Raw genomic sequence first — 288,358 nt, forward strand, 5'->3', positions numbered from 1 at the left:
ACCTTCACATAACATCATTATAAAATTCGCAATCCTAATGACACGTCTATAATCATCACATCTCTCTATCCACGTAAATACTTTCAAAGATCCTACCGTAACTAACACCTTATTACATCGCACAACTCGTCATGCACAGCGAATTCACAATACTAAAGAACAATCTATTCAGGCAATTACGTAAATTTACTAAATACGTTGCCGCATTAACACCATATCACCACAATAGTATCACACTTCTATTATCAGAACACTGTATTTCCACACAAGCACATAACATTTTGAAGACCACAGAATCGCACATCGCAAAATACCGAGCTCCTCCGAGGTATTCTGAGCTACAAGTTAAATTAGCGTTCAATACCATAACACCATTACGGTACCAATAACATCCATGTCGAAAAATCATTCCGTAAAACCTTGCTAGCAAACATAAAAGAAATCTTACACAACCATCGCATATTATCACAACGTAGTCTGGCTCACCGCACTAGACGTAACGATCATAAGTATTACAACGCAATGTCCAACAAATAACGGTCGCTTTCAAGTTAAATTTGTTCATGTCAAATCGACATTAAAATGAATACTACTCTACATCTACAATAAGCAATTACGTGGCGGAATATATATAAGATATTCAAGTACTCATCCTGGGTTGTTGCTCCACGACGGTGTCACCTTCCGAGTTCAGCTCTCACTCACTAACATTATCAAGTATTGTCCATCACATTTCTGATCAGATCCTTTGAGGTCCCTCTATTTTAGTTGTTCATGTTGATACGTGCACTCATTTCATCTGAATAATTAATTGCTGACGGTTCCATATTACCTGAAACTCAGAGATATCAATTAGAACAAGGTTATACACCTTAATACAATTTTTACAGTTCAAATGATACACTTGCCTTTTTCATTCAATAACAAGATATCTTGTTTTACAATATTATATGTTTATGATATGCCAATATCTCTCTAATATTTCCTTTCAATACAATCTTTTCCCTATGAATTCTTGCTTCCGATCTTTCTGAGATGCAGATTGAGAATGTCAACTTCTTCAGAGACAAAACAGTTTCTACCACACCATAATAATTGCAGACGGTTTGCTTTTCAGAATTCTTCTCAGCTTCTAGCTCCCATATGTTCTTGACAATTAGAAACATTTGACTCATAATGCAAGACGATCTCGTACAAATCATCTGTACTGGCAAAGGAACTTATTTAATAATTGCCGCCTCGTATTTAGGTTAGTAATCGACAGTTTCTTTTCTTCATCTCGATCGTCGGATCGTGCGAGACTAGATGTACAAGGTATGGCCCTCTCATATGAATTTATTGTTTACATATTTCATGGCCCTCAGTAGCATTCTGTCATAGATATTCTACCGTTCATGCATTTCGGAAACTTTACTTGAAGAATACGTATTATTCATATAATTCTGCCCTATGTTTCACGATGTTTAACTGTCTCAACATTTCCGAGATACCACGGGGTTTAGAGCGTGTTATCAATCCGCTGATATCTTCAATTCAGCAACGCCGTTCACGTAATTAGACAAATCAACTCCCCTCTAATTCATCTGGAAGTGTGATAACCGGCCATAAGATTTCATTGACATTATTTCTCGACATAAACTTCCAATGTGTTCACCAAACTCATCCTGACATACATTGGAAGGTTATATTCCTCCTCTACTCAAGAAATGAAATTTCGTATGAAAGGAGAAATTTCATGTTTATGCCAGATCTAATCATAATTCTCTTCTTCAATGAAATCTTCTTTTATCAAGTCTGAAATGAACGAAAATAACTCTGGTCTTGAGATACTGTTATACCATATCCTGCCTTCCAATCTTGTTTGGACTTCATCATTCGTCGTCTGATCCGTCGGTCAGCGAATAAACATCCCAAGCACCTCCGTTTCTTTCGTCTTCCACGATGATATTAACTTCCTCCTCTTCAACGATCGGGAAACTGTATTGCTTAAGACTTGAAGCATTGAAAATAGCAATGTTGTTGGACTCCAAACTCTGTATTTTATATGCATTATTGCCCAACGCTTCAATAACCTTGAACGGCCCGATGTACAAATGTGCAAACTTGGAATAGAATTTTTCCGTGGGACAAGATATGGCTGGTTTTCTTACAAGAACATAGGTTCCAACCTCCAAAGGTTCTCGAAATTTCTTATGCCTTAACTTCTTGAGACGTTTTTGGGCCTGCCTTTTCATACACGCCTGAGCTTGCTTTATGTTCTCTTCGATGCTAGGACTTTCTTCGACTGGTCTAGCAATGATCTCGTTCCAGGGACGTCTTGGTTGCTCGTTCATGTGAAGAATGCTTGGAATATTGCCGATAGACTCGTGCCATGTAAAATTTATACAATCGGCTATTGTCGGTAAACATGAAGTCCATGTCCAATGACGTTCATGGCAGAAAATCCTACAATACTTCGCAATTTCTTTCATGACCCTTTCAGCTGCATTGGATTCAGGGTGCCTTATGGAACTAAACCGGTGTTGAATGTTCATTTTTCTTAAAGCTTCCGCAAATTCGTTTGACGTAAACTGTGTTCCATGGTCCGTTATTATGCATTTTGGTTTACCCATCTTTGGTATCGTTACTCTTTCTAAACTTCTAATTATGGACTTAGAGTTGGCCTTCCTAATGGGCTGAAGTGATACAAATTTTGACATCACGTCAAGGACTACCAAGACAAAACGGTTTCCACGTTTACCTACGGGTAAACTCCCATACAGGTCCATGGCATATACTTCCCTAGGTCGGTCTGGTATTACAGCTATCGGTGGTTGATACAACAATACGGAGTTGTATTTCACCCTCTGGCATATATCACAGGTTTTTACTATTCTACCTATGGTTCTCCGGAACCCAGTCCATGTGAAAGTCTCTCCTATTGTAGCCGCTAATTTATCTAGACCACCATGACCAATGGATGTACCATATGAGTTTACATCTTAATTTGCGTGGCACCACCACTCTTAATTTCTTCCGATCTTTGTCTATGTATTTATACAAGATGTTATTCGTCAGCACATAATCATTTATTTGATCTTCGGGTCCATCATTAGCTGACCTTCTTAGACAATATTCAATAATCTCTTTCAGAGATGAATCCTCAAGTTGCAACTCCGGCAATCGTTTTAGGCTTTCCAAACATTCTTCATCCTCATGAGTTATTTCGATCACATTGACCTCCAGAGGCTTCGAAAGTTGCTGTCGCCAGTACGATGTCATCAACATAAATGGTTATAAATTCTTTTACTTCCGGTTTCAAGTTCCTGTCTAAAGCTCGTACGAGCGCAGCCGCAGAATTAGAAATGCCGAATGGGAGTCTTTCAAAGATATACGTTTGATTATCAAACATGAAACCAGTAAATAGCTTGGATTTACTCTCCAAGACTATGTGGAAGTATGAGGAAGTCAAATCTAATATCGTGAAAAATCTCTTGTTCCGAAATCCTCTTATTATCTCCTTTATTACTGGGGCTTTATCATACTCAGGAATTAATTTGGAGTTGGCCTGTCTCGCATCAATGCACACGCGAATCGATCCATTGCTTTTTCTTACCACTACCAGAGGGCTAACGAATGGTGTATGTGCTTTAGATATTATACCATTATCAATCATTTCTTGTATTACCTTCCTAGCCTCGGGCATGAATTTATCTGGTATAGTGTATGGTTTAATCTTAAACAGCCTCCAATCTTTTACTAATAACTTGTACTCAAAGTTCTTTATTGCTCCAGGCTGGCTTTTAAAAGCATTGTTATACCTTTTCAGCAGATTCTCAATTATCCCTTGCTGTTCAGGATTTCCTCCTATTCCACTGTCGATTGTCTGTCCACACACAGCATCTTCTGTGTCGTATCTTTCCATTATCTTCTCGGCAACATGTGCAGCTTCATTTATTGAAATGTTCATGGTTTTCTGTAGCTCACTCGTTTCCTTGTTTTCTATTCTAGCTGTAATGTCTTGTCCTCTTTCACCGTCACATCTGATCCTTATTTCTTCTTTCATTAAATCAATTATTATGTTGTTTTCCCTGATAAAGTCGGATCCAATAATTAAGTTATATTGGATTTTATCCATGACTACAAATGGATGTTCCATTAAATTTCCTCCGATCTCTATTGGCAAATAAGTTTGAATCTTGCATTTCGTAACCTTGTCTGGGATTATGCCCTTGATTTTCATGTTGGCAATCGGAACTACAGGCAAGTGTGCTTTGTTTTGTAACTCTGAGAATAGTAGTTTGGAGATGATACTTATACTCGCTCCAGTATCCAATAATGACAATACTCGAATACCCAATATTGTGACGTAAATAACGGGTAGTCCTCTCTTTAACTTCGTTCCTTCTGGTTGACCGTCTTCGTGCAGCAATTCCTCGCGTTCAAATTCCCTCGATTCGATTCCTGCTATGACCCATTCGTGTTGCCTATAATTTGGATTTAACTTACTAATTCTATCATTTACTACTGATTCCAAAACGAAGTTTTTTTTTTCACCCCGTCATTGCCTTGATTATTCTTGTCAAATGGTGTGGCTGCGGGATTTAACGTTTTATCAGCGCTTTCTTTTCTTTGTTCTTGCTGATACAACAGACTAGTCGCGCCCACGCAATCAGCGTTCATATCTTGATTCAATATCGCTCGTTCCCATTGTTTGCATTCCTGCTGCTTTCTTAATTCGCCAAGGTACCTTTCTCTTTCCTTGTTTATCTCCTCGTCCTGTCGAATATCTGATTGTCTTGAATCTTCTCGATACCTATTTCTGCGGTACGGCCATTTATCTCTGTTCCGACTCCACCTTGTATTTCTGTAATACCTAGGATATCTCCGCTCTTCGTTTCGAAACGGTGTCCACTTCTGGCGCGTCTTGTCACTCTTCTCATCCCTATGTTCCACTCTTCTGTAGCCTTCATTCGTCCTAGGTCTATCTCCTTGACCGTGACTGTTGTACCCCTGGTTTCTTTCTACACCTTCATCTCCTGCTGGTGTTACAACATTTACCGTCGGATCGACGTGCCTTACTATGCGGCTATTAGTATGTGTTGTCGTGCTGTCAATTTGCCGAAGTATCGACTCCGCTTGCACGGCTGATTGAATGTTTGCCGCCGTCAATAATCTCTGTATATCTGCAGGGAACTGTTTGATTATTGCTCGTACCATTTCTGTTTCTGTAGGTGGAGAATCAAGCTCCTTCAGTCGATGAAATTGCATCGTGAAGTATTCGGCAAACCTACTCGGTCCTGTTAAAGAATATTTCTTCGAGTATAGATCGAGTCTGATTCCTTGCTGAACGTCGATCCCCCAGAATTTGTCCAAGAAAGCTTGTTTAAAGCCTGCATAATCTTCAAAAACGTAGCGGAAAGCCTTAAACCAAATGAGTGGTGCACCCTCTAGGTGTTTCTCCACTGTCTTTAACTGACGCTCTGTAGATACCTTTGCTTCCCTAAAATATTCCTCTATCTCTCTTAGGAAACCACGAGGAGTCATACTGGATCCTATATTTCCGTTAAATTTCTTAGGCCTATCTTCATAAGTGCGTATAATGTTAACAATCTGGGTTCCACTTCCTGTATGAACTGTCCCGTTGTCATTAATATCAACGCAAAGCTGTGGTATCTCAAATTGACTGTTTACTTCAGTCTTCCTTCCATCCTCAATTATCGTCTGTCGGTCGTTCAACGATGATACCAAATTCCTATTTGTTTCGTTTTCAATCCTCAGGTTCTGTACGTCCTTTTGAATAGCATTTAAATCGTCTTTTAATCCTTTTATTTGCTGATTCATCAAAGCTTTATTCTCTTCAGATTCTTCCGTTATCAAATTGAATCTGTCATTGATCTGTTCTCTTGCTTGGGTTATCTCTTTCCGTATATTTTCATTGGTGATGTTGACTTCATCCGTTACCTTCTTGAGTTTTCCATCCCAATTATTATCAGACTCTTTTATCATCTCCTGCATCACATCTACTTCTTCTTTGAGCTCTTTAAGGTCATGGTCGACTTGAACTCGCAACTCTTGGATGTTCGACTTAAAATCATCCTTCAATTCTTCGAATTTTTCTTGAAAATTCCTCTTATTCTCATTCATCGCCGCATTCACTTCTCCTTTTAAATTTAATACTTCTCCTTGTACCTCAGCGACTTTCGATCCTAATGATACAATCTCTTCTTGCATCACCTTCATGTTTTCTTGCACCATATCGGTGATTCTGTCAAAAGTTCCTTGCATTTTCTCCCGTGATTCGTGGATTTCTGCTCTAGTAGTATTCTGTGATTCCTGGATTTTCCTCTCGGTATTTTCTTGTGCCTCCTGAATCTTTTTCTCAGTATTCTCTTGCGACTCACGTACTTCCTGAATCCTTTTCTCAGTACTTTCTTGTGATTCTCGTACCTCTTGAATCCTTTTCTCAGTACTTTCCTGTGATTCTCGTACCTCTTGAATTCTCTTTTCTGTACTCTCTTGCGATTCCTGCATTTTATTCATTTTTCCAGCGAGCTCCTCCAATAACAGCTTTACTTGTGCAAGAGACGCCATCGTAATTTCCTATATCGTTCCTTATTAAGAATATATCACTTTCAATCTCTCTCTACAGTCCTTATCTAGTGTTTCCACAACACCTATACCTGTCTAGCACCTCACGAATTAGATTCAATAAATGAACGTATGGGTCTCTCCGGATCTGACCCGAAATATGACGGACATCCAACAATAAGTGACACGGAACAACCTATCGCTCTATCAAAGTTAAATGACTCATTACCCCGATTAACAAGAGCTGAAACTCTACGGAATATCCTTCCATAATGTCATAAAATAAAACTAAGTAAAATCGTAGTACTGATTAACGGCCAAATCCTTCCAATATTACTCATAAAATACACGGTTAAATAAATATTTCAAACATCCTTCACCAACAACGTTGTAAATTCAATGTTCTCTGATTACCAATGTCATTTCGAGTTTTCCTTTCTTAATGAAATAATCTCTACTCTGTTCTCTTCATCACGAATTCCACTGATAAGCATTAAACGATGATGTATACAGCTCAAGTCCACTGCCAAGCGATAAGTAATTCGACTCTAGTCGTTCGGTAATAAAATAATTCAACTCTGGCCCCACAGTTGGGTGTCAAGTAATATTAAATAACCTATATGAGCCCTGACAGCAATCCCTGTGACCATTTTGTAAATCTTATTTCTGTATCTCAGTGTTGGGTTAGGCCGCGGCGAAGCAATGCAGTCGGAGATCCATGAAGGCTCCACTCAAGGGACGTGCAAGTCCGACGAGTTGGGTCACAGGTTTATTCAGTGGACTGTTATCATCGTGGTTTTTTTAACGTAGAATGTAATCATCATTTTCTGCCTAAATTACGTGAATATTCCGCAATAGAGTATTAAGAGATCGAGAATATTGGCATATTCGTTAAAATACATTGACCATCATTTAATCTTATCTTAAATTAGATAACTAACCTAGTGTTCCTACGCTACTTTAAATGAGAACTCCGTAAAATGTTTTATTTATGGAAGGATTTTCCGTTTAATGACTTTAAAAATAACTTCAGAAGTATCAATTACATTAAGAGCAAATTAATGGCAACAGAAACGGATATAGGAAGGAAAATATTATGTTAAATTGAAAATAAACTCCTAACTTCAAGCTCTTGTTACAAATAAGTTATAACATCGTCAATCGAAAAACAAAAAGAGACAAAGTGTCCCTCTGCTGAAGGCTTACAGTGAAGGATCAGTTATCAACCTTGCATTTTTCTAAAATAAATCACTGGGAATTATAGAATCATCCACTTCAGAATGCTATTTACTACCCAAATATCTCATAATATTCCGTCATTTCTCTTTTAAAAATCACCGCATTATATGTCGGTCTCTGTCTATCTAGCAACTTGAAAAATACCGTTATTCTAACTTCATAAAATCACTATAAATGCAATAGAAATGTTTGAAAAACACAGGAATCGTAACATAATATGACATCCATCAAAATCATACATTTAAAAGACAGACTCGATCTTCTCGTACATTCATCGGTGACTGCACCTAGATAAAAGACATCAAGAGACATTGCAACGTCTACAACAACCTTGTCTAACTACGTTGATTCTGCGCCTCCGGATACCACCGCGACGTTTGAGCTGGAATACTACATTAGCACTAGGCGTCAACTCAAATGATCTACAAAATCCAACTAGCAAAGAAATGATTTACTTACCATAGAAGATCATATTTCCTTTACGACATGACCTCAATATCTTTACGTTTCCGATTATCTTGCGAAGAACCTAAACATCCCTTTAATATCGTGCGCTCTGGTCAATCTTGTATTTAAATAGGATAAATGTGACGACCAACTACTAGTGTTCGTGAGTGCAACATCCTATGACATTATTCTAAAATACGGCCTCGTACCTAAATAAATTATTCATCACGACAACATCAAAATTCACGCATGACCAACATAATTCCTACCGTCAATACCATCATCAGGACCTTCACATAACATCATTATAAAATTCGCAATCCTAATGACACGTCTATAATCATCACATCTCTCTATCCACGTAAATACTTTCAAAGATCCTACCGTAACTAACACCTTATTACATCGCACAACTCGTCATGCACAGCGAATTCACAATACTAAAGAACAATCTATTCAGGCAATTACGTAAATTTACTAAATACGTTGCCGCATTAACACCATATCACCACAATAGTATCACACTTCTATTATCAGAACACTGTATTTCCACACAAGCACATAACATTTTGAAGACCACAGAATCGCACATCGCAAAATACCGAGCTCCTCCGAGGTATTCTGAGCTACAAGTTAAATTAGCGTTCAATACCATAACACCATTACGGTACCAATAACATCCATGTCGAAAAATCATTCCGTAAAACCTTGCTAGCAAACATAAAAGAAATCTTACACAACCATCGCATATTATCACAACGTAGTCTGGCTCACCGCACTAGACGTAACGATCATAAGTATTACAACGCAATGTCCAACAAATAACGGTCGCTTTCAAGTTAAATTTGTTCATGTCAAATCGACATTAAAATGAATACTACTCTACATCTACAATAAGCAATTACGTGGCGGAATATATATAAGATATTCAAGTACTCATCCTGGGTTGTTGCTCCACGACGGTGTCACCTTCCGAGTTCAGCTCTCACTCACTAACATTATCAAGTATTGTCCATCACATTTCTGATCAGATCCTTTGAGGTCCCTCTATTTTAGTTGTTCATGTTGATACGTGCACTCATTTCATCTGAATAATTAATTGCTGACGGTTCCATATTACCTGAAACTCAGAGATATCAATTAGAACAAGGTTATACACCTTAATACAATTTTTACAGTTCAAATGATACACTTGCCTTTTTCATTCAATAACAAGATATCTTGTTTTACAATATTATATGTTTATGATATGCCAATATCTCTCTAATATTTCCTTTCAATACAATCTTTTCCCTATGAATTCTTGCTTCCGATCTTTCTGAGATGCAGATTGAGAATGTCAACTTCTTCAGAGACAAAACAGTTTCTACCACACCATAATAATTGCAGACGGTTTGCTTTTCAGAATTCTTCTCAGCTTCTAGCTCCCATATGTTCTTGACAATTAGAAACATTTGACTCATAATGCAAGACGATCTCGTACAAATCATCTGTACTGGCAAAGGAACTTATTTAATAATTGCCGCCTCGTATTTAGGTTAGTAATCGACAGTTTCTTTTCTTCATCTCGATCGTCGGATCGTGCGAGACTAGATGTACAAGGTATGGCCCTCTCATATGAATTTATTGTTTACATATTTCATGGCCCTCAGTAGCATTCTGTCATAGATATTCTACCGTTCATGCATTTCGGAAACTTTACTTGAAGAATACGTATTATTCATATAATTCTGCCCTATGTTTCACGATGTTTAACTGTCTCAACATTTCCGAGATACCACGGGGTTTAGAGCTTGTTATCAATCCGCTGATATCTTCAATTCAGCAACGCCGTTCACGTAATTAGACAAATCAACTCCCCTCTAATTCATCTGGAAGTGTGATAACCGGCCATAAGATTTCATTGACATTATTTCTCGACATAAACTTCCAATGTGTTCACCAAACTCATCCTGACATACATTGGAAGGTTATAATATAATCATTGAGTAATGAAACAAAATGTTTGTGTTACCTGAATTGCAGCCGCATCATAATCAGGTCCGATATCTAGATATCCGTTTTCACTTATATCACAGTTATCTGTAAAATTATCTTTGTTGATATGTTTTTTACTCACTAAAAATTTCCATACCCCTGCTCAACAATTTTGTGTAATTTCTTATGCCATTATTCAGCTCAGTCTCAATATCCGCAGTATTCAATCCCGTCATGTTTACGAACTAAACAGCTGACCAGCACTCGCGGTTCAAGTCCGTTGCCTAGACAACTTCAAGACAAATTCTCAGTCTTCTTTTATTACCTAAGCCTTGTATATTGTACTGCATGTTCATCAAAGCCTAATAAACAATTCACTACCAAAAATACAAAACTATTGCATAGATTGCACACGTATGCAGATAATGCAGCTGGGTGTTTTCGGGCAATATGGACCGTAAGGCAAAGTGAACAGTCGGGTGCTTTCGGGCGGGAAGGGGTTGATTAGTTCCAGGCTGGTTTTAATTTATCTGTCTTCTTTAAGTGAGATTTTCTCTTTTATGATTTTTTCAGTTGTTAGCTTAAATTGTAAATTGGCACATCATAATTTACTATTGGTATAATGGGACATGAGTTTTTGTGTATTTTGGGGATGGCTCTTACTGTGGGGAGTTGAGGATTTTTTGATAGTGAGGCTTTCCTTTTCTTGTTCTGTGAGAATAAAGTCTGTTTGCTGGATAGCTTGGTTTTTTTTGTTTTGAAATATATTTGTAGGGTCACATTGTAGTTCTTGAATTCCGTTGTTGTTGATGACAGTTATTGTTTTTTTCTATATACCCAAGAATAGAACATACCAAGAAGTGTCAAGAGTATAGATCTTGAATAGCAGTGCACTCCCATCTCTGATATGTTCAGACACCGTTCTCTTCTGTAGTGTCTATAATTTAGAACTCAACCAGCAAACATTTATTCAGAGAACAGTGTGCATAAGCAGCAGAATTTCACCTTTAAGCAACTCCTGGACAATATCACATCTATAAATTAGCAGTTCACAGTGTTGGGAGTATATGTTTGCTGCCGAGTCACAATTATTCATTGAATATCCCTCTTCCAACTCTCAAGGTTTTCAAACACTCTGAGGTGCAAGAATGATGTGCAGGAATTCACTTTTATGCCAGTATAACTACAGACGTGTGCTGGGATATTCAGCTTCATCAAATACCTCTAGAATGGACCCAAATTACACTCCCCAACATGAAAGTAGAATGTTATCACATCACCATGTAAGCTATCAGATGAAGAGAGACTGAACTGTAAGCCACACATTCAGAAGATTACAATGGACTGTGTTTACAGTACCAACAGACAGAGCAAGGAAAGATGATGACAATAAGTCGCTTCTTCTCCAAAATTATTTCACAGCTTCTCCGCCAAGGCAGAGTTTTACTATGAGATCACCCAACATTAGTAACATTGTAAAGAAGTTTAAATGATGAAAATCTTATCTGGAATTTCTTTTGGTGGAAAAATATGTTCACTATGAGATTCAAAGTCCTACTGGCCATAACCGAATTAAATCCAGCACCCACAATTGTCCTTCAGTTCAGCAGCTACTAGCACTAAAATTGGATAATGTATGATAGGAGATGATGTCAATCCCACAACGATACTATTATCACACCATGGAGAATAAAAACATAACCATACAACCTACAGAAATCCATTTCAATAAACGCCAGAGGTAATCAATAAACAATAAACAGTCATTTGATGGGTACTTAGCTCATGAATTGTCCTGATGCCTCGATCTTGAAACGCTGCCTGTCACAACTTCATTGGTAGCTGGACCTAACCAAGGTTCCTTCACTATCAAGTCCACAACTTTAATTCAGCTTTTTGCCACTATCAAACATAGCATGCACTGCCATCTCCCTAGTAAATGCTAGAGGCCAATTGTCCACTTGGCGACCATAATCTGGGGGCATGTGCCACCAGAACCCCTTTCCTTGCCCCATGAACAAAGTTTCTGTCACTAGTTGGACCTATAGATGTATATAAATACTGTTGTTTGTACTTCCTAAGAGTTGGCTGCCTTGCGTAGCACATTATCACATACTCCCAGACAAAGAAACAAAAGAGAGACATACTTTTCCTAGATGCCCATGTAGCAAATGGCGACTGCTGGGGTTAATATTGGGGAGCACATAGTAAATTATGCCCCTGCCAAACTTATTCAGCTACTAAGGGTTAAATTCTGACCTCTATAAAGTTATTTGCCATGAGACTCACAAGTGATGCATTTGTTGTTCTTTCAAGCCAGGCTGGTTCCTCTTTGCTTTTTACTTGCAGGTCCATTTCACACTGCAACTGAAGTAGTTAGAAGGTACTGGGGTTCTTGATTACTTCCAATGATTTTACACTAAAACATAGGCCAGAGAAATATATTACCTTATTGCTGTCATTGCTACTTAGGTTATCTGTCAACAGACTAAGCATTATGCTTGAAATTTTACATGCCGTCAATATTATGAACATACCAAAAAGACTCAAAATTTTACATTAATATTGTGATCATACCTATTGGACCTCAAGTTTTCTATGACTGATACTATGCAGAAGAATCTCTATAACAACACTGATAACCATAACAAGAATTCTACATATGATATCCTAAACGGAAACTTCTCAAAATTTCGAACCCTACTACCATATGTCGCAGCCTACAGTGTAAAGAACAACTCAACATTCACAGCGTCACTATTAAATTGCAAACATAGGTAAATAACACAGCAAAACAATAATTAAAATTATGCACTACATGTTGTAATTTCTTCCTGAAACTAATATCCGCGATTCTTTACCTGCGTAGCCCTTCAGAAATATTCTTCACTCCAAAAAATTTTGATAGGTAAGGTAAGTTACGTTATATTGCTACAACACACGAGGAACAGCTTTGCTGGCACTTGTGACACAAAGGCCAGGAGTTTTCAAAAAGAATGCCAGTTATATGCGTATACAGTTTTAATGCTTAAGTAGAAATAAAATTTAAGAAAATTAAAAATATTAAATGTTAAAAATATGTAGAATGCTGAAACTGAGAAAGATTAGTATTAACTTCTTACTGTTCCCAATTGAGATGTATAATTTTCGCAAAAGTAAATTATAGAACTTGAACCTTACCGACAATAGAGATTGTGGACACAGTGTAAATGATAGAAATCACAATTTCTCAATGAAGAAAATCTGTAGCACAATAAATTAACGGAATAGGCTGTACAAATGGCTAATACGCGTCTTATGTAACACATACCTCACACCTAGAGACAAAACCTGATATTTTAATTCAGTGTAAACACTTAAAACAAACACTTAAAGAACGGATTTGATTTGTATCAGTCAGTAGAACGGGCTGAATTTAGGAAAGGATGAATTACCAGTGACAACTCCAGAGTACACGACACTTCTTGAAAACAGCACTGGGTGCAATGTCCCGTTATATTTCTAACTATCAACTATCAATACAATCCTGTTCTAGTGGGCTTTACACGTGGTCAAAGAGAATGAGTAAGAGATGTTTCTCAACGTTATTTTTCACTTCTGTACGCAACGGCTGCGCAAAGATCGCCAGGAATTGCACACCAGCGCCTCTAGTGTAAACAGGGCTGAACTAAAATTACCGGACGGGTGATTTAAATCGTTTAGCGCGTGGAGGGTCCCCAGGTTCTCGTCCCCCCTCCACTCTTAAATATTATATTAAATATATTTTTTCTTTTTTATTTCTCTTATATTTTTCTTTCATTTCATTTTCTTTCTTTCCTTTTTTCTGTTACCTTTTTCTGAAATACTGCATTCTGAACAATACACCTGGAGGTTGGCCTGTGCTTTATTATTATTATTAATGATTTTTTTGCTGGAGAAAAGAAGCTTACCACTTGTGCTGCTTATTATAATTATTTCAATTATGGAGCTAAATTTTATTTTTACTAATTCACAAAGCCTTCAAGGATCGGAGTGACTGGCCTTGCCTGTGCTGCTTTTGTTTGTTTCTGCTGAGGAAAAAGGAAGCTCACTCACACAGGGAGTAAGGAAGTGACCTGAAGGTGAGTGGGATTGGCAATACTTATCTCAGATTAAGACCTATGACAGAAATAGACACTAACATCCCCTCGTACATCAGTCCTCTTTAACACTACTTAAGCCAACTGTAACAGTCAATAGTATCAAGATATGCCACTTATGCAGGAAATAAAATATAAATACTTTGTAAGAAAGAAAACCATGCACAGGAACCAAAATGGTGAAAGGAAACTCATATGCTAAGGAGGGAGCTTGTAGGATTCAAAGGTAAATTGAAATGAAACATGATCTTTTGATTTATGGAGCTATATTCTACCTACTATCCACAGTGTTACAGCTATAAAATTGTGTAGAAATTTGAACAAAAGTTTTAGTGATCATAGTATATCATAATCTCATGACATTATTTTCAGCAGTGTTAATCATCAATTAATATTCATCAGCCAGAAAACTATTCAATAGAACACAAATACAAGATCATTCATTTATGAAAGAAAGACTGGAACTGACAAGGTACAACATAATACTTTTCTCTCTTATTGCAGTTTAAGGTTGCACTGACATTGCAAAAGTTTTCAGCAACACCATTAGTATTTTCCCAAGGAACTTACTATATGATACATCTTTCAGTCTGTCAAAAGAGGCACCTAGGGCCACACACTGAAAAATATTGAGATTTGTACTTCTTTTGCATCTACTAGAGGACGGCAAATCTCTGGCAGAGTGGTGTTTGAAGAAACCAAGACATGATAGCACATACTCTGTTCCTACATACTGCACCAAAACACAACATATCATTCAATCAGTCATCTGCATTTAGATGATAAACAATGTCAAGCAACAAAATTGTATGCATCCCTTGTATTCATTAACCTACACTATTTACAATAAAAAATGTTCTATTTTATGTGACAGTAGGATATATCAAAATTTTTCTTCTACATGGAAAAGGATGGAATCATGAATATATTTGAGGTTTAAAAGACAAGAGAGAGCTTACAGATTCTGTGATTGCTCCCTCTTACAACATGCAGGAGGTACAAATAATGCTTCCTTTCAGTCCATCCGCAGGAGAGGATTTCTTATAAATTTAGAGAAATATGTAGCGTCAGGACCTAGATACAATAATATGGCAGCTGATCCAGCACAAAACATTCCCATGCCAAGTCACAACATAGCTCCACCTATTAAGAGCTATGTCCGAGGAATTGCTTGCTAATTTAGTACAGTATTATGAACAATATGCTGCTACTTCCACAACATTATGGTGTGCAAGGGACTTTGCTGTGACCTAGACGAAATGCCAGTTGAAGACAGTGGAAACTCACTTCAGACAGTGCCATTTGTACCTACTGTATATCGAAGGCAGAAATCTATGTTGGTGGTTGCAGAGTAGGCTGATCTGTTGTCTGACAGCATGCACTCCAACCGGCCAACCAAGCAGAGGAGGGGTGGCTATGGTTCCACCGTGTTTCTACACCTCTGCATTTCGGACACAGAAACGGGCTGTTCCCTTACCACTCGCTGTCCTGAGAATGATTTTTCCTTTCGCCTGCAGTAAGGCGATTGATGGGACAGTTCCTAGTATATGTCATGGCCACCAAACATCTTGCCCTCACCACCAATCTCCTTGCTTAAGATGATGATGCTTGTTGATTAAAAGGGCCTAAAATCTAGTTCATTGTTTTAAGAGAAAGTACAACTAGGTAACCATCCCCTATATATATTAGTAATCGGAGAGAAGAAATGGAAGGGGGCTGACACTAGGGAAAATGATGGTATCAGCTAAGGAGGACCAGGGCCCTGGAGGGAAAATAAGACTCCCTAGGCCTCCATACATAATACAATCGGGGGCAGAAAAGAACAGGTCGTGATCGAGGTAGATCAGATAGGATAGATGAAAGTGGAGAGCCTGGCACAAGTAAGGGGAAATAGTGCCAAAATTCAATTAAGGGCTCCGTGGTCGCCTACCCAAGCTCCCAAGTGCAGAGCCCACATGGGACCCCTTTTAGTCGTCTCTTTCAGCAGGCAGAGGATGCTTTGGCTGTTATTCTACTGGCCCTACCCACAGTGGGACAACTATGATATGGCTAGTTGCTTTACGTTGCACCGACACAGATAGGTCTAATGGCGATGATGGGACAGGAAAGGCCTAGAAATGGGAAGGAAGCAGCCCCAGCATTTGCCTGCTGTGAAAATGGGAAACCACAGAAAACCATTTTCAGGGCTGCCGATAGTGGGGTTCGAACCTACTATCTCCCGAATACTGGATACTGGCCGCACTTATGTTTCAAATTATCCGAAATTCATTTGCCTTGGTGTGGTATGTTTTCATGTTCTCGCCTCAGGAGATTAGTAAAACAAGAACAGTAAGGATGCTTACCTCAAATATCTTGTACTTTTCCTTCAAACACGCAAACGAAGATAACAGATAAATGCATACAAATCAAAGTAAAGCAAAATGTCACCAACGTCAAAAAATTGGTCGTCCCACGTGGTCCAAGTTGTCAAACTCAAATCGACCAATAGCAATCGGGAGATGTTTCCACCAATAGGAGCTGCCGTATTGGTCACGTGGGCTTAGGGTGAGTGACGTGATGTACAAAAGCGCCCACGCGGGTGGAGGGCAAAAGTATTCAGTCTGAGCCGGGCCCACGGAAGTGTAGGACGTATGCCGCTGTCAAACCCTTGCACGCGGTAGTGGTGGGGGTAAGGTTCGGCAGTTCGGTTCACTGCCGTCTCAATCCTACATATATAGATTGAGACGGCGGTGGTTCAGTTATTGATGTTGGGGAGGAAGGGGCGTTAGCGTTGAAGGAGGGATTGGATATGGGTGACGTATAGTAGCCATTACTGAATTAAAACAGCTCATTTGCGAGCTTTAATCTGAAAATGGAACAACCCGACAACATTATACAGATCATTTTGCAGTTGCTCACAATCTTGAAACTTATTTATTACTCTGTACAGAATAACATCATCTGCGAAAAGCCTTATCTCTGATTCCACTTCTTTACACATATCATTGATATATATAAGAAAACATAAAGGTCCAATAACACTGCCTTGAGGAATTCTCCTCTTAATTTTTACAGGGCAGGATAAAGCTTCACCTACTCTAATTCTCTGAGTTCTATTTTCTAAAAACAGAGCCACCCATTCAGACACTCTTTTATCTAGTCCAATTGCACTCATTTTTGCCAGTAGTGTCCAATGATCTACCCTATCAAATGCCTTAGACAGGTCAGTCGCGATACAGACCAATTGACCTTCTGAATCCAGGATATCTGTTATATCTTCCGGAATCCTACAAGTTGTGCTTCAGTGGAATAAACTTTGCAACAGTATGGCTTCTCTTCTGTTTGTGTCCGCATATGAACAGTTAGATCAGACTGCCTTTCTTTGTGAATGATTTGCCACAGACACAGCAACTATTTGGCTTCTCACCTGTATGGGTCCGAATATGATCAGTCAGACTGCCTTTCCTTGTGAATGATTTGCCACAGACATTGCATTTGTAAGGTTTCTCGCCTGTATGGGTCCGCATATGTTCGGTTAGTTTGCCTCTCCTTATGACTCGCCCGTATGTCTCCGCCTATGTTCGGTAAGTTTGCCTCTCTTTATGAATGATTTGCCTCAGACATTGCAGCTGTATGGATTCATGCCTGTATGGGTCCGCATATGACCGGTTTGAATGCCTTTCTGTATGAATGATTTGCCAGATATTGCACCTGCATGACATCTCGCATGTATGGGTCCGCATATGATCGGTCAGACTGCCTTTCCTTGAGAATGATTTGCCACAGATATTGCAGTTCTAAGGCTTCTTGCCTGTATGGCTCCGCATATGACCGCTTAGAAAGCCTTTCCTTGTGAATGATTTCCCACAGACATTGCAGCTGTAAGACTCCTCGCCTGTTTGGGTCGGTATATGTTCGGTTAGTTTACCTCTCTTTATCAATGATTTGCCAAAGACATTGCAATTGAATGGCTTCTCGCCTGTATTGGACCACAAATGAACGGTCAGATTGACTTTCTTTGCGAATGATTTGTCACAGACATTGCACCTGTATTGCTTCTCGCCGGTATGTGTCCGCATATGTTCGGTTAGTTTTCCTCTCTTTATGAATGATTTACCACAGACATTGCAGGCTTCTCGCCTGTATGGGTCAACATATGTTCGGTTAGTTTATCTCTCTGTATGATTGATTTGCCACAGACACTACAGCTGTAAGGCTTCTCGCCTGTATGGGACCGCATATGACGGGTTAGAATGCCTTTCTTAATGAATGATTTGCTACAGACATTGCAGCTGTAAGGCTTCTCTCCTGTATGGGTCCGCATATGTTCGGTTAGTTTACATCTCTGTGTGAATGATTTGCCACAGACATTGCAGATGTAAGGCTTCTCCCCTGTATGGGTCGGCATATGTTCGGTTAGTTTAACTCTCTGAATGAATGATTTACCACAGACATTGCAGCTGTATGGCTTCGCCCCTGTATGGGCCCGCATATGAACGGTTAGATTTGCTTTCTGTATGAATGATTTGCCACACACATTGCAGCTGAATGGCTTCTCGCCTGTATGGGTCAGCATATGATCGGTCAGACTACCTTTCCTTGTGAATGATTTGCCACAAACATTGCAGCTGTATGGGCTCTCGCCTGTATGGGTTCGCGTATGTTCGGTTAGCCTACTTCTCTTTATGAATGATTTGCCACAGACATTGCACCTGTATGGCTTCTCGCCTGTATGGGTCTGGATATGAACGGTCAGACTGCCTTTGCTTGTGAATGATTTGCACTTGAGGGTTCGATTTTCCTTGTGTCTCTTCACATGTCGCAATAGGTCCAACTTCCTAGCCAGGACTTCACTGCACACAGTACACCTAAAACTAGATGATCCGCCGTCCGGAGGTTGATGATCTCTATAGCTCACCTCGGGTCTCGATCTACAGTGACAAATTAAAACCATGTGACCAATAGTTCAACAGCCAAATCCACTACAACTCTCACACAGGGGATTTTCTACTGGGCATTCCAATCACTGATATCCAGTGCAGAGAGCTCGTTACTCATAAACATTACATTCTTGATAGTAAACATCATCTGAGGTTAAATTTCAAAAGCTTTCACTTGTTACGAGAATATGTTGCGTCTTTTCTTAATCACGATATCACGAGCAAGAAACTTGTCACGGTTTAGAAATGTACGAGTTAATTTTGAAGAAAGCATGAGAAGTGGTCCAGCCTAAAAGGGTACATACTCGTACTAGCTCTTTAATCCAGCACATTTAATTCTATCGAAATCCGTAGTCTGTTCTCCTACCTAAAGAACGGCATATGCTTTGGAGTTTTGATCTTGTTGAAGCACTCTGCGCTTTGTCGCAGGGAAGTAATAATTTTTGTAAAGGACCTTGTTCTTGAGGTTGTTTGAGAAAATGTCTGTGTTGTAGATATGAATAAAGTTGAGAACGTTTGTCGACATTCAGCAAGATCTGTTGAAACATGGCTAATCTTTTATGAATGTTATTTTGTCACACAAATATACATATTGTATTTGTGCATTGTTATCATATCACTATACCATTTTATTATGTCACTGTGTCGCTTTTCCGAAAAATGTATCTTTGATGTGCAATCAAACATAGCCAACCTATATATAGGACGGTAGGTTTATACAAGGACGTTCATACTTACTACCATGTACTACATCAGTCTACGTCTTAATTCCTGTATTTAACACGGAAGCCACTAATCCTGATGAAATCCTGGAAAAGCTGAAATATAACAAGTATACGACGGCTCTCTCGCTAGCATTGATACTGTCTTTTCTCCTCAAGACACTGCTGTTAAAGACATTATGAAGGCAACACAGAATATGGCATTGGTGGTAGCGTTTTATTACAATGTTCTAATATTCTGATTTTGAAACCTAACGCAACCTATCATCCCCTTGATTATTCTTACACGTATTACTTTAACAATACGGATAGAAGGAGCATGAAATTCAAGGCTTGAGCCAAAATTCGAGATGACAAGACGTTGAATTGCACCGTAGTGGATATTGCTGCTATGCAAAAGAAGGAATATTATTCTATTTATTTCAAAAGATCACGGGCAACGTGATTATTTTTAGTGGATTCATAACATAGTTGGATAGCATCCAATTCTGAGCCTGTCTCCCCACCACAGAGTAGTTCTACATATTCTACGGAAGAAGGGCGGGAAATGCAAATTTCTTGGTTAAAGGTGAGATCCGCTTACAACTGCCACATGGGAAAATCGATCACGCAGGCTAAAATATATCGTAACATGAACTGGTACTTTCCAATTCATGCTGTATGAACTGAATTCACATGGCCCAGTCGAATGCATGACTGGCTCACAAGCAAAGTAATGGGAGGCTCGACCATGCATTGTTACTGCACTCTTTGGAGAAAATAAGCGGACAAATGAAAGGGGTACATTGATTCCAGATATGACAGACTAAACCTCTTGATCATCAAACAAGATATTGATGTTGACACCACTAGACAACAGGAGGCAGAAAATACGACACTGGATAGTATGTCATGCGTTCTGTGGCATATCACACCAAGCAAAGGTGCAAAAGCCTGTAACCCTTCTTCTTTACGCGAATACGTGATTCCTGTGACAAGTAATTTATCAGGTTCACAATTAGTTTTCAGTAAAATAATGTTTCATTTTGCATTGATAAATATTCTACACGAACCAGCTATATTGCTGTAACACGTGGCGCTTCCCAGGTGACGGATAAGGGTTCCCCGCTGGCCTGCTGATGAACATGAGCAAAATATAAAAGCTCTCGCATACCAAACAAGTACAAAGTCTTTAATGGCAACTTTGGCGGAGATAGAGACGTTCACTAGGGACCAGATGGCGGAAGAGGTACACTAAATTTCTGGAAGATAATGCAGAAAAGAGGGTAGCGTTTCTTCTCTAGAGGAGTGGCTGCAAAAGGCATCTGTTGTCTCCATGTCCGCAGCTGCGTTACTACCTTCCGTCATGAGCCCTTAAATGCTTCAAGACAAGCCGGTCGTAAAATAATACCGTTACATCATTACAGAAATATGTCTCATGGTATCGGAGCCAAGGTTAGTGCAGCCCCTGGAAGGGACGCGCATTGCCAGTGCCCAGTAAGCATGAAACGTATGCTAGGGTTACCGTCGCACGGGCTGTGACGGCTAACCATGCTAGTACCCCCATTTTGTATCCCATCATTGAATTATGCCTGGGTGAAGCAGCGAATAAGCCACTGCGCTTGAGAGAAGGCTTGTAGGCATCTGAGAGGTGCGGATAATAAGATGGAATAGAGAAAAGTCATGTGAAAAGAGGTGTGGTTACTAACTGGTGTACAACAGAAACCGAAGAACAGCTCATGGTGTTGATATTGTCATATCAGCTAAATTTGACCGTTCAGTCTCCGAGGTGCAAAAGTTTGACAATCGCTTGATGTAACTCGTCCGCATTGGGGAGAGAAGGAAATTCCAATTTTTCAGCGCAACGCTCCACAAACTGACGTGCGCAGGAAAACCAAAGATGCGTTCTGGGCACTGCCTGACAAGAAGACCGCTGCCGCTGATCTGAATGGACGTGTCGGACCGAGTAAAGAAGAACAAACAGTCCATGGCGTTCATGGACATGGAGAAAAGAACGACGATGAACAACAAATTCGCGATTATGCAGAAACTGATCATCGCAAACACACGGTTCAAAAAGAGTGATATTCATCTACTCTGTACTACAGTGGCTCCCATCCAATTCGCATTCACTACATCCTTGTGAGGGGGTGAAATCTCGAAGATGTTCTAGAGATAACAGTTGCCCCTTATTAAATCCTTGCGATGCAACAACGACCAGTCATCTAAGCTGTGGATAAAGTCACCAAGAGCCCAATACTTCACAGGAAATACACAAATTGGGATCAAATGGTTGCCCCTGAAGAAGGAGACTAACGTCGTTGCAAAAGTTACAGAGTCATAAATCACCATAGTTGAAGTGAGCCGGACTAAACTGAAAGACGCCTTTCGCTCTATTCCTGGAACAATTAAGTCAGGGCGACGACAACGAAGGATTAAACATGACATATGGCCAAGGAATGAAGATGTTAAATATGCAGTACGGTTGAAGAAGCAGCTGTACCACGAGTTTCTTGCTCGTTGGAATGCCTACAAGGCAGCCACTCGTAAAATGAAGGAGGTATTTGCCGCAACAAAATCAAACCGGTAGGCAGGTCTATATGTGAAACATGAGATGCGCGAATTCGAGCGGAATTTTTAACGGCTAGTCAATCGAGCCATCGCAAAACGTCAGAAGTCCAACGTTTTTACGGCATCAATGAGGAAACAGACGATTTGCTACTGGACAGGCGGGAAGCGCGAGTACACTGGTGAAACTATTTTGACAACTTCTCAATCATGGAATTTCCGTATCTACCAATCCTAATCACCTCCTCTGTTGAAGGTCCAACGTAGGAAAATGACGTCACTAAAGTCCAGACTATGCTGAAGGAAATGAAACCAGGGGATGCCATCTGTCCCGATTATCTTCCAGCAGAGTTTTGTTTCTCTCAATGGGGGGATGCAGCAGTGTGGCTAAAGCAAGCTTTTCAACCATATCATCAAAGAAGGTCAAAAACAAACAGACTAGCGACGGAGTATCAATTCAGAAATAAGGGAAGCCCTGGCGATTTTTCTAATCACGGCCCGAACATACTTCCGAGCCTCGCAATGAGAGACTTAGAACAAATCTTCGACAAAAGGATTAGCGACTTAGACAAACATACAACAAGCCAAGCTGGCTTTGTGTAAAATTGTGGCGCAATAAGAGAAACCCATGCTGCCGGACTGTTACTTGAGAAACACTGTGAAAAGAATAAGAGGCTTCATCACAAATTTCTGGACCCTTAGAAGCCCTTACATCGGGTACTTCATGACCTAATCAGTCAGCCCTACAAGTACATGGCATTCGAGAGCACCTTGCTGAGAGGGTATAATTGCTCTACAAAGAACAAATGAGTTGTGTTCAAGCTGCCGCAGGAGCGTCTGATGACTTCCGCATAACTGCAGGAGTCCATCAAGGCCCCGGCTTATCACCACTGCAGCTCATTCTTGTGATGGACATAATTACCACAAACCTGCGCAATCCAATACCATGGACACTTCTCTAAGCAAATGATATCATTTGGCTGAAGAGAATAAGCTAGACCTGCAGCATCAAACAGAAGACCGGAACAATCGACTAGCGCAATAAGCCCCGCGCCTCAGCAAGAAAAAGACAGAATACATTGCATTACATCGTCGAGAAGTTGGAACCATGCATGTTGACGTTGAAGATATAGCACGAGCAGAGGTATTTAAGTATATTGGCTCCACAATCTATGATTATGGCCGACTTACTGATGAAGTCAACTTAAGGATATACAAGGCCTGACTGAAGTGGAGAATGACAACAGGCGCCCTTCCGAACTTTGGACGAAGGGTCATCTCTAAACTATGTTCTACCGAACTGATATCTGTCCTATCGATATCCATCCTGTCGTTTTCTACGGCAACGAATACTGCCCAGCTCTAGAGGTAGAACGCCAACTAAGCATCATGGATACGAAGTTGCTTAGGTGGAAGGCTGGCATAATTAGACTAGATCACATTTCAAATGATGTTATTAGAAAACGTTCTGGCATTGCACCGATCCAGAAGAAAATTGGGGAGAGGCGTGTGCACTGGTTTGGGCATGTGTTGCGTGTAGAGGACGATACATTGGGAAACTCAGACTATTACACAGAAAGTCGATGAAATGCAATGGATATTTTACACATCCTAACATTCAAATTAGTTTATTGTATGTTCAAATTTTCTTCCCTAATGCCTATGTCCAATATATATAAAAACGTATTTTCACAAAATAGTGTTTGAATGGCTAAACGCTTCTGGATTTAGTGTTTATGTGACTCCTATAAACGCATTATAAAGAAAAATATATAATTCAACAAAATAAAAATTTCAGGATTAGCTGTATTAATTAGGAGTGACAGTTCATATTTCCGGTGAAATTCTATGAGTACCACCAAGAGGAGAGTCCCTCAGTTCATTCTAGCATGAATGGAATTTTGCAATTCATATTTCTGCACAACTCCATCATAGATAGCAGACGATCAGAATAATCAATTTGTTATTTTCACCCCAATTAAGTCTATAAATATGAAGACCCTGGAGGAGTGGCACAAAGTGGTCAGCTCAGGGCCATGTGACACTCAACGCCCTAAGCCTGGAAGGAAGCCACATAACTAAGTGGTTAGTTCAGGACCATGTGTCTCTACACAAACGGAAGTAAGCCTCATCACTATTTAGCTCAGGGCGATGTGTCTCTCCACAAATGGAAGGTAATCTCAACACCAATTGGTAACCTCAGAAATACGTATATTTCCACAAGTCAGCAATTAGGAAATTTTATGAATCTTAAAATCTTTTCTTATGTAATTCAATACCCAACTGGCATGGCAAATAGTTTAGACATTTTAAAGGAAGTCATTTAAGTTGCAGCATGATATTTGTAGACTGCTGAAATGAGAGTGAGGAAACAATAGCGCCTGAGGTGAGATATAAAACTAAAACAAAGTGGGAAGTAGCAGATAAGATCCGGCCGACTGAATCCTTCAGAAGCATCTAAAATCTATGATGTAAAATGGACTAAATACGTAAACAATGGACTGTCCTCTGACATATATGCCAAGAAAAAAGAAGACACATAAAATGCATGTCGCTTTGCTGGTCTCTGCACAAAATATGTTTAGAAAGTAGAAAGCTAATTTAGACTCCATCAAAAATTGAAATATGATTTTGTGTGTGAAAAGGATTTATAAGCAACATTTTTACTGGTGGTCATAATACAAGATTGTTCTCTAACGTAGCCTACTGTGTCCCGTTACACATGAATGACAAAGAAACAGAGAGTGTGCGCTGGTACTTGGTAGTTCTGAGGACCAACATGAATATTTCTTGCCACTAGTTGTGAAAGTACAGTAGGAACAAGTCAGTGCATCACATAAGAGCCGAGAAGACTATAACCACTCACAAAATCAAATAAACCATTCAGAATTCATAGTTTCCATCACAAATCTGGTTTGAAGTCAAACCTTAGGCTATGACTAGCCATCGCATGACCTCCTGATACAAGGGCTTGGTTAAGAGCACCAATCCGAGACTATACAATCATTTCCCACGGATTATCAAAGATCACTTCACACAGTAACCAACAAAGGTGCGACAGCAAAAAATTAATTAGCAATGTCACAACTATAGTTCAAAAACACTACTGTTAAAAGTTTTAAAACAGGACATACACTTGTGGTACTTTGTAAGGTCAGTGACAATAATTACAATTTTGAAAGAATATTATATCACAACGTTATTTACCTATTATTATTATTATTATTATTAGCATAGGGCAACAACTTAGATACATATATACTAATATATATAGTATTTACAAATATACACAGACAAGAAACATGTTTTATAACAGAATCTCCAGTTGAGTGATCGACTGTAGAGCTTCCTCTGTTGGTTCCAAAAAGTCACTCTGGCTACCTGTGTAGGAACGTCGTGTACATTCACTTACAATATGGGGATCATCTACCGAGATGCACCAAAGTCGCACTCTGGTGATGAGATATATTTCCACTTATAAAGGGCATCCCTGCGTCGTCCATGATTTGTTCTCACCCAATTCAGCGGTCCAAATCTTACGCGGGAGGTGACGTTCACCAGAAAAGATGTTGTGTAAGGAACTGTCTGTGGCAACTTTCCAGCGACTTCTCCATTCTTCTAAAGGGTGAAATTTCCATCAGTCAATGCGACAGCATCATGCAAAGTTGGATGTGGTGACTCCAACCTCGTTACCTTGAGAACAGGAATATCATCCAAAACAGGCAGTTGAGGGTTCATTTCTAATTTCATGAACTCTGGGATGGGAGCATTTTATCTTTTTAAAACAGGTGGCATTATACCTGACAGAATTGGGAGCCAATAAAGGGATGTGGACTGGATAGTACCAGATATTAACCACAAGCTAACATTCAGTTGAGTATCAATTAGTCTTGTATATGGGCTATCCAGCCAAACTGGTGCACAGTACTCACCACACGAGAATACCAGTCCCAAAGCAGATCATAAAGTCTTTGCTGATGGACCCCAACTTGAGCCATACAATTTCTGAAGGATAATATTACGTGTTTTGAGCATTTTTGACAGATTCATAAGATGTTGTTTGTAAGATAGTGTGCGATCAAGTGTAATCCACAAATATTTGGGATAGCTGCTATGCCGAAGTTCTTGGTGACAAAAACGTATGTGAAGTTTAATGCCAGCTTGGCGATTATTCAGGTGAAAACATGACACTTCTGTTTTATTAGAGTTAGGACACAGTTGCCATTTCTTGAAGTACGTTTCAAGTGAAATCAGGTCTCTTTGTAGCACTTCTTCTGTCACACTAAGGTATCGATTTTGAGTGGCTAGTGTTATGATATCAGCATAACAAAATGTTTGCGATGATCATTCTGGGAGATCGGAGATATAAAAATTGAACAGTAGTGGCAACAGTACCGATCCTTGAGGTAAACCATTTTTGAGCTTCCTTTCTCTACTCATACTATTTCCCATACACACTCGAAATTTTCTGTCATTGAACATATTGCTTATAACCTGCACGATGGTCCTACGGGGTGCAATTCAGAGAAGCTTGTAAATTAATCCTTCCCTCCAGACTGCGTCAAATGCTGCTGTAAGATCAATGAATACAGCTGAGGTCTTGAGTTGTTTCTGGAAACCTGCTTCCATGTGGAATGTCAGTGAAAGCACTTGATCACAGCAGCTGCGATTTGGCCTGAATCCAGCTTGATCAACTGTAATATGCTGAAAAATAGTTGCGCTGATTCTGTTGTGGAATAGCCTCTCAAAAAGAAGGGCAACTGGTCTATAATTGCTTGGGTCATTGGCAGGCTTACCTGGTTTCAAGATGGAAATCACTTTCGTTCGTTTGAATTCTGCTGGGAGTTGTCTGTTCTGTAGAAGGTCGGTAAAAAACCTTAACAGCCAACTTCTTGCATTCTTCCCTAAATGAATGCGAAATTCTGGATGAATGTCATCAAAATTGGAGCTGCACTTGGTTTAACGTCTTTGAGAGCAGCATTGATGTCTTGCACCGTAAGCGGTTGTGAATACCTTGATGTGCGTGGTGTTCTTGATTCCAGAGTTTGGAGCTGGCGCCGTATGTATTTGGTATGTCTCTTACCTGATGGAGTTTGGGAAGTTGTGACGATGTGAGATGCTACTTCATCCGGAGTAACTCCAGGCTGTTGCTTCACCAAAGGTGTCCTTCCTCCAAGTTTTCTGCGGTGCCCCCAAGATCTTCTACTGGAATGAGTTAGGTGGATATTCTCCAGTGTCTCAATCCACCGTTCTCTCCGGGTAGTATCCATGCTGGAAAGAAGTTCATCAGCTATGTCTTCATCACCAGTATGCAGATATTCGTTATAGAGTGCATCAGTCTCTACATTCCAACCAGGGATGTATTCTTTTCTATGGCATACTCTTCTTAGCCGCCATCATAACTGCATCTACGAAACGCTTGTAATTGTGCTTGGGAGCAATCCACCGAACACATTTATCCAGTTCAGTGGTGAATGTTAACCAATTTGCATTTCTGAAGTTCCTCCGAGCATGTGGTATTGACCGTACAACAGGAATTTTGATGCCAATGTCCACTACAATGGGGCCATGTTGACTGTGGGGAAAATGCCTTAACACTTTACGACTGGTATGTAAGGGATGTCCTGCATCATTGCAGCTAACAAATCACAAGTCAGGATTGAAATCCCTATTTCATGCAGCTGACTGGAAAGTACCAAGATCTTTTGGGTCAAAAATCAGATGGAGATTGTTCATTTCTGTCTATTCTACGAGTTTCTTTACACATTCATTGTCATTCGAGTACTTCCATAGTTCGTGATGGCTGTTGAAGTCGCCTATATAAACTGCAGGGTGTTGAGCAGTCGAGAGTACGGTACCTGACCACTGTGCATTTGGGGGTTTATAAATGTTAAAAATAGTAACATGTGCCACACGCAATGGATGTCTTCGTCTTCGTTTTGAAAGAGCAGTGAGGCACCTTGGATATTATTACGAACATAAGTAGCTATACCATGTGCACTGTGATATGTTGCACCAAGAGCCGTGTAACCACTAATGCGGCCCCTTTTCCGAAACTCTTCTTCATTGGCTGTATGGATTTCCTGTATAGCCAAAAAATCTATCTTATTATCCAGGATAACTTTGGATAGGTAGTCACATTTTGCTCTGCTGATGCTTTCTACATTAAGCACGAAAACATGGATGAAAGGTCCGATGTTTCTTGTCTGGTAGCTCTGAGAAGAGCCATTTCCATTAAATACTTCTGCCATTGCTGGAGGATCTTTAAAAAGATAGGTCCAGCAGCCACAGTTATTGCTTTCTTAGCACCACCCGGGGGTCACGTGTAGGGCACTTTGAGGGTAAACCTACAGATGTGAAGCAATAATGTACCGCCTATTTATCTACTTTTATGAGATAATAAATTCACTTACTTGAAGAATTCTGAATTTTTTTAGGCAACCTGCACAAATTTAAAACTCCACTTTACCTTTCCATTTTATTAGTTAATACTAATTGTGTAAGTATGTTTGCAATCAACACACTAGAAGCACCTGATTGAAAATGAACACTAAAATTAATCAGAAAGTGTGACCACAACACTGGAATGAACATAAATTCAATAGCACAATTTTTTTACGCTTACAACAATGCACAAGTTTTATTTGAAAACTATGATACCGAAGATGTAGCATAACTGACCTCAAAGTTTCATTTCTACAACACATTATCTGCTTTGGCGTCCACAAATGGAGGAATCTGACTTAACACACAAGAGAACAGAAATGTTCAGAAAAATGGAATCTAACCAAATAATTTCAAAATCACATTCCTTGAGTCATCACATTATTGAACTCAGCCATCATTATATTGATTAATGAAACTGATTGTGTTAGTTTTAAATATTTATTGTTTACAATGAACATAAAACTTAACAATTTCGAATTTGTAGATTTAATTTTTAATCTACAAATATCGCTTTTTCTGTGTGTCACTGTTGGCATGAACGTATAAAAATATTACTCAGAATATCTGGAAGCAATGGCTTCAGATAGCATTTCAGATGATACGAATGTGATGAACAAATGATGCAGAGAAAGTGAAAGAAAGAACACTTTTTCATGGTTGCTTAAAGGTATTGTAAACAAATACACTTCAAAAATATCTAGCTTTACCAGAGATTCTTTTTGTAGATATATAAAGAATAAAACTATGAGTACATGATGGAACATTAAAAATGATCTTAAAGTTCCTGAATATTTTAGATAAATTTAAACAATAGAATCTTCACATAATAGTGTTTAAATGTAACCTTGTAGAGACAGGATTGAACTGATGAAAATGGCCACTTTTGGAGATAAACCAACCACTACTGAACACAACTGTGAATAGGTACAACATATTCCATAATGTATAGGACTTGTAGTATACGTACTTTGTTTCTTCTTTGATGTATGGCAACAGCTGATCATCAGTTTGTTCCTCTATGAATATTTCCTCCTTAGTATCTTCGGAAGGCTGTCAGTAAGAAATAAGAAAAGTAGAAGAAAGAAGTAAGGAAATAAAAATATATAGGCCTAAAAAAGAAACAGATGAGAAAATAAATATCATAGTGGCACAAGAAGACTATAATTAATTTATCTCCCATTTAAAAAATATATAATGGAAAGGAACAATCAAATGAAAATCCCATTAAATGCAAGAGAGGTGTCTATCTTGGTGGCAAATGGTACACAAAAACACATTATCATCAAGCACTAAATTTTAAAACAATAGAGAAGAAGACAATTTCCTAAAAACAGTATTATACAATTTTTGCTATTTTTTTTCTATTAAGCACACAGCTCATCCTTAATAAATGTAAAGAATTTACAAACTCTTACTCATAATATTATCTGTTTTACAAACATAATCAACACACATACCACTTGTGCAACTACTTCAAATAATACTGTACAAATTCTATTAGGTTAAAATTTACATTCTATTTATTTATTTTATTTTTTACCCTTTTTGGAACCTAACTTGCACAATGACCTGCTGTGTTTTTTAACCTGAGTCCCTTTTGCCACTGCTTTTCAAACAATTGATGAGATATAAGAACATGAAAAGGAACACACTGTTGGACAGCAGTAGACACAGTAGCATAGAAAGGGGGCAACATTGCAAATTTGTAAATTTAAAATCAGCTACATATTTGTGAATATTCAGCAGAGCATATGTACACATACGTGTATGGGAACATGTACAATTTTAGGAAAATAAATAATAGTAAGCAGTATCTCCAAATCATTGCCCAATACCATTCCTTGCTTCTGTTTCTCTTTCTGTTGATCCCTAATTCCACAATGACTAGCCATTTTCTTCATCCTCTTATATTCATATTCCCCTGTTCCCAACTTCCTACATATGACTTGACTTGTCACCTCTTTGTTCATTTCCATGTTCCTATATACTTTCTTTCCAAAAACACTTCACTGTAATATCAAATAATCCCACAGTACTCCCACTACTTTACCAACAAGTGGACAATACTTATATCATAAGCATAGGAATATCCATCATCCCCCTCTGTACATCACATTAAGACCAAAAGCATAAATCAGTTAATGTCCCAATCAATGAATGAATCAATCAATGAATCAATCAAACCACAGCAATTAGGGCTGTTGGTTGTTTAAATAGAAAAAAGATTGTGGAAATATATGAAACATATTATTTCAATCACTAAATCATCTTCCTATAAGTGAACATTTGCCAAAATTTGTCCCCTTGAATTCAAACTTATCTTCATGTTGCGACCTTTCCTAGACTTAAAGAACATGATTTAAATGTATTCATCAACTAATGTCATTCCAAGCCATCTCTCCAATGACATCTCAGAATATACTGCTTAATCAAAAACTTGTCTCCTTTCTCCAAGTCTCCCCAGCTGAAATTTTGCAACATCTCTGTAACAGAACTCTTTTGTTAGAAATCACCCGCAAGAAATGGAGCTATTTCTGTGGATCATTTCCTGTTCTCTACTCAAGTAATACTGGTGATGGTCTCACACTCTCATTGTGGCTTTGCTGGAGATTTATATGCCCTCTCCTTTACAACCCCTAAAAAACCTCATAATCATATTAAGAGATCTGTAAAATTTATTATCAATATGTTTAAATGATTACCATAATGAAGCTATATCCTTATTATGAATAGCTAGGTACTTACAGAGATCCCCATGAAGAAATTTCACCCATCATACAATAATAAAACCGGAGAGGACTCTTTCTATTTGTGAAACAAAGAAACTGACTTTTCACCATGTTTACAAGTACAGCATTGCCCGATGTCCATCTTACAATATTGTCAAGGTCGTCTTCAGTTACTCATAATCCTGAAACTTATTTATTACAAAGAGCCTCATCACTTATTTCAGTTCATTATTCATATTGTTTATATATATCAGAGAATAAAGATCTCATAATACTACCCTGTGAGACCCAATCCCATAATTGTTACAGGATCAAATAAAGCTACACCTACTCTTATGCTCTGAGTTCTATTTTGTAGAAATACACCAGACGTGGCCAAATTTTAATGGTAAAAGGTATATTTCTACCTTTATATAAACTAACGACCTTTATAGCCTAATCCTTGAACTTGTTTGGAGGCAAAGTTTCCACTTGGGATATCCTGGTCCACACTATTGTATTTTTTCATACAGTGGCTACAGTGAGAACCACAATGTAATTTCATTATTCACATGGTTTTGTGTCATTTTTGTTAGTGAGCATGTTCTGTTGTTTATCTTTATTATCTACATATTGTTGCTGTTTGGAAATAAATAATGTGACCTATTGTTAAGACTGTGCATTCTGTAAATTACATGTATTATTGATACTATTCAGGAGTTCAGTTGTATTTCTTAAGAGTGGTTCTAGAGAACTGTCAAATTTTGAGGTTATGGGAAGACGAAGAGACCTTTCGCCAAGAAAGGCACTGTCAGAGAGCTACTTCTTGAGAAACGTCATTCACAACAAGAAATAGATTCTAGATTGCAAATACCACAGCAATCTGCAAGTAGAATTTTAAAATGTGAAGATAACGGGAAGACAAAATATGGTGATGATGATGATGATGATTGTTGTTTTAACGGGCCTAACAATGAAGGTCATCGGCCCAAGACAAAATGTCAACAACGTGTTGGAAACTGTGGGCAAAAGAAGAAACCAACCCCAAGGAGGAAGCAAAACTGATTAATTTGTCAGTAAACAACCACAAGTTTACTAGTTTGGATTTACATGAGAAATTAAAAGAGTATGGGTCATTTGCCAGGACTCTGAGGCGAGAGCTGTTTAATGCTGGAATGAAAGCAAGATGACCTCAAGGCAAAGCGAAGTTTACTCCTGCTATGGCTGCAAAGAGTTTCCAGTGTGCCAAGAATCTCCAGAATTGGTCATCTGATGAATGGAAACAGGCAAGTCCATGACAATTACTGTAATTCCTAAATTATCATTCATTATTCCATTATAACCCAATCTAAGTGATGTAACCGTACAGCACACTAAATGTATGAAATTCTTCTTTTAAACCTTACAGCTTATTGCATTTAATGCTAGGCTTATTTGTTTTATTTATTTCAAGTTTGCTTTAGTGACGAATTGGTATTTCCTGTCGAAGAAGAGACAAGTCAATATGTCAGAAGATAAGGAGAAGCATTCCATCCAGATTGAGTGAGGCAACCAACTTCAGTGATGGTCTGGAGTGTGTTTTCTTGGTATGGCCATGGACGATTATATATTGTAGAAGGAACTATCAGACGTGAACAGTATAGTATTGAGAACCCGTTTGGTAGCTCAGGTGCAAGAGTAGTTTGGCCAAAGTGAATTTATTTTTATGCAAGATGGGCCTCGTTGCCACAATGCCTAGAAACAGTCCAGACATGAACCCCATAGAATATCCTTAGCCGATAGCAAAGAAAAGTCCAAAGAAAAATAACGACAAAAATAGGCTTGATTAAGAAGCTCGGTCAGATGTGGTGTCATGATGATTTAAAGAGCCAGTGTAAAATACTGTTTGAGGGTATGCCCAGTCTAATCAAGTCACTCATGAAAACTAAGGGGGTGCATACCAAGTACTAATGTCATGAACTGAAAAATTGGTAACATCTCATGTGTTCAATTCTCAAATTTTTAATGTTTAATAATTTGGCCATATTTTTATAGTCACCAATTTAGCCATTGTTTTATCTATCCCAAACGCACTAATTTTTTGTCAGTAGTTTCCCGAGATCTACCCTAAGAAAATCCTTAGATATGTCAATCGTGATACATTTGACTTCCTGAATCTATTATATCTGCTATATCCTGCTGGAATCCACAAGATGAGCTTCAGTGGAATAATATTTCCTAAACCTGAACTACCTTCTATAGAGCCAGTTCGTAATTTCTTAAATGTGTATAAGATAATCAGAAAGAATGCATTCCAAGAGCTTTCATGCAACACAAGTCAAGACGACTATTGTGTAATTACTAGCTTTAAGTTTAGCACATTTCCTCTATACACAGAGTGCTACTACACTAAGTATTCATTCATCTGGTATAGCTGTTTCATACATACTCTAATCAATATCTCAAAGAACTGACTTTCGTATATGCCCAGAAATTTTACCCATCTCAGCAGCATTTCTAGTTTAAAATTTTTGTATATTACCTTCAATGTTCCTTATAGTGGATATTGTAAAGTAATTTCAAAGGATTAGGTGAAATTGTCAACTGCGTCAGGTACTGTCAGGTACTACATAAGGACATGATCATACCATTGGTGACATATCCTATGCATCACGAGTGACGGCTGCGATGCCCATTGACTAATGAAGTATACACATTCCCATGTTGTGTAATTGCTACTTCATACCTTTCTTAATCTGTCAACATTCAACACCGTACACAGCAACAAGCCGTAGTAACACGGCTGAAAGTAATTCCAGTATCAAGGAAGACAATGTACACTGCCGGCTGGTGCTCTCAGTGCTTTTCAATTAGCATTCTGGCAGTGAAAATTGCATGAGTTGTTCCAACACCCTTAATGAAGATGCATTGGATAGCAATAATGCCGCCGATTTCACCCAGTCAATAATGAAGGCTACTCTAAAAGATCTTCTCATGTACAATTGGGTGCAATTTGGATGGTAATTTGCACATTCTGCTGAATCGTCATTTTGCTCAAAAATAGGCACAAGGATGTTTACAGTCCAATGACTGAGAACAGAGCCAGAGTCAACTCTGGCACTGAATAAGCTTGTCAGCCAGTTCTTTAAACTGCCTCATCTTCCAGAAGTTTGCTGGATGGTCATCCGGTCCTGGCGCTTTTTGGTCCTTCATACTCCTAATGGCACCCTACACTTCCTTTGATGTGATGCATAAGATGGGACTCACCATCAGGAATAGGGTGATGTGGTAATTCAATGCAGGAAATATCTACAAATGTTGTTGCCAATGATTGAGGATTTATTGTTTGTCCTCTAATCAATGGTCATCTTTGTCTCTAATGCAGACAGTGTGCTCAATACTTGTGTCAATTTTCGTCAGATGGAAAACAGTTCTCTTCTTCTTCCGTTGAGCTCTGTGGTGTATAGAGTTTATCAGGACTACACCGACAAAAATTCAAGGATGCTCTCCGTATTATGTTAAGAATAATGGTTCAATCAGACTGGCGGGAAAAATTATATTTTTTCAGAAAATGAGGTTAAATTGTTACTTCCTGGTGCGCGATTGAAATTGAAGAGCTGCTGCCGCCTTTCAGGGAAGACAGGGTTAGGGAGGTGTTGTGGAGTGTATGAGCAGACAGAGATAATGCTTCATCATACAACTTCGAAAGGATTATCTCTAAACAGGCAATATCCACAGTCCATTTATCTAATAGCTGTAACTGCACACACAGATAAAGAACACACTGTATTTAAGACACAGATGTTAGTCAAGGAAAGCATCAGATTGTTTCTCCTCTCGTCTGTTTGTCGCAGTAATATTCTATATTAATTAACATGCTCGAAGATTGTGTATTCCTTCCCTCATAATATTGTAAACTCAATGAAATACTGAATGAAGGAATCAAAACGCCGAGTGATTTGATTACAGTGTACGTTCAATAAGGCCCCCTCCTACTTTGGTGTATACTTCACTATGGCATAGTAGTGAGTGACTTTAGACTATGTCCAGGATGTGTAGTGTGTGGCGAACGGTTTGGAAAGCGGCCTGTATTCTTGTTACAAGATGTCTTCTCTTTCTATAGGGTTCAGATAGTAGTCAATTCGTGTAGAACAAACTGTACAGTGCCTACCGGAGTGTGGAAGCAACTATGCGAAAAGAACGAGAAACTTGTGCATTCGCATCGAGAATTACCTATTTCTCCAAATTTCACTTCCCCTGCCTTCTCTTTTCTGACGCACAGCAGCTGACTCTCTGACATAGCAAATAGAGCAAGTTCATCAATCTAAACTGCATGACCGGAAGTAACAAGGTCACTTTAATTTCCTCACAAGGAAACATTTCCCCGAGAATCTGACTGCACCATCATTCTCAACATTCCACGAAGAGCATCCCTGATTTCTCTGTCAGTATAGTTCTGATACACCTTGTACACAGGTCATTACAGTGAGTGCGTCTCGATTCAGCGACAGATTTCTTAGCCACAGGTTCCTCAAAGACAATTCTTTCCCTGTGTGCTGGAGTCTTTTGTGAAAGCCAATTTATATACAGTATGCCTTCGTCTTATCCTACAACTCTTCATGGACTGCAATCATCCATAGGAACGTTAGATATTCAATACAATAGGAACTAGGTTATATCGTACCCAAGTTTACTGTGACGGTTGCAGTGAAAGATCTGTAGAATGTGTCTACATGTTGTCAAATGCATTAAGATCAACAAGAGGAAAATTTATGTTATTGCTAGGGTCTCCTTCTAGTCTTTAAGCTTCCACCACTTGATATTCTCGGGGGCATAGAGGTCCTTAAATCCACTATGCCTACCTTATGCAGAGGTGGGATACAGTCAGATGATATGACATTCACATCCTTTCTTCGTCGTAGATCACGGTGCTGAACAACGATCAGGTCAATTTGCTTGCTGCAGTCACCCCACAAGAGAAACCTCAAATATGAGTTCCATCATCATATCAGATAACAAAGGTATTACCAACATGGCAGCTATAAAAATTCTTAGTGACCATGATGCGCATTAAGGTCATCACAGAGAAGTGGAAACTCATCTTCAGGATACGCTGCAACATGACCTCGTAGTTCCTGCCAATGCTCTTCCTTATCCAGGTCATCACAGCCAGATTGTGACATAGAAAACACGACTTTGAGAGGATGCACTGTCGAGTGTAATTTACATAAGGCTGTCGGAATAGCGCTGAACCTCAGCAACTCAATCTTGCACGCTTGCGCACACAATGAAATCAACACCATTCCTGCTGGATGTAACCTACCAGATAAGTTCACAGACATCTTTGATGTCATGAGATTTCTGGCCTTTCCAAAGCGAGCAACTTAAAATCTAATTACATAGCTACACTTCAATTCTAAACCGGACTTACATTATCCAAATTGCAACAGGTTAACAGGAACAATAGAATGAAAAGATTAAGTAATAATAAAGCAAGAATGATATTTACTAATAAAATAACTATTCTACAATAATTCTAAGCCACATTTAGATGTATCCTAACTACAATAGTTTAACTGAAGCAACAAATATTCCTAAAGTATGAATCTATGGAACTTATGAGAATGTAAATATTCATTGACTATGTACATAAAATTTAGTTTCCTTGATTTATCAAAGAGACAAAAAGGCGAAAAGTTTGAATGTAATTATCAGTCAAAGAACAGTGGCCAGATATAATCATAAATTTAAGCCTTATTAATGAAAGTTAATTGAACATAACCTACGGCATATTGTTTATTTGATGGTTTCTACCATTTCTCTTTCAAACCGACACAGATAGGTCATATGGCGATGATGAGCTAAAAATGGCTAGGAATGAGAAGGAAGCAATTGTGGCCTTAATTAAGGTACACTCGCACCATTTGTTTGCTGTGAAAATGTGAAACATGCACTTCCGAGCTGTCGACAGTGGGTTCAAGCCCAGCATCTTATAAATGCAGGCCTAGAGCTACATGGCCAGTTATTCAGTACAACAAGGAAGCAATTGCTTGAATTCCTTCTCTTCCAATAATTATTGTGAAAGTATGTTAATATGTAATTTCAAACAATACGTCAAAAAGTAAGTTTTTATTTCAGAAATTCAGCATTTACAGTTCCCCAGATTTACATGCACATTTGTACATAAGTTTTCATATACATGTCCAAAATTTTATGATACATGGGGTTACTTTGGAAAAGTAAAGAGTAAAGTAGAATCCCAAAATTCGATGCAGAGCATGCTTTCTTCCCTTTGAAGTCAAGATGGGCTGCCTACGTATGCTCTTCGGATCTAGGTGGCCCTTACTTCTTCGCAGCTTCTCTGTATGCCCTTCACCAAGAATCCCTTTAAGAGACATATCAAGCTTATCGGCATTGTAATTACGATAGACAATGCTTCCAAATTTATGCTTATATTCTTGCAACACATTCCGAAGTAACCCCACGAAAGAACCTTACACAGAAGAACAGCCAATGACATGATTCTTGAGGTGATCAAGCTAATGCAAGTTGAACCTAACAGCACTTCAGTTAGAGTAAAACAATTCACTTCAACTAACATTTCTTGACAATGTGAACATTTGGGAGCACACAATACAACTAGCAAAGTCTCTCACTGAGGGACAAAGAAAAAGAGACAACAATCAAGAAAAAGGTTTATCACAATAGTTCTATGAACTTCTGACAGTCCTACATCAACACAGATCTATCCATATTAAGAAACAAAGTACACATTTATGTGAAGATAAACCGACGTCCAGAATTATCGCATGGAATATTTGGAAGAGAAGTGTACGAAGATACTAGTAAATTGCAGGGTATATGCTCAAAACGGGAATCATGGATCAAAGGTATTTGGGCATAGAGAAATACTCACGGGTCAATTTATCTCCAAAAGTGAGGAGACAGGGTTGGATCAAACACATTTCAATGACACATGGGTGAAATATCAATTAAGAAATAGTAAATGTAATGATTATCATTATTTTACTGTAAAACCAATTATAGTATTAACATTAACAGCTAAAAGATAGCTGGGCATCTCAGAGAAGTTAACTGTTAACAATGTAGAATGACAATGCATAAGCACTGTACAAGTCTATAGATAGTTTCACCTTAAAGTTCTCACAACACTTTATACTGAAAATGCAGTTTTCACACCACACACAGGATTTCTACAAACCAATTTTACTAATTCAACAAAGCATCAATATATCAAAATAATACACTTTTAAGACTTCTGTATAATTTATACAGCAGTATATACTGTGGAAAGAAATCTTTCATCTACAACACACTGTACCCGAAAATGGCATAATTGGAGTTCAAACTGAGACTGCCGCAAAAGCTTAATTTAATTCGGTCAGTGGGTCATTTATAACAGCTCTGGTGAAGGCCAGGATCTGATTACCTTGGAGAAATTCGCCTTTAAGCTCATAGCTGCATGGTTGAGTGGCGACCCATCCCTACTTTCTTATTGGTCAGGAGGTTAGCATGCGACAGATGTGAACAGTTAAAATTTTCAAGGCTAACACCACCCGGCAAGTTTTCAGAATTCTTCACAAGACCAGTTTTGAACCATGATACTTTAAGATTACGTGAAGAAAAGTATGATTGGTTTCCAACTAATCACACCTTCTAGACAGAGGGCTGATAAAGGCAGTATGTAATCCACGCTCAACTTACTCAGATTTTGCTCTACTGCTTTCATACTGCTCTACTTTAGAGCACAACTTCACTTCGCTTTCCCACTACAATTCTACAAGATATTCTATGCCAAACGCCGTTTATTAGCCGTGATATCTTACAAAGGGAACACATTATTTCGTCTTCTGCACGACATAACCACTACAATATTAATTCCAGAACACGTGTGGTGTGCAAATCATCTGAATCCACAAGTTACTTGTCGACTGACATTTAAACAGGCATCGTTGGAACACATATTAATGTGCCATTTTAGTTTCAGTATGTGTCAGTATGTGTGTATGTGTTTGAATGTATGTGTGATGAAGCCTACTGTTACAAGAAGCCTGCAAGACAAGGAACAAGGGGAATCATCATGCTGCTTGTAAGAGGAATCTCTACTTTGATCATGGTGCACCTTGCAAAGGATATTCCCTCCAGAATGTGCCACTAAAAGGGGAGATACCACCACACCCTAAAGGGTGCCAAAGGGACCAATCGTGAGACGTTGCAGCCAGGACTTAATCAACTTCCATCATAAAAGGTTGAGAACCTTTTTCAAATATCAATTTCCTTTTCAGAAGGACTTCATTCTTGAAATAACATTTTCTATTATTTTGTGTTGTTACAGATTCTTATCACTTCTCATCTACTTATTGGTGTTGGTGAACTTTGTGAATGATTGAAATACACTCATGTCCATAAAATCCAGAGCACCTTGAAAGACTAGGAATAGGAAGTTCATATTCACAGGATATGTGCATTATGTTCTGAAGAAAGAATTAGCATTTGAAACATGTCGATCCTCAGGTTCAAGGTCCAATATCAATATCCCTGCGCACAACCACGGACTAGTAAATTGTGCTTGCGGCTCTCGTTGTCGCTATAAACCAAAGGTAATGGATCAGTGTGACTTGAGCAGAGGTGCATGATGCCTCGCAGACGTATGCAAGAAAAGTACTGTCAAATTAGTCACTTTGAATGAAGGCAAATTATGGGCATGGGAGAACGTGATACATCTATCTGGGAAATTGCAGCTCGTGTGTGAAGACGTGTGTCAGCAGTGCAGCGGATGTGTACAGAACATTCATAGAAGGTCGTAGATAACTACGAGGTGGGTCCGTTCACACCAACCAGACCAATCCCGAGAAGATCGACACCTCGTCCGGATGGCATTGCAGCACAGATTGGCATCCTCCTCGGCTATGGTGCAACAGTGGTACAGTGTAACACATCGTACACTATCAGGAGTGAAAATCCGTCCCTGTTGATTACGATCTGGGTTACCGACGCGTAATCCAGTTCTCCACCTACCTTTGAATAATGTGAATAAACATGCTAGACTGTAATGATGTATGGAACGACGTCACTGGGAACAGGAATGGCAGCAGACAGTTTTTTCGGATGAATCCAGGTTCTGTTCGTTTATAAATGATGGCTGCATTCTCGTTCACCGCAGACAGGGGGGAAGCATCACACTGACTGCATTCACACAAGACATACAGAGCCAACTCAAGGCTTTATGGTGTGGGGTGCTGTAGGGTACAAACATGAATCACAGCTGGTGCATGTCCAGGTCTCTGTTAAAAGTTTGACCTACGTTTGACCTGCGACCCGTAGCCATACCCTTTCTGCACGACACCCCAGATGGCATACTTCAACATGACAATGCGCGACCACATGTTGTTGCACGAACACGTGCCTTCTTGTTGTCACAGGATGTCAGGCTGTTGCCCTAGCCCACCTGATCATCGGACTTGTCGCTAATCGAAAATGTGTGGGATATGGTGAAAGGGCGGGTGCGGCGCTGCCAACCACCAAAGATGAACTGTGGGACCAGGTGATGCCTATACCCCCAGGATGCCATTTGCGCCTTGTACGCGTTGATGCCCTCACACGTGGAACAAGTTATCAGTGCCCCTCGAGGACAAAGTGCCTACTAAGCAACAGGGCACATGCCATACCTGGGTGACTGAAATGCTAATCATTTCTGCAGAAAATACTAATGAACAAGTCATGTGAATATGAATTTCCTATCTCTAGTCTTTAAAGGTGTTCTGTTTTATGAACATGAGTGCACTTCTATCAGTTGAAATGTGTTGATAATGTAAGTCTTCAATTATTTGAATGCCACTAACAGTGTAGTGCACTAACAATCAAGTGTTAAAAATTACAGACCAATTTGTTTAACTTAGAACCTAAAAGACTAACTGGGATGGATACAATGCATTCCTTTGTGAATTTTTTATATAATGACACCTCATCTTGCATCATTTCATCAATGAAGTATCAACTGTCACCCAAATGTTATTCATGTACATTAGGAACTAAACTTATGATATAAAAGTAAGTTATGTTAAAAGTAATGAACGTGGATTTAATGACCGAGTGTTAATAATAGGCTTTAATGCCACAGGATGCTCTATTTAAGAAGGCAGATAGTGCTCAATGGAAATAGTCTAGCCTTGTTAAGTGATAGAATGGGATGATAGCTCATATTTATGAACACTGAGGAAGTAGCAATGAATATTGCATTATGGAGAGTATATTACTGAGCACATGAGGCGACCAGCTTAATTTAAGGTAATAATCACCCTCATGTTTAAATTTGTTCCCACATGCCGCTGTCTAATATATGGTCACTTAATGACATGTTGCCAGTGCCAATAGATCCCGAATATATTAGAGATCTATGGAAGAAGGCTAAGAGTAACTTTAAAGCTTCCAATGAAAAAGTCAGAGAGGAATATGATCGTGGACAGAGGCCTACCAATTTAAAAGTTGGAGAACAGGTTATGGTAAAAAAATTGTACTTGTGGCAAGCTTGCTCCCAGACTTCGTGGGCCATGTATTGTTTTGGATTTCTTAACCCGCTGTCACCTTATTGGTCAGCAACCCAGCCAATGAGAGGATATTTAGGGTTCACCTTTCTCAGGTGAAACCAGTAAAAAATTCCTTATTTTAGTACATAGGCCACTAAATCTTGGCAGAAAGCAAAGGTTATATTCCTTACAGTAATGATCTTAAATCATAAAATTAATTAGGTAACTTATTTTGAAATATGGAGGCCTTCTGCCCCGATCGTAAGAAATTCATATCATGTATTGTAATTAGATTTATACAACCTTCCCCTCCAATAAGCGTTTCTGTTTGTCCATGGCCTAGTGGCCATAACCTAGCCCCAGTCTCCAAACCCCGGTAAACAGACACACACTCATCCGCTACGCCGCCCGCCTCATAAAAACCTGCAAAATAATAAAGACCCTCATCTCCAACAAACAATCTCTGTCATCGAACAAAGTACTGCTTCAGTGCCCTCTAAGCCAATGGCAGCCATGTTGCAACATCTGGCAAGCGAGGCCGGTGTAGGGTAAGGGACCACTCCACTCTGGTCCAGTCTCCTTCTGAACAGCACGCCGAAGCTCCATCCTTTCCGGCAAGGACTGAGGTGCGATAACTCAACAACCTACCCATCTTAGAGCAGCATTACTATATCTTGTCTGTGGTGGGCACCACCACGGCTAACCCTCTCAAGGTAGTGGGAGAGGCATGTCTGAGGGTACATGGGAGATCCCGGGGGACACCACCCGGGTATAGGCAGTGTCAGTCACTATTGCCATCAAACTTGAACTAGGCATCACGGACTTTGAAAACTTCAGGAAGACTTCAAGACTCGTTTTCAAATATTTTTTCTAAACTGAACATTCAGCAAGAAGTTTTCCATCCGTGAAATTCCAACATAATTTTTCTTTGCAAATTTCTGCAGTGTCACCCAGGGAAAGACTACTGGGGGAGGGCGTCTGTACCGGCAGGTACACCTCAACCCTATGCATTTAAATGAAGTGCCTTGAAGAACGCTATCTACCACATAAAAATTGAAACAACTAGTGCAGGAAGTTGGCATGATGGTCAACAGATGTTACTACTAAAGTGTTAGAGTAATGTGTTATTTTTAGATTTCCTAAACTGACAGGATTCCACTTGGTTTTTTTTTGTATCACAGTTGGCAAAAGCTATTTCAAGAAGTTTGGACTTCTCCCCATAGATGTCTCTATTAAAAAACTGATGTTATGAACTCTGGTGTAAAGGGGAACAACAAGAAATTTAAAGAAATGTTGTGTTTATAGGTTTTCTGAACTGAACGGATCTCCTTTGTTTTTGATACTTCCAGGTTTTCAACACTTCTTACTCATCCCGCCAGCTTTGGACTCTGGCCAATAAAAATGTTGTGTATTTATTTTTCTACCAATCATAGGCTTCTTTTAACTTTTCGATTGTCCAATAAAATTGAGGGGGTGTGTCTGGTCTTAGCCCAGAGTCATCTCGAACCTTCCTCTCGGGAATAAAAGCTGACGCTTTTTGGAGTCAACTTGTCTTACTGATCGTCATGCTGTTGAGTGTGTGTGCTAAAAGAGGGGAAGGGGGTTCCATCCATTGGCAGGCAGAACATCAGATAAGGTAACGGCCACCAATTTTCTATCTCAGTAGTTATCTCCGCAAGCTGACTCGAGGGGAAGGTTCCAATCTTTAACTATGTATCAGTCCATTTCCTAAAATGTAAACTTCTCTTTCTTCCCATGTAAAAGTTCAAGTAAATCAAGTGTACTTAACTGAAATTTGGGAATAGAGAGTGTGATACCCTCTCGAGTTCCCTATCAACTTGTTTTGAGGTGACTATGTTTTTGTAACCATATTCTATCTGTAGCCTTGTAACTTAAATGTCCTCCATCTAGTCACCTCAGTAGTGTGGGACAAGCCTCTGCATCGTCGGGCCACTAGCCCAAGTAGGGTTTTAATCTTTGATTTCAGGGAGCGCATGTTTCTGCCTCCATAATTTTGATTTTTGGGCCAGTAATTGAAAATATTATTTTTCACAAAGGCCCGACAGAAAGGGTACTCGATACCCCTGTGTAAACTTAAAAATCAATTGATAAGGTCTTGTTAAATGTAGGTTGTGCCTAGATAGGCAATGGTTTGCTGAAGTCCAATAATACTAGAATTGTCCGTTTTTGCTCATCAATAGCCTGTCTTATATCGTCAGTCACGCTTAGTAAGGTAGTACACATACTATGATTTCGTCGAAAACCTGACTGGTGTGGGTCTAGTATGTCGTGGTCATTGAGATAGTTCACAATTTGATTATACACAATGTGTTTGAGTCCCCTGGCTATTATAGACAGTATATTAATAGGTTTGTAGTCACTGTTTAGTCTAGAATATTTTGTTTTTGGGAAGGGCTGTACCAGGGCCATTTTCCAGACATTTGGAAATACAATGTTTTGAAAGGAGAGTTGTATATGAATGTCAATACTGGAATAATAGCATCGATAATTTTCTTTAGCTTTATAATGTATATATTTTCCACCCCTATGGATTTGGATTTAATTCGCACGATAGCCGCTTTCACTTGCCTACGGGTGGCGTGTTGTAAATTGCCCGCAAAATATTTTCTTTTGCTTCTTCGTTTAATTGAACATGAGATACGAAGCGATTATTCAATTCATCAAGAGAAATCTCCAAATCGTCTACCTTGTCCAGTTTATTTAGTCCAAATTTTTGGATTGACTTCCATAAGGTAATGGGTCTTATGTCAGGTTTTATAAGGTCATGGGCATACCGTAGTCGAGCGTTTCTTACTGTCAGAGTCATTTTATTATGTATTCGTTTGCAATAGATAAAGTTTTCCTCTGTCGGGTAAAGTTTGTATTTCCTATGAGCTGCATCCTGCTTAGCCATCATTGCTCTAATATCATCATTTAGCTACGGGGAGAGTCTTCTACAGATGCGTGATGTTCGCAGAGGGTCGTGTTTGTCAAAAAATTGTAGTATCATGTTATTGAAAGTGGTGACCATGTCGCCAATGATGGTTTCATGAGTTGACTTCTGCCACGGGATCGAAAATGGGTCTTCCAATAATTTTTCATTGTCAATACGGCTATAGTCTCTGAAAGTTACGTACTTAGGTTTATGTATGGGACATTGCAGTGCATAACACATAAAGATAATGTCATGGGCTGACAGTCCAGGAGGAGATGTCTGGCCGTAATGTAATACTCTGTCAGGGTTGTTCGTTACTATTAGGTCCAGTAGTGTGTGTGAAGTTTTAGTGTGGTGAGTGGGAGAAAGCGGGAGGATCCATCAGTTATTCCAACACAGAAAGGAGCCACACTCATACACGTCTCAAGTGTTCTAAGTTGAATGCAGATACCTCAGAACAATTCATGTGAGATACACAAAAGGTGCCTGTAGCCCCAACATACCAATTCCATAAAACTAGCATAGACTATTCTGGCCCAATTCTAATAAAACATCGTGTGAAATCGAACAAGACCAGAATGCCTAGCTACCAAGACTGTCTACATAGACATGATACCTGATCTCACCACAACATTTCTCTAAGCACTTTATCGACTTATTTCTCATAGAGGTCAACCCCTGAACATTTACAGCAATAACTGCACAAACTTCTTCAGAGCAGCTACAAAAATCAAGGCCTTATGGCAAAACAACCCCCAGAAAACCAACTTTTCATACAACTGCAGGCATGGGAATGACGTGACATTTCATCCCTTCTACAGCACCACACTTTGGTGGAATCTGGGAAGCAGCTATCAAGAGTCTGATATAATACCTCAGATGAGTGACGGATTCTTATCGCTTCACCAACAAAGAATGAACCATTCTTACAACACATCAACCTCTCACGAAAGCTAAATGATAACCCTTTTGACACTTCTTAAGTAACTACATCCCATTTCCTTATAGGAGAGCCTATTACTACACACTCTGATTATGATTATACTTCCTCTCTCATTACAACCTTGTCCACAAGGCTATATTTTCAGTAGCTAACCCAGAACTCGTGGAAGAGGTGGTGACACGAATATCTCAATAAATGGGCAATGAAATACCCCATAGCAACATAGTCATACTGAAAGAAGATGGCATGTATACTATGAAGTGGACGATGACAGTGATCAAATACGTATCCTGGTAATGACAAATTCATTCATGTAACGAATGTTTAGGTAACAGTGAACTTACCAGACCTATTCACAAACACTATCCCTTACGAAGTATGGAAGAGAAAGGCAAGATAACTCTTGAATGGCTTATTTCTTCCATTGCATGTATAAGTACTATTATATGTCACAATGGACAAGTAACACCACAAACCATATTAGGAAGTATAAGAATATTTTTTACTTGCCACGAGACGGCTACAATGTGTGTTGTATATAAGCGAATGCTCACAGTAAACAAGCATATTACCTGCAACTTGCATCACAAATTACTGTATTATCTAGAAATCAATAAGTAATATAATCAATAAGATAACAAAGGTGAATCATTTGGAAACAATTAATAAAATATCCTGTAACAGTAACAAGAAGACAAATGTAATAGCTACTTTGTGTTCGAAACTATTTACAAATTCAAAAGTAAAAGTAGGAATGATACCAGCTCCCAAGTGATATAAAGTACACGTCTTTGGAATAATCCTAACAGCTGCACAATTCAAAATGCAAAATTGTGGAACAACTTGAAGGAAAAGTAAAAATTAGGTAAGTCAACAGTCAACCTCATAATAAAATATAGTTTCTGTAGGACTATCAATCATGTACACTGAAATGAAGGATCAAACCCTGGTATCTGTTGAGCAATTTTCTAACCATTTCCATTACCTGACGATGGATTATGAAATTATGTACAGTACCTCTAGAGAGTTTTCCTGCGATGACCCTGGCTCCGTTAACTCTAATTTAACTTCTTCTTTCACAGCTATCACTTCTGATACATGTTCAAAATTTTCCTGTGGAAAATAAGATATATTAGGTATGCTCATAACACACATCTACAAATACAGTCACAAACAAATGAGCACGTTAATTTATTCATTTCTAGTATTACAGTTACTTTCAGAATTTCACTAATGTTTAAGGAAGATTTCTACCAGTAGAGGATTGTTATAACCAAAGGCTGTACTGAGAATGGTGTTACTATTCTTGCTCAATCCTTATGTCAGAGAAAGAATGAGACTGAGAACAAAACACTAAATGCGAAACATTTTCTAGCCATATCAGAAGATATACTGCCAGGGATGGAATTGGGGCCATCTCACACAGAATTTGGAAGGAAGCAGCCATAGGCATGAGCACTAAATTGTATGAACTGTTTTCATATGTACAATCATATCAATCAAATCTTAAAAGATGTTCGAACCAATTAGAAGTGTTACAACTGTTTAAAATAATTATTTTGTTCTCAGCATAGAGTTTGTTTACAGACAGATTAAAATAACTTAAAATAATGGAATCAAATTCTCTACTCTGGTTTTGCTCAGATCACAGGGGCTACATAAAGCATTAAGACAGTTCTGTTTCAAACAGCATATTTCAATGCTTCCAAGTGTAAAATAAAAAACACAAACATGAAAGAAGCAGGCTTATCACAGTCATATAGCAGCAAAAGATGTGATGTAGCCCAAAGTCAAAGCAGCTAGCAATGAAATATTTTACTGCTGCAAGCATGTTATGTAGCGTTCTGTGAAGAACTGTGGGGATGAGGACACTGTCAGTGGAGAGTCAGCAGTGTTGGAGTATACATCTGCAGTTTCAGAAGATCTTTTAAGATTTATTACGATACATTTAAATTTCCTACTTGGATTCATAAAACATTGTCAGCACTAAAAGAGGGGGGGGACTGTGATCAAAAGCTTATGTTCTTATATAAGTTAACTTACTAATAAAAGTAAATTAAAGTAAGAAGTTATAGAATATACCAACTTAAACCATTCAATACAGAACAGTAGCTGAACTACGAAATGGATGAAAAGGATGCACAAAAAGGACAGAGAAAATTATGACAAAGAGGAAAGAAAAAAAACTATTTAATGTGCCCTAAGTCCTAAAGGTGTCAGAGCCCACTAAGAAGAGGCATATTAAAGAATTTATTCTCAGTAATCATGCATTCTAGCGCCCTTGGACATGGTTCTCTATATAACATACAATCTGACCTGCATTTGAGGAATAAAATGAGCTTATCACTATTCTGTCTTTCTAAATGAATTCAATCTGAGCAAAATACTTATTTTGAGAAAACATAATTTCAGTTTTGGAGCTATTTTATCCCTTGTATGCCATAGGCAAATCTGCTCTCTCCTTAACACACATATCTTTTAGCACATTGTGGATGTGAGGGAAACAGAATAATCACACTTGTGTTGACATTTTGTTTAGAAGACTGGTGTATCCAGTCTAAAAAACACTAACAAAAGATTTGTGATTTAACTTCTTCTCTACTAATTATGGTAGGAGTAACAATATTTAACATGTGGTGCTAATGGTGGTGCAGTAGTGTTGGAGGATATTAGTTTTTAAAAAATACAATGGGCCAACAGTCCTCTATTATAATCAGAGGGGAAACTAGAAGAGGTGCAACCCCTAAACGAAAGTCATTTTGATACTGAAAATAAAAATCCTACCACAAGCGTAAGTTCCTAAGAGTTGGCAGCTTCGTGTAGCGCTTTGTGGTGTATTCCCAGACAAAGAAACAAAACAGATTTGCACTACGCATAGATGATCATTCAGCAATTGGTGACTCCTAGTGTTAATACTGAGGAAGCACACAGAAAATTATGCCCCTGCCAAACTTATTCAGCTATTAAGGGTTAATTTCTGAGCTGTATGAAGTTATCTGGAATGAGATTTACAAGTGATGCGGTCGTTGTTCCTTCAAGCCAGGCTGCTTCCTCTTTGATCTTTACTTCCAGGTCCATTTCAAACTGCAACTGAGTAGTTAGAAGTTACTGGGATCATTGATTTCTTCCAATGACCTTACACTGAAACATAACCCAGAAAAATATATTACCTTATTGATGTCATTGCTACTTATGTTGTTTGTCAACAGACTAAGCAACAATCTTGTAATTTTACATGACACCTCAAGTTTTCTATGACTGATACTTTGATCAAAGCTAAGGATTTCCAGTTTTATGACTTCTAAAACAGTGATCACTTCCGTAGTAAATATAAGTTAACATGTGTGTCAATATCAACATCATAGTCAAAGGACTCCTAGTTTTACATTACACCTTATATCTTATTAATAGCTACATAACATACAGTTTTATATGGAACTGAAACCGCAACAAGATGACCTTTCCTGTTAAAAATTCAACGTACATCGCTTGTGATTGAAATGCACAAAACTTCTTGAAAATTCAGTGACAATGCCATCTGCATATCACTCTGATCACCTGGGTCCATATCTTGGATTCTTTCTACCATTTTTATACTTTACAATTAGCTTCAAAGCTAACTGAACAAGTTCACAGTTCATTGAGATTTTCTCTATCAAATTTTTCCTACCCAGGATCAAATACTCACAAACCATTCTCCTCTCATCAAGCTGATTCACTATCTCTTCATTTGAGACACATTCTATCAATCCTGATCTTCAGGGACTTCTGATAACACAGCCTTTAAAAAGCTTCAACTCTGTTTTTCTCGGCACCAGTTTTTGTCTATGATTCACTTCCACACAGTGTCTTACTCCATACTCAGTGTAAACATAATTTTTAAAATTTTCAATCTGTTGAACGTAAAGAATATGATGGAGAACAGATAGGAATTTAGGCTGGATTCAGTGATGATATTTATTGATATTGAGAAGGCATATGTTCGTGTTCCATGGTAAGTGGTCTCGGATGCATTGATAAAGAAGAAGGCAGGGAAAGGTGAAGAACCAATTAAAAAAGCCATGAACGAAAAGTGAGTAAGTAGTATGAATACTACGATAGAACTAACAAAATGGTTCAGAGTAGAAGCAGGACTTCAAAGAGGATGTGTTTCATCTCCTCCAATCTTCATTACAGTCATATACAAAAGTATACAACAAGAAATGGGAACCAAGGAGGCAAAGGCCTTACTCTTTGCAGATGACACAGTAATGTGTGGAGAAGACGAAACGGAAGCACAAGAACAGGATACTGTATGGAATCAGGAGATAGAGAAATATGGAATGAAAATAAGTGTGGAAAAGTGTTGATAGTAGTGGTGACGAGGGGTAATACAAAAGGAAGTGGGAATATTGAAGTAAATGGAAGACCATTAGAAGTTGTGGAAAGCTTCAAGTATTTGGAGAGAATAATTGCAGAAGTTGGGAAAATAAATTAAGAACTTGGAAAGAGAATTGAACAAGCCAATGAGTTATACTAATGTGCGAGATGTAAAGTCGGTAAATGGGACATCCCAATGGAATGCTAGGAAATTTTGCAACCAATATACTACACACCAATTTTGACATATGCATCAGGCACATCGACAACAACAAGAAAACATGATGAAAGCAGAATGCAAGAGGCCAAGAAAAAAATTTCTTACAAAAAAAATTAATAGGGAGGGCATGAAGGGATCAAGTATGAAACATTGACATCAGGGAGATAATTGGATTCCCCACACTGAAAGGCTAGATAGAGACCTGTAAGCTGAAGTGGTATGGACACATGATGAGAATGGAAGAGAATAGAGTTCCAAAGTAAGTATTTACAGTGAAAATCATAGGAGAAAGACACTGGGGATTGCCCAGAAAGGGGTGAATGGATACAGTAAAGAGAGTACAGAGAAGGGTGGAGTAAAAGTAGAAAAAAATATTTGAGGACGGAAGGGTGGAGAGAGAAAAACTGAAGAGGTTTTTGATTCACATTTCAATGGAAATGGAAATGGAAAATGAAGAAAATTATGTTGAAATGAATACAAAAATTTATACAATACTGCTATCAGCTCATTTCATCGAACAATGCCACCGACCTTTACTTAAGTATCATTTCTTTATTTTTCTGTGCATGTCATGTCTAATGTCACAACTGAGTGGTATTTACCAGATTGCCCCTTGTAGGGAGTTCCATGTCAAACTATTGATTTAAATGTTAAGCAGTTTTTATTGTTTTGCAGGTGGTACAAATATTGTCTATTTTGAATACCTCGAGTAGTGCCTCAGAGAATTCATTTCACCCAATAACAGTGTTCGTAAGCTACTTTGTGATATTTTACTGTAAATGTAAACATAGTGCACTAACAATTAATATTACAATTTCTCGTACAGGTAATACAAGCTTCGTTCCTGTGGCTAATTGTGTCGATTCTTATACATTGCCAGGGAACAGATTTCTATGTAAACACATATCTACTCAGGAAACTATGCTCAATTGTATTTTGTATATTTCACTGTAGGAACAATACTGTGTGCCATGTTTAATTGTTCTGGCCATCACAGTTTATTCTATTAATATGTTATTGGTTTTACTTTCAAGCATACACCTTTTAGAGTTACCACAGCCAAAATTTATTCCTGAAGATTGTTTTTCCAAATCTGCTAGCAGTTTAATGGTGCCTACTCCAAGGGAAAGGAATAAGGTTAGGTACACAGCAGCACTAATTAAGGTTAATAAATGATAAAATGGGGAAACCACGGAAATGTTTTTCAGGGCTGCAGATCCTAGGATTCGACCCCATACAAACTCACTGCCACTCACTCTTGAAAATCTTTTACACACCAATAAATCAGAGAGACAGCCTACTGTTACCTAAATCATCAAAAATAAATACCAGAATTAGCTGCTGTGGGGCATTGATGTGATACAGAAGAATCTCCATAACAACACTGACAGAAAAAGATACAGATATCCTAAATGGAAACCTCTCAAGAATTTGATCCCTAGTACCATATGTTGCATCATACAGTGTAAAGAACAACACAACATTCACAGCGTCACTATAAAATTGCACACAGAGGTAAATAATACAGCAAAACAATAACTAAAATTACACACTACATGTTGCAATCTCTTTCTGAAACTACCATCCGCATTTCTTCATCTGCGTTGCTCTTCAGAAAAAAATCCTCATTCCACTAAAGTTAGATATACGATATATTGGTTCTACATACAACTTGCAGGCACTTGCATCGCAAAGGCTGGGAGATTTCTAAAAAGCAAGCTAGTTATATGAGTATTTATTTTTAATGCTTAATTAAAAAGAAAATTTAAGATAATTAATAACATTAAATATTAAAAATATGTAAAATGCTGAATCTGGGAAATATTAGTATTACCAACTTCTAATATTCTCGGTTGAGATCTATACATTTAGCAAAAGTAAATTATTGAACTTGAACATTACCGACAATATGTTAGAGGTTGTGGACGCATTGTAAAAAGATCACAATTCCACAATGAAGGAAATCCGTAAGACCGTAACTGATTAACGGAATAAGCTGTGGAATTGGCCATTACGTGCCTTATATAACAACATATCAGCTACTTCGACACAAAACCGGACATTTGAATGTTGTTTAATCACTTAAAATTACCTCTCGAAGAACAAATTTGATTTGTAACAGTCAGTAGAATTTAGGAAAGGCTGTATTACTATAGTATGCGCACATTTTAGTTATAGATTTTTGTACTCGTTGGAGGAGTAAAAAGGGAGCACTGTCGGTTTCAGTAATACTGCCAACGGAATGGAAATTAAATCTGAATTGAATCGATAATATGATCGATTGATATGAATTTTCTAAACTGTTATTATCTTAAGCAAACTACTGTGTCCACACACAATATATAATACTATATAACATTTTCCGATGCGAAACGTGTTCTTAGCATGAATTCTATAGTTTGGCTTTGCTGTGTAAACAACAACAGTGCGATTACTTAAAGTGTACGCCAGGTGTCGCACAGCGATGATAAGCGATTCTTAGTTTGTGTTTCAAAGGTTGCCAATACGAATCTCGAAGATAACCGAAGTCGACCGATTCAGCACTAGGGTGTAAAGTGCGCAGATAGTAGTGACAACTACCAAAACCTACTATACTGAGAGTCAACTCAAGACCTTAGAGGTCCCTTTAATGTTAGTCAGACTTCTGGTCGGTGAAAAGGCTTCTGCAGCGCCAAATAGTTCCCTAGATTTGTTACTTGTTCCTGAAGTCAGGAGCTTTCTTCAGTATGGTTAGATATTCTGGTGAACTGACTTGATGAATTAAAATTTTGCCCTGTATAAATATGGAGAATATATCACATGTTGTATGTTATTCGGGTTCGTTATCAATTGTTATATTTCATACGTAGATGGCTATGAATAGTTATTGTTCTTAGTGGTGTATGTAGCAAAATAATAATTATTTAATATGATATTGATATCTTATTGCACTGTGTACTTAGTAACTTTGTTCGATTTCATTCCACTGCTGATAAGTTCGCATAATATGTGTGACGTTGAAGATGGATCCAAGAAAACTGTTCGCAATACTGGCTGCAACAGCGTGTTCACTGTTCAGTATTCATAATGGCTGCCAGCTGTGAGCAAGGCGTGTGTGATGCTGCGCTTGAGTCCCCTGTGAAATACTTTAAAGCTAACAAAAGTGGAGAAAAATAAAGTAGAAAATCTAAACCAAATTGTTTTAAACGTTTACAGTAGCCTACGAGATTAGGATCCACTGTGGACTGTGGAAGACGTGAAAAAGACCGCGCAGCTGATCGGCGATTTTTTTTGTACAGTGTTTACGTCGCTCGCTTGGAATTTAAACTCCACGGAAAATCCAAGTCTCCAGCGAAAGATCGATGTGTCAGCTCAGCACTCGCCGTAAATAAAACAGGAAGGGCCTTAACACGGTATGGGAATAGGATCCTTGGCGAATTCGATGATGATGATAATAATAATAATAATAATAATAATAATAATAATAATAATAATAATAATAATAATAATAATAATAGACTACTAATAATAATAATAATAATAAAAAAAATGTGTACTTTATATTCGTAACCACCCTTTACCTGCAGAAATGTTGTCATGCGAGGAACATGAGTTCGTTTTTACCTTCTGAATGACGAGACTACAATATTTAGAACATTCCTGGAAGCATTGTATTTTGCAATCCCACTAACGGGTGGGTTTTTCAGTTTTTTTAACTGTGAGAAATTGACACTGACAGTCGTTGCACGAGAGCGGAATCGTATACTTATATTGTAAGTCCCAATGTGCCTCACACAAATTGCATTATGAAATAAAAATAAACCTTGCTTCTCTTGCCTCGGTATTCGTCAGTAATCTGTAGATTTTACATGGTCAATAAAGGAATAAATAGGTATGGGACGTAATCAAAGGACAGCTATGTGAAAGGAAGTGATTTCGTTTGATGCTTCACTATTTCAGAATGAAGTACTGCACTTGTCAGATGGACGCACGGCGTTATTGATAACCTGGCTGTGGCGGAGATGGAGAACGGGACGACCCGGAAGGGGGAACAGGGGACGTGCTCACATGCGGAAGGATACTTTTCCTAAGCTCTTGACTTGAATTTCAGCATAGAAACTAGAAGGCCTGGACAGAGAGCCAATTTCTTGCATTAAAAGCGGGGTAATAGTTTTTCTCTTTCCCACCGCTAGGTTCGCGTTTATGTTCTGTTGTTGACGCGAATTCTATGATTACGTATGTTACTGCAACATGTTTTATGAGAAGAAATAACATATTAAACTTCGTTTTATAAAGGCCTTATCTAACATGAAATATGAAGAGTTTTGTACTTTTTAATTTATTTGGTCTCACGATTTGCAATATATGGATAGTAGTATAATACAGGGATTCTGCGGCCACCGCCACCTCCGGCTCTCGGGAGAGGCCTCCACCTCCCGCGGGAAATTTGAATTTTGGCGGGAGATTTGAATTTGTAAACAAAGCCACGTGCTTTTTGACAGCTGTCATCAACAACAACGCAACGCTAACCTCACTGCTGCCATCTTGACGGGCCTAAACCTCAGTAGTGCCAACTTAACCTAACTAGCATGAGGTAAACAAAGCCACGTGTTTTTTGACAGCCACGTGCTTTTTGACAGCTGTCATCGACAACAACGCATCGCTAACCTCAGTACTGCCATCTTGACGGGCCTAAACCTTAATAGTACCAACTTAACCTAACTAGCATGAGGTAAACAAAGCCACGTGTTTTTTGACAGCCACGTGCTTTTTGACAGATTTGTAAACAAAGCCACGTGCTTTTTGACAGACAACAACGCATCGCTAACCTCAGTACTACCATCTTGACGGAAGTAAACCTTAGTGGTACCAACTTAACCTCACTAGCGCGAGGTAAACAAAGCCACGTGCTTTTTGACAGCTGTCATCCGCCATCTTTAAACCACAAAGCACTGTGCTGCCCTCTATATCGCAGTAGCTGCAAAATTCGTCACCTGTCATCGACAGTGCTGCCATCTTGACGGGTCTAAACCTTAGTGCTACCAACTTAACCTAACTAGCGCGAGGTAAACAAAGCCACGTGCAGCTGTCATCCGCCATCTTTGAGCACAGTGCTGCCCTCTTTAGCTACTTACCTCTGAAATGTGGTGGCGGATAATTTGAAAAATGCTTTTTTGACAGCAGCCATATTGCATCGCAAACCTCAGTGCTGCCCTCTTTAGCTAGATACCTGTGGTAGCAGACAATTCCACGTGACAGCAGCCATCTTTAATCAAGAGAGCACCGTGCTGCCCTCTATGTGGTGACGGCAAATTCCACGTGCTCTTGTTTGGAAACAAACCCACGTGCTTTTTTTTGACAGCTACCATCCACCATCTTTAATCAACAGAGCACAGTGCTGTACTCTTTAGCTAGATACCTTTGAAATGTGGTGGCGGCAATTTGAAAAATTCTATGTGCTCTTGTTGGGAAACAAAGCCGCGTGCTTTTTTTTTGACAGCTGTCATCCGCCATCTTTAATCAATAGAGCACTGTGCTGCGGGCAATTTCGTTAGCTGTCATCCGCCATCTTTAATCTAGAGAGAACAGTGCTGCACTCTATGTGGTGGCGGTAAATTCTATGTGCTTTACAAACCTATGTGCTTTTCTGACAGCTGTCATCCGCCATCTTTAATCCAGAGAGAACAGTGCTGCCCTCTATATAGTGACGGCAAATTCCACGTGGAAACAAAGCCATGTGCAGCTGTCATCCGCCATCTTTAATCACCGTGCTGCCCGGTGGCGGCAAATTGAAAAATTCCACGTGCTCTTATTTGGAAACAAAGCCATGTGCTTTTTTGACAGCTGTCATCCGCCATCTTTAATCCAGAGAGAACAGTGCTGCCCTCTATGTGGTGGCGGCAAATTCTACGTGCTCTTGTTTGAAAACATACTCACGTGCTTTTTTGACAGCTGTCATCTGCCATCTTTGAGAACAGTGCTGCCCTCTATGTGGTGGCGGCAAATTCCACGTGCTCTTGTTTGAAAACATACTCACGTGCTTTTTTGACAGCTGTCATCTGCCATCTTTGAGAACAGTGCTGCCCTCTATGTGGTGGCGGCAAATTGAAAAATTCCACGTAGAAACATACTCATGTGCTTTTTTGACAGCTGTCATCCACCATCTTTAATCACCGTGCTGCCCGGTGACGGCAAATTCCACATAGAAACAAAGCCATGTGCAGCTGTCATCCGCCATCTTTAATCACCGTGCTGCCCGGTGACGGCAAATTCCACGTGGAAACAAAGCCATGTGCTTTTTTGACAGCTGTCATCCGCCATCTTTAATCACCGTGCTACACTCTATGTGGTGGCGACAAATTCTAAATGCTTTACAAACCCATGTGCTTTTCTGACAGAGCTGTCATCCACCATCTTTAATCACCGTGCTGCCCCGGTGACGGCAAATTCCACGTGCTCTTGTTTGGAAACAAAGCTTTTAATCCAGAGAGAACAGTGCTGCCCCGGTGGTGGTAAATTCTACGTGCTCTTGTTAGTTCGTGATTTAAAATCTAAGCTAGCTGTAAATCCCCGATTCTCGACAGATTCTTAATCCGAGTTGTCAGGAAGGGCAACCAAGAGCTTAGATACTACTAGTTTTGCATCAGGGAGGACGACTAGTCTTAAAACAAATTCTTGCGATTTAAAATCTTAGTCAGGAAGGGCATCCGGCCGTAAAACAATAGTTCGTGATTTAAAATCTAAGAAGTGCATCTAGCTGTAAATCCCCGATTCCCCGTGTTAGACGTTGTAAAACAGATTCTTAATCCGAGTTGTCAGGAAGGGCAACCGGTCGTAAAACTATGAGGTTAGATACTGCTAGTTTTGCATCAGGAAGGACAACTCAACACATTCATGTGATTTAAACACATTTTTATTCCAAAGAGAATCGAACCCGAGACTACCGGGTGAGAGGCATGCATACTGTAGGCTATAGATTTGTTCTACAGTCCTCGAAGTATCGGCACAGTCATTCTGAGCGAGTTGTGTGGAATGCATGTGTTAGCTGAAATTGTACACGTATCTTCCGGCTCGACCTTGAGCGAGGACACTGATAAGCGGCTTGTAACTCGCGAACGTCTTCTTAGCTGAGTCCCATGTAAGCTCTTAAAACACAGTACCAATTAAGGTTGTAAAATATTCTGAAATAGCCCTCCTCTGTAGTGCAGTAGTTAGCTGCTACCCTCGGAGGTCCGAGTTCGATTCCCGGCTCTGCCACGGAATGTGTAGCATTTAGCCTATGTAAGTTCCTAACGTAAAATATCATGATTGTACGGAGAGGTTAAAACACACACAGTGCCTACTCCTATCGAAAGAACCAGCACGGTACCGGCATGTAGGCTTCTCCTGGTGAAGGAGCCTGTACATAGTTTAACGCCTCCTATCAACAGCCCTTACTTAATGCTGGCTTTTTTTTCGCACACCCCGCCTCACACCATAGTTTTATACGACCGGCTGCCCTTCCTGACTAGGATTTTAAATCGCAGTATACGCGATAAATTTGTTGTAGCGGGTTTTATAACTAGATATCCCGGTACCGACACATAGCCTACTCCCGACTAGAAGAAGCCTGCACAAGGCTTATTGCCTCCATCCGACAAATGAATCACCGTCAAGTCATGTACTCAAAAAATCATTTTCGAAGGAGTCTGCACAAGGTTTAACGTCCCCATCAACAGCCCTTACTTATTGCTAGCTTTTACACACACACACCGCCTCACACCATAGTTTTATACGACCGGCTGCCCTTCCTGGCTAGGATTTTAAATCGCAGTATACGTGATAAATTTGTTGTAGCGGGTTTTATAACTAGATATCCCGGTACCGACACATAGCCTACTCCCGACTAGAAGAAGCCTGCACAAGGCTTATTGCCTCCATCCGACAAATGAATCACTGTCAAGTCTTGTACTCAAAAAATCATTTTCGAAGGAGTCTGCACAAGGTTTAACGTCCCCATCAACAGCCCTTACTTATTGCTAGCTTTTTTGCACACCCCGCCTCACACCATAGTTTTATACGACCGGCTGCCCTTCCTGACTAGGATTTTAAATCGCAGTATACGCGATAAATTTGTTGTAGCGGGTTTTATAACTAGATATCCCGGTACCGACACATAGCCTACTCCTGACTAGAAGAAGCCTGCACAAGGCTTATTGCCTCCATCCGACAAATGAATCACCGTCAAGTCATGTACTCAAAAAATCATTTTCGAAGGAGTCTGCACAAGGTTTAACGTCCCCATCAACAGCCCTTACTTATTGCTAGCTTTTACACACACCCCGCCTCACACCATAGTTTTATACGACCGGTTGCCCTTCCTGACTAGGATTTTAAATCGCAGTATACGCGATAAATTTGTTGTAGCGGGTTTTATAACTAGATATCCCGGTACCGACACATAGCCTACTCCTGACTAGAAGAAGCCTGCACAAGGCTTATTGCCTCCATCCGACAAATGAATCACCGTCAAGTCATGTACTCAAAAAATCATTTTCGAAGGAGTCTGCACAAGGTTTAACGCCCCCATCAACAGCCCTTACTTATTGCTAGCTTTTACACACACCCCGCCTCACACCATAGTTTTATACGACCGGCTGCCCTTCCTGACTAGGATTTTAAATCGATATCCCGACATAGCCTACTCCTACCGAAGAAGGCAGCTTAACGCCTCCATCCAACAAATGAATCACACTAAAACACTCTTCAATCATTCTCGCTACTTCGGAAGATAGCGGGTTCGAACTGGAAGCCGTAAATGTTAGGCGAGGGACCTGTGCGATCGTCATAACATGATCTAGCTAGATACCCTTCCCGACGGTATAAGTTGCCAGGATTTGAATCGCGTACCCTGACTAGAAGAAGCCTGCACATAGCTTAACGCCTCCATCCGACGAATGAATCACCCTCAAACACTCTTCAATCATTCTCGCTACTTCGGGGATAGCGGGTTCGAACTAGAAGCCGTAAATGCTAGGCGAGGGGGGGGGGCCTGCGCGATCGTCATTACATGATCTAGCTTTAGCTCAATACCTACAGGTAAGGAATACCGCGTATGTACCCTCGAGAAGTCGAGGATCGCGTGCTAACTTTCCAAGGCTCGAACTCTTAAATTCTGACACCTCGGCATCAACAGGAGGTTTGAATACGTCAGCCTGCAGGTGGGAGCTCTTGTTTGCATTCGTTCCGACTGTACCGCAGTTGTCAGCTCAGCGATTATCATATCCGCTTGGTAACAAGCAGCGAAGTGCTCACAGTTCTCTGTATGCGTTTATTACGTACACACGCATCTCCCGTCTGCAGTGAATATTATTCTTCAGCTTAAGGTAAGGTAGAACTGTTAATTACCTTTTTTTTATTTGCAAAGCAACTTCTACGCTAGACATCTACATTCATATATGTTCTTTTCTTTTTAGTTACCGTTCGAAAGTACGCAATTTTATTCATCCGAGTAACAGTCTGCAGCACGTGCATTTTTTTTTTAAAGGTATGTTTTCGAACTTTGAGTTGTAAAGATAATTAGGTTAGATGATGCACCCTACACTACATTCATATATGTTTCTTCTTTTTTAGGTACGACCAGAATATTATCATTCGAGTTTCAGGCTTGAACGCACGCATTTTATACATCCGAGTAACAGTTTGCAGCGCGAAGATTTTAAGGTATGTCTGACCTCTATTCGTTGAAACTTGGTTTCTTCTAAAACATCGTAACTTTAGTCTATTGATAAATAGTTGTTCTCTTTAATCCTCACGCTATAGACGTGGTATAATTTCAAACACGTACACATAGCTATGTCTGCCCTCAACTGGCTGAAAATTGGTTTCTTCCGAACATCGTAACTTTAAGCTAATCATAAATAGTTGTTCTCTTTAATCTACATACTATAGACGTAGTGCGTACATAGCTATGTCTGCCCTCAACTGACTGAAAATTCGTTTCTTCTAAAACATCATAACTTTAAGCTAATCATAAATAGTTGTTCTCTTTAATCTACATACTATAGACGTAGTATAATTTCAAACACGCACACATAGCTATGTCTGCCCTCAACAGGTTGAAAGTTGGTTTCTTCCGAACATCGTAACTTTAAGCTAATCATAAATAGTTGTTCTCTTTAATCAACATACTATAGACGTGGTATGATTTCAAACACGTACACATAGCTATGTCTGCCCTCAACTGACTGAAACTTGGTTTCTACCGTAACTTTAAGCTATTGACAAATAGTTGTTCTCTTTAATCTACATACTATAGACGTAGTGCGTACATAGCTATGTCTATCCTCAACAGGCTGAAACTTGGTTTCTTCTAAAACATCGTAACTTTAAGCAATTGATAAATAGTTGTTCTCTTTAATCCTCACGCTATAGACGTGGTATAATTTCAAACATGCACACATAGCTATATCTACCCTCAACGGGCCGAAAATTGGTCTCTTCTAAAACATCGTAACTTTGAGCTATTGATAAATAGTTGCTCTCTTAATCTACATACTATAGACGTGGTATAATTTCAAACACGCACACATAGCTATGTCCGTCCTCAACAGGCTTAAACTTGGTTTCTTCCGAACATCGTAACTTTAGTCTATTGATAAATAGTTGTTCTCTTTAATCTACATACTATAGACGTAGTATAATTTCAAACACGCACACATAGCTATGTCTGCCCTCAACAGGTTGAAAGTTGGTTTCTTCTGAACATCGTAACTTTAAGCTAATCATAAATAGTTGTTCTCTTTAATCAACATACTATAGACGTGGTATAATTTCAAACACGTACACATAGCTATGTCCGTCCTCAACAGGCTTAAACTTGGTTTCTTCCGTAACTTTAGTCTATTGATAAATAGTTGTTCTCTTTAATCTACATACCATAGACGTAGTATAATTTCAAACACGCACACGTAGCTATGTCTGTCCTCAACAGGTTGAAACTTGGTTTCTTCCGAACATCGTAACTTTAGTCGTTCTCTTCAATCCTCATGCTATAGGCCTAACTCACAGCCATGTCCAACCTCTATAGGTTGAACATCGCAACTTTAGGCTAATCTCTATTGGTTGTTCTCTTTTCAGAACTTGTTGCATACGCTGTTCACCTAAACACTTTATTCGAAGAAAGAGAAGACACTATGTTCCCATGCGAGCTGTGTAAGGCAATGTTCACAAGACGTGACAGCCTTGCACGCCATGTAAAAACAAAACATCATCAGCTATCTGCTTGCGACTATAACCCTACTATGTTCCCCTGCGAACAGTGTAAGGCAACGTTCGCAAGACAGGATAACCTCGCACGTCATATAAAAGCAAAACACCCTAGCATAACATCTGCTTTATGTGATGTTTGCGGGCTGTACTTCGCTAATGTAGAGCAATACCAGGCTCACTTAGCAGAGGTACATCAAATATCTACTTGCCCTCAGGTAGTAGTAGGGAAAAAGCGTGCAGCTACTGATGTAGCTGTAGAAAGTACTAGTAGTAAAAAACCTAGGAAAAATGAACTTCAAACTATTCACTGCGAGCACTGTAACACTGATGTACCATCTTCGCATTTTCAGGGACACTTACGGAGTAATGCGCATAAAAATAATGCGTGTAGAAGTGGTAGTAACGCAAACATCGAGGAAATTAATACAGCATTTAAAAGTAGGATTGCTAGTTACCGAATTCGCACCAGTCAAAAGTTTCAGAGCACTTCAAACTTTTTAAATTGCGTTCAACCGGATGTACAACAGCTTCTTGCTAAATCTTTGTCCAATCATAGTTTATTTAAAGTTAATTTTGAACTTTTCGCCTTATACATTAAAAGCACGGATGAATCCGAAATAACGGACATTAAATCATTTAATACGAAGAATTTTGTCATAAGTGAGTCGACTAATTTTGGTGATGTACTTAGGGATGTCTCTAACATTATTTCAACTAAGAGCGAGGGATTTCAGGAATAGGAATCAGGGTGGGCTTTAGTTGAGATAATGTATCTAGAAGTTAACATCAATAAGTACAATCCCATGCGAGGTTCATCGTACATCGAGCTGCCGACATGGATTCAACAAAGAAAAGCTGTTGTAAACATCCAAAACAATGACGAAGCATGTTTCGCATGGGCGGTGATGTCGGCTTTAAATCCTGCGAAATCAGACGTAGCTAAGAGAACATCATCCTATCTACACTATTCAACGCAGCTAAATTTCGATAGTATAGAATTTCCCGTACAGTTAAAGGATATTAAGCGCTTTGAGGAACTAAATAACATTAGTATCAATGTGTATGGTGTAGAGAAAAAGTCCGTAGTAGGTCCTCTGTATTATACATGTCATAAGAAGAGTACTCACGTTAATTTACTCTATATTGAAAACAGTGAGAATAGCCACTTTTGCTGGATTAAAAATCTGAGTAGACTTGTTGGCAGTCAGTTATCCAAAGAAAGGTGTAAAAAGTGGCTATGTGATGGATGCTTGCAGTATTTCAGAAATGAAGATCAGTTAACGAAGCATTCCAAGAATGACTGCAATCATGTACGTACAGAGATACCTACTACAGGCAATAATGTTTTAAAATTTACAAATTTTCACAAGCAGATGTGGGTACCGTTCGTGATTTATGCAGACTTTGAAGCCATCCTCACGCCATGCAACACATGCTCACCTAATCCTGACAACTCTTTCACTAATACTACGCACATGCATGTCCCGTATAGCTTCGCGTATTACATCAAGTGTAGTTACGATAGTACGCTTAACAAGTTAGAGCTGTATCGAGGACATGATGCTGCTAAAGTATTTTTAGAAAGACTTGAAAGTGATGCAGTTCGTCTCGGTCGTATTCTGAATAGTAATATTCCTATGAAGCCACTCACCGAAATTCAGTTAAATGATCATGAACGTGCTACAAAGTGTAGCATTTGTGATGGGGAATTTTCCGAAAATGACCCTAAAGTTTTTGATCATGATCATTTAACTGGTTTCTACAGATGTGCCGCTCATTATAGCTGTAATCTTAAGTATAGAGTTCCTAAATTTATCCCTGTAATTTTTCATAACTTATCTGGTTACGACTCTCATTTCATCATTTCACAATTTGGAGCTTCGGATGAAAAAGTAGATATAATCCCTCAGAATAAAGAGCGGTACATTGCGTTTGCAAAGTCTGTAAAAGTAGATGCTGAGCATTCTATAAAACTGAGATTCCTTGACTCGTTTCGCTTTATGGCGAGTAGCCTCGATAAACTTTCTAGTCATTTACAGCCTGAACAATTTACGGAAATTCGACGCGTTTTCCCTGAAGAAGCGCAGTTTAATTTACTTCGGCGTAAGGGTGTTTTTTGTTACGAATATCTCGACTGCTTAGACCGCCTCGAAGAACGTGCCTTACCATCGAAACAATCCTTTTACAGCTCGCTGAATTCAGCAGATATTAGTGATGATGACTATTTACATGCACAACATATCTGGGAGCAGTTCCACATTCAAACGCTGGGTGAATACTCCGATTTATATTTAAAGACAGATGTACTTTTGTTAGCTGATGTTTTTGAAAATTTTCGCTGTGTTTGCATGAACACCTACAGCCTTGACCCATGTCAGTATTTTACTGCACCTGGGTTAAGTTGGGACGCGATGTTGAAACACACGCGTGTGAATTTGGAGCTGCTAACCGATATCGATATGGTGCACTTTATAAAAGCATCCATTCGAGGCGGTCTGAGTCAGTGCAGCGGCCGGTATTCGAGGGCTAATAATAAGTACATGCCGAGTTTCGATTCCAGTCAGGAATCTCGGTATATCGTTTACCTCGATGCTAATAATCAGTATGGGTGGGCGATGAGTCAGCATCTACCGGTGAGTGGTTTCCGCTGGCTGACGCAGTGCGAAATTGATGCTTTACAGCTACACGTCCTAGGTGATGAAGCTGATAAAGGTTATTTCCTCGAAGTTGACTTACAGTATCCTAAAGAGTTACACACTTCTCATAATGACCTACCGTTCTGCCCTGAAAATATGAAGTCCCCGTACATTGCATCAACGACGAAAATGCTCATTGCTAATTTATGCGATAAATCTAAGCATATCATTCATTACCGAAATTTAAAACAGTGTTTGCAGCATGGTTTGAAGTTATCCAAAATTCATCGCGTACTAGAATTTAATCAGTCACCGTGGCTAAAGCCATATATCGATCTGAACAATAATTTAAGAACGAATGCGGTTAACGAGTTTGAAAAAGATTTCTACAAGCTCATGAATAATAGTGTGTTTGGTAAGACTATGGAGAATGTTGACAAACGCGTTGATGTAAAATTGATTACAAACTGGGATAATATTAAGAAAAGGTATTGTGCTAACTATTTAATAAGTAAACCAAATTTCCACAGCTGCACCATCATACACGAGAATTTAGTTATTATACAGATGAATCGTGTCAAGGTTAAGTATAACAAACCTACCTACGTCGGCTTCACAGTACTTGAATTGGCTAAAACACTCATGTATGAATTCCATTACGATTATATGATGAAGAAGTACGCGCATAATGCGCAATTGCTCTATACAGATACCGATTCGTTTATTTATCAAATCAAAACTGATGACTATTACAATGATATAAAGCCTGACTTGGGTAGGTTTGATACGAGTAACTATCCTGCAGATAATCAATATCATCTACCGCTAGTGAACAAAAAGGTTCTAGGTAAAATGAAAGATGAATGTGCTGGGAATATTATCGATTCATTTGTAGGTACTAAATCCAAGTCATATTGCATAAAACTCTTAAATGAATTACAAATAAAGAGATTGAAGGGGGTTAAAAAGAATGTCGTTCAGAATCAGCTAAGTTTTGAAAACTATAACAATTGCATTAAAAGTAATCCACCTGTTTTGCATAAGCAAATGTCTGTCATTAGAAGCAAGAAGCACCAGTTGTACACTCATGTAATTAGTAAGGTAGCCCTTAATAGCGATGATTGTAAACGGTTTGTCATTCCAAATTCTACCAACACGCTAGCCTGGGGGCATAGTAGTATTGATAAGTACTACTTTACATAAACATTATGCTAGAGGTGTGTGTACTTACGTTACGCTGTCTTACATCACAATTCGGGAGAGGAACGCTGATACGGCAAGTCTAAACTTGTACATTCAAGAATTGCATCGAGAAGTACGCTAGGGTGAAATGATTCGAGATAAAACTTGTACATACAAGATGTAAATAAATAATGTAGAATTGGCATATTCTTTTATTTTAGGTTAGGTATCACCTTCCTCCCGCTCCTTATTTGCAGGATAGAGTTTTTGTTTATTACTCATAGAAGAAAGAAGGTGATGAGCAGTTTCGTGAGTATAGTTCGGTAAGTATCTCGAGAGCAGAATTTTTTTTTTGTCAAAAAAGCACATAGCTTTGTAAAGCACGTAGAATTTGCCACCACCGGGGCAGCACGGTGATTAAAGATGGTGGATGACAGCTCTGTCAGAAAAGCACATGGGTTTGTAAAGCATTTAGAATTTGTCGCCACCACATAGAGTGTAGCACGGTGATTAAAGATGGCGGATGACAGCTGTCAAAAAAGCACATGGCTTTGTTTCCACGTGGAATTTGCCGTCACCGGGCAGCACGGTGATTAAAGATGGCGGATGACAGCTGCACATGGCTTTGTTTCTACGTGGAATTTGCCGTCACCGGGCAGCACGGTGATTAAAGATGGTGGATGACAGCTGTCAAAAAAGCACATGAGTATGTTTTCAAACAAGAGCACGTGGAATTTTTCAATTTGCCGCCACCACATAGAGGGCAGCACTGTTCTCAAAGATGGCGGATGACAGCTGTCAAAAAAGCACGTGAGTATGTTTTCAAACAAGAGCACGTGGAATTTTTCAATTTGCCGCCACCACATAGAGGGCAGCACTGTTCTCTCTGGATTAAAGATGGCGGATGACAGCTGTCAAAAAAGCACGTGAGTATGTTTTCAAACAAGAGCACGTGGAATTTGCCGCCACCACATAGAGGGCAGCACTGTTCTCTCTGGATTAAAGATGGCGGATGACAGCTAACGAAATTGCCCGCAGCACAGTGCTCTATTGATTAAAGATGGCGGATGACAGCTGTCAAAAAAAAAGCACGCGGCTTTGTTTCCCAACAAGAGCACATAGAATTTTTCAAATTGCCGCCACCACATTTCAAAGGTATCTAGCTAAAGAGTACAGCACTGTGCTCTGTTGATTAAAGATGGTGGATGGTAGCTGTCAAAAAAAGCACGTGGGTTTGTTTCCAAACAAGAGCACGTGGAATTTGCCGTCACCACATAGAGGGCAGCACGGTGCTCTCTTGATTAAAGATGGCTGCTGTCACGTGGAATTGTCTGCTACCACAGGTATCTAGCTAAAGAGGGCAGCACTGAGGTTTGCGATGCAATATGGCTGCTGTCAAAAAAGCATTTTTCAAATTATCCGCCACCACATTTCAAAGGTAAGTAGCTAAAGAGGGCAGCACTGTGCTCAAAGATGGCGGATGACAGCTGCACGTGGCTTTGTTTACCTCGCGCTAGTTAGGTTAAGTTGGTAGCACTAAGGTTTAGACCCGTCAAGATGGCAGCACTGTCGATGACAGGTGACGAATTTTGCAGCTACTGCGATATAGAGGGCAGCACAGTGCTCAAAGATGGCGGATGACAGCTGTCAAAACAGCACGTGGCTGTCAAAAAGCACGTGGCTTTGTTTACCTCGCGCTAGTGAGGTTAAGTTGGTACCACTAAGGTTTAGGTCCGTCAAGATGGTAGTACTGAGGTTAGCGATGCGTTGTTGTCTGTCAAAAAGCACGTGGCTTTGTTTACAAATCTGTCAAAAAGCACGTGGCTGTCAAAAAACACGTGGCTTTGTTTACCTCATGCTAGTTAGGTTAAGTTGGCACTACTGAGGTTTAGGCCCGTCAAGATGGCAGTACTGAGGTAAGCGATGCGTTGTTGTCGATGACAGCTGTCAAAAAGCACGTGGCTGTCAAAAAACACGTGGCTTTGTTTACCTCATGCTAGTTAGGTTAAGTTGGCACTACTGAGGTTTAGGCCCGTCAAGATGGCAGCAGTGAGGTTAGCGTTGCGTTGTTGTTGATGACAGCTGTCAAAAAGCACGTGGCTTTGTTTACAAATTCAAATCTCCCGCCAAAATTCAAATTTCCCGCGGGAGGTGGAGGCCTCTCCCGAGAGCCGGAGGTGGCGGTGGCCGCAGAATCCCTGTATTATACTACTATGGATGGTTGTTGAGATGCACTTAACATTTGTTTAGTTATGTGCTTTCAAATTACCGTCAAGGTGGTGGTGGTGGTTATCGTTTTAAGAGGAAGTACAACTAGGCAACCATCCTCTATATAACACTAATCAGAGAGAGAAACTGATGAGTGAATATCGATACTTCAATGTTTTCAGACCAAGTGGACTGTGTTTTAACACGTTCCCTGCGGCAGTGAATTTCGATGACTTAATGTTACGTCGTATCGGCCCACCGGTGACCCGATGCTGCCTTTAGTTATTATCGGTTCGGGTCACAGGTGACCTGACGAATTTGACTTGGTTTACTCCCTAGTATGAAATCCTAAACAATGCAAGTGCACTTTCTGCCGAACACACACCCGCACTCAGCACACATTCACTCATACACACACTCACTCTGCTACCGTAGACACGCACACGCACATACGCACACACATACATACGCACACACGCACGCATACACACACCAACAGGTCCGTGAATACTTACCAACTTACCTCATGAGACGAGGCCGTGGACGGGCTGGAACAGACTAAAACAGTCTGGAGCTGGACTCGAACCAAATTAAACTAAAGGGAGGAACGGGAGACGATAAGAACCCAGAACCCTTCCCGATAAATGAAAGAACGGGGTGAAAATACATGGGGGTTTATTAATGAAAATAAAGCGAAAGAGATCCAACAAACAAAAATAATAAAATCAAGCTTGAAATATTACTCACGGAGATATGCGCAGAAACTTATCGTATAGGTTATTCATCCAATCATATCAAGAGGCAGATTGAAAACATATCAAACATGGCCACACAAGCTTCTTTCAATCACAAACTTGTAACATACGATTTACTTCCTCCACATAAATTCATACACGCGACGTATGACACATTCGTCCTCGCAATGAATTAATATCAGTGGACATACACCGGAAGAACTTACACCCACATCAAATAAAAACATACACGTTACATCTCACACATCTCCAAGTATATGGACCAGCATCCCAGAGAAGAGATCCATCACGCAACAATCCCCCGTTTGAAAAGCACAGCATCCCAGAAAGAAAAAAAATAAAGAATAAATATGGCTGCCATAGTTACGAGGCGAGTAAACAATGCTAACAATGAAAGAAGACTCATTCAGATGAAAGCAACAAACATAAATATATAATTAGGCCAGCAAATAGCCCGAGGAATGAAAATAAGAAAATGTAAATAATACTTTAAAAAAAATAACACTGTAAGAAAAGGAGAATGCTGTTAATCAGGCAGGCATACAGCACAACCACACGTACACACACACCATAGAGACCCAAAAGAAATGTATACGGGTAGAATAATCAGTTTTTGTCCAGACACATAACGAACACAGAGAGGTCCGCATAGCAAGACAAGTGCTTTCATGGACTCATGAGCTCAATACAAGACGCGTAAAATAACAAAGGATTTGCCGCAAGAAGGCAAGGCGTATCCCCACATAATTCACAGTAGCTTCATCGTAACCATCACGCTTGCAACGTATTCATATCGCCTCACCACGGACGAACATGAATACCAGTCATAGCGTCAAACACAACGTCACGCATCAAGAGCTCGGCCATGAGAGAATCGACGAATAAAAATAAATGGCAATAGGTCTCGAACTTCAGACCACATACACGCCAAACAAACACACCACTGACTAAAACCATCCTCCATCCTTACGGGTTTAAGTCACACAAAAAACAGAACACACAAGATCAGAGAAAACTAGCAATAAGACAAAATGCAGCATTAACGGTTAAATGTACATAACTAATACGCCCACGCAACCATAGCAAGCCAAAAAAAAAGGGTTACCTTAATAGTCGGGCGTTGCTCAGAGCATTAGGTAGTCACAAAATAGCGACAGAGATAAAGAGTCGGGCATTCAAGTATGTAAATATACTGCAGGAAATGTAAACGGCACAGGTCAAAGATCTCGTATCTCAAAAAGTACATTGTTGTCTCGACCGCCATGTCGGCAACAACCGTCCTGCGAACTAGTTTCAAAGAAGGCGGACACAAGACTGACTAAGAGGGCACTTCGGCTGATGGCCGGAAGCGCACTCTGCCAAGGAGAAAACGAGTCATACGTCACGTCCAGGGAATAAATCGACCGAAAGTTCGATAGCGGTCAAAGAATGTATTACATACAGAGAAGTGCGCCACCAAGGGAAACTTGGTGCGGCACATCTTCCCCACACCCCCTCAAAAATGAGTCCTTACTTGGTGATCAGGCAAGAAGGGCTCATTTTACCACGGACAAAACTTAACACTAAGTGTGTACACACTCTACAACTAAGCGTATCAATTTAACAATAACTTCAGGCATTAAAAATGGACAACAGAATATGAAAACATTTATACACACGTCATAATTACACCTTATTTTGAAGATATACAGTATAATAAGCGTCCTTTCGTTATCAAACACAGATTCATTAAGAACTAAACAGGCATCAGTGTCCTTTCACCGAGCGGTAATTGACTCCAAGGAGAGTTATGGCAAGTCAGGCAAACATATGTATCTGTCAATTAATAATCCAGTGAATTAAACAAGTTCAGACCACAGTACTTCAACACACTCCGACCTCTTCTCAGTCACTGAGGGTGGGTTTCGATGGAATTTGGTCGAGCTATCAATACGTTTCTTTTCCTTACGATACAAGTGTTTCTCACAGGGCAATCATTACCTGAAACACAAAACAATATAAGCATACGTGCTTGCAACAAGTCAAAGTTAACTCCATATTATCAAGTCCAATACATCTTAAGGGTGTTAAATAAATCAATGCTACGAACTTCTGGAGTAATACTTTTTTAACATGGAAACGTGCGCCTTTGATTGCACACGGCCGGAGAGATCCTCCACTTTTACCGTAACAGGTCCCAGAAACTCAGTGATCCTTCTGGGCTCAGACCACTTTCGACACAGCCTTTTACTAATGTGATCCATGGTAGAACTGACAGGGAACCTCTTTACCAGGACCAGATCTCCGACGCGGAAAGGCACAGGCATTCTTCCCTTGTTATACCTCTGGGCCACCCTGTCTCTGGCTTTAATCAGTTGCTCGGAGGCTATCTTCCATTTCTCCAGGACATCCAGACGTCGGGAGGGTTCGGAGAGATACTCCACATTCCATTTCAAAGAGAGTGGATCGTTGGGGACCCTGCCCAAAAATAATTCGGCAGGAGTGAACCGGCTGGACTCGTGCATGGCAGTGTTGAAACCTAGGCTGAAAAAAGAGAGATAGCAATCCCAAAGGGATTGGGTGTTATAATGGAAGGCAGACAAACAGATTTTTAGATTTCGATGAAATCTTTCAACAAGGTTCGGTTGAGGGTGATGAGGGCTTAGACGGATATGTTTTATACCCCAGGAGAAGCATAAATTACGGAACTTAGCGCCGGTAAAGATCGAAGAATTGTCAGAGACAAGCGTCCTAGGTGGACCAAAAACTCCGAAGATGTGTTTAGTTAACAAATTCACCGTGACGTTAGAATTAATTTTACGAACTGGGAACAGCCAAATGAATTTAGAAAAACCGTCGATAACAGATAAGATACCCACGTTGCCAGATTGAGATCGAGTTAGGGGTCCAAAGAAATCAATGAATAGTTTCTCACCAGGAGAATTGGCAACGTCGGCGGAATGAAAACCGATCTGAGTATTCTGAGCAGGCTTACATTTTTGGCAAACATCACAGGTTTTGACATACTCGAAGACTTCCTTTTTAAGTTCGGCCAGTAATAATTCCGGGAAATTTTATGAAAGGTTTTTAACTGACCGAGATGGGCGCCTAAATGAGAATCGTGATAATAATTTGAGATCATGGGTCTCAGATTTTGGGGGACGAAAATTTTAGAAGTACGGTTGTGAAGACTTTTGTAACACAAAAGGCCCCTTTTTATTTCAAAGGATTCCCAACCTTGTTCCTTCTTCGAAAGTCTATCGGCTAGACGGATACATTCATCGTCTTTCTTCTGGAATTCAGACAATTCGGTAAAACTAAAGGGGTAGTTTCGAAGGATGCAGACAGGAAGATGATTATCGGGGCTGCACCCGATCTCGTAATCAGTTGTCTCGCCACCTTCAAACATGCGCGACAAACAATCGGCAACAATATTATCTTTACCTCTTACATGAACAACAGTGAAATTATAAGACGACAGTCGGAGAATCCAACGAGCAGTCCTCCCTAACCTTTTGACATTGGCAGCCATCCAAGATAGTGCTTGGTTATCAGTATGAATCCAGAAATGTCGGTGTTCGAGGTACGAGTGAAATTTCTCGACACCAAGGACAACAGCCAGACATTCTTTTTCGTACGTGGAGTACCTGGTTTCAGAGTCGAGCAATTTCTTACTGAAATAAGCAATGGGGGCAAGATGATCGTTCTCCAGTCTTTGGTTCAATACAGCAGAGAAAGCAATATCACTAGCGTCACACTGAAGGACAAATTCCCCGTTAAAGTCAGGGTTGTGCAATACGGGAGCTTGACAGAGGGCATCTTTAAGTTGGCAAAAAGCTTGCTCTTGATCATCGCTCCAGAAGAAACGAACATTTTTCTTTTTCAACGTGTTCAGGGGCGCTGAGATTTCAGAAATGTTGGGGATGAATCTAGAATAAAATCCAATCATGCCAAGAAATCTACGGACAGCTCGTAGGTTCTTTGGTCTGGGAAAATCACGAATGCATTTCACTCTCTCAGGATTAACAGATATGCCGGAGCCGGAAACGATATGTCCTAAAAACTTTATCCTTCTAGAACACAAAGATGCCTTCTCAGGATTGACAGTGAACCCGTGCCTCTTCAACCTAGTGAAAAATTCGCGAAGATGAGCGACATGTTCCTCGAATGCGTCAGAAAAGATCACGACGTCGTCTAAATACGAGAATAAACAAGAGAACTTTAAATCACCGAAGACGGAGTCAAGAATGCGACTCAGCGCTTGGCCGCCTACTGAAATACCCATGGGAACTTTATTAAATTGATATAAGCCAAAGGGGGTGGCAAAAGCCGTAAATTCTCGGCAACTAGGGTCGAGAGGAATCTGGAAATAGGCAGAATTGAAGTCTAAAACAGAGTAGAACTGGGCCTTCCCGAAGGATTGCAGGGCAGATTCGATGGTTGGGAGAGGGAAACTGTCGAATATAACATTGCGATTCAAAGATCGATAGTCAATCACAAGACGAGGTTGGCCATCCTTTTTGGGAATCAGAAAGGCGGGGCTACTAAAAGAAGACTTTGATGGGCTAATAACGCCTTTCTCCAGCAGTTCATTGATACACTTTCTCATAGCGGCGAGCTTGGGAGGGGAGCAACTGAAAGGTGGGTGTCTGACGGGAGTACGATCTTTCAGTTCGATGCAGTACGAAAATTCTTTGGCACACCCTAATTTGGCAGTAAGTACCTCAGGGAAATCTTTTAGAAGATCATTGAGCACGGAGACTTGGTCATTGGAAAGATCAGATGGATCGATAAGGGGAACGCCGTTCGATACAAGGCATAACGGATTATTACCAGAAGGAACCTCGAAATGAAAGTTTTCATTGGATCGAAAGCGAAAGGCAAATGAACAGCTGATAAAATTGATAGATAACCCGGTGGCTAACATGAAATCAGATCCAAGGATGAGGGGAACAGTCAAATCTGGAACAACGTTAAAATTCCAGTCCCAGGAAAAATTGTGAATTTTGAAATGGATACGAACACGTCCGGTGGGACACATACGATGGCCATTGGCAGACACGTAAGTTGCGGAGCAATCACTATCTCGAAGATGTTTCAAAGCCATGCCTTCTACCACAGACTGATTTATGAAAGAACTCGAGGATCCGGTATCCAAAAGGGCATATAACGAGCGCGAGCCGGAAATAATTTTGGCCCAAGGAGACGCAAAGGGAAGACCACAAACTTTGCGATTAGAAGAGGTTTGGGGCACCAACGACGGGCCTACTCGTGGGTGCGGGATCAGTTTCCCTGGTTTCCATTGCATCGAGGACAGATATCACGAAACACGCCAACTAAGCCACACTGACAGCATTTTACTGGGGGCTTCGAGTTACACTGCATGAAGACGTGTCCATCTTTTCCACAATTCCAGCATTTAATGGACCTAGACGTCCTCCTACGGGGTACGTTTTGACTTTGAAGACTGCCTGCCATCTTATTTAAAGAGTGAGGAGGTTTTGACCGATAATCAGAACGATCAGTGCATGACGCAGAAGAGAGCGGTCGGGCAAAGGAGACCGATTTATACACAGAGCGACAGGCGGTATCAGGGAAAGAACAGGTATCGGGCGGAGGAGGGGGTTGATATAAGTGATTAAGTTGAAGAGTGGACTCGTATTCGCGCCCTAGATTAATTATATCATCCACACAATTTACCTCAGATCTCTTTATGAAGAGTTTATAGTTAGGAGCCAAATTACGGTAAAATGTATCAAATATTTCAGTCTCATGAATGTCAACATCAAGACGGTTAAACAAGGTAAGGATACCAGTCGCATATTCATCAATAGGTTCGTTAGGACCTTGGGTTCTCCGTAGGATCTCTTGTTTAAGAACAAAATTCATGACTGATAGACCAAATCTAATTTTAAGTTCCTTCGAGAAATCGGACCAACATTTGACTTTAAATTTATTTAATCGGAACCATTTACTTGCACGCCCCTCTAACATACCGGGGATGACAGGGACAAATAGGTCTAGGGACATAGAAGCACACGCAGCGACGTCTTCGACTCTCTCTAAGAATTCGATCACGGAGAAACCTTTTTCTTCGCCGGAAAATTTCAAATTCCATTTTCGAATAACATCAAACGCAGGATTAAATTGAGATGGCCCACTCGCAATAGGCTGAGGAATGCGATTTACAGTATGAACATCCATGCTAGAGATAAATTCATCAGGGCAATTGTTTACAGCAATACCCGCATTGTTGTGATCAGAGTTTGAATGAATGGAATTACCTTCCATAGACGTGCCTGAATTATTTTGCATATCAACACTGGGGAGATTTTCACACGCATTGTCTTGTATGTTCTCCATTGTTTACAGATAAGATAAATAATGCAAGAGCAACAGTCAGCAATGACAAAATCACAACCAAAGTTATACACAAGATTTAACGAAAGTATGCTGTGAAATAGCATCAATTTATACATATATTATTCATGGCACAGTATAAACACAAAAAGGAGGACTTAATTTTAAAAGAATCCAGCTCTGCTCCACCGAGAATCAGCCCCTCGGTGAAACTTTCCAGCCACGAACCACGCTCTGCATAGCATCTGCCGAACACACACACTCGCACACACACACATACACACACTCACTCTGCTACCGTAGACACGCACACGCACATACGCACACACATACATACGCACACACGCACGCATACACACACCAACAGGTCCGTGAATACTTACCAACTTACCTCATGAGACGAGGCCGTGGACGGGCTGGAACAGACTAAAACAGTCTGGAGCTGGACTCGAACCAAATTAAACTAAAGGGAGGAGCGGGAGACGGAAAGAACCCAGAACCCTTCCCGATAAATGAAAGAACGGGGTCGAAATACATGGGGGTTTATTAATGAAAAATAAAGCGAAAGAGATCAAACAAAAAAAATAATAAAATCAAGCTTGAAATATTACTCACGGGGATATGCGTAGAAACTTATCGTATAGGTTATTCATCCAATCATATCAAGAGGCAGATTGAAAACATATCAAACATGGCCACACAAGCTTCTTTCAATCACAAACTTGTAACATACGATTTACTTCCTCCACATAATTTCATACACGCGACGTATGACACATTCGTCCTCGCAATGAATTAATATCAGTGGACATACATCGGAAGAACTTACACGCACATCAAATAAAAACATACACGTTACATCTCATACATCTCCAAGTATATGGACCAGCATCCCAGAGAAGAGATCCATCACGCAACAATCCCCCATTTGAAAAGCACAGCATTCCAGCAAGGAAGAAAAATCAAACAATAAACATGGCTGCCATAGTTACGAGGCGAGTAAACAATGCTAACAATGAAAGAAGACTCATTCAAATGAAAACAACAAACGTAAATATATAATTAGGCCAGCAAATAGCCTGAGGAATGAAAATAAGAAAATGTAAATAATACTTAAAAAAATAACACTGTAAGAAGAGGAGAATGCTGTTAATCAGGCAAGCATACAGCACAACCACACGTACACACTCACCATAGAGACCCAAAAGAAATGTATACGGATAGAATAATCAGTTTTGTCCAGACACATAACGAACACAGAGAGGTCCGCATAGCAAGACAAGTGCTTTCATGGACTCATGAGCTCAATACAAGACGCGTAAAATAACAAAGGATTGCCGCATCAAGGGAAAGGCATATCCCCACATAATTCACAGTAGCATCATCGTAACCATCACGCTTGCAACGTATTCATATCGCCTCACCACGGACGAACATGAATACCAGTCATAGCGTCAAACACAACGTCACGCATCAAGAGCTCGGCCATGAGAAAAATCGACGAATAAAGATAAATGGCAATAGGTCTCGAACTTCAGACCACATACACGCCAAACAAACACACCACTGACTAAAACCATCCTCCATCCTTACGGGTTTAAGTCACACAAAAAACAGAACACACAAGATCAGAGAAAACTAACAATAAGACAAAATGCAGCATTAACGGTTAAATGTACATAACTATTGTACCAGGAAGGCCTAGGACCTGGTCCATATTAATTGAAAGAAATGTTATTTCCAGCATTAAAGATCCGACCGACGTACGAACATCCATGTAAAGAATGTTCCAGTATGTGCCAGACCCTACGAGTGCGCTAGGCGGAGTCAAGTGACGTCACCTGTCGCTCGAAGCTCACCTCCCCTAGAGACATTTCTCGAAAGAATTTTTCTTTTACCAGCTTTTTAACGCCTTAACCAATTTCAACGGGACAAACGCTGAAATATAGCGGGCATCATAAAAGTTAATCCCTGTAAATTTCAAATTAATTCATCAAACGGTTGTTGAGTTATAATAATTTAAAGTCTCAACGCAATTACGTAATCCTGGTCACATGACCGAGAGAGCTGCCACCCCTACCTGCGCTGGTATCTATATATGTCAAGGCCAAACTGCCAGCAAACGAGTACAGTACAGTACAGTACAGTACAGTATGAGGACAAGCAGTCAGCTGTGTGAGTGAGAGCGAAGAGACCGGCTCGCATACAGTATGTTCGCGCAGTCACGGTAGAAGTACTTTCCGTCGTATTCCCGGAACGCGAAATTTTATCGCCGACAGAATTATTAAAGAACGTCGCACTGCAGTTAATACATCGCGTCGCGATTACAATATAATCCTAAAGACATTTAAGAAAGTAACACGAGTGAACTTATTAAAGTACAAATATTAACTATTTAATGTCATTACGTGTGGACTTAGGTAACTTCAAATAACATTGAACTTCTACAGAACCTAACATTTAGAATCACCAGGACTCATTTCTTCTCGAGTATCGAACTATATTTTTTATTCACGCTACATCAATATAAGGCTCACAGTAGTAATTTGAGTGAAAAAGTAAGAACTTTTCTGAGTTAATATAACATTATTATAACAGGATTAGCAGAAAATAATCCCTAGTAATTTAATGACTGTATTCAAAGACTGTGCTTATCGACTTGCTGTTTTTCAAGTGTGAACTATGTGTTTATGAACGTTTCAATAACGACTGTAAATAATATTTCGTACAGGAAAGACTGTGATTCTTCATACGCCATAAATAGTATTCAACAGTGTCAGTGAAAATTACTCGCACTAAGTGAATTTTCGTGTGCGAAAATCACCCGAACAAGCTACAATTCTACCGGATCCCGTTCCAGCCATCATCACCTCATCGGGAACGTCAACATCGCCGATCCTGATTCTACATGGAACATTCCAGAGGTCCATCCTTCGACATTTTGTAGCAACAGTTCTTGTCATAAGTGAGTAACAAACTGACTAAACTTTTTCATTTATTTTGGACAGTGAAAACTTCAGTGTCGCGTGTGAACAATTCGCATAATTTCTCAGAAGTGAACATTTTAATTTCAATTTCATTTCTCATAGAAAGACTGTAGGTTTTTCAAGTGTGAAGGTTGACGAACTGAGAACTGAAAACTTTTAGTAATTTCTCATATCCATTCACAATTATAAAAGTGTGCTTAGGTTTAAAAAGACTTTAGGTGGAAATTCTCACGTATGAAAGACTTTGAAACCAATGATATTTATGCCATTTTTTTCAAGAAGATTATTTTCAACATTTAATTTCAATATAAAATTTGAGTCAACAGTCATACCGCAGGGTGAAAATTTAATAAATTGTTTTAGAAAAAATTATTTACCATCTATTATTCGCTCTGCGAGACTATCCTTCTCTGTATCGGCTCCAAAACCAAGTTCCACTCCCTGAGGTCCTACTCATGCCCTTTGCCCACAACTTTTCCTGGTACAGAGAGGATAGTATAATAATAGATGGCGACCCAACTTCAAGGGCACGATTTTGGAGCCGTACTATAATAATAGATGACGTCGCAACTTCAAAGACTCGATTTTTAAGCCGTGCTATAATAATAAATGATGCACTTGTAATAATCGTCACATTCAGGGTTCGATTCAAGTCATTATATTTCGAGCACAGGATTCGACTGCAAAGAACTTGTTGTATTTGACTTATTCGAATATTCCGGAAACATGGATAACTTACTTGCAGCAATCGAAGCTCTCAGGCTTAGCATTAACGATCAGAATGCTAAGATTGATAGGTCTAATAACCAGATAGCACAAATACAGGCGCAAATGGTAGAGTCTAATAACCAATTGCAGACTCAAATAATCGAGTCTAATTCCCAATTACAGGCTCAACTCCAACAACAAATGCAGGCACAAAATACTCAACTACAGGCACAGAATACTCAACTACAGGCGCAGTTAACTGAGTCAAATAGTAAGGTTGAAGACTTAACTTCCAAAATTGACAGGACCTTGGACACTAAGTTTGCTGAAGCGGATAAGGTCATTAACAAAAGACTCACTGAATCTAGTGCCCTTATCGAGCAACGATTCCGTGAAGCTGGAACTCGCCTCGAAAAGAAACTTACTGATTCTAGTGCACAGGTCGAAGCCACATTAAAAAACATGCGGGATCAGTTTGTTGAAAACTTAGAGTCTATTAAGGAAGAAATAAAGACAGAGGTCGTCAAGTCTTTAGACAAAGATCTTAGAAATGTTCTTCCTTCCGTTCAAGCATTTTCCACTGAACTTAAAGATTTACGGACTGAATTTCAAGAATCCCATGGTAACATCTCACAAACCCAAGCAAAGTTAGCTCAGGTGCAGGAAACCTTGCGAGATGCATTAAAGAGCGACGTGGGTAAATTACGAAGCGAGATAGGATTAATTAAGAGCACGCAAGGAGAACTCGACAAGCATATTACAGGACAGTTAGATAGCACGCATACCCAGATAGCTGCTTTCTGTAAAGACGTACAAGTCATTAAAACTGACTTGAGAAATGAAATAAAAAATTTAGACACCTCAATTAATTCTAAAATTAAAAATTTGTCAGAAGAAATGAATCAAATTAAACTTAAAGAATATACAACTGACGTCACAATTCCTGGTTCGTCGAGGGAAGTACACAACACTGCAACCCTTATTAAAGTACCAGATGACAAACCAGTCAAATTTTCAGGACGTGATGAGTATACTGCCCGAGAATTTTTGTTAAATGTCGATGATTACCTGGAGGAGAATAGGGTAGATGACGATAGGAAACTTAGAGTAGTATCTAAACTTCTAGAAGGACGAGCCTTATCATGGTTCATAGCTTTTAAGAGCAACTTTAAAAACTATGACGACTTTAAAAAGGCACTTCTTAAACGCTTTTGGGATTCAGAACGACAGCACCTTGTCAAAATGCAACTCTACTCTAGTAAATACAATACTTCAGTCAATACTTCCCGATATTCAGACTACTGTCTAATGCAATTAAAGAAGCTCCAGTTTTTAGATCCACCCTTGCCAGATATCGAACTTATTCAGATCTTGACACTTCAATATCCGCCTCATGTTCAAGAGATACTAGTCGCTGCCAACATTAAAACATTGGAGCATTTTGACGCTACTTTGCGTAGGTTAGATACGGCTAATACCCAATCTAGTCCGAAAACTAACAGGAGTCGAGAAATAAATACGAACTCTGCAGAAATAAAACCGCCGGAGAGAGAGGAACCCAGGACACGTGAAGAAGGCAGATTAAGCCCTACTAACCCAACCAGATTCCGGAATTTTAGACGTCAGAGGAATCAGGATAGACACCCTTATCAACCTAGGAATTCATGGAGACAGCGCGAAAGCACTCCTGAAGGAAATCGTGAGGCCAGACGACGAGAACTTGAAAGTAGATGGAAGGATACACGGGAATACATCAGGGAGAGAAACCGTAATCCTGATGAGCCTGGAGCTACATCCCTGGAATACCAACGTCAATTCGGACCAAGATCACCTGATCCTGAACCAACAGGCGCTATTAAAAAAAAACGCCGATCTCGCAATAGGGAGATTGACTACAGAACACGATGAGGTCGAAATGTCAAATTATTGTACTGCTGTTATCAATTACTGGCATATTGACGATTCCGAATTACTATTCGAAGACGCACAAACACCGAGGCCAATTATTACACGTTCATTACCTGTCATAACAGTACGCACAGGCAACCTACAGGTGATTACGCTCATCGATTCTGGGGCGCAAGCTTCTTTAATTTCTGATAAGCTTGTAGACTCGCTTAAAAATCAGAACAATGTTTTATTATTACCTGCAGCTCAAATTAAAGTAAGAGGGATAGTTCCTGATAAGATTGTTAAATGTAAATCCCAGGCATTTTTAGAGTTTGAAATTAACAGTCAGACATTCGAACACATATTTTTGGTAGTATCACGTCTTAACTTCAACTTAATACTTGGATCAGATTTTATGATCAAATACAAAGGAACCATTGACTATGATGCCAACCTCGTAAGATTCAAGAATAATTCCGTAGAACTACAGCTGGTAGGACGAAGTGACCTGGAAGTTCAAGAGAATGGAGCCCGTTTCGAAGGAGCCGGTGGTGACGTTATTAAGCCCGCTGTAAGTGAGGTTGCGCCAGCCGTAGCAGAAAGTAGAAAGGGTGACCAAAGTGAGGACAATGCAGAGTCCCTATTCAATGAGAACTCCATTATAGGTCCGGACTATATAATGTCAATAGCCAGTGTGGTTGAAGACCCGGAAATTAAATTAAAATTGGAGGAGGCTAAAAATGACGTTCTACAAAAATTTGCATGTGTATTCGATGACAAGCCTGGAGAGATAGCTGACTATGAATATCATCTTGATGTAAATGACTTGTCTCCTTATCAGAAGAAGCTATATCCCACTCCAGAGAGCCAATTTAAAACAATATGTACCACAGGAAGAGTAAGGCCTGGAAAAGAAAATCCTGCGTATTTTCTTTTCGTCCAACCAAGGGGAAGATGTACCAGGAAGGCCTAGGACCTGGTCCATATTAATTGAAAGAAATGTTATTTCCAGCATTAAAGATCCGACCGACGTACGAACATCCATGTAAAGAATGTTCCAGTATGTGCCAGACCCTACGAGTGCGCTAGGCGGAGTCAAGTGACGTCACCTGTCGCTCGAAGCTCACCTCCCCTAGAGACATTTCTCGAAAGAATTTTTCTTTTACCAGCTTTTTAACGCCTTAACCAATTTCAACGGGACAAACGCTGAAATATAGCGGGCATCATAAAAGTTAATCCCTGTAAATTTCAAATTAATTCATCAAACGGTTGTTGAGTTATAATAATTTAAAGTCTCAACGCAATTACGTAATCCTGGTCACATGACCGAGAGAGCTGCCACCCCTACCTGCGCTGGTATCTATATATGTCAAGGCCAAACTGCCAGCAAACGAGTACAGTACAGTACAGTACAGTACAGTATGAGGACAAGCAGTCAGCTGTGTGAGTGAGAGCGAAGAGACCGGCTCGCATACAGTATGTTCGCGCAGTCACGGTAGAAGTACTTTCCGTCGTATTCCCGGAACGCGAAATTTTATCGCCGACAGAATTATTAAAGAACGTCGCACTGCAGTTAATACATCGCGTCGCGATTGCAATATAATCCTAAAGACATTTAAGAAAGTAACACGAGTGAACTTATTAAAGTACAAATATTAACTATTTAATGTCATTACGTGTGGACTTAGGTAACTTCAAATAACATTGAACTTCTACAGAACCTAACATTTAGAATCACCAGGACTCATTTCTTCTCGAGTATCGAACTATATTTTTTATTCACGCTACATCAATATAAGGCTCACAGTAGTAATTTGAGTGAAAAAGTAAGAACTTTTCTGAGTTAATATAACATTATTATAACAGGATTAGCAGAAAATAATCCCTAGTAATTTAATGACTGTATTCAAAGACTGTGCTTATCGACTTGCTGTTTTTCAAGTGTGAACTATGTGTTTATGAACGTTTCAATAACGACTGTAAATAATATTTCGTACAGGAAAGACTGTGATTCTTCATACGCCATAAATAGTATTCAACAGTGTCAGTGAAAATTACTCGCACTAAGTGAATTTTCGTGTGCGAAAATCACCCGAACAAGCTACAATTCTACCGGATCCCGTTCCAGCCATCATCACCTCATCGGGAACGTCAACATCGCCGATCCTGATTCTACATGGAACATTCCAGAGGTCCATCCTTCGACATTTTGTAGCAACAGTTCTTGTCATAAGTGAGTAACAAACTGACTAAACTTTTTCATTTATTTTGGACAGTGAAAACTTCAGTGTCGCGTGTGAACAATTCGCATAATTTCTCAGAAGTGAACATTTTAATTTCAATTTCATTTCTCATAGAAAGACTGTAGGTTTTTCAAGTGTGAAGGTTGACGAACTGAGAACTGAAAACTTTTAGTAATTTCTCATATCCATTCACAATTATAAAAGTGTGCTTAGGTTTAAAAAGACTTTAGGTGGAAATTCTCACGTATGAAAGACTTTGAAACCAATGATATTTATGCCATTTTTTTCAAGAAGATTATTTTCAACATTTAATTTCAATATAAAATTTGAGTCAACAGTCATACCGCAGGGTGAAAATTTAATAAATTGTTTTAGAAAAAATTATTTACCATCTATTATTCGCTCTGCGAGACTATCCTTCTCTGTATCGGCTCCAAAACCAAGTTCCACTCCCTGAGGTCCTACTCATGCCCTTTGCCCACAACTTTTCCTGGTACACTATACATAACATAACTATACTATAATACGCGCACGCAACCATAGCAAGCCAGAAAAGGTTACCTTAATAGACGGGCGCTGCTCAGAGCATTAGGTAGTCACAAAATAGCGACAGAAATAAAGTGTCGGGCATTCAAGTAGATAAATATACTGCAGGAAATATAAACGGCACAGGTCAAAGATCTCGTATCTCAAAAAGTACATTGTTGTCTCGACCGCCATGTCGGCTACAACCGTCCTGCGAACTTATTTCAAAGAAGGCGAGCACAAGACTGACTAAGAGGGCACTTCGGCTGATGACCGGAAGCGCACTCTGTCAAGGAGAAAACGAGTCATACGTCACGTCCAGGGAATAAATCGACCGAAAGGTCGATAGCGGTCAAAGAATGTATTACATACAGAGGAAAGCGCCACCAAGGGAAACTTGGTGCGGCACACACTGCAACACAACCAATCAAAGAGCATGCATACATGTTGTAAAGACTGTTTACTTGTTTCTCTACTATGCTCTTTCGGAAGAGTTTTAAATGATGGGCACCCCAATTCATGCATGTCGATAATTTCACACGGTGATGGTAGAAAATCACGCAACCATTCTTTCTTTTCACAACCCTTTAAAAGAACAAGATCTGCTCTTGACAAATGTGCATGCATCATTAAAGGTAGAAAACGATAAGGTATTTTTTTTCTTCCCACCTCAAACCTAAATTGTTTTCAATCCACTGAGTCTGCTTTTTGTCTTCATCTGTTTGCAAACAGTAAGGGAACGGTGGGCTAAATACTAAACTAACAAGTTTTGGTGCCCACAATACACTGCAATCTAACACAGCCACCTCTTTAAACACAAATTTGTTTCCGTTTACTTTAAAGCCTTGCACATCAACTATTCATGTTTTCGTCATGTTTGCACTCCACTCTCTATCACTGTTTCTCGAAGACTAAAGCTTTTTGTCAACGAACGGGTTTAAATATGCACAATAACGTCATCACTGCAGCACATGCAAACTCTTGTTTTTATGATGCATACCTATTGCATTCCTTTACACCGACTTACTCTTAAGAAAACGGACAAGTCTAAACATGCATGATGACGTCATCACTGCAGTACGTGCTTACTCTAGCTTTCCCGATGCGTGATTAAACTTGTTCGAATTTACCGCCACCACATTTCAACTAAAGAGTGCAGCACCGAGGTAAGCGATGCAAGATGGCGGGTGACAGCTTGTCAAATGGATTTTTTTTCAAAGGTAAGTAGCTAAAGAAGGCAGCACTAAGGTTAGCAATGCAAGATGGTGGATGACAGCTGTGACGTAAAAATTACCCGCAAGATAGCACCACGATGCTCTTTTCATTAAAGATGGCAGCTTGTCAAATAGAATTTTTCAAATTAACCGCCTCAAAGGTAAGTAGCTAAAGAAGGCAGCACTGTTCTCTCTGGACTAGTGATGGCTGCTTGTCAAAAAAGAATTTTTCAAATTATCCGCCACCACAAAGAGGGCAGCATGGTGCTCTCTTGATTAAAGATGGTGGATGACAGCTGAAGAGCACGTAGAATTTGTTTCCAAACAAGAGCACGTGGAATTTGCCGCCACCACATAGAGTGCAGCACTGTCCTATCTGGATTAAAGATGGCGGATGACAGCTGTCAGAAAGGCACATGAGTTTGTAGAGCGCGTAGAATTTGCCACCACCACATTTCAACTAAAGACTGCAGCACTGTTCTCTCTGGATTAAAGACGGCGGATGATAGCTGTCAAAAAAGCGCATAGGTTTGTTTCCAAACAAGAGAATGTAGAATTTGCTGCCACCACATTTCAACTAGAGAGTGCAGCACGGTGCTCTCTGGATTAAAGATGGCGGATGGTAGCTGCAGCACGGTGCTCTCTGGATTAAATATGGTGGATGATAGCTGTCAAAAAAAGCGCATAGGTTTGTTTCCAAACAAGAGAATGTAGAATTTGCCGCAACCACATTTCAACTAGAGAGTGCAGCACGATGCTCTCTTGATTAAAGATGGCGGATGGTAGCTGTCAAGAAAAGTACGTGGCTCTGTTTCCAAACAAGAGCATGTGAAATTTGCCGCCACCACATAGAGTGCAGCCCTGTGCTCCCTTGATTAAAGATGGCTGCTGACAGGTGGAATTGTCTGTCACCAGAGTGCAGCACGGTGCTCTGCCGATTAAAGATGGCTGCTATCAAAAAGCATTTTTCAAATTATCCGCCACCACATTTCAAAGGTAAGTAGCTAAAGAGGGCAGCACTGTGCTCTATAGATTAAAGATGGCGGATGACAGCTGCACGTGGATGTGTTTATCTCACGCTAGTGAGGTTACGTTGGTAGCACTAAGGTTTAGGCCCGCCAAGATGGCAGCACTGCCGATGACAGGTGACGAATTTGCAGCTACTGCGAAAAAGAGGGCAGCACCGTGCTCTCAGATGGCGGATGACAGCTGTCAAAAAAGCACGTCGATTTGTTTATCTCACGCTAGTTAGGTTAAGTTGGTGCCACTACGGTTTAGGTCCGTCAAGATGGCTGCACTGAGGTTTGCGATACGTTGTTGCCTGTCAAAAAGCACGTGGCTGTCAAAAAACACGTGGTTTTGTTTATCTCGCGCTATTTAGGTTAAGTTGGTACTACTGAGGTTTAGGCCCATCAAGATGGCAGCAGTGAGGTTAGCGATGCGTTGTTGTCTGTCAAAAAGCACGTGGCTGTCAAAAAACACGTGGCTTTGTTTACCTCGCGCTAGTTAGGTTAAGTTGGTACCACTGAGGTTTAGGCCCGTCAAGATGGCAGCAGTGAGGTTAGCGATTCGTTGTTGTCTGTCAAAAAGCACGTGGCTTTGTTTACAAATTCAAATCTCCCGCCAAAATTCAAATTTCCCGCGGGAGGAGGAGGAGGCGGCCGAACAATCCAATTATACTACTGTATTGAAATGAAGGGACAACCATTGATATCTGTTCAGCAATTTTCTATTTTCAGTACCTAACAATGGCTTATCAAATTATGTACATTACCTCAAGTGAATTTTCCTGCATTGGCCCTGGCTCTGTTAACACCGATTTGGCTTCTTTTTTCAGTGGTATCATTTCTGAAACATATTCAATATTTTCCTGTGGAAAATAAGATACATAAGTTATGAACGTAACACACATCTACAAATACTGTCACAAACAAATGAGCATGATAATTTACTACTTCCAAGAATTACAGTTACCTTCAAAATTTTACTACTGTTTAAGAGAGATTTCTACCAGCAGAGGAGACTGCACTGAGAATGGTGTTATCATCCTTGTTCAAACCTAATGTCAGAGAAGGCATGAGACTGAGAACCAAATATAAAGTGAGAAGCAATTTTCTAGCCATATCAGAAGATATCCTACCAGAGATGAAATTGGGACCATCTCGCACAAAATTTTGGAAGGAATCTGCCACAGACATAAACACTAAATTATATTAATTGATTTTATGTATCCAATTACGTCTATCAAATCATTGAGGTTGTTTGAATCACATCCAAGTATTAAAACTGTCCTAAATCTTTTGCCATACCGTGAGAAATATTAATACTATGCTCTTAACATACATTTTGTTTAGACAGACAGATCAAAATCCCTTGAAGCATTTTAATCACTTTCTATAATCTGGTTTTGCCAAGCTCACAGGGGATAAACACTGCATTGAGACAGTTCTGTTCATCCAAGTGTAAAAATAAAAAACGAACATGAAAGAAGCAGGCTTATCACAGTCATAGACCAGGGAAAAATGTGATGCAGGTCAAACATAAAGCAACTACAAATGAAATGTTTTACTACTACAAGGATGTTATGCAGTGTTCTGTGAAGAACTGTGGGGATGAGAACACCATCAGTGTCGGAGTGTACATCTGCAGTTACAGAAGCTCTTTCATGATCTACGAAGGTCATCCAATAAATAAGTTTCCTTATTTTTTCTCTGCAAACCACATGTTTTAGAATTAAGTTGGTACTGTAGGAACTTCCACTGGCATATGGCTGGGGTAAGGTGATTTACAACCGCACGTGCTTGCTCTGTGTTCACCAGTACGGCGCTACCTGCCATGGAGCTACCACTTGAAAGCGTTTCCACTTGTGAACTCTCTTCTGTTATTCGCTTTTCCACGGCAAAAAATGAAATGGCTACCAATATTCATTGACATTTGGTGTGAGTTTATAGTGAAAGATGCATGCTGGCATTCATGGTTCCTGGAATGGCAGCAAGATGTACATGATGACAAGCGCAGCGCCAGGCCCATTACAGCCACTGTTGGTCAGAATGTGGTGGACAAAGATTAATGCGTCAGCACTGTCGAGATAATGAATCTACTGCCTCCCGGCACGGAAACTGGGCAGTTCTTTATTGCAATGATATTGTTGAATGTCTTGCAGTATTGAAAAGTCTGTGCAAGATGGGTCCCAAGTTTTCTTACTGATGCTCAGAAGCAATAACAGAACGAGGTAGCCTGAGCTTTCCTGCAAATGCTTCAAAGAGGGGGAGATCAAATGTTTTCCCGCATTGTTACTGGAGATGAAAGCAGGGTGCATTATTCAACTCTAAAAACAAAACCACAAAGCATGCTATGGAAGAAACTTGGCGAACATGCTCATAAAAAAGGGCCAAGACCTCAGACTCTTTTTTACAATTTACTTTACATCGCACCGACACAAATAGGTCTTATGTTGACAATTGGAGAGGAAGAGCCTAGGAGTGGGAAGGAAGCAGCTGTGGCGTTAATTAAGGTACATCCCCAATACTTACCTGGTATGAAAATGGGAAACCACGGAAAACCATCTTCAGGGCTGCCGACAGTGGGGTTCGAACGCACTATCTCCCAGATGCAAGCTCACAGCTGCGCGGCCTTAACCGCATGGCCAACTTGCTCGGTTAGACCTCAGCCTCTGTAGGCATAGTTTTGGCTACTGCCTTTTGGGACTGTAATGATGTTGTATTGGTTGACTGACTGCCCCAATGCACTGTGGTCACACATGAGAGGTCCTGCACGGTCCTCACGAAGCTCAGAGTTGAAATCCAATGAAAACGTTCTGGTCTTGTCTCAGAAAATATTGCCCATTCCGCTCAAAGGACGCAGGATTTGCTGCAGAACTTCAAAAGGGACCTTTTTCCCCATCCACCTTATTCTGCGGAACTTGCCCCGAGTGATTTCCATCTCTATCCACAACTCAAGTTGCACCTTGGAGGTAAGTGGTTTGCAATTGATGAAGAGGTGGAAGAGGAAGTGCACCGCTGTCTACAGAGATGGGACCCGACCCGGTATGATGAAGGTATCAAGAAACTGCTGCCAAGATAACAAAATGTTTGGACTGAAATAGTGACTATGTGGAAAAGTAGTATGAAATCACACAAAATATGCATATATGTACAGCATTGTTTACGTTGCATAAACTTGTCAACGATAGAGAGTTCAGTGATAATATGAGCCAGTACTGACAAATAAGAAATTTACAAGTATTAATATATCGAGAAAACTCCTGAACTTATCTAGACTGCCAATATCAACTTTGTTGTCACCAAATACTATTTCAGGACTGTGGTCATGGAGAGGTAAATGGAATGTTTTGAGTATAGCACAAACCTTACGGAGAGGGGAAGGGAAGCATGAGAGGGGAGTGCCGAACATTGTGGATCCCTCCTACTGGATGTTAAAATCTAGTACACTGTACCATAGAGAGGAGAGGAGGAAGTAGGATGGAACGAGTGGAGCACTGTGGAATACTCTTTCCACACTGGAGAGGGGAGAGAAGGTTATTAAACTACTTCATGTTATAATGTACTTTTATGTAAGATGGATGAATGCAACTGAATGATTTTAGATGAATAATGTATGGAATTGAAATAGAGAATATCTATAAGATATTATTGTGATAAATGCCAATTTAATGAGTAGGTATGGTCCAGATATCATGTGAGTAGAGCGATGTGCGGGAAATTTTTTACGTGTGTATGGTCATTTAAGTTGGTTACGTTAGCACTTTTTGCGATGTAGATCTCGATTGCTTCCCTCATATTCGAAGATTTGATTTTATTTTCAATGTGTAAAATTTTTAGATCTGTGTTGATGTCTGTGAAATAGTGTGAACTGCCATATATGTGCTCCCCAAAGGCTGAATGCTGATTATATCTGATTGTTTATTGTGTTCTTTGAATCTTGTGTGGAAATTTTGTTTTGTCTGACCTATATAGGTGGCATTGCAGTTAAGTTCTTGGCACTTGAGTTCATAGAATCGTGACTTTGAGAAAGGGTCTTTTTTGTTTAGGTGCACTTGTTGATGTGTCTCTGCAGTGTGTTGTTCATCCTAAAGGTTAACTAAAACCCTGTTTCCTAAAGATATAACCTACTTTTTATGTGTTATTATTAATGTAGTTGAGAACCAAGTGTGGTGGTTTTCCAGTGACTTTTCTTTTGTTTGTTCAATATTTTGTCTACTGTGCCTGGATGGTGGTTGTCTTCTTTCATGATTTGTTTAACAATTCGTGCCTCTTCGTTGAAATCCATTGTGCTCATTGGTATGGAAACAGCTCTGTGTATCATTGTATTCAATCCTGCTATTTTTAGTGTGTATGCATGGTTAGACTCGTCAATAGCATGCAACACCTGAGTGGGCTTGCTGTACACTTTGTAAGACAGGTTGCCATTATTCCTGCTGATTGTGGTGTTATTTTCTTATTAGATTCTTGCTCCATTGTGAAGCTGGTGGAATTTTGTAAATAATATAGTGTGTTTAATAACTGGTGTGCACTAGTGAAGTCATTATCATATGCACATGATGTCACCTACATACCTGCTCCAGTATAATATTCCTTTTGAATGCTGATGCGTTCAGAAGATGTTTTCAAATATATTCAAAAGAATGTTTGCTATTATACCTTATAATGGTGAGCCCATGGCTAACCCTTCTTTGTGGCAATACATCTTGTCAGTGAATGCAAAGCTATTTTGGTGTAGCATTGTTCTAATAAGGCTAATTATTTCTTTGGTTTCCTGCAGTGAAGTATTTTCTTTATGAAGAATTTCGATAATTTTAATGGATTCATCTATTGTTACGTTGGTGTACATGTTAGTGATGTCAAAGGGTATCTTTAACCCTTTACCACCCACATTTTTTCTCCGCTTATCCCCAGGTTTCAACACATTAATTAGGAAACATTCAAACAGAGCACACCGTTTCAGAAAAGGTTAAATATTATAAAAAATATTGATCACAATGTATTCACATTTTCAATAATATTAGAAAATATGCCATCATTTACAACATTTAACATACCATCGTGTCCATTTCTCTATTCAGTGAGTCATAAGTTTGTCGGTTCAAACCCCCACCCATGCTGGAGATACTCAACACTGAGGTAGGCTGTATTTGTCACATTCTCATGTTGTCTAAATCCCCCTAAGCCAATAAAGATGAGATTCTGGAAGTGTAAAGGTGACCTTGTATATCAACTTTCATTTCCTCTAGCAAGTGTCTTCCCATTCTGTTTCTATTTTACTGAAATGCGCCTGTTTGATTGCTGCATTGATACATACGCAATCGGTAACGTCACTGAATAGATTGTGTCCGCCTAACATATGTAAAAATATAACCTATTTCTCATAATACTCTTTTGAAATTATTGATAGGTTCAACATCATCCGTATAATCATTGAATAATGAAACAAAATGTTTGTGTTATCTGAATTGCGGCCGCGTCATCATCAGGTCCGATTTCTAGATATCCGTTTTCACTTATATCACAGTTATCAGTAAAATTATCTTTGTTGATACGTTATTTACTCACTAAAAATTTACCTCCACCCCTGCTCAACAATTCTGTGTCATTTCTTATGCCGTTATTCAGCTCAGTCTCAATATCCGCAGTATTCAATCCCGTCATGTTTACGAACTAAACAGCTGACCAGCACTCGCAGAAGTTCAAGACCGTTGCCTAGACAACTTCAAGACAAATTCTCACTCTTATTTCCTAAGGCTAGTATATTGTACTGCATGTTCATCAATGCCTAATAAACAATTCACCACCAAAAAATACAAAACTATTGCATAGATTGCACACGTATGCAGATAATGCAGCTGGGTGTTTTCGGGCAATAAGGACCGTAAGGCAAAGTGAACAGTCGGGCGCTTTCGGGCGGGAAGGGGTTGATTAGTTCTAGGCTGGTTTTAATTTATCTGTCTTCTTTATGTGAGACTTTCTCTTTTAGGATTTTTTCAGTTGTTAGCTTAAATTGTAATTTGGCACATCATAATTTACTATTGGTCTAATGGGACATGAGCTTTTGTGTTTTTTGGGGATGGTTCTTACTGTGGGGAGTTTGGGATTTTTTGATGGTGAGGCTTTCTTTTTCTTGTTCTGTGAGAATGAATTCTGTTTGCTGGATAGCTTGTTTTATTTTGTTTGGAAATTTATATGTAGGGTCACATTGTAGTTCTTCAATTCCATGGTTGTTGATGACAGCTATTGTTTCTTTCTATATGCCCAAGAATAGAACATAACAAGAAGTGTCAAGAGTATAGATCTTGAATAGCAGTGCACTCGCATCTCAGATATGTTCAGACACCGTTCTCTTCTGTAGTGTCTGTAATTTAGAACTCAACCAGCACACATTTATTCAGAGAACAGTAAGCTGCAGAATTTCACCTTTAAGCAACTCCTGGACAATATCACATCTATAAATTAGCAGTTCAGTGTTGGGAGTAGATTTTTGCTGTCGAGTCACAATTATTCATTGAATATCCCTCTTCCAACTCTCAAGGTTTTCAAAGAATCTGAGGTGCAAGAATGATGTGCAGGAATTCACATTTATGTCAGTATAACTAGAGACGTGTGCTGGGATATTCAGCTTCATCAAATACCTCTAGAATGGACCCAAATTACACTCGCCAACATGAAAGTAGAATGTTATCACATCACCATGTAAGCTATCAGATGAAGAGAGACTGAACTGTAAGCCACACATTCAGAAGATTACAATTTACTGTGTTTACAGTAGCAACAGACAGAGCAAGGAAAGATGATGACAATAAGTCGCTTCTACTCCAATATTATTTCACAGCTTCTCCGCCAAGGCAGAGTTTTACTATGAGATCACCCAACATTAGTAACATTGTAATGAAGTTTAAATGATGCAAATCTCACCTGGAATTTCTTTTGGAGGAAAAATATGTTCACTATGAGATTCAAAGACCTACTGCCCGTAACCGAATTAAATCCAGCACCCACAATTGTCCTTCACTCCAGCAGCTACTAGCACTAAAATTGGATAATGTATGATAGGAGATGATGTCAATCCCACAACGATACCATTACCAAACCTTGGAGAATAAAAACATAACCATACAACCTACAGAAATCCACTTCAATAAATGCCAGAGGTAATCAATAAACAATAAACAGTCACTTGATGGGTACTTAGCTCATGAAATGTCCTGATGCCTCGATCTTGAAATGCTGCCTGTCACAACTTCATTGGTAGCTGGACCTAACCAAGGTTCCTTCACTATCAAGTCCACAACTTTAATTCAGCTTTTTGCCACTATCAAACATAGCATGCACTGCCATCTCCCTAGTAAATGCTAGAGGCCAATTGTCCACTTGGCGACCATAATCCGGGGGCATGTGCCACCAGAACCCCTTTCCTTGCACCCGTGAACAAAGTTTCTGTCACTAGTTGGACCTATAGATGTATATAAATACTGTTGTTTGTACTTCCTAAGAGTTGGCTGCCTTGGGTAGCACATTATCACATACTCCCAGACAAAGAAACAAAAGAGAGACATACTTTTCCTAGATGCCCATGTAGCAAATGGCGACTGCTGGGGTTAATATTTGGGAAGCACGTAGTAAATTATGCCCCTGCCAAACTTATTCAGCTACTAAGGGTTAAATTCTGATGTCTATAAAGTTATTTGCCATGAGACTCACAAGTGATGCATTTGTTGTTCTTTCAAGCCAGGCTGGTTCCTCTTTGATTTTTACTTGCAGGTCCATTTCACACTGCAACTGAAGTAGTTAGAAGGTACTGGGGTTCTTGATTACTTCCAATGATTTTACACTGAAACATAGCCCAGAGAAATATATTACCTTATTGCAGTCATTGCTACTTAGGTTATCTGTCAACAGACTAAGCATTATGCTTGAAATTTTAAATGACCGTCAATATTATGAACATACCAAAAAGACTAAAAATTTTACATGACTGTTAATATTGTGATCATACCTATTGTACCTCAAGTTTTCTATGACTGATACTATGCAGAACAATCTCCATAACAACACTGATAACCATAACAAGAATTCTACATATGATATCCTAAACGGAAACTTCTCAAAATTTCGAACCCTACTACCATATGTCGCAGCCTACAATGTAAACAACAACTCAACATTCACAGCGTCACTATTAAATTACAAACATAGGTAAATAACACAGCAACACAATAATTAAAATTATGCACTACATATTGTAATTTCTTTCTGAAACTAATATCCGCAATTCTTCACCTGCGTAGCCCTTCAGAAAAATTCTTCACTCCAAAAAATTTTGATAGGTAAGGTAAGTTACGTTATATTGCTACAACACACGAGGAACAGATTTGCCGGCACTTGTGACACAAAGGCCAGGAGTTTTCAAAAAGAATGCCAGTTATATGTGTATACAGTTTTAATGCTTAAGTAGAAATAAAATTTAAGAAAATTAAAAATATTAAATGTTAAAAATATGTAGAATGCTGAAACTGAGAATGATTAGTATTAACTTCTTACTGTTCCCAATTGAGATGTATAATTTTCGCAAAAGTAAATTATAGAACTTGAACCTTACCGACAATAGAGATTGTGGACACAGTGTAAATGATAGAAATCACAATTTCTCAATGAAGAAAATCTGTAGCACAATAAATTAACGGAATAGGCTGTACAAATGGCTAATACGCGTCTTATGTAACACATACCTCACACCTAGAGACAAAACCTGATATTTTAATTCAGTGTAATCACTTAAAACAAACACTTAAAGAACGGATTTGATTTGTATCAGTCAGTAGAACGGGCTGAATTTAGGAAAGGATGAATTACCAGTGAGAACTCCAGTGTACACGACACTTCTTGAAAAGAGCACTGGGTGCAATGTCCCGTTATATTTCTAACTATCTACTATCAATACAGTCCTGCTGTAGTGGGCTTTACACGTGGTCAAAGAGAATGAGTATGAAATGACTCTCAACGTTATTTTTCACTTCTGAACGAAACGGCTGCGCGAAGATCGCCAGGAATTGCACACCAGCGCATCTAGTGTAAACAGGGCTGAACTAAAATTACCGGGCGGGTGATTTAAATCGTTTAGCGCGCGGAGGGTCCCCAGGTTCTCGTCACCCCTCCACTCTTAAATATTATATTAAATATATTTTTTCTTTTTTTTCTTTCTCTTCTATTTTTCATTCATTTCCTTTTCTTTCTTTTCTTCTTTCTGTTACCTTTCTCTGAAATACTGCATTCTGAACAACAATACACCTGGAGGTTGGGCTGTGCTTTATTATTATTATTAATAATTTTTTGCTGGAGAAAAGAAGCTTACCAGCTTGTGCTGCTTATTATAATTATTTCAATTATGGAGCTATATTTTATTTTTATTAATTCACAAAGCCTTGAAGGATCGGAGTGACTGGTCTTGCCTGTGCTGCTTTTGTTTCCTGCTGAGGAAAAAGGAAGCTAACTCACAAAGGGAGGAAGGAAGTGACCTGAAGGTGAGTGGGATTCGGAATCCTTATCTCAGATTAAGACCTATGACTGAAATAGACACTAACATCCCCTCGTACATCAGTCCTCTTTAACACTACTTAACCCAACTGTAACAGTCAATAGTATCAAGATATGCCACTTATGCAGGATATAAAATATAAATACAATGTAAGAAAGAAAACCATATACAGGAACCAAAATGATGAAAGGAAACTCATATGCTAAGGAGGGAGTTTGTAGGATTCAAAGGTAAATTGTAATGAAACATGATCTTTTGATTTATGGAGCTATATTCTACCTACTATCCACAGTGTTACAGGTATAAAATTGTGTAGAAATTATATTCAGCAGTGTTAATCATCAATTAATATTCATCAGCCAGAAAACTAGTCAATACAACACAAATACAAGATCATTCATTTATGAAAGAAAGACTGGAACTGACAAGGTACAACATAATACTTTTCTCTCTTATTGCAGTTTAACGTTGCGCTGACATTGCAAAAGTTTTCAGCAACACCATTTGTATTTTCCCAAGGAACTTACTATATGATACATCTTTCAGTCTTTCAAAAGAGGCACCTTGGGCCACACACTGAAAAATATTGAGATTTGTACTTCTTTTGCATCTACTAGAGGATGGCAAATCTCTGGCAGAGTAGTGTTAAGAAACCAAGACATGATAGCACAACTCTGTTCCTACATACTGCACCAAAACACAACATATCATTCAATCAGTCATCTGCATTTAGATGATAAACAATGTCAAGCTACAAAATTGTATGCATTACTTGTATTCATTGAACTACACTTTTTACAATAAAAAATGTTCTATTTTATGTGACAGTAGGATATATCAAAAATTTTCTGCTACATGGAAAAGGATGGAATCATGAATATATTTGAGGGTTTAAACGACAAGAGAGAGCTTACAGATTCTGTGATTGCTCGCTCTTACAACATGCAGGAGGTACAAATAATGCTTCCTTTCAGTCCATCCGCAGGAGAGGAGTTCTAATAAATTTACAGAAATATGTAGCATCAGGATCTACATACAATAATATGGCAGCTGATCCAGCACAAAACATTCCCATGCAAAGTCACAACATAGCTCCACCTATTAAGAGCTATGTCCAAGGAATTGCTTGCTAATTTAGTACAGTATTATGAACAATATGCTGCTACTTCCACAACATTACGGTGTGCAAGGGACTTTGCTGTGACCTAGATGAAATGCCAGTTGAAGACAGTGGAAACTGACTTCAGACAGTGCCATTTGTACCTACTGTATATCGAAGGCAGAAATCTATGTTGGTGGTTGCAGAGTAGGCTGATCTGTGGTCTGACAGCATGCACTCCAACTGGCCATCCAAGCAGAGGAGGGGTGGCTATGTTTCCACGGTGTTTCTACATTTGGGACACAGAAACGGGCTGTTCCCCTACCACCGGCTGTCCTGAGATTGGTTTTTCCTTTCGCCTGCAGTAAGGCGAATGATGGGACAGTTCCTAGTATATGTCATGGCCACCAAATATCTTGCCCTCACCACAAATCTCCTTGCTTAAGATGATGATGCCTGTTGATTAAAAGGGCCTAAAATCTAGTTCATTGTTTTAAGAGAAAGTACAATTAGGCAACCATTCCCTATATATATTAGTAATCGGAGAGAAGAAATGGAAGGGGGCTGACACTAGGAAAAATGAAGGTATCAGCTAAGAAGGACCATGCCCTTTGAGGAAAATAACTCCCTAGGCCTCCATACATAATACAATCGGGGGCAGAAAAGAACAGGTCGTGATCGAGGTAGATCAGATAGGATAGATGAAAGAGGGGAGCCTGGCACAAGTAAGCGGAAGCAGTGCCAAAATTCAATTAAAGGCTCCGTGGTCGCCTACCCAAGCTCCCAAGTACAGAGCCCACATGGGACCCTTTTTAGTCGTCTCTTACAGCAGGCAGAGGATGCTGTGGCTGTTATTCTACTGCCCCTACCCACAGGGGGACAACTATGATGAGGCTAGTTGCTTTACGTTGCACCGACACAGATAGGTCTTATGACGATGATGGGACACGAAAGGCCTAGGAATGGGAAGGAAGCAGCCATGGCCTTAATTAAGGTACAGCCCCAGCATTTGCCTGGTGTGAAAATGGGAAACCACAGAAAACCATTTTCCGGGCTGCCGATAGTGGGGTTCGAATTTATCTTCCGAATACTGGATACCGGCCGCACTTATGTTTCAAATTATCCGAAATTCATTTGCCTTGGTGTGGTATGTTTTCATGTTCTGGCCTCAGGAGATTAGTAAAACAAGAACAGTAAGGATGCTTACCTCAAATATCTTGTACTTTTTCTTCAACCACGCAAACGAATATAACAGATATACGCATACAAATCAAAGTAAAGCAAAATGTCACAAACGTCATAAACGTGGTCGTCCCACGTGGTCCAAGTTGTCAAACTCAAATCGACCAATAGCAATCGGGAGATGTTTCCACCAATAGGAGCTGCCGCATTCGTCACGTCGGCTTAGGGTGAGTGACGTGATGTACAACAGCGCGCTCACGCGAGTGGACGGCAAAAGTATTCAGTCTGAGCCGGGCCCTCGGAAGGGTAGGAACTATGCCGCTGTCAAACCCTTTCACGTGGTAGTGGTGGGGGTAAGGTTCGGCAGTACGGTTCACTGCCGTCTCAATCCTACATATATAGATTGAGACGGCGGTGGTTCGGTTATTGATGTTGGGGAAGAAGGGGCGTTAGCGTTGAAAGAGGGATTGGATATGGGTGAGGTATAGTAGCCATTACTGAATGAAAACAGCTCATTTGCGAGCTTTAATCTGAAAAGGCAACAACCGACAACATTATCGAGATCATTTTGCAGTTGCTCACAATCTTGTAACTTATTTATTACTCTGTACAGAATAACATCATCTGCGAAAAGCCTGATCTCTGATTCCACTTCTTTACACATATCATTGATATATATAAGAAAACATAAAGGTCCAATAATACTGCCTTGAGGAATTCCCCTCTTAATTTTTACAGGGCCAGATAAAGCTTTACCTACTATAATTCTCAGAGTTCTATTTTCTTAAAACAGAGCCACCCATTCAGTCACTCTTTTATCTAGTCCAATTGCACTCATTTTTGCCAGTAGTCTCCCATAATCTACCCTATCAAATGCCTTAGACAGGTCAGTCGCGATACAGTCCAATTGACCTCCTGAATCCAGGATATCTGCTATATCTTGCTGGAATCCTACAACAAGTTGTGCTTCAGTGGAATAAACTTTGTAACAGTATGCCTTCTCTTCTGTGTGTGTCCGCATATGAACAGTTAGGTCAGACTGCCTTTCTTTGTGAATGATTTACCACAGACATTGCAACTGTTTGGCTTCTCGCCTGTATGGGTTCTCACATGTTCGGTAAGTTTGCCTCTCTTTATGAATGATTCGACACAGACATTGCAACTGTTTAGCTTTTTTCCTGTATGGGTCCCCATATGATCGGTCAGACTGCCTTTCCTAGTGAATGATTCGCCACAGACATTGTAGCTGTAAGGCTTCACGCCTGTATGGGTCCGCATTTGTTCGGTTAGTTTGCCTCTCTTTATGACTCGCCTGTATGGCTCCGCATACGTTCGGTTAGTTTGCCTCTCTTTATGAATGATTCGCCATAGACATTTAATCTGTATGGCTTCTCGCCAGTATGGGTCCGCACATGACCGGTTAGAATGCCTTTCTGTATGAATGACTAGCCACAGACATTGCAGCGGTAGTGCTTCTCGCCTGTATGGGTCAGCATATGATCGGTCAGACTGCCTTTCGTTGTGTAGGACTTGCCACAGACATTGCACTTTAAGGCTTCTCGCCTGTATGGGTCCGCATATGTTTGGTTAGTTTACCTCTCATTATGAATGATTTGCCACAGACATTGCAGCTGTAGGGCTTCTCGCCTGTGTGGGTCCGCATATGATGGGTCAGACTGCCTTTCGTTGCGAGTGATTTGCCACAGACATTGCAGCTGTAAGGCTTCTCGTCTGTATGGGTACGCGTATGATCGGTCAGACTGCCTTTCTTTGCGAAAGATTTGCCACAGACATTGCAGATGTAAGGCTTCTCGCCTGTATGGGTCCGCATATGTTCGGTTAGTTTACCTCTCTTTATGAACGATTTGCCACAGACATTGCAGCTGTAAACCTTCACGCCTGTATAGGTACACATATGAACGGTCAGACTGCCTTTCGTTGCGAGTGATTTGCCACAGACATTGCAACTGTATGGCTTCTCGCCTGCATGGGTCCTCATATGAACGGTTAGACTGCCATTCTGAATGAATGACTTGTTACAGACATTGCACCTGTTTGGCTTCCCTCCTGTTTGAGTCAGCTTGTGATAAGATAAACTGATTTTCTCGACAAATGATTTGCAACATATAGTGCAGAAGTGAGGCATGTTGCCTGTGTTTATACCCATGTGACCTACTAGTTTTTTACAGCTGAAAGATTTTCCACAGACGTTGCAGCAGTATCGGTTATCGCTCGTGTGAGACCGCATATCGTCCGGCCTTTTCCTGAAATTTTTATGAGATACTGAGCATTCGTTTATAATCCCACCTTTATGCATTCGCGTGTCCCCAGTCAGCATTTTCCTCTTTGTAAAGCAATTATCAGATAATACGCACACTTGGAGCGGGTGGATCCTGAGGTGTGTCGACAAGCTGCTTCGGCTACATAACACCTTTCCGCAGTGATCGCACTTGAAGGGTCGATCTTCCTTGTGTCTCTTCAGATGTTGTAAGAGGTCCAACTTCCTAGCCAGGACTTCACTGCACACACTACACCTAAAACTAGATGATCCGCCGTCCGGAGGTTGATGATCTCTATAGCTCACCTCGGGTCTCGATCTACAATGACAAATTAAAACCATGTGACCAATAGTTCAACAGCCAAATCCACTACATCTCTCACACAGGGGATTTGCTACAGGACATTTCAATCACTGATATCCAGTGCAGAGAGCTCGTTACTCATAAACATTACATTCCTGAGAGTAAACATCATCTGAGGTTAAATTTCAAAAGCTCTCACTTGTTACGAGAATATGTTGCGTCTTTTCTTAATCACGATATCAGGCGCAAGAAACTTGTCACGGTTGAGAAATGTACGAGTTAATTTTGAAGAAAGCATGAGAAGTGGTCCAGCCTAAAAGGGTAAATACTCAATACAAGCTCTTTAATCCAGCACATATTATTTTATCGAAGTCCGTAGTCTGTTCTCCTACATAAAGAACGGCATATGCTTTGGAGTTTTGATCTTGTTGAAGCACTCTGCGCTTTGTTGCAGGGAAGTAATAATTTTTGTAAAGGACCTTGTTCTTGCGGTTGTTTGAGAGAATGTCTGTGCTGTAGATATTAATAAAGTTGAGAACGTTTGCCGACATTCAGCAAGATCTGTTGAAACACGGCTAATCTTTTATGAATGTTATTTTGTCAACAAATATACATATTGTATTTGTACATTGTTATATCACTATAGCATTTTATTACGTCACTGTGTCGCTTTTCCGAAATATGTATCTTTGATGTGCAATCAAACATAGCCAACCTACATATAGGACGGTAGGTTTATACAAGGACGTTCATACTTACTACCATGTACTACATCAGTCTACGTCTTAATTCCTGTATTTAACACGGTAGCCACTAATCCTGATGGAATCCTGGCAAAGCTGAAATATAACAAGTATACGACGGCTCTCTCGCTAGCATTGATACTGTCTTTTCTCCTCAAGACACTGCTGTTAAGGACATTATGAAGGCAACACAGAATATGGCATTGGTGGTAGCGTTTTATTACAATGTCCTAATATCCTAATTTTGAAACCAAACGCAAATTATCATGCCCTTGAATATTCTTACAAGTATTACTTTAACAATACGGATAGAAGGAGCATGAAAATCAAGGCTTGAGCCAAAATTCGACATGATAAGACGTTGAATTGCACCGTAGTGGATATTGCTGCTATGTAAAAGAAGGAATATTATTCTATTTATTTCAAAAGATCACGGGCAACGTGATTATTTTTAGTGGATTCATAACATAGTTGGATAGCATCCAATTCTGAGCCTGTCTCCCCACCACAGAGTAGTTCTACATATTCTACGGAAGAAGGGCGGGAAATGCCAATTTCTTGGTTAAAGGTGAGATTCGCTTACAACTGCGACATGGGAAAACCGATCACACAGGCTAAAATATATCGTAACATGGACTGGTACTTTCCTATTCATGCTGTATGAACTGAATTCACATGGCCCAGTCGAATGAATGACTGGCTCACAAGCAAAGTAATGGGAGGCTCGACCATGTATTGTTACTGCACTCTTTGGAGAAAATAAGTGGACAAATGAAAGGGGGACATTGATTCGAGATATGACAGACTAAATCTCTTGATCATCAAACAAGATATTGATGTTGACACCACTAGACAACAGGGGGCAGAAAATACGACACTGGATGGTATGTCATGCGTTCTGTGGCATATCACACCAAGCAAAGGTGCAAAAGTCTGTAACCCTTCTTCTTTACGTGAATACTTGATTCCTGTGACAAGTAATTTATCAGGTTCACAATTAGTTTTCGGTAAAATAATGTTTCATTTTGCATTGATAAATATTCTACACCAACCAGCTATATTGCTGTAACACGTGGCGCTTCCCACGTGACGGATACGGGTTCCCCGCTGGCCTGCCGATGAACTTGAGCAAAATATAAAAGCTCTCGCGTACCAAACATGTACAAAGTCTTTAATGGCAACTTTGGCGGAGATGGAGACGTTCACTAGGGACCAGATGGCGGAAGAGGTACACTAAATTTCTAGAAGTTAATGCAAAAAAGAGGGTAGCGTTTCTTCTCTAGAGGAGTGGCTGCAAAAGGCATCTGTTCTCCATGTCCGCAGCTGCGTTACTCCCTTCCGTCATGAGCACCTAAATGCTTCAAGACAAGCCGGCCGTAAAATAATGCTGTTACATCATTACACAAATATGTCTCATGGTATCGGAGCCAAGCTTAGTGCAGCCCCTGGAAGGGACGCGCATTGGCAGTGCCCCGTCAGCATGAAAACTATGCTAGGGTTACCGTCGCATGGGCTGTGACGGCTAACCATGCTAGTACCCCCATTTTGTATCCCATCATTGAATTATGCCTGGGTGAAGTAGCGAATACGCCACTGCACTTGAGAGAAGGCTTGTAGGCATCTGAGAGGTGCGGAAAAAAAGATGGAATGGAGAAAAGTCATGTGAAAAGAGGTGTGGTTACTAACTGGTGTACAACAGAAACCGAAGAACAGCTCATGGTGTTGACATTGTCATATCAGCTAAATTTGACGGTTCAGTTTCCGAGGTGCAAAAGTTTGACAATCGCTTGATGTAACTCGTCCGCATTGGGGAGAGAAGGTAATTCCAATTATTCAGCGCACGCTCCACAAACTGACGTGCGCTTGGAAACCAAGGATGCGTTCTGGGTACTGCCTGACAAGAAGACCGCTGACTATCTTATCGCTGCCGCTGATCTGAATGGACGTGTCGGACCGAGGAAAGAAGAACAAACAGTCCATGGCGTTCATGGATATGGAGAAAAGAACGACGACAAATTCGCGATTATGCAGAAACTGATCATCGCAAACACACGGTTCAAAAAGAGTGATATTCATCTACTCTGTACTACAGTGGCTCCCATCCAATTCGCATTGACTACATCCTTGTGAGAGGGTGAAATCTCGCAGATGTTCTAGAGATAACAGTTGTCCCTTATTAAATCCTTGCGATGCAACAACGACCAGTCATCTAAACTGTGGATAAAGTCACCAAGAGCCCAATACCTCACAGGAAATAGACAAATTGGGATCAAATGGTTGCCCCTGAAGAAGGAGACTAACGTCGTTGCAAAAGTTACAGAGTCACAAATCACCATAGTTGAAGTGAGCTGGACTAAACTGAAAGACGCCTTTCGCTCTATTCCTGGAACAACTAAGTCAGGGCGACGACAACGAAGGATTAAACATGATATAATGCCAAGGAATGAAGATGTTAAATATGCAGTACGGTTGAAGAAGCAGCTGTACCACGAGTTTCTTGCTCGTTGGAATGCCTACAAGGCAGCCACTCGTAAAATGAAGGAGGTATTAGCCGTAACAAAATCAAACCGGTAGGCAGGTCTATATGTGAAACATGACATGCGCGAATTCGAGCGGAATTTTTAACGGCTAGTCCAATCGAGCCATCGCAAAACGTCACAAGTCCAACGTTTTTACGGCATCAATGAGGAAACAGACGATTTGCTACTGGACAGGCGGGAAGCGCGAGTACACTGGAGACTAGCGACGGAGTATCAATTCAGAAATAAGGGAAGCCCTGCCATTTTTTCTAATCACGGCCCGAACATACTTCTGAGCCTCGCAATGAGGGACTTAGAACAAATCTTCGACAAAAGGATTAGCGATTTAGACAAACATACAACAAGCCAAGCTGGATTTGTGTAACATTGTGGCGCAATAGGAGAATCCCATGCTGCCGGACTGTTACTTGGGAAACACTGTGAAAAGAATAAGAGGCTTCATCACAAATTTCTGGACCCTTAGAAGCCCTTCCATCGGGTACTTCATGACCTAATCAGTCAGCCCTACAAGTACATGGCATTCCAGAGCACCTTGCTGAGAGGGTATAATTGCTCTACAAAGAACAAATGAGTTGTGTTCAAGCTGCCGCAGGAGCGTCTGATGACTTCCGCATAACTGTAGGAGTCCATCAAGGCCCCGGCTTATCACCAGTGCAGCTTATTCTTGTGATGGACATAATTACCACAAACCTGCGCAGTCCAATACCATGGACACTTCTCTAAGCAAATGATATCTTTTGGCTGAAGAGAATAAGCTAGACCTGAAGCGTCAAACAGAAGAGTGGAACAATCGACTAGCGCAATAAGCCCCGCGCCCCAACAAGAAAAAGACAGAATACATTGCATTACATCGTCGAGAAGTTGGAACCATGCATGTTGACGTTGAAGATATTGCACGAGTAGAGATATTTAAGTATATTGGCTCCACAATCTATGATTATGGCCGACTTACTGATGAAGTCAACTTAACGATATACAAAGCCTGACTGAAGTGGAGAATGACAACAGGCGCCCTTCCGAACTTTGGACGAAGGGCCATCTCTAAACTAAGTTCTACCGAACTGATATCTGTCCTATCGATATCCATCCTGTCGTTTTCTACGGCAACGAATGCTGACCAGCTCTAGAGGTAGAACGCCAACTAAGCATCATGGATACAAAGTTGCTTAGGTGGAAGGCTGGCATAATTAGACTAGATCACATTTCAAATGATGTTACTAGAAAACGTTTTGGCATTGCAGCGATCCAGAAGAAAATTGGGGAAAGGCGTGTGCGCTACTTTGGTCATGTGTTGCGTGTAGAGGACGATACATTGGGAAAGTCAGAGTATTACACAGAAAGTCAGTGAAAAGAGGCGCTAGGGACGAACCAGACAGCATAGACTGATAAAGTGCACAACGGCCTGAAAGTTGGAAGACTACATGCAGACATGGCCCGAGACCGAACTAACTGGAGTCAATGAACCACAACACCGGACTCTGCCACCAGATGCAGACTGATGAATATTCTGTTACAAAAATGGAATGCAATGGATATTTTACACATCCTAACATTCAAATTAGTTTATTGTATGATCAAATTTTCTCCCCTAATGCCTATGTCCGATATCTATAAAAACTTATTTTCACAAAATAGTGCTTGAATGTCTGAACGCTTCTGGATTTCGTGTTTAAGTGACTCCTATAAATGCATTGTGAAGAAAAACTTATAACTCAAAAAAATACAAAATGGGTATATCTGTGTTAAATGGGAAGGACAGTTTGAATATCCGGTGAAATTCTACGAGTACCTACAAGAGGGGAGTCCGACAGTGTATTCTAGCCTGAATAGAATTTTGCAATTCATATTTCTGCTTACATACGTAATAGACAGCAGACGATCATATTAATCAGTTTGTTATTTTCACTCCGATCACGCCTATAAATATGAAGACCATGGAGGAGTGGCACAAAGTGGTCAGCTCAGGGCCATGTGACACTCAACGCTCTAAAGCTGGAAGGAAGCCACATAACTAAGTGGTTAGTTCAGGACCATGTGTCTCTACACAAACGGAAGTAAGCCTCAACACTTTTTAGCTCAGGACGATGTGTCTCTCCACAAATGGAAGGTAATCTCAACACTAATTGGTAATCTCAGAAATACGTGTATTTCCACAAGTCAGCAATTAGGAAATTTTATGAATCTTAAAATCTTTTCTTATGTAATTCAATACCAAACTGGCATGGCAAATAGTTTAGACATTTTAAAGGAAGTCATTTAAGTTGCGGCATTATATTTGTAGACTGCTGAAATGAGAGTGAGGAAACAATAGCGCCTGAGGTGAGATATAAAACTAAAACAAAGTGGGAAGTAGCAGATAAGATCCGGTCGACTGAATCCTTCAGAAGCATCTAAAATCTATGATCTAAAATGGACTAAGCTACGTAGACAATGGACTGTCCTCTGACATATATGCCAAGAAAAAAGAAGACACATAAAATGCATGTCGCTTTGCTGGTCTCTGCACAAAATATGTTTAGAAAGTAGAAAGCTAATTTAGACTCCATCAAAAATAGAAATATGATTTTGTGTGTGAAAAGGATTCATAAGCAACATTTTTACTGGAGGTCATAATACAAGATTGTTCTTTAACGTAGCCTATTGTGTCCTGTTACACATGAATTACAAAGAAACAGAGAGTGTGAGCTGGTACTTGGTAGTTCTGAGGACCGACATGGATATTTCTTGCCATTAGTTGTGAAAGTACAGTAGGAACAAGTCAGTGCATCACATAAGAGCCGAGAAGACTCTAACCACTCACAAATCAAATAAACCATTCAGGATTCATAGTTTCCATCACAAATCTGGTTTGAAGTCAAACCTTAGGCTATGACTAGCCATCGCATGACCTGCTGATACAAGGGCTTGTTTAAGAGCACCAATCCGAGACTATACGATCATTTCCCACGGATTATCAACAGTAACCAACAAAGGTGTGACAGCAAAAAATTAATTAGCAATGTCACAATTACAGTTCAAAAACACAACTGCATTAAATGTTTTAAAACAGGACATAAACTTGTGGTACTTTGTAAGGTCAGTGACAATAATTACAATTTTGAAAGAATATTATATAACTACGTTATTTACCTATTATTAATATTATTTTTAGCATAGGGCAACAAGTGAGGTACATATATACAAATATATAGTATTTACAAATGTACACAAACAAGAAACAAGTTTTATAGCAGAATGTCCAGTTGAGTGATCCACTGTATGGCTTCCTCTGTTGGTTCCAAAAAGTCACTTGGGCTACCTGTGTAGGAACGTCGTGTACATTCACTTACAATATGGGGATCATATGTCGAGATGCACCACAGTCGCACTCTGGTGATGAGATATATTTCCACATATAAAGGGCATCCCTGCATCGTCCATGATTTGTTCTCACCCAATTCAGAGTGGTCCAAATCTTACGTGGTAGATGATGTTCACCAGGAAGATGATGTGTAAGGAACTGTCTATGGCAACTTTCCAGCGACTTCTCCATTCTTCTAAAGGGTGAAAATTCCCATCAGCCAATGCGACAGCATCATGCAAAGATGGATGTCGTGACTCCAACCTCGTTACCTTGAGAACAGGAATATCATCCAAAACAGGCAGTTGAGGCTTCATTTCTATCTTCTTGAACTCTCGGATGGGAGCATTTAATCTTTCTAAAACAGGTGGCATTATACCTGACAGAATTGGGAGCCAATAAAGGGATGTGGACTGGATAGTACCAGATATTAACCGCAAGCTAACATTCAGTTGAGTACCAATTAGTCTTGTATATGGGCTATCCAGCCAAACTGGTGCACAGTACTCACCACACGAGAATACCAGTCCCAAAGCAGATCATAAAGTCTTTGCTGATGAACCCCAACTTGAGCCATACAATTTCTGAAGGATAATATTACGTGTTTTGAGCTTTTTTGACAGATTCATAAGATGTTGTTTGTAAGATAGTGTGCGATCATGTGTAATCCACAAATATTTGGGATAGCTGCTATGCCGAAGTTCTTGGTGACAAAAACGTATGTGGAGTTTAATGACACCTTGGTGATTATTCAGGTGAAAACATGATACTTCTGTTTTGTTAGAGTTAGGACACAGTTGCCATTTCTTGAAGTACGTTTCAAGTGAAATCAGGTCTCTTTGTAGCACTTCTTCTGTCACACTAAGGTATTGATTTTCAGTGGCTAGTGTTATGATATCAGCATAACAAAATGTTTGCGATGATGTTTCTGGGAGATCGGAGATATACAAATTGAACAGTAGGGGAGACAGTACCGATCCTTGAGGTAATCCATTTTTGAGCTTCCTTTCTCTACTCATACTATTTCCCATACACACTCGAAATCTTCTGTCATTGAGCATATTGCTTATAACCAGCACGATGGTCCTACAGGGTGCAATTCGGAGAAGCTTGTAAATTAATCCTTCCCTCCAGACTGCGTCAAATGCTGCTGTAAGATCAATGAATACAGCAGAGGTCTTGAGTTGTTTCTAGAAACCTGCTTCCATGTGGAATGTCAGTGAAAGCACTTGATCGCAGCAGCTGCGATTTGGCCTGAATCCAGCTTGATCAACTGCAATACGCTGAAAAATAGTTGCTCTGATTCTGTTGTGGAATAGCCTCTCAAAAAGAAGGGCAACTGGTCTATAACTGCTTGGGTCATTGGCAGGCTTACCTGGTTTCAAGATGGAAATCACTTTCGTTGGTTTGAATTCTGTCGGGAATTGTCTGTTCTGTAGAAGGTCGGTAAAAACCTTAACAGCCAACTTCTTGCATTCTTCCCTAAATGAATGCGAAATTCTGGATGAATGTCGTCAAAATCTGGAGCTGTACTTGGTTTAACGTCTTTGAGAGCAGCATTGATGTCTTGCACCGTAAGCGGTTGTGAATACCTTGATGTGCGTGGTGTTCTTGATTCCAGAGTTTGGAGCTGGCGCCGTATGTATTTGGTATGTTTCTTATCTGATGGAGTTTGGGAAGTTGTGACGATGTGAGATGCTACTTCATCCGGAGTAACTCCAGGCTGTTGCTTCACCAAAGGTGTCCTTCCTCCAAGTTTTCTGTGGTGCCCCCACGATCTTCTACTGGAATGAGTTAGGTCGATATTCTCCACTGTCTCAATCCACCGTTCTCTCCGGGTAGTATCCATGCTGGAAAGAAGTTCATCAGCTATGTCTTCATCACCAGTTTGCCGATATATCGTTATAGAGCGCATCAGTCTCAACATTCCAGCCAGGGATGTATTCTCTTCTATGGCATACTCTTCTTAGCCGCCATCATAACTGCATCTACGAAATGCTTGTAATTGTGCTTGGGAGCAATCCACCGAACACATTTATCCAGTTCAGTGGTGAATGTTGACGAATTTGCTTTTCTGAAGTTCCTCCGAGATTGTGGTATTGACCGTACAACAGGAATTTTCATGCCAACGTCCACCACAATGGGGCCATATTGACCGTGGGGAAAATGTATTAACACTTTACGACTGGTGTGTAAGGGCTGTCCTCCCTCATTGCAGCTAACAAAACACAGGTCAAGATTGGAATCCCTATTCCATGCAGCTGATTGGAAAGTACCAAGATCTTTTGGGTCAAAAATCAGATGGAGATTGTTCATTTCTGTCCATTCTACGAGTTTCGTTCCACGTTCACTGTTATTCGAGTACTTCCATAGTTCGTGATGGCTGTTGAAGTCGCCTATATAAAGTGCAGGGTGTTGAGCAGTAGGTAGAACGGTACTTGGCCACTGTGCGTTTGGGGGTTTATAAATGTTAAAAATAGCAACATCTGCCACTTGCACAGCAACAATGGACGTCTTCGTCTTCGTTTTGAAAGAGCAGTGAGGCATCTTGGATATAATTATGAACATAAGTAGCTATACCATGTGCACTGTGATATGTTGCACCAAGAGCTGTGTAACCATTAATGCGGCCCCTTTTCCGAAACTCTTCTTCATTGGCTGTATGGGTTTCCTGTATAGCCACAAAATCTATCTTATTATCCAGGATAACTTTGGATAGGTAGTCACATCTATGTTAAGTTGGAAGACACGGATGAAAGGTCCAATCCTTCTTGTCTGGTAGCTCTGAGAACAGCTATTTCCATGAAATACTTTAGTCATTGCTGGGAGATATTTAAAAGATAGGTCCAGCAGCCACAGTTATTGCTTTCTTAGTACCACCCGGGGGTCACGTGTAGGGCACTTGGAGGTTAAAGCTACGGACGTGAAGCAATAATGTACCCCCTATTTATCTACTTTTACGAAATAATAAATTCACTTACTTAAAGAATTCTGAATATTTTAAGCAACCTGCACAAATTTTAAACTCCACTTGTACCAGTCTATTTTATTAGATTATACTCACTGTGTAGGCATGTTTTCAATCAACACACTAGAACCACCTGACTGACAATGAACACTAAAATGAATCAGCAAGTGTGACCACATCACTGGAATGAACATGAATTCAATACCATAATTTTTTTACACTTGCAACAATGCATAAATTTTATTTGCAAACAATGATATCAAAGATGTAGCATTAATGATCTCAACGTTTCATTTCTACAACACATTATCTGCTTTGGCGTCCACAAATGGAGGAATCTGACTTAACACACAAGAGAACAGAAATTACCAGAAAAAAAGGAATCTAACCAAATAATTTTAAAATGACATTCTCTGAGTTACCACATTATTGAACTCAGCCATAATTATATTGATTAATGAAACTGATTATGTTAGTTTGAAGTAATTTTTGTTTAAAATGTACAAAAAACTTAACAATTTTGAATTTGTAGATGTAATTTATAATCTACAAACATCGCTTTTTCTGTGTGTCACTATTGGTATGAACGTAAAAAAAAAACTTACACAGAATATCTGGAAGCAATAGTTTCAGAAGGCATTTCAGATGATAAGAATGTGATGAACAAATGATGCAGAGAAAGTGAAAAAAAAGAACACATTTTTCGTGATTGTTTAAAGGTGTTGTAAACAAACACACTTCAAAAATATCAAGCTTTACCAAGGATTTTTTGTAGATATACATTCAATAAATCTACATGACGGAACATTAATTATGATCTTAAAAAACCTGAATATTTTAGATAATTTTAACAGGTGGAAATTGAAGATATTAGTGTTTAAATGTAATCTTGTAAAGAAAGGATTAAACTGATGAAAACGGCCAGTTTTTGGAGATAAAGCAACCACTACTGAACACAGCTGTGAATAGGTACAACATATTCCATATTGTATAGAATTTGTAGTATACGTACTTTGTTTCTTCCTTGATGTACGACAAGAGCTGATCATCAGTATGTTCTTCTATGAATATTTCCTCCTTAGTATATTCAGAAGGCTATAAGTAAGAAATAGGAAAAGTAGAATAAAGAAGGGAAAATATATATAGTCCTAAACAAGAAACAGCTGAGATAATAAATTTCATAGTGGCACAATAAGAGTATAATTAATTTACATCCCATTTAAAAATTATATAATTGAAAGGAACAATCAAATCAAAATCACTTTAAATGCAAGTGAGGTGTCTACCTTGTTGGCAAATGGTACACAAGAATACATTATTATCAAACACTAAATTTTAAAAGAATAGAGAAGAAAACAATTTTGTAAATACAATATTATACAATATATGCTATTTTTTTATATTAAGCACACAGCTCGTCCTTAATAAATGTATATAATCTACAAAATTTTACTCATAATATCTTCTGTGTTACAAACATAATCAACAGGTATACAACTTGTGCACCTACTTCAAATAATAGTATACAATTTCTATTAGATTAAAATTTACATTGCATTTATTTATTTTATTTTTACTGTTTTGGGGACCTAACTTGCATAATGACCTGCTGCGTTTTAACCCGAGCCCTTTCGCCACTGCTTTTCAAACAACTGATAAGATAGATAAGAACATGAAAAGGAAAACACTGTTGGATAGCAGTAGACATGGTAGCACAAAACAGGAGGAACATTTGTAAATATGTAAATTTAAAATTATCTACATATTTGTGAATATTCAGCAGAGTATATGTACACATACATGTATGGGTGGAGGCACTTCTGCGTATGTGTACATGTACAATTTAAGGAAAATAAATAATAATAAACACTCTCCAAATCATAACCCAATATCATTCCTTGCTTATGTTTCTCTTTCTATTGATCCTAATACCACAATGACTAGCTATTATCTTCATTGTCTTATATTCACATTCCACCGTTCCCATTTTTCTATACATGACGTGACTTGTTACTTCTTCGTTCATTTCCATGTTCCTATATACTTTCTTTCCGAAACACTTCACTGTAATATCAAATAATCCCACATTATTCCCACCACTTTTCCAACAATAGGACAATGTTTATATCACAAGCATAGAAATATCCATCGTCCCTCTCTGTACATCACATTAAGACCAGAATACATAAATCAGTCAATGTCCCAATCAATGAATAAATCAATCAATGAAACAATCAAACAACAGCATTTAGGGATGTTGGTTGTTTATGTAGAAAAAGATTGTGGAAATTTATGAAAAAACTCTCACGGTAAATTATTTCAATCACTAAATCATCTTCCTATAAGTGAACATTTGCCAAAATTAGTCCCCATGAATTCCAACTTATCTTCATGTTGTGACCTTTCCTATACTTCAACAACATGACTTAAATGTATTCATCAACTAATGTCATTCCAAGCCATCTCTCCAATGACATCTCAAAATATACTGCTTAATTGAAGAGCTTGTCTCCTTTCTCCAAGTCTTCCCAGCTGAATCCTTGCAACATCTCTGTAACACAACGCTTTTGTTAGAAATCAACCACAAGAAATGGAGCTATTCCTGTGGAGTATTTCCCATTCTCTAATCAAGTAATACTGGTGATCGTCTCATACTCTCATTGTGGTTTTGCTGCAGATTTATATGCCCTCTCCTTTACAACCCCTAAATAACCTCATAATCATATTAAGAGACCTGCAAATTCTATTTCTGATACGTTTATGTGATTACCACAATGAAAATATACCCTTAATAAGAATAACTAGGTACTTATAGAGATCCCCATGAACAACTTTCACCCCATCAACACAATAATTAAATTAGAGAGGACTCTTTCTATTTGTGAAGCACAGAAACTGACTTTTCACCCCATTTACCAATATAGCATTGCCCGATATCCACCTTACAATATTGTCAAGGTCTTTTTGCAGTTACTCACAATCCTGAAACTTAGTTATTACATTTTTTTTGCTAGTTGTTTTACGTCGCACCGACACAGATAGGTCTTACGGCGACGATGGGACAGGAAAGGGCTAGGAGTGGGAAGGAAGCGGCCGTGGCCTTAATCCTTAGTTATTACAAAGAGCTTCATCAGTTTTTCAGTTCATTATTCATATTGTTTATATATATATATATATATCAGAAAATAGAGGTCTCACAGTACTGCCCTGTGGGACCCAATCCCATAATTGTTACAGGATCAAATAAAGCTTCAACTACTCTAATACTCTGAGTTCTATTTTCTACAAATACACCAGACGTGGCCAAATTTTCATGGTAAATGGTATATTTCTATCTTTATGTTGATGGATGCAGTATGTTTGTAGCCGTCTCTTCGTACAGGCCAGAGCAAAGTGTAGCTTCCACCGATGTCCCAGTTTCATCCATGGCTGTGACAATATGGAAGCTGCTGGGGTATGGGTGGTGCTGAGTAATGACATTTGAAGCACAACTAGTGGCTGAGTGTTATGAAAGGTGTTGCTCATAGGATCAGTCATGCTGCAGTGGCACCTGCTGGTCCAGTGAGGAAAGCAATGGCAAACTACCTCACTCCTCATCTTGCCTAGTACGCCTCATTTGGGCTCTGCCATTGGTTTTTGCAGTTTCCCTATAACTGCATAGCCTTTGGTGGAGCTGTTTGAGGATCCAACCAGCCTCTGGGCTGATGACCTAACAGACAGACAGATGTAATTTATCGACCTTTATAGTTTAATCCTTGAACATTGTTTGGTGGTAAAGTTACCACTTGGGATATCCCTGCCCACATTATTGTATTTTTTCATATAGTGGCTACAGTGAGAACCACAATGTAATTTCATTATTCACATGGTTTTGTGTCATATTTTGTTAGTGAACACATTCTGTTGTTTATCGTCTATATCTGCATATTGTTGCTGTATGGAAGTAAATAATGCGACCTATTGTTAATACTGTGCATTCTGTAAATTACGTGCGTTATTGATACTATTCACGAGTTCAGTTGATATGTCTTAAGAGTGGTACTAGAGAACTGTCAAATTTTGAGGTTATGGGGAGACAAAATGACCTTTCGCCAAGAAAGGCATTGTCAGAGAGCTACTTGTTGAGAAACGTTATTCACAGCAAGAGGTAGATTCTAGATTGCAAATATTACAGCAATCTGTAAGTAGAATTTTAAAATGTGAAGATAAGGGGAAGGCAAAATGTCAACAACGTGTTGGAAACTGTGGGCGAAAGAAGAAACTAACCCCAAGGGGGAAGCAAAACTGTTTAATTTGTCAGTAAACAACCGCAAGGTTACTAGTTTGGATTTACGTATGAAATTGTAAGAGTATGGGTCATTGGTAGCAGCCAGGACTTTGAGACGAGAGCTGTTTAATGCTAGATTGAGAGCAAGACGACCTCTAAGAAAAGCGAAGATTACTCCTGCTATGGCTGAAAATATGTTCCAGTGGGCCACGACTCTCCAGAATTGGTTATCTGAAGATTGGAAACAGGCAAGTCCATGACAATTACTGTAATTCCTTAATTATCATTCATTATTCAATTTTAACCCAATCTAAGTAATGTAACTGTACAGTACAGTAACTGTGTGAAATTTTTCTTCCAAACCGTACAGCTTATTGCATTTGATGATGATGATGATGCTTGTTGTTTAAAGGGGCCAAACATCGAAGGTCATCGGCCCCTTATTGCATTTAATGCTAGGCTTATTTGTTTCATTTATTTCAGGTTTGTTTTAGCGGCGAATCGGTATTTCCTGTACAATAAGAGACAAGTCCATGTGTCAGAAGAAAAGGTGAAGCATTCCATCCAGATTGAGTGAAGCAGAGAGTGAAACATCCAACTTCAGTGATGGTCCGGAGTGTGTATTCTTGGTACGGCTGTGGACGATTATATATTGAAGAAGGAACTATGGGACGTGAACTATATAGAATTAAGAACCTGTTTGGTACCTCAGATGCAAGAGTGGTTTGGCCAAAGTGAATTTATTTTTATGCAAGATGGGCCTCCTTGCTACAAAGTCTAGAAACAGTCCAGACATGAACCCCATAGAACATCCTTAGGCGATAGCAAAGAAAAGTACGAAAAGCAAATATAACGACAGAAATTGGCTTCATTGAGAAGCTCGTTCAGATCTGGTGTCATGATGACGATTTGAAGAGTCAGTGTAAAATACTGTTTGAGGGTACGCCCAGTCTAATCAAGTCACTGATGAAAGCTAAGTGGGTGCTTACCAAGTACTAAAATCATCATCTTAAAAATTGGTAACATCTTATGTTTTCAATTCTCAATTGTTAATGTTTAATAATTTGGCCTCGACTTTATAGTCACCCATTTAGCCACAATTTTATCTATCCCAACCACACTAATTTTTGTCAGTAGTTTCCCAAGATCTACCCTATGAAAATCCTTATAGATATGTCAATCGTGATACATTCGACCACATGAATCTAATATATCTGCTATATCTTGCTGGAATCTACAAGATGAGCTTCAGTGGAATAATGTTTCTGAAACCTGAACTACCATCTATCGAACCAGCTGGTAATTTCGTAAATGTGTATAATATAATCAGAAAGAATGCATTCCAAGCGCTTGCATGCAACACCAGTCAAGTTGACTAGTGTGTAATTACTGGCTTTATGTTTAGCACATGTTCTTTATACACAGGGTGCTACTACACAAATTATTCATTCATCTTGTATAGCTGATTCACACATACACTAATCAATATCTCAAAGACCTGACTTTCGTCTATGCCCAGAAATTTTACCAATCCCAGCTGCATTTCTAGTTTTAATTTTTTGTATAATATTGTCAATGTCTTTTTATAGTAGGTCCATGTGGACATTGCAAAGTAATTTCAAAAGATTGGATGAAATTGCCAACTGCGTCAGGTACAGCAAAAGGACGCCGACCAAACCATAGGTGACATATCCTATGCTCATTTGCTGGTGAACGGTGTCTTTTTTTCTTACGTGATGCAGGACTGCAATGCCCATCGACTAATGGCGTACACACATTTCCATGTTGTGTAATTGCTACTCCATACCTTTCTCAGTACGTCGACATTCAACACCGTACACAGCAACAAGACGTACTAACATGCATTATATTCTGAACTTCAGACGTAGTGTTATACTTCAGTCACAGTCTGTGCCTGTGAATTCCCTTCATCTCATCCACGCTGCCTTTATCATAAACCGCACTTCAACATCTACCCACTAACAGTCTGTAGGCAAGATCCTAGGTACCTGAATCAACTTGGATGGAGCCATTAGATGGCTCGGATGACTCCAGGTATTCACTCTTCCTTTTGTTCATTCTAAGTTTGTATTGTGAAAAACAGGTATTCAGTCTTCACCTTGATGCCGCAGTCCCATTCCGGGTCTATCAGCAAGTGCAACATCATCTGCATATAACAGAGTCCTACAAACACCCCTTTGCAAGTCCCATGTGGTGGTGTCCATGCTGAGGACAAAGAGCAATGGGGACAGAGTGGAAGATTGGTGTACACACAAACTTTCAACGAGAAGCTCTCCGAGACGTTGACAGCGCAACATACACAACCTCTGGTATTCGTGTATAGCATCCTGATCTAAATTATAAACATTTCTGGTACACCATGGTCATGAGTGCAGACCAGATCACACGGTGTGGAACACGGGCTGTCATCAAACAACTCTCAATAACTATTGATCTGCATTTAGGGCTGTCGCGCAGGTGGCGGATTCCGTATCTGTTTCTTCCTAGCCTTATCTTATATGATTCCAAAGAAATTAGAAATTAATCGAACATCTCCCTTAGTAAGTTATTCCACTCCCTAAATCCAATTCATATAAACGAATATTTGCCCCAATCTGTCCTCTTGAATTCCAACTTTATCTTCATATTGCGATCTTTCCTACTCTTAAAGACACCATCCAAACTTATTCGTCTGCCGATGTCATTCCACGCCATCTCTAAACTGACAGCTCGGAACATACCACTTAGTCGAGCAACTCGTCTCGTTTCTACCAAGTTTTCCCAGCCCAAACTTTGCAACATTTTTGTTACGCTACTCTTTTGTCGGAAATCACCCAGAACAAATCGAGCTACTTTTCTTTGGATTTTTTTCCAGTTCTTGAATCAAGTAATATTGGTGAGGGTTCCATATACTGGAACCATATTCCAGTTGTGGTATTACCAGAGATGTATATGCCCTCTCCTTTACACCCTTACTACAACCCCTAAACGCCGTCATAACCATGTGCAGAGATCTGTATCCTTTATTTACAATACCATTTATGTGATTACCCCATTGAAGATATTTCCTTATATTAACACCCAGATACTTACAATGATCCTCAAAAGGAACTTTCAGCCCATCAACGCAGTAATTAAAACTGAAAGGACTTTTCCTATTTGTGAAACTCACAACCTGGCTTTTAACCCCGTTCATCATCATGCCATTGCCTACTGTCCATCTCACAACATTATCGTAGTTATTTTGCAATTGCTCACAATCTTGTAACTTATTTATTACTCGGTACAGAATAACATCATCTGCAAAAATCCTTATTTTAGATTCCACTTCTTTACACATATCGTTGATATATATACAAACATAAAGGTCATATAATACTGCCTTGAGGAATTCCCCTCTTAATTATAACAGGGACAGATAAAGCTTCACCTACTCTAATTCTCTGAGTTCTATTTTCTAGAAACATAGCCACCCATTTAGTCACTCTTTTGTCAAGTTCAGGTGCACTCAATTTTGCCAGTAGTCTCCCGCGATACAGTCCATTTGACCTCCTGAATCCAGAATATCTGCTATATCTTACTGGAAACCTAGAAGTTGAGCTTCAGTGGAATTACCTTTCCTAAACCCAAACTACATTCCATCAAACCAGTTATTAATTTCACAAACATGTCTAATGAAAACAGAATCAATGCTTTACCAAAGTTTACATGCAATGCATGTCAAACTGACTGGCCTGTAATTTTCAGCTTTATGTCTATCACCATTTCCTTTATACACAGGGGCTACTATAGCAACTCTCCCCTCATCTGATAGAGTTCCTTCTTGCAAACAACAATCAAATAACTACTTCAGATATGGTACTATATCCCAAACCATTGTCTTTAGTATATCCCCCGAAATCTTATCAATTCCTGCTGTTTTTCTACTTTTCAACTTTTGTATCTTATTGTAAATGACATTGTTGTCATAGGTAAATTTTAATACTTCTTTAGTATTAGTCACCTCCTCTATCTAGGCATCCTTGTAACCAACAATCTTTACATACTGTTGACTGAATACTTCTGCCTTTTGAAGATCCTCGCATACACACTCCCCTTGTTCATTAATGATTCCAGGAATGTCCTCTTTGGAACCTGCTTCTGCCTTAAAGTACCTATACATAGTCTTCCATTTTCACTAAAATTTGTACGACCGCCAATTATGCTTGCCATATTCTTATCCTTAGCTGCCTTCTTTGCTAGATTAAATTTCCTAGTAAGTTCCTTCAATTTCTTCTTACTTCCACAGCCATTTCTAACTCTATTCCTTTTCAACCTTCACTGCCTTCTTAGTCTCTTTACTTCTCTGTTATAATATAGTGGATCTTTACCATTCCTTAAAACCTTTTAGGTACAAACCTATTCTCACATTCTTCAACAATTACTTTAAACCCATCCCAGAGTCTGTTTTCATTTTTATGTACCGTTTTCCACCTATCATTGTTACTTTTTGAAAACTTCCTCATGCCTGTTTTATCAGCCATATGGTACTGCCTAATAGTCCTAATATTAATACCTTCCTTTCTCTCGCATTCATGTTTAACTAAAACAAAAACAGCTTCGTGATCACTAATACCATCTATTAGTTAGGTTTCTCTATAGAGATCATCTGGTTTTACCAGCACCACATCCAGAATATTCTTCCCTCTAGTTGGTTAAATCACTTTCTGAATCAGATGCCCCTCTCATATTAACTTATTTGCCATTTGCTGGTCACCCTTCCGGTCGTTCGCATTACCTACCCAATTGACATTTGGTAAATTGAGATCACCCACTACAATCACGCTCCTTTCCTTACCGTCTCCCACATAGCTGATTATCTTATCAAATAATTCTAGTAGTATAATAAGCGGGTTCTGCCGCCTCCTCCCGCGGGAAATTTGAATTCAGGCGAGAAATTTGAATTTTTGGCGGGAAATTTGAATTTTGGCGGGAGATTTGAATTTGTAAACAAAGCCACGTGCTTTGTGACAGCTGTCATCGACAACAACGCATCGCTAACCTCACTGCTGCCATCTTGACGGGCCTAAACCTCAGTAGTGCCAACTTAACCTAACTAGCGCGAGGTAAACAAAGCCACGTGTTTTTGACAGTCACGTGCTTTTTGACAGACAACAACGCATCGCTAACCTCAGTACTGCCATCTTGACGGGCCTAAACATCAGTAGTACCAACTTAACCTAACTAGCACGAGATAAACAAATCCACGTGTTTTTTGACAGCCACGTGCTTTTGACAGCTGTCATCCGCCATCTTTAAACTACAGAGCACCATGCTGCCCTCTTTATCGCAGTAGCTGAAAATTCGTCACCTGTCATCGGCAGTGCTGCCATCTTGGCGAGCCTAAACCTTAGTGCTACCAACTTAACCTCACTAGCGCGAGATAAACAAATCCACGTGCTTTTTTACAGCTGTCATCCGCCATCTTTAATCTATAGAGCACAGTGCTGCCCTCTTTAGCTACTTACCTTTAAAATGTGGTGCCGGATAATTTGAAAAATGCTTTTTGACAGCAGCCATCTTTGAGCACCGTGCTGCCCTATTAAACAAACCCACGTGCTTTTTTCTGACAGCTATCATCCGCCATCTTGCATCACAAACCTCAGTGCTGCACTCTTTAGCTAGACACCTTTGAAATGTGGTGGCGGCAATTTGAAAAATTCTACATTCTCTTGTTTGGAAACAAACCCATGCGATTTTTGACAGCTATCATCCGCCATCTTTAATCCAGAGAGCACCGTGCTGCCCTCTTTAGCTACTTACCTTTGAAATGTGGTGGCGGTAAATTCCACGTGCTCTTGTTTGGAAACAAATTCCACGTGCTCTTGTTTGGAAACAAGCTCACGTGCTTTTCTCTGACAGCTGTCATCCGCCATCTTGCATCACAAACCTCAGTGCTGCAGTCTTTAGCTAGATACCTTTGAAATGTGGTGGCGGCAATTTGAAAAATTCTATGTGCTCTTGCTTGCAAACAAAGCCACGTGAGTTTTTGACAACTGTTATCCGCCATCTTTAATCAACAGAGCACTGTGCTGCTATCATGCGGGCAATTTCGTCAGCTGTCATCCCCCATCTTTCATCAACAGAACACCGTGCTGCCCTCTTAATGACATGTAGAAGCGGACAATTTGAAAAGTTCTGTTAGCTGTCATCCGCCATCTTTAATCAAGAGAGCCCCGTGCTGCCATCTTTAGCTAGATACTTTTGAAATGTGGTGGCGGCAAATTGAAAAATTCCACGTGCTCTTGTTTAGCAAACAAACCCACGCGCTTTTTGTCAGCTGTCATCCGCCATCTTACATCGCAAACCTCAGTGCTACACTCTTTAGGTACATACCTTTGAAATATGGTGGCGGATAATTTAAAAAGAAAAATTCTACACAGCCATCTCTCGACGCTAATTGCATAAGGTGGTGGCTATACATGACTCCTTAAGGGTGCTTACGCAAGATGGCTGCTATACACAGGTTCTTATGAGACCCCCTTGGGATGCTTGCGCAAGATGGCAGTTATACATGGCTCCTTATGAGATGCCCTAGGGATGCTTGCGCAAGATAGCGGCTGCTCTTATGGGACGGCTTAAGGGTCCTTGCACAAGATGGCTTGAGACGCCTTAAGGATGCTTGCGCAAGATGGCGGACACAAGATGGCAGCTATACACAACTCCTTATGAGACGCTTAAGGATGCTTGCGCAAGATGGCTGCCGCTCTTATGAAGAAAGCTAGCTTAGAGGCTAACGTGTCGTGCTAGTTCGATTCATTAAATTTGGGGCTTAAATGCAAAATGTTAAATATCTCGAAAACGGAAAAAAAATTTCTACCTAATCCCTAGGTTTTGCAGAATCAAGAACAAGAAAAACATAGTCTAATGATGATATCGACGGTTCGATTCCTACTTAGGCCCTTTGGCATTGGCAGCTATCTATTTCTACAAGATAGCGGCTATACATAGCTTCTTATGAGATAGCTTAAGAGCGCTTGCACAAGATGGCTGCTGCTCTTATGAGACGCCCTAGGGGTCCTTGCGCAAGGTAGCAGCGACAAGACGGTGACTATACACAGCTGCTTATGATACGGCCTAGAGGTGCTCACACAAGATGGTGGCTGCTCTGATGAAGAAAGCTAGCTTTGCATCGCGCAGGTATTTTTACAGCCCTAAACTTCATACCTTTGAAATTTGGTGGCGGGCAATTTGATAAATTCGACGTGCTTTTTCTTCACAGCAGCTATCTTTAGACAATAGCGGCTATACATAAGCTGTTAAGGCCTCCTCTTATGTCAAGGCATAGCTCTATCGAACAAGTTTAAATCTGCATCGGAATAGCTAGAGTAAGCACGTGCTGCAGTGATGACGTCATTATGCATGTTTAGACTTGCAAATCACTAAAGAAACATAACAAGACTAGAATCGAACACTGCACTCTATACCGTGATCATGTGATCGGAACATTGATTGAAGTGTTTAGAACACTCAATAAGTGATCAAGACTATAATAGAACACTGTACTCGATACAACATGTGTTTAAAACATGTCAGGGGATACCTTTGTTCTAAGATGATTAGATTACCGCACATTCCTTGTAGGGCTAATAGGCTAAAGGGCTAATGGGCTAAAGGGCTAATGGGCTAAAGGGCTAAAGGGCTAGGGTGCCTCTACTCTCTTTATCCGGGCTTGAGACCGGCTCTACAACTAGAGGCGGAGTTAACACCCTAAGGAAGGGAGAATGTTGGGAAATAATCTATACGAATATAGCTACTCGATCGACTATATACTACAGATGGATGACTTAGGTGAGGGTAAGCGCTTACTTAATAATACCTACACGACGTAATTCATGCTCTATTTCAAAAATATCTTCTTTGTACTGTGTGTAACCAGCATCATGATAGGCTCTTAACAGTTGTAAACGTTTTACCAGTACGTTGGGGTCTTTACAGTAGCTTATATCTACATAGGGTAACAGAGGCTCGTTGTGAACTTTGAGTCTATATGCAGAAAGTTGATGTGTGGGGACTTGTTTTGATGTAATACGTGCTTCAGCAGTAGCGTTTCTAGGTACAAACTTAACTTGTTTCGATAGCGATGAAGCGTTGAAATTTCCTTCTTCTTTACCTTGCATCTCTTCTTGAGATGTTTGCACTGCGACAGAACGTGTAGTAGGCTTAGGAAATGAAGTAAAATCATCAAGCTGTAATGGCAATGAAACATTCAGATTTTCTTCTTCTACTACTTTCCCTTTACTACTGTTTTGATCAACATCATTATCCTTATTATCATAATCATCATCTTGCCTCTGTTTATCTTGAAGTTTGTGCTTAGTAACAGAACTTGCAGCAGGTCTAGACAACAAGGGAGAATTAAAAATCTCTCGCAGAGGTGTACTTTTTAAACATAAATCAGTGTTCGCTGGAATATGGTTGAGCTCTTTGTATTTTGTTCCCGATGAAGCTACATTACACGCGGCTTCATGACGTTGAGCGTTGTATGCGTTCTTGAACTCTCTTCTACAATGTTTGCATTGAAAAATTGTCCTACATGATATCTCATGACGTCTCCTGTGATAGCTTCGCGAAAATGCTTTTCCACACTCATCACAAATATACCTAGAAATAGGTTTTCCCATGACGGACTTTTACCTTCTGCTAACAGATTCTTCTTTAAATCTACTTGACATTTGTTACTCTCTACTTCGATGATGCGAACAGCTTAGCGATCAACAGTAAACTAACGCAAAAGCGTATAACCAAGGTAGCAACAGTAAGGTTTAAGCCCATCAAGATGGCAAGAGTGAGGTTAGCGACGTTCTGTTGTTGGATTTTAAATTCCGCGCTATAACATGCATAATGTGGCAGCCTTGAGGTTTACCGCCGTAAAGATGGCAGCAGTGAGGTTAGCGACGCTCTATTGTCCTTCAATGTGAGGTTAGGGTCCGTCAAGAAGACAGCTGTCAAAAAAGCACGTGGCTTGGTTTACTAAACAACAGCACGTGGCAGTGACGTCACGGTCACGTAATCAATCCTTAGCTCTACGTCGTTAAGAGCAGCATTAGGATTAGCTATGTTTAAAAATCTTGGGAACAGAGCAGCAGTATGAATTGCCATGTTTCAAAGCGTGTACACATCACCTTATCGATTTTACACGCATCAACCCTCGTACTAAACTTCTTCCGCTAGATCGTGCTGCTATCTTAGCATAACCTATACCCATAAAATTGAAGTACAAAGAATAGCCATGTTTCAAAGCGAGTACATATTACCTATCGACTTTGCATGCAACAAATATCGTATTAAACTTCTTCCGCTAGGTTGTGCTGCTATCTTAGCATAACTTATACACAAGAACTTAAAGTACAAAGAAATGCCATGTTTCAAAGCGTGTACACATTACTTATTGATTTTCCATTCATCGAATCTCGTACTGAACTTCTTCCGCTAGATTGCGCTGGTATCTTAGCATAACTTATACACATGAACTTAAAGTACAAAGAATAGCCATGTTTCAAAGCGTGTACACATTTCCTATCGATTTTGCATGCATCGACTCTCGTACTAAACTCCTTACGGTAGATTGTGCTGCTATCTTAGCATAACCTATACGTATGACCTTAAAGTACAAAGAATAGCCATGTTTCAAAGCGTGTACACATCACCTATCGATTTCGCATGCAACAAATATCATACTAAACTTCTTCCGCAAGATTGTGCTGCTATCTTAGCATAACCTATACCCAAAGTACAATGAATAGTCATGTTTCAAAGCGGGCATACATCAACTATCGATTTTGCATGCATCGACTCTCGTACTAAACTTCTTCATGTAGATTGTGCTGTTATCTTAGCATAACATATACCCATAAAATTAAAGTACAATGAATAGCCATGTTTCAAAGCGTGTACACATCACCTATCGATTTCGCATGCATCGACTCTCGTACTAAAACTTCTTCCGCTAGATTATGCTGCTATCTTAGGATAACCTATGTACATGAACTTAAAATGCAAAGAATAACTATGTTTCAAAGCGTGTACACATCACCCTGAACTTCGTCCGCTAGATTGTACTGCTATCTTAGCATAACCTATACGCGTGAACTTTAAGCACAACAAATAACGATGTTTAACAGCGTGTACACGTCACCTATTAATTTTGCATGCATCGACTATTTTTACCGTCAGAGTGTACAACGATCGCATATGTGTATTGCTAACGTATGTGTATAAAGCTAAAGCACAAAGAATAGCTATATTCCAAAGCGCGTACACATCACCTATCGATTTTGCATACATCGACTATCGTACTAAACTTCTCCCGCTAGAGTGTACAACGATCGCAATTGTGTGCTGCTACCTATGTGCGTGAATTTAAAGCATAAAGAATAGCGTGTACACATCACGAATCGATGATGCATGCGTCGACTATCGTACTAGGCTTCTTCCACTAGAGCATGTAGCAATCGCTTTTGTGTATCCCTAACCCATGTGCATGAACTTAAAGCACAAGGCAGAGCTATGCTCCAAAGCGTGTACACATCACCTATCGGTGATGTATGCATCGACTATCGTACTAAACTTCTTCCACAACAGCGTGCGATCATCGCTTGTGTGTGCTGCAGTCTTAACATAACCTATGTGCACGAAGTTAAAGCACAAAGAATACCCAAGTTCAAAGCGTGTACACATCACCTATCGATTTTGCATGCATCGACTTTCGTATTAAACTTCTTCCACTAGAATGTGCGACAACCTTATAAGTATGCTGCTAACTTAGTATAACTTATAAACATGAACTTAAAGCATAAACAATACTGATGTATAAAATTCTTGTGCAGAAAGCAGCAGCAGTAAGAATAGCAAAGTTTTAAAAGCTTGTACGCATTGCCTATCGATTATACATGCATCAACTAGAGTACAAAACTTCTCCCGCTAGAGTGTGCTGCTATCTTAGCATAACCTACGTGCACGGATTTAAAGCACGAAGAATAGTTATGTTTCAAAATGTGTACACAAAACCTATCGATTTTGCATGCCTCAACTATCGTATTAACATATCCCGCTAGAATGTATAACGTTCGCATGTGTTTGTGCTGCTATCTTAGCATAGCCTATGTGCATGAACTTAAAGTACAAGGAATAGCGATTTTTGAAAATCTTGTGAACATGGCAGCGGTAAGAATAGCAAGGTTTAAAAGCGTGTACACACCACCTTTTGATAATGCATGCATCTTCTACTAAAGCACGTGACCATCGCTTGTATCTGCTGCTATCTTAACATAACCTATGTGCACGAACATAAAGCATAAAGAATAGTTATGTGTAAAAATCTTGTGAACATAGCAGAGTGTTAACTACGTAGGTGTAGACATTGAACATTGCATGCTGAAGCAGCATACTACGTGACCGTGACGTCACTGCCACGTGCTCTTGTTTAGTAAACCAAGCCACGTGCTTTTTTGACAGCTGTCTTCTTGACGGACCCTAACCTCACATTGAAGGACAATAGAGCGTCGCTAACCTCACTGCTGCCATCTTTACGGCGGTAAACCTCAAGGCTGCCACCTTATGCATGTTATAGCGCGGAATTTAAAATCCAACAACAGAACGTCGCTAACCTCACTCTTGCCATCTTGATGGATACATGCATACCTTACTGTTGCTACCTTCGTTATACGCTTTTGCGTTAGTTTACTGTTAATCGCTAAGCTGTTCGCATCATCGAAGTAGAGAGTAACAAATGTCAAGTAGATTTAAAGAAGAATCTGTTAGCAGAAGGTAAAAGTCCGTCATGGGAAAACCTATTTCTAGGTATATTTGCGATGAGTGTGCAAAAGCATTTTCGCGAAGCTATCACAGGAGACGTCATGAGATATCATGTAGGACAATTTTTCAATGCAAACATTGTAGAAGAGAGTTCAAGAACGCATACAACGCTCAACGTCATGAAGCCGCGTGTAATGTAGCTTCATCGGGAACAAAATACAAAGAGCTCAACCATATTCCAGCGAACACTGATTTATGTTTAAAAAGTACACCTCTGCGAGAGATTTTTAATTCTCCCTTGTTGTCTAGACCTGCTGCAAGTTCTGTTACTAAGCACAAACTTCAAGATAAAGAGAGGCAAGATCATGATTATGATAATAAGGATAATGATGTTGATCAAAACAGTAGTAAAGGGAAAGTAGAAGAAGAAGAAAATCTGAATGTTTCATTGCCATTACAGCTTGATGATTTTACTTCATTTCCTAAGCCTACTACACGTTCTGTCGCAGTGCAAACATCTCAAGAAGAGACGCAAGGTAAAGAAGAAGGAAATTTCAACGCTTCATCGCTATCGAAACAAGTTAAGTTTGTACCTAGAAACGCTACTGCTGAAGCACGTATTACATCAAAACAAGTCCCCACACATCAACTTTCTGCATATAGACTCAAAGTTTACAACGAGCCTCTGTTACCCTATGTAGATATAAGCTACTGTAAAGACCCCAACGTACTGGTAAAACGTTTACAACTGCTAAGAGCCTATCATGATGCTGGTTACACACAGTACAAAGAAGATATTTTTGAAATAGAGCATGAATTACGTCGTGTAGGTATTATTAAGTAAGCGCTTACCCTCACCTAAGTCATCCATCTGTAGTATATAGTCGATCGAGTAGCTATATTCGTATAGATTATTTCCCAACATTCTCCCTTCCTTAGGGTGTTAACTCCGCCTCTAGTTGTAGAGCCGATCTCAAGCCCGGATAAAGAGAGGAGAGGCACCCTAGCCCTTTAGCCCATTAGCCCTTTAGCCCTTTAGCCATTTAGCCCATTAGCCCTTTAGCCCATTAGCCCTTTAGCCTATTAGCCCTACAAGGAATGTGCGGTAATCTAATCTTCTTGGAACAAAGGTATCCCCTGACATGTTCTAAACACATGTTGTATCGAGTACAGTGTTCTATTATAGTCTTGATCACTTATTGAGTGTTCTAAACACTTCAATCAATGTTCCGATCACATGATCACGGTATAGAGTGCAGTGTTCGATTCTAGTCTTGTTATGTTTCTTTAGTGATTTGCAAGTCTAAACATGCATAATGACGTCATCACTGCAGCACGTGCTTACTCTAGCTATTCCGATGCAGATTTAAACTTGTTCGATAGAGCTATGCCTTGACATAAGAGGAGGCCTTAACAGCTTATGTATAGCCGCTATTGTCTAAAGATAGCTGCTGTGAAGAAAAAGCACGTCGAATTTTTCAAATTGCCCGCCACCAAATTTCAAAGGTATGAGGTTTAGTACTGTAAAAATACCTGCGCGATGCAAAGCTAGCTTTCTTCATCAGAGCAGCCACCATCTTGTGTGAGCACCTCTAGGCCGTATCATAAGCAGCTGTGTATAGTCACCGTCTTGTCGCTGCTACCTTGCGCAAGGACCCCTAGGGCGTCTCATAAGAGCAGCAGCCATCTTGTGCAAGCGCTCTTAAGCTGTCTCATAAGAAGCTATGTATAGCCGCTATCTTGTAGAAATAGTTAGCTGCCAATGCCAAAGGGCCTAAGTAGAAATCGAACCGTCGATCTCATCATTAGACTATGTTTTTCTTGTTCCTGATACTGCAAAACCTAGGTATTATGTAGAAAAATTTTGTCCGTTTTCGAGATATTTAACATTTTGCATTTAAGCCCCAAATTTAATGAATCGAACCTGCACGGCACGTTATATACTCTACCATAGCTAGACCTCATCATGTCGCGATGACTTGCTTCGATACAAGCTAAAACAGAGCGAATGCCAAAGGGCCTAAGTAGGAACCGAACCGTTTATGTTTTTCTTATGCTACCATGTTCCTCATACTGCGAACCTGGGTATTAGGCAGAAAAATTTTGTCCGTTTTGCTCTACGGTGCACCGTTTTCGAGATATTTAACATTTTGCATTTAAGCAGCAAATTTAATGAATCGAACTAGCACGACACGTTAGCCTCTAAGCTAGCTTTCTTCATAAGAGCGGCAGCCATCTTGCGCAAGCACCCTTAAGCGTCTCATAAGGAGTTGTGTATAGCCGCCATCTTTTGTCCGCCATCTTGCGCAAGCATCCTTAGGGCGTCTCAAGCCATCTTGTGCAAGGACCCTTAAGCCGTCCCATAAGAGCGGCCGCTATCTTGCGCAAGCATCCCTAGGGCATCTCATAAGGAGCCATGTATAACTGCCATCTTGCGCAAGCATCCCAAGGGGGTCTCATAAGAACCTGTGTATAGCAGCCATCTTGCGTAAGCACCCTTAAGGAGTCATGTATAGCCACCACCTTATGCAATTAGCGTCGAGAGGTGGCTGTGTAGAATTTTTCTTTTTAAATTATCTGCCACCATATTTCAAAAGTATGTACCTAAAGAGTGTAGCACTGAGATTTGCGATGTAAGATGGCGGATGACAGCTGACAAAAAGCGCGTGGGTTTGTTTGCTAAACAAGAGCACGTGGAATTTTTCAATTTGCTGCCACCACATTTCAAAGGTATCTAGCTAAAGATGGCAGCACGGGGCTCTCTTGATTAAAGATGGCGGATGACAGCTAACAGAACTTTTCAAATTGTCCGCTACTACATGTCATAAAGAGGGCAGCACGGTGTTCTGTGGATGAAAGATGGCGGATGACAGCTGACGAAATTGCCCGCATGATAGGAGCACAGTGCTCTGTTGATTAAAGATGGCGGATAACAGTTGTCAAAAATTCACGTGGCTTTGTTTGCAAGCAAGAGCACATAGAATTTTTGAAATTGCCGCCACCACATTTCAAAGGTATCTAGCTAAAGACTGCAGCACTGAGGTTTGTGATGCAAGATGGCGGATAACGGCTGTCAGAAAAAAGCACGTGAGCTTGTTTCCAAACAAGAGCACGTGGAATTTACCGCCACCACATTTCAAAGGTAAGTAGCTAAAGAGGGCAGCACGGTGCTCTCTGGATTAAAGATGGAGGATGATAGCTGTCAAAAAAGCGCATGGGTTTGTTTCCAAACAAGAGAGTGTAGAATTTTTCAAATTGCCGCCACCACATTTCAAAGGTATCTAGCTAAAGAGTGCAGCACTGAGGTTTGTGCTGCAAGATGGCGGATGATAGCTGTCAGAAAAAAGCACGTGAGTTTGTTTAAGAGGGCAGCACGGTGCTCAAAGAGGGCTGCTGTCAAAAAGCATTCTTCAAATTATCCGCCACCACATTTTAAAGGTAAGTAGCTAAAGAGGACAGCACTGTGCTCTATATATTAAAGATGGCGGTTGACAGCTGTCAAAAAAGCACGTGGATTTGTTTATCTCGCGCTAGTGAGGTTAAGTTGGTAGCACTAAGATTTAGGCTCGCCAAGATGGCAGCACTGCCGACGACAGGTGACGAATTTTCAGCTACTGCGATAAAGAAGGCAGCATGGTGCTCTGTAGTTTAAAGATGGCGGATGACAGTTGTTAAAAAGCACGTGGCTGTCAAAAAACACGTGGATTTGTTTATCTCGCGCTAGTTAGGTTAAGTTGGTACCACTTAGGTTTAGGCCCGTCAAGATGGCAGTACTGCGGTTGGCGATGCGTTGTTGTCGATGATAGCTGTCAAAAAGCACGTGGCTGTCAAAAAACACGTGGCTTTGTTTACCTCGCGCTAGTTAGGTTAAGTGGGTACCACTGAGGTTTAGGCCCGTCAAGATGGCAGTACTGAGGTTAGCGATGCGTTGTTGTCTGTCAAAAAGCACGTGGCTGTCAAAAACACGTGGCTTTGTTTACCTCGCGCTAGTTAGGTTAAGTTGGCACTTCTGAGGTTTAGGCCCGTCGAGATGGCAGCAGTGAGGTTAGCGATGCGTTGTTGTCGATGACAGCTGTCAAAAAGCACGTGGCGTTGTTTACAAATTCAAATCTCCCGCCAAAATTCAAATTTCCAATTTCCCGCCTGAATTCAAATGTCCCGCGAGAGGAGGCGGCAGAACCCGCTTATTATACTACTAATTCTGAATCAGCATCTGCGCTACCTTCCTGGTCTGTACAATCCAAAGACATCAAGTTGCCTATTATCTTTAGAGATGAGCCTTACACCTAGAACTTAATGTTTCTCGTCTTTGACTTTTTCGTAGCTTACAAATTCTTCTTTCACCAGGATGAATACTCCCCCTCCTACCATTCTTATCTTATCTCTACGACACACACTCCAGTTCCGTGAGAAAATATCTGCATCCTTTATATCGTTTCTTAGCCATGATTCAACTCCTATTACAATATCTGGTGAGTATACACTGACTGAGGAAATATCATGGGATAGCGGAGCACTGATGCGCAGGTGTGTTGTCTGCGCACCACAAGCCCCCTGTGCCAGCGGCAGTTGTATAGGAGACCTTGTGAGCAGTGGCTGTGCATGTGACAGGTGTAACATGGAACGTCGTCGTGAGATGACACCGTTCGAACGGGGTATGGTGGTCAGTGCCCGACGGATGGGAAGTGCGATTTCGGAAGTGGAGAGGGAATTCGGCTTCACACGATCAACCGTGTCCAGGGTGTATCGTGAATGGTTGAATGCGGGTGACAACGTCCACAACAGACGAACGACCGGCCGTCCAGCCACTTTCGATGACCGTGACCGGCAACATCTGAGACGGATTGTCAGTAGTGACAGACGGGCAACCGTGCAACATATCACGGCTCAATTCAACACAGGCCGTGCTAGACATGTCTCCCACTGGACAATCCGTAGGAACATGGGTTCTATGGGGTACGTGAGCCGGCGCCGCACACGGGTGCCACTGTCAACCCAACGTCATTGGGCACAACGACGCGCATTTGTCGCCAGTCACCAGGGATGGATACTGGAATAATGGCGTAACGTGATATTGTCGAACGAATCACGATTTCAACTGCACTATGCCGATGGAAGGCATCGTGTATGGCGCAGACCACATGAAGTGATGTATTCCGCCTGCCAAGAAGGTGTGGTCCAGGGCGCTGGTGTCTCTGTTATGGTGTGGGGTGCATTTTGCTGGTATGGAATGAGCCTCCTAGTTGTTATGGAAGAGACTTTGAATGGTACGCGGCATGCTGAGCTGCTCGGAGACCATCTCCAACTATTCTTGACCTTCCAGCGCCAAGACGGTCCTACGGTGTTTCAAGATGATAACGCGCCACCCCATCGCTCCCACGTCGCCCGGGAATGGTTTCAGGAACATGCAGCGGAGGTCCAACGACTGCCATGGCCACCCAGGAGGCCCGATATGAACCCTGTCGAACATATCTGGGATGTCCTGGAATGCAGGCTCCGTGCCATGGATCCTGCACCCTCGAACAGACCAGCTTTGGCGGCCGCTCTGCAAACGATTTGGTGTCAGTTGCGTCGAGAGGACTACCAGGGACTTGTCCACTCACTTCCACGGCGTCTCATTGCAGTTCGCAGGGCCACAGGAGGCTCCACACGCTATTAGGTGACTATCCCATGACATTTGCTAAGTCAGTACATATATATATATTAAATTACTTAATTCAATTCTTTTCTTTACAATACTTCTACAGTTCAGCACTAACAATTTTATGTCATCCCTACTTGACTTCCAGTTCCCTGCTCCCTTATCACCGCTCCCCGTTTCCCTGACTTTACCTCCCTATAACCCTCCTAAAAAATTTCCTAACTTATATGTACCACTGCGGTGTAAGTGGAAGCCATCTGAGCGCACATCCATATCTCCTACCCAACCATTAGGATCTAGAAATCTCACTCCCAGTTTCCCACATACCCACTCCATAGCCTCATTAAAATCCCCAATCACCTTCCAGTCAGTGTCACTCCTACACAGTATTCCACTGATAACTATCTCCGCTTCCGTAACTTCATGCGTGCTGCATTTACCAGATCCCTAACTATGTTGGTACTTATACCTGCTTGTTCTACGTTGTTAGGACCAACGTGAAACACCAAGACCTTCTCCTTTCCCTCTTCCTTTTCTACTTTCCTCAACATCTGCCTTAACCTAATTCCTGGATAACACTCTACCCTGGTTCAATTTCCTCCACACACATTCCCCACATGTCTAATGATGGAAGCCCCAGGACCAGAGCCTCAACCCTACCCCACCTCATTTGATCCCGTCTCCTCATGGACAGGCCTATCATCCCTGACAGCTGCAGAAGCTACTTCCTCCGCCCTTTTCTCCATCCCATGACCCTGTTCCACCTGTCTTTTCCTATCCACTACTCCAGATTTCCCTTTCCTACCTTTTCCCTTCCTCCTACTTTCACACTTCTCAGCAACAGTTCCCTGTTCATCTTCCCTCGGTTATTCTACCTGCAGTGACTCATACCGATTTCTCACAGACACCTGTCCTGAATTCTGATCCTGAATGGAGCCCTTAGCCTGCAATCTCCTTCCACTTAAAACATTAAACCACCTGTTTTCTATAGTTCCACATTTCTTTCCCTTCCATTCCCTCATTTACACCCACTGTATCCTGTACATTGTTTGAGGGAGGCCTACTTTCAGTCCTGTCCTCTGAGAGAATCCTAATTATCTCCCTCAAACTCTCCAATTCCTCCCTCACACTCCTTAATGCCCGGCCACATCCACAGTTCCTACACTTGCACTCCTTAGCCATTCTTTACTGAATAATGAAAAGAAAAGGAAAAATAAGATGACTTATTCTGTGCAAAATAAAAATGAAAGGAAGGAAATAATGTCTACGATAGTTCACAAAGATCACACGACAATAAGGTAGTGAATATAGGCTACTACTACACTACAACACTACTTAGTTGTACGATTTTTTTCCTACAACACCCTAACAGGATAAAAATTACTGTTAATTATTGAACACAGAAAATAATACACAAGAATTACACAATTCTAAACTGCAGTTAAGTCTTTTTTTTGCTAGGGGCTTTACGTCGCACCGACACAGATAGGTCTTATGGCAACGATGGGATAGGATAGGGCTAGGAGTTGGAAGGAAGCGGCCGTGGCCTTAAATAAGGTACAGCCCCAGCATTTGCCTGGTGTGAAAATGGGAAACCACGGAAAACCATCTTCAGGGCTGCCGATAGTGGGATTCGAACCTACTATCTCCCGGATGCAAGCTCACAGCCGCGCGCCTCTACGCGCACGGCCAACTCGCCCGGTGCAGTTAAGCCTACCATAATGACTACAACAGAATTCTGGTAAGAGAGTTATCACTGATACTACAGACTCTATACTACACAAATACTCGTATTTCAAAATAATATAATAAACACATTAATATCTAATAAGATACTATAATACACTACAATAATTTTAAACAAAGTTCAGACTACGTTCAGATACTACAATACACTGCAATAATTTTAAACTATGTTCAGACGTATCCTAATGACAACAGGTTATTACTAAGCACAAACAGAAATGGAAGTTACAATTAAAGTTTGAAATTCGCAAGACTATTCAAAATAATAGAATAAGCAATCTAATTTCTAATAAGTTACTGCAATACACTACTGCCTCTGTGGATCAGCGGTAGAGTGTCGGCCTCCGGATCCCAAGATAGCGGGTTCAAACCCGGCAGAGGTAGTCGGATTTTTGAAGGGTGGAAAAAAAGTCCATTCGACACTCCATGTCGTACGATGTTGGCATGTAAAAGATCTCTGGTGGCACATTTGGTGTTTACCCGAAAAAAATTCATTAAATTTCAGCCATAGACGCCCAAGAGAGTTTCGGTTTACTCGGTCTGCCATCTAGTGGGGGCGTAGAGTAAAACGAAACGTCGAAATTGACGAGCAGACAGCCAGATGGCGTCAAATTGAAATGTCTGCACACGGTAGCTGAGGCCATACGATTATTATTATTATTATTATTACAATAATTTTAAACTACGTTCAGACATATCCTAATTACAATAGGTTATTACTAAGCACAAACAGAAATGAAAATTGCAATTGGGCCTAAAGTTTAAAATTCGCAAGAACTACTCAATGATTACAAACAAAGTCAAACGCCTAGACAGATTATTATTAAATTAGTACTACCTTATCTTTCTATGCTCTAACAGAAATGAAACCTGCCATTTGTTAAATGCTAGAGTATCGAAAGGGTTACCGAACACAGAGATACACACGAATATAACAGAAACAATAGAATTCTAGTGATAACTAAATTTCTAAGGAGAAATCTCCCCTACAATGAAAAATTTAGTAATAGTAAAGGAAGAATGATATTTACTAATAAAATAAATATTGTACAATAATTCTAAGCCACATTTAGATGTATCCTAATTACAATAGTTTGACTGAAGCAACAAATATTCCTAAACTCTGAATCTATGGAACTTATGAGAATGTAACTTTTCATTGACTACGAACATAACATTTAGCTTCCTTGGTTTATGAAAGAGACAAAAGGTGAAAAGTTTGAATGTAATTATCAGTCAAAGAACAGTGGCCAGTTATTATCATAAATGTAAGCCTCATTAATGAAAGTTAATTGAACATAACCTACGGCATATTGTTATTTGATGGTTTCTACCATTTCCCTTTCACACCGACACAGATAGGTCGTATGGCGATGATGAGCTAAAAATGGTTAGGAGTGGGAAGGAAGCAACTGTGGCCGTAATTAAAGTACAGTCGCACCATTTCTTTGCTGTAAAATGTGAAACCATGAAAAACATGTACTTCAGGGCTGTCAACAGTGGGTTCGAACCCATCATCTCCCAAATTCAGGCCGATAGCTAAATGACCAATTGCTCAGTATCACAAAGAAGCAATTTCTTGAATTCCTTCTCTTCCAATACTTATTGTGAGAGTATCTTTATGTGTAATTTCAAACAATATGTTAAAAGTAAGTTTCTATTTTTAAAAATCGGTGTTTACAGTTCCCCATATTTACATGCACATTTGGACATAAGTTTTCATATACATGTCCAAAATTTTACGATACATGGGGTTACTTTGGAAAACTAAAGAGTAAAGTAGAACCCCAAGTGCACATCTTTCAAAATTCTATACAGAGCATGCTTTCCTCCCTTGAAGTCAAGATGGGCTGGCTACCTATGTTCTTCGTTTCTAGGATCGAGGTAGCCCTTACTTCTTACTTCGCAGCTTCTCTGTATGCCATTCACCAAGAACCCCTTTACGAGACTTGTCAAACATATCGGCATCGTAATTACGATAGACCATGCTTCCAAGTTTATGCTTATATTCTTGCAGCACAGTCCGAAGAAAACTGCACGAAAGAACTCTACTCAGAAAAACTGCGAAGACATTATTCTTGAGGTGATCAAACTAACGCAAGTTGAACCTAACAGAACTTCAGTTAGAGTGAAACACTCAAAAACAATTCACTTCAACTAACATTGGTTGACAATGTGACCATTCAGTACCACACGATACAACAAACAAATTCCCCCTCTGATGTACAGAAAAAAGTGACAACAATCAAGAAATAGGTTCATCACAATAGTTCTATGAACTTTGACTGCCCTATATCACCACAGATCTATCCATATTAAGAAAAAATGTATGCACTTGTTTGAAGATAAACCGTCGTAATTATTCCATGGAATATTTGGAAGCTAACACTCAGAGAAGTGTAAGAAAACACTAGTAAACTGCAGGGTATATGCTGTAAACGGGAATCATGGTTCAAAGGTATCTAAGCACAGAGAAACGGTCATGGGTCAATTTATCTCGAAAGGGAAGAGATTGGATTGGATCAAAAACATTTCAACGACACTTGGGTAAATTATCAATTAACAAATAGTAAATGAAATGATTATCACTATTTTACTGTAAAACCAGTTACAGTATTAAAATTAACAGCTAAAAGATCGCTGGCATGTTAGAAAACTTTAATAATGTAGAATGACACTGAGTAAGCACTGTACAAATCTACAGATAGTTTCACTTTAAAGTTATACACAACAATTGAATCCAAAAATGCAATTATCACATCACACATAGGATTTCAACAAAATATCAACGCATCAAAATATCAAAATAATACACTTTTAACACTTCTGTATAATTTATACAGTAGTATATACTGTGGAAAGGAATTCTTCGTCTACAACATATTGTATCCGAATATGGCATAATTACAGTTAACATTGAGACTGCCGCAAAAACCTTAGAGCAAGTTGCCTTTAAGCTCATAGCTGCATGACCGCGTGGCGATCCGTTCCTTTTCTCGTACTGGTCAGTAGCTTTCCATGCGACAGATATAAATAGCTAACATTTTCAAGGCTAGCACTGCCCAGCAAGTTTTCAGAACTCTTCAGAAGACCAGTTTCGAACGATGATTTTTAAAGAAGACGTGAAGAAATTTAATGACTGGTTTCCAACTCGTCACACGTTCTAGGCTGAGAATTGATAAAGGCAGTGTGTAATCGACGCTCAACTTACTCAGCTCTTACTCTACTGCTTTCATACAGGTCTACTTTAGAGCACAACTTCGCTTCGCTTTCCCACTACAATCCTACAAGTTATTCTACGCCAAGAGACGTTTATTAGCTGTTATGTCTTGCAAAGAGAACACTTTATTGCGTCTTCTGCAAGACATAACCACTACAATATTAATTCAGGAACACGTGGGGTATGCTTAAATCATCTGAACCCGCAAGTTAAGTGTCGACTGACATTTAAATAGGCAGGGTTGGAGCACATATTAATGTGCTGTTTTAGTTTCAGTGTGTGTGTGTGTGAGCAAGCCTAAAAGGAAGCCTGCAAGGCAAGGAACAAGGGGAATCATCATGTTGTTTGCAACAGAAATCTCTACATCCATCACGGTGCACCTTGCAAAGGATATTCCTTCCAGAATGTGCTACTAAAAGGGGTGATGCCACCACAACCTAAAGGGTGGTAAGGGACCAATCATGAGACGTTGCCAGCAAGGACTGAATCAACATACATACATACATACATTATCATTATAGACTGTTATGCCTTTCAGCGTTCAGTCTGCAAGCCTCTGAGAATTTACTAAACGTCGCCAAAATCCTCGATTTGCAACTAGTGCTGTGGCCTCATTTAGTTCTATACCTCTTATCTTTAAATCGTTAGAAACGGAGTCTAACCATCGTCGTCTTGTTCTCCCTCTATTTCTCTTACCCTCCATAACAGAGTCCATTATTCCCCTAGGTAACCTATCCTCCTCCATTCGCCTCACATGACCCACCACTGAAGCCGGTTTATGCGTACAGCTTCATCCATCGAGTTCATTCCTAAATTAGCCTTTATCTCCTCATTCCGAGTTCCCTCCTGCCATTGCTCCCACCTGTTTGTACCAGCAATCACTCTTGCTACTTTCATGTCTGTTAGTTCTAACTTATGAATAAGATATCCTGATTCCACGCAGCTTTCGCTCCCGTAAAGCAAAGTTGGTCTGAAAACAGACCGATGTAAAGATAGTTTCGTCTAGGAGCTGACTTCCTTCTTACAGAATACTGCTGATCGCAACTGCGAGCTCACTGCATTAGCTTTACTACACCTTGATTCAATCTCACGTACTATATTACCATCCTGGGAAAACACACAACCTAAATACTTGAAATTATCGACCTGTTCTAGCTTTGTATCACCAATCTGACTTTCAATTCTGTTGAATTTCTTACCTACTGACATCAATTTAGTTTTCGAGAGGCTAATCTTCATACCATATTCATTGCACCTATTTTCAAGTTCCAAGATGTTAGACTGCAGGCATTCGGCAAAGTTTGCCATTAAGACCAAGTCGTCAGCATAGGCCAAACTGCTTACTACATTTCCACCTAACTGAATCCCTCCCTGCCATTTTATACTTTTCCGCATATGATCCATGTAAACTACAAACAGCAAAGGTGAAAGATTACAGCCTTGTCTAACTCCTGTAAGTACCCTGAACCAAGAACTCATTCTACCATCAATTCTCACTGAAGCCCAATATTGTCAACATAAATGCCTTTGATTGATTTTAATAATCTACCTTTAATTCCATAGTCCCCCAGTATAGCGAACATCTTTTCCCTCGGTACCCTGTCATATGCTTTCACTAGATCTACGAAACATAAACACAACTGCCTATTCCTCTCGTAGCATTTTTCAATTACCTGGCGCATACTGAAAATCTGATCCTGACAGCCTCTCTGTGGTCTGAAACCACACTGGTTTTCATCCAACTTCCTCTCAACGACTGATCGCACCCTCCCTTCCAAGATGCCAGTGAATACTTAGCCTGGTATACTAATCAATGAGATACCTCGATAGTTATTGCAATCCTTCCTGTTCCCTTGCTTATAGATAGGTGCAATTACTGCTTTTGTCCAATCTGAAGGTACCTTACTAACACTCCACGCTAATTTTACTACTCTATGAAGCCATTTCATCCCTGCCTTCCCACTATACTTCAACATTTCAGGTCTAATTTCATCTATTCCTGCTGCCTTATGACAATGGAGTTTATTTACTATTCTTTCCACTTCCTCAAGCATAATTTCACCAACATCATTTTCCTCCTCCCCATGAGCTTGGCTGTCTGCAACACCACCATGATGATTTCCTTTTACATTGAGAAGATGTTCAAAATATTCCCTCCACCTCTCCAGTGATTCCCTGGGATCTATTATGAGTTCACCTGAATTACCCAAAACACTGTTCATTTCCTTTTTCCCTCCCTTCCTAAGATTCTTTATTACTGTCCAGAAAGGTTTCCCTGCTGCTTGACCTAGCCTTTCCAGGTTATTACCAAAATCTTCCCATGACTTCTTTTTGGATTCAACAACTATTTGTTTTGCTCTGTTTCTTTCATCTACGTACCCATCCCTGTCTGCCTCGGCCCTTGTTTGGAGCCATTTCTGATAAGTCTTCTTTTTACGTTTACAGGCTGCTCTCACTTCATCATTCCACCAAGATGTTCGCCTTTTCCCATCTTTACACACAGTTGTTCCTAGGCATTCCCTTGCTGTTTCTACTACAGCATCCCTATATGCCACACATTCACTTTCTATATCCTGAACTTGCTTACTGTCTACTGTTCGAAACTTCTCACTAATCATATCCATGTACTTCTGTCTAATTTCCTCGTCCTGGAGATTTTCTACCCTTCTTCGTTCGCAGATAGATTTCACTTTCTCTACCCTAGGCCTAGAGATACTTAGTTCACTACAGATGAGATAGTGGTCTGTATCATCGAAAAATCCCCGAAAAACTCGTACATTCCTAACAGATTTCCTGAATTTGAAGTCTGTTAAGATATAGTCCATTATAGATCTGGTACCCCTAGCCTCCCATGTGTAGCGGTGAATAGCCTTATGCTTGAAGAATGTATTCGTAACAGCTAAACCCATACTAGCACAGAAGTCCAGCAAACGCTTCCCATTCCCATTAACTTCCATATGTTCCCCACATTTACCAATCGCCCTTTCGTATCCTTCAGTTCTATTCCCAACTCTCGCATTGAAATCGCCCATTAGCAATATTCTATCCTTGCTGTTGACCCTGACCACGATGTCACTCAATGCTTCATAAAACTTGTCAACTTCATCCTCATCTGCACCCTCACATGGTGAATACACGGACACAATTCTTGTCCTAATTCCTCCCACTGACAAATCTACCCACATCATTCGCTCATTTACGTGCCTAACCGAAACTATGTTGCGTGCAATGGTATTCCTGATAAAGACCCCTACCCCAGACTCTGCCCTTCCCTTTCTAACACCCGTCAAGTACACTTTATAATCTCCTATCTCTTCCTCTTTATCTCCCCTTACCCGAATATCACTTACTCCTAGCACATCCAGATGCATCCTCTTTGCTGACTCAGCAAGTTCTACCTTCTTTCTTCCATAAGCCCCATTAATATTGATAGCTCACCATCGAATTCCATTTCGTTCGCCAAGTTGTTTCCAAGGAGTCCCTCGCCTGTCAAATGGGAGTGGGACTCCATTACTCCCATAGGTCCGAGGCTCTCTTAAAGTGTTCTGAGCTCGGTAAATTCATGAAGCAGGATGCTGCCCTACTTGCAAATAGTCCAAGTGAGGATCTCTCCTCTAACGGGTTATGGACCACCGGTGAATTGTATAGTCCTAGCCGCCAGAGCACAAGGACGGCCACGACTCAGAATATGTCCGAGATGCCCACTCCCATTCCATAGCAACTGGTATCCCGACTCTCAGGACCACTTACTAGGCCACTCAGCCGTTGCCCATGGTTCACGAACTAGGACGTGACTACAGTAACCCACAAACAAGAACCAACTGAATCAACTTCCATCATAAAAATTTAATTACATTTTTTAAATATTAATTTCCTTTTCAGAAGGACTTCTTTCTTGTAATAATATTATGGATCATTTTGTGTTGTTACAGATCCTTACCGCTTCTCATCTACTTATTGGTGTTGGTAAATTTTGTGTGTGACTGAAATACACTCATGTCCTTAAAATACATAACAGCTTGAAAGACTAGAGATAGGAAGTTCATATTCACAAGACATGTGGACTAGTATGTTCTGAAGAAATGATTAGCATTTGAACCATGTCGAATATCAGGTACAAGGTCCTCATCGATACATCTGTGCACCACCATTGGCTGGTAAACTGTACCTGCGGTTCTCATTGTCGCTGTAAACCGAAGGTACTGGGTCAGTGTGACTTGAGCAAATGTGCAGGATGCCTCGCAGACGTATGCAAGAAAAGTACTGTCAGATGAGTGACTTTGAAAGAAGCATGAGAGAACGTGATATACGTGATATACATATATCTGGGAAATTGTAGCTCGCGTACGAAGAAGTGCGTCGGCTGTGCAAAGGGTGTGTACAGAACGTTCACAGGAGGCTATAGAACACGACCAGATGTGTCTGGTCGCACCGCCCACAACCCTCCCCCAACCCCAAGAAGATCGAAACCTAATCGGAATAGCATTGCAACACAGATCACAGATATTCATCCTCCTCGGTTCTGGCGCAACAGTGGAACAGTGTAACATATCGTACTTTCAGGAGTGAGAGTCCGTCCAAGTTTATTACGATCTGGGTTAACGGCGCATCGTCCACTCCTCCCCCTACCTTTGACTAATGTGCATAAACATGCCAGACTGCAATGGTGTATGGAGTGACGTCTCTGGGGACGGGAATGGCAGCAGACAGTGTTTTCAGACGAATCCAGGTTCTGTCTGTTTGAAAACGTTGGCCACAATTTCGTTCGCCGCAGACTGGTGGAGAGACATCACAATGACTGCATTCACAAAAGACATACACCGCCAACTCAAGGCATTGTGTGTGGGGTGCTATTGGGTACAACTATAAATCACAGTTGGTGCGTGTCCAGGTCACTGTTACCAGTTTGACCTACGTGAATGACATACCCTTTCTGCACGACACCCCAGACACCACATTTCGCTGCACGAACACGTGCTTTCTTGTTGTCACAGAATGTCAGACTGTTGCCCTGGCCCACCTGATCATTGGACTTATCGCCAACTGAAAATGTGTGGGATATGGTGAAAGGACGGATGCTTCGCTGTGACACAATGTCAGCCACCAAAGATGAACTGTGGAACGAGGTGAATAAAGCATGGATGGCTATACCCCAGGACGCCATTCGCGCCTTATACATGTCGATGCCATCACACATGGAATAAACTGTCAGTGCCTTTGGAGGACCCAGTGCCTACTAGGCAACGGGACATATGCCGATTGTGGGTGACTGAAACGCTACTCGTTTCAGCAGAACATACTAATAAACACGTCTTGTGAATAAGAACTTCCTGTTCTAGTCTTTCATGGTGTTCTGTTTTTTATGAACATGAATGTAGTTCTATCAGATAAAATGTGTTGATATTGTAAGTCATCAATTATTTGAATTTCATTAACAGTGTAGTGCACTAGCAATCAAGTGTTAAAAATCATAGACCAATTTGTTAAACTTAGAACCTAAAAGACGAATTGGGATGGATATGATGTATTTATTTCCGAATGTTTATAGAATATGACACCTCATCTTACATAATTTCATCAATGAAGTATAAATTGTCACCTAAATGTTATTCATGTATATTAAGGACGAAACGTATGATATAAAAATAAGTTGTGTTGAAAGTAACGAAAGTGGATGTAAATGATTGAGTGTTAATAATAGGCCTTAATGACATTGGATGCTCTATTTATGAAGGCTAAATGCAAATAGCCTAGCCTTGTCAAGTGACAGAATGGTACCATAGCACATATTTATGATCACTGAGGAAATAGCTTTTATTATTATTATTATTTTTTTTGCTAGTTACCTTACGTCGCACCGACACAGATAGGTCTTATGGCGACGATGGGACAGGGAAGGGCTAGGAATGGGAAGGAAGCGGCCGTGGCCTTAATTGAGGTACAGCCCCAGAATTTGCCGGGTGTGAAAATGGGAAACCAGGGAAAACGATTTTCAGGGCTGCCGACAATGGGGTTCGAACCTACTATCTCCCGAATACTGGATACTTAAGCGACTGCAGCTATCGAGCTCTGTGAGGAAGTAGCAACGAATACTGCATTATGGAGAGTATATTGCAGAGCACATGAATCGACAACCGCAGTTTAAAATAATAATCACTCTCTGTGCTCACTCAACCACCCCGAGCTTGTCTAATTAAAAAACGTGTCTAATTAATGCAAATTGTAAACCATTATTAGTCTGTCTTCTATAATGAGTGAAGATAGATTAACAAATCTTCGCACTGCCCTAAAGTGATCGTTCTTCTAGTTAATCGATCATGATTCTTATAGTGAGAGTGACATAAGTTCTCGAATGTTCATGAAGTTAAAGTTTTCAATAAATGATGAAGATACGTAATGTCAAAGGCTTAACCTTACAAGGTCATTAGCTTTACAGACAAGTTTGATGTCCAAGCGTACTGGCTGAATCTATCAGGCATGGATTTGTTGCCCGGTTTAACCTTGCAAGGGCGTTATAGACTCGAGTTTGAGATTCCATCCCAGGCATAACCTAGCTAGACAAGATGAGATATGGTCCATGGATGTTAGGAGCTGAGGTTGGAAATGGATGGCGGCCATTCACATTATTTTAATAGGACAAGGGAGATGGTGTAAAGCTTAATAGGTGTGCTATATTCATAGGGGCATAACGCTCAAAGGTGACATCAGATCATGGAACTGAGTGACTGCAAAAGGCCAAAAGCGCAAAACTGATACAGATCAACATGGCAAAAGGACAAATGAGCAAAAGTGTTAAATGGCTAAAGAACAAAATGGCAATAGGGCTAAAACTAAAGGGCGAAAGGGAATGAGCTACGGTCTAGGACTCAAGAGCTGAACGTGGAACAAGATGGTGGTATGGGACTACGGAGTGGGTAAAAGGTTTAATGCATGTGCATTATTCACAGGGACATACCTTTATATAGCTACCTCAAGCTCCTTGAACTGAGCGACTGCAGAGTCAAAGATGCTAGCATGTAGGCTGATGCGTAATGTGCTGTTGGTATTTAGTGCTTGGAACCCCAATTTTCTTATTGTAACAATTCGAGCTCAGAGATTTGAATTCTGGAGGCTTATAGTAGCTTATAATACTGTTGATATCACTCAAGGGATTAAAATTTAAGTGTTCAGAAATTGAAAAATATGTTCGCACTATATGTGACTGGGAACTGAACGCAGAGCACATCCCTTTGGACTGCTGAATATCCTGCTAAGTAAATGACTGCACACTGAAAGTGTCCATTTAATTCAAAACACCTAACGTTTGAGCTGAGAGAAATTAAAAATCCCCACACCGACTGGGAATATAACTCGGCAATCTTTCCCTTGGATTGCTGACTACCATAGTAACTAAATGATTGTGTGTTGAATCTAAAACACCGAACCTTTCAGCTACAAGGAATGAAAAATTCGCTGACCCGACTAGGATTCGAACCCGGGAATCATTTACTTGGGAAAGAAACAAGCGTGCTAACTAAATGACTGTACATTAACAGCTTATGTGTTTCACTAAAACACATAGCTTTAGCCTTACAAGATTCAGAGGAAACAATCACCTACAGAACTAGGATTTGAACATGGAGCTCGCTTGGACCCAAAGCTGAAGTGCTATTCAAATATCTAACACCAAAAATTAAAACTTTTAATTCTGAACAAAGAAAACAATCGCTGAATTGGGTTCTCAAGCCTGGAGGTAACTTCGAATCAGAACTTAAAGTCTTGAGTTCACAAGAAGAAAAAATATTAAAAGTCCTCAACCCGACCCAGAATCGATGACGGGCTTTTCTTTCACTAAAGACTAGGGGTGAACGATTAGCACAAACTATGTCAACTGAATGTGGAAAGAGAATGCAACAAATTCTGTACTAAGTGAGGTCGTGACATATGTGCGTCTTAGCAAAAAAAAAGACTGATTCCAAGAACATTCTGATTAGACTTCGAAATATTTGCTGTAATATGAAATACAAAGTTCATTGTTTTTGCAATTAGCCTAGTATGCACATCTCAGCAAAAGAACATTGGCGGTACGAGCAAGTTGACTAGACTCCGAAGTAACTTATTTAGTAAGACAGGGAGTACAAAGTTTATTGTTCGCGCATTGAGCTCTAGGCTACAGATTTGAACCCTGGAGACGTGTAATTGCCTGCTGGTTTACATCACTTGGTAACTAACATTAGAGAAGCGAGCAAATAAAAAAATCAGCAGGCCGTCTGGCAAACAAACTAACATAACAGCTAAAGGAATCAAAACCCACAACCTTCAGGAATAACACAAGTAATTAAACATTGTCAATAATATGTGTACTGTACCATTACGTTACAATTGACGTCAATTGACATTCAGAAAGATCGGATGAAAAATGGCTCAGGTCAGCTTCAAGCGTCAAGAACGCACGGAGTAACTTTTTATGACAAGTTGATCGCAATTAAGAGGCAATGCCCGGCGAGAAGGAAAGGAAACTCTATGAAAAATGAACAATTGTACGTAAAAAAATTGAAAACGTCCTATTCTTATCTACTTTGGCAAAAAAAAAGAGAAAGATTACACCAGAAACGTGCTATAAAATTCTGATTACCTAACCAGAAGGACAACTATTATAATCGAGAGAACCGTACTAGAATCCGTACGCGGGAAGAATCCGATAACAAACTATTGAAAACTACTTTTAAAAAACGGCAGGGAAGCACGTATAATACACTCCAAGTACTGTGCTGAAGAAGAGGTGTCGGATTAAGGCATTCATAAATAAGGCCAATAGTAACTTAATAAGCGGCCAGATTTTCTCAAACGATACGAATAATCCATCTACAAGATTCAAATAACATTGTTTAGGCAATTTATTTCACCAAGAAAGAACCAATTTATAAAGATATAATTAACTCTGAGCATTATCCTTAAAGAATAAGAAGCATGAATACAAATAGTCAATGTACTTGGTAGAGCTTTGTATACGAAAAACTAAGATGTATTCTGTGAAATTAACAATGTATTTTCGTTACATGGAATTTGGACTCGAAATGGAGCTAGCGTAAATCGATGGAGGAAGGCTGACCAGATCATCGTAAGCTCAGGCCCGGCGACTTAGAGGGATCCAGTATGGCGTAATCCAGCACGAGGCTAGATGTTCTGAGATGCCATGAGGAGGAAGAAGAAACCAACATCGGACATAAAAATGGCTTGAGATAAGTAACATTTTCAAGAAATTTAACTATCAAATTACTTCATTTAGTGTAGTATAATTGTAGAAGTGCTGAAGTGCCAAAATATAACTTGTTTGTGCCAATATGTGAATTCTAAGGCATATGCCGGAGAAAATAACCACAGATATGTGTTATGTATGTATAGTAATATACTGCCGTGCTCATAAGTTGATCTTAGGTTAATGTGAGCAGTATCGGGAAGTGAATGATGATGTTTTTGAACCTATATGCTTAAGAGAACGTCGTATATCAAACTAGGCGAGGCTAAGATAAGAAAGTGAAGTGTATAGTAAGAAGCCTAGGTTACCCAACGACCAGATCGACTAACAAGGCCAATATCGTTCATATTTCCGAAGAATTGGAATAAACTAGCAGCTTGCAGTGTTATGAATAGATACTGAGGTAAAAGAAGTGTTTTACTGCGACGTAGTATTAAATATGGGGAAGTTGAGTAAAGATATTGATTGTATGCGGAGGAATCGCAGTAATTAGATGCGATAATAATATGTTGTTGGTGTTTTTGAAATGTTGAATAGTTATTGTGTAAAGAATGATTGAATGACATAGGCGCGAATTTATGGCCTAGCTACGGTTATGTTATGATTGAAAATGAGGCAAGCAATGGAATTAAGGTCTAGATACGTGAATATTAAGTATAGCATAGAGGTTAGATGGTCGATTGGTTGAACTTAAATCAAATATTGAGATAGGTTGATCGTAATTTGTTTACGAAAGAAAGATGGCGACTACTGTGTGTGAGTCTGTGATATCCGTAGTAGATAATGGTGTAAGATGCAGTGAAAAATGTGGCAAATGCAGAAGAGTAGTTAAAAACGGGATTCTGTGTCGTAAGTGTGATGAATGGTACCATTTTCGTTGTGCAAATATTGTAAATAGGACTGATATTGAAGAAAGTGAGTGGCTGTGTCCCGAGTGTAAACAAGCTGATAGTGAGGCAGAACAACAAGAAAGAGAGACATACGAAACTATAATTAAGATTTTAGGAGTGCTACAAGAGGACTTATGCGCTCTGAAACATGAAAATGAATGCTTAAAGGACAGAATAAAGAAACTGGAAGATAAAGAAGACATTGGAGAAGAAAGATCGCCGTGGACGGAAGTGACGCGTGGCCATTTTAGGCCTAATGTTAAACATATGGGAGAAACTACGTACAACATAAAACCGGGAAAAAACTCTTTGCAGTGCCAAAATAGATTTCAGTTATTGCAGCAAGTTCCAGAAGAAGACACACCAAGTTTTCCAAATAATTTTAAATCCAGTGGAGGTAAGAAAACCAACCGAAAGTCAAGATCGCCAAAGATTCATCTCTACGCAGACAGTCAAGGGCGGGGTATGGCAGAAGGCATCAAGGATGAGCTGCAGAATCCAGAGACTGAGGTTTTAGGACTAATAAAACCAGGTGCCAAAACTGAAGACGTCCTTTCAAGTTGTGATCCTGTGTTAGAGAAGGACAATTATGTGGTGATTGTGAGTGGTACAAATGACATTGCTGCAAATGAAGGTGAGGAACTAATTACGACTCTCAGAGGTAAGATTTCCAAACTACCTGACTCAAAAGTAATTGTAGTAAATGTGCCACCCAGGTATGACCTTTTAGAGGACTCATGTGTGAACAAAGCTGTACATGATGTAAATATAAAAATCAAGAGATTATGTAAGAGTTTTAGAAATGTCTATGTAGTAGATACTTTAGGTCTTGGCAGGCAAATGTTCACTAGACATGGGTTACATCTAAATGGTAATGGAAAAGCAACTCTCTGTAGACAAATTGCTACAATTATCAACAGAGATTTGCAAACTAATCGGTACTTAAGAAAACCCATACCACTAAACTGGCACATACAGGGAAACTTGCCAGAAAACCCAGACCCTTAAATCAAGATCTATGTACAAGGATCTGGGTTCCAGGGAAGTTCTCAACTCATGAGTCAAACGTTCCCCAATTGCAACAGTCAAGTTTTAGGGAGGAAGGAGCTCTGAGATTGCTCTTGGTAAACTGTCAGAGTGTAGTAAATAAACAATTAAAATTCGGTACATTGATGGAATCTTATGAAACGGATGTGGTGATAGGAGTGGAATCGTGGTTGAGAGAAGGGGTGGGTAATACAGAAGTATTTCCAGAAGGGTATACAGTCTATCGTAGAGACCGAGGAGATAAAAAAGGAGGAGGGGTATTTATTCTGGTGAAGGAAACTTATTGTTCGCATGAATGGTTTACTGATGAAAGGGATGAAATATTAGGGATAAAATTAGTTTGTGATAATATGAAGGAGGTGGGAATTATAGGAACATATAGGCCTGGAAGAGAGGAAAGAGATATGGAAATATTTGAGAAAATAATAGATTATACTCATAAAAACAATAATGATACGGTAATAATTGGGGGAGATCTAAACTTGCCTGAAGTTGAATGGAATGGAGCTGCAAGTGAAGCCCATGAACAGAAACTGGCAAATAAGTTAATTTGGGAGGGAGGATTTACACAAGTAGTACAAGAACCAACTCGTCTCAATAACTTGCTAGATGTGTTCTTGGTTAAACCATGGGAAATTGTTGATAAAACTGAGGTAATTGAAGGAATAGGTGACCATAAGGCTGTAATAATGGATGTAGGACTCGTACCAAAAATGTTTAATAAGAGGGTCACAAAAGACAAGAAATTATACAGAAAAACTAAAGTTGATGAATTTGGGACTTACCTTAAATCACAATTCAGTTGTTGGATAAGTGAAGGGAATAATGTGGATACACTTTGGGCTAAATTTAAAGGAATAATTTGGGAAGGAGAGAAGAGATTTGTACCTGTTAAGAAGGGTAAAATGACCTCAGACCCTGTTTATTACACAGGGGAAATAAGAAAATTAAAAAGAAAATGTAGAATAGTAAACAGGAAAATCAAAGAAGGTAGGGAGAATAGAGAAACTAGAAAACAACTAATGAGGGAACTGAATAGAGTGAAAAAGGAAGCAAAAGAGAATTATATGAATGGTATTCTTCAAGAGGGTAATGACCACAAAGGGAAATGGAAAAAGCTGTATTCATATATCAGGAATCAAAAAGGAAAAGGAATCCAAATTCCTACAATGGTGGGAGAAGGGGGTGAACACTATTTAACAGATACTGAGAAAGCAAACCTCTTTAGTAGGGAATTCCGAGATTCAGTAGAAGATTGTCAGGACTTGGAAACCGTAACAGAAGATAGAGAGGGAGAGACACAGAGGGAAACAAGAAGCTTCTCATTCACAAATGAAGATATTTTCAGAGAAATCCAACTGCTTCAGCAAGGAAAAGCAGCAGGAAGTGATCAAATTACTGGGGAGGTATTAAAGACAATGGGGTGGTATATAGTGCCTTATTTAAAATTTCTCTTTGACTATGTCATTAATAATAGTGTGATACCAAAGGAATGGAAGGAATCTATAATAATACCAATTTATAAAGGAAAGGGTGATAAAAGGAAACCAGAGAACTACAGACCAATCAGCCTGACCAGTATAGTTTGTAAAATACTGGAGAGTTTAATAGCAAAGTACATCAGAGGGATATGTGATGATAAAAATTGGTTCATGAGGAGCCAGTACGGATTTAGAAAGAAATTTTCTTGCGAGGCACAACTGGTGGGATTTCAGCAGGACATATCAGATCAGTTAGATTCGGGAGGCCAGTTAGATTGCATAGCCATAGATCTTTCCAAAGCCTTTGATAGAGTGGAACATGGAATATTATTAAAGAAATTGGAGGGAATAGGATTGGACGTAAGGGTTATACGTTGGATAAGAACATTTCTAAATTCAAGGGTTCAGAAAGTCAAAGTAGGAAATAATATACCTATCACAGAAAGAGAAAGTCTGGAAGGGAATTGCACAGGGTAGTATAATCGGTCCGTTACTTTTCTTAATATACGCAAATGACTTAGGGAACAATATAACATCGAAAATAAGATTGTATGCAGATGATATAATTGTTTATAGGGAAATAAATAACATTGAGGATTGTTCAGAATTACAAAGGGACCTTGACAGTATCCAGGAATGGGTTGAAGAAAATAATATGAAGATTAATGGAGGCAAATCAACTGTTACAACATTTACAAATAGGAGCTTTAAAACTGAATTTGAATATACTTTGGATGAGGTAGTTATCCCAAAAGATGGCAAGTGCAAATACTTAGGTGTGAGATTTGAAAGTAATTTGCACTGGAAGGGTCATGTTGATGACATTGTTGGGAAAGCATACAGATCGTTACATGTCATAATGAGGCTACTTAAAGGATGCAACAAAGAATTAAAAGAAAAGTTACTTAAGTATGGTTCGTCCATTATTGGAATATGCAAACAGTGTTTGGGATCCTCACCAAGAATACCTAATAAAAGAACTAGATGGTGTGCAGAGGAAAGCAGCAAGGTTTGTAACAGGGGATTTCAGGAGAAAGAGTAGTGTATCACAAATGTTAAAGGAACTTGGGTGGGAAACTTTAAGTAAGAGAAGGGAGAAAAGTAGACTTATAGGATTATAGAGAGCCTATACAGGAGAAGAAGCATGGGGAGATATCCGTGAGAGGCTTTGGTTGGAAAATAATTATATTGGTAGAACTGACCACAAGTACAAAATTAGAAGGAATTTTAGCAGAAGCGATTGGGGTAAATTTTCTTTCATTGGGAAGGGCGTGAAGGAGTGGAACAGTTTACCAGGGGTAGTGTTTGATCCTTTTCCAAAATCTGTACAGATATTCAAGAAGAGAATAAACAACAACAGAGATAATAAATTAAATGTTAGAGGGCATTCGACCAGTGCAGGATAATTTAAATAATAAATGTGTGTGATTAAATTAATTACATCCCCTGGTCTAAGGTGTTTGGACAGCCCAAGTAGGGGACTGCCTGTAGGGGTGAAGTACAGTGGGGACTTCGAGGGCCCTGGGACCGCTACGGTAGCTGTGAAGGCCCTTCAGGAACTCTGAAAAGTGGTGGCAAAAGGGGCTCTGGTTAAGACGCAGCAGGTCGTTATGCTACTTAGGTTCCAAAATGGGTAAAATATAAATATGTAAATAAATTCAGTGTTAATTTTAATCTTATACCAGTTGTATAGTATTATTAGAAGTAATTTCACATACCGTACTGTATATGAGTTGACTATGTTTGTAAGATATTATAAGTAGAATTTTGTAAACAATATAAATTTTTTAAGGATGATGTGTATGTTTAATAGAAAAAATTATTAGCGTAAATTGTATAATATTGTATTCTAGGAAAATTTTCTTCGTCTCTTGTTAATTTAAAATTACTGCTTGACAATAATGTATTTTAGTGTACCATTTGCCACCGAGGTAGACACCTCATTTGCAAATAAAGAGATTTTGATTTTTTTTTGAATTTACATGTGTTTTGAAGCACATATGGGAAAGAGATATAGTCGCCTAGCAATATATTTGTCTCACACAGTGAATATATAATATTGGAGTATGTTTTAACCTAAACATGGCACATCGGTAGGCAGTAAAAGGATTCATTTTAATTGAATATGCACATAGTATTTAATTGATCTGTACGACTCTAGCAGGTTATGACGATTGATGAACATGGATATGGCACTCGTAAATGAAAATTTTTGATTTTATTTAGGCACATATTTTTTAAAATATAAGGATGTTGGAGTTGATATTAATATGGTTAAGATTAATTTCTTTTAATTACTTAAGATGGCATTTTGAAGCCATAGTTGGAAAGGAGTTACTTATCTCATGCCACAAACAAGTCAATACGTATTTCCAAACCAATCCTAAAGAAGACTGCAAATAGACCTAAAGGAAAGAAAGACCACTCCCTCCTTTAATAAAGAATAAACCTCATTTATCCCCATGATGAAATAAAATCATGAAATGTGGTCACACAACAAAATAATAATTAATGCCCAAATGAATTAATGAAACCTACCCAATTTTAATTGTATTAATTCAAGAATTTGATTTGTCAAGAATGATAATGTGTTACATTTGAGTTTATTTTCCTCTATTACCAGAAATTTATATTATTTTATTATTTGTAGTATTAGCATGCTAATAAATTAGTTTTAAGATTATTTAAGCGTTTATGTTCCAAGGTAGAGATAGGAAGATTAGTTATAAGATAATATATAGACTGGTATTTCGGAGTTATGATATATTTAGAGGCTCATATTGATTTCACGATAGGATTTTGGGGGAAAATGAGTAACTTATTGAACAAATTCACCCTCTTCAACGGAACTTACGAAGGTAGATAGTATTATCGGATATATATGGATGTTTTACCCTGAGATGCTGACTAAACATTGACATGCAACCACCGCGCTTGATCTGTATATTCGTCCCCGATTTCATATAGTTAATTATTAGCATTTAAGAGGAAAGATAGCACGGACAACAACATATTAAATTAGTAATTCAACATGAAGCAAATTGAGAGGAAGTACAGCGCGATGGTTATTGTCGGTCCAACGTGGAACTTGATAAGAATTAGGGCTACAATGCCAGCACAGATTACAGTACGCAGACGACATGCAGATATATACACATGCACATCATTGTGACTTACCGACTGCAATAAATAATATGAACGACGACATAGGAAGAATATGTAGGTGGACCGATGACCATGCACTAAAAATCAATGCCCAAAAATTGCAGTGTATTCTTTTAGCTACCCAAAAAATCCACGCACGAGTTACAGACATCCATACCCACTCAGTAACATTAAGAGGCACTCAGTTACAATTCAAAGACACAGTTAAAAACTTAGGGATGATAATGGATAAAAACCTTAGTTGGAACGATCATATAACAGGTATATGTCAGCGAGTGTTTTATTCCTCACATTCCCTTAAAAACCTCAGAGATTTACTCCCCCAAAATGTAAGAAAACTGCTTATCCAAAGTAATGCCAATATTCGACTACTGTGACGTAGTATACAGTAGTAACCTGAACGCCTCACTTTCCATCAAGTTCCAAAAGGTACATAACGCATGCGTTCGATTTATTTCAGATATACCAAGGTTAAGCCATATTTCTCCCACATTTGATAGGCGGTAGGCAGGTAATTCCAGATTCTTAGCCTGATATATTTCAAACAACATTCACTGCATAAGATTATATCAAAGGACAGTGGTATGAAAATCGCTTTTATTTCATCTATACGAGTTTGAGAAACTAAACTCTCGGCATTAAGGTGACATGTCAAGTGCGCTTTTATTTCTATTTAGGACTGACTAGAGAATGTGTGTTGTAAGTTCAAGGGGTGGAGTTTGGGTCAATGGACTAGCAGGTAGACAGTTTGAAGGGATGGGTGGGGAAGGGGAAGTGTGACAAGGCAAGTACTGCTATGGTCACAGGGATTATGGCTGTTTGTGGTATGCATTACCAACTGCTAAAATGAAACTAACTTGAAAACAGCATGCGACTACATCCTAAGAACGGTCAGCAATTTACGTATTTTAGATAATTAAATTGTGAGTAATAATAATAATAATATAAATAACAATAATAATAATAATAATAATAATAGTGATAACGTGCAACAGCAGATTAGGAGTACAGAATACTCAAGTAGAAGCTTACTCTATGTAGTGTTGATGTTAGATCTATGTAGACATAATACAGAGGCCCGACTTAAATTAGATCCAGATAGGAAAATTTTATTAAAGAGTAACTGGATGGATAGGTGGTAGGATAAGAAAACAGATAAGTGAATAGATATTTAGATAAATAGATAAATCAATTTGGTAAATGGATAGATACGTAGATAGATGAAAGATACCTAGATAGATAGATAAGGTTACTTGAAAAAAATTTAAAAAGCTAGCTTCTCAGCTGCGACTTACGGTAAAGGATGGGAGTTGACTCACATTGTCAAGTGATAAGGCAGCACTGCAACAGAAGCTTATGCCATAGGAAGTTCCTTTAACTGGCACACTCTTAATTCCATCCTGTCTGCCTTCTTGATTACGATGTCTCCTGAGTCAGTCCAAGTGTTTGTAAGAACAAAACACTGGATTGCTGTCTTCAAGATGGACATTCTGATAGCCGTAAAATCTTCATGGATTGTTGTGGATATGCCTTTCAGTTTCGTTTTCCTAGTGAAGATATCCTGCTGTGACCGATAAGACACAAATATCACTAGGATACGCCTTGTTTTCTCTGGTAATCAAGGTCCTACTCTGTGACACCTATCAATGTCATTAAGTCTAACATCTGCACCTACTACTTTGCACACGTTGAGCACTAGTTCATCACAGTTTCCATTCGAACATTCAGGGATGCCGAAATTTCTTACATTACTTCTCCTTCTGTACTGCTCCAAAGAATTGCACTTGGCATCCATATCCTCCTTCAGTTTGCGGATTTCTGCCTCCTTTTACCATGTTCTTCAGTTAAATCTGAAAATGCTTCGATATTAAAATTTAAACACTTTTCAAATTCTTTTACAACCAGTTGTGTCATGCGGGTCGAAATGGCCTGCACAATTTTTTCAAAGAAGCTGTCCGAGTTATTGAAATCATCCAGCACACACTTCACGAGGCAGTCTACGTTGGCAGCACTGGTAGTGGCTGGGCTTCCAACTCCATCGTTTCCCCATTTTCTTTACATTGCAAATTTGGAAGAAAAAGACCAACACCGACAAAAAATATGGGTATATCGATTCGTAAATACAAACGTAACACTTCCGCAAGTTTCTATCACTTCCACTGATGTACAACACCTTCAAATCACTTGATTACTGTGGAGCCTCACTCACTGACGTCCGTCACCAACCATTTCATCAGATAGGTTAGAAACTCAACATGGCGCGACTCGAACAGTGTCACATTGCTGGTCACATTTACACAAGGTTTACCTACATCAGCACATTTAATAATTGTAATAATAATAATAATCATAATAATAATGAGCACTCGAAGGAGTATTAAGTTTAAGCGAATTTCACACTTTCCTGCACTGAGTCAGTGTCTTTTCTCTTTTTACATTTTATGAGGTAGTGACTATCGCACACGTCATTACATAGTAAACAAACAGTAATTTGTTGGGTAGTGGAATTTTGTCTATATGCATATTTTGCTGTGGAAGCCATGCATTTAAGCGATTAGAAAACTGAGATCGCAATATAAGCCTCACCATTCCCCAACAACACAGAATATACAATAGTAAGCAGATCAAAACATTGAAAATTTGATCGAACATAGTCGCTACTGCTTGCTATATGCTATTCATATAGCTATTGAAGATATCAGTTACTTCATATTCGCGATCAAACTTGGTTTTGTTAATATTTATTCAGGTTTCTTTACAATTTATTCCTGGCATAAAAGACATGCCCAAGATTATTCTTACAAAAATTGAAAAATGTGCTTCTATTAATGGACAAATAGGGTATGTCCATTTTATCTGGCAGAAGAACGAATTTCCAGATTATTTTCTGAATTTCCTGACATTTCCTGGTTTTCCCACTATTTCTGGAATTCACTGACATTCCCCGGTTACCAGTATTCCATACGGGTGGACACCCTGTTAATCCCGTATTTGTTTGGTGAGGCCACAATCTTCTTATTTTTGTTGAAAACGTGAAAAAAGGTTCACGACTGTGTGTTGCCGTGTGTGTCTATACTAGCTGATGTGATAGCCTCCTCTTGTCCTATTAGTCAAATGGGGATGCTTGTGCTAGAAGATGGCTACAGCTTCATTGTTGAAATTGAATATTGAGGGATGTGTGCTGAAGAATCTGTAATGAGAGGAGGCTAGAAGGATTTTTAAGATTAGAGCAAAAAGGGTAAAATTTGACGAAAAATGCTGTGTATAAAATTACTCACCCCGTCGACATTTCTGGTGGGAAGTAGTTGCCTCTGCAGCATTAGAACCAATGACAGTTGCTCTTCTTGTATTGTATCTGTGTGTAATTGATGGAAGGGGGTGTGGCGGAGGAGAGGAGATGGCTGGAACATTGAGCTTATGCGCTGCTGGCTGTAGGCTGAACATTTACAGTGATAATGGCACAAACTTCTTTGAAGCAGCAAAAGAAATCAAGGCCTTTCTGGAAAACATCCCTCAGAAAACCAACTCTTCACACAACTGCAGGCATGGGACTGACATGGCATTTCAACCCTCCTGCAGCACCACACTTTGGTGGAATCTGGGAAGCAGCTGTCTAGAGTCTGATATATCACCTGAGAAGAGTGATGGATTCTTATCGCTTCACCAACAAAGAAAGTACCACTCTTATAACACATACATCCTCTCACCAAAGAATTTTTTAACGTGTCTTAATTGTGTAAATTGTCGTTTGTAAACTTACAAGTTTCCTCATTTTTATAACACACATTCCTCTATGTAACACCTTGACTAGAGTAATCAGGATCCTGATTTTTATCCCTTAGGTATGAGATCACGGCTGATGATGTCCAAACAATGGGCGAAACATGTCCCCTTAAATTAGTATTACAATATAAAGGGGTTGTTCTCCCCGAAGGCAGGTCCGAACCTCCACAGAGGTGTTCCTGAGGCGGAGTTTATGTGCGGTGGGGTGGCCAGTTCCTTTCCGCTTATTACAATATATAAATCTTAATTTTAAGACCCCAATGCATATTGAATACGTGGATTTCAATAAACTTTTATAACATTGTTGAATTAATGTACATTTCAATACGACCAGTCATGAGATTTCTAACATATAATTATCTGAGATTGTTGTAAACAATCCACGGAGTGAAAATAAGGTCCACTGTTCATATAGGAGTTGAACCCTCTACACAAATGTTAGATTAATGTTGTGTAGGAAACTATCAACTCATACAGTATAAAGACTATAAATCCAATCATAAATCAAGAAGGCCATCTTCTTGTTGGCGGAAGACTCCAATACTAGTGGAGTAAAATATTTAGAAATTCTGTATCATCTCACAAATATAATTATGATGGCGGAACACCTTTGACTATTTCATCCTGACATTCAACTCTCTGAGAGACAAGTTTAGGATCTCATCAGCAAGGGGGACAGAAAGAAGCGACACTCATACACGTCTCAAGTGTTCTATGATGAATGCAGATACCTTAGAACAATTAACGTGTAATACACAAATGGTGCCTGTAACCCAGAATTACCCATTCCTTAAAACTGCTGGCCAAATTCTAATGAAAAATTGTGTGAAATCGAACAAGACCAGACTGCCTAGCTACCAAGGCTCTCTACATAGACATGATACCTGACCTCACCACAACATTTTTCTCTGCACTTTGTAGACTTAGTTCTCATAGAAGTCAACTCCTGAATATTTAGAGTAATTACAGCACAAACTTCTTCGGAGCAGCTACAGAAATCAAGGCCTTTCTGCAAAACCACCCTCAGAAACCATCTTTTCACACAACTGCAGACATGGGACTGATGTGGCATTTCATCCCTTGGGCAGCATCACACTTTGGTGGAATCTAGGAAGCAGCTGTCAAGATTCTGATATAACACCTCAGATGAGTGATGGATTCTTATCACTTCACCAAAAAAGAATGGACCATTCTTACAACACATACTCTCACATCCTATCACCAAAACTAAATGATGACCCTTTTGACACTTCTTACCTAACTACATCCCATTTCCTTATAGGAGAGCCAATTACTACACTCCCTGATATTGATTATACTTCCCCTCTCATCACAACCTTGCTCACATAGCTATATTTTCAGCAGCTAACCCAGAACTCCTGGAAGATGTGGTGAAATGAATATCTCAATAAATGGGCAATGAAATACCCCATAGCAACATAAGTCATACTGAAAGAAGATAACACTCATGCTATGAAGTGGATGATGACAGTGATCAAATGTGCATCCTGGTAATGACGAATTCATTCATGCAACGAATTTTCAGGTGAAATTATAAGGCCTATCACAAACGCTATCTCTTATGAAGTATGAAACAGGAAAGCAAGATAACTCTTAAATGGCTTATTTATTCCATTGTATGTTTAACCACTTGACGTACTTTGACAGATCTCTCCGTCCTGGCTCTCGACTGCACTCCAGTACAAAGACGGATTGCTCCGTCCACGCGTAGTGTTTATTTCCGGACCCACTCCATGCCGGTTTCCTTTGTGAAGGATTTGATATTAGTAAGGTAACCTCTTGACAGATGGAATCACTGTTTTATTCCATTGATGTATTCGATAAACACGTCTGTGCATTTATTCCGCGGAAAGAATAACCAGTATCTTAGCAACCTCATCATAAGCGAAATCATGGCTGCCTCCATGTTGAGTGACGAAGCGATTATATGGGAATTTTTAGAAGAGAATGACACTGATATAGAAATAAGCGACGAAGAATTTAGTGGATATGGAAAGTAGTGAAAGTAGTTCGTGTGATAGAAACTTTAGCGCTCGTAGGGGTGAACAAAGTGCTGTTTTGCCGTCAAATATGTCACTGAATATTAGGCCTACAACTGATGCGGCACCAGCGGCTTCTAATCATGTTTTACAAGATAGGGAATCGAACTGGGAGCACGTAAGTAATACTCCAGAGTATCATTCATGCATCGCAAGTGGTGAAATAGTGTTTTCTACAGGCACCTAGGACAATGCCCGAACGAACTACAAGTTGTGAACGAATTTCTAACAGCAGACTTTTCGGGAACATCTAACCAATGAGGTAAATGCTTATGCAACTAAATGTCTTGTATCGGCTGCCGAGGATATAAATGGGGTAATGTCATTCGGAAAGGAACTTTGGTTTCCTGTATCTGTGGATGAAATGAAGGCCAGATTACCTAGAAGTGGTAAACTATGATGGCAAGAAGAAATTCAGACCCAATCTTGTTGTTGACTACAACTGTGGAAAGGGTGGTGTTGATTCCCATGACCAGAGACTTGCATCATCCCCTTGATGAATAAGTATGTAAAAGGATACAAAAAATATACTTCTACATGCTAGACATGACACTTCTGAATTCCAACATCATTCATACCCTCCTCAACCCTGAAAAGAACCGAGTAGGCTTTACCAACTTCCGGATCAATTTGGCCGAACGGCTGTTGGCAAGTGTGACCTTGCCTGACTATCCAAAATAAGGCACCCAAGCCCTGGGGATACACCACTGAGGCTTCAGGAGAGTCACTGGGGGTACTTTCCGACCAAAATACCCCCAACAACGAAGAAGGTTATCCCATCACAGAGATGCAAAGTCTGTGTGACATGGGATCTGAGGAAGGAATCTTCATTTGAATGCCACTGGTGCAAGGTGGCGATGCATGAATGTGACTGTTTTATGATCTACCATATTCATAAAGACTTCACAAAGTACATCTGACAGTAGTTTGGATATTTCAAATAATAATAATAATGTTATTTGCTTTACGTCCCACTAACTACTTTTTAAGGTCTTCGGAGACATCGAAGTGCCGGAATTTTGTCCTGCAGGAGTTCTTTTACGTGCCAGTAAATCTACCGACACGGGGCTGTCGTATTTGAGCACCTTCAAATACCACCGGGATGAGCCAGGATCTAGAAGGCCAGTGCCTTAACCATCTGAGCCACTCAGACTGGCAGTTTGGATATTTCCTCTCATTATTTTGCTGTAAAGCATGCTTTTTCAGTGTCGGTGAAAATATTATGTAAAGTAATGAAAATAAATGGTACACTAAGGCATAAATAAGTTCAGTTACATGGTATGTGAAAGGGTTAAGTAAAATTATCAGTCACAATGGACAAGTAACAGCACAGACCACATTAGGTCACTTGCCATGAGATGGCTACAATGTGTGTAGTATATTAAGCGAACACCCACAGTAAACAAGCATATCACCAGCAACTTGTATCAACAAATTACTGTATTATCTAGAAATCAATAATTAATATAATCAATACGATAAAAACGGTGTTTCATTTGGAAGCAACTAGTAAAATATCCTGTAACAGTAACAAAACAATGTACCTTATAAATACTTTGTGTTCAAAACTATTTACGAATTCTAAAATATTAGTAGGATTGATACCAGCTCTCAAATGAAAGAGAGTAGAGGTCTTTGAAATAATCCTAACTGCTGTACAATTCATAACACAAGATCATGGAACAACTCAAGGGAAAAGTGAAAATAGGTAAGTAAACAGTCAATCTCATAAAAAAGTATATTTTCTGTACGACTATCAATCATGTGCAATGAAATGAAGGGTCAAACACTGATATCTGTTGAGCCATTTTCTAACCATTTCAATTACCTGACGATGGCTTATCAAATTATGTATATTACCTCAAGAGAGTTTTCCTGGATCGAACCTGGCTCGGTTAACTCTGATTTAACTTCTTCTTTCAGAGCTATCACTTCTGATATATGTTCAAAATTTTCCTGTGGAAAATAAGATATATTAGGTATGCTCATAACACACATCTACAAATACAGTCACTAACAGATGAGCATGTTATTTCATTAATTTCCAGTATTACAGTTGCTTTACAGCGATAATGGCACTAACTTCTTCGGGGTAGCTAAAGAAATCAAGGACTTTCTGTAAAACAACCCTCAGAAAACCAACTCTTCACACAACCGCAGGCATGGGATGACATGGCATTTCACCCCTCCTGAGAGCACCACACTTTGGTGGAATCAGGGAAGCAGCTGTCAAGAGTCTGATATATCACCTCAGAAGAGTGATGGATGCTTATCACTTCACCAACAAAGAATGGACCACACTTATAACACATACTCACATCCTCTCATTAAATATTTTTTAGATGTATCTTTATTGTGTAAATTGTCGTTTGTGAACATACAAGTTTCCTCCTTTTATAACACATGGTCCTCTATGTAACACTTTGACTAGAGTAATCAGGATCATGATTTTAATCCCTTAGGCATGAGATCACGGCTGATGATGCCCAAACAATGGGCGAAACATGTCCCCTTAAATTAGTATTACAATATATAAATCTTAATTTTAAGACCCCAATGCATATTGAATACGTGGATTTCAATAAACTTTTGTAACATTGTTGAATTAATGTACATTTCAATACGGAAATTAAAGTCCACTGTTTGTATCGGAGTTGAACCCTGTACACAAATATTATATTAATATTGTGCAGGAAACTAACAACTCGTATAAAGACTATTAATCCAATCATAGATCACGAAGGCCATCTTCTTGTCAGTGGATGACTGCACAATACTCCAACACTAGTGCACTGGAAACATTACAAATTCTGTATCACCTCACAAGTATAATTATGATGGCAGAACACCTTGGACTACTTCATCCTGCCACTCAACACTCTGAGAGACAAGTTTAGGATCTCTTCAGAAAGGGAAACCAAAAGAAGCCACACTCATACACATCTCAGGTGTTACATTGTGTCATACTAATTTATGTTTCGCCCATTGCATGGGCATCATCAGCCGTGATCTCATGCTTGAGGGATAAAAATCAGCATCCGGATTACTCTAGTCAAAGTGTTACACAGAGGAATAATTAATGAGAAATACACAAATGGTGTCTTAACCCTGACGTACCCATTCCTTAAAACTAGAATAGACTGTGCTGGCCCAGTTCTAATAAATAAATTGTGTGAAATTGAACAAGACCAAAATGCCTAAACCCTTTTGACACTTCTTACCTAACTACACTCCATTTCCTTATAGGAGAGCCAATTACTACACTCCCTGATCATCATTATACTTCCCCTCTCATCACAACCTTGCCCACATAGCTATATTTTCAGCAGCTAACCCAGAACTCCTGCAAGAGATGGTGAAATGAATATCTCAATAAATGGGCAATGAAATACCCCATAGCAACATAGTCATACAGAAAGAAGATGACACGCATGCTATGAAGTGGATGAGGACAGTGATCAAATGTGCATCCTGGTAATGATGAATTCATACATGTAACGAATGTGCAGGTGAGTAATGGTGAACTTGCAAGGCCTATTCACAAACACTATCCCTTACAGCTGTGAGTTTGAGGAGACAGCTACAGATATAGAAAACTGGTGGCCATTACCTGGGCTGACGTTCTGCCTGCCAAAGAATTAGGCACCCCTCCTCCTGTCATAACACACACACTCAGAAATTTGACGAGAATAAGACAAGGTAATTAGAAAAGGCCGCGGCTTTTATACCCAAGGGGTGGGTTCGAGAAGGCTCTGGGCTAAATCCGACCACACCCTCCCATTTTATTTGGTACTCAAAAAGTTACAAGAAGCTTATGATTGGCTGAAAAATAAATACAGAAACTTTGTGATTGGCCAGACCTCAAAGCTGGCGGGATGAGAAGGAAGTGTTGCAAAACACTGAAGTATCAAAATAAATGAAAGACAATTTAGTTGAGGAAATTTATAAACCCAAAACTTTTTTAAATCATTAATCATTCCACCTTGCACCAGAGCTTTTTGTAGGGACATCTATGGAGAAATATTCAAACTTCTTGATGTACACCAAAACAAAACAAAGATATCCAGTCAGTTTAGGAAACTTTAAAATAACATATTACTCAGTTATTCAGTAGTGACTTCTTCTGATGAATGTCCCAACATTATGCATTAGCTGTTTCAAGTTTTGTTCGATAGATAGTGTTTCTTAAGGCTCTTCTTTTACATGTGCGGGGTTGAGGTGCACCTCCCAGTACAAATATTATAAGTCACAATGGACTAGTACCATCACAGACCACATTACGGAGAAAAATAATATTTTTCACTTGCCAAGAGATAGCTACAATGTGTGTAGTATACAAGCGAACAAACACAGTAAACAAGCATATCACCTGCAACTTGTATCAACAAATTACTGTATTATTTAGAAAACAATAATTAATATAATCAATAAGATAACAAAGGTGTTTCATTTGGAATCAACTAGTAAAATATCCTGTAACAGTAAAAAAAGAATGTACCTTTCAGCTACTTGGTGTTCAAAACTAATTAACGAATTCAAAAGTATTAGTAGGAATGATACCAGCTACCAAATGACATATAATAGAGGTCTTTGGAATAATCCTAACTGCTGCACAATTCATAACGCAAGATCGCGGAACAAATTGAAGGAAAAGTGAAAACTAGGTATGTAAACAGTCAATCTCATAAAAAAGTAAATTGCCGGGCTGAGTGGCTCAGACGGTTAAGGCGCTGGCCTTCTGACCCCAACTTGGCAGGTTCGATCCTGGCTCAGCCCGGTGGTATTTGGAGGTGCTCAAATACGTCAGCCTTGTGTCGGTAGATTTACTGGCACGTAAAAGAACTCCTGCGGGACTAAATTCCGGCACCTCGGCGTCTCCGAAAACCGTAAAAGAGTAGTTAGTGGACGTAAAACAAATAGCATTATTTATTATTAAAAAAGTAAATTATGTAAATTACCTCAAGAGAGTTTTTCTGCGATGACTCTGGCTCAGTTAACTCTGATTTAACTTCTTCTTTCAGAGCTATCACTTCTGATACATGTTCAAAATTTTCCTGTGGAAAATACGATATATTAGGTATGCTCATAACACACATCTACAAATACAGTCATTAACAAATGAGCATGTTAATTCATTAATTTCCAGTATTACAGTTACTTTCGGAATTTCACTAATGTTTAAGGAAGATTTCTACCAACAGAGGATTGTTATAACAAAAGGCTGTACTGAGAAAGGTGTTGCTATTCTTGCTCACTCCTTATGTCAGAGAAAGGATGAGACTGAGAACAAAATATAAAATGCGAAATATTTTCTAGCCATATCAGAAGATATAATACCAGGGATGGAATTGGGGCTATCTCACACAGAATTTGGATGGAAGCAGCCATAGGCATAAACAATAAATTGTATGAACTGTTTTCATATGTTCAATCATATCAGTCAAATCATAACAGTTGTTTGAACCAATTAGAAGCATTACAACATTTCTAAATTATTTTTTGTTCTCAGCATAGAGTTTGTTTATAGACAGATTAAAATTACTTGAAATAATGGAATCACATTCTCTACTATGGTTTTACTGAGATCACAGGGGCTACATAAAACATTAATACAGTTCTGTTTCAAACAGCATATTTCAATGATTCCAAGTGTAAAATAAAAAACATGAACATGATAGAAGCAGACGTATCACAGTCATATAACAGTGAAAGATGTGATGTAGCCCAAAGTCAAAGCAGCTAGAAATGAAATATTTTACTACTATAAGCATGACATGTAGTGTTCTGTGAGGAGCTGAGGGGATGGGGACACCGTCAGTGGAGAATCAGCAGTGTTGGAGTGTATATCTGCAGTTTCGGAAGATCTTTTATGATCTACTATGAAACATTTAAATTTCACTCTTGGATTCATAAAACCTTGTCAGCATTAAAGGGGGGAGGGACTGGGATTAAAAGCTCATATTCTAATGTAACTAATAAAAGTGAATTAAAGTAACAAGTTCTAGAATATACCAACTTAACACATTCAATACAGAAGAGAACAGTGGCTGAACTAAGGAATGGATGAAAAGGATGCACAAAAAGGACAAGGAAATAATGACAATGAAGAAGAAAAAATATGTTTAATGTGCCTGAAGTCCTTAAAGTGTCAGAGCCCACTAAGAAGGGGCATATAAAAGAAATTATTCTCAGAAATCATACATTCTAGAGCCCTTAGACATGGTTCTCTACTGAATATATCATAGAATCAGACCTGTATTTGAGGAATAAAATGAGCTAATCACTATTCTGTCTTTCTAGAAGAATTCAACATGTGAGCAAAATATTTATTTAAGAGAACGAACATTCAAATTACATGGTATTTCATCCCTCGTATGTCATAGGCAAATCTGCTAGTTCCTTAAAACACATAATATCTTGTGGATGTGAGGGTAACTCAGAATTATCACACCCGTGTTAACACTTTGTTTAGCAGACTGGTGTATCGAGGCTCAAAAACACTAATGAAAGATTTGTGACTTAACTTTTTCTACACTAATTATGGTGGGAGTTATAATTCTTAACATGTGGTGCTAATGGTGATGCAGTACTGTAGGAGGATATTAGTTTTTTTTTAAAGTACGATCGGCCAACCATCATCTATTATAATCAAAGGGGAAAAATAAAGAAGGTGCAACCCCTAAACCACAGTAATTTCAATACTGACAGTAAAAAGTACAGACTAATCCAAGCCTAACCTTAAGTTCCTAAGAGTTGGCAGCTTTGTGTAGCGCATTGTGGTGTATTCCCAGACAAATAAAAAAAACAGAGTTGTACTACGCATAGATGCTCATTCAGCAATTGGTGACTGCTGGTGTTAATACTGAGGAAGCACATAGAAAATTATGCCCCTGCCAAACTTATTCAGATATTAAGTGTTAATTTCTGACCCCTATAAAGTTATCTGGTATGAGACTTACAAGCGATGCCGTTGTTTCTCCTTCAATCCAGCCTGGTTCCTCTTTGATCTTTGCTTCCAGGTCCATTTTGCACTGCAAACTGAAGTAGTTAGAAGGTACTGGAATGGTTGATTACTTCTACTGACCTTACACTGAAACATAAGCCAGAAAAATATATTACCTTATTGATGTCATTGATACTTATGGTCTTTGTCAACAGACTAAGCAACAACCTTGTCATTTTAAATGACCTTCAATATTATGATCATACCAAAAAACCCAAAATTTTACATGACTGTTGATATTGTGATCATACCTATAGGACCTCAAGTTTTCTATGACTAATACTTCGATCAAAGCTAAGGACCTGCAGTTTTACATGATTTCTAAAACAGTGATCACATCCATAATATAATTTAACTTATCTGTCAATATCAAGACCATAGTCATAGGACCCCTAGTATTACATGACACCTTATATCATATTAATAGCTATCTAACATACAGTTTTATATGGAACTGAAACCGCAACAAGATGACCTTTCTTGAAAATTCAGTGACTGTATGGTTTGCATATCACTCCGATCACCCGGGTCCATATACTGGAATCTTCCTACCACTTTTATCTTTTGTAATCAGCTTCAAAACTAACTGAACAAGTTCACAGTTCTTTGAGATATGTTCTATCAAAATTTTCCTTCCCAGAATCAAATTAGCAAATTAGCTCAAACCATTCTCCTCTCATTAAGCTTATTCAATATTTCTTTATTTGAGGCATGTTCTATCAATCTCATCTTCAAGAACTTCAGATAACATGGCATCTAAATGGCTTCAACTCTGTTTTTTCTTGGCACCAGTTATTATCTGTGTTTCACTTCCATACGGTATCATACTCCTTACTCAGTGTAAGCATAATTTTAAAATTTTTCAATCTGTTGAACCTAAAGAACGTGATGGAGAACAGATGGGAATTTAAGATGGATTCAGTGATGATATTTATCGATATTGAGAAGGCATATGTCAGTGTACCATGGAAAGTGGTCTCAGATGCATTGATTAAAAAGAAGGCAGGAAGAGGTGAAGAGCCAATTATAAAAGCCATGAACGAAAAGTGAGTAAGTAGTATGAATACTGCGATAGGACAAACAAACTGGTTCAAAGAAGAAACAGGACTTCAAAAAGTATGTGTTTTATTCCCGCCAATCTTCATTACAATCATGGATGAAATCCACACAAGTATACAACAAAAAATGGGAACCAAGGAGGAAAAGGCCTCACACTTTGCAGATGAGACAGTAATATGTGGAGAAGATGAAATGGAAGCACAAGAACAAGATAATGCAAGGAATCAGGAGATGGAGGAATATGGAATGAAAATAAGTGTGGAAAAGAGTATGATAGTAGTGGTGACGAGAGGTAATAGAGAAGGAAGTGGGAATATTGAAGTAAATGGAAGACCATTAGAAGTTGTGGAAAGCTTCAAGTATTTGGAGAGAATAATTGAAGAAGATGGGTGATTAAAATAAGAAATTGGATAGGGACTTGAACAAGCCAATGAGTTTTACCAATGTGTGAAATGTATAGTCTGTAACTGGGACATCCAATGGAATGCAAGAAAATTTTGCACCCAATGTATTACAAACCAATTTTGACACATGCACCAGGCACATGGACAACAAAAAAAAACATGATAACGCAGAATGCAAGAGGCCAAGATGAAATTCCTTAGAGAAATATAGGGAGGGCATAAAGGGATAAAGTCAAAAACATAGAAATGAGGGAGTGAATAGGATACCCTGAACTGAAAGACATCGGCCAGAAAGGGGTGAATGGCTACGGTAAGGAGAGTACTGAGAAGAGTAGAGTAAAAGTAGAAAAAAAATTTGAGGTAGGAAGGGAGTGGTGGAGAGAGGAAAACTGAGGAGGTTCTTGAATCACATTTCTACCCAGAAGACTGGAAATGGAAAATGAAGAAAATTCTGTTGAAATAAAGACAAAAATTTATACAATACTGCTATCAGCTCATTTCATTGAACAATGCCACCAACCTTTACTTAAGTGCCTTTTCTTTATTTTTCTATGCATGTCTTGTCTAATGACACAACCGAGTGGTGTTTACCAGAGTGCCCCTTGTAGGGAATTCCATGTCAAACGAGTGGTTTAAATGTTTAGCAGTTTTTATTTTTCCCCGGGTGGCAAAAAATTATCTATGTTCAATACCTCGAGTAGTGCCTCAGAGAATTCATTTCACCCAACAGCAGTGTTCACTAGTCACTTTGTTATATTTTACTGTAAATGTAAACTCACTGCACTAACAATGAATACAATAATTTCTCCTACAGGTAATACAAGCTTCATTCCTGTGGCTAATTGAGTTGATTCTTATGCATTGCCAGGGAACAGATTTCTAAGTAAACACATATCTATTCAGGCAACTATGATCAATTGTATTTTGTATATTTCATCGGAGGGGACAATACTGAAGAGTGCCATGTTTACTTGTTCTGGCCATCACAGTTTATTCTAATAATATGTTACTGAATTTCCTTTCAAGCAACTACCTTTTATTCTTCCAACAGCCAGAATTTATTCCTGAAGATTGTTCTTCCATTCCTGCTAGTAGTTTAATGCTGCACTAACAACTACAAGGGAAAGGGATAAGATTAGGTATGCAACAGCATTAATTAAGGTTAATTAATGATAAAATGGGGAAACCACGGAAAAGTATTTCAGGACTGCAGATCATAGGATTCGACCCCATGCAAACCCACCGTCACTCACCCCTGAAAATCTTTTACACACCAATAAATCAGAGAGGCAGCCTACTGTTACCTAAATCGTCACGAATAAATACCGGATATAGCTGCTGTGGGGTAATGATGAGATACAGGAGAATCTCCATAACAACACTGATGTAACAAGACACAGATATCCTAAATAGAAACCTCTAAACATTTTGAATCCTACTAACATATGTCGCGGCATACACAGTAAAGAACAACTCAACGTTCATAGCATCACTATTAAATTGCACAAAAAGGTAAGTAACACAGCAAAATAATAATTAAAATTACATACTACATTTCGCAATTTCTTTCTGAAACTACCATCTGCATTTCTTCATCTGCGTTGCTCTTCGGAAAAAAAATCCTCATTCCACGAAATTTAGATATAGGATATATTGCCACTACCAGAGTGTGAAATCAGAAAGAAGTGGGGGGGGGGGGGAGAAGGAACATAGGGCTTAACGACTAATTATTTTCAGGCAGTACCTGGGGGGGGGTATATTCCCCTGTATTTTAATTACCCTCTCCACCCAGAAAAATGTAAATTTGAGATCTTTTTGTTCGAATTTTGCTGTTAAAAGGAGAATGATAAACATTAGAACGTTATTCCAATCAGCTGAGAAGTTTAAGAGACACTCGCTATCTTAAGAAAGTCCAGACGAGGTGCGAGTTTCCATGGTTTATTGCCTTTTTAATGGAACTTTCCTCTACCAGGGCTATGTGCTGAATGAACAAATTTGTCAGTTTGTACCCTGCTCAAGTTAATATTGTCCTATTGATACCTATAGGAAACACACCCACTCCAAAAAGTACAGGAGTGGTGTAAACTCGAGCTACTTATAGCAATGACAAGAGAGGATGGACTTGCCAGCGCGAAACATCAACAACAGGCTACAGGTGTGGAGTTGCCACTGCTGCGTTGTTTAATTGCTCAAGGTCTGGCAGTCACTTGAATTATTTCTGATGTTTTTAGTAAAATATGCCCAGTAAAAATCATTAATTTCAGTAATAAATTATCGGTTCTAAATTTTCCTGTTTATTTTATAATGAAAGAAACCCCCCGGGCAATTTTAGTTGGGGGAACCTCCGAGATAAAATCATCGGTGGGGGAGACATCCTTCCCTTACCCCCCGCGATTTCGCACCCTGGCTAGTACACACAACCTGCAGGCACTTGCAACGCAAAGGCTGCGAGTTTTCTTTTTTATCTTTTTTTTTTTTTTTTTTTTTTTTTTTTGCTAGTTGCTTTACGTCGCACCGACACAGGTAGGTCTTATGGCGACGATGGGACAGGAAAGGGCTAGGAATGGGAAGGAAGCGGCCGTGGCCTTAATTAAGGTACAGCCCCAGCATTCGCCTCGTGTGAAAATGGAAAACCACGGAAAACCATCTTCAGTGCTGCCGATAGTGGGGTTCGAACCTACTATCTTTCGAATACTGGATACTGGCCGCACTTAACGCCTGCAACTATCGAGCTCGGTAGGGAGTTTTCTAAGAAGCAAGCTAGTTATATGCGTATTCATTTCTCATGCTTAATTAAAAATAAAATTTAAGAAAATTAATAACATTAAATATTAAAAATGTGTAGAATGCTGAAACTGAGAAAGATCAGTATTAACTACTAATATTCTCAATTGAGATCTATACATTTCGCAAAATTGAAGTATTGAATTTGAACATACCCGACAATATGTTACAGGTTGTGGACACAGTGTAAAATGATAGAAATCACAATTCCTCAATGAAGAAAATCCGTAAATCACTGAACGGAATGAGCTGTAGAATAGGCTAATATGCGCCTTCTATAACAACATACCAGCCACTTCGAAACAAAACCACATATTTGAATGTTGTTTAATCACTTAAAACAAACTCTTGAAGAACAAATTTGATTTGTAACAGTCAGTAAAACAGGCTGAATTTAGGAAAGGATGTATTACTAGTGATAACTGCAGAGTATACGCCACTTCTTCTTCTCTTGAAATGTGAATGGGCTTGTTATATCACCCAGTTTCAAACTTGTAATAAATCACGCTGTAACACTCTTATATACAAAAAAAAAAAAAAACAACTGTGGGTAGAGTTGTAGTTTAACATATCCGTAATGGATGTATGAGAGAGGAGTCTCTCCGGGTGGAAAAAATAAATAAATAAATAAATAAATAAATAAATAAATAAATCAATAAATCAATAAATCAATCAATCAATCAATAAATAAATAAATAAATAAATAAATAAATAAATAAATAAATAAATAAATAAATAACTCGAAAGCAAGTCCATACCGTCAACTGGAGTTACTATGGTCACTTTTTTTCAGTTTTTGTGAATATCTTGCACATTTTATGAGATATCCATGTAAAAATGAAATATGATTTAGTATAAAGTGTTGGGTATCATCTCCTTACTAAAATAAATTTTTCGAACATCCGGTAATTATCTCACATCTGAAAATGTAGTGATCATAGTAACCCCATGGGGTGGGGCACTATGGCCATATATTACAATCACTCAAGAATTGTTATTAAATAGCCTATGCAGGAATTAGTAGAGGGTGACTATGGTCACACAGGACGTTTTACAAGCATATTAATGTAAGAATCTTATATTTAACTATAGTCTAAAGCTAAAAAATTACAATTATGACAAACATTAAAGCAAAATTTGCAAAATGTGTTTAATATGTCCTTTTCATTTATAATTGTCTCATTTCAAGTTGAAGCCAGTAAACTGCAGTGGCTAAGCTATTAGTTTATTAACGGGTAGGCAGTAAATCTTACCTTAAAGTTTCTTGTACAGTAGTTCAAAACGTCGAGTTGTCTTGGTTGCAAAATGGTCAATCACTTGGTCCTTCAATACTTGATCACTCACCAATTTCTTCACAAGCATTTTCTCGATAGAAATGGTACGAAGACTGTCGTGTCTTTCATTGTTCATCAGTGGCGTATACTGAGGGCTACCAAGGCTATCAGTGAAGCCCAAACCTCAATTGAGAATGATGGAAGTCTAAAGCACATTATCAGGTAAGCATCTGACACATTGTTCCATTTACACTGACTGACAGAGCAAATGCAACACCAAGAAGGAGTGGTTCAAAAGGGATGAAAGTTGGGGAAAAAACAGAGACGGCACGGACGAATAATTGATGTTTATTTCAAACCGATATGCAGGTTACACAATGCGCACGGCATCGACTCAGTAGGATGTAGGACCACCGCGAGCGGCGATGCACGCAGAAACACGTCGAGGTACAGAGTCAATAAGAGTGCGGATGGTGTCCTGAGGGATGGTTCTCCATTCTCTGTCAACCATTTGCCACAGTTGGTCGTCCGTACGAGGCTGGGGCAGAGTTTGCAAACGGCGTCCAATGAGATCCCACACGTGTTCGATTGGTGAGAGATCCGGAGAGTACACTGGCCACGGAAGCAACTGTACACCTCGTAGAGCCTGTTGGGAGATGCGAGCAGTGTGTGGGCGGGCATTATCCTGCTGAAACAGAGCATTGGACAGCCCCTGAAGGTACGGGAGTGCCACCGGCCGCAGCACGTGCTGCACGTAGCGGTGGGCATTTAACGTGCCTCGAATACGCACTAGAGGTGACGTGGAATCATACGCAATAGCGCCCCAAACCATGATGCTGCGTTGTCTAGCGGTAGGGCGCTCCACAGTTACTGCCGGATTTGACCTTTCTCCACGCCGACGCCACACTCGTCTGGGGTGACTATCACTGACAGAACAGAAGCGTGACTCATCGGAGAACACGACGTTCCGCCATTCCCTCATCCAAGTCGCTCTAGCCCGGCACCATGCCAGGCGTGCACGTCTATGCTGTGGAGTCAATGGTAGTCTTCTGAGCGGAAGCTGGGAGTGCAGGCCTCCTTCAACCAATCGACGGGAAATTGTTCTGGTCGATATTGGAACAGCCAGGGTGTCTTGCACATGCTGAAGAATGGCGGTTGACGTGGCATGCGGGGCTGCCACCGCTTGGCGGCGGATGCGCCGATCCTCGCGTGCTGACGTCATTCGGGCTGCGCCTGGACCCCTCGCACGTGCCACATGTCCCTGCGCCAACCATCTTCGCCACAGGCGCTGCACCGTGGACACATCCCTATGGGTATCGGCTGCGATTTGACGAAGCGACCAACCTGCCCTTCTCAGCCCGATCACCATACACCTCGTAAAGTCGTCTGTCTGCTGGAAATGCCTCCGTTGACGGCGGCCTGGCATTCTTAGCTATACACGTGTCCTGTGGCACACGACAACACGTTCTACAATGACTGTCGGCTGAGAAATCACGGTACGAAGTGGGCCATTCGCCAACGCCGTGTCCCATTTATCGTTTGCTACGTGCGCAGCACAGCGGCGCATTTCACATCATGAGCATACCTCAGTGACGTCAGTCTCCCCTGCAATTGGCATAAAGTTCTGACCACTCCTTCTTGGTGTTGCATTTGCTCTGTCAGTCAGTGTATAAAACTTGAAACCAGTGAGAAAAAACGTCGCACGTTTCTCATAACAAGGCATCGGGGATTGATATCGCAGCCCAGACTCTCGCCTCTCTCGCCTCGACTCGCCCCGCGCGGCTTGCTGCTGTATATCAGCCAGGAGCAGGGACTAGGGCGGATAGGTGTGCTGGTCTTCGGTCCGTCAGATTGCCACTGCTAACTATCAACCATGTACTGTATATCAGCCAGGAGCGGGGACTAGGGCGGATAGGTGTGCTAGGCTTCGGTCCGTCAGATTGCCACTGCTAACTATCAACCATGCGTTACTCATCGTATATACTTCCTCACCTCATACTTCTGAATTAATTATATAGATAACAGAGTGCTGATATTTCACTTCCGTTTACTTCTACATCTTTGTAGGAAGCTGGAAGACACTGCAGGGCTGTTGTTATAAGAGTAATGTAGTTTTCTGTTTATTCGTAGATCTGCTAAAATGAAATGCAATCTTTCAGGTTTAGTGTTCTCTTTCGTTGGTTGGAGTCGAACCCGTGATCATGGATCGGACACCACCACAGACCTCCCGATGAAGCTAATTAACCAGTGAACGATGGGCACGACCACTGTAAAATTCAACATTTTTATTTAATAATAATAATAATAATAATAATAATAATAATAATAATAATAACAATGGTGAATGGCATCTGTATAGGCTTGGTGGTGACCTAAGGCCTATATTACACTATCACATTTCTGTGTCACAGAATGTGATAACATCTTTAAGTCACATGTATGTGATCAAATGTGCTCATTCAGTATAGTACACTATGTCAAAGCTTTTATCATATGTTATGTCACAGTTCTGTAAAGATGGATCCACAACAGTTCTATGCATGTGCTGCAACTGTAAGTGCAGTAATGGTTATCGCATTAATACTAAAGAAAAGATCAAAGAAGAAACGCATTTGGGTTAGAGAATGGGTAGGAAGAAGAGATACAAGGGGAATACACCAGACACTACTGAGAGAGCTTAAATGTGAAGATGTGAAATCCTACACTAAGTACTTAAGAATGGATGATGAAACATTTCAGTTTGTTGTTTCGAAAGTATCACCGTATATAGCAAAACAAAGTACTCACTTGAGGAACCCTATAAGTGTGGAAGATCGTGTTATGGTAACACTGAGATTTTTGGCTACTGGAGAAAGTTTTTCAAGCTTACAGTTTAGTACCAGAATTCCACAATGTACTATTTCAAAAGTTGTTCCAGAAACCTGTGAAGCTATCTACAAATCAATGAAAGATGAATACTTGAAGGTAATTTTGTTGTTATTTTATATCATGCTCACTGTTGTAGAATTTGAAACACAAGTAGTACCCCTTCAGCCCCGAACCTGTTCTTGCATTCGATGTGTTACATTTTTCTCAAATAACTTTTAAAAATCACCATAGAAAATTAATGTGTTTCACCAAGTTGTTTTATGACGTGTAGCATATATGCTACATCAGGACTCAGGCTTTCCTCCCCCTGTGGGTGGGAGTGGTAGAATAACACCCACGGTATCCCCTGCCTGTCGTAAAAGGTGACTAAAAGGGGCCTCCGAACTTTGGATCGTGGGTTGGCGACCATGGGGCCCTCAGCTGAGTCTTGGCATTGCTTCCACTTGTGCCAGGCTCCTCACTTTCATCTATCCTATCCGACCTCCCTTGGTCAACTCTTGTTCTTTTCCGACCCCGACGCTATTAGGTTTGCGAGGGCTAGGGAGTCTCATTTTCACGCCCTTCGTGGCCCTTCTCTTTCTTTGACCGATATCTTCATTTTTCGAAGAGTCGGATCCCTTCCATTTTTCCCTCTGATTAGTGTTATATAGAGGATGGTTGCCTAGTTGTACTTCCTCTTAAAACAATAAACACCACCGCCACCACCTCGGCCTTTCCTACCATTATTATTATTATTATTATTATTATTTTTAATTGTTCTGTATTATTGTAAGTAAACAAAACCACATGTAGAGCATATGCTACATACGGACTGAGGAGGAAGCAAAAATATGGAAATGCACACATAACAATATGATTTATTGTGCTACAAGAATGATGAATACTTTACAGAATATCGGTTACATAATACACATGATCTTGTGTCAGCTGTTCATTATCTATTGAATCACCAGATGCATGGCTCAGAATTACATTTTCACTGAGAGAGAGGGATTGGGGACTTAAGGAATCAGCACAAGGGCTTGACTCAGAAGTGTGTGATACATCTGGACAAGCTGAGTCAATCATGTTCCATGTATCCATAACAACTTGTTGAATTTTTCTCTTGGTTTGCCGAAAAATATGATCATTGCTGGCATTCTTGATGTCCCTTAATTCAGAAACAATGAATTTCCCGAAGTTATCTAAAGAATCGTCTTATTTTTCGCTTGGGTATTCCTTTACAATTTTAGACATTTGGGACATAGTTTTAGAAGCCTCCGACAATAAAGAATCATACAATGATTTATTCTTCTTTTTTGGTGGTGGTTCTAATATGTAAGAGTGATCATTAGGTACAGTTTCAGCTCTTGAAGTTGAAGACCTGGGATCGTTATTTTCATTTGGAGGCTGCTCCTGTAAGAAAATAAGTAAATAAATAATAAAATAATATTTTCCTGTTTTAGGTACCTTCAAGTGAAGATGAATGGAAAAATATTGCAAATGATTTTGAGAAGAAGTGGAATGTTTTTAACACTATTGGAGCAATGGATGGAAAGCATATCCGCATTACCTGCCCACATAATAGCGGATCCCATCACTTCAATTATAAATCATACAATAGCATAATTTTATTTGCCCTTGCTGATGCAAACTATAAATTTATATATGTAGACATTGGAACAAATGGTCGAATAGGTGACAGTGGAGTATTTGCCAAAAGTGCTCTTCGGCGCTGCCTGATTGATAGGGACATGTTGAAAATACCAGGTGACAAGCAGTTGCCCAACTCTAATATTTCCTTACCATATGTAGTACTCGCTGATGATGCTTTCCCGCTCAGTTACAACGTCATGAAGCCTTATCCTTTAGCAAATATAACAAAAGAGGAAAAAGTATTTAATTATAGATTGTCTCGAGGAAGAAGAATGATTGAGAGCTCATTTGGCATTTTGGCTAGTCGGTTTCGTGTCTTCTTAACCACAATTAACCTATCTCCTGCCAAAGTCACAACATTGACTCTAGCAGCATGTACACTACACAATCTTCTAACAGAAAAAAGAAGATTTTTGTACACCCAGAGGGAGCTCTATTCAGTTCAAGACGATGGCTACCAGTATTTAGAAATAAAAACCCATGAAGAAAATCAGGAAATGCAAGCCTTAGAAAGACAATTAAATTCAGGATACGGTCGTCATGGCCGAGAGATTCGTGAGGCATTCAAAACATTCTACAATGGCGTAGGGAGAGTCCCATGGCAAAATAAGTATATGTAAGTGCATTGAAGGCCTACTTACTGGTTCTTCAATATCGTCATTTTGTGTCTCAGGTTCCGAAGCGTCGAGGTTTGAAATAGATTTGTCAGCAGCAGTTGAACCATCCAAGAATGACAGTAATGGATACCAGTAGGCTGTAGGTGTATAAATGTCATTGCTACCTTGACCACTCCTTTTGCTATTAAGTATCTGTAAAAAATATAGACATCCAAATAAGCCTATAATGTACTTCCATTAAATTTCACAGTAATGTATGTGATCTACATGCAATAGGCCTCTCTTTTATTTTAAAAACTCATACCGGTAAGCAGAAAAATAATATACTATATATAGTGTTTCTTTACAAAACATACTATAATAAAAGATTGAATTTGTACTATTTTAATGTGTATTGTATGTGTCGTCATAAGGTATTGGAGTCATGTTATGGCAAATTCGTGTTCTACCTGTTTTCACATTCTATAAGTACCTATTATCTAACCTTAAAAATAACCAAGATTATTCAATGAATGTTAATTATCAAATTTATTATTTTTTACAAACTATAACAGCAGCAAGAACAGTAATTAATAAATAGTTGTAATAATTACTCACTTTCATTTTCTCCCCCAAATATTGGCTTCTCAGTCCATTTAATTTCTTCCTTACGTCATTCGTTGTACATCCGTCTTGTATGACATTTATGGCTTCCGCAATATTTTTATAAATTTCCAGTCTTTTGTTCCTGTTTTTATAATCTTTATGCTTCGAATTGTACAACATTTCATGTGACTCATAATGTGAAATAAGAAGTTTTGTGGTTGCCACAGACCATGTGTACTTATTACCCGCCATTTTCTTCTGCCTTGTCAGAGATTTGATCAAAGGTATGATGGTGAGTATAACTTTTATCACAGAACTTTGTCACAGCTAGATGTGATCAAAGATGCCATATTACACTGTAAAATATTTTATCACATAAATATTATCAAACTTCTGTGACACAGAAATGTGATAGTGTAATATAGGCCTAAAGAGGATAACATGAATGGCGAAGACGTCATAAATACCCAGCCCCCCAGCCAGGGTAATAAACAGTATGAGGGGGTTGATCCTGAAAATTGAACCGGGGCCATCGGACCAAAGGCAAGCATTCTACACATTTAGCCACAAAAGCCGGACCTGAAATTGCTAAACCTTAGGCTACCATCTCCAACTGATCAGGGGTTGAGCATTGGCAGTAGCAGAAGCCTGGGCATTAGCTTGTGAAGCAGCCTTGACAACACAGCAGGCAACTTCCGGTGGCTACTGGCTGCAGCTCAAAAGCGCAGAAGACTTGACTTTCACTAAACCAACCATCGAAAAGGGGGTAACCTAAGTCTAGTGGTAGCCCACGTCTTGATCCCATCATACGCCACTGTTGTTCATTGAATTACGCAATTATGTTTTTATCCTCTTCAGAGTGCTCATACTCCCTTCAGTAGTCACAGGAAATGTTAATATTAAAGGAATCAATTTCGACATTTCCACAACCGGGCGAGTTGGCCGTGCGGTTAGAAGCACGCAGCTGTGAGCTCGTATCCGGGAGATAGTGGGTTCGAACCCCACTGTCGGCAGCCCTGAAGATGGTTTTCCGTGGTTTCCCACTTTCACACCAGGCAAATCTACCTTAATTAAGGCCACGGCCGCTTCCTTCCCATTCCTTGGCCTTTCCTGTCCCATCGTCGCCATAAGATCTATCTGTGTCGGTGCGACGTAAAACAAAGAGCAATAATAATAATAATAATAATAATAATAATAATAATAATAATAATAATAATAATAATAATAATAATAAGACATCTCCACATACACTGGTTCGAGGTCATTGAGGACAATGTAATGTAAACGTTTTAGGGGACAAATGTTTCTCTATATCGAAATAAATCTTAATCAATTCACTTTCTAGTCCTTTCCTATTAAAACAGCGGTAAATGTTCATAAGACTGTTCAGTTTAATAGCAGGGAAGCTCTCTTTGTAAACTATGAACTGAGTTGGATCCAACAACTCAAACTGGATGCTTTCAAAATCGCCAAACCGTATTTCCATTTGCATAATTAAGGTGTCAAAAATTCATATGTTAACATTTTGAGCTTTTGGAATGTCCTGTCGTCTACATTTATCTCGTTATTTATTTTGCGACATTTTACAACGCAAGATGATACTGGATATTCTGATCGCAGGACCTTGAGGATACAGTGGTTTTTCTAATTTCAGTATTGCACAGAATTACATCAGGTGTGCTTTTATGTTGCAGTAGAGCAACGATATGGTCTGTATTTAAAAAAAAAGATCTACGGAGAGAGAGCAAATAAATGAATTGGGCCTTCTTGAGTATGTTGAACAACCCTACAGCAGAATTTTACGACTCCCTGTCCCAACCCTCATCATTCTCTGCAATGTCTTCATAAACCTGTTTTAGATCATCATAGTGTGAAAGTATTGTGTGGACTGCTCTCGAGTGAAAGCTCCAACGGGTAGCGCATGCTTGTGGAAGTCTGAATCCTTTGGATTCCAGAGGATGAGCTCTTTTTGAGGATCTACTAAAAATGAATGAAACGCTCTCAGATTGTGAATTAAGAGCCTGCCTGATATTATTGTCTCGTTTTACACAATTAACAGTCTATGCCTGAATTGTCACAAATACAGCCCATAATGCATGGATTGTCTACTAATTCAAAAGAAAAGCACACACTTAACTATAGGGTACTTCATTGTCAACTTCGCGCGGGGGTTTACTACGCTCTCAAATAGCAAAGAGTCTTGCCTCTCTGGGCTCTAGACCTAGCGGTGGGAGGAGTGCGGGCAGTAAACGTACCGTACTGAAATAAAGAGGACACTAACATGGTTATGAAACAAACAAGTGAATAATAAAACATAAAATTAATATATTAATTGTATACAATATTTAACAAGAGTAATCTAATATAACCCATAAGACAATTGCAATGAGTTGATACTCATGACCATAGTAACCCCAAAAAACAAGACAATTGTACTATTGTTTATAAATTTGCACTTTTAAGGTACAAAACAATTTCTTATAAAGATAAAATTACATACATACCTCACAAGGAGTAAACAAAGGTAAACAACACTTCCAGATGACATTTAGAAGTGATGACCTAGGAGCAACAATGAACAGTTTAGCCAACTGTTGTTTTTGTCACCGAGCTCCATAGCTGCAGTCGCTTAAATGCGGCCAGTATCCAGTATTCGGGAGATAGTAGGTTCGAACCCCACTGTCTGCAGCCCTGAAAATGGTTTTCCGTGGTTTCCCATTTTCACACCTGGCAAATGCTGGGGCTGTACCTTAATTAAGGCCACGGTCGCTTCCTTCCCACTCCTAGCCCTTCCCTGTTCCATCGTCGCCATAAGACCTATCTGTGTCGGTGCGACGTAAAGCAACTGGGGTGTTGTTTTTGTCAAAAAATAAGTGTTGAAACAAATGATAGTCAGAAAAACGCATTTAAGGTTAGAATCACAATTTTCCCCTTTATGGAAATAAAAATGTGCTTACATTGGAGGGAAATTTGAAAATTGAGATTTTAAAAATATATAATATATAAATATGCCTCAATAAGATTTTCCCTCAGTTTTGACCATAGTCACCCCTGGGACCGTTGTCACCCCGACTGACGGTAGGTCTTGACGTACCGTGGACAGCCATGGAAGGAGGGTCAACTGACTGAACTTTACGATCCAATTCTTCGTACACTTAACGGCAATAAAATCTTACGGTTTGTATACATATATACATGCATTACCATCAACGTCCGCTATGCCTTTCAGCGTTCAATCTGCAGGCCTCTGTGGGTTTACCAAAACGGCACCTCGCAACAATCCTCTATTTCCAACTAGTGCCGTGGCCTCATTTAGTTCTATAGGTACCTCTTATCTTTAAATCGTTAGAAGCTGAGTCAACCCATTGTCATCTTGGTCTCCTTCTACTCCTCTTACCCTCCATAATATAGACTATTATTCTCCTAAGTACCGAGCTCGATAGCTGCAGTCGCTTAAGTGCGGCCAGTATCCAGTAATCGGGAGATAGTGGGTTCGAGCCGCACTGTCGGCAGCCCTGAAGATGGTTTTCCGTGGTTTCCCATTTTCACACCAGGCAAATGCCGGGGCTGTACCTTAATTAAGGCCACGGTCACTTCCTTCCAATTCCTAGGCCTTTCCTATACCATCGTCGCCATAAGACTTATCTGTGTCGGTGCGACGTAAAGCAAATACCAAAAAAAAAAAATCTCCTAAGTAACCTATCCTCCTCCATTCGTCGCATATATCCCCACACCCGAAGATGGTTTACGCGTAGAGCTTCATACATCGAGTTCATTCCTAAGTTAGCCTTTATCTGCTTGTTTCCAGTACTCTCCTCCCATTGTTCCCACCTATTTGTAAAAGCAATAATTCTCGCTATTTTCATGTTTGTTACTTCTAACTCATGAATAAGATATGTTTCTCGTGAAGAAATGGTCTGGAAACATACCGATGTAGAGGCAGTTTCGTCCGGAAGCTGACTTCCTTCCTACAGAACACTCTTTATTGCAAATGCCAGCTCACTGCATTAGCTTTAATACACCAAATGCAGTGGAGACGATACGCGATACTCTGCGAGATATCGAGGGACAGCGATTTGAGCTCCCTCTAGAGGGGTGACCTGAGAGTTACTGATTCTGTCATAAGAGCACGTGTATTTGTTTGTGAAGTTTTTGGCGTTATTTATGCGTTTGTATTAAGTTGACATAAGTAAATAGTAGCGTGTGTCTTTCCTTTATATCTCCTCTCAGTACGAGTGGAAAGATATGTACTGTCTTTGGCTGCAATAACTATCAAGTGCGGAAGGATTCGCAGTCATTCTTCCGATTCCCTCGTGACAAGAAAATGTAAGAAAATATTGTGTTTGCATATATATTCTTCCAGTTAAAAAGATATTTTTATAGTACTTCTTAAACTTGAGACCTGCGCGACCCACATTTGAATTGACTAAAAAAATATAATAAATTATTTTATTGTATAGTGCAGCAGTTAACCTTAAATACTGATGTGTAGTTGTAGGTGTGATCTGTGGGTTCGATTTAATTCAGGAAAATACATATGCATAGGAGTGTGGCTAGTTGTGTTTCAAGTACCCCATTTGGAATGCCATAATGCGTTGTTAAGCACTGAAGAAAATATGGGTGATTTAAGAAATGTAAATATTTTGTTGAAACAATATGATGATGAAAATTTGCTTTACCCTAATGAACAGGTATTGTGGCAAGTATTGCTTACAGTGAAAATTATAATGTTTTGAGGCTAAATTTATAGATTTTCTTTCTGTTAGTAGGCTTCAAGTTAAAAGGAAAATTGTCCAGCTCTTAAATGTAAATTAATTAAATCATGTGTGTAAGGAATGTGCGCATATTTTTGTTGACAAGCGCTTTAATGTGATCATACTATGCCTTTAAATGAGAAAAAAGACAAATCTAGCCGTGAACGTTCAGGCAGGAATGCTAAAGCTAAAAAAGTAATGCATAAATGAAAGATCAAGCCCTTTGACAGCAGTCCATTTCTCACCTTGATTATATGTCTAATTTCAGTCTTTAAATAATAACCTATTGAATAATTCTTCATTCATTTATCCAGAATTGCTTTAGCAACTTTGAAGTTAATATCTTAGTAACACTTTCTTTCAGGACGTAATTTATTTGTCCATTTCCGTATATAAATTTCCATTGATATTTGAATTTAGGTCAAATTTTCAGGTCACGCCACTAGGAGCGCCACTTGCGACTTGTCTCCCATTTAAACAAGGCTAAATCCGGAAGTGTCGCGTATTGCCTCTGCTGAATTTGACTACATCTTGATTCAATCTCACTTACTATATTACCATCCTGGGGGGAAAATAATAACAATAAGTTAATTTATTAATTTGACCACCTAATCAATACAATAAGTCTTGTCTTTGATTATATACATTGGCATGTAATCCTGGGAGAACACATAACAAAAATACTTCAACTTATCTACCTTTTCCAGCGTTGTATCACCAATCTGACATTCAGTTCTGTTGACTTGCTTACCTACTGACATCAATTTAATCTTGGAGGTGCTAATTGTTATTCCATACTCATTGCACCTATTTTCAAGTTCCAAGACATTAGACTGGAGGCTTTCGGCACAATCTGCCATTAAGACGAAGTCGTCAGCAGAGGCCAGACTGCTTACTACATTTCCACCTAACTGAATCACTCCCTGCCAAATTATACCTTTCTTCAGATGATCCACGTAAACTACGAAGAGCAAAGGTGAAATATTACAGCCTTGTCTAATCCCTGTAAGTATCCTGAACCAAGAACTCATTCTATCATCAATTCTCACTGCAGCCCAATTGCCATCATGAATGCCTTTGATTGATTTTAATAACCTACCCTTAATATCCTAACCCCCCCCCCCCAGTATGGTGAACATCATTTCCCTCGGTACCCTGTCATATGCTTTCTCCTAGATCTACGAAACATAAACACAACTATCCATTCATATCGTAACATTTTATATTTACCTGGCGCGTACTGACAGCCCCTCCGTGCTCTGTAACCACACTGGTTTTCATCCAACTTCCTCTCAACCACTGATCGCACTCTCCCTTCCAAGATGCCAGTGAATACTTTGCTGCTATGCTAATGAATGAGATACCTCGAGAGTTGTTGCAATCCTTCCTTTCATCCCTGCATTCCCATTATACTTCACCATTTCGGGTCTAATTTAATCTATTCCTGCTGCTTTATTTCAATGGAGTTTATTCACCATCCTTTCAACTTCCTCAAGCGTAATTTCACCAACATCACCTTCTTCCTACTTGGTTGTTCGCGACACCACCAGGGAAGATTTCCTTTTAAGACGAGAAGATTTTAAAAATATTCCCTTCACCTCTCCAGTGATTCTTTTTTTTTTTTTTTGCTAGGGGCTTTACGTCGCACCGACACAGATAGGTCTTATGGCGACGATGGGATAGGAAAGGCCTAGGAGTTGGAAGGAAGCGGCCGTGGCCTTAATTAAGGTACAGCCCCAGCATTTGCCTGGTGTGAAAATGGGAAACCACGGAAAACCATTTTCAGGGCTGCCGATAGTGGGATTCGAACCTACTATCTCCCGGATACCAGTGATTCCCTGGGATCTATTGAGTTCACCTGAATTACCCAAAACACTGTTTATTTCCTTTTTCCTTTACTTCCTAAGATTATTTATTACTGCCCAGAAAGGTTTCGCTGGTGCTTGACAAAGCCTTTCCAGGTTATTACCAAAATGTTCCCATGGTTTCTTTTTGGATTCAACAACTATTTGTTTCGCTCTGTTTCATTCTTCTACGTACAATTCCCTGTCTGCATCGGCCCTTGTTTGGAGCCATTTCTGATAAGTCTTCTTTTTACGTTGACAAGCCGCTGCCACTTCATCATTCCACCAAGATGCTCACTTTTCCCCACCATTACACGTATCGTATTCATTCCTAGGCATTCCCTTGCTGTTTCTACTACAGCATCCCTGTATGCCACCTATTCTCTTTCTATATCCTTAACCTCCTTACTGCCCACTGTTCAAAACTTCTCACTAATCATATCCATGTACTTCTGTCCAATTTCCTCATCCTGGAGATTTTCTACTCTTATTCGTTTGCAGACAGATTTCACTTTCTCTATCCTAGGCCTAGAGATTCTTAGTTCACTACAGATCAGATAGTGGTCTGTATCACCGAAAAATCCCCGTAACCTCCTAATAGACTTCCTGAATTTAATGTCGGCTAAGATATAGTCTATTTTATGGACCTGGTACCCCTAGCCCCCATGTGAATAGCCATATGCTTGAAGAATGTATTCGTAACTGCTAAACACAAACTAGCACAGAAGTCCCACAAACGCTTCCCATTTCCCTTAGCTTCCTTGTATACCCCACATTTACCAATCACCCTTTCGAATACTTCAGTTCTATTTGTAACTCAGCCATTGATATCGCTCATTAGCACCCTCCTCATCCTTGCTGCTGACCCTGACTACGGTGTCACTCGATCTTTCAAAAAATTGTCAACTTTATACTCATCTGCACCCGCACATGGTGGATACACTGAGACAATTCTCGTCCTAATTTTTCCAACTGTCAAATATACCCACACCGTTCGCTTATTTACGTGCCTAAAAGAAACTATGCTGCGTACAATAGTTTTTCCACATAAACAGTCCTTCTACGTACTCTGCCCTTGCCTTTTTAACTGCCGTCAAGTACCCTTTATCATCTCCTGTCCCTTCCTCGTTATCTCTTCTTACCCGATTATCACTTAGGGTACACCAGTACATCCGGATGCATCCTCTTTTTGAATCAGCCAGTTTTACTTTCTTTCTGCCATTAGCCCCATTAATACGAATTTCATTTCGTTTGACAGGTTGTTTGAAAGGAGTCCCTCACCTGTCAAATCAGACTGGGACTCCATTACTGCCTTAGGTCCGAGGTTTGCATAAAACGTTCTGAACTCGGTAAATTCATGAAGCAGGATGCTACCCGACTTTCACACAGTAAGAATGAGGATCTCTTCTTTAACGGGCACAAGATGGGCCATTGCACAGAATATGTCCGAGAACCCATTTCTTTTCCATAGCAACTGGTATCCTGACCCTCAGGACCACTTACTAGGCCACTCAGCCGTTACCCATGGTTCACGAACTAGAACGTGACTACGGTAACCCACACCGTGAAGCATCTGTTATTATTATTATTATTATTATTATTATTATTATTATTATTATTATTATTATTATTATTATTATTATTATTATTATTATTATTATTATTATTATTATTATCATTATTATTCCGGAAATATCGTGGATCACAGAGGTATAAGAAGGTGTTGGGGTAAATGGATGGACAAACATTTTACAAGACCATAATTTAATGCACTAAATTTTGAAATTTTGTTCCTTCCTCCTTGTTTCTCTTATTTAAAATGTGGTAAATAGAAAATCTGATTGAGCCAAAAAATACAATAATGATCTCATCAGCTCCAGCAACAACGTCTTAAAGTCCCAAATCAGGTGCAAAAGTAGAGAGGATCATCAGCAAGATAATATACACGGGATGAGTATTATGGTTATGGAACGGGACACTATTTTATAAAAGCAGGTTTGCTCCACTAACTGCCATAAGCTAAAAGTCTGAGCTCCATACTCTAATACAGTCCGGCTTCTCAGAGGCATTAATTTCTTATAGCACACAATGGCAATCTTCAAATGAGGTACCGGTATTTAGAGACACTTCAGTTCAATTAGTTTCATTTTCTTCACCGGAAACATAAAGAGGGACAATGAATGCTCATAATAAATGGCCATAATATAAAAAGGAACAGGTTGATAATGACCGGGAAAAAACAAAATGCAGGGAGGCGAAAAACCTGCACTCCTTCTAGAAAACTCTTAAAACCTTAAGTGGGCTCATGGCCCAAATATATAGAGGCTAAACCTATTCTGCGCCAGGGTGACTAAATGATAAACATTAAATACCAAAAACTGTTAATAATTTTATAGGATAAGAAACTTTAGTCATCCCATACCGAGTTGAACGGTAGTCAACAGAGGGTAATCACTCTTGTCCCCTTACGTTACATATTTCCCAGTAGGGAATAAAACAAGAGTCCTCAGACTGGTGAAAAATTTAAATTTTCAAACACCAGGTTTACAAATGTATATGAAATTATAAGCTTTGAAACCTTCCACTCTGCCGGAGCTATCACATGTTAAGAAAATTTTGCCATTACCATGAGTTACGGGGCCTCTCAAACGCCGATCTGCGACCTGTGCCACTTTAGTATACGCTGCACACAATAAACTGGAGACAATACGCGCTTAAAGCGCCCAGGTTTATAGTATCTCGAGAGGAAGTTCCAGAAACATTTACACATAGTCTGCATGCTTGTACACGCCTCATATTTTATTTGGGTAGAGAAAATATTCACAAAATTTATAATTGACTGATAGATTCAGCAGATTGAGAGGCGAGGTAGAGGTGTTGACAACCTTAACACAAGAAAAAAAGATTTTCAAACTAGGGTTAGCCACCTCTGAAAATTAGCTCTCTCTTAGGAATTAATTGCCCTTAATCCCGGCAGAGGGGACAATTAGGCCGATGGTAGAGGCATCTAATTATTGAACATTCAAGTGTCTTGCATAACATTATTTAAAGTTCAATTACATAAATGGCCTTATAGAAGGCACGCTGTTTATTTACGTTTTTCTGTTTTTTGCTTTACCTCGCACCGACACAGATAGTTCTTGTGGCGATGATGGGAGAGGGATACCCTAGAAATGGGAAGGAAACAGCCGTGGCATTAATTAAGGTACACCCCAGCATTTGCGTGGTGGGAAATTGGGAAACCACGAAAAACTACCTTCAGGGTAGCAGACAGCGTGGTTCGAACCTAATACTTCCCGGATGCGAGCTCACAGTTGCACCTCGCCACGTACACGCAGCTTAACTGGACGGAGAAGGTTTACCACCGGTACAGACCGCCACCCCCAAAGGTTTTAACACGGTGTTAACAGCTTTGAAATCTTGAATCTTGCCATATATAATTTTTGAGAAAACATGTAAGTTTGAGTATCACTAGATAGAGGGCCTTTTCTTGTTTATTTCTTGAAGTAAAGTAGTTTAGATAGTGCTTCCGAAGTAGTATGATATTTATTGATATTTAGAAGGCATATGTCAGTGTACCATGGCAAGTGGTCTCAGATGTATTGATAAAAAAGAAGGCAGGGAGAGGTGAAGAACCAATTATAAAAGCCATGAACGAAAAGTGAGTAAGTAGTATGAATACAATTTTTTTAGAGATGTGTAGTAATAATAATAACAACAAAAGTATGCAATAAAAATAAATATACGGTTATTTACAACATCAAGATCCATTCCATGCTCACTGAATTACAAAGCAGGGAGTGTGAATAAACAAACATAATAAACATGTATTTAGAAAGCAAAAAGCAAGTCATCTCCATACAAGCCATGAGGGCCATTGGAAGGGTGAAAGGTTAAGGCTTCCACTAACCGTAACTTTGGCACTTGGTGGGGTAGAGTGGTTAGCTCTACATTCAGCATGACCGGGCGAGTTGGCCGTGCGCGTAGAGGCGCGCGGCTGTGAGCTTGCATCCGGGAGATAGTAGGTTCGAATCCCACTATCGGCAGCCCTGAAGATGGTTTTCCGTGGTTTCCCATTTTCACACCAGGCATATGCTGGGGCTGTACCGTAATTAAGGCCACGGCCGCTTCCTTCCAACTCCTAGGCCTTTCCTATCCCATCGTCGCCATAAGACCTATCTGTGTCGGTGCGACGTAAAGCCCCTAGCGAAAAAAAAAAACCATTCAGCATGAACGTTGGAAATTGCTCACTGACTTGAAGCTCACTGACCTCAAGTTCTTCCCGCCAGGTGACATTGAGTTGTTAATTGGCGCAGAACATTTATTTTCATTATGTTATGAACTCGGCCACCAGATTATCCTATTCTTCAAGACACTGAACTAGGATCGATTATCAGAGGGTTTCTTGAAGTCAGTGGACTGATTAGACACCCAGCTACAACAGTTCTGGGAAATAGAAGAGCTTACGACCCCAGTCATGAGAAGAGAAGAGAAGAGAAGAGAAGAGAAGAGAAGAGAAGAGAAGAGAAGAGAAGAGAAGAGAAGAGGAGAGAAGAGAAGAAAGAGGAACAGAAAGGCACTTTACAGAGGATACCACTAGGAATGCTACATGTAGATATCCCTCAAGCAGAAACCTGAGGTTCTGAGAAACTAGAACGGCGTTCAGTAGGCAGCCCTCAGTTCAGCACGAGTACTGTAACCTTCATCACGAGTATGAGGCCACGGGGCATATGGTCACGTTCAGGAAATCAAGGTGGAAGCTATTATCTACCCCATCATTCAGGTTCTAAAATTAGTACCTCAGCTACAAAAATGACTCTTTTATTTGATGCACCTGCTAAAACTTCTAACAATATTTCATTTAATGATATATTAATGGTTGGAGCGAAAATACAAGAGGATCTTTACACTATTATTCTAAGATTTCAATACATATCTTTGCCTTCACTGCAGTTATTGCTGAAATTTATCGGTAAGTCATGGTTCATGCAGATGATAGTAACGATCAGCGAATTATCTGGAGGGAATCACCTAGGGACCAACGCTGTCAATATGAACTGGCAACTGTAACATATGATACAGCAACAGCAGCCTTCCTAGCTACCAGATCGCAGAAGCAACTTGCTGAAGATGAAGAATCGAGCTTCCCCAGAGACGCATAATTTGTTCGCAGAGATTTTTATGCTGATGACCTAGTAAGCGGCTGTGACAATATACAGAATGATCTTCAGATGCAGTCTGAAACTATTAATTTAGTAGAGAGTGGAGGTTTTCACCTCTGGAAATGGTGTGCAAACCACCCAGCATTCCTGAAAGCATTTAGGACAGTCACCCAGGTGGCAGATGTTACCCAGTGAACAGAATAGGAATCTAAATGAAACCTCGCTGTAATAATACACATGAGCAAGTATATTGCATACACATATACCGTGAGTCAATAAAAATGCACAAAGGCTAGGACTGCAAACCGTATCGAAGTCGAGACAAGACATGTTTAGGTCAGGTTCATAACTATATTTTTCCATTTCAATTGATTCTCAATATCAGAAACTAATCACAGAAATAAAGTTAAAATTAACACTTTCCCTAATTAATTGGGAAACTCTTGCCATAAGGTCCACATCACTAATAGTGACAACTCATCGCCTTCCTTTTTCAATACCCCGTAGCACGGTCCGAAGTGATTTTTGTGAACAAGGTAACATTGCATTCATTTCGTAGGAGTCCTTGATGACATTTCGTGCTCCTTAGACATCCTAATTGAATTCTGTACGTAAGTATTGGACGAAATAAAACCAAAATTAATAAAATAATGCGATCGCCATTTGTCACAAAGTAGTTTATCAAATGCCACCTGGTATTAGCCGAACAGATTTACAATATACCCTAGTAACTGCGGTGGCAATACATAATTGTGGCAATCCTGACTGTATAGTGCCAACGTGCCAGACGTCGTATCGGAAAGTAGGGTCCCTAAACTTTGTGGTTAGCGACACTGAATAGAAACCCAACAGTTAGAAAAGTAACTACAAATCACTACCTTTACATTACAGGCGAGCAGGAGTAAGATTGTACCCTTAGTGTATGGGCATACGTGCTCAGGAGTATAACAATGATCATTTGAGCTTGGCGGTGTTGCAGCCAATGGCCAGATATGAAAGTGAAGAAGTGAATGACACTAGTGAAACCATCCAGATTTTCGGCCTGTGTAAGCGGAAAGCTCAAGTGGAGAATATGTTAATGTTTTCCATCTGTTTTCTCGCCAGAAGAATGCCGCTGGCAGGTTGAAATCAGCGGAAAGAGAAAATCATATACCACTTTAGAGCCAGAGTAATGAAACTACTTACAGTGGAGACTGTCGAGCAAAGTGTAAAGAGAGACTTCGTGAAGACATACGAGAATGATTATTGAAAGAATATTAGTGTTGATACTGAAGAGGTGTTCCTGCCATACGCTTTATATCTTAAGACAGAAAGGCTATGAGTAAAAGTGTCCAGGGGGTGTTTCATGAACACATTGGTAGTAATGAACACAAGTACTTCTACATCTGACATAACGCAAGAAGATAACAGAGGAAAAATCCACAGTTATGGGCCTTCAAGCAAGCAGCTCGATAGTGAAATCATCCTAGGGATATGAGATACGAATTTTAAGTAAAGAAAATATAATAAACTATGAGAATATATTCTATATTTATTCCTGAAAACTGCAACCCTTTGTTTAATCATCGTTATCCGATCGATTAGATTAGCATTTTGCCTTTTTCTACCACTACGAGCGCTAATGGGTGGCTATACAGAGTTTCACTTAAGCCTTCGGTGCGGATATTTCAGAAATCCCTGAGGGTATTGAACCAAGGAACGCATTACAGAAATAATATTTCGGCTAGGATTTGAATAAGAAAGAAAACTAGTAACGAACCAAGCGGTTTTGGGCTCGAAGTGATTTTCGAAATTTGCTTTTTTAGCTTCATAGAGCTCTACAGTGCTCACAACATAACACGTTAGCCCCTCAACTCCCGGCACAACTGAGGAAATTGCATACTTTTCCGGGGACCCCCACATTGTCAGCTAAGAAATGTTTTCAATATTATAGTCACGTGGTAATGCGATGTGTGGCTGAGGTTCGTTCTCATTACACAAGAAGAACACTATGTACTCGCACTCTATATTCTAGGGAATATCTTTCAAACATGTCACAAGTGTGGAACTCTACGAATGAAACTGAAGCTAGCCAAGGATGAAGAAGAAAAAGCAATCAGAAATGAAATTTCTCTTCATCAGGTGAATCCTTCAGTTCGACTGAAATCAGAATACACACTGAATGATGACACAAATCTGTTTGTATCGAATAAACTACAGCAGAATATTTTTACAACACCGCACTTGCGATTTCCAAGGAAAACAACAAGGACCTCTTAGACCTTTACCGCTGATTGACACGGATTTCGGAGTTGAAGTCCACTGCGGAAGCTGAAAATACACTTTCTGATATAGACGAATTCAATGAATGTAAGTGTGCCCTGTCTGAAGATGTAATTGTGCAATCTTTATTGCATTCTTGTAAAAAGTATGACATACTTGGTGTTGTCAATTGTGGAGATTAATTTTCCTATAATATTTCTATTGCGACTAATCCCAGGTACGCCACCAGTGAATAAGATGTGTAGTGGCAGTGCGTCTTATATCCATCTGTTAAGAAGAACTGCACTTCATTTGTGGTTTCCAGAGGGTATTTGTGATTTTATTTTAGGTGCTGAGTTTATGCTAGTGTTATCTAGGGAGTCCACGTTCATTTAATAGTGTTTTTAGGGTTATATTTATTCTCAGTTTTGTGCCCTAAATATCTGCCATCTTGTTCACTGCTATAATAGTTCCACAGATATCACTACTTAGATGGAAACTCGTTACATCTCTTTTAAACATTTTGCCCTAACTGGCACCCATCTTGTCTCGTCTGCCATCACTACCATGGAGACCACAAAGAAGATGTGCACTCTACTCTCTTTTCACGCGGTTGCCTAGGACACAGAGCCTGCCCATTTTGTCAGCCATCTTAAGAAGGGCAAATTTTGATACGACGTGTAGCGTCTGATCCAGAGTGGGCGGCTACACCCAGCGTCTGTTCTCCATGTTAGGAGCGGCTGTATTCATACAGGGTAAGGCAACGGGTTTGGTAGCAGGTAGAGACCCTCCTTGGAGGCAGCTCTACCCAGGGAGTGGCGCCCCTGCCTATGTGAGTCCCAGAGCACACTGACCCGGTGTGTAGTATCTGGTAAGGGTCCCAGCTCAGGGTTACGAGTGAAGACCTCAACGACATCAACGGCGGAGAGGGTGACCTTCGGTACGGCGGAGATGTTGGAAGAGGCAGCCCTGTACATGGGGATTAATATGTGTACAACACACAAAGGGCACGACGGTTCCACATGTTAGTGGCGGTACCCCGACAGCGTCTGTTCCCCATGTTAGGGGCGGCTGAATCGCAACTCACCAACACGTCTGGCAAGCGTGGTGTTTTATTGCCGAACACCTTCCATAAACTCCTATGACTTCGAATTTTCAAACGAAACTACCCCAGGTGAGTAGAGTGAACGACTCAGAATCTCACACTGACAATACGTCAGTCTGCCTCAAGGATTCTGGGGGAAGCAAAAATTCGAAAAGAACGACTAAAAAAGTAAGAATAGCCACATACAACATAAGAACTATGAGACTAGCTGAAGACCTTGAAAGGCTAGAACAAGAACTGCATGACATAAAATGGGATATTCTGGGTATTTGTGAGACTCGCCTTCAAGGAGAAAAAGCTGAGACCCTTCCATCAGGTCATGTCATCTTACGTAATAACGGGGATGCTTCTACACATGGGGTTGCTATTCTTGTCAATAAAAATATCAAAGAATTCATACACAAGATGATTTGTGTCTCTTTCAGAGTGATATATATCGTCCTCAAATTGAATAGTAAATTCTCCATACAAGTCATACATGTCTATGCTCCAACCAGTACTTCTGACGAAGAGGCAGTGGAACAGCTGTATGAAGATATCACCAAAGCGAAAAATTCAGAAAAGACACAACTCTGTATCATCATTGGAGACTTCAATGCAAAAGTGGGTCATAAGGAAATCGGAGACCCAGAGAACATTGGTACATATGGACTAGGCGATCGAAACGAAAGAGGAGAAAGATTGCTAGAATATCTCACAGCCGAAAATCTCTATTGCGTGAATACTTTCTTTAAAAAGCCCATCCAACGAAAATGGACATGGAAGAGCCCCGATGGACAAACCAAGAATGAGATAGATTTTATCCTGACCAACAAGAAGATATATTGTACAGATGTTACTGTTCTCAATAGATTTGATACAGGAAGCGACCATAGGCTAGTTCGAGCAACCTTTACATTTGACCTCAAACTTGAACGGTCCAAAATGACAAGGGGGTACACTTTTCCAAGAGTAGAGGACTTAGAAACACATCAATCATCATTTCAACAAGCTCTTACCAAAAAACTTAACCCAACAGAAGATTTGAAATACTTGGACGTGAACGAAATTAATGAGAAAATTACAGTCAGTATTCAAAATGCAGCAAAGGAGATCCCATTGAAGAAAACTAATAAGAAGAGCCGACTTTCACTCAATACCATGCAGCTCATTAAGGACAGGAAGACAATGGACAGGGATACAGCAGAATACAAAAATCTTAACAAGATCATTCGCAAGGAAATAAGAAAAGATCTAAGGAAATTTAATAATGACATGATCATGCAGACAATTGAAGAAAATAAAAACATGAAGATTTTAAAGAACAGCATGTCTACAGGAAGACCAAAAATTACAAAATTTAAGAACCAAAATGGAGAAATAGTCACAGATAGGCAAAACATTACTGAAGTTATTAGAGATTTCTACTACAAGCTGTATACATCAACCATTAATAAACCATCCAGTGATGAACAACTAGCCCAGAATTATACACATGAAGTAACACCGGAAGTGACCACTGCTGAGACTGAAAATGCTCTTAAACAACTAAAGAATAAAAAATCCCCTGGGGAGGATAAAATAACGAATGAAATGCTGAAATTAGGTGGAAGAGATCTGCTAGAAGCCGTGAGAATACTCATGAACAAGTGTATTAACTCTGGAAGAATACCAGAAAATTGGAAAAATGCTGAAGTGGTACTTCTCTTCAAGAAAGGTGATAAGGAAAATTTAGAGAACTATCGTCCTGTGAGTTTGTTATCACACTTTTACAAGCTCCTGACTAAAATTGTAACCAACCGCCTCACAAGAGAACTGGATTTTTATCAACCTGTCGAGCAAGCGGGATTTCGTAAAGGTTTCTCAACTGTTGAACACATCCAGACTATTCGTCTTCTTCTTGAGAAAACCACTGAGTACAACATCAAGATTCATCTGGCCTTCATTGATTATAAAAAAGCTTTTGACTCAGTGGAGATCTGGGCAATCATGAAGGCACTTCAAAATGCCATGATAAACTCAAGGTATATAAAGCTTCTGGAAAACATTTATGATCAAGCAACAATGGTAGTCAGAGTGGACGAAGACCTCATCACCAATAAAATCCCAGTTGGCAAAGGAGTTCGACAAGGTGACACAATCTCTCCAAAGCTGTTTACCCTTGCCTTGGAAGATGTATTCTAAACCCTTCATTGGGATAATAAAGGAATAAAAATCAACGGGTTATATTTGAACCACCTGCGTTTTGCCGATGACATTGTGCTCATAAGTGAAAATCTAGATGAGCTAGAAAGCATGATCCAAGAATTAAAAACTGCTTCTGCTAAGATTGGTTTGGAAATGAACATTAATAAAACGAAAATTCTAAGCCCAGAGAGTCGACCACTTAAAATGGGAAACCAATATATAGAAGCTGTCGATGAGTACATCTATCTTGGACACAAGATAAAACTTGGAAAAGACAACCAACGTGCAGAAATTCCTCGCAGAATAGGTATGAGTTGGACTGCATTCCGAAAACTAAGGTTCATCCTCACCAACAAGGATGTTCCAATTAACCTGAAGACCAAGGTTTATAATACGTGCGTGCTGACAGTTACAACTTACGGTCTGGAAACGATGACTCTGACGAAGGAAAGTGCTCGTAAGCTTCAGCGAACACAACGAGCCATGGAGCGACAGATGGTAGGGATCAGCCTTAGGGATAAGATCCGTTCAGAGGACATCAGGAGAAGAACTAATGTAACAGACATCCTAGAGATAGTAGCAAGACTAAAATGGCAATGGGTAGGACACGTAGCTCGACAAGACTACAACAGGTGAACCTCTAGGATTGTTCACTGGAGACCATGGGGACACAAGAGAGGCATTGGAAGACCCCTGAAGAGATGGCTCGACGACATAAAGCTGTTGGCTGGAACACGCTGGTTCCAAGTGGCTCAAGACCGAAGACGATGGAAGCACATGGAAGAGGCCTATATCCAGCAGTGGATTGAAATAGGCTAGAAAAGAAGAAGAAAAGAAGAAGATTTCTATTGCGGTTTAGGGTAAGTCTCCCCCTGCAATTACTGGAGTGATCATTTAATGATTTGGTTTTATGATCACCCATAGTTGGTTGATATTAGAAACCTATCAACGTCGCATGATTATCCGGCAAGTAACTCCGGAGAGAATACAACAAACATGAAGCAAATCGGTCCAGTCTGTTTTTAGTGAACTCTTTCAATATATCAATAGCAATTATGCCTTGTCAACTTACTATGTGCTTTACGTCGTAGCAACACAGATGGCTTTTTGGCGACGCTGGGATAGGAAAGGCCTAGGCTTAAGAAGGAAATAGCCGTAGCTTTAATTCAGGTACAGACTCTGTATTTCCCTTATATGAAAAGGGGAGTCACGCAAAATAAACCCATCTTCATGGCTGCCGACAGTGGGGTTCGAAGACACTACCTCCCGCGACTCTAAACCCATGGTTAACACGTCCGCAATAGTTTAGTTCGGCATGGAAACTTCAAGCTCATGTTGAAAATAGGTTTTTTTTGTCAATTTTGTCACGCAAGATTACGAGCTAGCCTCGTTCCTTGTCTACTGTTATTCGCTCAGCAAGGTGTAAATATCAAAGATTAAAAAAAGGAAAGGTCATGGAATGAAATAAAACTGCCAATTTTAAAGTTTAAAATCAATCTTTCGCTTTTCTTATATCCACCCATTCTTGCCCGCACCTCTGTGAACTACGGTATCCCCGTAACAGTTACTAAAACTCTCATCACCAAACGGTTCAATCAACACACTTTCAATGTATTCATGAATAAGTGCCTGACGGTAGGGTTAGGACATACTCATCGTAGTAGAACTTGTTTCTGCCATGTCGCATGTTATAGATGTTATTGTAGCTTTCGGATGATACTAGCCCAAGACTATGTAGCAGATGATTGAGTTCAATCGGTGGTTTAAAATAGTCAGTTGTTTACAGTACTTCTCCACGTACAGTAAATGTTCTTGCAACGATTATCATCATGTGCACACTAATGCCTTTCGTCTGCAGTCTGGGTTTAATACGAGAACATTGGACATTATCGCACACACATGCGTGTATTGAATTTTTGCACACGCCTTTATTGTAAACAATGTCTGCACTGCTTCCGAAATATTGTATGAGCTCAGATGGAGCGGGTAAGTCTCCATAACTATCGAAATACCACAATTTAGAGTTATGTTTCACGAAGGCAACCTAATGAGTTTCGGGCCCACGACTGTCATCTAAGTTGATTACAGCAATCTCAAGGTTCCGTTAGGGCATGCTGTAGCTGATCTCGCATATACACACAACGAAAATCGTGAATTCCTTGTTGATTAGCATACGTAGCACCTACTTCTTGGGAGTGAGCTCGATGTGGCAGTGCATTCAGTAGGCGTTATATGGCGATATGTAGATACCAACACCTATCCTGTACGGCGCTAGCGTATGTGTAAACCTTTACCTCGCAATGCAATGGCTTCTATCGTCTTATTATGACGGTCACATTCTTTCAATTTCTGCCTCACGTCTTTCACAGCCTTAACAGATCTTGCTATAGCACTGGCACCACCTAGCAGGAATCCTAAAGCTGCTAGTCCAGAAAACAGCCCTGGAAGGAATCCACCACGTTTCGGTGCAGGAATAATTCGAGCACGGTTGCTAAACATTACTTTACTCTTAGGAGAATGTTTCGCCCTAGCTGCACGTAGTGCTTTAGTAATAGGCACTCGTGGATTGTGTTCTCCTCGAGTAGCTTTTCCCGCAGTCTTTACAACTTCTTTACGTCCAACAGTCTCAGTTTTATTCTTCATAATATCGGGATACCTTTGTTTCACAATTCTCGACACGACTTCTCTTGCCAAGTGCGATTTACGAACTGAGAGTTACTTGTGTTACGTCATTCGTTATGTATTCTTGTGATGTGCCACTTCTTTATTCAGTCAGCATGAAGATCATGAAGCAGCAAGTCACATTACCGTACCTGTCAGTGACATAGTGTCACATCTCCTACCGAGTTCTGCTACAACTACGCAAAGTAGTCACGGAGCATTATTTCCTTCTACCGTTCGATGTTCATAAATGGGTCATCAGGATGCGGCTAGACAAATGCTTTACTTACAATTATTACTTCTTTAAATGGAATTTACATTTACATTTTCGTAAAGTCACTCTATCAACCACTGTTTACTATTCTACAAATAATTATGCAAGATCTCGTAAAAACTAGTTGGAGATAGTATCAATTAAAGTATTGCCGCCAGATGATGTGCTATCAAATTCCCTTATGATCTTTGACAATGTCACTAGAGAATGGCAGTATGTTTTTCGTGTATACATCAGTAAACGACGTCATAAATATGTAGACTGTTTTTATTTATGTCAAACCTATTCTCGTGTACCTAAACAGTTGATACGTGACAACGTTAATATTATTGTGCTTTTTCGACAAGATGAACTCACTATGCGACGTGTGTATGACGATCATGCTCACACTGATGTTACATTCAATGACTTTAAACGACTGTGGGCTACATGTTGGTTACGGCTTCTTAGTTATTGATAAAGAGAGTAATGATCATCGCTGACGATATCGCATTATCATTTTACAAGCATCAAGACAGCGGCTACACACTGCACTTGATCTAAACCCGACATCAAGTCCACATCAAGTTAAGAGATTTCTCAACCTATTATCCATGCGCGAAACAATTTTCGACGTAAATTTAAAGAGCTTAAACGTATTCAAACAGATACTGATTTCTTTTCGAAAACAGAATTCCGTGGAACACTAAAAGTAATTTTTAGTTGTACGTCATCTTCTGAGTCTGCTTCAAGTTGTGGTACTATGAAAGTATCTAAAAACAATGAGAAGCCAGAAGACAAGCCTGATGAATAATGTAGAAAAAGGAAAAGAAGAGAAGCAAGATGAGGATGAAGAGAAGGAGGGTAAGGATGAGGACGAGGAGGATGAAGATGATGATCTTGACGTCTCTTTACCACGCAAGCGAGTTAAGTTTTAACTACAGACGTTGTTGCTGAAACACCTAATACATCAAAACACGATTTACCTTCCTTGTCTGAGGTGCTAATCACACAGGAGTATCATAATCATTTAGAGACTTTTTCTCGCAACACCTACGGCTCACTTTTTGCACCTAACACAGAAAAAATTCCCTACACGGCAAACCGATACAACCTACGGTATTCGCTATGAAAACGACTGTTTTCGGATAGGTAACGCAAATGTAAAGATTAATGCTAACAGTCTCATCCTAAAATGTGTAACTTATAAACCTACTAACGGTCTTTTAGAACTCGTTTTTTCTCGGATACGTGACAAAGATATAATTTTGCAAGATTATCTAAATACTTTTTGCTACTAATACTACTCGACGTAATTAAATAGGGACAAGAGCTCTAAATGCAAATAAGAGTCGCAAGTATCGCGATTTTATATCTAAGCCGTTTCTTTCGAATCAACTGTGTGCACATGGTCTTAATGTTGTCTACAAGCCTCTGTTACCCCATGTAGACCTAATGTACTGGAACGATCCTAACTTACTCGTACAAAGTTTGCAACTTCTCAAGATGCCGGTCACACAGGTCTTGAATTAGAGATTCTAGAAGTAGAAGAGGAATTACGTCATGCTGGCATTATCGAATAATGGCTCCTCAAAGCAAGACCTCGCCTGTAAAACTAAGCATCGCATACGAGTTACATAAACCAGCTCGTCGCGCCTACCGTCGCAGACGTGTCTTCACAAGTGGAAAGTATAACCTATGGCAAACTGACTTAGTAGAAATGATTCCGTATGCCTCTAGCAATAAACAGTTTAAGTACCTACCTACTCTCATCGATGTTTACTCTAAGTTCGCTTTCGTACAACCGGTGCGTTCTAAGACAGCAGCTCATATCAAAGACTCATTTCAACGTATTATTCAACAATCAAAACGCTACCCAGGGCTTCTCCAAACTGATCATGGTAAAGAGTTTTACAACAACGTTTCTTCTACTTATCTCAAGTCAATCGGCATCAGTGGCGTATACTGAGGGCTACCAAGGTTATCAGTGAAGCCCAAACCTCATATACGAGCGAGGAAATCTAAAGCGCATTATATTGTAAGCATCTGATACATTGCTCCATATACAAACCTTGAAAGCAATGAGAAAAGACGTCGCACGTATTTCTGAGAACAAGGCTTCGGAGACAGATATTGCAGCCCAGACCCTCGACACGCCTCACGCGGCTTGCTGCTGTATGGCTACAGGCGCGGGGACCGGCGGAGGCTGGGTGTGCTAGGCTTCGGTCCGTCGGATCGCCACTGCCACTGCTAAAAATCAACGATGCGTTAATCATCGTGTATACTCCCTCGCCTCATCCTTCTGACTTCATTATATAGATAACGGAGTGCTGGTATTTCACTCCCGTTTACTTCTACATCATTGTAGGAAGACACTGCAGGCCTGCTGTTATAGGAGTAATATAGTTTTATTTTTATAGGCAGATCTGCTAAAATGAAATGCAAGCTTTCAGGTTTAGTGTTCTCTTTTGTTGGTTGGAATCGAACCCGTGATCATGGGTCGTACACCACCACTGATCTTCCGAGGAAGATAATTAACCAGTGAACGATGGGTGCGACCACTGTAAAATTCAACATTTCTATTTAACGATTATGTTGATGTGTTTAATAACAATAATAATAATAATAATAATAATAATAATAATAATAATAATAATAATAATAATAATAATAATAATAATGGTGCATGGCATATGAATAGGCTTGATGGTGACCTGATAAGGATGAATGGCGAAGACGTCATAAACACCCAGTCCCCAAGCCAGGGGAATTAACAGTATGGGGGGTTGATTCTGAAAATTGAACCGGGGCCGTCGGACCGAAGGCAAGCATTCTATCCATTTAGCCTCAAAGCTGGACTTCAATTTGCTAAACCTTAGACTACCAACTCGATTGATCAGGGGTGAGTATTGGCGGTGGCAGAGGAGAGGGCAGCAGCTCGTGAAGCAGCCTTGTCAACACAGCAGGCTTCTCCGCTGGCTATTGGCTGCAGGTCAAAACGCTTAAGGCTTGACGTTCCCTAAACCAACTATCGAAAATGTGTAACCTAAGTCTAGTGGTAGCCCACGTCTTAATACCAGCATAGGCCACTGATCGGCATTCATCACAATTCTACGCACAACAATCTCAACGCTAGCCTTGTGGAACGCTTTAATCGGACGATCAAGCCTATGATGTGGCGAGAATTTATAGCTCAAGGTTCTCATCGATGGATTGATCTCCTACTTAGACATGTATCTACTTACAACGAGACGCCTCATCGCACTATCTGCAAGCCACGTCATGTTACCAACAATACACAACGGTTAAACGCTATTCATCTAATAATCAAAACAGCTGAACCACACCGCCATCGCTATCAAAAAGGTGATTATGTTCCCATCAGCAAACATAAGTCAGTTTTTGCAAAAGCATACAACCCTAACTGGAGCACAGAAAATTTTCAAATCTGCAGAGTTAAGCTTACTAATCCAGTGACCAACTTACTACACGATCTTTCACGACAGCCTACCAAAGGGGGATTCTACACAGAAGAGAACATCCTAATCACTATTTAATAGAACGTGTTATTGGTTGTCGCGGTAATAAACGTATGTATAATGGCTTGGTTTTAATAACACACTCAATTCGTGGATTAATAAAGAGAATGTATTTTAAAACGTTTGTTTAATATTCTTTTTTCTCTAGAACCTCTACCTCTCCTCCCTACTATTTCATAAACTTATTAGTCAACACCACTACTACTAGTTAAGATTGCATAAACGCGTTTGTCAACATCACTACTACTAGTTAAGTTAGGATTTGGAATAGTGCTGGACTAGAGAGAAGTTAAAAGAGTAATCAAGCAACACGTGCACAATGTTTTACAAATGTTATTTATTTCAGAGTATATGTAAAATTTCTCCATTCACCAAAGTAAACCTGTTTAGTCCTCAGATATTTCTCTGCCGTTTTTGTCTTTTAAGACCTCCACACTGCAACAGTTTCCCTTTCATTGCCACGGCAACGACAAGTGCTGCTTTCTTCTCAGCAACTGTAGCATTAGGTGGCGTCACAGGCTCCATAACATTACGAAGCAGATTTTCAGCAGTTACACGTCTTATTCCACGTTGATTTTGACAATAAGCAATGCCATGCTCTTTGCAGGCAGCATCTAACATATTAGTACCAGGATCACCGCGTGGTAAGCAGACGTCAAGTCGAGTTCGAGGGCCACAGTGTGGTAACTAGGAAGATGAAGCTCAAAAGTAAGAAGATCAATCACCTTATTGATGAGCCCATGCCCAGCATGCTTCCTCACATCTCTCCCAGCACGTTTCTTCACCTTTGGTTGCTTAATATTTTCGCAGTTGTGAGAAGTGTTTACAAGCGAAGTCAAGTCATTTGTTTTAGGTCCGTAATACAGTTGACACCTACGGCACTGTCTCACTGAAAGTCTCACATATTCGTGATGTAAACTACACTTTTGAATCTCTGACAAACCATGATCTTGAGTTCACTCACCAGGCACCTTTTCCCAGATCTTCTATACAGTATTCACAGCTACATTGACCAAAAATGCCTTTGCTAATGCATTCAAAACTTCTTCAGTAAAAGTGTTTAGTTTCCTTTTGCTAGCACAAAGCTGTACGATTGCCTTTTCAACTTCGTTACACTTAGTATTATTATTTATTATTTATTGTCTCGTTTTATATGGCGGGACTCAGGCTATGAAGCCTGCTATTCTGTCCAACCATACATACACCTACATGAAGAGTTAAATACACACTCAATCATCTATAATTTAATATCTTAAGGTATCAATCAAATGTTTTAATTAACCTAATAACTTAGCTATGATCTAATCCTACTATGTTACGAATAATTATTATTATTAGTTATTAACCAGGTTTGACAGCGGAGGTGGTTTGACACGCTCCTAATTTCAGCAGGTAGGGAATTCCAATTTCGGCTGGCGGCGACTACCAATGATCTACTGTAGCCAGTTGAGCGGCGAATGGGAATGCTTAGTACTGAGGTGGATGATGATCTGGTAGGAATACTAGAAGGTGATGCTAGGTAATGGAAATGTGTGGCAAGGTATTCAGGGGTGTTCAGGTTCAGTACACGATGTAGCAGGGAATCAGTGTGTCAATTTCGTCGCTCTCTTAAGCATAGCCATGAAAGTCTATCAAATGCTGGAGAAATATGGCTTAACCTTGGTATATCTGAAATAAATCGAACACATGCGTTATGTGCCTTTTGGAGCTTGACGGAAAGTGAGGCGTTCATGTTACTGTATACTACGTCACCGTAGTCGAACAACATATGTTGTTCACCTCCGGGCATGCACTACGACACAACCAATCAAAAGCAAGCACACATGTCGTGAAGACTGTTTACTTGTTTCTCCACTATGCTTCTTGAGAAAAGTTTTAAATGGTGGACATCCTAATTCATGCATGTCGATAATTTTACATTTTAATGGTGGATACTCACGCAACCATTCCTTCTTTTCACAACCAGTAGAAAAACAAATTCGGCTCTTTTGACAAATAAGCGTTCATTATCATAGGTAGAAAGCGATGAATTACTTCTTCTTCCCAGCGAAGTCCTAAATGTTTTTCACCCATTGTGTTAGCCTTTTATCTTCAACCCTTTGCAAGCAGTAAGAAGAAGCTGGGCTAAATACTAAACTCACGACTTTTGGTGCCCACAACACTGTGCAGTCCAACACAGCCACCTCTCTGTACACGAATTTGTTTCCGTTCACTTTAAAGCCTTGAACATCAACTGTCAATGTCCTTGTCATGATGAACTTAAAAGCGATCAACTCTATGTTACAGTATCTTATCGACTAAATAAAACAATGTCTACTCATAGCATACATAAAGACATGAATTTGCAAGAGAGAGGGCCTAATAGCGGACAAGTCTACACATGCATATCCATGACCACGTGATCACTGCGTGTCAAAAACCGTGTGGCCTTATTATGTTACATGCTCAGCCCAGTTAGGTTAAGCTTGCACTCAGGAGGAGGAGGAAGTCGAGGAGATAGTCATACACTATTAAGTCTGTGATGATGATGATGAGAAGGAGGAGTAGGAAGTCTAAGTCTATGCGGAGGATGAGGAAGAAGTCTATGTGTATGAGGAGGAGGGGTCATAGTCATTCGCTATTAAGTCTATGATGAGAAGGAGGAGAATCAGGAAATCTAAAACTATGAGGAGGATGAGGTGGTTACGTGTATGAGGAGGAGGAGCATGAGGAGGAATAATTATACAGTTGCTCAGCTTCGAGTCCCAAAGGTGTTTCCCGTTGTTTCACCCACTGTCAATAAAGTACATATATTAAATATTACACCACGTGCAGCTGCCGTCTTGTTCTTAGTCCAGATCTGAGCCCTCGAAGTAACCTTCCGATATTACGCCACTATGATTTATACATATTTTTGAGCCTTATAGCCGCCAAAATTTTCAAAGTTCAGATCCAAGCACCACTGAACCACTTTCAACTGTTTTGCCCCCTATGTATAAAGCACATGCATTGAGTCTTATAGCCGCCATCTTGTTCGAAGTTCAGCTACAAGCTCCCTCAAGTCGCTTTGTAATGTTACGCCCCTAAGAATAAAGCATACGTATTAAGCCTGATAGCAGCGACCTTGTTCCACGTTCAGCGTAACCTTAAGCCTGCCAGTTAGACCGCGTATCGATCTTGAAGTATAAACTCATACCTATTAAGCTTTATAGTAGCCATACTCTTCCACGTTTAGCTCCAAGCTCCCATAAATCGCTCTCCAATGGTTCGGCACCTATGAATAAAGCATATGTATTAAATCTTATAGCCGCCATCTTTTTCTAAGTTCAGCTTCAAGCTCCCTTAAGTCGTATTCCAATGTTACGCCCCTATGAATAAAGCACGCTATTAAGCCTTATAGCCGCCATTATTTCCAAGTTTAGCTCCAAGATCTGGGAGGTTAAGTTAGGTAAACGCGTGGTCAGCATAACGTTAAGCCTGCAGTTAGCCCGGATATAGAACTAGCAGTCTAGAATCGTACGTATGAATCCTTAGAGCTTCCATCTTGTTCCACGTTCAACTCCATGTCCTAGGAGGTTAAGTTAGGTTAACGCATGGTTAGCGTGACGTTAAGCCTGCAATTAGCCTGGGTATAGAACTTGATGTTTAAAATCATACATATGAAGCCTTAGAGCAGCCATCTTGTTCCACGTTCAACTCCATGTCCTAGGAGGTTAAGTTAGGTTAAGCGTGGTCAGCGTGACATTAAGCCTGCAGTTAGCATGGGTATAGAACTTGATGTCTAAAATCATACATATGAAGCCTTAGAGCATCCATCTTGTTCCACATTCAACTCCATGTCCTAGAAGGTTAAGTTAGGTTAAGGCATGGTCAGCGTGATGTTAAGCCTGCAGTTAGCCTGGGCATAGAACTGGATGTCTAAAATCATACGTATGAAGCCTTAGATCAGCCAACTTGTTCCACTTTCAACTCCATGTCTTAGGAGATTAAGATAGGTTAACACGTGGTCAGCGTAACGTTAAGCCTGCAGTTAGCCTGCGTATAGAACTTGAAGTCTGTTAGGTTAAGCTTCTTCTCTTATGCGGATAGCGCGTGTGTTGATATTTGAGTTCTTATTTTAAAGCTTGCACTCTTATGCTTCGAAATAGGTTCTGCACGGTTAACGCCCTTAGGTTTGGAGTCAAACCAGGGATCTGCGAGTTTAAGTCTAGACACGTCATGCCTGTTAGGTTAAGCTCCCCTCTTAACCCTAATCACGGTGGTTGTTAGGTTAAGCTTGCACTTTTTGGCATCGAAATTGGGTCTTATGCTATTAAGCCCAGGGTCGAGAACGAGGTCTGTAAGGTTAAGCCTGGACACGTAGCCAGCCCCTCTAGTGAGGTCATGTGACTCTAAGTCAGCACAGTCAATGAGGTGGAGGCCTCGTACAGTGGGCCGGACGTGGAGGTGGCGTCAGAACTCCCAAATTTACACTTCTGCAGCAATCTACACATTATTAACATTTCGAAGCTGAAATGAAGGCTCAAGTTGTATAGGTGGCATGACATAGAGTCCGCTCAAGAAAATGAGCAGAAAGAATGAACGTATTGAGGGAAAGGATCAGTCTACGTCCCCATGCATCGGGAAAGACAGGAAAATAAAGTTCAAGAAGGAAGTCAATTTGTCATCCTCTACGAGTTGCGATGATCTTGATATCGAACTTTTCATAAAGAATTCATGTTGAAGCGTCTTCATACCGGGAAAACAACATCGAGTGACTTATTACCAAATAAACAACACCGTATTCTCAAAATATTTCTGTAGCAAAACAATCTGTCAGATTCAACAAAGAGCGATCGTTGCTGAGAAACGGAAGAGTACAGTTGGAAGAAAAATGAATCGAAAGCAGCTGGTGAGTACTTGTTATAAGTTACCTTGTGTTATAGAGCTGATCCCTCTGTAGATGTGGGCTGGGTAGCCCCTGCCGGCGCCATTGCTACACTGAGACCCTCATGGTGCACCCCCCACCCCCCAACTTTCTTGTGGACTACGGTTCAGGATATTAAAATGACGTAGGCTATTTAAATGTACTTTAGACATGTGTTTTCTGGTTTATTATTACTATATTTATCATTTACAGAATAAAATTGCTAATCTACACTACTAAATATTATGTATACGTTTCTACAAATTTAGTGTCACACTGCGTCTGCAATTTAGTCTCGCACACTTTCCACTCCGAAGGACATCAGCAAACATAGTAAATATCAGTGAGAACAAGGTAAAGAGTGAAACGATGTAAGAATTCTTACTTAGGCGCTCTCTACAAATGACTTTGCAGACATATGAACTTCTTGCATTTAACATTTGAAAGCTGAGACTTACTGTCCGTACACAAGTAGCAAGTGCTACTAAAATGGCAGGGACTTCCACCGATGTAAAACGTGTACGAAGAGCCGTCGCCACGGTCGCGTACTTCTGTCTTTTGGCCAGTCTGGCATCTTCGAAAGCATATTGACTGTTCTGAAATGGAATTGAAATGTCCAGCACTAAGGCTTTACCATCCTTGACACTAACCAGGTCTGGGCGTACGTTGTCATGCACGACTTGGTTATCACTGAAGATACTGTATCTTGTAGCAGCTACCCTTCTGACCCTGGAGACTACAACATTGTGTCTCCGCAGATAAAATACAGAGTATCTCATGCACTCATTAGATTTATGAGGCAGAGTCTCATTCCCGTAGCCGCATCTTCTACACTTCGTGTTGCCATCAGATGCAGAACGGCGACTCCCATTGAGCGGTAGTAAATTCAGCCTAGCTCGGTGGATAAATCTCCAGTCTGCAAATCTGGTAAACGGACCGGTTCTCAAGAAGTGGGAGCTAGCTGTGTCTGCGGCTACGCATTCCATTACTTTACCTTGATTGGGCAGGCTGATCAATCTATTAAAGTGCTTAGACTGAAGGTTTATTCTGAGTGTCTTTAGCGCCTTATGACGATCATTGCTTAACATGGTCTTTTCATATATGGTAACCGATTGTACGAAGTCCTCCTTTCTCCATATAATCTGATTTCTTCTCGAGGCCTTGCGAGCTTGAGTTCAGACATATTGTAATGGATTAGAGTTCCATCTGAACTCGCCCTCGTTATGGCCTTTCAGGAAGGCTGATACGTCTTCATAAAGGGCAAGTATTTAAAGTCTCTTCTGGACTAAGGTCTTCAGGTCCTCAAAGGCAAGCTCTGCAGTACAGGTGTAAGTTGAAGTCAGAACCTTGAAGGCATTATCGATCAGGTGATAATTTGAATCATTCTCTGCAACAGGTAACCCAAGACAATCTGCCTTTGTAGGACCATATAAATAGTCGTTAGAGGCCTCCTGGGATAGATATAGGGTCTTCTTAACCTCGGCATTTATATTATAACTCTAACTTGGAATGTAAGATCTTCTGTGCCATAAAGATGAGGTCAGCTAGTTTTTTCGTATCGGATGAGATGCGGAATCCAACAGGCTTCCCAAGGAACTTTTCAAACTCTCCATCTTTCAAAGCCTTTAGATCTTCACTGTCAATTTTAAAAATGGAGTTTCTCGTTCCTTCAGGGGTCTCACCAGACAGATGTAGGCTGAAGAACTTTGAAGCTGTAAGACTTGTGTTGATTTCTTTGACATAGTATTGATGACATTAATGTTGTTTTGTAGCTTTGTCGAGTCGTCGGATAATAGTACGATGTCATCAGCATAGGCGAGAATCTGATGGTCTGTATTCCCTCTCTCAATAGCTCTATGTGCGGGGTCAATAACGGGGTTAAAGAGAAGTCCATTCATAAGGACAACCTTGCCTTACTCCACATTAGGTGTAAATGTTTTCTGTGACCCGATTTCCAGTCTGTGTACGGGTGGAAGAACCCGTATACATATCTTTACTAATCTTCTTTAGTTTAGTGCCAGCTCCACTTCTTTCAAGGGCCGCAAACATCGCGTCATGCGGCACGTAGCAGAAGGCATTAGAAAAATTCAGCCAAGCTGCTAGGAACTGGCCTTTCTCACATCTTGCCTTATCAAATTTCGTTTTGAGTGTGAAGTTATGCTCAAAAACTCCGTAATGTGGCAGAAAACCTTTCTGTGCTGGCGCTGAAACATTGTTGTCTATCATCCAGGTGGTTATTCTCTTGGCTAACACACCTGAGTATAGCTTATAAATGGTCCGCATGATGGCAACGGGTCGCCAGTTGGTGATGTCATCTGGACAGATGTTAAATATTCTGGCCAGCAGTATACAGGCAGGATCGACCACCTTCCATTGTTTGTAAGTAATACAGTCGTCCCCATGAGCTGTGTTTTCACATGTTTGTAGGCGACTTTGTACTTCATGTGGCGTGATTCTGGTGGTATTCACGCATGGGGTACTCTATGGTGGTCGAGAATTGAAGTCAGATAAGTTGCTTGTTTTTCCCTCAGCAGTCTCTTTAAAGTGCTGAGTCACAGTCTCATTATCTATGTTACACCTCCGCACTTCGTCTCTCAGGATAAACCGCATAGCTTTCCTTCTGTTGTTCCTATATAGTGATTGAATATACTTCGGGTATTCTGGGTGCTTTTATTTTCTGATGAGTCGCCTTGGTGGACTGGGGTTTGGCCATGTTCTGAGCTTCCTCGGTGACGTTTTTGAAGATTCCCTTCAAATCTCTGCCAGTTGGTGTCAAAGATTCCAGCATCCAAAGCAGGAACATGGACGTAGAGTGGTGACTTGTTATCCACGCCAATAGGAAAAAATATTCTTGGCCAGGCTGATTGTCACCGTTAAGATCTTGAATGTCATCATTAGCAGCCATAGAGTCTGAACCCTCTCGAGGTAAGGCGTTCTCCTCGGGGGCGCTAGAAGATGGGAGAGTCAGAGAATCGGGAGGTGTACCACGCAACTCCCTCAAGGTCAGGTCATCTTCAGAAATGGTGGTATTTTCTGAATTATTGAAAATGACGTCAATGTCAGGAGTTTGATTTGGAATCAGATCGCCGTCTTGACCGATATTGATGTCAGCAGAGTTACTCGAGGGAGCCGTGGCCAGTCCAGACGTTGTTGGCACCGGATGGCTGTCATTATCACAGACCTTCTGTGTTAGATAGTCCACAGGAACGTCACCCGACCCGATGTCCACAAGATAGGATGAGCTCGGGATTGGTGCGGGCACAACTAGGAATACAGCCGTTCCGTTGCGGGCACGGCTAGGACTTCAGCGTGTTCCGTTGCGGGCACAGCTCGTACCTCAGCCCGATCCGCTGCAGGCACGGCTAGGACTTCATCCAGATCTGAATTTTGAAGACCACCACCCCTCGTTCTGCGAGTCTTCCTCGCGGCCGGCTTCGGGAGAACCACATTATTCTGACTGCGAATTTGTTGGTCATGGTGCCATTGTAGATGATTCCGAAGTCCCCCGGTGGTCGGGAACGTCTGGCCACACTGAGTGGAGGCATAGCCGAAGATGGTGGAGCTCTCACGAGTGCGCCTTATTGCCTGTGGAGTGGTGGTGGTGGTGGTGGTGATTATTGTTATAAGAGGAAGTACAACTGGACAACAACTGTATAACACTAATGAGAGGGAAAAATGGAAGGTATCAGACACTTGAAAAATGAAGGTATCGGCCAAAGGAAGACAAGGGCCCCGAAGGGTATGAAAATGAAAGACTCCCTAGCCCTCGCAAACCTAATAGCGTCGGGGTCGGAAAAGAACAAGAGTTGACCAAGAGAGGTCGGAGAGAATAGATAAGAGTGAGGAGCCTGACAGAAGTAAGTGGAAGCAATGCTAGGACTCAGCTAAGGGCCTCGTGGTCGCCAACTCACGCTCCAACGTTAATAGTCCCTGGGGCTTCTTTGCCAAGCAAGCGTAAATTACAGTTAACAAAATCAATATTTATAAGACCGAGAAACTGTAATTCCAATCTTGAAATTAACAGCAAGCAGTTCAGATTAGTATTAAATTCCATAACTCCGACCGTACGACAGAATACCGGTCGCGTCTGTCGTGAATATCGGCGACGAACCTTAGGCGATAATAATATTAATAAATGCTCAGCTTATACGATTGCTTCCTTCCACGTCCGAGACAAGAGAGTGAGTGATGGGCCGCGTCTGTCGTATCGCACTTTCTCGTTATTACCTTATGAATCATGCCGTCAATTTACAATTGTTGCTCCGTAAGTTTTATAATTAATTGTTTCATTTAAATAAATTACCATATTGAAATGTCGTTTTTCCGTCGTTTTTCAAAGATAATTACAGATGCAGTTTCCGTTCTCCGTGAAGCAAAGACGGTTATTATCAACGTCGATCTGAGGAAAATGTCACACTACGTCCCATAAAGTAAGCATTTGGTCGAGCACGGAGCATTGTCTGTCTGTGCTCTCGTCTGATTTAGCATCGTGGTGCATGGTTCTCTTCTTCGGCATATAACTGATTATTGTGCAGTCTTTTAGGAATCAAGAAGTGCTACTAAAATATTGTCGCCATGTATTGTTGCTGAATTCGGGTGTGATTTATTTCTTGTTCTTTTTTACAGTCATGGTTTAGCCGGTCAACAACGTGTTTCCTAACTTGAAGCTCGTAAACCAGTTGTCCATTGTAACGTTTCTTGAAGTTCCATGTAGCCTACACTTAAGAAATATTTTGTTTTGGTTTATGATTTTTTATAACTTTTCAGTCCCAAGGACATCAGAAAACATAACATCACTGATGAGAATCTGAAGAATGAATCGCTGTCAGAATTCTTACTGTAGGTAGACGCTCTCTACAAATGAACTTGGCATGTTTCCTGGGACATACGAGGAATTCACTGTTTTAAAATTCCTTTTACGCCATGAATTATTATGTGATCTAGTTCTAACTGAACGACTGGGCATTTCTTTCTTCCACTCCATTACCCTGTCCTTCCCAAGAAATAATGTAGCACTACTTTCTGCTGCAATATCTCCTCTCTGTGTTTCACGTTCAGTGCATATTTAAAAATTCGGGATCAGCTTCAGAATCTTCATCTGATTTCATAAGGTAGGAACCCTTATCATCTCAAGAATACGTGTACATTCCGTTTCATGCACGCTTCCTGTATAGACCGAGGTTGTGTTCGTACTGCGGTGGAGATACACAAAACGCCAGTATTCCTACCCTGGGTCTAGCGAACCCCTGTTTTACTTACCTGACCCCCAAACGATTAAAACAAAGCTGGAGTGTAAAGTCACTAGCAAACTGTTACTAATAATAATGTTAGATTAGAGAGTCCACTGTTGCCAACATGTTCAAAAGCAAGAATTAATAACGTCATGGGTCTGTCAGACTCAACAGTGGCAACGGATAAATAAACAAATTGTAGAGAAGGTGGTGGTTCTGATTATTGTTTTAACAGGAAGTACAACTTGGGAACCATCCTCTATATAACACTAATCAGAGGGAAAATTGGAAGAAATCCGATACTTCGAAAAATGATGGTATCGGTCAAAGACCGACAAAGACAACAAAGGGCGTACAATGAAAGAATCCCTAGTCCTTGGAAAACCTAATAGAGTCGGGAACGGAAAAGAACAAGAGTTGACCAAGGGATGTCAGATAGGGTAGATGAAAGTGAGGAGCCTCGCAAAAGTAAGTGGAAGCAACACCAGAACTCAGCTAAGGGTCCCGTGGTCGCCAACCCATGCTGCAAAGTTCAGAGCTCTTGGGCCCTTTTTAGTCGCCCCTTACGTCAGGCAGGGGATACCGTGGGTGTTATTCTACCGTCCCCCACCTGCAATGGGACTCCAATTCCCAGGACGCCAAGACGTCTCGACGTAGTTGAGTATATCCAGTCGCAGAATTAACCACAGAGTACCTCGCCAGGGGTCCATTCAAGACAACCACCGACAGCCACATCTAACTCACGACCCAAGGTAACAGCTCGAATCGCAACCGGTGTGTGGCCTTTGGCCGGTTTTGGTACCTCTGGTGGTATTGGGTACTAAAGATGCATTGATAGCTTGATTACTGCGGCATTTCAGGAATGTTGGTAGCGTACGTGTGAGGTATCTTATTCGTAACGGTGGAACTTCCGATTCAGCGAGCAGGCAGGGAAATTTCCTGTAGTAGAGTTAAACGATAGCAGCATCACACAAGGCGAGCTCTGATTCAGGATGCACGTCGACAGAAGTGTACTACTGAGGTTTTCGCCATGTTGCAGGGCCCATCAGTGGACTCTGTTAATGACCTGATGTAGCTGTCTCACAGCAGAAACCATCTTTCCGGAACCGAAACATACTGCGGGCCCAGCAGCGGCAACTATGCCGTTGATGGCGATTGACGTCAGTGTGCCACTCAGTACAGATCCGTGGTAATATTGAGTAAAAGCATTCCCTACTCGGTTTAGAAAGGCTCTACTGGTGTTAGTATAACCCCATATCGTCAGGTCATATCCAGGTCAAAAACATGGCGACTGCTGTCGGATTTTTTGGCTTCTTCTTAGGAATCGCTGACATAAAAATATATACATGCGATGCTACTTGTGTGACGGTAATGACACTTTCATACGTTATAGCCACTTGTATTCGCAGTTTAATACTGAAGTTACATTTTCTTCAGTAGCCTCAAAGAATGTTCTTATCAATTTTCTATAGCAACGTTTTCTCAGCCCAGGATAAACGAACAACAGGAAACTCGGGCTTGTTTTGAAGCACTCAGTCGTGGTTACCAGAAACTATAACCTCTGTAACCGTACAGTGTGATACTGAATTTATGAAGAGTAATATTGATGGGAAATCGTGCGAGCACTGGACGGTGCGATTAACAGCAGACGGGGTGGTGAAATCGCGTACGGTGTTGCGGCGCTCAGTAGTAAACACAGCACGCAATGAATACAGAATTTTTGTTTACTCTCAATCTTTGATTTTGTTTCCTCGTACGAATTTCACTTCCCATCACCTTTTCTCATACGGACTTTGGGCATTCAAATGCAGGTTTAGAAATGGTTCTCTTCCTAATTCAGAACTGCCGCAGTGTTAGAGGTGTTATTTGCACTTCTATTTACTTTATTTATTATTGAATTATGTCTGAAAAAATCACTATGTTCCGATGAATCAGAACTGCTGTCATTCATGTTCATTGCGACCGGTTGGGAACGAGGGACATTTTTACACAGTCCATCTTTCTCCCAGTGTTGGTCTTCGATTTTCTTAGCGTGTTTTTTTACATAGTTTCCAGAGCTTCAAAAGCGTAGAAATTGACATATAAGTAAAATACCCAATATATACCAATAGTTCAGTCAGAGGAGTTTGATTGCGGGGTATTTCTTATGCGTATCTCCTTCTCTCGCCGCTTTTCCCACATCTGTAGCGTCGCGGGGAAATATAACAATCGCATATATTTCTTCGTATAGTGGTCAAATCAACGCCTCAGCTTCATTCCTGACCTGCATAATATCTTTCTACCATTCTCCTTTGAAACGGCTCCAGCTCTTTTCACTGACGATAATCAAAGACTATCCGAACCCGTGTCCCCTACTTTCCCCCCTCAGTTTGAAGGAAACAAGTAGCGCTCAGAACCACTACAAATTCGCCCTCTGATAACGCTGACCTCGGAGGCCTCTTCAAGCGGTGTACCTCATATGAAGAACACAGACATAACATGCGGAGAAATCGAAGTCTCCGGCATTCCATTGGGCGCGTGTACACGGCAACCCTTCATCCACGATCCAGAGCACAGAAAACTTCTTCATAAATTCAGTATCACACTATACGGTTACAGTGGTTGTGGTGTCTGATAACGACGACTGAGTACTTCAAAGCAAGCCCAAGTTTCCTCTTGTACGTTTATACTGGGCTTAGGAAAACTTCATTTAGGAAAATGTTAATAACTCTTTTGGGGGTAGTTGAAAAAATATTGAAACTTGAGTATTATACTACGAACACATGTGGCCATAACATATACAAATTTCATTACCACCTGATAAGTAGTTTCCATGCATATATTTTTTAATTGCGGTTCCTAGAGAAGAAGCCAAAAACTCGCACAGTATTTATTACAACCACAAATAAAAATAATTAATGAAATTCAAAAAACAATTTGTCTTATACGCTCTAATGCAGACGTAAACAAGAAAAATATCGGCATAACTACTTTTGAAATAAGCCTGTTGGTTCATTTGCAATTAACGCCTAAACACGAGTGTCCATAATAAAAAGAATCCGGCAGTAGGTGTTCCTTCCTCCAGTCTGACGAAATAACCGGTGGCAGACCGAGAAGACCGAAAACGTCTCTCTTCCATGACTCACACAAGTCGCCGGTTCACCATCGTTTAAAACAGCTTACAGAGGCCATTTGTAAGTCATATTTGCCTAGAATTATCGATAAGTTTTGGATCGTTACCTGGCTTGGGAACTGGTATAACAATGCCCTCAAGCCACTGACAGGGAAACACTCCTTCACTCCATATTCTGTTGAATAAGGTGACGATATTCTTGAGACATTAGTCACTCAAATATTTAAGCATTTGATTGCGAAATTTGTCCGGCTAGGAGCTGTGTCCCTGTACAGCACGAGTAAACTCTATAGCACTTGAGGGGAAGGACAGTGGTGGTGGTGATTATTCATATCAGGGGAAGTACAAGTAGGCAACCATGCTCTATATAACATTAATCAGAGAGAAAATAATGGAAGGGAACCGATAATTCGAAAATGAAAGTATCGGGCAAAGGAAGGAAAGGGCCACGAAAGGCATGAAAATGAAAGACTGCCTAGCCCTCGAGTGCTTTAACACCGTCGGGTTCGGAAAGGAACAAGAGTTGACCAAGGGAGGTCGGATGAAAATGAGGAGCCTTACACAAGTAGGTTGCAGCAATGCCAGGACTAACGCTCGCATGCCGAGGTAGTGCTGGATACTGCAAAGGGCGTCCGCTCTATGGAGGCCGGCCGGGTGCGACTAGTCTCCCAGTAGCCGCGCGGGGGGAGGAGGGTACCTCCGTACAACCTTACAACCCGAGGAGAGACAGAGAACTAAAAATTTTATGAAGGTCAGACAAGCAAATGAAGAGAAAGAGTACAGAATGTCTCAGGGAACTCGAGTCTGAGGCCAATCCATCATAGGTAAGTCCTCGGGATCAAGCTCCCACACCGACGTCATGGTCTTGGTGTTCCTAAGAAAGTGAGTGGAGTGATGGGATGGTGGCATGAGTAGACGAATAACAGTGCAAAGAACCATAATTCAGGAGGACAAATATGGGCAAGTATGCGTTCTTAAGTAAACAAATGCCACACGAGCAAGATCAATGTTAAATGAAATGAAATATTCCAGATTAGTACATTTCTTCACAGAAATCTAAATATGTCCGATAATGCCTAAAAAGTTTAAATAAACTCTAGTTGCCAGTCTACGAGCTCCAGTAAAGCGGTCATCAACGGCGAACACCGCTAATCGTTAAGGTAGCGATGGTACAACTAAGGAGCGGCTTTTTATGTGTTAAACATACGAAAAAATATTTGTATCTGCTAAAATTCTTAAAATATTTTAAAACGTTTAAAATATTCTGGTTTTATATCACATAACCACTGATAAAAAAGGAAGTACTATAAAGTGTTAAAATGTGGTGCTACCAAACGTGCTCCTGTGTGTAATGTGGTATTTACATCAAGGTAATGCTTTTTCTACATGTGCCAAAAATAACCTAGCATCTTTTAAAATATTTCTACCTGCTCATACTCACCAATCACACACTAGTTGCTAGAAGTAGTCTCAGAATTGCAGTGATCATCTCCAAACTGATCATCGCAAATGCTTGTCAATTATCTCTAAAGAGCGTATTATCCTGCTAAAATCATCACTCTAGACTACAGGACAGCAGGCGCGCCGATTTAGGGTAATTATTGGGAAGGGGTGGGGCAAGATGAACATGAAGACAGGCATGTGGAATGATGAATGACTATTAATACAATCATTTCTATATGTTAACAATATTAGTAATGGAACTTGTTTCTCAAACGCATTTTCCGCACTAATCTTATGTCCACAGTTTTCAATAATAATTTCAAACAAACAGAAAAATAGAACTTCATTCATAAATACATACCCCGAAAGAATTTCTTATGTACGGAGTTAGCAGAAGCGATGGAAAATAAACAGAAAAAGGCAGAACGTGCTTCATAACTGTATTTTCTGAATCAGTGTCCTGTGGTTGTGTATTTTTCATTTCATGATATGAAATACTGTCGACGATGGGACAGCAAAGGGATAGGAGTGTGAAGGAACCGGCCGTGGCCTCAACCACACCTTACTACTCATTATACTACTTCCCTTCTTTGACGTGCGACTCATCTCTATGTAGACAGATGGCGACTCTCGCTCTCAGATTCGTCTTTATTTATGCCTAGTCTTGTGCTTTTTATCTGCCCTCTCGTTTATTCTTGTTCAGTTTTGAAACGGAAAATGGCGACTGAGTTTTCTCACATAGCTTTCCTATCCGATAAAAGAGACTTTAACCGTTTTAAACATGGTACTTCGAAACTCTGGGTTCCTTCGAGAGACTTCTTGTTCTTAATACTCATTAAGTAATTTTTTCCTTTAATTATTTTCCTAGTTTTGTTAATCCTAAGACTTGTCGTGGTTGCTTTTGCGTGTTTTCTGGGGTTACGTATTTCTTCTACTTTAATTCTATTGCAGACTTGTTTCTCATTGACCTTATATTATCGTAAGTTTGCCAATGTTCTGTTCGGAAACCAAGGGTAGTGTAGATTCCGTTATGTTTTCTGCTGAGTTTGATTGGTTGGTGTGTATGTATACATGTGTGGAGACCTGTATATTCTGCTCGATTCCGACACTCTTTGGTGTTTTCTCGCTCGCCCACTCTTGGTGTGTGCTATGGATGTGTACTGATAACGAGGGTTTTACCTGCGTGATTCGTTGTTGCTGGTGTGGTACACGTTTTCCCTATTGGTCTGGTTCTGTGTTTGTTTTACCAGACCGGATTCACGAGCATATTGATTGTTTTAATTATACTTGTTTTGTACTATTACGACATGCTTTACCGGCTTGTTCCTCCGTCCTACATTCCTGTGTGTTGGTCTCTGTGTGTGTTCGTCTGAATTAGTTTGATATCTGGATCTACATTGCTTTTTTGGATGTCCAATTCCCAGTATCTTTTGTTATTTCACTCTCGTTTCTGGCTTCCCCAGCCATTCTCTCGTTTTATTTTTGGCTCTGCCATCTTTTAACTTCACTGATGTATTTTGAAGGTAACCATGGAAATTTCGCATTTTTTATTATTTCCATGTATGTATTCTATGCACACTTCCTTGCCTCGCCCACCTACCCTCACCTTACTTCTTATTTGATAATATGTTTTCTTTGTGCCTGAAGGATGAGAGATTTTCTCTTTGAGAATTTTTGTCGCACATAAACGGAGAGGTAATGTGGTAAAAAGGAGGAAGCCACTTTTTGATTCGAGGTCAATTCATTGACTCGAACATAAAAGGGGAATACTTTAATTTCACGTTCTAATAGCCTTTTTATGGATGAGAGAGGCGACTTCCTAATTTGGTGGCATTCACATTTCATTCTGATAATGTTGTAAAACAAGAAAGTGGGGGGGGGGGGGGGAGAGAAAGCGTGACGTGGCTCAATCGTACACATTCTGATGTACCTGTATGTATGTATCCCTTTGTATTCCTTTATTCACTATTATGAGGTTAAGTCAATTTTTATTTTGTGTTTCCTTTTCATTTGAATAAACTTCCTTTTGTTCAAGATTATCCCTGTTTCAATGTTTGTGTATCGATTGTAGTGTTGTTTCCTGTACTTGGTCTGTTGGTATCGGAAGCCAAGTTCGGCTGCTGACTGCTTCCTCTCAGTTTCGAATACTATCTACATTTATCGCCCTTTATGCGTAACTTTGCTACCTCTAGTTGTGTGTGTGGGGGGGGGTATTGATTTCAAATAGTGGCAGAGCGTGGTTTGATCGAAATGTTTCATCAAAACATCATTTTGGTGGAACAGAGCTGAACTTGTTTAAACCCCATATTTTGACTTCACTTTGTCATTGTATGCATTATTTGACATTCTGATCCTTCTACGGTCAATATCGACTTCCCTATTATGTTTTATTAATTTCATTTCGGGCGAAATCTTGGTGATTTCATTCTTGATTTTGATGATTGCTCTAAGATATTCTCCTTTACGTTATCTACTCCATCATTATACCATGGATCATGAAATTAATAGAAATGCATGCGGTGATAACGAAATAACGTCAGATAACCCTCACAGTTATGAATCAAACAAGGGTAACGACGTAACACATGATAACGACTCCTTCGTATCTCACGATCTGGGTGATGATGTGGTTGTAAATGGCCAACAGGCTTATTAGGATCTCGAACACAAGTAGGCGACCTGGCGAAGGAAACGGTTTTCGGCACAGTATGGCAAACAGTATCAGGGAAAGAAGATTCAGGAGAAGAAGGGGGAACTTGACACAGGCCGTTAAGGTGCAGTGTTGATTCATATTCACAATCAAGATTAATGATTAGAAATGGTGGTAATGAACTTGTACCCGATCTCAATGTGAATGTAAAGGGCTCCACATTTTGTTACGGATAGGTCACCCCATGTTAGTCTTGCTCTGGACGTCTCCGAAGACCTTGAAAAGTAGTTAGTGGGACGTAAAACAAATAACATTATTATTATTAGTCTTGGTCTGGACATCGCCCGTTAATGGAACTTGAACTTTTCTGGATGAAAGGAAAGGGCCTTCAGTCATAGAATTTTTAGGGATAGATTAAGATATAGCAGGATGTGCCTCAGTGTCTTTAGACCTGTTTGTTCCGTCATTCCTGGAATGTTAGAAGGTTGTGCCCGCAAATGGTTCAATCTATGGAAATATACAATTCGACGTTGCGCTGATTTTTCAAATGGACTCAAGACTAGGTTTGGTTTGTCGAATATGGATTTCATTCTCAAACAATACATACTCAGAAGGCCGCAAGATCAGGAAGGGTATTTTAACCCCGTTCAATCGGCTCGACGTTAATGTCCACGAATACGAAATATGAAATATTTTACATTTTATATTGAAATCTAGCCCCTCGATACAAATTATTTATAAAGAATTCCGATGTGAACTGCGTCTATGATATCATTTATCTTGGTTGTGGATTTCAATCAACACTGCACCTTAACAACCTGCATCAAGTTCCCCCTTCTGCTGCTAAATCCCTGATACTGCTTGCCATACTGTCGAAAACCGTTTCCTTCGCCAGGTCGCCTGCCCGTGTTTGAGATCCGAATAAGCCTGTTGGCCATTTACAACCACATCATCACCCAGATCGTCGCACAAATGCCCTTTAGAGTCCAGACAGGTGTCACCGTAGGGTTTCGATTACTGCTAAATGTAGGAATTGTGGGAATGACCGGCATGTTTCTCGTAATTGCAGGCCAAAATCGTTTGGGAAGTGTAGTCAATGTGGCTTGACAGGCGTTTACCAACCAGGGAAACTAACCTCGTACGTAATGGTGCCTAGTAATTTTTCGCATCGTGAAATTTGCGTACTTCCTTCATCTTCACCCTGCGCCAAGGTTCTTCGTGGTTCACGCGTGATGGACACCGGATCTTGCAGTTCCTTCGTCAGTCAATCTTTTGTAAAAGGCATGATGTTAAAATACCTTCGCAGTAATGATTCTTCCGAAAGTTATGTATCTGTACCCGGCCGTCGTGTGTTTCCTGTGGAGCGTATCAGAACTCACGTGAAAATTCACAATTTCTCTCCGCGTATATTAACACCTTAATGTCAATAGATTTTCAGCGACAAAGTGGTTGATAGGGACTAGGCTATACTGAGGAGGCAATATTTTTGGTATTGTCTGTTCTTCAGATCTTTAGTCACTACATAAGGTAGAGTTTAATTGAAAACACGTACATTATAATATTTTACTTCCCAGGAGTATCGAAACTCCTACATTCACCTGGAAATAAGATTCTGTACGTTGTACTGAAATGTGCGTTCATGAAAACTAGGCCTACTTTTACAGAGTCCTTGCGGTTACGCAAATAAGTTTTAAATTTGCTACCATATTTTCACTTTTATATTAATAAAAATACATCATGGAGCAGGTCGATGTACTCACGTCCTTCAACAGAAGAGTGACCTAGTAAGCGGTCCTGAGAATATGAGTGGGCACCTCGACAATATTCTGAGTCGTAGTTCTCCTTGTGAAAAGTTACTGCAGTGAACTCGCAGTAGTGATCAACGGCATTCTGTGAGAGGTAATTCTCGGACCAAACTACTGGATCTTTAGATCTGTCTGTTTTGAGACCAACTTTGCTGCACATGAGAGAAAGATAGTTGGACTTGGGACATCTTGCTCATGAGTTAGAAGTAACAGACAGAAAAGTAGTGAGATTTATTACTGGTGGGAACAATGGTAGTTGGGAAATGTGAATTCTGAATGAGGGGAGATGAAGGCGAAGTTAGAAATGAACTTCTTGGGTGAAGCTTCACGTGCAAACCGGCTTTGGTGTTGGGGTCATGTGAGGCGAATGGAGGATGATGGGTTACTACGGAGAATAATGGACTCTGCCATAGAGAGTAAGAGAAGGAGAGGGAGACCAAGACGGTGATGTTTAGACTCAATTTCTAATGAGTTAAAGATTAAAGGTGAGAAACTAAATGAGGCCACAGAAGTTTGCAGACTCAGTGCAGAAGGGCGTCGGAAATTAGGAAGTCCGTGTAACAAGCCACACTTCATCACAGTCTTTGTATTTGTATAAAGCCTCCCTATTCAGACCACTACAAGTACACTTACCGTAGTCATTCCCACGAGGTGCAGGAAGTGTTGGCCGATACACAGCTTCATCACGCGTCTTCTCTCGCTGTGCCTGTCGCAATCCAAAGTACGAACACCTGAGTTTAAAACGCTATACAGAATGGACGTGTGGAACAGCCTCAATTCCCTTCAGCAGAAATGAACTATCAGATTCAGTTTGGGACAAAATAAACCGATTGAGTGGTTCTTCATAATATTAGTAGAGATGAGTTAACTAACAGAAAGATGGAGAAGAGGCAATGACTAGCTGCGAAGTACTTCCGAAGACTTCCGACTACCTAAGACCTAAAGTTCTACGTTGGGAGACTCTTGGTCTTGGATGGGATAAGACAACACAACAAATCTGCACATCTGTTGTGAGGAGCACTGGGGCGATAAGATACAGACTGTCCGTGAGCAACAGAATGCTCACGCCCACCACTCTCCTTCTTCTTTTACCAGGATCCAGGCTTGTACAACTCTTGGGCTTTGTTCTTTGCCCAGTGTTGTCACATCTCCTCCAACCAGAGGGCACCATTCTTCTTCACGTTCTATCTCAAAGCCATGTGGTGCGGGCTTTCTTGTTTCGCTAGAAGGTGAGCAGGTGGTTGAGAACCACATCACCATAGAAAGCCAGTCTCCTTTTCCTGGCACAGTATTAGGGCACTCCTTTGGAGAGTAGAGTTCCGGTATTCCGCATCTTCCAATGCAGAACCTAGGATGTTTCTAAGAATTCTTACTTCCACTATTTCACTCAAGTCATTTCTATTTAGTGAGAGAGACAGTGACATCTATTGGATCACATGAAATGTATCCAAACTATAACCAGATGACATTATTATTATTATTATTATTATTATTATTATTATTATTATTATTATTATTATTATTATTATTTGTACATTTTAGCATTCTATGCAAACCTCTGTAAATGAACTAATCGCCTCCACAACCTCCCATGTTAAGTTTAAGCCCACATGCTGGTGGGATCCTCAAATAGCCCCACCAAAGTTTAGAGGAACCACGCTAAAAATAACGCCGCCATAATGATGCTATTGCATTTGTTTATACCTTAAAATATTACGTTTTTTATTACAGGAACAAAACAGGCAAATCGGCAAAATTGCATCCCTAATTATAACCCCAAATTATCTTTCCTTTCTCCTTTTCCAGCCTTCCCACTGTGGCCTTGATTTTGTTGTTTGATTCTTGTTGCATCCTCTGACCATGTACCTTAATCTTCCTCTCAAGGCACTCAGAGCTGTGATTAAGTGCAGGCCCATAACACAGCTTACCGCTCCCTGGCACTTCGCTGGAGTAAAGCCATCAGACATAAACACCTTCAGCAGAAAAGAATTAGCACATACCTGGCACGCGTAACAATCAATCCATCACCATCAATGATCTGCATTTAACGTTGTCGCCCAGATTCCTTATGAATAGCTTCTTCTTGAATCCCTTGCTCCTCGTCTTATAATGTCCTCTTGAATTCCAACTTCATCTTCATATTAGCTTCCCTCCGTCCAAGCTTATTCGTCTGCTAATGTCTCACCAGTCACAGCCAGGATCATACCACACAGTCGAACATCTCTTCTCCTTACTCCCAAGCATTCCCAGCCCAAAGTTTGCAACACTACTCCTCCTATTCTCTACTTTCATTCCCCTGGCAAAACAATCAATTTCTAAAAAATGCAACGAATATCGTGTTATAAGCTCAATGAGCCATTTGTTGATATCCTTCCTGAGAATTATACTCGCCCGAATAAAATAGAAATGTGAAGACCAGATAGAATATACCCAGTTTGGATTTATAAATTGTTATGGAACTCGTGGGGCTTTATTTGGATTAACAACACTTCTCCAAGAATGTTCGGACCATCAGAAAGATGTGTTTGCATTTGATAGAGTAAAACACTTTGAGCTCATCAGAATACTCTAACAAACTGGAATTGACAGTAAAGATATGAGAGTAATGGAAAACCTGCACTGGAATCAACGAGGTGTGGTGAAGATCGATGGTGATACATCAGACTATATGGAAATTAGGCGAGGGGTTCGACAAGGCTCTGTTTTGTCCCTGTTATTATTCAATATGTACTCGAGAGCTGCATTTAAGGCTGTAACAGATACAGAATTGGGAATTAAGGCCAACTGAGAACTAATATGCACACTCAGATATCCAGATGGCACAATTTCTTGCCAGTAGTATTGAAAGCGTACAACTGCACTTAGACAAGCTTAACACAGTTGGAGAAGAATTGGGCTTCAATATCAACACTAAGAAAACTAAATTAATGGTTTTCAGTCGAGGAAGAGCTCGAAGCTGAAAGCTCAACAAGTTGACAAATTTAAATACCGGTACCTCAGTTGTTGGATATCAGATGATTTAGACCCAGATCTCGAAATTAAAACCCGTACAGAAATGACAAGATCAGCATTCAAGAAAATGAAGGCTTTAATGTGTGATGACGCCTTAAACTTAAACCTGAGACAGCGCATGGTTAAATGTTATGTTTGGTCAATTTTGGTTTATGGAGTTGAAGCTTGGACTTTAAAAATAACCACCTTAAAAAGGCTGGGAGCTCTAGAAATGTCGTTTCATAGACGAATGCTACGAGTCTCCTAGATAGAGAACGTCTCTAATGAACAAATATTACAGAGAGCAAACTATAAAGAGAACTACAGATTAACATCAAATGCAGGAAAGTTGCGTACTTGTGGCATGTGTTACGTGGTGGAACATAGGCTGTGCAGTATTACACCTCATTTTAAAAGGCAAAATCGAAGGACAGCGAAGAGTAGGCAGAAAAAGAACGTCATGTCTCAAGAACATTCAAGACTGGGCTGGAATACGAACCGTCGTACAACTCCACCGCGTTGCTGAAGATGAAAGAACACTGTCCCCATACCGATCGCCAACGTCCGAGAGACTGGGCAAGGCATACAGAAGAAGAAGAAGAATAAGAATAAGAAGAAGACTCCTTTGTCGCCAACCTCCCAGAACAAATCGTGCTGCTTTCTCTCGGATGTTTTCCAGTTCTCGCATCAAGTAGTCCCGGTGTGGAGCCATACTCTAACTGCCCTCTCCTTTACATCCTTACTACGACCCTTAAGTACTCTTATAATCACGCGAAGAGATCTGTAACCGTTCCTAACAACTTCTTTAATATGATCACCCCAGTGAAGGTCATTCACACCTAGATACTTATAGTGTTCTCCGTGAGGTACCATCATCTCATCAACACACTAATTACAACTGACAGGACTTTCTCTTATCTTTCCATCCTATTTACCACCATCACACAACATTAGACTTAGACTTAGATTTATTTATCATCAACAGGTTATTTTCCCAATTAAAGGTTATTCAATAAGACATAAAATACAACAAATACACCTTAAATAAATCAAAATAAATAAATAAATAAATAAATAAATAAATAAATAAATAAATAAATAAATAAATAAATAAATAAATAAATAAATAAATTGTTGAAAAGGCACGATGAATCGGAAAGTAATAATTTCAGCACGGTTTATATTAAAATGACACTATTTACTACACTGACTGCCAGAGCAAATGCAACACCAAGAAGGAGTGGTCAGAACTTTATGCCAATTGCAGGGTAGACTGACGTCACTGAGGTATGCTCATGATGTGAAATGCGCCGCTGTGCTGCGCACGTAGCGAACGATAAATGGGACACGGCGTTGGCGAATGGTCCACTTCGTACCGTGATTTCTCAGCCGACAGTCAGAACAATTTCCCGTCGATTGGTTGAAGGAGGCCTGCACTCCCGGCGTCCGCTCAGAAGACTACCATTGACTCCACAGCATAGACGAGCACGCCTGGCATGGTGCCGGGCTAGAGCGACTTGGATGAGGGAATGGCGGAACGTCGTGTTCTCCGATGAGTCACGCTTCTGTTCTGTCAGTGATAGTCACCGCAGACAAGTGTGGCGTCGGCGTGGAGAAAGGTCAAATCCGGCAGTAACTGTGGAGCGCCCTACCGCTAGACAACGCGGCATCATGGTTTGGGGCGCTATTGCGTATGATTCCACGTCACCTCTAGTGCGTATTCAAGGCACGTTAAATGCCCACCGCTACGAGCAGCATGTGCTGCGGCCGGTGGCACTCCCGTACCTTCAGGGGCTGCCCAATGCTCTGTTTCAGCAGGATAATGCCCGCCCACACACTGCTCGCATCTCCCAACAGGCTCTACGAGGTGTACAGATGCTTCCGTGGCCAGCGTACTCTCCGGATCTCTCACCAATCGAACACGTGTGGGATCTCATTGGACGCCGTTTGCAAACTCTGCCCCAGCCTCGTACGGACGACCAACTGTGGCAAATGGTTGACAGAGAATGGAGAACCATCCCTCAGGACACCATCCGCACTCTTATTGACTCTGTACCTCGACGTGTTTCTGCGTGCATCGCCGCTCGCGGTGGTCCTACATCCTACTGAGTCGATGCCGTGCGCATTGTGTAACCTGCAAATCGGTTTGAAATAAACATCAATTATTCGTCCGTGCCGTCTCTGTTTTTTCCCCAACTTTCATCCCTTTCGAACCACTCCTCCTTGGTGTTGCATTGTCACTGTCAGTCAGTGTACATACGTAAATCACAGGATGCATGCAGTGAAACAATAGACATGGAGATTACAATCATGACGTGTCAGAATGGACAAAGAAACCGCAGTGTGTAGGTGGCGCTACTTGATGGTGGCTCAGCCAGAGTCATATGAATGTATATAAATATTCTCAACACCCCCTCTCGAAGGCTGAACCAGCTTCAACGTTTCGGTCCTCTGACACGCAGACACTCTAAACACTTCCAGTGCTTATCCTTCAGTAGTCGCTTGGTTTCAGTTATGATCTCGGATGTTGCATTACTTTCCTGTATGATGAATTTGAGTATTTATCTGGTGTACTTTGGTACTTCCATAAAGATTTCCTCTTCAACAATTCCATTTAAGTATGCAGTTGCTACGTCGAATTGTCGCACATACATTCCGTGATGAGCAGCGAGTGCAATAGCCATTCGTACTGAGCTGAGTCGTGCTACTGGAGCGAATGTTTCAGTATAATCTATACCTGGCCTCTGGGAAAGCCCCCTGGCCACGACTCTAGCCTTCCTTCTTGTGATCTCACCATTTGCTCCGTACTTATTCCTAAGGACTACACGACTTCCAATCGTCGTCCTATTTTCTGGGCGGTCTACAAGATCCCAGGTCTTGTTTCTTAGAATAGAGACAAATTCATCTGCCATGGCCAGCATCCACTCATTTTTCTCTGGACCTGAAAATGCCATCTGAATTGGAACCTCAGCCAGACATACCAAATCAAGTTGTCCTCCATCGTGTTCCTGGTAAAGCTTACGAGGTCTGCCTCGTGTTCCCGAATGGATAATTTTTGGCCTTCCTGGAGCACGTCGAGATTGTCGTATTTCTCGTTCTGGTTCATTTTCAAAACCAATAAAGTCTTCTTCAGAACCATCCGGATCTTTAGTAGGTTAGTTTAGTTTAGTAATGTTTTATTTTACCTGGCAAGATTAAGGCCTTCAGGCCTTCTCTTCCATCTAACCAGGAACTGAAATATACATATATTGCATTGTATTACAATAACTAAATCTAATACAAATTAAATTAATAATAATACAAGAATGGTGAGATTACATTAAGATGAAATGAATTAAGATTAAATTAATAAATTAAGATTAAATAAATCAGATATAAAAAGGGATAAATTCTTAAAACTAATATCCTACATGTAAAAAAAGGCAGTACATAACATTTGATTTTAAAGACAAATCGGATAAAAATTTTATTCTCTCTACCAGGACATCCATAACAATAGAATGGTTGTAAGTAGCAGCATCAAGTTTACAGATGATCCTTACTGGTGCATAAAATGTCTCCAAAGTGCTTCCTTGAAAGTGTGAATAGCGCTTAACCCCCTGATATTTTCGGGAAGGAGGTTCCACTCACGGCAGGCAATTACTGTGAATGATTTGTCATAGATGGCAGTTCTGTGGGTAGGTAAAGCAAGGATGGAATTATTAGTGGATCTGGTGTTAAGACTGTGATAAGAGGATAAGTATTTGAAATATGAAGTAAGGTAAAATGGTTGTGAAGAAGGAAGGATTTTATGGAGATGGCATATGGAATGCACAGTGCGACGGATCTCTAATCGGGGCCAAGATAGATGGTTATATGAAGGAGTTACGTGGTCATAGTACCGTAGGTTACAGACGTATCTCACACAAGCATTTTGACCACGTTGTAATCTGCTCAATAACTTGCCTCGAGCGTCTCTATAAATCGCGTCACAATAGTCGAAATGAGGGAAAACCAGACTTTCTACCAACATTATTTTGAGTTTTTCAGGAAATAAGTATTTATACCCGCGCAGCATGTGCAATGCAGAGAATGTTTTCTGGGTGATGTTTGTAATATGCGTTTTCCATGACATGTCATCATCGAAAGTAATGCCTAGGACTTGTACTGATGACGTGAATGGTATGTTAGTATTACACAACCTTATAGATGGAATCTCTGGTCGATTGACCTTCGTGAGTAGTTTTGGGTATCCAAGGATGATGGCTTGCGTTTTAGCTGGGTTTAACCTATGCCCACATCTCAAAGACCAAGATGAAAATGATGTTAGATCCTGATTGATTTTGTCTATGGCCGAAAGTATTAGATTTGGAGATGTATGGAGGTACATTTGTACATCATCAGCATAAATATGGTATTTGCAATGCGTTAGGTTTTGGGAGACATCATTAATGTAAATATAAAAAAGAAGGGATCCTAACACTGACCCTTGGGGCACACCACACTGATCAGACCGCCAAGTTGATTTGTTTATTCTATCTGTAACACACTGCCGACGGCCATGCAGGTAGGAATGCAACCAAAGGAGGGCGCTGTCCGAGAAATGGAGGGAATACAATTTCGAGAGCAAAATGTCAATATCAACAGAGTCAAAAGCTTTGCTCAAATCTAGGAGTATTAAAACTGTCACTTCCTTGTTGTCCATAGCTTCTCGGATGTCTTCTGTGACCTTCAGTAGTGCCGTTGTAGTACTGTGTGCTTGACGAAAACCAGATTGTAGTGGGTCAAATAAGTTGTAAGTCGTCATGTAGTCTGTTATTTGTCTATGAGCGATGAACTCTAGCGCTTTGGATAAAGCAGAAAGTATGCAGATGGCTCTGTAGTCAGATGGTTCAGAAGGGGAAGCTACTCTTTTTAGAGGACGTATAATGCCCGCTTTCCATATTTCGGCAAATGTGCTGTCTACAAGGGAAGAGTTAAATATGTTAATTAGTGCAGGTAATATCACATCCAGAATAATTTTTATCATCTCTATTCCTATCCTGTCATTTCCTTTTGCCGTTGATGTTATCCGATTTATAGCAAACCTGACTTGTGAGTGGGTTGCTGGACGGAAGTAGAAGTTTTCTCTATCTGTTCGCGTCTTTGCATAATTCCCGTCTAGAACTTCCTGTTTCAGCGCTGCATTTAATGTGCAGTTAGATGAAAAATGATCGTTCAGTTTTTCCAAGGGTATATTTATTTCGTCGTCGTCTCGTCCTTTGGTAATTCCAAAGCTCTTTATGGATTTCCACAACACAGCTGTTGAAACATTTGGTTGAATTAAACTGTGAGCGTGTCGTAGTTTCGCATTTCTAATCTGTTGGGTCGTAGCGTTTCTCAGTCTCTTATAGTTCAGTAGATTGTCAGGAGTGCAATGTTTCTTAACTCGTCTATAAGTAGCATCGCGTTCAGCCATTAGTGCTCTAATCTCATCTGAGAGCCAGGTGCTTTCTGTACGTTCTGTGTCTCTAGGAGTGATGTTTACATTGATGAAAGGATCAACCCGCTCTGTCTCTATCCTGGGATGATCTTCATCAAAGTGCTCTACATTTGGGCGCTGACTTGGGAAAATATCAAGATCGTATTTTGCTCTTTTCTGTCTCCTTTCAGAAACTTGACATCACGTGAGATTTCCACTTTTCGTTCCTGTGGTATCCAAATTCTGAAACCTTTGGATTGCTCTGCATATCCGAGGAATATGCCCTTTCTTCCTTGAGGGTCGAATTTTCCTATGTTCGGCGATCGATTTAGGCAGTAGGTTTCACATCCAAATTTTTCGAATTTACTAACATTTGGAACCTTTCCAGTCCAGGCTTCGTAAGGAGTTCGTCCACCCAGTTTACTTGTAGAACATCTGTTCCTAATGCAATTCGCTGTTGAAACAGCCTCTGCCCAGATCGAAGGAGGAAGTCCGGACTGCTTTAATAAACATCTGGCCATCTCGACGAGGGTACGGTTTTTCCTTTCCGGTACTCCATTTTCTTCCGGGTTACGCGGAATCGTCAGGCCTCGTAGGATCCCGCAGCTTTTCAACAATGAGTCGAATTGGGAATTTACGTATTCCGTACCATTATCAGACTGCAAAATCTTTATCTTCGCGTTTTTCTGTGTTTCCAGACGTTTTCTGAAGTCCTGAAACTCATTAACGACTTCATTTTTCTGACGAAGAAACTTCACTTCGCACCATCCAGTCGCATCGTCGACGAATGTGACGAAGTATCGTGCATTTCCATTCGAGGAAACCGTCATAGGGCCGCAAATATCGGAATGAATCAATTCCCCTGGTTCCATTCTCCTATCGGACTTCTTCGGAAAAGGGGTACGTGTCATCTTTCCTTGGAGACAGATCTCACATTCAAAATCCTCTTCAGTGTTGATGACTTCGATTCCATCTATCCTTTTATTCTTCACTGCCTGACGTAGATCCGTTATGTTTAGATGTCCCAATCGAATGTGCCAGTCCATAATAGACGCTTTGCGGGCATCTTCTCGGGCAATTTTTCCCTGTTCTTCGGTGTACGACCCTTTAACGTAATAAAGTCCGTCTTTTCTATGTGCACTGAATGAGGTACTATAGTTCGCATCTGTAACTCGAGCGGATGTCTTGTCAAACACTACGCGGTGACCCCTGTCTACGATCTTCCCGACTGAGAGTAGATTAGTACGCAGATCGGGTACGTACAATGTACCGCTTAGGTCTAAACTTTTATCTCAACCATCAAGGTTCATTGACATTGTCACAACACCTTTTGCACTTATTTTCGTTGTAGAACTGTTCGCTAACTTTAAATCGTCAGAGACATTTGATTCTACTTGTGAAAAATAGTCCAGAGTTTTACACATGTGCGATGTACAGCCGCTGTCGAGGCGTCGCGGTCCGTCACGAACTTGCACGAGTTCAGTTCTGATGTAATACATAGCGAGGCACTTCCTTCGGCCTTGTGAGCATTGTCATGATCATTTTTACTCGATTTGCACTCCTTCGCCTTATGACCTGTCTTTTTACAACGATAACAACGAAGAGATGTGGATCCTCCTTTTTCGCCTTTATCGACTTTGCTTGTGGGCTTTCTATAATTCTTGTTCTTGTATTTTCGTTCAGCAGTCATACAGTTTTGCATCATATTGTTCCGATCACTGCTCCTCGCGTCACTTTCTTCGACAATTTTTATGCTTAATACCTCGGGCTTTGGAAGATCGTCGCGAGATTCGATCGCGCACCGAAAGTATTCGAGACTGGCTGGCAAGCTATACAGAAGTAATATGGATAACAAATCATCGTTGATTGCTACGTCCATACCATTGAGCTTGTCCACGGCGTCGAAAAATCTCCGCAAATGATCGCGTACATCACCATCTTCACTCATTCTCTGAAGCACGAACTGCTTTAATAATCTTGCTTTCCGCGCTGGCCCCATCGATTGGTAAATCGACTCTAGTTTTAGCCACAGTTCGCGCGAAGTGACACAATCTTTTACCTGTTTCAATTCCGAGGGTTGAATCGCCAATATGATATCTGACATTGCTTCACTGTCACGTTCTTCCCATTCTGTAATAGCGGCCGCGTTCTCGCTGACCGCTTCAGGTTTAACCTTTATCCCAGCTACGTACGCCCACGTACGATTTTTTACTAACACAGCCTTCACGTTGTCCCTTGATAACGTCTCGATGAGCATCATACTTGAAGCGTTCATCTTCACACACTATTTCTTCGCAGAAGACACTTGGCTAAATGTTTAACTCAATCTCGCCAACCGTGCGCGACCCGATGCTTTCACGCGTCTATTTTCCAGTGTATTTTATCACTACACATTTAATCACTTTCTAAACGCTCATCCTGGGCCCGTAACCTGTTGAAAAGGCACAATGAATCAGAAGGTAATAAGATCAGCACGGTTTATATTAAAATGACACTATTTATTACATACGTAAATCACAGGATGGATGCACTGAAACAATAGACATGGAGATTACAATCATGACGTGTCAGAATGGACAAAGAAACCGTAGTGTGTAGGTGGCGCTACTTGATGGTGGCTCAGCCAGAGTCATATGAATATATATAAATATTCTCAACATAAATAAATAAATAAATAAATAAATAAATAAATAAATAAATAAATAAATAAATAAATAAATAAATAAATAAATAAATAAATAAATAAATAAATGAATAAATAAATAAATAAATAAATAAATAAATAAATAAATAAATAAATAAATAAATAAATAAATAAATAAATAAATAAATAAATAAATAAATAAATAAATAAATAAATAAATAAATAAATAAATAAATAAATAAATAAATAAATAAATAAATAAATAAATAAATAAATAAATAAATAAATAAATAAATAAATAGGGTCCTGGGAATCAACCTGGGAGGAGTCATTATGACTCTGGCAAATGGGAGTGAAATGCGTTGTTGCCAGTCATCTGCAACATGAAGATATTGGATTCAGCAAGAGAATCCAACTAGCCTCTTTCACTCCAACTCCAGCACATAACCTGCAAGAGGTGCCCCTGCTAAGCCGAGCAACCCAGTGGAAGGTTGGGTACCAATCCCAGCGGGAAGTTGGGTCGGCGAACAGATCAGTGCTGGGGGCTTCAAGGCTTACAACCTTGACAGTTAACAAATTGTTACCTGCGGGTAACCACCCTAAACTTTTTTCTTAACTCTCGCAACATGGAGAAAACGACCAACGGAAAAACTACCCCAGGTGGTATAAAATCCACCCCCAGTTTTGATGGGGCAAGCAAGCCTTTGGATTCTGGGGAGCTTGCACCTTCATGTGAGAAGAAGAAACGTTTTAAGTTCTTGGCGACCATCAACATCAACTCCCTCCTAGAGACAGGAAAACTAAAACATACGCTAGATGTTTTAACTGAACACAACATCCTGATAACAGCTGTGCAAGAGACCAGATTCCTCGATCAAGAAGTGATAGAATCACAAGGTTATCGGATCTACAAAGGGCAACCCGGTGAAAGAGTGATGAAGAATGTGCCTCACTTGGGGACAGGCTTCATAGTCAGCAGCAAAATGATCAACTCCATCATCTCCTTTTCATCTCCAAATGGAAGAACGTCCACTATAGCTTTTAAAACTCTCAACAAAGCATACACAGTTGTTAACTTCCATGCACCTACTAATGACACCAACAGGAAAGATATTGAAAATGTGGAAACCTTTTGGAGGGTACTCGAAGAGACAATGGACCGGATCCCAAAACACCACATAACTATTTTAATGGGAGACTTTAACGCCCAGATTGGCAAAGAGAGAAAATTCAAGAACATAGTTGGAGATTACCCAGCCCACAAGAGGACCAACAGGAATGGGGAAAGACTGATTGATCTGTGCAGAAATTACAACTTAGTCCTCAAATCTACAGCTTTCAAACGCCTTCCTAGGAAAGCCATGACTTGGAGATGTCCTAACCCAATGCTTGGGGAATTCCAGCTGGACCACGTAGCCATCAGTAGAAGCAACAGCAAAGAAGTGCTGAATGTCAAAGTATTGAGAAGCGCAAACATTGATTCAGACCACTATCTTTCTTTGATCAAAACAAATTTCATCCCTCTTAAAAGCAGCAGGGAAAACCACTGCATCAAGTCACGAATTCCAAGGTTCAATCCAGCCAGGCTGAAAGATAACAATAACTTCACAGAGACCCTGGCTAAAAACAAAGACAAAAAAGATTGGCCCCAACTACAGAAGGCACTAATAGATGCAGCGACAACCACCATCCCGGCAGTCAGAAAGAACAAACATCCATGGTGGACAACTACTTGTGACAAAGCAATAGAAGAGAGAAAGCAAGCATGGCTAAAATGGAACCGTAACAAAAGTCTGGAAAACCATAAAAACTTCTTAGAAGTTAGGAAAACTGCAACTAAAATTATCAGGAACACCAAGAGGCAGTACAATAAAAATATCATTGAACAAGCAGAGAGGGATTTTGAAAGAAACAACACTAGAGACTTCTACCAAACTTTTAAATCTCAAATAACACCCTACTCAGCCCCTACACTTCACCTTCGGGGAGCTGACGGAAATCTGAAAATGAACAATGAAGAGTGCACCACAGTTCTAGCAGAGTATTTCAACAACCTTCTAAATTCAAGGGAACCCAAGGAGAAACTGCATTTCGAACCTCAGAATGTTACTAAGTCGGACTCTCTCCCACCAACAAAGGGGGAGATCAAGAAAGCCATTTCAGAATTGAAATGTAACAAAGCAGCGGGCGAGGATGGAATCATAGCAGAGCTCTGGAAATACGCTGATGAGGAGTCAATCCAAAGTATCCATGAAATCATATCAAACATCTGGGTGACAGAAGCGTTACCTAGCGACTGGACTTCAGCTATCATCCACCCGTTACACAAAAAAGGCGACAAATCAGATCTCAACAACTACAGAGGGATTTCCCTTGTATCAGTGACGTATAAGATACTCTCCAAAGTATTACTCACAAGAGTAGAGGCTCAACTAGACTCCTGCATCGGAGAGTACCAGGCTGGGTTTCGCAAGTCAAGGTCATGCGCCGAACAAATCCTGAACCTCAAAACCATCATCACTTACAAAAACCTAAGCGCCTCACCCTACGTGGCAACATTTGTTGACTTTCAGAAGGCCTACGATTCAGTAGATAGAGAGTCACTCTTCCAGGCACTCGCTGAACTGGGACTAGATAAGAAAACCTTGAATCTAGTGAAAGCAACTCTTACCAACACTACTGCCAGAATCAAATTCAGAGGGGAACTGTCCCAGAGATTTGAGATCAAAACAGGTGTTAGACAAGGGGATGGCCTATCTCCAATCCTCTTTAATTGCCTACTTGAAAAAGTCATTCGTGAGTGGACGAAAATGCTACAGGATGACTCTGGATTGAGAATTGGCTACAAGAAAGACAAGTTAACAGTCAACTGTTTAGCCTTCGCAGACGACCTTACACTCCTGGCATCCAGTGTGGAGGAAGCTATCCATCAACTATCCTCTCTCGACCACATAGCAGCTAAAGTAGGGCTGAAGATCGCCATCAACAAAACACAGTTTATCACCAACATCAAAGATGCACCCAAATCAATCCCACTGGGGGACAAAACAATACAAAGGACTAACTCCTTCAAATACCTAGGAGAATGGATAACCCCAAACATGAATGAAGATCAGGCCATGAACAGCAGATGCATCAAATTGGAAAATGCCTACCACCTATGTAAGAGTATGTACAAATCCAAATCCCTCTCCCTTAACCTCAAAATCAGGCATTACACTACTGTAGTGAGACCGTCAGTACTATATGCCCCAGAATGCCTAAACATGGTAAGAAAAGGGCAACTTAGAAAACTGGAGCTGAAGGAAAGGAAGATCCTGAGAAAAATCATGGGCCCCATTAAAGAAGAAGGCAAGTACAGAATCAGGCACAACAACGAACTGTACCAACAATTGGAGAGCATTACAACATCTATGAGGAAGAGGAGATTGAACTTCTACGGTCATGTCATGAGAATGGACAATCAGAGGCTCACCTCCAGAATCTTTCACACCATCTCTAGAGGGAAAGCGACTAATGCCAAGTGGGCAAGACTCGTCAGAAAAGACCTTCAAGAATTGGACATTGCTCCCAGTGAAATTTATGACAGGAATAGGTACAGAACGTTGATCAGAACATCAAACTCTCTCCAGTCACTAACAGAAAAAACAGTACGTCCGGGAGGAGGTGTGAAATGGACTCAGGAGCGAAAAGACATTCACAGTGCAAGAATGAAGGAGTACTGGTCAAAGAAGAAAGCTGCTAGAGATAAGAACCACGTGGTCCATAGCAGGCCCAAACGGAACTAAAAAATAAATAAATAAATAAATAAATAAATAAATAAATAAATCTATATAAATAAAATTGTAGGGGGTCCGCTGTCTGTAATTTCTTTTGTTTTGCCAATTTTTCAGATATTTATCCGTTTTAGTTCAACTCAAGACCGAATCGGTGGTTTTTACGTTTCGTGTCTGTTTGTCTGTCTGTTTGTCTGTTCCACCATCACGTCGAAACGGCTGGATAGATCTCAACCAAATTTCATATTTAGAGTATACTGATCCCGGAGAAGGTTTCGATATGCATATTGTGCCATTTCACTGTTATGAGAAGTTACGACCGTAAGTAGAACAAAGATGGAACCCATGTATCTTGGAATAATTAACGCCGAAAGGTCTGATCATACCGCATGTGAAGGCGAAAGTACTCACATCAAGTGGGAGAGAAGAAGAATTAAGATCCAGAAGGCAGTGAAAAGGATCGAACGGGAATATTGTTACTAACAATTAGAAAAAAATTAGAAAAACGAGATTGGATGCTACCTAAAAAATATACGAGTTGAAGACGGAAGTAACTGCACCAGAATTTTAAGGACGGTACAACAAGAAATCAGCTCAGCGGGATAAAGAATGAATTTTTAGAAGCTACATTGCGAATTGAGTGTGAGACTAATAATTTCATTCAGCGAACTCCAAGAGACGTGAAGAGAGGAAAATAACAGCAACAAGCTTACGTCACTGCAGTCCCTGCTGACGTACTTCACGATATTGCCGAAATGAAGAGTTACAGAAAGGGAATCCTACAATAACTCGAAATTGAGTGAAAAAAGAGAATTAATCATTTCAAATTATAAAATTACATCACCCTAAGGAGAATATTCGACAAGTAAATCAACTCTTTCAAAGGGAACAATCTTCGCATTAGACAGTTTCTCACAGTTATTCACAATGGAAATGCTAATTAATCTTATATGCTATTCTATTCCAACTAGACCACAGATGAACAAGATGCTCTAAGGAGATGATAAGCCAGACTGCCCAAATGGGTGCCGCAGGATGACGTTGCCGACCGAGATGACTGAGCCCAGAGGAGGAATATGCGAATATTTCCCGTCCATCCAGGGAAATAAGAAGCGACGTTTCAATATGTCCTGTCAGCTGGACATATGACGGCGACTGGAGCTGCTGAATTCAGATAAGTCTTACTTTTAAATCAGTGTAATAATGTTTATATTCAACTGTAAGTGTAGTATGATTTATTAATTTGTTCCGTGCGAAGTGATTAAGCGACAAGAGTAGTCTGATAAGTTAGAATAAAGGTGGATAGGTAATCCTCAGGTATGCATGACAAATCCTTAGATAGGTAGTCACTCAGTGATGAAAGCCTACGTTCAAAATGTGATCCATGTAGTCTGAAATTCTGAGTTAGTCAAGGTGACAGTAAGTTGTATGATATGTAAAAGAGCGATATAGATACGTGTGTACATTGGTTATAGTCAATGAATGTCAAGTTAGGAACCAGCAGTAGGATATGCTTGCTAGATAGACAAATCTGTTTATGATAAATGGTGGTTATGACTGAATGAAGGTCATAGTATCTGTAAATGTGTCCATGAACCGTAATTGAAATAATAAGGGCCACCGGGGCCACGATTGTAAGAAGTGAACCCGTGTTAGTAAGGAGACAGATTGTGGTTTTGGAAGTATAATAATAATATTTTAAGAGAAGTTGATACGTGATTGATGATTTAGAATAATGATAGTTATTGATTCTTCGCGAGGATGAGCACGGTGACGTGGCTATGCACTTAATGGTTTTCATGTAGAGTTTTGCTAATTAGGAAATGAACGTGTAGCAATTTCATGTACTGTTTATCTTACGAGCAAGCATAAAGAAATACAAACAAGATCGGAGTGACATCTGTTGGTTAGAACGCACACTTGGTAGTGTCAACAATATTTCAGTTAGGAGGACGAACTGAACACATGTGCTGTCAGAAATGTTTTCTAATACCAATCTATTCTCAGACGAGAGGAACGTAGTAACTTCTTAGGCGACATCCTATCACTGATGACTGAATGGAAATGTAGGGATGACATTCAACGGTCAAGTCTTCACACCATGCACCACTCTAGATAGCATATTTCAGACGAGACTAGTAGAGTAGTCGTTAACAAGTATAATATCGCACCTATGTTTAGCTTAAAATGACGAGAGGATTTGGATCTTTAAATGGTATATGTAGCTTATTGGTTCTGATTGAACTTTTTATGAGAACTACATTGATTTGAAAGGGGGACTTATCGGACTTCACGCAGAATAAAATGACGTAAATAAAGAAGCATCAATATTCAACATTCAACATTCAATATTCAATATTCAATGTTCATTATTCCATATCCAACATTGTGACTTAATTATGTATGGAAGCATTAGGGAACTATCCTCCCAGGTTAGTACCCATAGGTATTTATTAGTATGTTGAGAAGGATAGGATGATTCTATGGCAGTAAATGAATATGAGCTCCGAGGGAGAGCTAACAGTTAATTCAAACCTGATATGTAGTAGGGAAAAATTCCAATTCATGAGATATGGTTATAAGTCTCAAAATGCGTCCTGGATACCATGAAGAAGACACCCTCAGTCTATATTTTTGCTTATTGGAACTCATGTTGTAAATATTTTTCTTTTCCTTTGCTAGGGTGCACCCAAACAAATATTTTTTTTTTGTTACCCAGATAAGTTACTAACTATACAGATAAGCTTTTCTTTAGTTGTCCAAGTAAGTTTTCAATTACTTATACGAATTTTTAATTACCTATGTTAGGAAATATTTCACTAATTTAAGTATTCAAACATATCTGACTTCGTTTCAATCCATTAATTGAACGCTTGATTCCAATTTGATTATTGCTTTAAGGGCCTAAGAGGGAGAATTTGACATTTTCTTTTGGACTTATGATTTTTAATTTGATAATTATGAGCTGGAGCATAATGGTATTCAACTTAATAATGGCTTATGCGGAACTTAATACCTTGCCATACACTGTATTCTGTCCCTGATTTTGTGGGCAAGCATGACCTGAGCACTTAATGTAGTGGATTCCAGTAGATCTATTACAGATGATGACGAAATCAAACAACGTTTACTTTAGAATATATAGTGGGCGCCGGATGTGCCAAATACCGGTAGATTCTTCATAAACATTGCTTACATATATTTTTGCACGATACCGCCCTTTCTTCGATTCTTCTTTCTACCCAGAGATGTGGAAGTGCTGAATGAAGGAATGATATAGAGCAATTAGAAGAGAAAAGGAAATGATTAATTAAATATTGAATGGAGAAATGGGTAGACTTATGAGGTTAAGTCCATGTTCCCTAGAAATAGGCCAAGTGAACAGTCGATCATACAGTTTCCTTTACCAGATTTTTCTTGTGGAGGATAGCTCAATATTCGAATTCCGGATTGAAATATTTGTATAATAAACAAATATGTAAAATGTTAAACAGTTCTTTCAATGTGTTCGTAGTATAGAGACCTAGATTTAAGTAAATGAGAGCGGTAACATCTTGATAGCATAAGAATTAGAATAAGCAACATATGAAAGTCGTTTCTATACGTGATTTAAGTCTTATTTGGCTCCGTATGGTATATCTTTCTCTGATTCGGAACTCACCACCCAAATTATAGAACTATTTAGTTGGAAAGGTCATAATTAAGCTAGCCTGGATATTATGCGTCCTCTCAGGGAGCCGGGAACGGCGCAATATCATTTTAAAATCTTTCAATACACGGGGGGTTTGTAGGAAAACCAGAATGGTTTTTCCACCATTACGTCGAAACGGCTGGATAGATCTCAACCAAACTTCACATTTAGAGTATAATCATCCCGGAGAAGGTTTCTATATGCATATCATTTTAAAATCCTTGAATACACGGGGGGGTTTATAGGAAAACCAGAATGGTTTTTCCACCATCACGTCGAAACGGCTGGATAGATCTCAACCAAACTTCATATTTAGAGTATACTCATCCCGGGGAAGGTTTCGATATGCATATCATTTTAAAATCTTTGAATAGACGGGGGTTTATAGGAAAACCAGAATGGTTATTTTCTCTTATACTATTGATTTTCTGTAAACTTCGTTTACCGTATGTGAAACGTCTCTTCATTATAAACAACTTTCGTTATGTTCATAATTTACCTTACTCTTCACATGACGGAGAAATTTACAATTTTCCGCTGGTATCATGACTGACCGACAGACCGACAACGAACCTACAGGTTACCATGGCAACGTCTCTGACTGCATGCCAGTAGGGAAGTAACGTATTGCCATTTTCCTCATCATGCTTTTAAATTCGTGGTTCTTCCTTGGGTAGAAGGCAAGAGAGGCGTCAATCGGCCTATCTGCGGGATATTGGCGGAATATCGTTGGATGTTATAACCGCCTCGAATTGATTAAGTAATAACACCATTAGTCATCTTCTTATTATTTGTTTACCTAGGAATCACTGGACCTAAATTTCTCCTCTGTTACCGCTTTATTATATCCATAACTCACACTAGCATAATTTATTGAGGGGCATTTGATTTTCCAATACATTGACTTGGCATTTACATATTCGTCGTTATCCGGCTGTCCTCAGTTATAATCCATTTTCTATTACTTTCAACTTTCTTAACTGTATTATTTTCTTCATTAATTACGCCGTATGTACGCGACTGCTACAAACTACTGAATGTATTTCCACCAAGACTCATATTTAGAATACACCTGTCCTTGATAGGTTTTAGGGCAAATATTGTTTCTAAATCCCTGAACTGACTGGAGGTTTATACGAAACCGAAACAGTGATTTTGCACTTCCACAAAATATACACAACCAACGTCAATTTAAATCTACCTGCCTTGGTAGAAATTAATTTCTAAACCTTTTTTCTCATGTGCATCATTTCGATACGAGGATTAATAAGGGAGATATCATTAACGGACCGTTTTTCTGTACAAGTCCCATCGGACTTAACTCAAGAGCGGGTGCGTGTAAAGCGTATTCCTTACAACTTGAAAACTACTGAAGACATTCGAACCAAAATTTATATTTAGCATCCACCTGTCTAAAGGTAGGTTTTAAACGTAAATAACATTTCATGTTCCGGAATTGACTGGCGGTTTATAGGGAACCGAAATGGCGATTTTACTCTTCCACAATATATACAGAACAAGACCAACCTGACTGGAAATCGACCAAACGTGATGGAATTCCACCTCTAAAACTTTTTTTTCATGTGCATTTTTTCGTCAGGAGGATTAATAAGGGAGATATCATGAATGGTCAGTTTTGTAGGTTAAGTCCAGCGGACATAGCCAAAAAGGTGTTTTACATGGAGCAGATTCCTTATCTATATAAATCAAATCGTAACGACTGTGTGCCTCTACACTGACTATTTTGGCGAAATTTTCGTACAGCTTTCCGTTTAAGGGGTAATAATGACCATGTGCATAATTTTTGGTTTAGTTTCCTGAAAGTCCTAATTTTTACCCGCCTCGCCCAAAATCCAGATTGCGGCATAATCTGCCAGAAGAAAAAGAGAAGATAATTGAAATTTGACAAAATTATACGTTTTAGCCTGTAACGAACGGAAACTATCCAAGATCATTAAATTTTTCACTTCTTATCCCTGAAGAATATCGAAATATGCAGGCAATTTTAATGATGGTGCAGACCTTCGGAAATTCCTATCACATAACAGATTGCACAATCTCCGTTCAATTTGGAATGATCTACAACCTTGGTCGTATGACTTTTTGCCGTATCTGTATCCCTTTTACGTTTGATTTTTCTCTATTAATCGATGTTAAGTAAATTTGGAATTTTCACATGCATAATTCATACTTTTGATTACTTATATGAAATACAGAATCATCAAACTCTTCACGAAAATTGGCTCACCCAGTAGCCATATGTGAGCCAAATGCTATGTATGTAGCTGTCACATAATTATCCGAAAAGTAATGTAATGTGAGATAATCTTACAAAAACGTTACCCTGTGCCACGTTTCTAACTCAATCTGACCCAAGAATAGATGACATATCACAGGACCAGCCATTTAGGCCACTAAATCCGGCGTGTCCTATGGTATAATCCTTTGTCGATATGACGTACGTTTAGTAGCAGTTAATCTGTAAATAAAGATCTTCAATATTGTAAACACTCATATACTTTCGTATGTCGATCTATATATATTCACTGATGTCGATTTGTAGCGATCGAGAAAGGGTGGGTCTGCTATCGTAATCAGTACTCCCCACACCGACTTTGACTGGCAGTATGAAAGGGTTCCTTCTCCAACTCCTGTGTAACTGTCATTAGTAAGGAAGGCCTACAATTGTAATGAATAGTTCACTTCTCGACTTGACTTGCAGAAGGCAAGTGAGCATGCAGTTTTGTTTATAACTCCCCTACCCGATTGTGTCCGGCAGTAGGCAAGGGTGCCCGCCATTATAAAGAAATGTCCTCATCTAAAATGTGACTGGCATTAGGCATAGTGGCCTGCTATTTTGATGGAAACTCACCAACTTGGTGTGACTGGCAGTAAGCTGGCTGGAAGTAGGAAATGGGCCTGGCATTATAATGATAACTGCAGAACTCAATTTCGAGTGATAGTAAGGTAATTACCTGCCATTATAATAAAAACTCCTCAACTGTAATCTGTCTGGAAGTAGAAAATGGGGGCTGCCATTTTAACGAAAACTCCCCAAATCGATTCTGTCCGCGTAGTAGGCAATGGGGCCTGCAATTATAATGTAAACTTCCCAACTCGATTGTGAATGGCAGTAGGCAAGTGAGCCTGCCGTTATATCACAAATCCATAACAAACACTTTACATTGGAAACAACGTACGGGGATCTCCCCATGCTCTTTCTCGGATAACGCTAAGAGACATGCAATTTTAAAACAATCGTATTTACTGCATGTACACTAATTACTTCGATATTCGAATACAATATAGAATACCGTAGCGAAGCACGGGTACATTCGCTAGTAAATAAATAAATAAATAAATAAATAAATAAATAAATAAATAAATAAATAAATAAATAAATAAATAAATAAATAAATAAGTAAATAAATAAATAAATAAATAAATAAATAAATAAATAAATAAATAAATAAATAAATCTATATAAATAAAATTGTAGGGGGTCCGCTGTCTGTAATTTCTTTTGTTTTGCCAATTTTTCAGGTATTTATCCGTTTTAGGTCAACTCAAGACCGAATCGGTGGTTTTTACGTTTCGTGTCTCTTTGTCTGTTTGTCCGTCTGTTTGTCTGTTCCACCATCACGTCGAAACGGCTGGATAGATCTCAACCAAACTTCATATTTAGAGTATAGTCATCCCAGGGAAGGTTTCTATATGCATATCATTTTAAAATCTTTGAATACACGGGGGGTTTATAGGAAAACGAGAATGATTTTTCCACCATCACGTCGAAACGGCTGGATAGATCTAGACCAAACTTCATATTTAGAGTATACTCATCCCGGGAAAGGTTTCGATATGCATATCATTTTAAAATCTTTGAATACACGGGGGGTTTATAGGAAAACCAGAATGGTTTTTCCACCATCACGTCGAAACGGCTGGATAGATCCCAACCAAACTTCATATTTAGAGTATACTCATCCCGGGGAAGTTTCGATATGCATATCATTTTAAAATCTTTGAATAGACGGGGGTTTATAGGAAAACAAGAATGGTTTTCCTCCATTTTCTCTTATACTATTGATTTTCTGTAAACTTCGTTTACCGTACGTGAAACGTCTCTTCATTATAAACAACTTTCGTTATGTTCATAATTTACCTTACTCTTCACATGAAGGGGAAATTTACAATTTTCCGCTGGTATCATGCTCTGCATTGAGTGACCGACAGACCGACAACGAACCTACAGGTTACCATGGCAACGTCTCTGACAGCATGCGAGCAGTGAAGTAACGTATTGCCATTTTCCTCATCATGCTTTTAAATTCGTGGTTGTTCCTTGGGTAGAAGGCAAGAGAGGCGTCAATCCGCCTATCTGAATGATATTGGCGGAATATCGTTGGATGTTATAACCGCCCTCGAATAGATTAAGTAATAAAACCATTAGTCACCTTCTTATTATTTGTTTACCTAGGAATCACTGGACCTAAATTTCTCCTCTGTTACCGCTTTATTATATCCATAACTCACACTAGCATAATTTATTGAGGGGCATTTGATTTTCCAATACATTCACTTGGCATTTATATATTTGTCGTTATCCGGCTGTCCTCAGTTATAATCTATTTTCTATTACTTTCAACTCTCTTAACTGTATTATTTTCTTCCTTAATTACGCCGTATGTACGCGAGTGCTACAAACTACTGGATGTATTTCCACCAAGACTCATATTTAGAATACACCTGTCCTTGATAGGTTTTAGGGCAAATATTGTTTCTAAATCCCTGAACTGACTGGGGGTTTATACGAAACCGAAACAGTGATTTTGCACTTCCACAAAATATACACAACCAACGTTAATTTAAATCTACCTGCCTTGGTAGAAATTAATTTCTAAACCTCTTTTCTCAATAAGGGAGATATCATTAACGGACCGTTTTTCTGTACAAGTCCCATCGGACTTAACTCACGAGCGGGTGCGTGTAAAGCGTATTCCTTACAACTTGAAGACTACTGAAGACATTCGAACCAAAATTTATATTTAGCATCCACCTGTCCAAAGGTAGGTTTTAAACGTAAATAACATTTCATGTTCCGGAATGGACTGGCGGTTTATAGGGAACCGAAATGGCGATTTTACTCTTCCACAATATATACAGAACAAGACCAACCTGAGTAGAAATCGACCAAGCGTGATGGAATTCCACCTCTAAACCTTTTTATCATGTGCATTTTATTCGTCAGGAGGATTAATAAGGGAGATATCATGAATGGTCAGTTTTGCAGGTTAATTCCAGCGGACATAGCCAAAAAGGTGTTTTACATGGAGCAGATTCCTTATCTATATAAATCAAATCGTAACGACTGTGTGCCTCTACACTGACGATTTTGGCGAAATTTTCGTACAGCTTTCCGTTTAAGGGGTAGTAATGACCATCTGCATAATTTTTGGTTTAGTTTCCTGAAAGTCCTAATTTTTACCCGCCTCGCCCAAAATCCAGATTGCGGCATAATCTGCCAGAAGAAAAAGAGAAGATAATTGAAATTTGACAAAATTATACGTTTTAGCCTGTAACGAACGGAAAACATCCAAGATCATTACATTTTTCAATTTTTATTCCCGAAGAATATCGAAATATGCAGGCAATTTTTATGATTGTGCAGACCTTCGGAAATTCCTATCACATAACAGATTGCACAATCTCCGTTCAATTAGGAATGATCTACAACCTTGGTCGTATGACTTTTTGCCGTATCTGTATCCCTTTTACGTTTGATTTTTCTCTATTAATCGATGTTAAGTCAATTTGGAATTTTCACATGCATAATTCATACTTTCGATTACTTATATTGTACCATTACGTTACATTAGCGGCCGTAAATGTCATGTAAACAGTGGACAAAGATGGCAGACAATAGCTTCAGGTGCAAGTACACAGAGTAGTGATCTAATAAATCGATATCGCCCGGCCGCAAGGGAAAAGAATCTCAAGAGTTAAATAATGATGGACTGAAAAATTTGAAAGAGAACGATTCTTGACTACTTTGTGAAGACAGAGTTACAAGTTGAAGGGAAGTTGCACGGCTTATAGAAAGATTTTAAAAAAAAGATCAACACAACATCAAATACGAAAGTATTAATATATTAACAGCAAGAAGGCTATATCTGCAAGAACATAAGGCAGAAAGAGAGTAGATTTGAAAGAAATATTCGTTACTGTGAGACCAGAATTCAGAAACGGAAAAGAAGCTTCAGCCGAATTACACGTTGCTGAAATTAGTACCATAGCGGCATAATTTATTGTTTCTGTTTAAGCAAAAGAAAGAGCAAGGAATAGGCCAAATTAGAGGAATCTATAAATTTAAAGAAAAGAATATTTTCGTCTAACACGAATTTCCAAAAACGAATATTGCTAATTGAATTGCCTATTATTCACCAGTGTACTATGAATTCTACTTTGTATTTGTTCTTTTATGATTGCATGATGACTGGTGACAAGATGGACTCAGTTTAAACAGAAGGAATGTTTGCTCAAGACTGATTAGCTCAAGCCAAGACCCAAGCCGAAGCCGCAGATGACGTAATCTTCGGATCGCAGTAGTTGCCTACTCCAAGATGCCGTAGTCCAGCAAAGATCCAGCGGCAAAATCCCGTTACGAGATAAGTATTATGAGTTGCATCGTAATGAATTTCAAATCAATTGATGAAAAATATTTATAAATGTACAGGAGTGCTAGATATAAGAGATCAAGTGCCAATGAAAGGATGTATGAATATAACTGCCAATTATTAGCCGATGAAATGTGCTATTTTATGCTATATAACTGCAATGCTAATGTGATAATTTTAAGGTTATTGGAAACTAGATCTGCCTGAGTATTTGTGCATGTTTTGTGCCAATTAATACGTGTAGACCGTGAAGCGTTTAACCAGTTATGGATGTAGAAATATAAGCGAGATATAAGTCGTAACTTAGAACTTCAGATCAATATGTATACCAATCATGGCCAGTACGATAATAGCATGGTAAAGAAGTATTTGAAATATTACGAAGTGGCAGTGTATAAGAGAATAATCAGGATATTGAATATTGCGTCCGTAACACAGAGGTTATTTTAGTGGAATTGAAGGATGATATGTTTTTTTAAATATGGATGAATATATATATATATATATATAAAGGAAATGAAATGTTAATGTGGTACGTTATAAGTAGAATGAGGAGATATGTTTCTGTTCGTTATTTAAGAATTGGATAGATAACTGAAATGCGAATTCCTGTGTTACATATTATATTTAGATTTGGGTTAGCACTGCAAGTAAAGAATATAGGCCATGTTGAGTGGAATACATGTCTCGAGCCAAGCAGTAGGTGTTTCGTTGTAACTTTCAGAGGAGGATATGGAGAGGTTACGTGTTTGTTATGCATTACGTTATATATATTTGGGAATAGAATGGAATCTCGCACATTTACGTATTTGAAGGTCAGCACGTTAGCGCTTATACGGAGTACGGTTTGCTTTATCGAAACTATGGCACAGCGAAGAAATATTTGAGAGTATGTAAATATATTGGCACATGACTAGGACTGTATGGCACGATTTTCGCAGGTTAGAATGACGTACCATCAAATCTATGGCACTCGGTACTAGATTTATTTGGTTTGTGTTGTACATATGGTGATGTACTGGTTTAATTTATTCATTTGGGTTATGATAGGAATATTGGTAACTGTATGGGTGTTTTGAACATATATTTAAACATGCTAATGCTTATCTCGTAACGTGGTGAGTCACAAACAAGAATCCAAACAAGAATCCAAACATGTGTCCAAGTAAATTTTGGTCAAATAGACCGAAAACCAAAATGAAACTTAACTTATGCCCCAAAGAATATTCCAAACAACATTAAATGAAAGATATTCCACTCCTCCTTGGTTTAATAAAGTTCTGATCCCTATTTTTGCCCTTATATGAATTTAAACATGGAAGATATGGTATACTTTGATATTTAACAAATATGTAAGCAAATATGTTGAAGACTTAAAGATCTTTCAAATATGTTTATCCCGGAAACCAAGCACTTTGAGAATGATACCTATAATTCCATGATTTTCCTTTCGTTATTGCCAATGAATATATATTATTCAATTTTATTATACATTAGCATGCTAATAAATTAGATATAGATTTGATTTTGCATTTCTATTCTTTAAGTAGGTAGTAGTAGGATAGTATACGGAATTAATGAGTTAGCTTACGCTGAATATTAGGTGAGGATCGGATAATGTCTTTTGACATAAGGATATGGTATGAATATTTCAACGGACGGCGACTCTTCAACGGAATCCGCGATTTATTTAATGTATATGGGAACAACGACGCGAATTTTTACCCTGAGAAAAGATTATAAGCCATATGTTGGAACTTATGTTCATAAATACTATTCCAGTTTGGAATGTTCGTATGACTTACGACCCGATGCTTAGAATTTTGTGGCCGGAGCAATATTTAAATATGTAAATACTCAGTTAATACTCCAATAACATAAGATAGAGATGCCGGTAAAGGTCGCAAATTAAAAGTATGGCATATATAGAATTGGTCGCCCAACGTGGCGCAACAACATGAGACAGAGGCATCGGGAAAGGTTACAAAAATCATCAGGTATAATATGAAATACAGAATCACGAAAATTGGCCCACCCAGTAGCCATATGTGAGCCAAATGCTATGTATGTAGCTGTCACATAATTATCCGAAATGTAATGTAATGTGAGATAATCTTACAAAAACGTTACCCTGTTCCACGTTTCTAACTCAATCTGACCCAAGAATAGATGACATATCATAGGACCAGCCATTTATTCCACTAAATCCGGCGTGTCTTATGGTGTAATCTTTTGTCGATATGACGTACGTTTAGTAGCAGTTAAAGGGTAGCAGAGAAAGGGTGGGTCTGCTATCGTAATCAGTACTCCCCACACCGACTTTGACTGGCAGTATGAAAGGGTTCCTTCTCCAACTCCTGTGTAACTGTCATTAGTAAGGAAGGTCTACAATTGTAATGAATAGTTCACTTCTCGATTTGACTTGCAGAAGGCAAGTGAGCATGCAGTTTTGCTTAAAACTCCACTACCCGATTGTGTTTGGCAGTAGGCAAGGGTACCCGCCATTATAAAGAAATGTCCTCATCTAAAATGTGACTGGCATTAGGCATAGTGGCCTGCTATTTTGATGGAAACTCACCAACTTGATGTGACTGGCAGTAAGCTGGCTGGAAGTAGGAAAATGGGCCTGGCATTATAACGATAACTGCACAACTCAATTTCGAGTGATAGTAGGGTAATTGCCTGCTATTATAATAAAAACTGTAATCTGTCTGGAAGTAGGAAAGGGGGGCTGCCATTTTAACGAAAACTCCCCAAATCGATTCTGTCCGCGTAGTAGGCAATGGGGCCTGCAATTATAATGTAAACTTCCCAACTCGATTGTGAATGGCAGTAGGCAAGTGAGCCTGCCGTTATATCACAAATCCATAACAAACACTTTACATTGGAAACAACGTACGGGGACCTCCCCATGCTCTTTCTCGGATAACGCTAAGAGACATGCAATTTTAAAACAATCTTATTTACTGCATGCACACTATTTACGTCGATATTCGAATACAATGTAGAATACCGTAGCGAAGCACGGGTACATTCGCTAAATAAATAAATAAATAAATAAATAAATAAATAAATAAATAAATAAAACTAAATCTCCTGAAATAATTGAAATTATTAAACTACATCTATTAACATTTACGTATTTACATATCTTACAGATAGGGCCTTACATTCATGAGGTCAATAGGGCATGTCTGGTGAGTGTAAACGGTCCACCGATTCACCCACCTCATTCAGTGATGTTAGTGTCCCCACAAGCCATGAGTTAGCCCGAGCCACAGTTCTCACTTTAGGCAGATGAAAAATACACCTTTGCCTAGTATTGCGACGAGGAACATGTAATGGAATCAGCTCCAGTAATGTTGAGCAATCCACTCTATTCGTCAGAGACTTATAAAGAAAGAGGGTATTGGCACATCTGCGGCGTGAGTGCAATGTCCTCATGCTCATAATCTCACAAAAAGACTCGTAATCGGACGAAGAGAGAGAAATACCCAAACCCTTGTAGTTGATCCACTTCATGAACCGGTCTATTTCCCCTACAGTCGCCCACAATCCTGCGACTCTGTTACTGTTCTACACAGTGTAGCGTCATCTGTGATTGCAGTTCTTTACTTGTACCATTTATATGTAAAAGAAAAATAAACGGCCTGCGGGATCGCCGTCTTGATCATTACAAGATCAGATAACACTTCCCCTACTCTAATTCTCTGAGTCCTAACAGATACAAATTTAGCCATCAATTCAAAAACTTTTTGCCTAGACCAACAGCCCTTATTTTCAACATTAATCTCCCATAATCAACCCTTTCAAAAGCCTTCGATAGGTCGGTAGTGATACAGTCTACTTGACCCCAAGTGTCCAAAATATCTGCTATCCCTTGTTGGAATCCTACAAGTTTAACTTCACAGCAATAACCTTTGGTAATCCCGAACTGTCTTCAATCAAGCCAGTTAGTAACTTCGCCCACGTGTATAATATATTCAGCAAGAAGGAGCTTACAAACAGCACATGTCAAGCTGACTGGCCTGCAATTATATCGGCTTTCGCTTGTACAATGGGGCTACTCTTACAATTCTCAATTCATTTGGTATCGCTCCTTCACCCAAACAGTAATCAAGTAAGTATATCAGATACGGCTCTATATCACAACCTTTAATATATCCCCAGAAATCTTACCAGTCCCAGCTGCCTTTCGAGCTTTCTACTTTTCTACTTTACACTTGTGCAACTTGTAAATGTCATTATTATCATGTATAAATATAGGTAATTCGCCAATGTCAGTCGCCTCCTCTACAAGGACAGCATCTTCACATTCAACTAGCCTTACATATTGCTGACTGAATAACCGCCTTGTGTAAATCTTCGCATATTGGTTCCCGTTGTTCATTAACGATCCCTGGAATGTCCTTCCTGGCACCTGATTCTGCATTAGACTACGGTATCTTTACATATCCTTCCATTGCTTCCTGAAATTCCTTTGGCTGTCAATTATATTTGCCATCATGTTAACTTTGCTGATGTTTTCGCTAAACTCAATTTCCTAGTGAGCTACTTCAATTTCTCCTTAATCCCGCAACTATTCCTAACTCTATTTCTTTCGAATGTGCACATCCTTCTTAATCTCTTTATTTCCCTGTTATGATATATTGGGCCCTTGCCACTTTCAAAGGTACATATTCGTTTTCACACTCCTCAGCTATTGCTTAAAACCCATCCTATGGGCGGTTTACATTTTTATTTACCATTTTCCATTGGCCATAATTGCTTTTTTTAAATTTCCCCAATGCCACTGTTGTAAACAATGGTATTTCCTAATAATGCTAGCTTTATTAAATGCTACATCTCTTGTTTTGTACCACCCTAGCCAGTAATATTGCTCCAGACAGATTTCAGAGAAGGAATGATGGTGTTTAACAAATTGCAACAGAAGGTAGGAACTTGTCTCTGTGTACTACCTTCTTCCACCCTTGCTCTTCACATACTGGCCGCCATCTTGGCCAATCACCCGACTCTCCCGCTCCCCTGACGTTAGTTATATTTCTGGTAACTTCCAAAGTGAATCCACATTCATATAAATATATGTCACTGGCCTAACCCGGCAGGTTGATCGGGAGCCCTGCTGGATGTGCGAGCACGTTATATTGGACAGAGCTGGTTCTCTGCTCCACTGACTGTAACTATTTCCCAATGAAGCAGATAGCAGAGCCTGGGGTGTAACCTTATCGGATGAGTATCTGTTGAGAGACCAGACTAATGAATGGTTCAACGAAAGGGGGGGGGGGGGAAGCCTTTCGGAAGAGGCAAGGGCGGCAGTCTAGATAATTTACTGATATGGCCTTGTAATAATACTCAACATGGATTAGCTGTGTTGATACTGCTACACGGCTGAAAGCAACGGGAAACCAGAGACATAACTAACTCCCGAGAACATGCAGCTCTCTATGTATGAATTATGCACTGATGATGGCTTCCTCCATGGTAAAATATTTCGGAGGTAAACTAGTCCCCCATTCGGATCTCCGGGTGGGGACTACACGGGAGGGGGAGATCATCAGGAAGATGGATACTGACATTCTGCAAGTCGGAGCGTGGAATGTTAGAAGTTTGAATCGTTGTGGTAGGTTAGAAAATCTGAGAGGGAGAAAGATGGACTAAAGTTAGATGTAGTTGATACTAGCAAATGTACCCGTGCTTCGCTACGGTATTCTGCATTGTATACGAATATTGAAGAAAATACTGTACATGCAGTAAATAAGATTGTTTTAAAATAGCATGTCTCTTAGCGTTATCCGAGAAACAGCATGGAGAGGTCCCCATACGTTGTTTCCAGTGTAAAGTGCTTGTTACGGATTTGTGATGATAACGACAGGCTCACTTGTCTACTGCCATTCACAATCGAGTTGGGAAGTTTACATTATAATTGCAGGCCCCATTGCCTACTGCGCGGTCACAATCGATTTGGGGAGTTTCCGTTACAATGGCAGCTCCCCTTTCCTACTTCCAGACATATTACAAATTGAGGAGTTTTTATTATAATGGCAGGAAACTTCCCTACAACCAGTCAAAATTGAGTTGTGTATTTATCATTATAATGTTAGGCCCCATTTTCCAACTGCCAGCCAGCTTACTGCCAGTCACACCAAGTTGGTGAGTTTCCATCAAAATAGCAGGCCAGTATGCCTAATGCCAGTCACATTTTAGATGGGTACATCTGTTTATAACTGCGGGAACGCTTGCCTACAGCCAAACACAATCGGGTAAAGGGAGTTTTGAACAAAACTGCATGCTCCCTCGCCTTCTGCAAATCAAATCGAGAAGTGAATTATTCATTACAATGGTAGGCCTGCCTTATTAATGCCAGTTACACTGGAATTGGAGAAGGCCCCATTCCTATTCCCAGTCAAAGTCGGTGTGGGGAGTACTGATTACAATAGCAGACACACCCTTTCTCGATCGCTACAAAGTCGACATCAGTGAATATATATATTTCGACATACGAAAGTATGTGCTTGTTTACAATATTGCAGACCTTCATTTACAGATTAACTGCTGCTAAACGGTACATCATATCTAGAAAGGATTGTACCATAAGACGCCGGATTTAGCGGCCTAAATTGCTGGTCTTATGATTTCTCATCTATTAATGGGTCAGAATAAGGAATAAGGTAAGATTTGTGTAAGATTATCTCACATTGCATTGCTTTTCGTAAAATTGAGTGACAGCTACATACATAGCATTTGGCTCACATATGGCTACTGGGTGGACCAATTTTCGTGTAGAGTTTGATGATTCTATCTTTCCTCTAAGTGATGGAAGGTATGAATTATGTATGTGAAAAGTACAAATTTACTTAACATCGAGAAATATAGAAAAATCAAAGGTAAAATGGATATAAATACGACAAAAATTCGTAAGACCAAGGTTGTAAATCACTCCAAATTGAACGGGGATTGTGCCATCCGTTATGTGATAATACTTCCCGAAGGTCTCCACCATCATTAAAATTGCCTCCATATTTCCATCTTCTTCGGGATAGAAAGGGAAAAATTTAAATATCTTGGAAGTTTTCCGTCCGTTACAGGCTAAAACGTATAATTTTGCCAAGTTTCAATATCCTTCTTCGACTGTCAGATTATGCCGCAATCTGGGTTTTCGGTGAGGAGTGTAAAAATTAGAACTTTCAAGAAAATAAACCAAAAAATATGCAGATGGTCATTATTACCCCTTAAACGTGTAGCTGTACGAAAATTTCGCCAAAATAATCAATGTACAGGCACACAGTCGTTACGATTTTATTTACATAGTTAGATAAGGAACCTGCTCCGCGAACAACACCTTTTGGTCTATATCCGCTGGACTTAACCGGAAAAACGGACCGTTTATGATATCTCCCTTATTAATACTCCTGTCGGAAAAATGCACATGAAAAAAAGTTTTAGAGAGGGAATTCCATCACGTTTCGTCCATTTGCAGTCAGGTTGGTCTTGTACTGTATATATTGTGTAAGAGTAAAATCACCATTTCGGTTCCCTATAAACCGCCAGTCCATTCCGGGAACATGAAATGTTATTGACGATTAACACCTAGCGTTTGACAGGTGGATGTTAATGTAAAGTTTGACTCAAATATCTTCAGTAGTTTTCAAGTTGTAAAAAATACGCTTTATACGCACCCGCTCTTGAGTTAAGTGCGGTGGGACTTGTACCGGAAAACGGTCCGTTAATGATGTATCCCTTATTAATCCTCGTATTGAAATGATGCACATGAGGAAAAAGGCTTAGAAATGAATTTCCATTAAGGCAGGTAAATTTACATTAAGTTTCGTTGTCTATATTTTGTGGGATTGCAAAATGACGGTTTCGGTTTCGTATAATCCCCCAGTCAAATCAGGGATTTAGAAACAATTTTTGCCCTAAAACCTACCAAAAGACAGGTGTATTCTAAATATCAAGTTTGGTGGAAATATATCCTGTAGTTTCCAAGTTATAGACAAACAGACAAACAAACAAACAGACAGACACCAGAACTGAATGTATGCAGATGGTCATTATTACACCTGAAACGGATAACTGTACGGAAATTTCGCCAAAATTGTCAATGTACAGACACACTCTAGAAGTGCAGACCCTTATTTCGATAATTACTGCTTTGTAACTGTACGACGTATCTACAAACGGACTTCACCATCAGACGCCTATTTCAGTGATCTACATGGTTGGTCCTATGACATCTTCTCGTATCTCCTATATTCATGGGTTAGATTGAGTTAGAGTCATTGAATGGGGTGAAATTTTGTACAGTTTTTGGATGCTACTTTATATTTTTGATTCTCATATGACAGCTAGAATCATAAAATTTGGCTATAACATTGCCAATGGTCATGTCAATGTGCGTGCCGAATGTCATGATTCTACTTTTCCTATAAGTGTGTCAAATGATAACATATACGTGTAAAAGTACAAAATCAACTTGAAATCGAGAAATACAGCTGTATTTAATGTATTAGGGATAGAAATACGACGAAAAGTCATAGGACAAAAGTTGTAAGTTAGATCTCTACAAAATGAAACGCCATTTTCTTTATGACTTACTGATTAGCCACCAATTACCCCGAAACGAAGGTCTGCACCAGCGTTAAAATTGCATCCATATTTCGGAATTTTCCAGGGCCAAAAGTTATACATTTGCATAGCTTAGGATATTTCCTCAAAGGAAAGAGTGTCCAGCATTCGGGATTAGCACTCGCAAACATACGCGGTAATTAGGGAAGAAAATAATACAGTTTAGTAAGTTGAAATTAATAGAAAATGGATTATAACTGAGGACATCCGTATGACGACAAATATGTAAATACCAAGTGAATGTACTGGAAAATCAAATGCTCGTCAATAAATTATGCCGGTGTGAGTTATGGATATCAGAAAGCGGTAATCGGAGAGAAATTTAGGTGCAGGGATTCTTAGGTAATCAGATAAGAAGATTAATATTTGTGTTATTACTTAAGCTATTCGAGGACGGTTGTAACCTCCAATGATATTCCGCCAATATCCCGTAGAATGGCCGATTGACGACTCTCTTGCTTTCTACCCAAGGAACAACCACGAATTTAAAGAAATGATGAGGAAAATGGCAATACGTTACTTCCCTGCTGGCAAGCAGTCAGAGACGTTGCCATGGTAACCCATATATTCGTTATCGGTCTGTCGGTCACTCAATTCAGAGCATGGTGTCGGCAGAAAATAGTAAATTTCTCCGTCATTTGAAGAGTAAGGTAAATTATGAACATAACGAAAGTTGTTTATAATGAAGAGACCTTTCACATACGGTCCACAGAGTTTACAGGAAATCAATAGTATAAGAGAAAACGGAGGAAAACCGTTGTGGTTTTCCTATAAGACCCCCGTCTTTTCAAATATTTCAAAATGATATGCATATCGAAACCTTCCCCGGGGTGAGTATACTCAAAATATGAAGTTTGGTTGAGATCTATCCAGCCGTTTCGACGTGATGGTGGAACAAACAGACAAACAAACAAACAAACAAACAAACAAACAGACAAACAGACACGAACAACTTTATTTATAAGATAAGTGAAGTACGTTGGCAGAAAGAACAGGATTTTTGGTCAGGCAGCTACCGAATTATCAACACAAAATCAAACAGGGGAAATGCAGGAGTTGGTTTAATAATGAATAAGAAAATAGGGTAGCGGGTAAGCTACTACGACCAGCATAGCGAAAGAATTATTGCCGTCAAAATAGACACCAAACCAATGCACACCACGTCAGTGCAGGCCTATATACCTACTAGTTCAGCTGATGATGAGGAAATCGAAAGAATATATAAAGAGATAGAAGATTTAATACAATATGTAAAAGGTGACGAGAATCTAATTGTGATGGGAGATTGGAATATAGTGGTATGCAAAGGAAGCTAAAGTGATATAGTAGGAGAATTCGGATTGGGACAAAGGAACGAAAGAGGAAGTCGGCTGGGTGAATTCTGCACTGATCATAATTTAGTGCTTGCTAATACTTGGTTCAAACACCACAAACGACGGCTGTATACGTGGACGAGACCTGTAGACACTGGAAGGTATCAAATAGACTTCATTATGATTAGGCAGAGATTCAGAAACCAGGTGTTGGGTTGCAACACTTTCCTAGGAGCAGAAGTGGACTCCGACCACAACTTCTTGGTCATTAAATGCCATCTGAAGTTGAAGAAATTGAAGAAAGGAAGGAATGCAAGGGGATGGGTTCTAGACATGTTGAAAGAAAAGAGTGTGAGGGATTGATTCAAGGAACATTTTGCAAAAGGATTAAATGAAAAGGCTGAAGGAAACACAATAGAGGAAGAGTGGATAGTCATGAAAAAAGAAGTCAGTAGGGCTGCTGAAGAAATGTTTGGAAGGAAGAAAAGATCAAGTAAGAATCAATGGATAACTCAGGAGATCCTAGACCTGATTGATGAACGACGAAAATACAAGAATGCTAGAAATGAAGAGGGCAGAAAAGAATACAGGCGATTAAAGAATCAAGTGGATAGAAAGTGCAAGGTAGCTAAGGAAGAATGGCTGAAGGAGAAGTGCAAGGATGTCCAAGGCTGTATGGTCTTGGGAAAGGTAGATACTGCATACAGGAAAATCAAGGAAACCTTCGGAGAAAGGAAATCTAGGTGTATGAATATTAAGAGCTCAGATGGAAAGCCACTTCTAGCGAAAGAAGACAAAGCAGAAAGATGGCAAGAACATATCCAACAGTTGTATCAAGGTAAAGATGTAGATGATTTGGTTCGGGAACAGGAAGAGGCTGTTGATGCTAATGGAATGGGAGACACAATTTTTAGGTCAGAGTTTGACAGAGCTGTGAGTCCTAAATAGGAACAAGGCTCCTGGAATTGATGACATTCCCTCTGAATTACTGACTACCTTAGGAGAAACCAGCATGGCAAGGTTATTCCATTTAGTGTGTAAGATGTATGAGACAGGAGAACCGCCATCCGATTTTCGGTAGAATGTCGTTATACCTATTCCCAAGAAAGCCGGTGCTGACAAGTGTGAAAACTACCGCACCATTAGTTAAGTATCTCATGCCTGCAAAATTTTAACACGTATTATTCACAGAAGAATGGAAAGACAAGTTGAAGCTGAGTTAGGAGAAGATCAATTTGGCTTCAGAAGATATGTAGGAACACGTGAAGCAATCCTGACTTTACGGCTGATCCTAGAGGATCGAATTAAGAAGGAGAAGCCCACGTACATAGCGTTCGTAGATCTAGAAAAGGCATTCAATAATGTTGATTGGATCAAGCTATTTAACATTCTGAAAGTGATTGGGATCAGATACCGAGAACGAAGAATTATCTAAAATCTGTATAAAAATCAGTCTCCAGTCATAAGAGTGAGGCAAAGCTGCAGGTTGTCCCCCCTCCTTTTCAATGTTTACAAAGAACAGGCAGTAAAGGAAATCAACAAGGGATTTGGAGAGGAAATCACAATCCAAGGAGAGGAAATCAAGACCTTGAGATTTGCCGATGATATTGTTATTTTATCAGAGACTGCAGAAGATCTCGAGAAGCTGCTGAATGGTATGGACGAAGTCCTGGGTAAGGAGTACACGATGAAAATAATTAAGACCAAAACCAAAGTAATGGAGTGCAATCGAATGAAGGCAGGTGATGCAGGAAATATTATATTAGAAAATGAAGTCTTAAAGGAAGTAGATGAATATTGTTACTTGGGTTTAAAATAACTAACGATGGCAGAAGGAGGAAATAAAATGCAGACAAGCACAATCAAGGAGGAGCTTTCTTAAGAAAAGGAATTTGCTCGCTTCAAACATTGACACAAGAAATAGAAAGACGTTTCTGAAGACTTTCATCTGGAGCGTGGCATTGTATGGAAGTGAAACATGGACTATAACCAGCTCAGAAAGAAAGAGAATAGAAGCTTTTGAAATGTGGTGTTACAGAAGAATTCTGAAGGTGCGATGGATAGATCCAATCACGAATGAAGAGATACTGAATCGAATTGGTGAGCGGAGATCGATTTGGCTAAATTTGACGAGAAGAAGTGATACAATAGTAGGACACATCTTAAGACACGGAGGACTTGTTCAGTTGGTTTTGGAAACAAGTGTAGGGGTAAGAACGGTAGGGGTCGACCAAGGTATGAATATGGCAATCAGATTAGTGCAGAAGTATGATGCAGTAGTTACGTAGAAGTGAAAAGGTTAGCAAATGATAGGGTGGAATGGAGGGCTGCATCAAGCCACTCTATGGACTGATGACTCAAACAACAGCAACTTGTGAGATGACTTACCGAAGTGCCAAACTTCGTCCATCTGTCATATTTCAGGTCTTCACAAGCATAACATTCCAATATAAAACTAAAGTGTTCTATAGGCAAATGCACATATTTGTGAAACATTTGAACTGCAAATTAATTTGAAACTTTAAACCTCACTGTTGAAACGTTAGTTAATGACTCTCCTCTCCATGAATACGCTACATTACCATCGAATTGTTTTGAAAATAAAATACAGTCCGTGGTTACTCACTGGTAAGGTGATGTAATTTTTAAAATCGGTAAGTAGTTTTTGACTCTATCCGTTACAAACAATATTCTTTATAATATTAGTATAGATTTATTACAAGGATCTTCAAACATGACACCTGACTAACTTTATTAATTCTGCTCATCACTAACTAACCGCTTAGTGCTAATTGAAAATTTTAACATTATTTCAGATGGTGGACACGTTAGCTATTTCAACTGAAATGCTAGAAGGATTTGTCCGTAATTCATCACCTGCAGATCATTTCTCGTTTTCAGCAGTAATCATGTCAGCGTCACACGAAGAAGCCTCAACTTCAGAATGTTTTAGTTTTTTAAGTTATTAAATTGTGACACTAGAACTATTTACGTTTGCTGCTAACCACATAGAAATTGGTAAATTTTCTGTTAATATTTTATGTATTACTTGTGAAAAAAACCTACTTTCGAAACCCATAAACTGTGAGTGTTAATGCGAGCTCCTCGTAACTTTTATGGAGCACTGTATCCGTGCGGTCGCTGAAGTAAACATGCAGCCTGTTTTTGCTTATTGTTGTCAACAGCCAGGAAGAGTCCAGAAGTTCAAATTCACGGGATGTATGCTTTGGTGACATACGTATTTAAGGCAGCAATAAAGCTGTTAGCACAGCGTATACCAGACAAAGTGTTTCACATCACTTGTTTGAGCAGACTACAGTATTGCGCTATGCAATATAAGGTACTAAGGAAAAGAAGATTTATTTCTGTCATTCTTATGTAGCACTCTAGATAATTTCCTTACCAATGTAATACACACACAAGTTGTTATGTTCAGGTCTTGACACACAGTCTTACTAATAAACATCCTTATACACTTGTTTAACACTTGAATACACGTTCATGGCCACTTTTTCTGGTTAGGCCGATCTGTATATAAATCTGAATGTTATCGGTTGACATAGGTAAATATCCAGTTATGTACAGTATTTCAAGCCGCATCTAATGCCGCTAACAAAAATAATGTTAAAAAAGGAATCGAGTGTGAAAATATAAAAAAAATGGAAAGTTACTTCAGATAAAAAATCATCATAGCGTGGAACCTATTATGTCATAACTCCCATTTCATCTTCATTAAGTTTTCAATTATTTCACAGGTGGTAAAGAAACATTTCGGATTTTAAATTTGAATGATAAAATATCAGTACGTGTCATTCCTTACAGTCATGTTCAGAAATTAGTGTGCGCAAGCACGAAAACGTCAGTCGCTGGCCAATGTCTTTACTATTAACTCTACATTGAGGGGAGGGGGAAAGCAAGGCAAATGGTCTCCGGATACGGAAGTTACTTTTAAAACAAACCTCAAGTTTTTACCTCGCTTAGTTCTTAATTTGTGACAGGAAGAACGTCTCGTTTGTTTAGGTTTCACGCGTGATGTGCCAGTAGGGATCTCACATTCCTTGTACATTTAAATCTCCAGACAGTCACATGCACTCCAGTGTTCATTTTATTATCAGTACAATACTGATGAAATAAAAATCAGTGATAAATGAACTCTTGAGGACAAGTGGATTGTGGTTGTGAAGTTTTGTGTAATTTGAGAGTGCGTGCTTTTGCGTGGGGCTTTTTAGTTCATAGCAAAAAGGCAGAAGCCTGCACAATGGATCTTCAATATAAGAAGAAACGTTCCATAGTAATAATTGTCACTGATAATAATTACTAACCTCTTTCCTCGCTCATATCCGCAGTGCTGTGAGAACTTGAATTTCGCATGATATGAAGCCGCCTCTAGGATCTTTAATTAAGTCATTTCTGGCTGTGTTAAGGAGAATTCGAGCATGCGCCTTCGTAAATCTACATTTAATTTTAAAACTTCCGTCATCTTGTTTCACTCCACCTCCTACAGTGTTTTATTTTTCAGCCTCCATAATCATAAAATGATCTGTCTTCTACTATGTCTTCACAATATCTTGGAGATCATCAACGTTATTTTCCGTTCTTTCAATGTTTGCTCAATGGATGAGTCGGATGTTTCACCACGATTATATTACTGCAGATAAACTGATCACTCGTTTCTTTTTCGTCAGTCGGTCCTGGTCTGTACAAGTAATTCAGCGAATAACTATAACAGACGTATACACGGGAAGCTTATACACGGTTTATTAGTAACTAATTGCATATCAACGGTGTATAAACCTTGTATAAAAGTGTGTTAATTTATTAGTAAGACTGATAAATATTAAAACATTAAGACCACTGTCGCTTCCTTTCGCTCCTAGTCATTTCCTATGCCATTATCCCGATGAAACCTGTTCATGGCAGTTCTGACACCAGCTGCTCTGTTAACGACAGTGAAGACTGGAGTTGGGATCATGGCTGAATCTTGATGTACGCCAATTTCAGCAGCGAAAAACGAACTAGATTCCTCTTTCGTAGAGGGACGGACATATCTTCCTTAGTTTGGAGGTAGCACATGTTCCATCATCTTAGTCATTAAAAGCAATACAGTACACATTTTGGCTGGAGAGTATTAAGTACTATTACATTAACAGTCCTCTCAATAGTCGAGAAACAAATTAAATAGGTAATATGTTAACTCGTGAGCAGCTCAACAATAGGGGCAGGGTGTGGTCGGATCACACGGAAGAACGTCGGTTCGATTCCTCGTCAGGAAGTCGACAAATTTCAGAAAATAGATTTCCTTCTCCGGAAGGGCACATTGCCCTGAGGGTCGCTCAGTCTACACCCGGTAAATTCCTTGGGGTAAAGGCGGCCGGGCGTAGAGCTAACCACTCTGCCCCACCAAGTGCCGAGGTTACGTATAGTGGACTGTACGTCCGAGCTGATAAGTGGTGTGGAGGGAGAGAGGAGGAGAGGACAACCGGTCAGTACATAACACTAGAGTAGTTCAGTCGACCAGTTGGATGACATGCATATTGCCTATCCCGGTCTTCGGCGAGGGGAACTTCTGCGCCTTCTGTATTTGGAGTCGTCCTCCGACCAGACTACTAAGCAGTATCGAACGGTAGAGAAGGGAGGCACGATGAAGTATTTATGAAGCAATCGTGATCAGTGGAAAAAGGTAAATGAACATGTAAACGGCCTATGAGATAGATTTAAAGCGATTCTCGAGATGTTTAAAAACAGGTAAGTGCCTTTCATGGTGAAAAGGAAGAGTTGTTACGGCCCACTATAATACAACAGATAACAAAGTAGTTTAGGAAAGAGATGCAGGTCAGAAAATCTATTTATCAATTAGAGTGAAGAAAGGACAGACTGCTGGATTTTTCTAGGAAAATTAAATTACGAAAAAAGTCATCTAAGGAAAGCAAAATGGGTTTAATGGGTTGGTTACTTGCAAGTTATGAGAATGTTAGTGAAAGTGTTGAGGTATTTATTGACACATTAGGGGAGAAATAGGTTCCTGGAAGTATATTCCAGGGATCATGAATGATCAAGGGTAGTGTCCTGGTACAGGTGGTGACTAATACTAGCGACGGACGGAAATTAGCGTATAATAACAAAGTTCCTTACATGGGAGATACTAAGAACTAAAGCTGAAATTGATAAGGAACCAGGGAATACACAAAGAAGGTAAAGGGTCGGGATACAGTTGGGTATCTGAAGTACTGATCTGATTACAGTTTGCAAAAGGGAACAATACCAAATGCATTGAGACTTGTAATGTGCAAAGTATGGGTTGGTTAACATAATGTGGGTAATTAGATGTCAGTGACATGTAAGGTGTGGGAAATAATTATTCCCAATTATATTTAACACAGCAGTTGTCAGGATAAATGGCAAGATAATTGAAATCTTCAAGGCACAAAGGAGCGTTCGCCACGGCTGTATATTTTCCTATTGGTGGCAAAAAGGTATCGAATCTCCGATATGCAGATGACACTGTATTGATTGCCATGGCTGAGGCAGAAATGACAGAGCTTTTAGACCGGTTCAGAACTGAGAGCATCAGTTTGGGTTTGCATATCAACACGCAAAAGACAAAAAATTTGGTAGTTTGTAGGCCTGGCAAGCTGAACAAACTCAGTACCTTCAGCGAAATGGAAATGGTTACTGAAATGTTTTACCTGGGTGCCATTATAACTAGCAATAACAGCTGTGAAATACAGATCAGGGGAAGGATTGCCATGGCCAGGAATATCATGTCTCAGTTATCTCATATTTGGAACGATCGCTACATTTCTGTAAAGCTGAAGATGAGACTAGTACAGACACTGGTACTCTCTGCCTTCCCCTATAGTGCTGATTCAGATTTGAATAAGATCAAGTCTATCGAGAAGTGGTGCTGGAGAAGAATGCTTCGCATTCCTTGGACAGCATTTCCAATCTACGACTACATCCTCAAGGAGCTGAACATCAATACCAGGTTATCGGCAAAATGTCAACAGAGGATTCTCCAAATCTTTGGTCATATTATGCGTTGTGGAGAAGGAAGCCTTGAAAAGCACATAATCTTGGGAAACGTGCCTGGAAAGAGGGAGCGTGGGCGAGCACCTATACGCTGGACATGCAACAAAGACATCGTTCATACAATCTACCGATACAGCAGAAGACCGTGGAGGATGGAAACGGATACAAAGAAATATCTTCAGAGAACACGATCCACAGGATTGAGGGACCGATATAGACCGACATATTTAAGATGACATGAGGATGAGGACTCTCTTGATGTTAGTTGACAGTTCTGTTAAAAACACCATTTAGCGGGGAACCATTAAAATTAGTTCCCTTACGATTACCTCTTGTTTTGCTATTAAGCCTGTTGATAGGCTACGTGCTGTGCAGTGAGGGCTCGTGAGGGATCACACAGACGACAGCAGAACTAAACTAAACGGAAATAAATTAATTCGTAGGTCATGACGCTTCACTGAACATTCACGGTCTTCGAAATTGTGTCCCGAAGGTGTTCGTTTACGTGGCAGGAAGTGTACCGAGACGAGGCTGACCGGACTGAACCCAGCAAATTGAGTTATCTACAGTAAATAATAATCTCAGAATACAGTACGTTGTATAGTATATAAAACAAGTATATTCTATAGTAAATAATGAATACCGAATAGGGTACGTTGTATAGTAAATGCACTAAGTGTATTGTGCAGTAAATAGTGATCTCAGAATACAGTACGTTGTATAGTATATAAACCAAGTATATTGTATAGTAAATAATGAACACAGACTACAGTACCCTGTATAGGAAATGCACCAAGTGTGTAGTAAATAGTGAGCTCAGAATAAAGTACGTTGTATAGTAAATACACCAAGTGTATTGTATAGTAAATAACGAATACAGAATACAGTACGTTGCATAGAAAATACACCAATTGTAAGTTATAGTAAACAGTAATCTCAGAATACATTACGTTGTATAGTATATAAACCAAGTGGGTCCTGGGAATCAACCTGGGAGGAGTCATTATGACTCTGGCAAATGGGAGTGAAATGCGTTGTTGCCAGTCATCTGCAACATGAAGATATTGGATTCAGCAAGAGAATCCAACTAGCCTCTTTCACTCCAACTCCAGCACATAACCTGCAAGAGGTGCCCCTGCTAAGCCGAGCAACCCAGTGGAAGGTTGGGTACCAATCCCAGCGGGAAGTTGGGTCGGCGAACAGATCAGTGCTGGGGGCTTCAAGGCTTACAACCTTGACAGTTAACAAATTGTTACCTGCGGGTAACCACCCTAAACTTTTTTCTTAACTCTCGCAACATGGAGAAAACGACCAACGGAAAAACTACCCCAGGTGGTATAAAATCCACCCCCAGTTTTGATGGGGCAAGCAAGCCTTTGGATTCTGGGGAGCTTGCACCTTCATGTGAGAAGAAGAAACGTTTTAAGTTCTTGGCGACCGTCAACATCAACTCCCTCCTAGAGACAGGAAAACTAAAACATACGCTAGATGTTTTAACTGAACACAACATCCTGATAACAGCTGTGCAAGAGACCAGATTCCTCGATCAAGAAGTGATAGAATCACAAGGTTATCGGATCTACAAAGGGCAACCCGGTGAAAGAGTGATGAAGAATGTGCCTCACTTGGGGACAGGCTTCATAGTCAGCAGCAAAATGATCAACTCCATCATCTCCTTTTCATCTCCAAATGGAAGAACGTCCACTATAGCTTTTAAAACTCTCAACAAAGCATACACAGTTGTTAACTTCCATGCACCTACTAATGACACCAACAGGAAAGATATTGAAAATGTGGAAACCTTTTGGAGGGTACTCGAAGAGACAATGGACCGGATCCCAAAACACCACATAACTATTTTAATGGGAGACTTTAACGCCCAGATTGGCAAAGAGAGAAAATTCAAGAACATAGTTGGAGATTACCCAGCCCACAAGAGGACCAACAGGAATGGGGAAAGACTGATTGACCTGTGCAGAAATTACAACTTAGTCCTCAAATCTACAGCTTTCAAACGCCTTCCTAGGAAAGCCATGACTTGGAGATGTCCTAACCCAATGCTTGGGGAATTCCAGCTGGACCACGTAGCCATCAGTAGAAGCAACAGCAAAGAAGTGCTGAATGTCAAAGTATTGAGAAGCGCAAACATTGATTCAGACCACTATCTTTCTTTGATCAAAACAAATTTCATCCCCCTTAAAAGCAGCAGGGAAAACCACTGCATCAAGTCACGAATTCCAAGGTTCAATCCAGCCAGGCTGAAAGATAACAATAACTTCACAGAGACCCTGGCTAAAAACAAAGACAAAAAAGATTGGCCCCAACTACAGAAGGCACTAATAGATGCAGCGACAACCACCATCCCGGCAGTCAGAAAGAACAAACATCCATGGTGGACAACTACTTGTGACAAAGCAATAGAAGAGAGAAAGCAAGCATGGCTAAAATGGAACCGTAACAAAAGTCTGGAAAACCATAAAAACTTCTTAGAAGTTAGGAAAACTGCAACTAAAATTATCAGGAACACCAAGAGGCAGTACAATAAAAATATCATTGAACAAGCAGAGAGGGATTTTGAATGAAACAACACTAGAGACTTCTACCAAACTTTTAAATCTCAAATAACACCCTACTCAGCCCCTACACTTCACCTTCGGGGAGCTGACGGAAATCTGAAAATGAACAATGAAGAGTGCACCACAGTTCTAGCAGAGTATTTCAACAACCTTCTAAATTCAAGGGAACCCAAGGAGAAACTGCATTTCGAACCTCAGAATGTTACTAAGTCGGACTCTCTCCCACCAACAAAGGGGGAGATCAAGAAAGCCATTTCAGAATTGAAATGTAACAAAGCAGCGGGCGAGGATGGAATCATAGCAGAGCTCTGGAAATACGCTGATGAGGAGTCAATCCAAAGTATCCATGAAATCATATCAAACATCTGGGTGACAGAAGCGTTACCTAGCGACTGGACTTCAGCTATCATCCACCCGTTACACAAAAAAGGCGACAAATCAGATCTCAACAACTACAGAGGGATTTTCCTTGTATCAGTGACGTATAAGATACTCTCCAAAGTATTACTCACAAGAGTAGAGGCTCAACTAGACTCCTGCATCGGAGAGTACCAGGCTGGGTTTCGCAAGTCAAGGTCATGCGCCGAACAAATCCTGAACCTCAAAACCATCATCACTTACAAAAACCTAAGCGCCTCACCCTACGTGGCAACATTTGTTGACTTTCAGAAGGCCTACGATTCAGTAGATAGAGAGTCACTCTTCCAGGCACTCGCTGAACTGGGACTAGATAAGAAAACCTTGAATCTAGTGAAAGCAACTCTTACCAACACTACTGCCAGAATCAAATTCAGAGGGGAACTGTCCCAGAGATTTGAGATCAAAACAGGTGTTAGACAAGGGGATGGCCTATCTCCAATCCTCTTTAATTGCCTACTTGAAAAAGTCATTCGTGAGTGGACGAAAATGCTACAGGATGACTCTGGATTGAGAATTGGCTACAAGAAAGACAAGTTAACAGTCAACTGTTTAGCCTTCGCAGACGACCTTACACTCCTGGCATCCAGTGTGGAGGAAGCTATCCATCAACTATCCTCTCTCGACCACATAGCAGCTAAAGTAGGGCTGAAGATCGCCATCAACAAAACACAGTTTATCACCAACATCAAAGATGCACCCAAATCAATCCCACTGGGGGACAAAACAATACAAAGGACTAACTCCTTCAAATACCTAGGAGAATGGATAACCCCAAACATGAATGAAGATCAGGCCATGAACAGCAGATGCATCAAATTGGAAAATGCCTACCACCTATGTAAGAGTATGTACAAATCCAAATCCCTCTCCCTTAACCTCAAAATCAGGCATTACACTACTGTAGTGAGACCGTCAGTACTATATGCCTCAGAATGCCTAAACATGGTAAGAAAAGGGCAACTTAGAAAACTGGAGCTGAAGGAAAGGAAGATCCTGAGAAAAATCATGGGCCCCATTAAAGAAGAAGGCAAGTACAGAATCAGGCACAACAACGAACTGTACCAACAATTGGAGAGCATTACAACATCTATGAGGAAGAGGAGATTGAACTTCTACGGTCATGTCATGAGAATGGACAATCAGAGGCTCACCTCCAGAATCTTTCACACCATCTCTAGAGGGAAAGCGACTAATGCCAAGTGGGCAAGACTCGTCAGAAAAGACCTTCAAGAATTGGACATTGCTCCCAGTGAAATTTATGACAGGAATAGGTACAGAACGTTGATCAGAACATCAAACTCTCTCCAGTCACTAACAGAAAAAACAGTACGTCCGAGAGGAGGTGTGAAATGGACTCAGGAGCGAAAAGACATTCACAGTGCAAGAATGAAGGAGTACTGGTCAAAGAAGAAAGCTGCTAGAGATAAGAACCACGTGGTCCATAGCAGGCCCAAACGGAACTAAAAATATAAACCAAGTATATTCTATAGTAAATAATGAATACCGAATAGAATACGTTGTATAGTAAATGCACAAAGTGTAATTTGTAGTAAATAGTGCTCTCAGAGTACAGTACGTTGCATATTAATACACCAAGTGTATTGTATGGTAATTAATCAGTTCAGAATACAGTACGTTGTATAACAACGGTTACGGTAAGAATATCAGAGAGAGCAGCGTTCGTATCTATATCCATAATGGAAAATTTTCTGTTGTATGTGTTAGGGAGATTTTCATTTTCTTAATCTGGCATTCAAGAGAGAGATCAGTGTAGGAATACATCAGGGTAATAGAGACTTTTTTTAGTGGTTATATGTTTGTGTCATAAAATTAACGCTGTATTGATTCATATGTAGACAGAACATGAAATAAGGAGTGTGGTAGTTTTTATTCTTGCAGTATTCAGAGAGATCAGGGTTCGAAATCCATGTGATGCATGTATTAGAGATTTTTATTCTAATCCTGAACAGAGAGAGATCAGTGTTGGAATCCGTGATTATTCATTCTGTCACGGTGACTGTTGTGTTTGCGTCATAAAGTTGATGTTATAAATAGGCAGTAAGGGGTAGGTTTTCCATGCAATCAACATCATCTGCCTGCATGACAATTTCTGTTGTTTTTGTAACCCCATTAAGAAGAAGAGGCCTAACAATGAAAATACATACATAGCAAAATGAAAACAAATCACAATTACTCACCATGAGGGCAGTAGCACAAAATAAAACGCGTGAAGGGCCAAAACATGAAGGATAAAAGGACTGGATCTTAAAATTAACGCTTGAAAGTTTGCCAGGTCAATATTACTAACTACTAAATAAGAAGCGAGATTAAAGTTAAATTAAGCTTTAAATTTCATTATATAGTATATATATGTACAATTAAATATATTTTTGAAAAACAATAACGCAAAGAAAATTAAATTGTGAAATAATACTTCATAATGAATTTTAAGTAGACATAAATGAAGCTGATACCAGCATAGGCTTCTTTAAGGAATTAAATATTTGGAGGGCTTAAAAACTTTTATCCTTAAATAATCTGGTAAACAATGTTTAATTAAAATATTGAAGAGTTAGAATATTTTAAAAAATAGGTTGCAACCAATATCATGTATAAATACTTGAACCATAAATACTTGATAATTAGTATGAGGGCCGGCAACTACTAACACTGTTTAGAATTGATATTTGCTACACTTCCCAGATTAATAATTACAAGTAAAACACAAGGACACACATACTACAATCGACTGTGGCTCCAACCGCGAATAAATATTAAACAATTAAATGAAAGAATATTAAATGACAATAAATATATAGCAGAAAGCTTTCCCAACCAAGTCAAGCATTACAAGGGAAAAATAAAATAAACGTTCCACACTTAACAACAGAACACGGAAGCAAACAACAGAAGCTAGTCGTTACCGACGCCAAGCCATCATCCCGTAAAAGTCGTCAAAGCCACCAAAATTGAAAAATGTGTCCATCAGATAAGATAATATGACACATTATGTAATAATAAACGAAGGCAAGGGCCCCAAACAATGGATAGTATGTGACAAGAAATCGTCAACAGAACGGCATATATTAAATTAAATGTCGAGGAGCAAATTTAAATTTCTTGCAGACTCGATGTTATTAAAAGCATAGTAAGAATAATTATAATTACAGTTTTGGAGGATAGTACGAAATTACTTTTAACTTTTAAACAGTTCGCCAAAAGCTTAGATAATTTTGAATGGAGGGGGCTTTGGATAATGCCAGATGCATACGTGAGGTGTTTCAATTAAAGTCGAGAACAACGCAAGAAACGATCCGAAACAAATCGTCAGGCAGCAAACGCAATAGCAACACAGTTAGAAGGCAAATTCAAACAAGCAAGAAAATTAGGAAGGAAAACACACATCAAAATAAAAAAAAATTATCACGAAGAATGAATCAATGACAATCAAGCACGGACGATAAGACAATAAATTTAAACAACTCACACAAAACATAACCTCATAGACGCATCACTAGCGATTCCAAATTCCAACATAATTTAATTATATTTACATTTAGAAATTTAGTACATAACCAATACAAGAACATTTTGTTTACCAAAGTTCACAACCGACGTTGCCAAAAAGAACACAGTTCAATTAAATAAAGAAATGTCGATAGGATCAATAAAATTACAGGCCGAATTCACGGTAAGATTTCCTACTTCTAATCATCCGCGGTCTTAAAAGATCTGCCGTAATAATTATGATTTTCCAGTATTTACATTTTGTAACGGTCGACACTCACAATACTTTCTATTTACACAAATAAATCAAACTTTAGGTTGGAGCTCACAGATATATAAGAAAAAAGACACAAAGGCGTAGCCTTAGTCGCCCCATACTTAACCAGGAGTATTCCACTCCATTTGTAACACGCTCCGGGTATCCAAAAATGTCTTCCCACGGACAAGGCACAACACAGCCATCTTTGAAAGGTGGCACTTAAGCACTTTATGCAGCAGGAGAGTTTGGAAGCCTTTTCCTCTCATTGGTAACTTTAAACATCATTCTCAGAAACATTAAATTTACTTTTGTTTTCCTTCATAACTAAAACATTTTTGAGTTATCCTGATGAAAATTTGTATGCGTATTGTGACATTTTAGGTCTATTGTAATTGGCAGTGAATTTTATGTGACCGGACTGTACGCCATGTGTTCCGCGCAGAGTGTCGGCGGCGGAACCTAAAGGGATGACTTCTTTTTTCTTTTTGTATAACCTGTTGTGGTGTGAAAGACAATGTTGTCACCGCAAGAGAAGACGGGAAAAATGTTAATACTGCTGAACTCTCTATCCACGAGAAGTACTACATTCAAAATATTTCGTAATATCACAACTTCAGATTCGACGTGTTAATAAACATTCTCCAACAAGCTTTGATATCACATTTCAGGAAGGCATAAATAATAATATTTGGAAATTAAATTAATTGTGGAATTAATTAACTAATTAATTAACCCTTTTGGACCCAACCCCATTAAAAATTTGTTTTCACAGTTTATCTTTATTTATTTATTTATTGACATCATTTTAGACTGCAAAACACATTTAAAAGAAAATTACATATACTAATATCTTCAAAAATGGATGTTCCCATTTGGGAACAATGGTCCCACACAATAGCTCTATTGAGTCCAGTCTTCTTATCTTGCACTGTGGAACAATGGTGAGCAGTGAAGGTGCAACAGGACTGGAATCTGTGCACTACAAGCTGGTACGAGATGGTGTGCTCCACCGGTTCTCTGTACAAATTTTTTTTTTGGCTAGGGGCTTTACGTCGCACCGACACAGATAGGTCTGATGGCGACGATGGGATGGGATAGGCCTAGGAGTTGCAAGGAAGCGACCGTGGCCTTAATTAAGGTACAGCCCCAGCATTTGCCTGGTGTGAAAACGGGAAACCAAGGAAAACCATCTTCAGGGCTGCCGATAGTGGGATTCGAACCTACTATCTCCCGGATGCAAGCTCACAGCCGCGCGCCTCTGTACAAAAGAAAGTGATCCTGAAGGTCCAGTTCTAGGAGATGGTGGAGTGGATGTAAACATACCACTGACTAGCATTCTGGTGAAAACAAGTTGGCCCAGCTTTGACTCTGGAGAGAGCAGTGTGTGGATCCGCCAAGCAGCAATTCTCAGCATACTGATGCAATTCATGAGTATAGGCCAGTACCATTTTTTGACGTTATTACCGGCCTATTCTGCGAAGTAAAACGGTCAAGTAAATCCACTCCACCCATATATTTGTTGTAAGGTTTTATTAAAAGAGGCTGGGTAACTTGTATATGCTTTTTCTGACTTTGGTTATACCGTTTCACCTGCTGGGTAGGATGCACTTTATCAAAATTTGTTGCAACACAAACAACTTTATTGTTTTTCCACTTTGCTGCGAGGACCCTTCCATCAGTTCTAAAGTCGTATGTTCCTCGAATGGACTTGTCTGTTGAGGCAATATTCTGGAGAGGGCAGTTCTTGAGTCTCACCTCGCGCACTGTTCCCGTAGCCCTGAATCCAAGAAGACGTAATTCAGCCAAGAGATCATATGACGTGAAAAAGTTATCCATGAACACAATATGACATGACGGGTTGAGTACACAGCTCAACATATTTTTCACCACTTTAGTACACAAAGGAATACCAGATTTCTGATTATTGATGTCTCTACCACAATGTGGATCAATATTGAATGGATATCCAGGAGATGAACATAACATCCAAAGTTTGAATCCGAATCTGATCGGTTTACCACGCCGGAACATTTAGCAACTATGGCGCCCATAGTAAGGTACCATTTGTTCATCCACACTCAATTCTCTTTCAAAAATCCCGAACTGTTGTAAAGTTTCATTCACTGCCTGAATGAGAGGTCTCACTTTTACCATTTTGTCTCCAGGTGTCAGGTCTTCATTGTTGGCAACATGAATGTTTCTTTTCATCGCCTCAAATTTGTTACGACTCATTTGCCTTGAAACAAATGGAACAGAAACATCTTCTGCCTTTGACCAATACAATTTTTCTCGTGATAAAGAATGATATCCAGACATAAATATTGTACCTCCACGCCGCTAATTTAAAATTTGCGCCAGTTGATACTCCCCTATTGGAGGAAGTCTGAACTTTATTTAAGGTGTTAATTTTCAAGTTTCTCAAAAGATGTCACTACTTGGAAATTTTGTAGTTTCTGAACTGGGTCGTTTTCGACGCATTTTTGTTTCCCTATTGTAAGAAGTGTGAACTTTCTCTTCTAGAGGACACTACTGAAGATCAACAATAGTGCACCCTAGTGCGAAGTGAAAGAACTCTTTTTTGGAGAAATTTTTATTTCAAAAGTTTGTTTCTTGTTAAATTTCTTTCTGTTATTGTTTAAGTTGGCTGTATACCCCTTTCTTTCCCCTTGTTTTGTATTTAGCCAATTCCGAATTTTAAAAATTAATTTCTAACCAATCAGGTGTATCTTCTCCAAAGGGGATATGTTGCTGTACCCTAGCCAATAAAGTGCTTGTAGGCGGGTGTTTTCTTTCCTGAAACGCCTCGAACTTTCCGCAAGAGTATATAAACTGCTGATTTTAGGGTCTCTGCGCCACTTCTGTACCATCTTTCAGTGTGTAAAGTACATAGCAGGGGGCGGGAAGCGCCTCTTTCTTCGGGCAGCAGTTCTACAACCAGGTAATGGCCGTATAATAACTCCTTTTCTTGCTTGCTCAGCAGTTTAACTCTCGGGGCGGGTCCGAAGCTTTTCCACCATGTAACTTTCCCTAAAATGTAAAGATTCTTTGTATCTATTCTCTTTCAAGCTTCATATTGGGATAGAGAGTGCTTAACCCTCTCGAGCTCCCACTCATATTGTTTTGAGGTGAACATATTTTTTTCACAACCAATTCTTCCTTAATGTAATGTAATTCGTTTCATCCTAAGTCACCTCTTTAGTATGGGATTAGCCCTTGCATTTGCGGCCTAGTGCCAAGTAGGTTTTAAACAAGTGTATTAGGAGTGCAGATCGCCTCCTCTCAAACTGGTATTTTAGAGGCCATGTAATTAACCCTTTTCTCTTAATAGGCCTCAGTAGGTTGGGTATCTTGTACCCCTGTGTATATGTCCTTGGAGGACAGCTTGAACGTGGAGTTTGGTGTGGTCTTTTTCAGGCCGGAACATTGAGAGCGTATTGCTCTTTTGAAATTGTGTTTTCTGCGCGCCTCGAGGAGGCTTTACTGTGTAGCTTTGGAGCAAGTGCTCCTGGGCATGATTGGGGTCTTCTGCCCCTTTGTTGAATTCTGTATATCGTAAAGTTGCGCTAATTGCTCAAGAATTGTGTGTCTGGCTCTCGGAGCCCAAATCCTGTAACTCTGTAATTGTACATTCTCGATTAGTGGTTTTGCTACTCTGTACCTGCCATTATTGTTATTTCTTGTTTTTGCTAAGAAAATATAACCTTGTTAAATTTTAAATTCACTTTAATTTCGTAGCCTGAGACCTGTTCACCCCCCGCACCTTCTTTCACCTCTAACTAAGACAAAAACACGGTAACAAATATTATTCCAAATTTTTTTGCACATCTGTTTATCACAGTAAAAATTAGTCATATTTTATATGCGTATCTTTTCATTTCCCTTACAAACATGTCCAAAATACGATTATTGAAAAAATAACGGAATAGGGAGAACGGCTCCAGTCCTACAAGGTGAGGATGACTTTGTTCCAAACTGTCAATAGGAGTTTCTTGTAGATTGGCTATATATTTTCCCAACTTCTTCCATTGCGGTGTAATTCTCTCTCTCTTGCCTTTACTACTTGCCGTTTTACTGGAAATGCGTGGATCTTTTTCAGACCTAGCCCTCTTAGAATGCGATTCACCGCCATCATCAGTATCATCTTCAGTAGCATGGTGTAGTTCCACCTCTCCACAAACTTCTGCAGATAGATCTTGCTCATCGGTGCATGTTACGTCATCGTCACCAGCTTCGTCATCTGTTAAGTTCCCATCTCCTCCTTCAGGGGGCATTATAACAATATCTACTTCACCCTGTAGATTGTCATTTTCTAATTCTTCTAAAATCTCTTCAAGTTTCAGGAATTTCTTGAAAGACATCTGAAATAAGAGAGAAACGAACTTATATGAAAAACGTGAAGTGAAGCGGATGTTACATCGAACCGGTTATATGTACGAAAAAGTCATAGAAGTTTTACTGATTAAAACCGGAGAAAATGAGCATTGATAATGCGTTTGAATTTCTCACTAATCTTACTAATACAGATATTCAAATTTGATAAATGTTTAGGTTGTCAGTGGAACTGTTACTGTGTCATACAGGAAATACACTATATGCAAGGTCCCATTGTTCCCATTTGGGAACAACAAAAATGAATCCTTTACCATCCCCCCATGTATCGTGTTCTTAATATTAACTTTGGTACATTGTAAACTCCAGAGATAAAAAAACATATTTGTCACTGATTTTTTAAACAAATATTATAACTTACTTCAAACGTAAGTAAGAACGAAGTCTGAAGACATTCGGCTGCAGCATGAATATACAACAACAAAATGACTGATGTCGGTACTGTATAAAACCTGGAACAGAGTTGGAACTCTCAAACGGAATTCAACACTAGGCGCGAGTAACAATAGAACAGCCTTAACTTAGCTTATTGTTTCCTGACAAGAATAAGAAATCATGTTCCGATTTGGTAACAATTGGATCAAATAGGTTAAAGATATTAGGGGACATGTTTATTACAACGTCGAGGAATTCAGGACGTCAATCGAATCACGAGGTATGACGTCAGAGCTCAGAATATAGGTGGCGAACCGAACTAGGATTTTCTTACTCTTGCTTATCTGCTGGCTACGCGTGTTTCTCGGAAGCTCACTACGCAGGGAGGTCTTTTATAGACCTGGACAGCTGTTACTTGCACCACGAGGAGAACAGTGTCATTTCTTGGCAGTTTAACAGACCATCTACAATCATAAGAGACGTCAATAGTGTCTGGGAAGAAAGTTCGTATCATTACATGTCAACTGTGAAACCACGAGTGGGGAATTTGTACTAACATTTTTGTGAAAGTTTCAGTGAACATCAAGCAGTACCAGTTCGATACCGGTCAAGGCAATGAAGACCTACAGTAAGAAATTCGTGTGCCCCGGAGACACCGCCCACATCAGGATGCAGTACTAAAAGACGGGACCAATGCCGACAGCGTCCTAATGCCATGAATCCAGCCTAGAAGGAGACCAGGGTCAACAAGACATCCAAGTTAAGTCGACATTACATTCATACTGGGTATTATCTGTTCTATGTAGCTGTAATAAGTAGTTAACTTTCTTCTTGAAGGGATTATTGATTGAACAGTAGTTTGAGTAGATTTCTAGTATCTTTACCATGTCATTTTCTTGTGTTATACGACGTTGAATTTGTATTTTATCCTACTATTCGATTTTAAAGTGCGTGATGACGGTATGTCAACATCATCGACCACGCGGGTTTCAATAAGTCATGTCATCGGACAAGTATCTGATTTAAATATCAGCCATCAGCTAACCTTTAAGGAATTTTACGTTTCCATTCAATTACTATAATATTGAGGATTGTGTACGCGTGATATTTTTATTCTTCGGAACTTATTTCTCCTATATTTTAACGAAAGTGGTTGCCACGTTTTTTATGAGGGAGCAGGCTTATCTGACATATTAATGCTACGCTAACGATACAGATTGCTTTCTTTTGGATCCGATTTCATACTTTTAAGGGAGGATATTGTCTGATTGGTATAATATTTACGTGAGGTTCCAGTCATTTATGAGAATTTTCCCGTGATATTTTTGACGGATGTGGCGAATTATTTTCGATATTGTACCTCTCACGTTGTGCCACGTGGAGGAATGTTGCATGGATTATGGTGATTTTATGTGCTATTTGGGGGCGAATCTTCGCGTCTCTATGATCAGAAGCACATGCAATCTATTTTCTGTGATGTTGTGTGCAACGATGAATGGATATTTAGGAATAATTTGTCGTCATTTTTGATGTATTTGCGAGTACTTGTTTTCGTGAGAGAACCATAGGCAATAGCGTCTTCATAAAATATTATTGAACCACGAGGTAAACCACATGTCTTCCTGCAAAATAAAATTGAGCGTATGAGATTGTTAGAGCCTTTTGTCATACTGCATGAGCGTCATCGCAATAATATCAAAATCGTGGCTGTGTAATATTACTCAATGCCTCGACATTTGATAAATTTTGGTAAAGTCCTGAGTTCGATGTAGATATTGACGATATTATCAGTCACCATTACCCTGACTATTTGTACCTGATGGATTATTTATATGTGCAAGCCATTATTTACGGGAGTCTTCCATTTCCATAAAATGGACGTATAACGTGTGGACGTGTGTGTATATTTGTAAAATAGTACCCTTAGATGTAGTTGGTTCCAATTATTTCCTTGGTGGATGAGGGTAAGGGGAGACTTATTACGTGCATTTTATTTTGTTATTTCCACAGGTTGAGTGATCTTATTTTTGTTATGAATTTTTGATGTGTGTGTTACCACCGTTGTTCTGAGTTTCGGCGTTGTGTTGAGGTCATGACACATGGTTAAAATTTAATTGAATTTTTTTCCTCTTTCTTGCTTACTTTTATCACGTAAAGTCACGTGTATTCTGAGGTTACACTGAAGAGATAATCACTGAAAGGTCGCTTTAAATTGGAGAAATAATTAGCAAGTGAAATTAATGTTTTAATTATTAATTTTTTGTATTTCATCTTTTTGACCAGTCATGTAACTTAACCATTTAAAATCTTGTTCCAGAATTTCCGGCATGATTTGAAATGCGTACGAGCATAATTCTCTAACAAAATCAAATTTAACATTCAAATAATATTCGATAAAATATGACTTTTATGAAAACAATGTGTGTCAGAATTAATAAGAATTCATTAACATGTACCATCGCATTTGCTTTAATTTTTGGATGTACAGCAAGAGTTAACGTAAAATTAAAACTTTTAGTGATCATCTCACACAATCATAATTCTTAGAAGGACGGAATTATTTTGTAATAAATCATCCACCATTAATGTGTATTTCGACGGTTCATTATTTACTGATATCTAACCATTTCCTTGATCCACACCATCTTTTTGTGGAACATGTCAGTCCCTTACTGAGCACCCCTGAGGGTGTCTTATGTTTCTAATGTGTTAGTCGTGGCTTAAACGGGCAGAATATGTAGTTTTTGCTTCTTAACAAATGAACTAGAACCATTGCTCTAACTTTTGTTTTTGGTATTTTTTGGGGAGAAAATACTTCAAGAGAATGCCAAAAAATTAAACTACTCCAATCAAAAAGGGAGAATAAATATTATTTCAAAGGATAACCTAAGGGTCTTAGTTCACATTGTTAACACAAGCATTGTAAATATTCTAAAACAATCATATTCCAGTAATATGAAAATTTGTAGAAATTATCAAGGAAAAGCATAATGAATGTAGAAATTAGTCCAAAATTTTGAAAATTAATTTTTATTAACATGGGACAATTACAAATGTCCAAACGGAATACTAAAGAAGAAGGACAGTACTATGAGTGTGTTAAATTTCATTTCAACAGAACATAGTGTTACAGAGAAATAAAAGGTTAAATGTTGTAGATTATTATACTTGTAAAAGTGTACCTTCCCCCTTACCCCATTTTTTGTGTTCTATCATAACAGGAGCATTGTCGGAGCAGAAAGCCACACAGTTTTCAGTTGGTATGTTATGAGAGTTCAGCTGTGTTTACATCAGCTTACTTATGTTTCGCCCTGTTGAGTCGCCTTCTAACGCTGTTTAATTATCTTTAGATTATTTAGTAACTATTCTGGTTGCGCGTGAATTTTATTTAGTAACTTTTCCATGTAGGCCCTATAGTATTTTTGTTTTGAGTATTGCTTCCTGACCGTATGACCTTTTTCTCTCCAGAAATTGTTATTAGTAGTGTGCGAATTAATTACAACGTGTTATGATTTTCTGCACCAAATCTTCTGCATTCATGTCTCATGTGAATCTTAATATCACTGTGTAGTAGCTTACTACCGTGTACTTGTTACCATTGTATTTTAAAATGTGATTGTGGTTTGTGGCGTGTGGATCCTTTCACTTGCGCTATTGGCGACTATTTATTTAATCGTTAATATCTCATTGCTCCTTTGGTTTGGGCGCATGCCTGCTCTGTCCATCATAAATTGATTCTATCCTGATCATTGAAGATTACTAAATTTTCAGCATTAATTTAATTATGTATTATGTAGTAGCCTTTGTCTTGTAGCAAATTTTGGAAAATTGTATATAATATTAGGTCTGTGCATTGTTGTTCACTGGTATGAAAACTGTTAAGGTGACCTAACCTGTATTTATCTTGAACTGTTCTAGTATTCTATTGCCTATGTCTTGTTATCCGACTTTAATTTGATGATATAACTGTCTATTCCCGTTGTGGTATTGTTAGCTGTGCATTAAACGAACCGAGTAATCTGTTAGGATAGTTTCTTTATTTGGGGGTTTGACTAGGAACTGGATAGTACCCGGTGTTAGATCCTATTTGTTGAGTTTTGGATTTGCCTGTGGATATTGGTTATTGCGGAACTCTGTCGATCGGACTTGGTGGTGGTTGGCTGTTTTCCTTTACGGCATGGACTTAACTATCTTCACTGCTTTCGGTCTCCAACTTCTGGTGGTACGATTTCCTAATTTCCGATTGGTCTCATGCCCAAATTTTAATCATTTCTGTAATCAGTTGTGAATTACCCGTTAACTGAGTGATCTATTTCTAGTCATTCCCGTCCTTTTGATTTTCTGGTGAGTAAAATTTTACCCTATCTACCTCCTCAAAATTAGGCATCTGGGTTTTCCTTTCTGGTAATGGTGGTTAACTACGTTGTTATTTGTTGTATTTTTGGGGTGCATGTGGTATTAATTCTGCATTCTTCTACAGAACTTACTTGCCTGGTTTCTGTCTCTAAATTGGTGTATTATTCATGAAGTGTGTTAATCTATTGAGTTGTAACGCCATGTCGTCCTACCTCGTCTACATGTTATGGTGGTGTTATTTTTCACAAATTGCACCAATGGATCCTCTCCTTTCGAACCTAGTAGGTAATGGTTTTGGTCCTGAGTTAGTTATGTTGTAACGGTACGTGATTTTGTTTTAAGTTTGCAATGTGAGGTGGCATGATGGCTGCACGGCATGTCGTTGAGGATAGTTAGTGCTTCCTTCCCCCTTTTTTGCGAACGCATGTCCGTAGAGATTCATTAAGGTTGTATTGTTATTGTGTTGTACAATTAAATGGTTATAACACTTCGGTATGGTCGGTATTGCATTTAATTTACCCCCGTGTGCCCGTATTGGGAAATAAATCCTGGCATGGGTTTACTACTGTTCTTAGAAAAACCTGGTCTGCTTGCATGTAATTTGTGATTCCTGTATGACCTGGTCTATTCTTGTTTTGTTTTAATTCTCTGCATACCCAGGTAATCTGACGTCATCAAGTATTTATCCTGTACTATAAAGTTCATTTTGGATTAACCTCCCAGTCTATTGGTCCTTTTCTCTCAGGAGTGTTAGTATCCGTTGCTATTAATTTTTCGTCATCTTGCCGTTCTGCGGGGCGCCAGTTGAGTATCGGATTAACTAGTGCTTCATAGGTGGTATTGAAGCCTCCCACTATTCGATGATCGGGTCTTTTCGTGGTGTTTTCTCCTTCTTCACCGTTCTATTGAGCGTTTTCCGTCGTCCTACCATTTAAATTTTATTTACCTTGTTTCATATATATTTCGCACGGTACCTGTGGCTGTGTGGCTACAGTGTGAGTCTATGGATGTCACTTGTTACTATTCCGGATTTGTCCGAGATCCCTTGTGGATAACCGGTAGGGAATCGTGTTAGGTCTCTGCTCTCATTTCCAAATTGGCCACTTAATTGAGGGGTATTTCTAAACCATTTATTTAAATGAGTATTCCATGGTTGATATATATGTTTGAAAATTCGGTGAAGTTGTGAGGAATATAATTTAAGATTGGGTGACACTTCTGAATTTCTTTCTGCCATTTTCTGTCCTGCTCCACCATGGTGTTAATGATTGTGTTATTATGAGTTCCTATATCCTAATACTATTCTTGACTTGGTGTTGCTGATACGCGTATCGACCATCTGAAAGATCTTGAAGTCTCGAACTGCAGCTAACTATATTCATCTTGCCTTGAGTAATTATTTACCGTAACCCATGAATATTGATCTTTTTCTCATATCCAGTTTCTCAGTGTTTCCCTTATTTGTGAGTATAACTATATCTGATCTTATCTCTTCTTTAGACGGGTTATGCATGGAGTGTATACGTAGCATTACAATTGATTAATTGCAAAATATAATTTCTAGATTTTGGTCGTGTATTTAATGGGTTTAAAAATTTATTTATTGGCTACTCCACTGATTTAAAAAAATTAATTGTAATTTTAATTAACTTGGATTACTGTGTAATGTGTTATTGCTTCGCAACATGTTCTCCCTTGGTCAACGTCTGGTTATTTTGAAATTACGTGTGGATTGCTGTTCTCTTAGTATTTCAATTCTGGAAATGATTTGACATCTCTGGGTAGGTCATCTATATGAAGAGTACTGTCGGTGTGGCTGTGTTCGATAATTTGATGTGTTTCTTGCTGTGTTGTTATCATGCATTGCTGGATCAGGTGTTGTGATCTGTAGCGTGTTCTTACTTGATTGATGTCTGGACTTATTGAACTTACCATGTTTGTGGTTTGTTGTATTCTGTCAGTATTTCCTTTCCTAAGCTTAACTTATTTCTGTGTATTGTGTATGTTTTAAGTTGTATGTCTACTCAACGGTAGCTTCTCGTTTTCATTGTTGCTGGTGGTGTCTTTATTATGTGGCATTCCGATAGGGTTCGTTGACGTGCACAGAAAACTAATTTCAGGAGATGACTATCTTTAATTTTCAAGTTAATTCTTTTCCTTATATGTTGTGCATAAAATTTCTGCCAATATATTTCATTTTAGCATGATATATTTATGGTTATATATTTCTTAGTACCTGCTCAAGGGTTGTTTAGGTAATTATTGTATTCTATTGTAATCCTGTTCTCCTTTTGCTCTTACTAGTAGTTGTATCCAATGCCATACTGTAGTCTTATGTCAAGTTAATCCAATTTAAGATTATGTAAAGGATTTACCTCTTGGATCTTGTGATCTTGTTACATGCTCACCAATTTTGTTTTCCTATATTTGTTCATTTCTTTTCCTTGCCCCTCTGGGCGTTTTTAATTTGTTAAATTGGTTTATGCCACCCTGGCAATAATAATAAAATTGAAACAAAATGAAGGCGTTTCTTAACTTACGCAAGTCCGATAAATAATACTAAAATGAATGTCTAACATGTGATAATCTCAATTTGGGTGTATAATCGCGTGCATTTAAATCTAAGAAGGTTTATTATTCTACCAGTGAACATTTAGGAAGTAGTTCAGTTGTGTGTGTGTACCACAAAGTAACGAAATCTTTGAACAGTTGATACATATGAACTTGCGAGACTTGTTTATTGGAATTAAAACTTCAAATGATCTGGAGCATGAGTGTCACCATTTATCTAGAACATTAACAGATTTACCTGCGACTTGCGTGTAGCACCCCTTTAATGCATGGGACTTCTTAATGATTGAAAGTAACTGGACAGCTAGTGTCATTTAAATGCACTCAATTGTTTTTTACTCAATTCATGTATGTTTTGGTTACTAATTGACTATTCATTCATCTTGCTGGTGGTGCATAAACTGGCACATGTGATCGGTGGTCATTTTTTATTCGGACTATTCCATCAAAACTCAGCTTGTATCCAGACCACTACCTTATGAAAGTCATTATATGTTGTATATGTGGAGCTTCGTGGAGGGAGACTATTACCGGATTAAGAATTTATACCTCTCTGTGAATACTTTAGTGCTGGCTGCATGGCCATTGAAATTCCACTCTTTAATGTGGTTTGCCGCTGCGTTATTCATCAAGTGTTTCATGGTCACAGATACCATGGTTTTCAATATTTATAAACATTAACTTCCACCGGCTTTAAAGTTATTAATGTGCCCATCTGTGGTGTATGGCCAGACAGTGCCTTTTCCAGTATTCTCCTGCATTCTAGTGTCGTCGGTATGAACCATCTCGCCACTCTCCCCCTCCACCGAGCGAGTATGCGCACGTAAACATTGCGACTGTGGTCTGACATGTAGGCTTCTGGCCAGTCGCCATTAAGGTTTTGCTAGTGAGCTGTGATGGAAGGACGGCGTGCTTCTCCACTTGCCGTGATGGATAGAGCGATTATCATGGACCCAGGGTGACGTTCGCTTGATACGGCTTATGCACTCTTGAACTGTGAAAGTTAATTTTAAGTTTTATTACCATTTAATGTACCTCGCCTGGAATTTATGAGTGCACTCTAAGGATTACCTTTACCATACGTAAGTAAGGATATGACGCTGAAGCGAACTCACGACTATGGCAAGATACACTGCAAGTGTTTTTTCAACTCATCTTTAATATGTTCCAACTGGTGAACTGAATATTTCAAAATGTGAAGTGCGTACCACGACAGGATGTAACTTTGCATCAACTTAAGTCTACGTTTTAACCTGCGGTGTTTGAACATTATTCGAGTCAAAAAACTTATATATAAACTACTTTTGTTTACCAGGGACTGGCACCCGCTGTGAATTAATATTAATTCTTATTCTTGGAAATTGTAAATTTAATACTCAATGTTTGGTAGCGACTTTCTAGCCCTAATAAGTAGGGGTTAATCCAATGTTTTGGCAGGGTTATTAACCAAGCGAGTTGCTGCAAGGATGTGGAACAAACGTTCGTTTTCCATCTTAATTTTCCTACTTCTGGGTTATATTATTAAATTAATTTGTTTGGTATTTTCGTGATTTTTCGACGTCCTGTTTTTCTTTTGTCTCTTAATATGTACATGCCTAATGTTTGGTGACCTATGATTAGCCATCTTCCTTAACTACCTAGCGTGTTTTCGTTGCCATGGGAATATTATGTTTATTGATGGTGATGCTGATTGTTGATGGATGTTGGTGGAAATGAATTGATTTCCCTGTTATGAATTTAGTATTGTGAGTTGTTTAACCTGTTTTTCTTTTAATTAATTTTGGCATTATTGTCTCCCTGTTGGCATATTTTCCTACCCTGTGTCGTGGATGTTATTATTATTATTATTTTGGGGTAAACTAATTCTTGGAAAATTGATCGTAATATTCCACCCTTCCTTGTGGGAGCTCCTTGGAATATACCCCAAATAACGTTTCAGTATCAAGAAAATCACTATTTAAGTACAACTATATAACCATTCTCTAAAAGACGGGGTGTTCCACTGACATGGACATGACACATATGAAAAGGATTTCAAAGTCTTTTACGACTTACTGGAATCAAAAATGATAACCTCCCTAAAACCAGTAGCTAATAATAATGAAACTGAAGCAAAGATTTGTTTAAACAAGAGAATTGGTCAGACAGACAAAGGTCTGCCTTCCAAAAATTAAAATTACCAAGTTTCGACAGAGACATAATGTTGTGACTATACTTCAAGGGCAATTTTTTAAATAAGATCACTAGAAATTAAGGCCTAACTGGAATCAAAAGTTTCAAAATATCACCTTGTCCCTGAAAGTTTAGAAAAAGAAAACCCTAGAAAAACATTGCCATGATTGAACCAAATATAACCATACTGTAGAACTTAATTCATAACCACTACCACTGCCCTAGGCTGATTGCATTGGAGTATGCGAAGCACATCTTTGAATGTACAAATAAGCTCTGCCCCACTTGTAGCATTATAATGAAGTTAGACATTATTATCAGCATCTCGACATGTTCATTAAGGCTCGTCTCTACCCATTTAATCCTTCTAATCTGAATGGGTTGCGTCGACCCAGATTTAATATTCAATTGCTTGTAACTGACAAAATATGAACTGTATATGCCAAAAACTTATGTATTTGTTCATCTCCTTTAGTAGGTATTGACATGATTTAAAAATATTTTTCAGTTGCTGACTACTCTACCAGTTCAAAACATTACATATATGATGAATGGATCAAATGGACATATCCATTAATATCAATGCTGCCCTACCTGCTGGTCACTACACAAACAATGTTCGACTACCTCCACGACTAGGGAGTGCTGCATTGTTCCTGTGATCAAATATGGCTGGACATCAGCCATTAATGAGAAATCTATATGAAATATATTATACGAAATTAGTGAGAGTAAACATGAAGAGGAAGCTGATGATGCATTGGCTGATCCTGAATTTGTGTTTTCCAAAAAATGATGACGATCACGTTTCTCTGGAGGGAGAAGAAAATGACGAGCTCCATGTATCTGGTTATAAACTACAAGATGAGACTGACTCTGTACAAAAAGAAGTGTACATATCTCAAAATGGGACGGAATGGAGAAAACAACCATATTGACAATCAGGTGTAAGGTACGTTGCACATTCAGCAGAACCCCTATTTAACGTTTTTACAGGGACCTGAATTTTTATTGTTAAATGGGGGTTAACGTAAATTGTGCCATCATACGTTATTTACACAATGACAGCAATAAAAGAAGGAGATATCAACATTATACACTGTACTGTACTGTAGTTACAGTTTGTGCTTCATTTTGACAATTTTCTGTTGGTGAATGCAAATCTCTTCAGTTTAAGGTTTTTCTTATAAGGTTATGCATAATTTTTCATAAAAGGCAGGAAAGATACTGAACTCACACAAACCTATTAAAATTACTACAGAACAGCAATCAGTATCAAATCCTATTAACAAAGAAACAGTAACAGTAAAAATTTCCACCTATTTGATACTTCTATTTGCATTAAGCAAATCAATTAATCACACACATTACATGTTTCATTCCATTTTGAATCATCTTCAGCTGTATTACATTGCTTAGGTGAAAACATTAAGTATTTATCTGTTTAAGAACATCTCAAACAGGTACCTTGTTTTTCTTAAAATCTACATTAATTTAAAATTTGAAATAAATTAAAATCAATGTGGATGGTTGAATGGGGTGGTGAAATGAGAGGGAAATGGATCTGCTTATGGTTAGCCTATTTAAAAAAAATCTATTCACTTGAACAGATGTTGTAAAAAATGTTTCCAGCACTTTTATCACCAAAATATTCTGCTCGTCTTCTAATCAAAAGTTTTTTGAAAATATAACTTTCCTTTTTCACCGTCCTGAATATTACAAGGTGAGCTCTTCGTTTGCTCCTTCAAAGGTGATTGCTATTTGTTTTAAATTTACAAAAATATATCTTGAATTTGGTTAGTTCAGGATCCCTGGAGCTGATTGCTGTTTTACTATTAATAAAAGAGCTTCCCCATAGTCTTGTTGCTAAAATCTACTATGTCCTTGGAGGAGCACAGCTAATGCAGCCTTCGACCCCATTCAACCATCCACATTCGTTTTAATTTATTGCAAATTTTAAATTTACGTAGATTTTAAGAAAAACAAGGTACCTGTTCGAGATATTCTTAAAAAGATAAATACTTAGTGTTTTCACCTAAGCAATGTAATACAGCTGAAGATGTTCCAAAATGGAATGAAACATGTACTGTGTATGATTCATTGATTTGCTTAATGCAAATATAAGTATCAAATAGGTGGAAATTTTTACTGTTATTGTTTCTTTGTAACATAGGTTTGCCGTGCACAATTTGTAAACATAAATTTCAAGCTCCCTGTAGAATAATAACAATTTTACTATAAATATACAAGGGAATAGCCATTCTGAAATTTAACAAGAAGCGCAAGTACATAACCTAACATCTGAAATTAGTTATGCACACCACTGTATCTTGAGAAGTATCACATTCTTATTTAATTTCAGAACATAGTAAATTAAGGAATCTTGTACTTCAGCTTTTATTTCTAAGAGTTAACAAGTGCTGTCATTGCACTTATTGCAAAAATATGTTATCCCGATGTTTAATACACAAGTCTGTGTTGTGAGAAGACCTCAGACTCACTCAAGATCAATTCACTCATGCGTAGTAATGAATCAACACAGAAGACAATTGATCGCATTCAATATAAACCCTGGAGTAGAGTGTATGAATACTGGTAATGGATGAAAACTAACATGCCTGAATTTGCCTGTGATAATGAGTAGTATAATGGGAGAGTTCGGCCGCCACCTCCACCTCAGGCTCCCAGTGGCCACCTCCACCTCCACCTCAGCCAGTGGCCTCCCAGTGGCCACCTCCACCTCCACCTCAGCCAGTGGCCTCCCAGTGGCCTCCTCCACCTCAGCCAGAGGCCTCTTCCAGTGCTGCCAACTTAACCTAACTAGCGCGAAATTTGAATTTGTAAACAAAGCCACGTGCTTTTTGACAGACAACAACGCACCGCTAACCTCAGTACTGCCATCTTGACGGGCCTAAACCTCAGTAGTGCCAACTTAACCTCACAAGCGCGAGGTAAACAAAGCCACGTGCTTTTTGACAGCCACGTGCTTTTTGACAGATTTGTAAACAAAGCCACGTGCTTTTTGACAGACAACAACGCATCGCAAACCTCAGTACTACCATCTTGACGGGCCTAAACCCCAGTAGTGCCAACTTAACCTAACTAGCATGAGGTAAACAAAGCCACGTGTTTTTTTGACAGCCACGTGCTTTTCGACAGATTTGTAAACAAAGCCACGTGCTTTTTGACAGACAACAACGCATCGCTAACCCCAGTACTGCCATCTTGACGGGCCTAAACCTCAGTAGTACCAACTTAACCTAACTAGCGCGAGATAAACAAAGCCACGTGCTTTTTGACAGCCACGTGCTTTTTTGACAGCTGTCATCCGCCATCTTTAAACTACAGAGCACCGTGCTGCCCTCTTTCGTCACCTGTCATCGGCAGTGCTGCCATCTTGACGGGCCTAAACCTTAGTGCTACCAACTTAACCTCACTAGCTCGAGATAAACAAATCCACGTGCTTTTTGACAGCCACGTGCTTTTTTGACAGCTGTCATCCGCCATCTTTAATCCATAGAGCACAGTGCTGCCCTCTTTGTGGTGGCGGATAATTTGAAAAATGCTTTTTGACAGCAGCCATCTTGCATCGCAAACCTCAGTGCTGCCCTCTTTAGCTAGATACCTGTGGTAGCAGACAATTCCACGTGACAGCAGCCATCTTTAATCAAGAGAGCACCGTGCTGCCCTCTATGTGGTGGCGGCATATTGAAAAATTCCACGTGCTCTTGTTTGGAAACAAACTCACGTGCTTTTTTGACAGCTACCATCCACCATCTTTAATCAACAGAGCACAGTGCTGTACTCTTTAGCTAGATACCTTTGAAATGTGGTGGCGGCGATTTGAAAAATTCTATGTGCTCTTGTTGGGAAACAAAGCCACGTGCTTTTTTGACAGCTGTCATCCGCCATCTTTAATCAATAGAGCACCGTGCTGCTATCATGCGGGCAATTTCATCACCTATCACCCGCCATCTTTAATCTACAGAACACCGTGCTGCCCTCTTTATGGCTACTACCTTAAGCATGTAGTAGCGGGCAATTTGAAAAGTTCTGTTAGCTATCATCCGCCATCTTTAATCAAGAGAGCACCGTGCTGCCATCTTTAGCTAGATACCTTTGAAATGTGGTGGCGGCAAATTGAAAAATTCCACATGCTCTTGTTTGGAAACAAACTCACGTGCTTTTTGACAGCTACCATCCGCCATCTTTAATCAACAGAGCATAGTGCTGCCCTCTTTAGTTTGAAATGTGGTGGCGGCAAATTCCACATGCTCTTGTTTGGTAAACATAGCCACGTGCTTTCTTGACAGCTATCATCCGCCATCTTTAATCCAGAGAGCACCGTGCTGCCCTCTTTATCGCAGTAGATGTAAATTCGTCACCTGTCATACGCAGTGCTGCTATCTTTAGCTAGATACCTTTGAAATGTGGTGGTGGATAATTTAAAAAGAAAAATTCTACAGCAGTCCTCTCTCGACGCTAATTGCATAAGATGGCGGCTATACATGACTCCTTAAGGGTGCTTACGCAAGATGGCTGCTATACACAGGTTCTTATGAGACGCCCTTGGGATGCTTGCGCAAGATGGTGGTTATACAAGGCTCCTTATGAGACACCCTAGTGATGCTTGCGCAAGATGGCGGTTGCTCTTATGAGGCGGCTTAAGGGTCCTTGCACAAGATGGCTAGAGACGCCCTAAGGATGCTTGCGCAAGATGGCGGACACAAGATGGCGGCTATACACGTCTCCTTATGAGACGCCTTAAGGGTGCTTGCGCAAGATGGCTGCTGCTCTTAGCTTAGATGCTAACGTGTCGTGCTAGTTCGATTCATTAAATTTAGGGCTTAAATGCAAAATGTTAAATATCTCGAAAGCAGTGCACCGTAGAGCAAAACGGACAAAATTTTTCTGCCTAATACCTAGGTTCGCAGTATGAGGAACAAGAAAATCATAGTCTAATGATGGGATCAACGGTTCGGTTCCTACTTAGGCCCTTTGGCATTTGCTCTGTTTTAGCTTGTATTGAAGCGAGTCTTCGTAACATGATCAGGTTTAGCTATGGTAGAGAGTATAACGTGCCGTGCAGGATCGATTCATTAAATTTGGAGGCTTAAATGCAAAATGTTAAATATCTCGAAATCGATGCATTGTAGAGCAAAACGGACAAAATTTTTCCGCCTAATACGTAGGTTCGTAGTATCAGGAACAAGAAAAAACATAGTCTAATGATGAGATCAACGGTTCGATTCCTACTTAAGCCCTTTGCCATTCGCAGCTATCTATTTCTACAAGATGGTGGCTGCTCTTATGAGAAACAAGATGCCTTGAGACGTCCTAGGGATGCTTACGCAAGATGGCAGACACAAAATGGTGACTATACATAGCTCCTTATGAGACGGCCTAGGGGTGCTCGCACAAGATGGCGGCTACTCTTATGAAGAAAGCTAGCTTAGAGGCTACTGCGCAAGATAACAGCTGCTGTTATGCATGTGGTGGAGGGCAATTTGAAATTCTATGTGCTTAATCAACAGAGCACCCTGCTGCCCTCTTTAGCTGAAATGTGGTGGTGGATAATTTGAAAAATTCTTTTGACAGCTATCATCTTTAAACAAAGGCGACTATACATAGGCTGTTAAGGCCTTATCATTCTCCTCCTCCCCCTCCTCCTCCTCCTCCTCCTTCTCTACCTCCTCCTCCGCCTCTTATGTCAAGGCATAGCTTTATATCGAACAACTTTAAACCTGCATCGCGAAGGCAAGCGTGTGCAGCGATAACATTATTGTGCATGTTTAGACTTTCGACACATAAGAAGAGTAGAATCAAACGCTGTACTCGATACGACATGTGATCAGAACATTGATTGATGCGTTCAGAAAACAAAATAAGTGATCAAGACTAGAATCGAACAATGTACTCAATACATCATGTGTTTAGAATATGTCATCGCTTGTTCTAAGAAGATCAGATTGAAACATAACAAGACTAGAATAGAACACTGTAATCGATGTTGTTAACTTCAACATGTGATCAGAACATTGATTGATGTGTTCAGAACACAAAATAAGTGATCATGACTAGAATCGAACACTGTACTCGATACAACATGTGATCAGAACATTGATCGATGTGTTCAGAACACGAAATAAGTGATCAAGACTAGAATCGAACACTGTACTCAATACAACATGTGTTTAGAACATGTTAGGGGGTACCCTCGTTCTAAGAAGATCAGAATGAAACATAACAAGACTAGAATCGAACACTGTAATCGATGTTGTTAACCTCAACATATGATCAGAACATTGTTTGATGTGTTCAGAGCAAAAGTACAATTTTGATGATTTGCGCAGCTAACTCGCTCGGTAAACGATATAGCCAAAGTATAACTTCAAATTATTTACCTTCCATCATTCGTCTTGTGTGTAAAAATCAGTCGAACAAGTTATCGCATAAACATGGCTGAAAAAAAAATCGTGATAGGGTATGGAACCCAGGGGTTACATCTTATCAGAAGGGCAAAAAGGATGAAAGGACTCTTCCT

The 288,358-nt window shown here is 39.7% G+C and overlaps 1 protein-coding gene across 1 annotated transcript; it reads right to left on the reverse strand.

Moving 5' to 3' along the window:
• Positions 1-18,432: 18,432 nt before the first annotated feature.
• LOC137503344 (zinc finger protein OZF-like) lies at positions 18,433-169,404 on the reverse strand. The gene is made up of 6 exons (XM_068230902.1): positions 169,332-169,404; positions 164,886-165,016; positions 162,885-162,980; positions 159,787-159,882; positions 110,605-110,687; positions 18,433-19,183 (listed from the first exon to the last, which is right to left on the reverse strand). The coding sequence occupies exons 2-6, from the start codon at positions 164,949-164,951 to the stop codon at positions 18,433-18,435; spliced, it is 1,092 nt and encodes a 363-aa protein (XP_068087003.1). The 5' UTR covers positions 164,952-165,016; positions 169,332-169,404.
• Between the last annotated feature and the right edge of the window lie 118,954 nt (positions 169,405-288,358).

Source organism: Anabrus simplex, chromosome X (assembly GCF_040414725.1).
Source record: "Anabrus simplex isolate iqAnaSimp1 chromosome X, ASM4041472v1, whole genome shotgun sequence".
NCBI lineage: Eukaryota > Metazoa > Arthropoda > Insecta > Orthoptera > Tettigoniidae > Anabrus > Anabrus simplex.

Excerpts from the sequence above, each read along its gene's own strand:
- LOC137503344 (XM_068230902.1), bottom strand. The coding sequence starts at position 164,951 with ATGGACCTGGAAGCAAAGATCAAAGAGGAACCAGGCTGGATTGAAGGA. Across the intron at positions 162,981-164,885 it reads GAGAAACAACGGCATCGCTT|GAAAATTTTGAACATGTATC; the intron begins GTAAGTCTCATA and ends TATTTTCCACAG. Across the intron at positions 159,883-162,884 it reads CGCAGAAAAACTCTCTTGAG|GAAAATTTTGAACATATATC; the intron begins GTAATTTACATA and ends TATTTTCCACAG.